The sequence below is a fragment of the Vicia villosa genome, linkage group LG1, assembly GCF_029867415.1.
Source record: "Vicia villosa cultivar HV-30 ecotype Madison, WI linkage group LG1, Vvil1.0, whole genome shotgun sequence".
NCBI lineage: Eukaryota > Viridiplantae > Streptophyta > Magnoliopsida > Fabales > Fabaceae > Vicia > Vicia villosa.
The window spans coordinates 90,505,072-90,793,429 of NC_081180.1; the positions used below are offsets into that span (position 1 = coordinate 90,505,072).

The 288,358-nt window shown below is 34.2% G+C and overlaps 14 protein-coding genes, 1 long non-coding RNA gene, 1 other non-coding gene and 1 pseudogene across 26 annotated transcripts; 8 read left to right on the top strand and 9 right to left on the bottom strand.

The window, feature by feature from the left end:
* Nucleotides 1-754: 754 nt before the first annotated feature.
* Nucleotides 755-33,029, bottom strand: LOC131643499 (perakine reductase-like). 2 transcript variants are annotated; one of them, XM_058913732.1, is made up of 7 exons: nt 32,413-33,029; nt 31,664-31,834; nt 31,258-31,461; nt 30,976-31,148; nt 30,717-30,813; nt 30,358-30,511; nt 755-927 (listed from the first exon to the last, which is right to left on the bottom strand). In XM_058913732.1, the coding sequence occupies exons 1-7, from the start codon at nt 32,473-32,475 to the stop codon at nt 770-772; spliced, it is 1,020 nt and encodes a 339-aa protein (XP_058769715.1). In that variant the 5' UTR covers nt 32,476-33,029; the 3' UTR covers nt 755-769. The 2 variants fall into 2 exon arrangements, with proteins under 2 accessions (XP_058769715.1, XP_058769714.1); XM_058913731.1 differs by lacking the exon at nt 755-927 and adding an exon at nt 26,584-26,881.
* LOC131621999 (probable aldo-keto reductase 1) lies at nt 999-1,714 on the bottom strand (annotated as a pseudogene).
* LOC131643502 (early light-induced protein, chloroplastic-like) lies at nt 2,736-26,146 on the bottom strand. Of its 3 annotated transcripts, none has more exons than XM_058913742.1 (3): nt 25,930-26,122; nt 3,467-3,562; nt 2,736-3,336 (listed from the first exon to the last, which is right to left on the bottom strand). In XM_058913742.1, the coding sequence occupies exons 1-3, from the start codon at nt 26,077-26,079 to the stop codon at nt 2,992-2,994; spliced, it is 591 nt and encodes a 196-aa protein (XP_058769725.1). In that variant the 5' UTR covers nt 26,080-26,122; the 3' UTR covers nt 2,736-2,991. The 3 variants fall into 3 exon arrangements, with proteins under 3 accessions (XP_058769725.1, XP_058769724.1, XP_058769726.1); XM_058913741.1 differs by lacking the exon at nt 25,930-26,122 and adding an exon at nt 3,691-3,948; XM_058913743.1 differs by lacking the exons at nt 2,736-3,336; nt 3,467-3,562 and adding exons at nt 25,134-25,619; nt 25,742-25,831 and having other exon boundaries at nt 25,930-26,146.
* A 7,984-nt stretch (nt 33,030-41,013) lies between the features above and the next one.
* Nucleotides 41,014-43,404, top strand: LOC131612011 (transmembrane emp24 domain-containing protein p24beta3-like). The gene is made up of 4 exons (XM_058883830.1): nt 41,014-41,436; nt 42,555-42,741; nt 42,838-42,945; nt 43,056-43,404. The coding sequence occupies exons 1-4, from the start codon at nt 41,215-41,217 to the stop codon at nt 43,187-43,189; spliced, it is 651 nt and encodes a 216-aa protein (XP_058739813.1). The 5' UTR covers nt 41,014-41,214; the 3' UTR covers nt 43,190-43,404.
* An 801-nt stretch (nt 43,405-44,205) lies between these two features.
* On the bottom strand, nt 44,206-44,278 carry TRNAA-UGC (transfer RNA alanine (anticodon UGC)). The gene has a single exon. It is a non-coding gene; the product is annotated as a tRNA-Ala (tRNA).
* A 36,706-nt stretch (nt 44,279-80,984) lies between these two features.
* LOC131643503 (protein GFS12) lies at nt 80,985-101,434 on the top strand. The gene is made up of 16 exons (XM_058913744.1): nt 80,985-81,368; nt 81,463-81,554; nt 82,530-84,563; nt 84,689-85,016; nt 85,130-85,345; nt 85,459-85,531; nt 85,622-85,827; nt 85,919-85,981; nt 95,750-95,958; nt 97,187-97,298; nt 97,410-97,928; nt 98,486-98,796; nt 98,889-99,132; nt 99,219-99,292; nt 99,586-99,724; nt 101,158-101,434. The coding sequence occupies exons 1-16, from the start codon at nt 81,240-81,242 to the stop codon at nt 101,305-101,307; spliced, it is 4,899 nt and encodes a 1,632-aa protein (XP_058769727.1). The 5' UTR covers nt 80,985-81,239; the 3' UTR covers nt 101,308-101,434.
* A 10,993-nt stretch (nt 101,435-112,427) lies between these two features.
* LOC131643504 (stem-specific protein TSJT1-like) lies at nt 112,428-114,278 on the top strand. The gene is made up of 4 exons (XM_058913745.1): nt 112,428-112,705; nt 113,059-113,299; nt 113,407-113,527; nt 113,790-114,278. Exons 1-4 carry the CDS (start codon nt 112,506-112,508, stop codon nt 113,978-113,980), a joined length of 753 nt encoding a protein of 250 aa, XP_058769728.1. The 5' UTR covers nt 112,428-112,505; the 3' UTR covers nt 113,981-114,278.
* A 696-nt stretch (nt 114,279-114,974) lies between these two features.
* Nucleotides 114,975-117,864, bottom strand: LOC131648977 (meiotic recombination protein DMC1 homolog). Its single transcript, XM_058918720.1, has 14 exons — nt 117,773-117,864; nt 117,587-117,672; nt 117,122-117,213; nt 116,949-117,020; nt 116,828-116,866; nt 116,611-116,668; nt 116,438-116,483; nt 116,286-116,331; nt 116,007-116,068; nt 115,811-115,877; nt 115,608-115,700; nt 115,449-115,517; nt 115,286-115,364; nt 114,975-115,180 (listed from the first exon to the last, which is right to left on the bottom strand). The coding sequence occupies exons 1-14, from the start codon at nt 117,787-117,789 to the stop codon at nt 114,975-114,977; spliced, it is 1,032 nt and encodes a 343-aa protein (XP_058774703.1). The 5' UTR covers nt 117,790-117,864.
* Nucleotides 117,865-119,888: 2,024 nt separating this feature from the next.
* On the bottom strand, nt 119,889-122,550 carry LOC131612022 (AUGMIN subunit 2-like). Of its 3 annotated transcripts, none has more exons than XM_058883845.1 (7): nt 122,362-122,550; nt 121,918-122,074; nt 121,705-121,830; nt 121,497-121,601; nt 121,088-121,156; nt 120,462-120,575; nt 119,889-120,266 (listed from the first exon to the last, which is right to left on the bottom strand). In XM_058883845.1, the coding sequence occupies exons 2-7, from the start codon at nt 122,038-122,040 to the stop codon at nt 120,033-120,035; spliced, it is 771 nt and encodes a 256-aa protein (XP_058739828.1). In that variant the 5' UTR covers nt 122,041-122,074; nt 122,362-122,550; the 3' UTR covers nt 119,889-120,032. The 3 variants fall into 3 exon arrangements, with proteins under 3 accessions (XP_058739828.1, XP_058739822.1, XP_058739835.1); XM_058883839.1 differs by having other exon boundaries at nt 122,357-122,550; XM_058883852.1 differs by lacking the exon at nt 121,088-121,156 and having other exon boundaries at nt 122,357-122,550.
* A 2,270-nt stretch (nt 122,551-124,820) lies between these two features.
* On the bottom strand, nt 124,821-128,448 carry LOC131643506 (uncharacterized). 4 transcript variants are annotated; one of them, XR_009296225.1, is made up of 4 exons: nt 127,940-128,448; nt 127,693-127,846; nt 125,677-126,736; nt 124,821-125,585 (listed from the first exon to the last, which is right to left on the bottom strand). It is a non-coding gene; the product is annotated as an uncharacterized LOC131643506 (long non-coding RNA). The 4 variants fall into 4 exon arrangements; XR_009296224.1 differs by having other exon boundaries at nt 127,693-127,864; XR_009296223.1 differs by adding an exon at nt 126,972-127,109 and having other exon boundaries at nt 127,693-128,448.
* Nucleotides 128,449-137,469: 9,021 nt separating this feature from the next.
* On the top strand, nt 137,470-143,889 carry LOC131643507 (protein argonaute 10-like). The gene is made up of 21 exons (XM_058913746.1): nt 137,470-137,628; nt 137,938-138,354; nt 138,620-138,828; nt 139,379-139,528; nt 139,635-139,768; nt 139,942-140,051; nt 140,142-140,248; nt 140,330-140,468; nt 140,546-140,770; nt 140,869-140,940; nt 141,129-141,251; nt 141,331-141,490; nt 141,569-141,690; nt 141,769-141,906; nt 142,006-142,148; nt 142,226-142,288; nt 142,378-142,441; nt 142,532-142,667; nt 142,751-142,824; nt 142,907-143,033; nt 143,135-143,889. The coding sequence occupies exons 2-21, from the start codon at nt 137,980-137,982 to the stop codon at nt 143,338-143,340; spliced, it is 2,877 nt and encodes a 958-aa protein (XP_058769729.1). The 5' UTR covers nt 137,470-137,628; nt 137,938-137,979; the 3' UTR covers nt 143,341-143,889.
* Nucleotides 143,890-144,480: 591 nt separating this feature from the next.
* Nucleotides 144,481-145,316, top strand: LOC131648987 (protein argonaute 10-like). Its single transcript, XM_058918731.1, has 4 exons — nt 144,481-144,549; nt 144,633-144,775; nt 144,985-145,048; nt 145,140-145,316. The coding sequence occupies exons 1-4, from the start codon at nt 144,481-144,483 to the stop codon at nt 145,314-145,316; spliced, it is 453 nt and encodes a 150-aa protein (XP_058774714.1).
* A 4,049-nt stretch (nt 145,317-149,365) lies between these two features.
* LOC131643508 (transcription initiation factor TFIID subunit 8-like) lies at nt 149,366-154,999 on the top strand. Of its 3 annotated transcripts, XR_009296226.1 has the most exons (3): nt 149,366-150,622; nt 152,537-153,535; nt 154,635-154,999. XR_009296226.1 is itself a non-coding variant. In XM_058913748.1 (2 exons), the coding sequence occupies exon 1, from the start codon at nt 149,505-149,507 to the stop codon at nt 150,585-150,587; it is 1,083 nt and encodes a 360-aa protein (XP_058769731.1). In that variant the 5' UTR covers nt 149,366-149,504; the 3' UTR covers nt 150,588-150,622; nt 154,635-154,970. The 3 variants fall into 3 exon arrangements, 2 of the variants coding, with proteins under 2 accessions (XP_058769731.1, XP_058769730.1); XM_058913748.1 differs by lacking the exon at nt 152,537-153,535 and having other exon boundaries at nt 154,635-154,970; XM_058913747.1 differs by lacking the exon at nt 154,635-154,999 and having other exon boundaries at nt 152,537-154,576.
* A 24,634-nt stretch (nt 155,000-179,633) lies between these two features.
* Nucleotides 179,634-182,571, top strand: LOC131643509 (ATP sulfurylase 1, chloroplastic-like). The gene is made up of 5 exons (XM_058913749.1): nt 179,634-180,315; nt 181,072-181,477; nt 181,578-181,838; nt 181,926-182,012; nt 182,178-182,571. Exons 1-5 carry the CDS (start codon nt 179,810-179,812, stop codon nt 182,313-182,315), a joined length of 1,398 nt encoding a protein of 465 aa, XP_058769732.1. The 5' UTR covers nt 179,634-179,809; the 3' UTR covers nt 182,316-182,571.
* A 4,527-nt stretch (nt 182,572-187,098) lies between these two features.
* Nucleotides 187,099-192,643, bottom strand: LOC131643510 (mediator of RNA polymerase II transcription subunit 31). The gene is made up of 6 exons (XM_058913750.1): nt 192,486-192,643; nt 190,166-190,232; nt 188,510-188,607; nt 188,173-188,269; nt 187,973-188,051; nt 187,099-187,511 (listed from the first exon to the last, which is right to left on the bottom strand). Exons 2-6 carry the CDS (start codon nt 190,213-190,215, stop codon nt 187,227-187,229), a joined length of 609 nt encoding a protein of 202 aa, XP_058769733.1. The 5' UTR covers nt 190,216-190,232; nt 192,486-192,643; the 3' UTR covers nt 187,099-187,226.
* A 46,596-nt stretch (nt 192,644-239,239) lies between these two features.
* Nucleotides 239,240-240,598, top strand: LOC131612041 (uncharacterized). The gene is made up of 2 exons (XM_058883863.1): nt 239,240-240,011; nt 240,213-240,598. The coding sequence occupies exons 1-2, from the start codon at nt 239,334-239,336 to the stop codon at nt 240,318-240,320; spliced, it is 786 nt and encodes a 261-aa protein (XP_058739846.1). The 5' UTR covers nt 239,240-239,333; the 3' UTR covers nt 240,321-240,598.
* Nucleotides 240,599-240,675: 77 nt separating this feature from the next.
* LOC131612052 (LRR receptor-like serine/threonine-protein kinase ERL1) lies at nt 240,676-248,032 on the bottom strand. The gene is made up of 27 exons (XM_058883871.1): nt 247,685-248,032; nt 246,133-246,277; nt 245,973-246,044; nt 245,728-245,799; nt 245,536-245,607; nt 245,365-245,436; nt 245,145-245,216; nt 244,984-245,055; nt 244,802-244,873; nt 244,648-244,716; nt 244,485-244,556; nt 244,304-244,375; nt 244,158-244,229; nt 244,014-244,085; nt 243,859-243,930; nt 243,688-243,759; nt 243,522-243,593; nt 243,364-243,435; nt 243,203-243,274; nt 243,023-243,094; nt 242,862-242,933; nt 242,713-242,784; nt 242,563-242,636; nt 242,342-242,473; nt 241,910-242,248; nt 241,426-241,793; nt 240,676-241,317 (listed from the first exon to the last, which is right to left on the bottom strand). Exons 1-27 carry the CDS (start codon nt 247,821-247,823, stop codon nt 240,955-240,957), a joined length of 2,997 nt encoding a protein of 998 aa, XP_058739854.1. The 5' UTR covers nt 247,824-248,032; the 3' UTR covers nt 240,676-240,954.
* Between the last annotated feature and the right edge of the window lie 40,326 nt (nt 248,033-288,358).

Here is a 288,358-nt window from a genome sequence, read left to right on the forward strand (position 1 = left end):
ACCTGCACTATGAGTAACTGGGGTATGATTAATGCGTTCGTCGAGAGGTGACACCATGAGACATCTTCGTTTAACATACCACATGGTGAGATGACGATCACACTAGACGACGTTATGTGTCTGTTGCATCTTCCTATCAGAGGAAGATTCCTGAATCATAAGAGGACCGGTAAGGAGGAGGCGTTGGATCAGTTGGTTGAGATGTTGGGAGTTACCCTTGAGAGTGCCCTGGGAGAGATTGACAAAACCCGAGGTAGTCACGTCAGGTACAGTTATTTGGCTGAGGTGTTTGGGGAGGAGGTACAACATGCACGAGATACCAATGGTGATGCCGAGCAGGTTACCATGCACAGGAGGTATGCTATTAGAGCATACCTTTTGTATCTTGTTGGCACATAGACTTTTGTGACCACCAGTGCCACTTACACCGATATCATGTACCTCCAGTTTTTTGCATGTACACGAAGTTGGACGAAGGGATTAAGTGGAATATAAAACAAATAACTGGTAGCATGTCACTGAAAAATTCATATTTAATTCTTCTTGTTTTAAAAAATTATAAAACTTGGTAAATAAATATTTTACAGTATTCTAAACATATATAAAAACAATTATTCAAAAATTTAAAAATTAAAGGGTAATTAAACAGTTTTTAAAATTTTAGAAAATAGTAGGGACTGAAATTACATGTATAAAAATTTTAGAAGGACCATTCATTGAAGGAAAATTTTATAAGGACTAAAAATGCAGGGTCTCATATTTATAGGGACTAAAACGTATTTAACCCTTTCAATAAACTACCGTAGTCTCGTTTACCAGCAATTTCCTCAACAGGGACTGTATCAGAAATTTCCCTCAACTGTTCTTCTGTAAGTTTCACATTCAGAGATCCAATGTTGTTTTCAAAGTTCTTCAATTTAGTAGTCCCTGTGGTATCAAACAAATATATCATAAAGCACTTGATCAATAGAATCAATTTATTCTCATGCTTACAGTATTTAAGACAACTTAGTAGCCACGGCACGGCCAAGAGGGCTGTATGCGACTATTCCAATGCCTAGTTCTCTGCAAGTACACAATAATTCTTAGTCACAACAAAATCAATTTCAGATATTTCACAAATAGTCTGTTAAAATGATATATGAAAGAGTTGGGAAATATATCAAACCAACTGGAGTATAATTGCAACCAAATGCACTATGAAAAGAAAATATTTCAATTTGCATACCTACAGAGTGGAATTATTTCTTCTTCAATGTCACAAGACCATAAGGAATACTCTATTTGTAAGCGGTAATAGGATGCACTGCGTGTGCTCTCTTTATAGTGTCAGCATTAGCCTCTGACAATCCAATATATCTTATCTTTCCTTCATTAACTAGTTGCTTGAGCTCCTCCATCTTTTACAAAGAGGTCGGTCAATGTTAAAGCATTTAATCACCTAGAATATTTTAAGTGTTGGAAATGATTGGTATGCATAAACAAGAGGTGAGAAAAATCATTAAAAACTTACTGTGTCCCCAATTGGAACTGAAGTGTCAACTCGGTGTTGATAATATAAGTCTATATAATTGACATCAAGCCGCTTGAGATTAGCTTCACAGCACTCCCTTACATATTCAGGGGTACCTTTTACCCCAAAATTCATCCTATCCGATATAGTAACACCAAACTTCGTAGCCAATTGCACTCTTTCTCGGGGAAGTTCTTTTAATGCCTTGTGACAGAAGAAAAGAGCCATCCATAAGTTTGTTTTTAACAATATATTTATTTTTCCACTAATCATAAAGAGTGTGCATATTATACAATGCTTATGTATTTTCAACACTCGGGTTTGCATTAAAAAAAGATGATTAGTTATTGGATAATATGTTACCTTACCAACCATGAATTCATTATCATGTTTGTGTCCATAAATATCTGATGTATCAAAAAAGGTACCCCCTCTATTGAATACTTGCTTAATAATTGAGCATCCATCTTCATGTGAGAGGGGAGCATTGTAAATTCCAGATAAACCTCCGCATCCAAATCCCAACCTAGACACCTGCATTCCACAAAATGAAATTACAGAGGAGCTTCTCTTATCACGACTCATACATCTTAAACCAAAGGCTGGACCAGCTAAATAGGCGCTGAAATTGTAATTTATGTATCTTGTATGGTATAGTTAGTTTTGTATGGCTGATAATCTCGTCTCTAACTCATTTGTGGTGCAAATGCAACAAGAAAGACTTGAGACCATAATGGAATTCTGAATTTGTAAGTTGATTGTGAAAACAGAAAGAGCAAGATATAAGGTCCATTGAAAGCTTTAATGCAGAAGTGAGACACATAATACACTTCAACTAGCATCATACTACTGGATTAACCTGTGAGTGTAGAGTGATCCAAATAGGCAAAGCCATTCAACAAAACCCAAATTTGAATAGTAAAAGATATCTATTCTACAAAGTAGCAGCAATAACATGATGGTAAATCAGTATAAACATGAGAGGAAACATGGATGTGAAATTCGTAGAAGAGAGTAGTATTATGTATGATTAAAGAATATATGTGAAGGATCCTTTATCTATAAGCCTCCTCTAACTTTAGAAACAGAAAAGGTTTGAGCATTTGATTTGATATTGCAATCATAGATCATATTAAGAATCTGCTTCGTATCTGAAACCTTGCCAATTTGCTTCAGCAGACAATCACCAAGCAGTGGTCCTGATACTATAGGAACAATATAGTTCCACACAACTACAATAAGAGATGATATATAAACACAATATTTACAATAAGAGATCATAGGGTAAAAGTGAAAGAATTTTATTCAGTGGAAGAAATTAGAGAAACTCTTTTTAAGTATAAAGAGAGTACAATTACACTCTCTCTTGCTTGAACATAATAAGTACCTCAAGTGAGTAAATACATTAACAATTTCAAGATTAGCAGCTAACCACGAATCCTATAAACCTAAAATGTGTTTCCAAAGAACTCTATCTATTACACAAGGGATGTTCCCTTAACATACTCTGTGAAAGCCAGAGCAATCAAACCCAACATAGCAATTCTTCCATTCCACAACTCTGCATCTGAGGACATTATACTTTTAGATTTAGACTCAACACTAACACCTTGCAAAAATGGAATCAATGAAGCAAGTGTCAACAACACACTTGTCCCCAAGAACCATGAGACTCCACCACCAGATATCTGTTCAAACAAACCCTGCCCTCTTGCTATCTCCACCCCCATTGCTGCTACAAAACCAATCATAGCCAATCTTCCATTGATCCTTTCTGGTGCTGGCCCACTAAAAGCCATCAAATCCGAAAACTTTGTGCTCATCTGCCATATCAATATCATTATTTTAGTTATTAAAAGGGTCTCAGTCTCATTAACTTAGATCAAAATTAATGCTTTATATAACTAATCAAATACAAAAGACAAAGTAGCAATTTAGTGTTACTATGGTCACCTTTGGTGGACGGGTATAGGCTGGTTGTGGTGTTGGTGTTGGTACAATTGGAGTAATTGGGTCTAGAGGCACCTTTGGTTGCTCTTTCTGTTCTCCCTGAACAATGTAATGTAATAAGTAGTAATTAGCAACCATCCATTCTTAAATCATAAGCACATTTCATATGCATCAGCAAATAGTATATGTATATAACCTTAAAATAAGTTAGATAAAACCACAATCACCTCAGCCATAGATCGAACTTTGAGACTAATATTCCTTCTGAGACTTGGAATGTAGACAGAAGGGATGTTGCTGAATTGGTTAACTCTAGACCTGGTAGAAATGTTGGTCATAGAGCTTGACATGATAGATTGACAAGATGAAACAGCCATTGATAATAGTTTCTTAATGTTACTTTACAAACCTCAAGAAACAAAGTGATAGACCAAAGTCTTTCTGATACTTACAAACTAAACTCTTAAATGGTTAAGGTTGGTAGATTAAGCAATGAAGAAGGTTGTTTATATAGAATAAAAAGGAAAGCATATTGTGAGGGATGTCTAAGTTCCACGTAGCGTGAAAAAAGGTCCTAAAAGGCAATTGATTCACGTGGCTTCATTTGTCCATACATGCTAAAAGCATCAAACGTGGCTCTAGTTAGAACCAGTAAGTGTTGTTCACAGGGTCTTAAACTTGGAACATTCAGGACCTCAAATAATGTTTTTACTGCTCATTACTGGTATAGTCTAGAATATTCTATTGTTCTATAGACTACATGAGACAATTGGTGGTTCTGAATGATCCTTAGTTAACTAAGAACCTAAAACTCTGACAATAATTTACTTAATGATGGCATGCATCTAAATGTTGGTTGGACATAAACTGTCTCTTCAATTTTTTTGTTTTGGATTTAACTAATCCTGATATCGCTGTTTGTATTATTAATTAATTGATCCTATTATTTTGTAATTTCACCTCCAACTAACTTTTTAGTTTCAAAGCAAAATAGCAAAGAGCTACTGAAAAAAAATAGCATAATCAGGACAATGCTTTATAAATAAAGTGAATACATTAGTAAGTATAATTGTATAGACAGTCCAACTGGCATCAGCTGAGCTCGGTGTTTTAGGGCTAGAATCCGCTAATTAAGCTTCTAGATTACTAAAGAGAACATGGGCGCGCTCAAACTCAAATCCAACATAGCAGTGATGTGTTCAGACACGTTTAAGAGAAGTTAGAGGGATTCCTTAGTCATTGCCACACTCCTCAGATTCAAGGAGGGACTCGCCCAATTTTTTCAACTAATAGGTCAAACCTCCTAAATATAGGAGAATCGGTGAACCAATTCCTCCTGAGGAACCAAGGGTATAAATACTAAAATATATGATTTCGTAAATGAGAAAAGGACGATCTCTACGTATAAAGACTCTTGTTTGATGCAGATCAGGTCTATATTATTGTACTTAGTACAAGTATAGTAAGTTAAAAAAATTCTAGTGGAGTATATTTTGAAAGGGTTAACAGTAATTTACCCCTGTAATATGAGCGTGTTTTGATTTACCCCCCTACCGTTGCTAAAGGCAGGTTTTGGCAACGGTTTTTTTGAAAAAACCGTTGCCAAAGGGTAGGGAGGGGGCAAAAACAAAATTCGCTACCATTACAGGGGGTTGAATTACTATTAACCCATTTTGAAATTAGGAACTGTGATTTTTTTTATCTTAGAAATCTGATTTTAATAATAAAAAATAGCTTTGAAATTTATATTTTAAAAATTTATTTATTTAAATTATTTTTTAATGTATTTAAAAGAAATAATATTAATTTATTGAAAGGATGGTCGACATGTAGTGTGTGACGATGGATATTGGTCATATTCTAATGTATTAGACGATGTATGAATATTTGTTGTTGTGTTGTTTGAGTTCGGTGGTATGTTTGTACCATTTTAGTGTATGTTGGCATTTGTGAAATTTATTAGCCATAATATTGTTGAGATTATGTTGGATTGAGGCATGTATTTTGGTATGGGTTGCTTGAAGAAGAAGGGTGGGATAAGAGTTGTGATGGGTAGACTTGTGGAACTTCTTGATGGATGGGCGGGACATCTTTACCATTGATCATAGCTCCTTACAGCCCACATCCTCACTCCTGAACTTAAGTTTATACGGGCTTTTGATTCTCCAATGGTTGAATCTGAACCTAAATCTATAATTATTCTTGGTCCTTCAACGTCTTCTATTTTGCATGAATCAATGCCTTCAGCACCAACTATGATATATTAGAGAAGAAGTAAAGCTGACCTACTTTAGAAAGAAATCCAATAGTTAGAATCAAAGGTAAGTGCATATAGCAAGTGCAGTTTTTATCGTCTCCACATGTATTGGTTGTGTTTCAAAGAAAGTTATATAGTATCTATTCCTTTAAGTTTGATTTATCAGAAGATTGATTGTTTGGTGAATGCTTGAAATATAAAATATTATAAAACAAAATTAAATTTTCGGTGTTTCAATAGTGAAAAAACTTTGTTGGGGTTAGATTTAATTGACTTATTCTTATGTACACTACTACAACTAACACATTTCACCTCAGACGCGAAATGCATTTAACCTCGACTATAGTTGCAAGGTACTGAAGGGCGTCATGAAAAGTTTACACTTTACTCATCGGTTAATATAAAACTGAGGGCTTAAGTTATATGCACATGGGTTCGAACTCAAACATCTGCATTTCAATTATTTTCAAAACTAGCGCATAATACCTCCCGGTTTTTCAATAAAACCAAGGGGTAAGATAATTTTTTTTAACTCATTACATTGTTTACGCAGAATATTAATAAATTAATTTTTTTACAAACTACTTTGTTTAACTATAATATGACACTATTTACACAGAAAAAAATGATTTCCCTTAAAATTTAGATTTTAGATCTTCAAATCATATAATTTTGGAGAAGAGAAAATATTGGGTGCAGGATATTTTCGATTGCTTTTGTTTGTATTTGTTTCTGAAATAAAACAAAAAACGTTAAATGAATAAATGATTTTCTGCTTAAATAAATGTATAAGAAGACAAACCTTAAACCCAAATAATATTCTACTCTTGTAATTCATCGTAGAGATCTTTTCATGGCAAACCTTAAAGTAATAGGTGTAAATAGTTTCAAGCGTTTCATGATGCTTCACAACAGAATTCATAATGCTCTTTTTTTATTCATAATGCTTTATAACGAAATTTTTTTATGTTTCACGCGGATCACTAATGATAGTGTCTTGAGCGTTGATAGTCGTAAAATAGACGACAAATATTTGTTTAAGGATGGTGATCAATTTCCTAAAAAATCACGCCAAAATTATTCTCTCGGTTTTGGCAAAAACTGAGGTAAAATATGTTTAACCCTCGGTATTAGAAGAAAACAGAGGTAACTCATATTTTTTTTAGATTTACATTGTTTACACATAATATTTAACAAATCCAAATTTGTCATCGTCACTGTAATTTGAGATTTTGTTGCTTACCTTGAATTCATCCAACTTCTAATCTTTTCAAAGGTTGAATACCTTATTTGCTTAACTTGAAGCTAATTAAAAATTATTTTCTAAACTTGCAATCTATTATGGGGAACTTTTTTCAACCTTCTTTAAGTGATAGTTGTTCGAAGAATACAACAACATCAACACCATTATGTGATATATAGATTGCAAGGGCAAAAAAAATATTTTGTTCAAGGATAGAAGAACATTGAAGTTTTTTCTGTCTTGTAATTCATCCCAAAAAATGATGCATACTATTTTGGGGCGGCTACATATATTAATGATTAAGGTAAAATATTTTTAACGAATTCTTTTATAGTAAAATATGATTATTTATGGAAACCGGAGGAATAGATCATTAAGTTTACATTTATAAAGAAATAAAAACATAAACTGCAATAGTTGGGAATCGAAGTGTGTCATGTGTTGTTTTTTCCGTCGGTTATATTAAAAACTGAGGGAATATGTTTTTTTATTTTTTTTAATTATGGCGGGCCTTGATGTTATACCTCAGTTTATTTTTGGCTGAGGTGAAAGCTTTGTTATAAAATGTATTATTTGTAGTAGCTGTAGCATCGTTGACCAATAATATGCAATTCTAATCAACATGGTCGGGATTAAAACATAAGTAAAAGGACAACTACATCTAACCCCCAAAAAATAGAAAATTAGCTACGCTTACTAATCATAGCTTTACAATCAAATTCTAGAAGAAAGAAGTTGAAAAGCATATGTTGATAATTTCTCAGAAGCGCTTCTACTCTCGTTCTTCCCCTCATATTCTCGCATCTTGTGATTTATGGTGAAAACCTAATTTGATTGAGGAACCACCTCGATTCTATGGACTTATGATATCCAAATGGCTGCCTGAAACCCCTATTTATAGGGTTGGAAAGGATATGCTTGCTAAGTGCACCTCCCAGACTCTCTTAGCGCACCTACTTCCCTCTAAGTTAATTAATGCCAACTATCTTATGATTAGCCTTTCCACTTATGCTCGCAAAGCGCACTGCCCACGCTCGCTTAGCAACTAAATCTTGGTTCACCTTGAAGTAAGTTAACCCTAAAGTTTTTGAACTACCTTCCCTCTCTAAGTGCGCATGTGTTATAAGCCTTGAATTGTTGATAAAGTTCTTAGCTTGATCTCTTGTGTTATTTTGGTGATTTCTTGGTCTTTGTTGCATGTTTTTTATCAATGCATAGTTAAAATGTCAGATAGGAACTTTATCACTGTTCATTGATAAATCATGGATTTTTTTCATTTTATTTCTTATAAAAAAACTTAATGAGTGTTTGTTATTGGTCTATGTGCTTGTAGGTACAAAGACCGCATCAACCACATGATTTGGTTTTGATGCTAACAACGCCCTTAAGATAAGTCTTCATTAGTCTTATTATTCAAGGCTATGCTTGTTAATGTGATAGTGCTTGAAGATTAATCAAATACATGTGCTTCATATGTTTGCTTCATTGATGGTGCTTGACATATTTCTAATCAAGTGATTGTGCTTGAATTTTAATCAAGTGACGATACTTGATATGTTTGTTCAAGTGATGGTGTTTGACATGATGTTAATCAAGTGATGGTGTTTGATATGTTGTTCAAGTGATGGTGCTTAACATGTTTCTAATCAAGTGATGGTGCTCTATATGTTGTTCAAGTGATGGTACTTGAGAAGTTGTTACTCAAGTGATGGTGCTTGACAATTTATTGATCAAGTGATGGTGCTTAGTGCTTGAAGCCCAAGATATGTTAATCAAGATATGTTGATCAAGTTGAAGCCTGGAGATTATCTGATGCAGTGATTAAGTGGTTTCAATTATATTTTTATGGTATTCAAGTTTGTTATGCTTGGAGATCAAGCTATTTGCGATGACAATTATAACATCTTGGAGTGCTTTCAAGATTACTAACTGATCCCACAAACCAACATGGATCTTTTGAACATGCTTTTTCCTCACTCACACGCCTTTTCAAAAAACTTCCCAGAAGGTCACCCATCCAAATACTATTCTGTTAGTGCTCTGCTCTGTATTATTGTCTTATTGGCATCCATGCTTGGCTAAAACATAATAGCAGCTGAATGTAATGTAATGTACTCTTGCAAATATTAAAAGAACAAAACAGGTACTGAAGCAAGATGTTACAAGGAATGTCATGACTTCAACCATGACATCGCGCCTGCAGAACTGAGGAAGGAAGATTCAGTTTGGTTTTAAAAGATACAGAATATTCTATGTGAATATTATGTAATCCTATGTGGCGCAGATTTAAAGGTCAAAGAATCAAGTCAGAATATTGAAGAATCAAATCTGAAGATTGAAGATTCAGCAGTTACTAATTTAGGAGATAAATTAGGTAAGTTATGATTAAAAGGCCTTGTTTGTAGCAGAAGAAATCTGCTGATTTGTAACAGCATGGAGTGCTGCGATTTTAAGCCCAAGTCCAACTAGGATCAGGTTATAAATAGGAATCTTTGTAGCCTTGTAAATCTAACGATCATAATGTAGTCATTAGGGTTTGTTGTGTAGGTGAACCACCTGGATTGTGGGATGGTCACTGATTTGTTCCTCGAAGCCTGTAGGCAAGAGGTATGTGTACTCACTCAGAAGCTGTGAAGCAATGAGTATAGATGTGTCGTTTGATCGAAGCTGTGAAGCAAGATCAAAGTGTGTATTGGAAGTGGATCTTCTACTTTGACTATTGTCAGTGTGTTATCACATGAGGTGATTGTTGGTGAGAAGCTGTCAAGCATAGGCTAGGGGCTGGAGTGCTTGGACATCACTGCGGTGATTGGGAGTGGAATGGGGATATTCCATATCTAGGGAGGACCTAGGTAGAGGGGTCATTGGGTAGTGATTAAGTGAGGAGGGGTAAACGGCGAGTTTAACTCTGAATTGATACTACTGATAGTGAACTTCATCCCTGGCTTGGTAGCCCCCAGAGTAGGTTAGTTAGAACCGAACTGGGTAAACAATTCTCTGTGTTATTTATGTTTCTGCATTGTTTATTTGTAAGTTTAGTTTGGATGTCATAACATCGTGCATGACATCAGTGTGTGATTTAATGACTGTGCTAACACAGAATCTCTGCAAAGCAGATTTGTTTATGTTAACTGAACTGATATGTGATCCCAACACTTCCAGACTTCTGGATGTTAGAAGTAATAAAAAATTGGGGGATCTGTATGTACTGCCTCAGCTAAGCTGATGACAGAAAAGATGTCGTGACATTGTGTATGACATTCTGAGTCTGTCTTACCAGAATTTTAATTGGTATCAGAGCAGGCATCCTGTCTATTTCTGGATGAGATCCATGGGAGATACTTTCTGGTTGTTGGAGGTAGATGATTGTTTGAACATTCATGTTCATATTGTATGGTCCCTAGAAGTGGAGGATGGACCTATGTGTGGAAGACTGGACCAAACTGACCAAAACAGGTGTATTCTCTTGGCAAGGGAAGATGGTGTTACTGGTTTCAAGGATATCCAAATGATTCATGCGGGAGTGAAGAATTTGGGGTGTTTTATTCAGCATATAGCAAGGTACAGAGAAGAAGATTGTCAAAACCTTCATGCGGGAGTGAAGTTAATGATAAGGTATTCTTTGTGCTTATCTGTTTCTTTCTGGTCAGAATATTGGTTAGGTCTTGTTGTGTTGCTTGAAGAAGAAGCAAGCATATTGTTGGATTGTTCAGCTGCAATTCTTGGATGTCATGCTTACAACTGGTTCTGGGAGTAAGCATTGTGTAATCTCTGTTGATATATGGCTATTTTCTGCTGCATAGCATCTGATGCATAATCCTATCTTTGAAAGAAGATCTCTAGGGTTATATGGTTTTCAACAGAATTTGTAGCAGATTGTTCTCAACTTTAGTACAAGTGTCAAAGATACTTGAAATCTTTTCTCAAGTCCACTCATAAAGGCATGGTTATTGAGGTTGAAGAGGTTCAAATGATCAGTGTTCCTCATATTCATCTGCAAAGTTGTTTGATGATCTTCAAGATTGTCAAGAATTGTGTGTTCCAAGAAGAAAGAACTGATGGCATACTGGTATGCAGCTACCAGTTGAAGAACAGATGTTCTGGTGCTAAACTTATGTAGTGTGAGTACATTTGTTTGGAACCTACTCCTGATCTGGAAGAGGAGACATCTGCTTTTTGTGTTGATTGGTCAGAATACAATCAACTGAACCTTCCATCCCAAATGTCAGTTTATTTCAGGCATAAGCTTATGGGAGTTGGAAGTAGAGCTCAGTGCAAGTGAAAGGATTCATTCAGGTTTTCTTTTCAAGACCTCTATGAAAATTCAAGATGAGCTTATATCTGGTATGTTCTTTTGATCAAAGGAACCAGATGTGTGAATTGTTTTCTTAATCATAGAACAGTTAGTGGTGAAAACTGAATACTGTGTATCGTGCATAGTGAAATATGGTTTTGAATATTGTGTGATGATTCAAGGGAGTCAGATTACTGTGTGGAATCTGAGGTATTTTCAGGAGTTATGTCATAAGTGAATCTGTTCCAGAAACCTTGTTGAGGGAATCTCCTCATGGGGTACAGATTGTGGCATCCATTATCTCAAAGTCAGAAGAGAAGTCTGAAGAAAAGTTTATTGAGATATGGCATATATTATCCCTTAATCATGACTGATGTGTAGCTGAGTTGATGATGTTGGTCGTGCTTTCTTTGTCTTTCCCCAAGTGTCATACAGGAGATGTTGAATGAGAAATCCAAAGAGTCTAAATGAGTGATGTCATAACAGATGTTGTAACATCATTTTCAAGAAGAATGCTTTCATGTATGAATAAGAGATCATTTAGAAGGACCTGGTGTGAGCAGCAAATTCTATTTGAGTGACTAATAGGTGCTTTGACGGGAGACTTAGTACTTATTGGATGTACAGCCTGAATACAGATTCATATACTCTGTCGGGAGCTAAGTATGTGTATGAAGTGTCCATGGTCTGATTTGAACTATGCATCAATTATAGTTCTGTGTTATCTTCAATTAAGCATTAAGAAAGGCAATGGTTGGCTGGTGAGTTGATTCAAGAAGAAGAAACATATAGGAGATGGTGAGTATCTTGATGGGAGCTGGATATTTACATCAACTATGTGGAAGAAGAAGAAGAAGAAGAAGATGTATGTGATGCTTTGTTTTGTATGTTACATCACAACACTTGAAGACACCAGTAAAGATTAGGTTGAGACCTATCTATTGAAGAGATGTTCAAGAGCTATTTAGAAGTTTCTTCTATTTCAAGGTACATGAAGTGGCAGTCTGGATCTTGTGTAGCAAGCAAACTAAGGATTCCAAATTTGGAAAGTGTGGCAGTTCCAAATGAAGAATGCTTCAGGTTAAGGACAATTATTCAAAACATCCTTATGTTGTAATTCTCAGGGGGAGTATGAAGTATGACAAGACATCAATCAGTGTAGGTGGTGGAACACTCAGAGATATTGATGAGATTTCAAGTCTGATAAACTAATGTCTTGCGTGATGTCACAACATCACTATATCTTGTTGGTTTGGAAAATTATCTAGAATCTAGCATGTGAAGGATGAAGAAGCAACATTAAGTCTGAAGTGACCGTTCTAACTTAATGTGGATTAGAATGAGCAGATTCTGATCTTGGTGATGGTAACATGTTCTGGCAATTCGTGTTTACTTTCATGATGAAGACTTCAGTAGTGAGTATGACTATGAAGACAGAAGTTTGGTGAGATGATCAACATAGTTGTGGATAAAAAGGATTCTTCTAATTCTAATTGGAGAGTATGTTAATCATTATGAGAAACATCATATCAAGGAGGATTTCAAATTATCTTGGCAGACCATGATCAGAGTGCAACTTGGTAGGGTTATGATCAACAAGTGGAAGAAGTGGCAGTTCTTTATGTTGAGTCTGTGGCAACCTTTCTATGGAAGCATCAAGTGTCAAAGGGTTATTTGTTGATTATTTCAGGTGGAGATAAGGTGGTAGACTTGAATTTGTTGAAGAAAGAGAAGTGGAGTTAGTTGAATGTACTGAACTGTTCAACTGTATCTTAATGTTATACAAGATGTTATAACATCTAAATTCTGATGTGAGTATCTTTTGTAAAGGAGTTACTTTGTAATAGTGAAGTGTGTCAGCTAGTTAGTTGGGCAGAGGGTGCGCTCTTGAAGATATGAAGATGCGTCTTATATTTTCCATTCATCATTACAAGTTTTCCTGTATGAAGCACAAATTATCTCAGATAGGGGGAGTGACTTCTTAGTTCAAGATATAATTCTAGAAAATTATCTTGGTATGTTATACTCTATCATCATAATGAAGGTGGTCCAAGTCAGCAGGAGCTTTTTCAACTTAGTTAGAGGAAGTTTCTTATGAAAAGGTTTATTTAACAAGATGTATCATTACAGTCAGTTTTTCTGGGAATGGTTGAATCTAACCATGTGCGTCTGGTATCCACAAATCTTGAACTGTTCTAGTGGCTGCATGTCAACAAGTGTTGGAAGGCTCTTCACAGTTGCAGTATACAGTCTCAAGGTGATCAGAACAACAGAAGTCTATGACTAGTGATTCAGTAAAGGAGTAGGAGGTCTATTACGTGGTTCATAGGATGCTTTATCAAAGTCTCTTAAAGAATCTTAAGCTATATGCTTGAGGGGTGAAAGAGGGACAATGTCTGACAGGATGTCATGACATAGTTAAAGACATTGATTCTGCAGAGTCAAACAAGGAAAAACTGCTTTGGAAAGAGTAATTGCTTTTAGAACTGTTTCCTAATTAATAGTTTGACCATTGAACAAGACTAAAGACTATCGTTACTTCCTATGATTCTCCAATGGCTATAAATTAGCATCTTCGCAGCAGGCTTCAGATATCAAATCTCTCAAAGATGTGTTTCGTGTGTGTTTGTGTTGGGTGCGTCCAGATTTGGTATTGCGATGGGTTCCTCTACCAAAATCTGTTCAGAATAACACAGGGTGGGGAAATCATGGAACTCTACCAATGGTGTTACAGCAATAACAACGAGAATGCGTCTTCTTATTCAGCCTTCGAGAAGGGAGACATTTTAGTTGTGATTTGTGTTCTGAGTTACAAGGGCTAGTTCTTGGAGAACTACAGTGGCAAGAACTGGTTTTCGTATCTTCTTCCTCATGTGCAGGGGGAGTTACAGGTTTTTCCATTGCATATTATGACATTGTATAAATCTTTGTCATATTATGGCTAAAAAGGGGGAGAGAGGCTGATGTTGATTTTGCCACTGTCAAAGAAACAAAGGTAGATTTGAAGACAGAAGTAGAAGCAGACTGAAGATGTTATGATGTGGTTCAGCCTGGTATCCTGAAAGTTGAAGCAGCTGCTCTTGGAGGTCAGCCTGTTATGATGTGGTTCAGCCTGGTATCCTGAAAGTTGAAGCAGCTGCTCTTGGAGTTAAATTGGAATTTTTATTTATGTTCAGTTTTAGCCACAATAAGCCAAAGGGGGAGATTGTTAGTGCTCTGCTCTGTATTATTGTCTTATTGGCATCCATGCTTGGCTAAAACATAATAGCAGCTGAATGTAATGTAATGTACTCTTGCAAATATTAAAAGAACAAAACAGGTACTGAAGCAAGATGTTACAAGGAATGTCATGACTTCAACCATGACATCGCGCCTGCAGAACTGAGGAAGGAAGATTCAGTTTGGTTTTAAAAGATACAGAATATTCTATGTGAATATTATGTAATCCTATGTGGCGCAGATTTAAAGGTCAAAGAATCAAGTCAGAATATTGAAGAATCAAATCTGAAGATTGAAGATTCAGCAGTTACTAATTTAGGAGATAAATTAGGTAAGTTATGATTAAAAGGCCTTGTTTGTAGCAGAAGAAATCTGCTGATTTGTAACAGCATGGAGTGCTGCGATTTTAAGCCCAAGTCCAACTAGGATCAGGTTATAAATAGGAATCTTTGTAGCCTTGTAAATCTAACGATCATAATGTAGTCATTAGGGTTTGTTGTGTAGGTGAACCACCTGGATTGTGGGATGGTCACTGATTTGTTCCTCGAAGCCTGTAGGCAAGAGGTATGTGTACTCACTCAGAAGCTGTGAAGCAATGAGTGTAGATGTGTCGTTTGATCGAAGCTGTGAAGCAAGATCAAAGTGTGTATTGGAAGTGGATCTTCTACTTTGACTATTGTCAGTGTGTTATCACATGAGGTGATTGTTGGTGAGAAGCTGTCAAGCATAGGCTAGGGGCTGGAGTGCTTGGACATCACTGCGGTGATTGGGAGTGGAATGGGGATATTCCATATCTAGGGAGGACCTAGGTAGAGGGGTCATTGGGTAGTGATTAAGTGAGGAGGGGTAAACGGTGAGTTTAACTCTGAATTGATACTACTGATAGTGAACTTCATCCCTGGCTTGGTAGCCCCCAGAGTAGGTTAGTTAGAACCGAACTGGGTAAACAATTCTCTGTGTTATTTATGTTTCTGCATTGTTTATTTGTAAGTTTAGTTTGGATGTCATAACATCGTGCATGACATCAGTGTGTGATTTAATGACTGTGCTAACACAGAATCTCTGCAAAGCAGATTTGTTTATGTTAACTGAACTGATATGTGATCCCAACACTTCCAGACTTCTGGATGTTAGAAGTAATAAAAAATTGGGGGATCTGTATGTACTGCCTCAGCTAAGCTGATGACAGAAAAGATGTCGTGACATTGTGTATGACATTCTGAGTCTGTCTTACCAGAATTTCATATTCCAAGTCAATCATCTTTAACTATGGAGTTCTTATTTGATAGGCTACCAAAAAGAATATGCAACTTGTTAGTATATGTAGTATCAATAAATCCTTATAAGCCTTCCTTTAACTATGGAGTCACATCCCTACCCAGCCTCAGGATCCCTCTCATTCTATGTGAATTCGACGACCATTCCTCGCCCTTTTTGGCCTCGGATGTTACATGTTCCTCGCCCTCTTTGGTCTCAAGTGTTACAATAACACCTGATATGCAACAATATCTAGTGAAGTCCTCATCTATTGAAGATTTCACAAGCGATCGAAGATCCTGAAGATGATTTTGTCAACATATCTTCTTGAATTTGTTAGAAGTAATTCATATTCAGAAGTTGTTGTTAGTCAGAAGTAGAAGCTTATGAGGTTGTTAGTTGGAAGTCTTGCATTAGTCAGAAGGTGTAGAGATTGTTTAGCCAGAAGTTGCATGTTCAGAACCTTGTTCTGAGTTTTATTAGCATAGTTAGTTTTGCTTATGTGGCATTTTGATTTTTGTGTATTTAAAGACGTTTGTTAGAGTGAAATCATAACTGAATTTTTTACCGTTAAGAGTTTGTTACATTTTCTCTCTTCTTTCTCTTCTTTCATCTTCAACTTTATGCATCAACAGATTCAAGGTATCCTTTTGAAGATCTTTGAAATCTACTCATATCTTCAAAGTCAACATTGTAGTTGTCAAACGACATCCAAAAGAAGACTTTTATTTCAAGGTTCACTGGTGGTTTTACCTCTTAAATCTCAGATTATGGTAATCAATTTCAAGATATATATATATATATATAAAAGCCACGTCAAGATAGAATATTCAATGCTCTTGTGTGATGCTAAACTCAAAGGTAATAATGCTAAGACTTGAATCTTCAGATATGTGAAAGAAAGAAATTGTGAAAGCTTGTTTGGTTGTGTATTTCTAAGTGACTAATGTATTATAAAGACACTGGGGTATTTATGGAAATTGTATGGCAAAATCAGACAAACGCGCACTAAAATATTTGAGAAGCCCCTCATATTTTATTTAAACCACCTAAAATATTTCTATGGCCTAGCCAACTGATTATGGGAGTATCTAATTGATTGGAAATATTTTTCCATCTGAATTATCGATTGAACCTAATAACCTAATTGATTTTTTTCTTGGTTGAGTCTAAAAATGATTGGAACAGTCTTTTAATGATTGGTAATGGCTAAATATTAAAATATTCCTTTTTATGGCTTGAACAATCAATTATTATAGGTCAATAATAGATTAGCCTAGATATCATTGACTTATTCTTATATAGCATCCTTGATCGGTAATATACAATTTTAATCAGTTATTAATATTACCTCCTAAGACTCTCATTGTAGTTCATGTATGAGTCAACAACGTGAGATTGACAGTATTGCCTAGACGATCTCTCTGCCTCTTAACCAAAACCAATACGTCGATATTAAGTTTCAACAATCAATGTGGATATTAATGGCAACTTCATCAATATCAGTATTAAATGTGAATATTAAGCCTAAATTTATGTCTAGACTTTAACATTAAATAAATGACAGACATGGATCTACTAATGACATGTACCTTTTGAATATCAAGTCATACCATGAAAATAAATTTTAGGTATCTAATACAAAACAAGTAGTAAGAACGAAGACCCAACAATATTAAAACTTAAGAAGAATTACGTAGAACGCCATGGTCAGGATGAAAACATATGTAACATGAAAACTATCCAAAAAAAAGAGAAAATTAGTTGCGCTTCTTCATTTTATTTTTACAATCAAGCCCTAGAAGAAAGAAGTTGAAAAGCATCTGTTGAAGATTCCTCGCATAGTGCTTCCGCCCTCGATCTTCCTCTCTTATTATCTCATGTTGTGGTTTGTGATGGGAACCTAATTTCACTTAGGAACCACCTAGAATCCATCGACTTCTGATATCCAAATGACTTTCTGGCACCCCTATTTATATGGTTGGATAAGATATGTGTGTTAAGAACTGACCAGGCTCGCATAGCCCGATTACTTTATTTTAAGCTAAGTAATGTCGGGTACCTTATGGCTAACCTTGCAAACTATGCTTACTAACCGCTCTATCCATGATCTCTTATCCACCAAAACCTTTAATTTATTACCTTTAAGTATCTTAACCCTGAAGTATTTGAACTGCCTTTGCTCATTATGTACGCCTGTATTTCGAGCCTTGATTTTTTGGAAGAGTCGTTGGCTTGGTTTTTCGAATCATCTATGAGTAATAATAATATATTTCTTTATTATGTTTGTTTTTCCAAAGTAATAAAGTTCCTAGAATAGTTAGTATATTTGATGAAACATTAAGTATGACTTAGTTGTGATACTCTATTAAACATAAAGACATTATTCTTAAAGTATTTGTAGTCAATATTTATTGTGAAGTGGAATAACATAGATAGTATTATGTGGACAGACTGGTGATTACATCTCACAGATCATGGATAAAGAGTTATCAAGTCTTCACATATGTATAAATATTAGGAGTAAACTTATATAGGGGTGCTTAAGGTTGATCACGATGGTGAAAGACCATGTTTGGTGATGTTTATGGTGGTAAGAGAGTGTCAACTCTTGTGAGGTGAGAGAATTTGTGTTTATATGTTATGTTTGGTCAATTATGATTCTTTTCTTGTATTTATAGAGGCTCTTGAGCCTATGGTTAAGGGAAGTTACTCCCCCTGCACACACTACTAGATCACGGGGAGGAAGGAGTTATTCTAACTTTGACCCATTCTTCTATTTGTTGTAATAGGACACGTCATCTCTCATATCTATTAAACGAGTGAAAAGAGTCTGGGTGGAATAAGCCCAACCAAGCGGGTTGTCACTAAGATACAGACGACTTTATGGCCAAACTCAAGCGGCTTTGTGGCCTCTTTTGGGCGGGTTGTGGCTTTGCTGGGTACCTCGCCCCCGTATTGGCCTTCCTCACTTTTACGTAAGCTACCCCTTCTTGGTGCCCGAAAAAATATATAACTACATAAAGATTATCACATGAAGATTTTTTTTCATATCACATGGCATTTGCATCACTTGGAGAGCGGAGATGTGTTGTTAGATCATACTTATTATTTATTATATGTTTGTCAATGTTACAAGAATCTATATGGTCACACACATAGGAATAAATTGATGAAAGACTAAATAAATACGTGAAACTGATTAGATGGTGCGATCTTGTAACGAACTATCGTTAATTAATTAGATAAACATGATGCATCATAAGGTATTATGTGTTTAAGTGCTATAAGATACACAAGAATGTACATTGTGCTTAAATGGGCTTGTTCAGCTTATAGCCACACAAATGGTTTTATAAATATGCTCCTTTTCTGAAGTATAGTTTGCTTGACCAAAATTTGTTTTAGAAACCCTAATTTTCTAAATCCTAAAACATATCTCTCTCTCTCTCTCTCTCTCTCTCTCTATATATATATATATATATATATATATATAAGTCTATGTGGGCTAGCACTATGAGTGAAGATATTTTTGTTCAGTCAATTTATGCATGCTCTACAGAAGATACACTAGAAAGTGGTATAATGTATTCTACAATATCTCAAAGTCACTTTAGAGAGATGACTCTTGTTTAAAAGAAGTGGAAGTCTAACTATAGAAGTTTACACTAATGTTGTATGCTATTGTACATTTTTGTATGGAAATTAAGTTGCTTAGAGGAGTAAGAAACAAAATTTAGTTGGTCGATAAAGCGTTGAAGAAGAATTTAGAGCTATGCCACAAGAAATTGTGAAATACTATGGATGAAAAAAATGTTTAAAGATTTGAAGAAATAATGTACAGGGCTTATGAGCTTGTTTTGTGGTGACAAAGCGTTCAATAATATTGCATATATTCGTGCTCAACATGACTAAGAAAAAACATTGAGATTGATTGACATTCCATCAAAGAAAAGTTGGATAGAGCATTGGGAACTACAACCCACTTTCCTTCTGGACATTAACTGACAAATGTGTTAACGAAGGGTTCACAATCAGAACAATTCAATCAACTTATTTGCAGTCTTTGAATAATTGATATTCATTCACCAGTTTGAAGGAGAGTATTGTAAACAAGATTGGTAGACTCACGAATCTACTCAGACTCGTAAAGGGGTCGTAGACACGATTCACGAACTCGCGCGATTCTATGAAAAATTAAAAAAGACTTTCAAAAACCTGTAAATGACATGTATATGATGGCACGCATATTTTTAAATATGTAAATGTCTCATATATATATATATATATATATATATATATATATATATATATATATATATATATATATATATATATATATATATATATATATATATATATATAATAGAATGCAAATTAACATCGAATTTTTAATTTTATACTTCATAACAAATTTTTTTAAAAAAAAAAACTCGATAATAAAACTAGCAAAAGATGTAGTTAAAAATTTAAAGTACTAATCCCCTCTTAATTGCCTACTACATAAAGGAAAAAAATCATAATACTGATATGCTAATCCTTTTTAATAATTTTTTTTTAATTTGGGCCTTTTTTATTTTTATTTTTTTGGAAAAAAAACTTGTTGATTTGTAAACTCATCATAGACTCGCGAGTGTATACTAATTTGTACAAGTCTACTCGAATATACCAAAAAACAATTCGATGTCCGATTCTATTTGTCTTTACTTTTTAGACTTCCGAGTCAACCCGCGAATTTGACAACCAGATTTGTTAATGATAAACTAGCATGATACCCGTGCGTCCGCACGGGTACCCGTTGTGGCCGTGTTATTTTGGTCAATATATATTATTGTAGAGGTAAATGTCATAAAACCAGATGTGTAAAATATAGAAATTTCTTTTTAATAGGTTGGGGCAAAGTTTGGGATATTTTCATCAATAAAAATTATTTTCCCGTTAATATTCAATATTTCGATCAGTAACTTCATGTTCCCGTAAATTTTTAATATGTTTATCAGTAATTCATGTTCTCGTTAATATTGAATATTTTATTCAGTAACTTCATGTTCTCGTTAATATTCAATATTTTGATCAGTATCTTCATGTTCCTGCTAATATTCATTATTTTGATCAGTAACTTCGTATTCCCGTTAATATTCCAAACTTGTTCCCGTTAATATTCAATATTTTTATCAGTAACTTCATGTTCCCGTTAATATTCTTTATTTTGATCAGTAACTCCGTTTTTTCGTTAATATTCATTATTTTGATTAATAACTTTGTGTTCCCGTTAATATTCAAAAATTGGATCAGTAACTTAATGTTTCCGATTATATTAAAAAATTTGATAAGTAACTTTGTCTTCCGTTAATATTCAATATTTTAATCAATAACTCCGTGCTCCCGTTAATATTCAATATTTTAAATATTAACGGGATATTCGTGCATTCGCACGGGGACTAGTGTGGTACGCTCATTTGTTTTAATATTCAATATTTCGATCAGTAACTGCATGTTCCCGTTAATGTTCAATATTTCGATCAGTAACTTCATGTTCCCGTTAATATACAATATTTTGATCAGTAATTCATGTTCTCGTTAATATTCAATATTTTGATTAGTAACTTCATGTTGTTGCTTATTTTGTTCAATATTATATTTTTTTATAAAAAAAAGAAATTGATGTAATTATTATTATGATACATTTCGTTCAGCAAAGATACATAATTAACTTAAAAATGAAATTGATAAAAAATATAATAATGAAGTGTTATTTTATTAATATGCAATAAAAATTGGGAAGATCAATAAAGAATACACAATGTCGATTGTCCAATGCAATAAACTTAATCACATTTACTTTCAACGTATTCCAAATTTGTTCCCGTTAATATTCAATACTTTTATCACTAACGTCATATTCCCGTTAATATTCATTATTTTGATCAGTAACTCCGTGTTCCCGTTAATATTGAAAAAATTTATCAGTAAGTTAATGTTTCTGTTGATATTCCAAAAAAATATCAGTAACTTCGTGTTCTCATTAATATTCAATATTTTGTCAATAACCCCGTATTTCCGTTAATATTTATTATTTTGATTAGTAACTTCGTGTTCCCGTTAATGTTCAAAATTTGTTCCCGTTAATATTCAAAATTTTGATCAATAACTTAATGTTTCCGATAATATTCAAAATTTTGATCAGTAACTTTGTGCTCCCGTTAATATTCAATATTTTAATCAATAACTCCGTGCTCTAGTTAATATTCAATATTTTGAATATTAACGGGATACATGTTCATTCGCACTTGGACCAGTGTGGTACGCTCATTTGTTTTAATATTAAATATTTTGATCAATAAATATTATTTTTCCATTAATATTTAATATTTCGATCAGTAACTTCATGTTTTCATCAATATTTTTGTTTTGGAATTATTTATAAAACTATTTAAATCAATTGTAAACTTATTCTCGTTATTATTTAACATTTAATTAAATGTGTTAATATCAGTACCGTATGTGCGTATCATATAATCTCTAAAAAATTTCATTAATATATATATATATATATATATATATATATATATATATATATATATATATATATATATATATATATATATATATATATATATATATATATATATAACACTTTATTAATAATATTAATTCTTTTGTTAAATGAGAGGTTAGACATCTTCTAACCATATGAAATTTGGTTTCAAAATTAGGTCGATAAATTCATTAATTTGGAAAGTTTCTATTAAATAATTTTGAAGGAAATCAAGTGAGATAAATTATTTTTATTAATTTTTAATGATAATTTGATTCACTCAATTTTTGGTGATACAACATCAATATAATTGGAGTACTGAATATATTTGTAAAGTATTTATTTTATACCAATTAAGATATTGCTAAGTAATTGATATGATTTTAATGTATTGATTCTATATCAATTAAATTATCCCCAACGTAATAATTTTAACGTATGGGTCGTTAAAAAGGCTTTTATATCTTATAAAATTAGATAATTTTAGGTAAATCATACAAAAGTACAATATTTTTTCAAAATTATATATTTTTTAGGTAAATCATACAATATTGTAAAAACAGTATAATTTTGTAAGATATAAAAGTACAATATTTTCTCAAATCTAATAATTTAAAAATACATGTGGTAAGTACTAAAAGAATAAGAAATCAAAAGTTGCAATCACATACATTAAATCATAAATTAAAACTTGCAATCAATCAATCAATGATTACTAATGGTAATTATGATATTTAACTTTTTTATAGGTAAATGATTTATGTCTTTTCATTTTAAACTCTTTATTTACATAAAAAAAATGTACTGTTTTTTTCTTTATTCTTTGATTCTATTTTCTTATACATTTCAAAATTATGTATATATTTTTAATTTATAATATTTTATTATATTTTATCTTTATTTTTGTTTTATTTTGTTCGACCTTACAATAAATAAATATCAATAATATTTTATAAAACTAACTTTATAAATTATATATATATATATATATATATATATTGATAAACTTAATTTTTTTAATTTGACTTAACTAAAATATTCTTTAGTTCTATGAATTAATATACAATATTATATTATTTATATATTATAATATCTATAATTTTTATAATTACTAAGATTTAATATAAATATCACTCAAACATAAAATCAATTAATCAATGAAATTTATATGCTGCTTCATTATTTCAACAAACCATTCTTTAAAATCACGTTCAAATCGACCATAATGCTTGGACTATTCTGGATAAGAAGTTAAAAATTGCAATCACATTAAATCAAAAATCAAAATAATAAATCAAAAGTTGCAATCAGATTAAATCAAAAATTAAAGTTGATTATGATATTTAATTTTTTTATAGGTAAATGATTTATGTCTTTTCATTTCAAAACTCTTTATTTACCTAAAAAAATATATTGTTTTTTCTTTATTCTTTGATTCTATTTTCTTATACATTTCAAGATTATGTATACATTTTTAATTTGTAATATTTTATTATATTATATCTTTATTTTTTGTTTTGTTCGACCTTACAATAAATAAATATCAACAATATTTTATAAAACTAACTTTATATATATTGATAAACTTAATTTCTTAATTTGACCTAACTAAAATATTCTTTAGTTCTATGAATTAATATAAAATATTATCTTATTTATATATTATAATATCTACAATTTCGATAATGACTAAGATTTAATATAAATATCACTCAAACATAAAATCAATCAATCAATCTATGAGATTTATTTATTAACATTTGCACTTAAAATATAAAAAATTAAAGTTCATTCTATGAATTAATATAAAATATCATGTTATTTACATATTATAATATCTACAATTTCGACAAAACTTGCGCAAGCATAACCCAATAATTTGCGCATAACCCAATAATTTCAAGCAGATTCTCCATTGTATATTGACACCAGCCAACTTGATTTCTACTTCTACTGCTCAAACTTTCAGGGCAGTCAAAGAAGAATATTTATTTCAAACGAATCGTATAGACAATGTTTGCTGTTGTCTGCACCAGAAAAAAATCCAAAACACATGGATTAGGACAATATTTAAATTGTTACTAAAAGAATAGAAAATAGGGATTGAAAATAACCCAGGTAAAAAACGAACCATATACTATGAAGTGACGCCAATTGGTACTTCAAAATGATACACTACAAATTCAACCTGCAAATAACATGAAAGATATTTTCTATCAAGAAAAGAAAGGAAGAAAGGAACAAATGTTAAATACCGGCCTGTCCATGAATAGTCGTGGAAATGGCTGGAATTGCAAGAGAATGTGAAAGTATGATCGGTTATATATAGTAATGATAAAACTGTTTTTGAAATTGGAAGGTGGAGGGCTTGGAAGGTAGAAGGGTTGGAAGTTATAGATCGAATATATCACATTGAGTAGTCATTTGCATAACTGCTGCATGTGGAAGTTGGAGGGATGGATTATTAACTGCTGCATGTTAGAAATGTTAGAAACAGATGAATATTTGAGAGGCCAAAAGAGTGGTGATGTGCTGCATGTGGAAGTTGGAGGGATGGATTATTAACTGCTGCATGTTAGAAATGTTAGAAACAGATGAATATTTGAGAGGCCAAAAGAGTGGTGACGTGGATGCACCAGGTTGAAAATTGAAAAAGAGAATTCCTTGCTACCATGAAGCTACTTGTCGTAGCCAGAGGAATTGTTGAAAAAGATATACTTTCTTATATTATAGATATAAGTAGTAATAATATTAGTCTAACACCTACTAATCAAAGCCTATTAGATTTATTTTTCTCATAATTTAAATATTTATTATTTCAGCATTATAACGACAGAAATTAGAGAAGGCTCTATCAAGTATAAAGAAAGTAGAGTAACTCAATTACACTTTCTCTTGTATAGCATGGGAAGATGAAGTACTTCAAAGGAGTAACTACATGAGAATATACATAAACGATTCCTAGATTGGCTTCTAACCACAAATCCTATAAACCTTAATCTATTACACAAGGGATGTTCCCTTAACATATTCTGTGAATGCCAATGCAATCAAACCTAACATAGCAATTCTTCCATTCCAAAGCTCTGCATCTGAGGACATGATACTTTTAGATTTAGACTCAACACTAACACCTTGCAAAAATGGAATCAATGAAGCAAGTGTCAACAACACACTTGTCCCCAAGAACCATGGAACTCCACCTCCAGACAATTGCTCAAACAAACCCTGCCCTCTTGCTATCTCCACCCCCATTGCTGCAACAAAACCAATCATAGCCAATCTTCCATTGATCCTTTCAGGTGCTGGCCCACCGAAAGCCATCAAATCTGAAAACTTTGAGCTCATCTGCCATATCATTATCATTATTATTTATTATAATGGACTCATTAATTTAGACCAAAATCAATGCTTTAAAAATCTAATCTAACAGAAAAACAAAAGTAACAAGTATGTGTTACAAAGCACACCTTTGGAGGACGAGTATATGCTGATTGTGGTGTTGGTGCAATTGGGGTAATTGGATCTACAGGCACCTTTGCTTGCTCTTTCTGTTCATCCTGAAAAATGTAATTAAGTCATCAGCAACCAATCATTCTTAAATCATAATAGACATAATTTAAAACTTGTAAAATATGTTAGATAAAACCATAATTACCTCAGCCATGGATCGTACTTTGAGGCTAACATTCCTTCTGAAACTTGGAATGTAGACAGAAGGGATGTTGCTGAATTGGTTAACTCTAGACCTGCTAGAAATGTTGGTCATAGAGCTTGACATGATAGTTTGACAAGATGAAACAGCCATTGATAATAGAATAGTTTTGAGAATCTCAACACTCTTTCACTACTACACTTTATATGGTAAAGGTTTTGTAAGTACTGCATACAAGAAAGTTGTTTATATAGAATGAAATGAAAAGCATATTGTGAGGGATATTTTAGTTCCACGTAATGTGTGAAAAGGTCCAAAAGGTTATTGAAAGGAAAATGTTGTGGTGGATATTTAGGATCCATGTACTGTGTAAATGGGTCCTAAAAGGTAATTGGTTCACGTGGGTTCATTTGTCCAGACATGGTAAAGGCATCAAACGTGGCTCTAGTTAGAACCATAAGAAGGTGCTACACTCAGAATTTGAGGTTCAAAGAGGGGTTGTACACTTGGAACTTTCAGGACCTCAATTGTTGTTTTTACTGCTTATTACTATTACTTTGGTATAGTCTAAGAGTATTCTATTGCTCTATAGATTACAATGTTACAGAAATCATGGCTCATCCAAAACCTCTAAATCAGTTTATTTAGAAAAAAAAAGGAATACTATTATTGAACATTAGTGTTAATAAACATGCAAATAACAGACAATTTTTGTCCAGTCATAAAAATACAAACCCTTGTTTATTATACAAGATTGCACGATTCTCTCTATGCAATTACTTTAGCGGTGGTGTAGTTGAAAACTTCCACATATATTGCAATAAACTACCATAGTCTCGTTTACCAGCAATTTCCTCAACAGGGACTGCATCAGAAATTTCCCTCAACTGTTCTTCTGTAAGCTTCACATTCAAAGATCCAATGTTGTTTTCAAAGTTCTTCAATTTAGTAGTCCCTGAGGTATCAAACAAATAAATCATGAAGCACTTGGTCAATAGAATCAATTTATTCTCATGCTTACAATATTTCTATACTTTATAGACAAGACTTTTGGTACTATCAAATTTTCAATGAAGAAATGTGCATTATGCCAAGATATTTAATGGACATATGTAAGAAGTTACAAAAAAAAGGCTTTAATATTATCATGCTTTTTCTTTCTTCATTGAGTGGAATTACAAGTATTATTTGAAGAAGTCACTAGCCTAAGACTCTAGTTTAGTTTTGCTAATTCTCTTTGTTAGTTTTGACAGTTAGGAATTGTTGAGTTAGTTAGGAGTTTGTTAAAACTCAACCAACTTCCAAGTCTCCTATATATTGCACACTATACCATTTGTGATCTCCAAGCTTTGAATCAATAGAACAAAGATGAATCTGAGATTCATCATTTCAGCTTAGCTTTAACATGGTATCAATCGCCATCAATCCTTCCTTCTGCTAGCCAATTCTCTTCGTCCTCTTCTGCATTCCTTTCTGCTCTGCATTGTTCAAAGCTTCCATCAATGGAAAACATTGGTGAATCTTCCCCTGCATCGAAGAACCGAACTTCATCACAGATTACAGGTTCGCCATTTGGCAGCTCGTCATCTTCAACCTCTTTTGGTCCAAAGTTGTCTAAAGTTCTAGGAAAACATCTACTTGCGCTGGAATCAACAAGTTGAAAGTGTGATCTCGACACATAAACTACATGGTTATGTTGTCAATCCAAAGATTCTTCATATGTTCAAAACAAATGAAGATCGTCTTAGCAACATCATCTCAGAGGAGTATTAGACTTGGATATTCCAAGATCAGACTCTATTTATGTGATTGCTCCCGACAATATCAGAAACAGTACTACAACGTCTTCTCTCTTGCAAACGGTCGTACAAGTATGGGACAAAGTCCAGAAACACTTCACTGCATTCATGAAAGACCAAGTGCGTCAAATACGCACTGTATTTAAAACAACCAAAAAACTCAATCGATCTGCCTTTGAGTTCGTTATTCGAGTCAAAGCTATTGTTGATACCCTGTTATCAGTAGGCGAATCAATAAATGAACAAGACCAAATTGTGTTGTGCTTGATGGTCTTAATGCCAATGACTTGTTTTGCTTCCGACACATTTAATTGGCATCTCAAGTGCTTATGGCTTAGTTTCCCTTGCTAATAATTGTACAACTAGTTATAGGTCTGGTTTAGGTGGTTGTACCTCCTATGAAGATATGTCTCTTTAGCATTATAGACTAGGCCATGTAAATTTTCAGACCGTTAAGAATGTTTGTTTGTGTAATATCAATGTTGGTAATAAAAGTACACCTCAAATTTGTACCTCATGATGTTTAGGCAAATCATACAGAATCCACTCCTCTGCATCTGTTAATACTTACAATGCACCATTTGATCTCATTTGTTAATCTTTGAGGCCCTGCACCCTTCTCTTTCAAAAGTGGATATTAGTAGTACATTAGTTTTGTTGATCCATGTACAAAATATACATTGATTTACTTTCTTAGACTTAAGTTTGATGCTATGAATGCATTTAAGTTGTTTCTTGCCTATGTCCATACTCAGTTTAACACTAACATTAAAGTCTTGCAGTCTAATTTTGGTGGAGAATATATGCCCTTTACTAAATACCTGACTGAACTACGCATTGTGCATAAATTAACATGTCCACACACATATCATCAAAATGGTTCTGTTGAGCACGTCCATACTTTTGACACAACCAGTTGGATGCACTACTGATTCTATCACTCCACTAATACATACAAACGATACTCACATGGGTCAACATCAGACTAGTACTATCTTTGGTTGCATCATGCCCAATAGCGCATGGTGAGTCACTATCATCTGCCAGCTCATACCAACCACTATTATCTGTTGGACTTGACATGTCTCCTAGCTCTAACACCAATATACTTGAGGTATCTACCAATTAACTCTTGCGAGAGATACCTGATCATACTCAATCTCTCCTAGGTTCCACACATCTACCTGAATCATTTGTCACTCCATACATTAACACTCATCCCATGCTAACTCAAGCAAAGACATGTCACTTTAAACCCAACGCCTATGTAGCTCTTATTTAGCCCACCTCAGTAAAGCAAGCCTTGTCTAGTGCCCAATGGTTTCAAGCTATACAACAAGAGTATAATGCACTGTTGAACAACACAACATGGACACTCACCACTCTACCTAGTCACAAAAAAGTTGTAGGTTGCAAATGGGTGTTTAAAGTCAAGGAAAATCCAGATAGAACTGTCAATAAATACAAAGCACGTTTAGTGACTAAAAGCTTCCATCAACAACTTGGCTTTGATTATAATGATACCTTGTCTACAGTGATCAAGCCAACAACAACACGAGTCATCCTTACTCTTGCAATCACACACAAAGGGGAACTGCAACAGGTTTATATCAACAATGCATTTCTCAATGGTACTCTGCAAGAGGAGGTATACATGGTGCAACCTCCTGGCTTCATCAGTTTTGATAAAACTCTGGTCTGAAAACACACAAGGGGGCATTATATGGGCTTAAACAAGTACCAAGACAATGGTATGAAAAGCTTCACCAAGCTTTTTTTCACTTTGGCTTAGTGTTAGGCAAATGCGACCATTCTCTCTCCATTTACTCTCCTCAAGGCATCATCATGTGTGCTTTGCTTTGGTGTATGTAAGATGACATTTTAACTACTGGTTCATCCTCCAAACTTGTTCATGATCTTATCAATAAACTCCACCTCAAGTTGGCCTAAAAGAAGTTGGGTGACCTGAATACTTCTTAGGCATTTAAGTAAGCTACCATGCTCAAGGCTCTATTCTCTTGTCTCAGACCAAGTACATCAAAAATCTCCTAGCAAGATACAACGTGTCAGATGCCAATGGAGCTCCCACACCAATGCTCATCAGTCTCAAACTCAGTAAACATGGTTTCAATACTTTCTCATATCCTCATCAATACAGGTCAATTGTTGGGGCTTTACAATATGTTACCAGAACTAGGCATGACATTTCATTCAGGGTCAACAAGGCTTGCCAATTCATTTCATGGCCTCTCCCTTTACCATACATTGAACAGCTGTTAGAAGAACTCTAAGATACCTAAGTGGAAGAGTCAATTATGGCCTCACCTTGCTTCCTAAGACTCTAATTTAGTTTTTCTAATTCTCTTTGTTAGTTAGAAGTTAGTTTTGACAGTTAGGAATTGATTGAGTTAGTTAGGAGTTTGTTAGAACTCAACCAATTCTCCTATATATTGCACACTATACCATTTGTAATACTTTAACAGGTGGTAATTTTTAATAATAACTAAGCAAAATCCATTAAAAAAATTTGGGAGCACATGTCAAGCATTTAATAAAGAAAATCTAAAAAAATCATCACATATGTTGAACATGCAACACAATTATTCTTCCTAAATATAAATAATGACAGTACCAGGGATAGGGACTATGTCATTTCCCTGATGTAGAAGCCATGCTAGGGCTAATTGAGAAGGAGTGCATGCATACTTTAAAGCCAAGCCATTGATTCTTTCATAGAAAGACTTGTTCTTTTCCAAATTTTCTCCCGTGAACCTGGGATGCATATTCTGTTAAAAAAAACAAAAAAAAAAAATTCAGTAGAAAATCACTGCAAAGGTAAAACTAAGTGATATTTATGACATTTCAATAGAAAGATGTGATTCAACAAATTGTCCGAGCCTTCTCTCATCGCTATTACTTCTACCATTATTATAAGAAAATTTCCAAATTCATGCAAATATAATACTGTATTACTTGTAGCTAGTTGCATACCAACAAGCTCTGACTAGGCAAGGTCTCCACAACTGACTTTCCAGCAAAAAAGCCACGGCCAAGAGGGCTGTATGCGACTATTCCAATGCCTAATTCTCTGCAGATACACAATAATTCTCAGTTACAAGAAAAACAATTTCCATATTTTACAGATAGTCTGTTAAAAGGATATATGAAAGAGTTGGCAAATATATCAAACCAACTGGAGTATAGTTGCAACCAAATGCACTATGAAAAGAAAATAATTCAATTTGTATACCTGCAAAGTGGAATTATTTCTTCTTCAATGTCACGAGACCATAGGGAATACTCCATTTGTAAAGCGGTAATAGGATGAACTGCGTGTGCCCTCCTGATAGTGTCGGCATTAGCCTCTGACAACCCAATATATCTTATCTTTCCTTCATTAACCAGTTGCTTGAGCTCCTCCATCTTTTACAAAGAGGTCGATGTTAAAGCATTTAATCGCCAAGAATATTTTAAGTGTTGGAAAAGATTGGTATGCATAAACAAGAGGAGAGGAAAATCATTCAAAAGTTACGGTATCCTCAATTGGAACTGAAGTGTCAACTCGGTGTTGATAATATAAGTCTATATAATTGACATCAAGCCGCTTGAGACTAGCTTCACAGCATTCCCTTACATATTCAGGGGTACCTTTTACCCCAAAAACCATCCCATCAGATATAGTAACGCCAAACTTCGTAGCCAATTGCACTCTTTCTCGAGGAAGTTCTTTTAATGCCTTATGACAGAAGAAAAGAGTCATCCGTAAGAATTTTGTTAACAATAGAAATCAATATATTTATTTATCCACGAGTCATAAAGAGTGTACATATCCTTTGAGAAGGTACAATTATTCTACATTGCAACAACACATTACATTTCTTTTCACAACACTCAGGCTTGCAGTAAAAAAGATGATTAGTTATTGGATAATATGTTACCTTACCAACCATGATTTCATTATCATGTTTGTGTCCATAAAGATCTGATGTATCAAAAAAAGTAACCCCTGTATTGAATACTTGCTTAATAATTGAACATCCATCTTCATGTGAGAGGGGAGCATTGTAAATTCCTGATAAACCTCCACATCCAAATCCCAACCTAGACACCTGCATTCGACAAAATGAATTTACAGAGGAGCTTATCTTATCACGATTCATACATCTTAAACCAGAGATTGGACCAGCTAGATAGGTGCTGAAATTGTAATTTATGCATCTGGTATGATATAGTTATTCTGTATGGGTGATATACCCATCTCTAACTCATTTGTGGTGCGAAAGCAACAAGAAAGACTTGAGACTAGAAATATTTATGTACGATGGAATTCCAAATCTGTAACTTGATTGTGAAAACAGAAACAGCAAGGTATGAGACATTGTACACTGCAACTAGCATCGTATTCCTGGCCTAACCTGTGAGTGTAGAGTGATGGAAATAGGCGAAGCCAATCAACATCACCAGTGTGTGCTTCTTGAAAACAAAACCCAATTAATATTAATAGTAAAAGCTATCTGTTCTACAAAGTATCAGCAATGGTATGATTAAAAATAGATGTGAAGGATGCTTTATCTATAAGCTTCCTCTAACTTTAGAAACAAACTGAAAAGATTTATTGCAAATTCCCAATTTATATGTGATGTAAGCAATAGTATAATAGAGTTAGATTGGGATGAAGAAATTTGACCTCTAAGCCTTGGTTACCCAGTTTGACTCTTGGGACTTGTTCCATCTCACTCTTCTTCTCCATTCTTCAACTCTATTATTGTCTCCCTATAATAAAAGATGCAAAGTTTTACCAGAAACAGTTGTCATACAAATAATTAAATATTACAATTTGCATTATGACACAAATAATTAGGTTGGTACTTCCTAAATTATGATAAACTATATCATGCCCATAAACATCTGATCTCATGCGGTAAAAAACTAGGTCAGAGAAAGAATACGCAAAGTGAGAGAAAGAAGATAAACCTAAGTCCCAAAAAGCGGTGGTTAAAGGTTAGGCTCACTGGACATTTTGGACTAGATGTGCGGTGGCTTGTTATCCCTCCACTGTTGAGAGCCGAGAGTAGTCGCTGCTCTGTGAAGCCAGCCTCACGCGGTGCCCTTCCGTCTAGGATCCACGAGACTCGAGCTTTCGCTCAGGCCCCGTTGATCAACTCTCAACTTGGAGCGGGCAGGCCAACATTTGCAGTATCAAGCCCAGTCAAGGGATGCGCAAACCATGTTCCACCACATTAATGCCCTCGCTTGAGTTACAAGTTGGAGCTATCCAACTCGGCGAGCTGCCACCTGTGTCAGACTCTTATAAAGCATTATTTATTTCACAAACTTGCCGATGTGGGACTTTTCAATAAGAGACTCCACCATTCATTTAAAATCAAAATCAGAATTTTCTGTGCAAATTAACTAACTACTTGAATTTATGACAATTTTCTTCAGCTAATTGCTTGGTCGAATGAAAATGAGAAAAATTTGATTTTATTTGTTGTACAAGTGAGAACATATGGTGCTACATATCATTAAAAGCAAATTGATTTATGACATTAGTATATGGATGGATGTTGAAACAGAAGAGCTTTGAACATTCATTTAAATTGCAACTTTAAGCATCTCTAAGTTTATAAATAAGTGTAATCAAGGAGACTTCCCTGCTCTGTGACACCAAAAAAAAGGGTTGAACTGTTTTTACTGATGTCATTGGATAATGACACTTGAATTTTTCTAATGAGCTCTAAGAGACTGTTGAGTCATTTTTGTAATGTGTTGATGAAAACTAAGGTTTTTTTCCAACCAACATAGCTATTGTAAAGGCATAGGCTTAAGAGGCTCAAGTCAAATAAGTTTTGGATCAAGTACTAAAGAACTCTACAATGAAAGGAGTAAACATTCTCAATTACTGAATTCAATATAAAGCAACCTGATATGGATCCTTCGATATGTGATATGATCTCAATGATTTACTTACTAATGATGAAGAGTTCACACGTCCTCAATCATTAAATAATGGTTTTTATTTTTATTTTATCAAAAACATCTTTTTCTAAATAAATAAGTAAGCAATCACTTACACTATTAAATATAAATAAAAAATAAACATACAAGTAACATGTTTCGTAATCTATGCAAATTTTATAAATATTGAGATCACTAACTCCTTTAATTATATAAATACATTGTGCATGTATCTATCAAAACAATTTTAGATTATTAATTGTGAATTTGATTTTAAAACTATTATGTTTTATAAATATAATAAGTAGAAACTACTGCATAATTGTATATGGGGTTTAATAGAGATGTACGGGTAAAAAGGTTTTACACTCTCATCCAATGAGAATATGTCATTATGTCATGTTATACAAGTTATTTAAAATTTTCAGTCTGACTTGACGGAATACATAGTCATCATTAATGTGACAGTGTAAAATTAATCTACACTGTTAGTGCATATTTCATTTTCTCTAGTATATGTAGTATTGCGTAAATCTGTACATATTTGTGAATTGTTAGTAGGGGGCCTAACCATCACAACAATATAGATGAGTGTGTCTCAGGCAGCATTATATAATATAGTAGTATATCTAAAATTGATAAGTGTAAGTCACCCATCACTAGGGTTAACACTTGCAAGCAGCAAGCAAGGGGAGCAACAACCTTGGACCACCACCAACAAGGCACATAACACCTAAGGGGTACAAACAACCCAATAGTCACGACCTATTCAAGAGGTGCAAGGTTAAGAGATGTGAATCAGGGAGCATGACCCTTAGTTTAGAGATGCACCCATTGGAGCGAAGAAGTGTGACCCAAGAGGATACAACTGTTGGAGAAAAGGTGCATCCTTGGAGTCAAACAACATTAATTTTTGATCAATTACAAATGAGAATACACAACCATTCTAATTAGTTGTATCAATTAGGAACGCATGTTAGATGCAGTATAAATAGAAGCAATGTGGAAGCACTTGAGGGAAATTATGAAGAATATGAATTGTGGAGAGACAGACGAAAACATGTGTTGTAATATATCCCAAAAAATTATCTATATAAAATTATGTTTCATCTTTTCATTTCTATTCTATTTTCTATGTTTTTATTAGAAACCAATGACATTTCTTTGACTCTTTGGCCCAAAGGTTCTCATATATGTTGGTTAAACTCAAAAGAGCATGAAGATGCATAATCATGAAAGAAGCAGTACATCTAAAAGAGGAGACTCCAAAATCTTATCTTGCACCACTCGATTTGAGACAACTCTCAAGACAGAGGATGAAACGAGTTAGGGAAAGACAGAAGGGAGTATTTTACCAACTCACTCAGTTTGATAAAATATTTTTTATTATTCTATATTTTTTTTAGAAATTTTGAGGAAAAATAATAATTATAATTTACAAAATAATTTTTAAAAAAATTTCTATTTTTTAATTATCTATGTGATGTCACGATGACATTGTCATGTCAGTTTCAACTAGGGGTGTTCGCGGTGCGGTTTGGTTCGGTTTTGAGTATAAAAGTCATCCTAACCGCGAGATAAAAATGCATGCGATTCGGTTTGGTTCGGTTGAATTTTAAAAAGTCATCCAAACCAAACCAAACCAAACCAATGCGGTTAGGATCGGTTCGGTGGACTGCGGTTTACACTATAAAATAAAAATGTACTGAAATATAAGGAAAAGGAAAGTAATTCAATGTCAATATAATAAATGATATTATATCATACAAAATAAATTATATTACAAGAACAGTAGAGAACTAAAAATACATTATTAATGAAATACATATATTAGACAGTAGAGAATTCCATATATATGTAGCTCAATAAAATACAAAAACTAAGTGGATTATGCCAAAACTTAAGTTAATAAATTAATTATTAAAATTCAAAACGTGAGGTGTCGCTGTGTGCAATTGAATTTGGAAAGATAATAAATTAATTATTAAAATTCAAAACTTAAGTTAAATATGCGGTTGGGTTCGGTTGGGTTCGGTTTTGTGAAATAAAAACCGCAAACCAAACCGAACCGTGCGGTTTAGTCCAAAAATCATCCGAAATCATCCAAACCAAACGCGGTTTTTTGCGGTTTCGGTTTGGATTGGTTCGATTTGCGGTTTTGCTTTTGGATTGGTTCGGATACGATCACCCCTAGTTTCAACTAATCAAATCTAAAATTAAAAAACTAAAAAAAAAAAATATTAAATAGGGAGTAAAATGTTGAATTTTTTATAAAAGATAAGAAAAAATTAATGGAAAAACCAAAAATTTATTTAAGAGTTAAATCAATTTCAAAAATATTTTATTCTATATTTTTTTGTGTAAATTTTGTAAAGAGAAAAAGGTATATGCACTGACAGTGTAAAATATTTTTACACTGTCAACCAATCACAACCATGCATCTAATTAAAACACAATTTTAATTTAAAAAAATTAATATGACATGGCAATTGTAAGGATTTTGATTGGATGTATGTGTAAAGTTTGTTTACACTGTCATTGCACTACTTTTAAACTCTTTTGTAAATTTATTGAATAGGTATATGAGAATAATTGTTATGCATTGTGATTGTAAAATATTTTACACACTTAGTGTATTATAATTATTTATAAATATTATTTTATTAAAAAAATCAAATATTTATAAATATTTAACGATTATGATTTATCAACCGTATAAAACTTTTTTTTAGAGTATATTTCAATTAAATTTTTATGTATATATAGTTTCTATTAATATATGATGGTGTTTATATTGAAGGTAAAAAGTTCCCATCGAACTAATTGGACTAATAAAGAGATATTCTCCCATTCAAATGATTTAAATATGAAATTAAACTATTTAAAATTTGATTTCATTTTAAAAAATAACATATAATTTTTAATATTTTATTTTGATAAATGTGAGTAGTTGGTCCATAATTCAATTTTTAACGATATTATTTCTTTATTTTTTTTTATAATGTAATAATATAATGAATTATTAATATTTACAAATTAATAATTTATAAAAAATATTTGTAATTTATATTTCATTTTAATTAATTTAAATTAAAGTATTTTGACTGTAATTATTTTTTTGAATCACATGGTATATATATTAATTCAAAAAACAGTTTTTATACAAAGGTGATTCCAAGATTCAGCCAACTAATAAGACTAATCCAAAGCAAAGACCAATTACATCATTAATCTAGCAATATGGCCTCTAAGCTTTCTATTGAGCCAACTCTTATACATTATATTATCAATTATCTTTCTATCTATGTTTGTGTTATCCACATCCTTACCAAAACAAACAGTATTTCTATATTGCCAAATGTTATAACTGCCTTTGTAATGGCTATCTTCATGAGAGATGCTTTTCACCCCTTTCCTTTAGTAATATCATTAATCCATCTAATCTCATCTAACCAACCTTTCGGTCTTTGTTGAACTTTCTGCCAATCAAGTACTTTGCTCCAAATTGTGTTAGTGATTTTGCACTCAAAAAACAAATGCTCTATTTATTCCTCTACCTCTTTACACAAGCAACATGTATTATCTTATAGAAACCTAAATCTCTTCATCCTATCTTTTATAGCGAACTTCCTGTGACACGCTAGCCAAAGGCTCACACTGTTGTACGCCTTGCCTTATTGTAGTAGAACAACTTACTCCAAGGCACTCTATGGTGACCATCATTAGAGCAAAGTAGATACTCTTCATGGGGAACTTCTGGTTATTCATGGCTTGGTCCTATTGTTGTGGCACCAGTCCTATACTCTATGTTTTTTTTCAGGATAGCGTTAAGAATCCAAGTAGTATTGTTTTTAAAATCAGCCCGTAGAATAGTATCCCATATACTCCATGATAATTACAAAGAGAAGATGCAGCTGGATGCAAACTTCGACCACCATGCGAAATGTGAAAAGCTAGGCCTCACAAACCAGATATTTTCTGATGATGTCTTGTTATGTTGCAGAGGAGACAACATATCAGTGCAAATGATGATGGATTCGAAATATACTATGGAGGGACTGGGAGCAGCAGCAAAGAGGATTTGAGGAGGATTACTGGTTTTAAGGAAGGAATCTTACCAGTCAAGTACCTTGGAATACCTCTAACCAATAAAAAGTTCTCAATACATTACTATATGTCGTTGGTGGAAAAGATAGTAAGCAGAATGAAACATTGGACCACCAAGTTCTTGAGTTATGCTGGTAGAATACAGTTGGTGAATAGTGTATCTTGTGCTATTTCCTTTTAATGGATGTAAAGTTTGCCTTTTCCTAAGTTTGTCATAAAGAAAATAGATGTCATTTGCAGGAGCTTCATATGGATTGGAAATTCTGAGATAAGTAGGAAAGCCCTGTAGCTTGGAATAGAGTTTGCAGCTCCAGGAACACAAAGGGGTCTAGCCATAATTAACTTCTATGTGTGGAATGTTGTCAATCTGCTGAAATGCCTTTGGAATATATGCAGGGAGTCTGATAATATGTGGGTGAAACGGATCCATTTCGTTTACCTTAAAGGGGATAATATCCTACGGGCTGATGTTAAGAACAATAGTACTTGGATTCTTAAAGGTGTCTTGAAAAAAAGAGAGAGTATAGGACTAGTGCAACAATAATGGAACCACGCCATAAATAACCAAAAGTTCCCCATGAAGATTTTCTACTCTGCTATGAATGATGGTCATCATAGAGTGCCTTAGAGTAAGTTGTTCTACTAATAAGGCAAGGCCTACAACATGTGTGAGCCATTAGTAGTATTTATATCAATGTATATATTACTTTACTGAAACAATTGAAATTAGTTTTTCAATTTACTTCACATTGCCGCTACAGTATTATACTCAGCTGTTATGTCTCTCAATGGTTATCTACTAAATTATTATGTCCAACAGAACATGGCCGCTACAATACAATGGAAATTGGAATAATATATATATATATATATATATATATATATATATATATATATATATATATATATAGAGAGAGAGAGAGAGAGAGAGAGGGGATGATGGATTAAATTACACATGAATAGTTACACCATGAGTTACACTCGCTCAGAAACGTCACATCGGATAATTATTTTTTAAAATCAATTGTTAGATTGAAACACATTATCATATAGATCATACGTATAAAGTTTGAGATTAATCTATAATGATTTACTATGTTATTGAATTACATCAAAATGGACTTTCATTGAACGTTAATTTTGATGTAATTTGATGACATAGTAAATTATTATAGATTAATCTCAAACTTTATATGTATGAGTTTCAATCCAATGGTTGATTTAAAAAAATAATTATCCGATGTAAAGTTTTTGAGCGGGTGTAACTCATTGTGTAACTATTCGGGTGTAATTTGATCTCTCCTCATATGTGTGTATACATACACTAACCACACAATAGAATATATTTATATATATGAATGAATTTTCACCCAATTCATCAATCCAAACACCATTAATTATCACATCTCAAGAATTATCACCAAAACCTAACAATTTCAAAACCATAAAAATTAGGAATTTCAACCTAAACATATTTCTACCCATCAATACATACACCATATAGTCTCATAATCAAATGAAAGTCCACCCTTACCTTAGATGTAGACTTTTTCTAGGGTTCTTCTTCTTTCATCCTATTTTCTCCCTTTTCTCCTCTTCTCTTGTTTTCTTCTTATCTCTTTCTACTTTCTATTTTCTCTTTTGTCTTACAACTCTTACTAACTAGTGTTTTCTCTAATGGGCTTACCTCATTCTCATACTAACTCATCACAAGGCCTTATGACTCACATAATACATAATCTCAATTAAGAGAATAGATTATATATCACACATTACCAATTAATCCAAATAACACATTTATTCATAAAATCACACAATTTAATTAATCACTATACCACATAATAACTAAATAAGTAAATAAATAAATAAATAAACACTAAAATAAATAAAAACCGGGATGTTACACCTTCTACAGGTCAGTTTGCATCATCACACGAGGGGTGTCACCTTTCCTACCATACCCCTTTAGCAATTCAGAGACTAGTAGGACATGGTTATGGATATTCTGTGCAGGAACAAAAGCTGCCTGGCAGGAGCTCATAATACTTGGCAGAACCTTTCCTAGTCTATCAGTAATGATTTTGGCAATAATTTTGTAAAAAGTTGTGCACCCAGCTATGGGTCTATAATCCTTCACATGCTTTGTACTTTCATTTTTGGGTATAAGTGTTATCATTGTGGTATTGAAATCCATGTACAGTCTACTAGTCTCAGAGAATTTTATAATTGCAACAATTACATCCTTTAATGTGCCAGCCAGCTTTAAAAAACTTACCTCCATACTTATCAATGTCCGGGGATTTATTGTCACCTATGCCTTTAAGGGCTCTTTCAATTTCGTGCTCAGTTAGTTGTCCACCGAGAAAGCCCTCTGCTCCATGTTCAACTTGTTTCCTTTCCTCATGGCATCAATGTCAATGTGGTGCATATTCTTCTCCTATTTTTCCATCAAATTACTATAGAAATCCTTAATCTCTTTCTCAATTTCTTAGGGGGTTCTCCAAGATAGTCCTATCACTCTGTTGTAGCATGTTTATAATCTTAGTATTCTATTTAGATTTTATACTAGCATAGAAAAATGAGTTGTTACCATCTCTCAGCCTTAATCAGTCGATTTTAGCTCTCTGCATAAGTATTTTATCTCCAAGGTCATTATACTTAATGACTTCCTCAATAAGATACTTAATTTTCTCAATGTTTAGACATCAACTTAGTCTGTGCTCTATTGAGCTCCTACATGACTTTGATCAGATTTTGCTGTACATATGTATCCAATAAAAAGATATTATATAAATCTTTATTAAGATAATTTTAATTTAAAAAAATTAATGCAATAAAAAATATTAATATATGTAATGTAATTTTTTTTACACGTACATTCAATTAAATTATTTGATAATATAATTTTTTAAAATATTTTCAAAATATCTTAATAAATATCTTTAAATAATATTACATGATTTTATTAATACTAATTGTTTAGTAAAAATAAATTTAGATTAAAAGTACAAATCTTAATGTATATCAGTTTATTTTTTTGAAATTACGTTTTTATTTTTCAAATAAAGAATTTGATGAAATTTGTCATAATTTGATAAAAATAAATAAATATAAGTATCCATAATTTTTCTAGGCAATACGTATCCTGTTTTCTGATTGGCTGGTGCACGTGGTATGCTCATTGCGTTTTACACGTAAGCTCTTATAAACGACGCCAGTCATAACAAAACTACCTCTTCAAGACCACGACGACTACAGTATTGCCGTTTTGCTGCGTTGCACTTGCAGTGACGACAAAGGATCAAAAACCTTCTCAAAATCCAATCTTTAAGATCTGCAAAGCACAATCATCACATTATTTTTTCATTCCAGAAAAAATCCCCCAAAAAAACCCAAATTAAATAAATAAAAAGGGGAAAATTTGATGGAGCGAACACAGGGAAAGAGCAGCGCTAAGATGTGGATGGTTTTGATGTGTTTGGTGTTTATCTTCGTTGATCGGATTGAGTCCCTTTCTGTGACAGTGAATGAAGTTGAGTGTCTGTATGAGTATGTTCTTTACGAGGGGGATACGGTTTCCGGGAATTTTGTTGTTGTTGACCATGATATTTTCTGGAGCTCTGATCATCCTGGCATCGATTTCAAGGTGAATTGAATCTCAATTCGTTAATTTCATTACGATTTTGTTTTAGGGTTTTTTTCTATGCAATTTGGATTTTGAGGTTTTTTTTTATCTTATTGTTGCCTTGCTCAGTTCATAATTAGTTGAATTATTTAGTTATTGTGTGGTGAAAGAAAAATATGATTTTTTTAGGGTTTTGTTGTGTTATATAGTTAAGATCAAAATTTATTATCTATGTTGCTTTGTATCATATAGAATGATATAGAATTGAAGTTCTTGTGTTGTGTCCAAAGGATGTTTTTTTAGGGCTATAAGCTAACTAAAGGCCAAAAAGAATTGCCATGGCTTGATTGCATATTTCTTAAGCTGCATTAAGAATGGGGAGTAACAAATTGTGTTGCTATTTGTTTATGTTATTAAGTTTGTTTTATCAAATCTACTTTTATGATGATTGATCATTGGTTAGTGTTTGGCAGTACCTCCTGCTAATGATATTGTAAAGTCGTCTTACTGTATGAACCTTAGCCGAGATGAACGTCAGTAGTTGGTAGTTGTTTTGTTAGGATGTTGACTCATGTTTGTTAGTGCATAATAGGATTTAATTATAGAAAGAGTGTATGTTGGGTTTCAAGGTTGCACCGCTTATAATTGGTTTTGGATGTGTAGAAATTGATTTTGTCATGTTTGGTTACTCTTGAGTAGAATTGATTATGCTTTCCAGAATTGATTCTACTTGAAGCTAGTGTTTATAGCTGCTTTTCTGAATTGATTCTACTTGAAACTAGTATTTGTGGCTGCTTTCCTGAATTTATTCTACTTGAAGATAGGACTTGTAGCTTTTGAGTCTAAACATGATTTATTACACTGAATTTTACTCTTCAAATTACTTTTTTAAGAATTTATCCAAACATAAATCACTTTATCTTCAAGTCACTATTAGCTAGAGATGATTAAAGAAAGTTTAAGGAAGGAATAGAGAGGGAAAATAAAAACTTTAAGGACATTATGTACTTTCAGTACTATTTTGATGAAACTGTTGTTGCTTAGCAGTCAGACACAGTTCAAAATGACTTGCCCGAATTTTCACGTTATTTTTTAACTCTAGCTTTTCAGACATCCTAAATTTTGTGGTTTATCTGCAGGTAACTTCTCCTGGAGGTAATGTTGTCCAAGATATCAAGGGAACTTCTGGAGACAAGTTTCAATTCAAGGCCCCAGTACATGGAATGTACAAATTTTGTTTCCATAATCCATACTCGACACCCGAGACAGTTTCTTTCTATATCCATGTTGGTCATATTCCCTCTGAGCATGACCTTGCCAAAGATGGTATGTTCTATGTAAAAGCAGATCCGTTCAGTAGATTATTCCACAATTTAATTACCATTTACCTGAGTTACTTCTTGATATTTTGTTGGTTTGCAGAGCATTTGGACCCAATTAATGTTAAAATTGCCGAGCTGAGAGAGGCATTGGACTCTGTTACAGCTGAACAAAAGTACTTGAGAGCCCGTGATGCAAGACATCGTCACAGTAAGTAGTTTTCTTGTCCATCAACCTACATTGTTTTACTTGAAACTTCAACCGGGTTAGTCTTGTTACCATTCTTGTGACATATGAACTCATTTCTGTTTTGTTTGTAGCAAACGAGAGTACACACAAGCGCGTAATCTTCTACACTGTGGGAGAGTATCTTCTGTTGGCTGGTGTTAGTGCACTGCAGGTCATATACATCAGGCGCCTTTTCAGCAAGTCTGTGGCATACAACCGTGTTTGAGTCCTCTCCCTCATTAATCTATAATGACTTCTTTCTTTTAGTTAAATTAAATTAAAGGGTTATTAGGGGTTTATAGACATGTTTTCTCTGAGACATTATGATTATTATTCTTGGTGATGAACATTTTGTTGTTCTCTTTCCGACTTGTACTCTGATACAACAAGGTTTTTGTATTCCAAAGTTTTTAAATCATGTGAGACTAATGTTATGCAAAATGGTACCCTTGTACTTTAATGTTAAATTTGAACGGTTGAGGAGAACGGAGGAAAGAATAGGAAAGTATCTTTAGGCTATGTTTAAATATTTTAAAACGAACGGGGCGAAGGAAGGTGAATAGAATGGATTGGAGGTTTCACTCCATTCTTTGGATAATTTAAAACAGAACAAAGTTATTTTCTCGTTTTGCTAAAATGGAAGGATAAGAAAATAATGGTAATTGATGGAATGACATAAAATTACTTTGTTCCACTATGCATCATCTGATTTTAACTAATCTAAACAATAAGCTTTTATTCTATCACTCACATTTAATAAAATGATTTCTAACTTTGAAATTCAAATAAATATTCTCTCTATTACAAACTTTGGGAAGGAGCTACTTGAATGATTCTGCTTTCCTTCCTTTTTCTTTGCATCAATAGTTCAACAAAACAATTTAAGTGTATGTGTGGTTTTCCTTCCTTTTTCTTTGCTTTAATAATTCAACAAAACAATTTAAGTGTATGTGTGGCTTTCCTTCCTTTTTCTTTGCTTTAATAATTCAACAAAACAATTTAAGTGTATGTGTGGCTTTCCTTCCTTTTTCTTTGCTTCAATAATTCAACAAAACTGTTTAAGTGTATGTTTGGTCTTGGTGACAAGAGTTGACTTGAATTAGTTGATTTAGTAAAACAGATTTCTTGAAAGTGAATCGAATATGAAATGGTTTATGTTTAAATATATCTATTTATAATTGAGTTGTATGATAAAAATCAAGTGGCAAATTTTTAAATGGGTTAGAGATGTTAAAAATTTGTTGGAGATGCAGGGGATCGAACCCTGTACCTCTCGCATGCAAAGCGAGCGCTCTACCATTTGAGCTACATCCCCATATGTGCTTAACTTTAAATTAAATGTTATTTAATAAAAAAAATGTTTACAAAGTTTATCAAGCTAGTTCATTTGAGTAGAGTTCTCCGTTGTCTCTTAGACCAATTTTCTATTTTTCTCATCTTGAGCCCAATTTTTTTCCAATCTTAAGATTTTAGGCCCTTGATTATGATCATAAGAGTACCTCTAAAGATGGTTGTTAGAAAAAGCAGTGTAAATAGATAAACAACTATCATAAGTTAAAAATGAGGAATGCTATAGTTACACTAAATTGTAACACCTATCCCTTTTACACCGTAATTGTATACAATATTTTGCCTTTGATTCAATTTCCAATGCACAATAATAAAATAAAGTAAAAAGTGAATTGTATGGTATTTATATACGGTGTAATGTCAAATTGGAGTGTAAGGCTAGCATTCCTCGTTAAAAATATTTCCAATCTAGCTTAAATGTATTTTAAGTCATAAGTCCTAAAGGATACGCCTTATGTCATGCTTTTTATCTTTGAATTTTTAGGAAACTTTTGATGATAGATCAGATCTTATAGACATTGTTTCCCAAATCATCTTTAATGAGTGATAAGACTTGCTTTAACCTCCGTCTTTCTATCTTTTTTCTATATGGGTCTAACCTTAAGGTTGCATCGATTAGGTTAATGTGCGACCTAATTATTTTTACGGAAGCAATAAACATAATGGCAATTTTATTGAGGAACGAGACTTTTTGTATGGAATGTCGTTTATGCATTTGTTTGTTTGTGGGTTATTGAATATTTGTGTGTCAACCATTGGATTCATATGTTTTTTACTTTCTTGAATTGGTTGAACGTATAGTTTAGGATTTTGAATCATTCCTTTCCACTCTTTTCATCCCCCCTCCCTTTCCTCTTTGGTTTCTTCAATTTCTCTTTTAAGATTAAAACATCATTGTTTTCATTCGGGGTGTTCACGGTGCGGTTAGAACGGTTTTGACGTAAAAATAATTCGAACTGCAAGAAAAAAAAGTGTGCGGTTTGATTTGGTTCAGTTGTCTTTTAGAAATAAAACTAAACTAAACGAAATTAAACTAATGCAGTTTGAATTGGTTCGATTTTTTACAAAAAAAAATTATTGAGTCATACACACACATATAGATGATTATTGAGTCATACATACACATAGATAACAACTTTTCATTTAATATACAAAATAAAATTAGAGAAAAGTGGAATAAAAAACATACATAAGCATAAAACAATATAAAAAACATTATAATGAAATAGAAAAAATAGAGGAGATGAACAAATAGAGAAGATGCAAAAGAAAAAGCATAAGAGAAGAGAGGTTAGAGAAGAAGGGGTGTGTTAAAAATATAATTGGTAGAGAGAACAGTAGAATAAAAAATAATAAGATAAAAAAGAAAGAACATAAGAAAAGAGAGATTAGAGAAGAATATGTGAGATATACTTGGAAAAGAAGATAAGAAGAAAGTGTGATATTGCTAGGATAGATTTGAGAAGACTTAAATTGAAACCTTAAGTGTGGGGAAGAGAAAATCATTCATAATCGTAAGGCTATGGCATAAGAGGTTTGAATTTGGGTTGGATATGAGTTAAGTGAAGTTTGGGTTGTAACATAATGCGGTTTGGTTTGGTTTGTGATTACAAACCGCAGACTGAACCGAACCACACAATTTTGTTTAAAAATTACTCAAACCCATCCAAACTAAATATGGTTTCTTGGAATTTTAGTTTGGTTCGGTTTTGCGGTTTTCTAATGGGTCGGTTCGATTTTGAATATCCCTAGTTTTCATATTGATTAAGTTAATGTTTCTGTAAGATTTTATCGCATAATGACTTTTATCGCATTATCTCCATATACTAGTGAATTTAAACTTCTTCTTTGTTGAAAATAAGGGGAACGAAGTGATCCTCAACCTTTTGCGCAAAGTTATGGGTGGTTAGACGGAGTATTTTCCTCGTACTCACCCTTTCTCTTTGCATGGACAAATAGAAAGTGGTCGTAAAAATCAAGTATCAGAGAACTCATATTACATGGGAATACACTCCATTTGTTTTAAGTTGAGAGGTTCATCTCTATATCTTCCCTTTTTTATTGTGGAAAACTTTGAAAACTAGGCAATCGATGCTCCTTCAACCTCTGGCAGGATCTACAATTCATAGTTGGATTTCTCTTTTCCTATGTTCAACGTAGTATTTAGGGAGATGGGAATTTGTCTTCCTTTTATGCCATTTGAATGGAAGATCTTGCACCACCTTGGTGTAACATATTTTTACTTAGTTATGTGTGTGCAAGTATGCATAGGTAAACTAGTAGCAAATGATAAGAAAATATATTGATCCCACGTGGATTGGATTGAACATTTTGATAAATCATACCAAAATTTGCAAAGTTATGCATGATATGTGGAAAAAAATAATGGTGTGTGATATGTTATAAAGTCAGAAAATATTATAGACTAATGACAAAGACTTAACACTGGGAATGTTTTAGACAATAATATATTTTATGAATTCATTTAATGTTTATATGTGTGGTCTCGTGTCAAGTGAGAGGTCAGAACTAAACCTTGTAGTGTTTGTAAACAATGTGAAAATATGTACTAAGAGTACTTGGAGATAATATCTAATCCTCAGAATAGCATCATTACACTTCAAGTAAAACTTATTTTATTTATCTTTATGGTCATATTCATTTATACCTGAAGTGATTAAGTAAGCAATGTATGTTTACTCTCTATTCTACCACATTAGTTATTGAAATTCATTTATTAAAAAAATACCACAACCTAAATTTTGTTATCTAACTCAAAGTTGATCAAACTCGAAATTAAATATATGACATTAAATCACAATAACTAAATATAACACAACATCACATTCATTAACATTAAAAGACTATTATTTCATGAAATTTCACATTATCCAACATGTAAGATTTCAATCATTTTGAGAAATGTAAATACAACATATTGAAATCCTAAGTTTCACATTTTTAAATAGTGATAATGGAAATGATAAACCTAAAGAAACACTTCAATCCCTTGCAATCAGTCAACTGCAAGTCACTTGAGGTGTCACACTTTTCAACATTGGATTTCTCCATACTAACTTGGGGAAAGAAAATGGACAGTGATACTTTAATTTGTTCTCATTCTTATCTTGATAATTTCCAACCTACAAACCTTGGCTTATTTCCGATGAGGTTCTATATATAGTAGGGTATTTCTTGCTATAAAAAGCTTCATTTATTGTCCTCGGGCTCTTGCAAATTATCCATAAACCTAAACCAAAAATAAAGTATACTAGTATTTAGACCCGTGCGAGGCACGGGTTAAATGTTTTATAATATTTAAAAAATACTTAAAATTGAAATTTATTATTTATTATTATTTATTAAAAATTTATTGAACTTATTTAAAATTAAAAGTAAGCAAAAACTTTTAAAATTATAATAACGATTAATGATTAATTATCCTAAAAATATTTAAATAGTACAAAATTAGTATTTACATGTGTTAAAAGACGAAAGAAAAATAGCAAGACATAATTAAGAAGCGTTAAATTAAATATTTGATTGTTATAAAACAATATGATATAATTTCAAAAATGTTTGTTTGTTATTTAAAAAAAAAAAAAAGACCAAATACACAAATACACATCTATTATGTTTGATTTTTTAATAATTAAAAATTATTAACAAAATTAAATCAAACGAATAAGAAATAAATAAAATAAAATAAAAAATTGTCCTACAAAAGTGGAAGGAACGCCTCATTTTTTAGAATATTTAAAAAGGATTGAATTATAATTTTTATTCAAAATAATGAAATACAAAATTAACCAACAATATTAGAAAAGTCATGAATTCATTTATTTTATTAACGGCAAAAACAATGGCATTAATGTTTGGCATAAGAAGTGACAAATGGAACCAACACCTCTCAACATTCCAGACTAAAAACGCTCGTTAAAATTTTCAAAAACAATAAATGAGAAATGAGATGATACATTAATTAAAACTACTATAAATAAAAAATACGAAATAAGTTCTAAAATTTATTATAAATTTAAATTTGGTTGATTATATTTTATAATCAATATAATAAATTAATAATATATGTCATGATTTTAAAATTAAAAAAAAATGAAGTATTTTTTATATATTATAAACTTATGTTTTATTCTGTTGTTAATTGTAGAAAATAATTTTTTAATCAAAAATAATTTACTAATTTAATAGTTTTTAAATCAAAAATCATTTAATAATTATTTATTATTAATTTAGTAGTAATTTTAAAATTAATTATTTGTAACATACATAATTAAAAATTACTTTATTTCCGGTGTTATGAATTTATATCCCTTTATAATGAATTTCAATAGAATTTATTATGTTTTCAATTTAAAAATAAATTATACATTAAGAAAGGGAAAATATAATTACTCTAAATGTAATTTAAAAATTTATAACAAAGACAAATAAAAAAATCACTAAAAATAAAATAAATAAAATTTTAAATTAAAAGTAAATAAAAAGATTAAATAAATAAAATTTGATTTTGTTTTAAACATAATTAAGTCTATTGAATATTTACTTTTTCTAGTTACAAAATTTTTGAATTGAAATCCTTTAAATAAAATTCATTTAGTGCAAATTAATACCGTAATAAAGTTTTACCGTTTACTAAAAATAAATTAGTATATAATTAACATAATTAAAAAAGGTTAAATCTACAATAATTTTTTTTAAAGGTTAATTGTATTTTAACAATTTTATAATTCAATTGATTGATTTAAAAAGCGATTAAAACTAAACTTAACTTCAATCCACCTGGTATCATCATGTGTTCTTTTTACCATAGTGCAGAAGAAATAACAAACTAAACTTATATTGAATTTCTATGTAAAGAAAAAAATATTAGTCACGTGGGGTCCTTTTCCTCCGCAGATACCGGTCGGTTAACACCAAAAAATATATAACAATTGATTACTAATATGATTCATTTCACCTACTTGATTTAATTTTTTAAGTGTCAAAGGTTATAAAAAATTAATGGCAATAAAGCATGTTGAATTCAGTGTAATTGTTCCAATTATATTAAGTCATCACTCCCTTTAAAAAACTTACAACTATTATATTATAAATTCCATTTAAATCCTACATCATGAGTTAGACTAAATCATAAATTATTTTATGCATAATAAATTTTTAGCATATTGCAATAGAAAGAAACTAAATCATGAATTATTCTCTACATAATAAATTTTCAATAACCTACTGAAATATGACATTCGCATTATAATCAATCAACACCAACATTTGGATAGAGTGAAAACAAAACACTTTTCTCCTTTAGAATGTGTCTGTCAAAAGATAAATCGTTAAAAGAACAAAGCAAGTAAAATTATATGATTTCTCAATTAAATAAGGTTTAATTAAGCATAAGAAACAAAACTAATTGAGGATAGAATAATTATAAAGTTAAGCAAAAATAGAAAAAAGCACAAAAAAATCAAGAAGAGAAATAGTTACAGTAAGACAAACAAAAGACTTCATTCTTTGTTTTCTTATTTCTAACTCTCTCACATAGTACCAAGAAAGAAAATATTAAGGAACAAAAACCAGACAGCCATGATGAATCAAAGGTGTAGTAACAACATTAATTTATACAACAAACCTAATGAGATTTTTACTTCTCAACAACAAAGATGAAAAAGAGAATGGAAATAAACCAGAGGAGAATGACATCGCGACGGGATGTATCGAGGTTGCGTGGTGGGACGCGGAGGCTGGAAGGCGAAGGCATCGTCAGCCAGCCGTCGGAACAGGTGGACGCAGCTGGTTCCGGTGTGGATTGACTGTGTTGGTGGTGATGCATGCGACGAGGAGGTATTGTTGGTCGCGTCGGATGTGGTGATCGTGCGTGATGCAAAGGCGGTGTGCGACTCAGATTCGCGGTGGGTATTGTAGCATATCAGATTTTGTTCTATGTGGTGGATGCTTTGTAATTGTTGATTTTGATGTTACATGTATGTTGTAGTGTTGTGGCGACAGTGCTCCGTTAAAGTTTCCTCTGTCCCCTTCTTTCCTATTTATATAGATAAAAGCAACAAAATTTGAAATAAATCATCTGAAAAATAGGAGTGATGATTCCATTGTATATGAATTGGGAGAAGAAATAATTGATGATGGGAGAAATTATATTGGGAGAAGAATTAACATTGATGATGAGATGATGATTAGAGTATGGGAAAAGATAAATTAGAAATCAATGGTTAGAATTCAAGAGTTTGCATTGAACCGGCTGTTCATAGTGAATCTCAATTAAACCAAAAAAAATTGAACATTTCCAAGCTAATTATTAATTATGTTTAAAAATTAAAAAGAAATAGAGTAGTTCAAAATTTGAAAATAGAGTATTTACTAAGAAAGTTGAACAGATTTTTATTTCCTATTTCCAAGTTATTGTACAAATACAATAATAAAAAACTAATTAAAAATAATTATAGAAATGTTACTATTAATAGTAAATTTTAAAATGGTAAGCATTCTAAAAAGATGACACTTGGCAAACTTGCCAAAGAACTCATCTTGCTTTATTATATTGTATGATTATTCATGATAGTACTTGTACTATAATAATACAATTCACATGAGATACATTACAATATTTTTTTCCAGGTTTTGTTAATCCTTATCCTTAAACATGATAAATCATCCCTATTCTTTTTTTCGGGAATCATATTAATTTTAGTGTTGGATTCAAATATCATAACAAAAACAACAACTAGCATCTTCTGACTTTAAGTTTTCTAGAAATCAACATTCTAAATTTGTCGTGTCAATGCTCATCAAATTGGCTAGTCCTGCACAACAGAAACATGGGAAATTCAAAGATGGAACACCTATTATACTCATATACAAAACATTTATACTAGCTGTTGCACCCCAAAATTTGCCCATCTAATTTTATGCTAACTGACTAATGCACCTCATAATACCATCCACTAGATCATCTAACTCATGCATCATTAATCAATAGTGTGGCACGGAGATCAAGGATATCAAGGATTAGGGTTTCTCTATTCAGGCGTTATTCAAAGCATTTCATCATTTGGGCTATTTAAACCAAGAGGTTTTCTTTTGATTAAAGTATGGATCAACAAGACATTAGATGTCTAAAGGTTCAATCTGAAATTAAGGTTTCTTCAAGATGCAAATATAATTTATCCTTTAGTTTGGAAGCATTCTCTTGTGAGAGTCAAAGAACGGTTGAGATATATTTCAAAAGGGTGTTGATCAAGATCTTTATGACCTTACTCGAGTGTTATGCATGTTTGCCCATAAGAAAGACATTTCCATCACGAGTTCGTACGAAAGAGATCAAAATTCATCCAAATACTATTCAACATCCATCACATCACAACTCAAGATCCACATACCTTACAAGGACCAAAAGTTACATTGCATATTCTATGGAAAATTACAAAAAATACAAGAGTTCATCTCATTACATTTTACGATTCCAAACTTCATCACAAAAAAATGTATTCCCATATCACCTTTATTACAAGTCCATCATTCACATTGTTTTGAAGTTCATCCAATCCATACAAGGCTAACATTATTTCAATTCACTTGCAAAAATATACAAGTACAAACACAAATATCCTACATTACAAGGTTGTATCTATGTCATAAACCTATCTTTCTCCGAGTCTTCGAATCCTTCCATCTTGCATCCAACAGTTGAATCTCTTCATGGCCAAGGACAGCTCTGCACACATGTATCCATCAAGCCATAAAACAGACCCGCTCTTGCTGCCACTTTCCTCACCTTCATGTGTTGAAAAACCTACCAAAAGAAAAAACCAACTCAGCATTACTCATACACTGTGTTCAGAATCAATAGCATCCAAACCAATTCAGCAAAAAAAAAACCAAAAAATCCATTCACAGTAAAAGACCATCCCTGCACACTTACAAAAACAAGACTCAGTTTCATAACAAACTTTCAGACTCACATAACTGTCATAACAACCCAAAACAATTTCAAACTAACCCCAACTAATCCTAACCGATTCAGTTATAAACCTAAACAGCCATAACAGAAATCCCTAACTAACAAAATCCAAACTTGCAGCCAACTCTAACCTATCCTAACAGAATCCTAACTGAATCATAACAGAAAAGTTGAGAAGAGATTCACCTCTATATAATCAAGTCTCCACCATCTTCCATTTCTCCTCCACCATTTTTCAATCTTCTCCATACTCATTCATTTTCATCTTCACTCAGTACTTCACCTTCATCTTCTTCAACCAATGTTCAGACACGCATCATAACCACCACACTCTTCCACCACTTCCACACCTTTGCCATCATCTTCATCACTTCACACTCTGCTTCAATCCTCTCAATCCTTTAAAGCTTCTTCTCCAAATTCAATCAAAAAAGGCTGTAAAAACATCTTCACAATTCTCCAATCTTTCCATCTGAATTCATCATCGTAACCGTTCAATCATCACCGGCACCAAATCGTCTTCATCGAATCAACCTTCTGCAAGTTCATCAATCATCATCATCTTCTACAACCTGCGACAAACGGCATCCAATAAGCTTCAACGCAGTGTTCAATTGGAAGAAAATGTCAAGATCATTGCCGATTCAAGCTTCTCAGTTCTCTGGCCTTTTCGAATTGTCGTCGCATCCACCGCCGGAGTGAGCGGCTCCGGTAACCGTTACTCTGATGAAGTCGGAAAAGATGAACCAGAGGTGAATCGGAGAAGGTGAAAGAGATTGAAAGCCGAGGTTTGAGAGGCGAGAAACGAAGAAGTCAAGGCGCAGAGAGATTGCGAACGAGAAGTGAGATAAGAGGACAGAGTCGAGGGTAAGATTCGCGACGGTAAAGAACCTCCGATCGGAGACGAAGAGAACGCCGCCGCGGGAGCCTTGAACGAGGGAATTGGGATCGGCATTTCTCTAGGTAACCTAATTTCCCTCTTTCATTTATTTTTCTATTTTTTCAATTAATCGTTTTTTTTTAATTTGTTTATTTTAAATAATAATGGAAATCTGAATATACATTGATGGATCAAATACAATAAAATTGGGCCAACAATTGCCAATTCATACACCCCCAAGCGGCCCATTGTAACGCGTTGGCAAACTAAACAATTCTCCCTGGGCCTGATTGCTACAAAACCTCCCATTGAGCCCGTGTACTCCCCTTTTTCTTTGCATACAAAAACGCCCTTGGGCTAGGCCTGCGCCCTAACTGCTTTTCACACCCTTGTATTCAGTTTGCACCCCCTGTTCATATTTTGTTTAATTAATAAATTTAGGGTTAATTAGTTTTTTTTCCCTTTTCTTTTAGTAAACAAATCACTAATTTTCTACCATCATTTTAGACTTCATTACATAATCTTGACATTAAAAATAACCATAAAAAATATTAGTTTAGGCTTGTATTTTAATTCTTTGGCTTGATTAGAATTCTTGTTCTTTGTCATATGAAAATCAATAAAAATAATAGTCCTTTAATTCACTTTTGGTACTATATTTTGCATCATTTGCTTCCATGTTTTGTACCATATTTCAAGTCATTCTTTTAGTCATTTTTGCACTAATTTTTGTATCGTTATTTACTTGTATTTTTACTTAAAATTTCGATCTCCGCTTATCCTTATATTCTCATGCCGCTTTTTGCTCCTAACCATTAGGTAGAAACCATGATAACATTAGGATCTAGAAATTCCCTTTTAAACACTTAGGCTAGTTTTGTTTATTTTCTTTTTAAACTTTAAAACACTTAACAAAGGAAGAGGCGAATCACATTAAAAGTGGGAGAGAAATGAGTGGGATCCATTCCCTAATCTGTTTCTCGATCACTACTTAGAGAAATGAGTGGGATTCATTCCCTAATCTGTTTCTTAATCAATAGAGAAATGAGTGGGATTCATTCCCTAATCTGTTTCTCGATTACTAGAGAAATGAGTGGGATTCATTCCCTAATCTGTTTCTCTATCACTACTTAGAGAAATGAGTGGGATTCATTCCCTAATCTGTTTCTTAATCAATAGAGAAATGAGTGGGATTCATTCCCTAATCTGTTTCTCGATTATGCAGAGAAATGAGTGGGATTCATTCCCTAATCTGTTTCTCTGACATCATACATTCTATGTGATTCGACTCGCAGATTAAAATCCCTTAAAAATCACCAACCAAAAACGTCTAAAACATCTAATAAAGGCTCAGACCTAAATCAGAGTATTGAAGTGGTGCGGAACCTTGTATTGGGTTCTGTTCATCACGGAATTACCCTAAAAAATACAAACCAATCATCTCTTCTTTCTCTTGCCTCCGAGGCATTCTTTCTCTTGCCTTCAGGGCATTCTTTCTCCTAATCGGACACGTTATTTCCGCTCCATTCCCAGCTTAAGACTCCAGAGGTCGAGCAGCGGAGTGCGAATGTAACTGTTCAACTAAAAAACACAAAAACAAACAAAAGCTAAAGAGCCGAACTACGGCGCTCTGATTCCTGAAAAGGATACGTAGGCATCAAGTCGCGGGGCTTGAACGAGCACAATTATTTATAAACCTTATTTTCCCCGTGTTTCTTTTTCATTCATTTGCATACATTATATAGCACACACCCTTTTAGATAGCAACAAACATAGGTGGATACCATCGAGTACGATGGGCGCGTGGGGTGCTAATACCTTCCCCTCGCGTAACCGACTTCCGTACCTTGATTCTCTGGTCGCAAGACCCTGTTCCTTACTTTGTTAGGTTTTCTGATATTCCTTTCCCGCTTTGGGATAAATATATTGGTGGCGACTCTGTCTGATTTTCGCGAGCGTGCGACAGCTGGCGACTCTGCTGGGGAACTAGCTTAGTCGATCCTAGCTTGTGTTTGTTTTCTTTTCTTTGGGTGTTCATTTATTGATTTATTGCTTTATTGCTTTACTGCTTTATTGCTTTATTTCTTTATGCCTTGCATATCATGACTATTTACTGCTCGCATATCATGTTTATTTTCTCGCATTCTGGACTATATTATGGGTCCCCGTGGGGGCCGCATATTTTCTCTGTTTGCAGGTTGGGTGGGTTGTTTCTATGAGGTAAAAGGCCCAATACCCAGGCCAGAGTGATACTTAGGCTACCTAGGACAGAGTGGATAGTCATGACGCCAACAGAATGCCAGGTTCTGTTGATTGCGATCATGAGACCCACGACCAGTTGAGGTTCAAATGGGATACCATCGTTGGCATGTATTTGCAACGATGATGGTGTCTCAGGAGAACTGTTAATGCTGGCAACCTTTTGACCTACCTTGTATTAGATCCTACCTGTGAGAGGGGTTGGGAAATTTTGTTTTGCAGGAAAACATGCCTCCATCCCACCCTATGCCCATTCATACTATCTATCATAATCAACGTCGAACCTCTAAATCTGGAAGGTTCGACCTTATTTGACTTATGCAAAGGTTATCTATCCTAAATCAACGTCGAACCTCTGAATCTGGAGGATTCGACCATCTTTGACTTATACAGAAGTTCTACATCAGTTATCTATCAGAATCAATCAACGTCGAACCTCTGAATCTGGAGGGTTCGACCATCTTTGGCTTATGCACCGAGCTATTTATCCAGAAAGCAACGTCGAACCTCTGAATCTGGAGGGTTCGACCATATCTTATTGACCATGAGAAGCTGTTGTCCAAGAGGCCTTGATCCTTGATCCGATTTATGTTGCATTTGCATCATCATTGACATTTTTGCATTCATGCATGTGCATCCATGGTTACCAAGACTCTTACCACTCTTCCTCTCCATCAGATCAGTCAAGACGATTCCTCCACACCGATATCTGACAAGAGCTCACAGAAGAAGAATCATGGAGAATTACGAACAAGATCAAGCTGCCATTAGAGAAGAGATGGATCAAATGAAAACTAAGGTCGATGCTATCCTGGAAGCTATCCAAGCCTTGCGAACTGAAAGGGTTCCTGCTACACAAGAGATTCCCGTTGTTGGTAACCAAGCTGCTGCTGGCCAACTTGAGGTCGTTCCACCTTCTTCTACTCCATTTGAGTTCCAAGCAAGGACTAATACTACTCTTGGGATGCCATTCAACTTCATGACTGTTGATACCCTTGGAGCCCCAAACCAAGGTGGGACTATACCCGTGACTTCTGGAGCAATGACTATGGCTGATCCCGTCTTCCCATTCCCTATGCCACCTTCTCAAACAGAGATTCCTATTCCTGCTTTCTGTGGTACTCGTTCTGCTAATCCAGAAATGCAAACAATACCAACTGCTGAAAGAGCTCGACCCGTTGAGAAATCTGCTGAGAAGTACAAAATCCTTGAGGAAAGAATTCGAGCCATTGAAGGATTCAGTGCATATGGGATGGATGCTGAGGATATGTGTCTAGTTCCTAATCTGGTTGTCCCTCCTAAGTTCAAGACTCCCGACTTCCAGAAGTACAAGGGTTTGAGTTGTCCGAAAAGCCATATCATCATGTATTGTCGTAAGATGGCTTCTCACATCCACAACGACTCATTGCTCATTCACTGCTTCCAAGATAGCTTATCTGGGGCATCTCTGAACTGGTATATGAATCTGGAGCGTAATAGAATCCGATCTTGGAAGGATTTGTCTGATGCTTTCCTCAAGCAATATCAGTATAACATTGACATGGCACCGACTAGGTTGCAACTTCAAAATCAAGTGCAAAGGACCAATGAGACATTCAAAGAGTATGCTCAAAGGTGGAGAGAAATGGCTGCTCAAGTGAATCCACCACTTTCTGAATCCGAACTGGTTGACATGTTCATGAACACTCTTCAAGGACATTACTATGAGAGAATGGTTGGTAGTGTTTCTTCTGGTTTCTCCGATCTAGTCAGGATTGGTGAAAGAATTGAGAATGATTTGAAAATTGGTAAGATCCAGAATCCCGCCAATGCTGCTGCTGCAAACCAATATGGGTACAAGAAACCTCAGGGTAACTTTGTCAAGAAGAAAGAAGGCGAGACCAGTGCCACCTATGCTCAAGATCAAGCTCCTTGCTATCAAGTGGCCGCCACCGCCCCTCAAGCTTATGTGGCACCTGTTGGTCAACAACCTTGGGTCCCTTATCAACAATATGTCCAACAACAACAAGGTTTCCAACAACAAGGTTATCAGCAGAGACAAGGTCAACAGAGGCAGAATAGGCCTAAAAGGGTGTATGATCGTGTACCAATGACCTATAGCCAACTTCTCGCCGCCTTGCTTGATCAAAAACTGATTCAATTAGCTGAAGCGAGGCCTCCTCCTGATCCTCTCCCTCCAAATTACAAGATTAATGCCAAGTGTGAATTCCACTCGGGAGGATCTGGTCACACCACTGAAGAGTGCAGAGTTCTCAAAGACAAGGTTCAGGATCTGCTTGATGCAAAGGAGATTACATTCACACCTGTGGCACCTAATGTGGTCAATAATCACATGCCACCCCACAATGGAGCTTCCACCAGTGGACCATGAAGACTTTATGTTTGTCAGAGAACATTTCATTTGCATTAGAATAAGGCCAAGCTTGCCATTGTACAGATTTCTTTAGTATTTTCAATTGTATTACTTTTGTTGTTATCAAGTACTTCTCATTGTAAGAAACCCATTCTGTTTGAATAAATAAAAAAATGTAATATACATGTTTTTCTCAAATCATTTCATCGTTGTCATTATGTTCATTGATACTTCACTCATTTGTCTTAAGCAACTAAAAAAGGAGAATGATGAAAATCAAAAACACATGAACTACTAATTATATGCTTTTGGAACAAAGATCCTACTGACGATGTACAGGCATTGTTTTAATTCCTAAACACTGGAGATGTAAGGGAGTGAAACCTTCGTCAACCCCTTTGAGCCTAAGGAGTAGGAGTTTCTTTTCAAAAAATACAAAAACCCTCAATATTAACCAGGGGCAGGGTAGTTTTCAGTTAGTGCGACCGAGCGTTCAACTTTCAGGTATTCCATCAGAGGATCAACCATATTCTATCTCTCGCAACAAAAAAGGAGAAGAGCACTATCCACAATGGATGTCTCTCATCCACTAAAGAAGAAGGCAGTCACAACCTTTTCTTCAAGTCAATCACAAAAGTCATACAACTTGTTCCCGAATGAGACAAAAAAAAAAGAGAATGAAAAGAAAGTTATGAATTGTGATAAAAAAAAAATAATAAAAAAAAAAGAAAAAGAAACAATAGCCCGCTAAGTCAAAAGAAAAAAGAAAAGCTTTGAAGCAATTGACTTAGGCAAAAATTAGGGTATATCCCGCTGGACAATGAAAACCAAATTCAAAAGAAACTTTTTGTCCAGGCAAAAATTAGGGAAAGCAAAAGACAAAACAAAAGAAGAAAATCCTCCAAGGGACAAGTTGTTGTGACCATCAACAAAAAGCACCAAAGGGTGGCTGCCACCTCCATCAAAATCACAAAGGATCCTCATCCATCACAATCCTTCCTGAAAGGAGAGTACTTGTGTCGAACTAACTGAATGTAGGACTGGAGAACATCACGAAGAGGGGTGGGTTAAGTAGAATTTGAGCCTTTATCCTTTGTTTCTTAAACCGTGAACCCGGCCACGTTACAACCCTCAAAAGTCCTAATTGAAGCAGGGTTCGTTCCGAAAGCATACAAACTGTGAAATCATGTCAAACTGACTCCTAATGTTGCTGTGTCACTTGTGTTAGTATCAATATAACATTTTGACAAATAAAACTCTTTTCTTTGAGATTAACATGTGCATTGCATTCTCATTATCCTTTTCAAAACAGAATGGTCTCCAACTAGAAAATAAGTACTTGATACCAAGGAAAGTTCAACATTGAAATTCCATCGAGTAATCTTACAAGGGCAACGTTTGGTCATCCACCGAGCAAATATCTCTAACATCCATTTGGTGGAAGAGTTCCTTTCAATCTGGGGCATTCATTCTATGATCTACACTGGGGCAGACCATTACAAATCTCCATGATTCAGGCATCATTAGAATTCTATTTCAAAGAGATCTTACAAGCTGGGGCAAGCTAGTGACAATTCTTTCTTCCATCCCCAAGCAAGTGTCAGATATCAAGACAAGTGTCGAGGAGTCAAACTAAACACCTCACCTTCACAAGTGTTGTCCTTCAAGCAACAACCTTCCACAAGGGCGTACTCTATCCACTCCTGGTATCTTGGAGACAATCATTGCACCCATAATCATACAATCATCATGCATATCATTGCATTTTCATTATCATTTCACCCGCATGATCCGATCATCAACAAAGCAGGGGCATCCACCCCATCTTGAATCAAGCAGAGTTTCAAAACTCCACCTAATCTATTCCACATCAAAGCAGAAACCCTGAACAATGCATCAGTACACTGCATATAGAATCCCTTGCATTGCATTTCCAGAAGTGCACAAATAAATCAAACATTTGCATGTGAAGCATAAGCCAAGTTACTCATCAGATGGGTTCTCTACAAGCAATCAATTGATATTCCACTGGGGCACTCAGAGTTACCATTGTGGTGCCATCTCCTCAAGTCAATCATGTTCATCTTGCTTCAACCCAGAGTTGGTGTCTTTGTGTTCAACCCAGAGTTGACCCTTACCTTTTTCCCACTCACCCAGAGTTGACGGTCTTCCTTTATTCAACCCAGAGTTGACCCTTACCTTTTCCCCACTCACCCAGAGTTGACGGTCACCTTTTATTCAACCCAAAGTTGATGTTTGTCTTTTATTCAACCCAGAGTTGATGCTTATCTTTTTCCCACTCAACTCAGAGTTGATGGTCGTCTTGTTTCTTTCCCACTCACTCAGAGTTGACGGTCACCTTTTATTCAACCCAGAGTTGATGTTTGTCTTTTATTCAACCCAGAGTTGACGGTCATCTTTTGTCTTTTCCACTCAACCCAGAGTTGACGGTTATCTTTTGTCTTTTCCCACTCAACCCAGAGTTGACGGTTATCTCTTGTCTTTCCCACTCAACCCAGAGTTGACGGTCATTCCTTGTTGATTACTTTTTCCCCAATCAACCCAGAGTTGACGGTTATGTCTTGTCTTTTCCCAATCAACCCAGAGTTGACGGTTACCTTGTTCATTCTTCCCTCTCACCCAAAGTTGACGGTTATCTTTTGTCTCTTCCCACTCAACCCAGAGTTGACGGTTATCTTTTCTCCTTTCCCACTCAACCCAGAGTTGACCGTTATTTCTTATTGTTTTTCTTTCCCACTCAACCCAGAGTTGACGGTCATCCTTTATTTAATCCAGAATTGATTTCTTCTTTCCCACTCAATCCAGAGTTGACGGTTATCTTTTGTCTTTTCCCGCTCAACCCAGAGTTGACGGTTATCTTCTTCTTTCCCACTCAACCCAGAGTTGACGGTTATCTTTTATTTAACCCAGAGTTGATCCTTGTCTTTTCCCACTCAACCCAGAGTTGGCGGTCATCTTATCCTCTTCCCACTCAACCCAAAGTTGACGGTCATCATTTGTCTCTTCCCACTCAACCCAGAGTTGACGGTCATCTTATCCTCTTCCCACTCAACCCAGAGTTGACGGTCATCATTTGTCTTTTCCCACTCAACCCAGAGTTAACGGTCACCTTATATTCTTCCCGCTCAACCCAGAGTTGACGATTATTTCTAATTGTTCATCTTTCTGCTTTCAACCCCTAGTCATTATCCAATTACTTTCTCTCAACCCAGAGTTGATATTCTCTCTTTCTTCCTCAACCCAGAGTTGACCCTTCTTTCTTTTTCAACCCAGAGTTGATGTTTATTTCACTTCTAACCCAGAGTTAATTTGATCAATCCAGAATTGATACATTATTCCTCAATGGAGCTGACACCATCTTTTCCCCAGTGGATCCTATCTCTCATCACGCAAATTTTCAGGTTCACTTGATATTTAATCTTCTTCAACCTTGAAGGATCGAAAGGCTAGCACCAATCTCTCCTTCAGGATAAAGACGATTAAATAGGGGCAGCTGTTGCACCCCAAAATTTGCCCATCTAATTTTATGCTAACTGACTAATGCACCTCATAATACCATCCACTAGATCATCTAACTCATGCATCATTAATCAATAGTGTGGCACGGAGATCAAGGATATCAAGGATTAGGGTTTCTCTATTCAGGCGTTATTCAAAGCATTTCATCATTTGGGCTATTTAAACCAAGAGGTTTTCTTTTGATTAAAGTATGGATCAACAAGACATTAGGTGTCTAAAGGTTCAATCTGAAATTAAGGTTTCTTCAAGATGCAAATATAATTTATCCTTTAGTTTGGAAGCATTCTCTTGTGAGAGTCAAAGAACGGTTGAGATATATTTCAAAAGGGTGTTGATCAAGATCTTTATGACCTTACTCGAGTGTTATGCATGTTTGCCCATAAGAAAGACATTTCCATCACGAGTTCGTACGAAAGAGATCAAAATTCATCCAAATACTATTCAACATCCATCACATCACAACTCAAGATCCACATACCTTACAAGGACCAAAAGTTACATTGCATATTCTATGGAAAATTACAAAAAATACAAGAGTTCATCTCATTACATTTTACGATTCCAAACTTCATCACAAAAAAATGTATTCCCATATCACCTTTATTACAAGTCCATCATTCACATTGTTTTGAAGTTCATCCAATCCATACAAGGCTAACATTATTTCAATTCACTTGCAAAAATATACAAGTACAAACACAAATATCCTACATTACAAGGTTGTATCTATGTCATAAACCTATCTTTCTCCGAGTCTTCGAATCCTTCCATCTTGCATCCAACAGTTGAATCTCTTCATGGCCAAGGACAGCTCTGCACACATGTATCCATCAAGCCATAAAACAGACCCGCTCTTGCTGCCACTTTCCTCACCTTCATGTGTTGAAAAACCTACCAAAAGAAAAAACCAACTCAGCATTACTCATACACTGTGTTCAGAATCAATAGCATCCAAACCAATTCAGCAAAAAAAAAAACCAAAAAATCCATTCACAGTAAAAGACCATCCCTGCACACTTACAAAAACAAGACTCAGTTTCATAACAAACTTTCAGACTCACATAACTGTCATAACAACCCAAAACAATTTCAAACTAACCCCAACTAATCCTAACCGATTCAGTTATAAATCTAAACAACCATAACAGAAATCCCTAACTAACAAAATCCAAACTTGCAGCCAACTCTAACCTATCCTAACAGAATCCTAACTGAATCATAACAGAAAAGTTGAGAAGAGATTCACCTCTATATAATCAAGTCTCCACCATCTTCCATTTCTCCTCCACCATTTTTCAATCTTCTCCATACTCATTCATTTTCATCTTCACTCAGTACTTCACCTTCATCTTCTTCAACCAATGTTCAGACACGCATCATAACCACCACACTCTTCCACCACTTCCACACCTTTGCCATCATCTTCATCACTTCACACTCTGCTTCAATCCTCTCAATCCTTTAAAGCTTCTTCTCCAAATTCAATCAAAAAAGGCTGTAAAAACATCTTCACAATTCTCCAATCTTTCCATCTGAATTCATCATCGTAACCGTTCAATCATCACCGGCACCAAATCGTCTTCATCGAATCAACCTTCTGCAAGTTCATCAATCATCATCATCTTCTACAACCTGCGACAAACGGCATCCAATAAGCTTCAACGCAGTGTTCAATTGGAAGAAAATGTCAAGATCATTGCCGATTCAAGCTTCTCAGTTCTCTGGCCTTTTCGAATTGCCGTCGCATCCACCGCCGGAGTGAGCGGCTCCGGTAACCGTTACTCTGATGAAGTCGGAAAAGATGAACCAGAGGTGAATCGGAGAAGGTGAAAGAGATTGAAAGCCGAGGTTTGAGAGGCGAGAAACGAAGAAGTCAAGGTGCAGAGAGATTGCGAACGAGAAGTGAGATAAGAGGACAGAGTCGAGGGTAAGATTCGCGACGGTAAAGAACCTCCGATCGGAGACGAAGAGAACGCCGCCGCGGGAGCCTTGAACGAGGGAATTGGGATCGGCATTTCTCTAGGTAACCTAATTTCCCTCTTTCATTTATTTTTCTATTTTTTCAATTAATCGTTTTTTTTTAATTTGTTTATTTTAAATAATAATGGAAATCTGAATATACATTGATGGATCAAATACAATAAAATTGGGCCAACAATTGCCAATTCATACACCCCCAAGCGGCCCATTGTAACGCGTTGGCAAACTAAACAATTCTCCCTGGGCCTGATTGCTACAAAACCTCCCATTGAGCCCGTGTACTCCCCTTTTTCTTTGCATACAAAAACGCCCTTGGGCTAGGCCTGCGCCCTAACTGCTTTTCACACCCTTGTATTCAGTTTGCACCCCCTGTTCATATTTTGTTTAATTAATAAATTTAGGGTTAATTAGTTTTTTTTTCCCTTTTCTTTTAGTAAACAAATCACTAATTTTCTACCATCATTTTAGACTTCATTACATAATCTTGACATTAAAAATAACCATAAAAAATATTAGTTTAGGCTTGTATTTTAATTCTTTGGCTTGATTAGAATTCTTGTTCTTTGTCATATGAAAATCAATAAAAATAATAGTCCTTTAATTCACTTTTGGTACTATATTTTGCATCATTTGCTTCCATGTTTTGTACCATATTTCAAGTCATTCTTTTAGTCATTTTTGCACTAATTTTTGTATCGTTATTTACTTGTATTTTTACTTGAAATTTCGATCTCCGCTTATCCTTATATTCTCATGCCGCTTTTTGCTCCTAACCATTAGGTAGAAACCATGATAACATTAGGATCTAGAAATTCCCTTTTAAACACTTAGGCTAGTTTTGTTTATTTTCTTTTTAAACTTTAAAACACTTAACAAAGGAAGAGGCGAATCACATTAAAAGTGGGAGAGAAATGAGTGGGATCCATTCCCTAATCTGTTTCTCGATCACTACTTAGAGAAATGAGTGGGATTCATTCCCTAATCTGTTTCTTAATCAATAGAGAAATGAGTGGGATTCATTCCCTAATCTGTTTCTCGATTACTAGAGAAATGAGTGGGATTCATTCCCTAATCTGTTTCTCTATCACTACTTAGAGAAATGAGTGGGATTCATTCCCTAATCTGTTTCTTAATCAATAGAGAAATGAGTGGGATTCATTCCCTAATCTGTTTCTCGATTATGCAGAGAAATGAGTGGGATTCATTCCCTAATCTGTTTCTCTGACATCATACATTCTATGTGATTCGACTCGCAGATTAAAATCCCTTAAAAATCACCAACCAAAAACGTCTAAAACATCTAATAAAGGCTCAGACCTAAATCAAAGTATTGAAGTGGTGCGGAACCTTGTATTGGGTTCTGTTCATCACGGAATTACCCTAAAAAATACAAACCAATCATCTCTTCTTTCTCTTGCCTCCGAGGCATTCTTTCTCTTGCCTTCAGGGCATTCTTTCTCCTAATCGGACACGTTATTTCCGCTCCATTCCCAGCTTAAGACTCCAGAGGTCGAGCAGCGGAGTGCGAATGTAACTGTTCAACTAAAAAACACAAAAACAAACAAAAGCTAAAGAGCCGAACTACGGCGCTCTGATTCCTGAAAAGGATACGTAGGCATCAAGTCGCGGGGCTTGAACGAGCACAATTATTTATAAACCTTATTTTCCCCGTGTTTCTTTTTCATTCATTTGCATACATTATATAGCACACACCCTTTTAGATAGCAACAAACATAGGTGGATACCATCGAGTACGATGGGCGCGTGGGGTGCTAATACCTTCCCCTCGCGTAACCGACTTCCGTACCTTGATTCTCTGGTCGCAAGACCCTGTTCCTTACTTTGTTAGGTTTTCTGATATTCCTTTCCCGCTTTGGGATAAATATATTGGTGGCGACTCTGTCTGATTTTCGCGAGCGTGCGACACTAACATAAGAACGCAAGAAATTATCATTAAAGATTTAATATACAAGTGATTAATTTAATTATATGGTGTAGTGATATATTTATGAGGGACGACAAATGGGGTGACACATGTCTTGCCTTCACCAGGCACTAGCCCCACAACGCGTCGCTTTAAGCATAACCCTTACGTAGCATGTGGCTCACCCTAAGGAGAAATGTGGATAATGATGTTTACTTAGTCCATAACTGTATGTGCAAATTCATGCCCACAACTCCCTAAGAAGTGGGCAGATAATAGCTCCCCAAGTCAAGGTGAAGAGATTACCACTTCCAATGAGTCCCTTAAATTTAGGCCCACGAGCCTCTATAAATAATTCTTATCTAGTATGTGGAAAGAAAAATGAGATACATACAAAATGCCACTAAGAATACATAGCTTCTCACCTCGCGTGAACTTCCTCTCTCTATATAGCCAAAAACACCATTGAACATGGCCACCAAAACTAGAGTCTAAAGCAGAACGTCCTCAACATACAACAATGCCAAGAAGAGACCACTCTCACATAGGAGATGAAAATGTTGGACCCCAGCCAATTTCAGACAAAATATGGGAAGCACTTGTTCCTGAAGGATTCAAGCGTCCCTCCTTAGTGAATTTTGATAGGTGTGGAGATCCTTACGAGCACGTCACCTCCATCAATATATAGATGAACATCATCGGAATGCACGAATCCTTGAAGTGGAAGTTGTTTTTTGGAACTTTTAGAGATGCAACCTTGTGATGGTACATGGGCCTACCCCGAGCTTTCATCACCAATTATCAGGAGCTAGTGAAGAAACTTGTATTTTCCAAAAAGTACATGTGTGTGTGTCCCCCCTGCAAGGAAGACTCAGAGGCCATAGTTAGTATATTACACATTTGAATGGTATGGCTAGCTCGCGGTGGCGTGTAGCTCCCTGCGATAGTTTTTTAGGTTGTTTGACAGACATACTCACGTGAGGTGAGAGATCCTGCAGGTGGTCGGCGCTGCTAGGTTATAGACAGACTATTAAATAAGTTAAATACGTTATGGTGGTTACGAGCATGATGCCCTTTGATTAGTGGAAATTAGGTATGACTTAGAATCTCCCTTTATCCCCTTGAGGGATACTGTATTTATAGAGGCCTTGAGGACCTAGGGTTTTTACCTCCTGCACGTGGTCTTAACCATTCCACTCTTACTATAGGAGGTTATTGACCGCCTATCTTTTTAGAGTCATCAAGGATTTTCTCTTGTTTAAATTCCATGTTAGAAGGACTTCTCGGGCGGCTCCCCTGGACCCCATATGGGCTGCCCAATTATTAAGCGAGGTCGTCATAGTCTGGTTTTTTTACCAAATATAACACTATAAAATCTCTCAAGCACGAGGAGTTTTTTATTTGAATGGTGAAGTGTTTAAAACTACTATTCTTTCCAGAATGCGCCCTCGCCCTATCGATGATTCCCTTGTCTGAGAACAATTTTGCAGGACAGCGCTCCCCTTAAAGGTGAGTCCCTCGGTGAAGGGAGAGTGAAATTATAGGCGAGATTCTTAGTGATGGTTGTCATACCCTAAATTTTACCCTAAGCTTTTCATTTGCATCAGCATCATCAGCATATCATGACCATTGCATGTGGTCATGCATTTCATCCGTCAAAACCATTCATTAAGGCCTAGGGTGAAAAGTCAAGAGTTTGGCATTTAATTTTGTTTTGATGGTATCTATTCATTCATCTAATGATAAAGAGTCAAGAGTTTGATCATTTTAGTAACAACGCATCATCATTCATTTGCAAAGGTTAAGAAAGGATAATATGTCAGAGTTAACACTTTTATCTGATTTTGATGTCTCAGGGTTTCATTTCATGCATATACAGATACTAAAAGGACAATCAAGAGTTTTACTTTCCGTCTGATCATTGTGTCATTGCTCATTTACATCAGTTTATCTGTGTAACCAAAAGTCAAGAGTTTGACTCCTTGGTCATAGTGCAATAACATGTCATTACATCAGGTCTCAGAAATCCAAGTAGATGAACAATCATAATTGACTTAGCTCATTTGCTCTCTATAGAATTGGTTATCAATCATGCATAGGAATTAGAAGGAAAGAGTCAAGAGTTTGATTGTGTTCCATCCGGTTCTTCATATTTTATCAGCATTTAAACAAAGACTAAAAGCCAAGAGTTAACTTTTTTTAATTTGTCACTTGTACTGTTAATTTGGTTTTCATTATCATAGTTCATTATCATGCATTGAGCTAAAGTCAAGAGTTTGACTTTTTGCTCCTTCTATTTTCAATCTTAAATTAAGTTAAGGGATTGCGGGACTAATAAAGCCTAAACTAAAATATATTGGGCTAATAATGACCTGTGAGATAAAAAATTATTTGATGTAATATAAAATGTATTTAGATACAAATGCAAATTTTGAAATGATTTACTTAATGAAAAAATGAAGAAAAAAAATGAAAAATAAGGATTTTGTCTCTCAAATTAAGACAATGCTTGATTAAAATAAAATAGGTATTGTGTTGATAGTGACCTATGAGTTAAATAATTTTTTTAATTTTATTAAAATAAAAAACATATTATTAGTATTTTTAGTGATAATAAATAAATATATAAAAAACTTAAAATAATAGTGAGAAAATGTGAGAAAAAATGTGAGATAGATTTGGAAAAGAGTGAAATGCAAAAGAGGGGAAAAAGATAAAGTTTTAGATGTTTCTCTCTCTTAAATAAAAAATTGCAAAAAATACTACTAGTCATTGCTAGAAAGTTTGGTACGTTGAATTAATTGGTACATTTGTTAATTACCCATTAGTCTTTTATGTAGTGTAAACATTTTGAATAAAAAAGGTAAAATAGGAAGAACATGTAATTGTTTTTATAGATAGATAGTAGAGTAGATTGAATTTATATCATCTTTGTTTATTTTATGATTAAATAACTCATTTCATGTTTACATGTATAATTAAATATATTTTATGCTATATCAAATTGGATAATACTCCATAGTCAACAAACAACTAGCTTTCCTTTTCACGAGTCCTTATCAACATAATACCTATTTTATTTTTAATGAACATTAATTGAGTTTATACGACCATTGTTCATTTTACAATAAAGTAACTCATTTCAAATTTACATGTGTATCTAAATATATTTTTTACCTTATCAAATTGGACAATACTCAATAGCGGTATAGACAACTAACTTTCTATCTAACATGTCACTATCTGGACAATATCCATTTATTTTAATAAACAATTTTCTTTATTCGAAAGATAAAATATTTATTTTCAAATATCAAAATTTTGTTTTCTTTCTATATCTCACGGGTTTACTTTAAAAAAAATTGTACGGTTATTTAATACAATTGAGTTTATTTGATCATTATTTATTTTATGATTAAGAAACTCATTTCAAATTTACATATATAACTAAATACATTTTATACTGTATTAAATTGGATAATGCTCTATAGTCGTGGAAACAACTAACTTAATACTGGATTAATTTGGATAATACTTTATAATTGTGTAAATAACAATTTTTTCATTTTACGAATCACCATAAGCATAATACCTTTTTAATACAATTGAATTTGTATAATCATTTATCATTTTACAATTAAATAACTCATTTTAAATTTACATGTGTATATAAACATATTTTATATTGTGTCAAATTAATATAACTCGTGTGAACGTACGAGTATCTCGCTAGTTATCATGTTGTAACTAATAAAATTCAAATTGTCAACTGTTAAAAAAGAATTATAAGTGTGAGTAATGTGTGGAAGTCTCACATTAGTTAGGAATATGGAGACTTAATCATTTGTAAGTGGGAGAACTTACACACCTATCACCTTAAAATTTTGGGTGGATATGTGACGTCAAGGTCTCTTGTAACCATGAACGTTTGACCCATTGACACTTCTGGGCCTCATGTTAAGTGTCAAAATGTTGTTATTTTGTGTTTGTAAATAGTGGCACTTATCGATACTTTTTGTTAATACCGTTCGAATAATACCCCGTTTTGTGTATAAATACGTATACTTTATGAATAGATGTATCTTCATATACTTTTATACTTTTTGATAGTTTTCTATTCATTTTGTAGGTATTGAGGCGTATTTGGAGCATGAGCAATAACGTGGCGAAGACACGGCTTCAAACGCGCGATTTTGAACGACGAAATCAATTCATTCGGCGAATAAAGCTCAAAACCAAATAATAATAAATCACCAATTTGGTTGATATTTTTTCATTGTTAGATAGAACATGAAATAAGCTTTCCAACGCTTTGAACTGGGCGCAAATCGGAGTTACGGTTCTCAAGATATGGCCAAAACAAGATTTCAATTTTCTGTTGAGCTAAGCGGGCTTGACCGCGCTAAGCGCGGTCTGGGCGGTTTGGAAAGTCATTAAATAGGGAAAAATCACATTTTTTAGGGTTATGCTTTGGGTTATTTGTTCCCAAAGTCATCACAACCATTTTTTAGTGGAAAGATGCTAGAAAACACATTGGAACTGTCAAATGGATGATCCGGGGTTGAATCCTTCATCAATCGGAGCCGACAAACCGTGAGATTTTTGGGTTTTTCTTCTTTTCTTCTCTTTGTGGTTTCATTTGTGGGTTTTGTATATATATATATACTTTGATCTCATGTATATTTGTCGCCCATGGCGTTGTATAAAGTTGCTTTACAATATAAACTTGTTATTTTTCCTGATTTTTTACATCTTGATGTTTGGGTTATGTTTGGTGGGTTGTTTTGCATCTTGATGTTAGGGGTTTGTGTTGTTGTAGAGATAGACCTCACAAATCTTGATTAGGAGAGATGATCATCAGCTTCTTGATTGTAGAGATAGATGAAGAGTTAATGTTCACTTTGTGTTGGTTCGTAATGCTACCGGGTTGTTTGATTGGTGGAGAGATCGTCGATCGAGCAATATTTTAATTTAACACGGTAAGCTACCGTATGTATGATTGGTGGAGAAATCGTCAACTAAGCATACAATAGATCTCGTGGAGGTGTTTGGACACGAATGCCGACAACGGGCAACACGTGAATGATTTAAGGAGTATAGTAGACTGAGTGCAACTGGTCGATAAGTTTAAGTTTGTGAAGAGTAGATTATATGAAATACTTGATAGTTTCTTCTATTTGAAGAATGTATTCTTTTTGTGTTGATATTTACTTTTCCATTTCATATTTAAATTCATTCAAAACCGAACTCATAACTAAGAATCCGTCGAACGACAGTTCAGTAGCACTAATCTCTGTGGACACGATAAATTCCCGGATAAATATTTCCAAATCTTTTGTTGCTTGCCGCTTTACCGCTTCAACAAAATGGCGCCGTTGCCGGGGATTGGTGTTTTTATTGAATTCGCATTGCGATAGTTTCTTTGTTTTTGAGTTTTGTGAATATCGTATATTTTGTGCATATTCTCGTACTTGTATATTTTCTTATATTGATACATGTTTATATTTTCATACTTATACATGTTTGTGTGTTTGATTTTGTTCCTCTTTACTTTTGCTATTTAGCAAGGTGAAGTTGGCTAAACAAATTGAACTCGGATAGTTCGTAAATTCTAAATCTTCACTTTTCAATTTGTTTAGCCAATTAAGGATTTTGTAAATATTGTGTTTTATGTATATTTGTGTTTTTACACATACTTGTATATACTTTTGCTTTTGATTCGTTTGTTAAGTGTTTGGTCAGGTCGCTTTCTTTATGTTGCGTTTGAGGCGAAAGCATTGACGTGTTGCGAGGAAGTCACTTGCCATTCGCGAGACAATAAAAGGCGTCGAGCTAACGACGTAAAACAAGCGCTTGTTGGGAGGCACCCCAACGCTTTTATTTTTCTGTTTTTCTGTAAATGAGTAGTGTAGGTGGTAAGTGGAGGCTGCATTGGAAATTCTGGTTTTCTGGTTTTTCTGGTATAGCGCGCTTAGCGTGCTCACCGCGCTTAGCGCGGCGTGGGAGTTTTGTCCAGTGAACTCTTTTTAATGGTTCACTCGGCTCGCCTTTTTCCACTTCCACCAAGGCCTTATAGAGTAGTAATTATTAGTAATATGTTTTAATTCTTTTGTTGTTGTTTAGACTCAAATTTTGGCCCGATTACTTGGAATCGCATTTGGTAATTCTCCAATTTTGATTGATTCAACATGCCAATTGTGCGGTAATGATTGTTCGAATTTGTACATAGCAAGGTACTCGTTTATCGCTTTCTATAGCATAGCATGTTTATGAGACTTTTCATTTGTACAATTTTCATATTATTCATTCTTTTTGCATAACTTGCTCATGACTTGAATCACAATTAGTTTTCCATTTTTACCATAAATGTGAGGTGGCTTTCCATTGTTTATATATGCGAGTGACCGGAATTTCTTGTTTTAACTGGATATTATTATGTTTAATCTGTCGTTTGTATTGATTTTGTGAATGCACGAAAGTGATCAAGGCACTTGTTTGATTTTGAGCGCAACTATCATAGCCAAATATCAATTCACCTTGTGAGTGTGTGACCATTAGTAACCCCCTTTGAGCCTTTTTGTCAATACCCATATTGTTTTTTCTTAATTCTTGTCTATGAGCGTTTGGTTTTCATTTGTGTATGGATGTTGATTCTTTGCTTTCTTAAACCATCAAATATGATTTATACTTTGAATTTTTACCTTGCCTTAGAAAGTAGGGAGTATTCATTTATGTTATGGTTGTATTCAAGATGGGGAGAGGATGTTTACCTGCTTATGTTGTTGTTGGTATGAGGTTGTGAAGAGAAAAAGAAAGAAAAAATAATACGTGGAAAAGAAAGAAAAGAAAAAGAAAGAAAAAATTCGAAAAAGAAAATAACAAAAAAGAGTAGTGAAATAAACTTGTGCTAATAAGTTTTGTGTTTGGTTTGACAACTTGTGATGAAGAAGAGAGTTGAATTGTGATTGTATTGTTTGAAACTTTGTGGAAGTAATTACTCCCTTAGGTTTAGGCAAGTTTTTGTTTCGATTAGCTTTAGGACTTACCACTTGTTTGTTAACCGAGCCACATTACAACCTTGAAAGCCCTTGTGATTTGTGTCGTTGTATTTTCAATACTGTTTTTGGATGAGTGCATAATTTTGTCTATTGTTTGCAAGATTTTCGGGTGTGTGTCAAGGTCCTCACCTTTCGGTGTTTTTCATCTACCGATGAATTTTTGCTAGGCGTGATTCGTGATTGAGCTTGTTTTGTTTTAGAATGTTTTGTATGATTTTTGTACTTAGGATTCGTTTCTTTTTCATGTTGTCGTTGTAGGATTGTGGTAAGTATTTACTTTGTTGGTACATTTTTGTTTGAACCGTACAATTGTTTCGTTTTTCCTAATCTTGTTGATTCTTGATTCTTTGATTTTAACTTTTGAGATTTGAGTGTTTGGCCTTGTTTGAGGACAAACAAATTCAAGTTGGGGAGAGTTGTTAAGTGTCAAAATGTAGTTATTTTGTGTTTGTAAATAGTGGCACTTATCGATACTTTTTGTTAATACCGTTCGAATAATACCCCGTTTTGTGTATAAATACGTATACTTTGTGAATAGATGTATCTTCATATACTTTTATACTTTTTGATAGTTTTCTATTCATTTTGTAGGTATTGAGGCGTATTTGGAGCATGAGCAATAACGTGGCGAAGACACGGCTTCAAACGCGCGATTTTGAACGGCGGAATCAATTCATTCGGAGAATAAAGCTCAAAACCAAATAATAATAAATCACCAATTTGGTTGATATTTTGTCATTGTTAGATAGAGCATGAAATAAGCTTTCCAACGCTTCGAACCGGGCGCAAATCGGAGTTACGGTTCTCAAGATATGGCCAAAACAAGATTTCAATTTTCTGTTGAGCGGGCTAAGCGGGCTTGACCGCGCTAAGCGCGGTCTGGGCGGTTTGGAAATTCATTAAATAGGGAAAAAATCACATTTTTTAGGGTCATGCTTTGGGGTATTTGTTCCCAAAGTCATCACAACCATTTTTGAGTGGAAAGATGCTAGACAACACATTGGAACTGTCAAATGGATGATCCGGGGTTGAATCCTTCATCAATCGGAGCCGACAAACCATGTGATTTTTGGGTTTTTCTTCTTTTCTTATCTTTGTGGTTTCATTTGTGGGTTTTGTATATATATACTCTGATATCATGTATATTTGTCGCCCATGGCGTTGTATAAAGTTGCTTTACAATATAAACTTGTTGTTTTTCCTGATTTTTTACATCTTGATGTTTGGGTTATGTTTGGTGGGTTGTTTTGCATCTTGATGTTAGGGGTTTGTGTTGTTGTAGAGATAGACCTCACAAATCTTGATTAGGATAGATGATCATTAGCTTCTTGATTATAGAGATAGATGAAGAGTTAATGTTCACTTTGTGTTGGTTTGTAATGCTACCGGGTTATTTGATTGGTGGAGAGATCGTCGATCGAGCAATATTTTAATTTAACACGGAAAGCTACCGTATGTTTGATTGGTGGAGAAATCGTCAACTAAGAATACAATAGATCTCGTGGAGGTGTTTGGACACGAATGCCGACAACGGGCAACACGTGAATGGTTTAAGGAGTATAGTAGACTGAGTGCAACTGGTCGATAAGTTTAAGTTTGTGAAGAGTAGATTATATGCAATACTTGATAGTTTCTTTTATTTGAAGAATTTATTCTTTTTGTGTTGATATTTACTTTTCCATTTCATATTTAAATTCATTCAAAACCGAACTCATAACTAAGAATCCGTCGAACGGCAGTTCAGTAGCACTAATCTCTGTGGACACGATAAATTCCCGGATAAATATTTCCAAATCTTTTGTTGCTTGCCGCTTTACCGCTTCAACACCTCACTCCCCAGACTTTTCCAACAAGTGGTATAAGAGCCTAGTTGACTCGGTGGGAAAGTGGAAATGGATTCTAGTGTGGATCAAGGCTAGTGATGTGGGTGACTCACAGTTGTGGGGGAGATTGTTGGATTTCAAGTGAGAAAGTGCTAAAGTCTCATATCGACTAGGAATGGAGGAAATATTGGATTTATAATAGAGGTGACCCATACCCTCGTTACCATAAAGTTTTGTGTGAGTATGTGACATGTCTCTCACAAAGTGTGTTGCTCCTAAAGTAAATTCTCCAAAGTATAAATGCTCTCTCATGTTTACCCTCCCGAATTGCCCCAACAAATGGTATCATGAGCCTTTGGTTCGATTGATGGGACGACTCCCATTAAAAAGTGAACGGAGGTACAAGTGTATCTGGATAAAAGAGCTTCCACTTAAGGGAGAATATTGGGATAGACTCACACTTGAGGGGGAGTGTTGAAAAAGAATTACAAGTGTGAGTAGTGTCCATATTGGTTAAGAATATGGAGACTTAAGTGTATGTGGATAAAAGAGCTTTCACTTAAAGGGGAACATTATGGACAAACTCACACTTAAGAGGGAGTGTTGAAAAAGAATTACAAGTGTGAGTACTGTCCATACTGGTTAGGAATATGGAAATTTAATAGGGATGATAAGCAGACCCAAACCCACGGGGCCCACCCGAACCCGAGTTAAAGGGTGAAAACCCGAGTTGACTGAGTTTGAGTTTGGGTTCGGGTGCCACCCAATATTTCGGGTGTGGGTTTGGGTAGTGTGAAACCAGCACCCAAAACCCGAAATCAAACCCGCTTTTATATATATATATATATATATATATATATATATATATATATATATATATATATATATATATATATATATATATATATATAATATTGTGGAATGTTGTAGGCAAAATGTATTTTGTGTATTTTGTTACGAGTTCGGGTTTGGGCGTGGGTGTTATTTTGCCACCCGAACAACATTTAGGTTTGGGTGTCACCCGATATTTCGGGTACGAGTTTGGGTAGTGTGAAACCCGCATCCCATCCGTTGCCATCCCTAGATTTAAGCATTTATAAATGGGAGATTCCACAACCTATAACCTTAACCTTAAGGTTAAATTACTCCAACATCAACCATGAGACAATGAAGAAAGCGTCTAACATGTCAAAAAAATTGTCAACTGTTCACTCCACGCCGACATTCGTTAATGGAAGTTAATTGGATGAACAAAAATTGTGGATGGAAAATTTTAAAAGATAATTGTTTGAAATATTTTTTAAAGAACTAAAATAACAAACAGTATGCAAAAAGTAATTTTAATTAGTCAATATATTTATTATTAGTCAATTTAGTACATAAAATTACCGTTAAAAGAGACATTAAAAAAATCTGTAAATTCTAACTCAAATGATAAATATCAATCTACTTAATATAAATCCAAGGTTGTCATGATGACAACCTTGAACACAACCCTAACCCTAAATCCAATGTGGCAGCATATTAGAATTCTAATGCTTATGTGGCATCATATTAAAATTTAGAATTTTCATCACTCTTTTTTTAATTCTTCACACAAACTCCAATTCAATATCATAATTAATAATAATATTAAAATAAATAAATAAATAAATAATAATAATATAATAATACTATTAAATCATCACCATTATTAATAATAATAATATAATATTTAGCTAATAATAATAAAATAATATGATTTAAAAAAAAAAGTCTAAAGAATATATATTAAAAAAATTGATATTACAGTATAAAATCTTTATTTATATATGTTTTGTCAAAAAATATCTTTCCATACATTTTCTTACTTTTTGTTTAATAATTTTAAAAATAGAACAAAACATTTATAAAAACTATCTATAAAAAATCATATGTTCTTAAATAATTTTTAATTATTAATTGATTATGAGTCACTCTATTGTAACTCTTTTAGTTATAATTTAATTGCAAGACTCTATTAATTCTAATTACTTATTATCTATTATTTGATTATGAGTCACTCTATTGTAACTCTTTTAGTGGTAATGAGTAATTTAATTGCAACATTATATGAATTTTAATACTCTGAATTCTAACGCATAGAAGTCATACCAGCAAAAATTTTTTACATTTATTTTGACATAAATGATAGCTTTAAATTTCAAGGTACATATCATACCTTTTGCATGCAAGAGGGTTAATAATTAGCAACATGTTGTTTAAATGTAGTTTTTCTGTACAAGATTTAGAAGAACAGCAAGATATAGAAATTTTGATATTTTCTTTAAATTCTCTCTTTTTTCACTCTATTTAGTGACTAAAAATATTTAATTTTGTTTTTTTTATATTGTTTATATTTATTTTCATCAGGCGAAGAATAAAAATGTGTATATTTTTGGAAAAAAATTATATCTCTTTTAACCTTATTTTGAATCTATAATATTTTTAATTTTTTTTAATAACTTACAGTGGTTTAGTGTATGGATTAGAAGGACATCAAGGTATGCAAATTTTAGAATTTATTTTAATTTTTTCTTTTTAAATCTATACATTGATTTAAAATATTTAATTTTATTTATATAAATTGTTTAAGTTTTTTTCTATGCTAGGTAAAAAGAATAAAAGGTATGTATTTTTAAAATTTCATTTTGTATTTTTTTAGATCTAAATCTTATTTTTGAATTTGTTATGTCTTATAATATTTTTTTAAAGCTTCTTCAGGTTTAAATTTTATTTTTGAATCTACAATACCCCGATACCTCATGGTGGATTAGTTTGTGGGATCAGAAGAACAACAAGATATATATAAATTTTAATATTTTCTTTTTCACTTTTTTACTCCTTAAATTTATTTAATATATTTATTTTTGTTTATATATATTTTTATGTTTTTTTATGTTAGGTCAGAAGAATAAATTGCATTAAAATTATTAATTGTAATAAAAATATAATTATTTACTGTGATTTGTGGTTTCATAATTTTTTATTTTCTATTGTGACTACACTAATTTTTTCAGTTTTAAATCATCTGAATATAGTTCTTTATTTGGGTATTACAACCGTTTGACCAAATATTAAATACAAAATTTTATTCATAACAAAAATAACATATAAAATTAATGAGTTTTTTCATTTAATATGATACAAAAGAGGTACATGACATGAGTATCCACTATCATAAATAATATTGCATTTAATATATCAAGAATATTTGCTAAAGGTTATGGTAAAAAAAAATTTAATAAACAATGGAATTATGAAAAGAGTATAAGGGATACTCCAACCGAATACAAAGCGGAAAACTTCTATTATTCAAAACAAGTGAGAGGTAGATTACTCCAAACATGAAAGTTACAATTTTCCACTAAATTATAATAAGAATGAAGTCACATCCAAGAGTTAAAAACAACCTCCGACGTACATTCGATAAAAATAAATATAATAAATATTAGAGTTTATATTAATACATGAAATTAATTAAGAAAAATATGACTACAATATTATGATAAAATATAAAACATTTCTAAAAACTCCAAATAATTATATATCAATTCTAATCCTAAACTTATAATCGGTGAGTATTAGAAATTTTGTATTTATATTTCTTACTTATTATTAATAGAAATTTTAATCGTTTAAATGTCAATCAAACAAACTGTTATTTTATATATTAATATTCATTCATTAAATTTTTAAGATACAAACTTACTTATAAAATTTAATGTAATTCCTATATTATTTATATTACATCGATCTTTTTTATTACTTCTTAAAATTTAACATATTCTCAAATATTATAATAAACTCATTCTATATGATAATTATTCAAACAAATTCATTAAAAGAGAAATCATATAAACATAATCAATTGACTATTTATATTATTCTTAAAATTCAATTTTTTTTCAAATATGTGTTTATAAAACTATATATAATAACTACTCAAATAAAATCATTTAAAAAATAGCCCACAAACAAAACAATAATCTAAAATTTTAATAAATTTTAAAATTTCATGTGCAATAACAATAATATAGTATAGGCCAACCGCGCAACGCGCGGGTTTTATACATAATATCTTTAAACGAAAAGTTATCATCACAATTTTAACCTAACACGACGATTGTGAATCCTTAATAATTATTGTCACTTCAATTCAAACCTTACAATCATGTGTGTGAATTTATAATAGTTATTATTACTTTGTCTAAAATCAACTTTAAAAAATATATTTATAATTTTAATATACCTATATCAAAAAGACCAAAATGATTGTTTAATGCCCCATATTATATAAAACTTAAAATGAACCAAAACATAAATCAATTCTATTATAAACCTAAATCAATTATGAAATATTAATTCAATCAAAATGAATTTCCACGTGGTGGCACAATCAAATACACATACAAAATAGATGGATTAGCTCAACGATATGTGTTAATTAAGTTAAATTTGTTTAACTTAAATCTAAGATTTAATTTTAATAACAATATTTATTTAAATTTTTTAATTCATGTAAATAAGTTGTTGTAGTATTATAAATCAATAATTTAAAAAAAAAAACATACAGAACATTCATTGTTGATTCTATATGTATAAAATTAATTTTGTGATATTTAATTGCTCTCAAATATACTCCATCTCTTCTCACAAAAAAATAATTAAATATATTTTATCCGTTTTAAAGTGAGTGTCATTTAAAGTTTTTGCACACAAATTGAAGAATGCAATAATATTATTATAAATATTGAGTTTTTACTAAATTAACTTTGTTAATATATAAAAAGTTGCGTACAAAGTAATAATTAAATAACACTTTAAAATATAACAATCATTTTACAAAGTGAGAACAACACAACACTTGAAACAAATATTTTTTCCTAAAATGACAATCAGTGTAAAATGGAGAGAGTAACTTATAACCAGGGCAAACACATAATCTATACCATTTATTTTAAAATCTAATGGTTTAGATTCATTTTCATGTTCTCACATAAAAATGACATTCACATAGGATACGTCTTTATATATATATATAGATCCGTTTAAATTAAAAATGAAAATTTAAATAAACTATTTTTCTTTCTTTAATTTTCTTCTCTATTTTCACATTTTTTCTTCTCAAACCTCACCACCAGTATTTTAAAAATTGAACCAGTCACCAAATTGACAAAAGTTGAACCACTTAGTCACTAGTCGAATTGCATGATTAATCCTGATTAAATCAGATAATTCAGTTAAATAAAACAGTCTCTATAATAAAATTATATAGTTATTAAATCGGTCGAACTAGATGACTTGATCTCTAAAAAAATCATAAGAGCTTAGGAATTTCAAAATATCATAATTTATAAATTCATTCTTTAAATTCAAGATTTAAACATAGTGCTCACATACAATAAAATAGTACAAAATATAAAATATCATAATAAAATATTTCAATGTCTAATAAATTTAATTTTAATAAAAAAGTTGTTCTAAATAAGTTTGCAAAAAATTTATTTATGTTTTAATTTTTAAAAAAAATTATCAAAACAACGTCATTTGTTTGAGAAAAAAAGTAAACATTTAAACCGTCAATTTTTAAAATTGCAGGTTTCTTAGTTTTTATCAGTTTTGACCGCCTATTTTTGAAAACAGTTGATTTTTTGATTTTTACGTTTTTTGACCATCAGTTTAAACTATCATTTTTTTAATATATAATTTATTTAATTTATTATTTCATATTTAGCCACACCAATATATAATATCTAAAATATATATGTCCCCTGCTTTTAACTACCATAAGATTCATAAAAACTTAAACAAAAATGCTATCTTTACACCATAAATGACAACTACACCGTATTTGCCTACTGTATGATCTACTTTTTTATTTATTTTAATATTTTTACTTGCTTTGAAAAATGTGCCACCATTACAATTAATTTGGAAACTACGGTGTAAGACATACGGTGTAAAAAAATTCGTGTAAAAATAACATGCCTCAAACTTAAATGATGTGCTTATAAATTTTAAATGTATTAAAATTGGAGCAGTTTATTCATGTTTTTATAAAAATAATTATTATAGTATTATATTTATACTAAAATAAAATGAAAAAATTTTAAAAATATTTTCAATAAAAATTTAGTTTAAATAATTTTTGATACAATTTCATTTTAAATATTTTTTTACTATAATGTTGTGGATATTAAAAGAGAAAAAGGGATATGCACTGACAGTGTAAAATATTTTTACACTGTCAACCAATCACAACCATGTATTCAATTAAAACACAATTTTAATTTAACAAAACTAATATGACATGGCAAGTGTAAGGATTTTGATTAATTATATGTGTAAAGTTAGTTTACACTGTCAGTGCACTATCTTTAAACTCATATTAAAAATCTAAAAAATCTCTTAACAATACAAATATTTTAATTTTAACAAAGAATATATTCATGTTATTAAATGTTTACATTAATTAATTATTTATAAAAGAAAAGTTTGAAATAATTTCAAATATTTTAAAAAAATTCTATAAAGAATATTTTTTTGATAAATATAAAAATATTTTTAATCTATAACATAAAGTCTTTAATGTTGAAAAAAAAGTTTTAATTTTCAAAAAATATAAATTATTTTTAAGAGAATATTTAGATTCAATTCTTTAGATATAATTTATAATTTTTTTTATTATTGACAAATAGTATAAACCAGACAGAAAAAATTAAATCTTTTTATTTTCAATCTATAACAAAAAGTTTGCATAATAGTTTTTGCAGTATCAAAATATTGATTTCCAAAAAATAAAAGGTCTTTAATTTCTTAAAATAAACCATTTTCCTATCTTGCACAAGTTGCAAGCAATCAAAGGGTGAAACCCACTCTCTCAAACCTTCATATGTTCAGCGGTAGACTGTTTGGTGAAATTTCACACAGAAAAGTGTGGAAAGTGACCAATACCTTTCCTTCCACTTCATCAACAAAAACACAAAAGGCTAGTTCTGTAATTTCAATCAAATTGTGAACAAGAGTGTGCTATTGGAGAAGAAGAAATAACCATAGCATGATAAACTCGCCGAGTTGACTCAGTTAATCGACTCAATGAAGGGAGAAAGCGAGTGCTTCGAGTGCCTCCAACTCCGTATCAACTCGGATTTCTCTGATCAACTCGTCTTCAATCATGCCATTTCCGATTATCCTTTTCCGTTCGGATCATCAGCTATTCTCGATGTATCTTTCGCTCTTACTCTAGTTTTTCATTTTCGAATCAATTTTTTTTTATCATCTTAATCAGTTTTTTAATTTTTTGGTTTTTGGAAAATAGATTACTGGTTCAGCAGAAGGTGAATCTTCAAGTGGTCAGTTTATATTGCAGTATATGTCTAGTCATGAGAACTCTTGTTTTACCAATTATGTGTAAGTTTCATGTTCTTCATTTTTTATATATTTACTCTGTTTATTTGTTAGTTGCAGTTTTTAGTTTAGTTCAGACTTAATGATTTTGTGACTTACTATTTGAGATGTGATTTGTTTGTGATTTTATGCATTCTTGTATATTAGTTATCTTGGATTTTGAGTTGCAACTTAACCTTACAAAATGACTTGTAAAGTGAAGATTGCCCCCACTTATTAAGACCATCTCTTATTTCATTTGAGACTCTTGACACATCTGCTCATGTCTAGGACCTATTAGCGGAAACTTGGTAGCAAGTGGTTTAACAAATTACGGATAAACTCTAATATCATCTCAAAATTTGGGTTGAACCTAACTCATTCCTTACAAAACTTACTTGTAAGGTGGTGATTGTCCTCCACTTATAAACATATGTTTAGGTCATCCTTCACCCAATGTGGACTCTTAACACTCTATCACGCTTTGGACTATTTAGTTTGTGGAGATATAAATAGTGGGTAACCCGAATTGATAAAGTCTCACATTATCTTAGAATTTGGGTTGGGTTTAACTCAAATTTGCAAAACTGGCTTGTAAGGTGATGATTGCTCTCACTTACAAATATTGTTCAATGTGAGAGACTCTTAACCCACCTCCATCACGTTCAAGATTGGACATCCCAATAGCAAAAACCATACAGCAGGTGGTTCAAGATAAACTCTAATACCATATAGAAAAGAGTTTCTAATGTATTTTAACGCTACGTAACAATACAATATCTGTTCTGTTTAAATAAAGCAAATTCTAGTTCTAATAGACTCTGTTTAACGGGCCACTTATTGTAATATACAAGTAACTACGAAAATGACTATTTACAGTCTATTATTTACAACAAGTTATAATAAAATATTGTTGTTTTAGTTATTGTTTGGGTTTATTGTTGTGAGATTAACGGTTGGTTATTACTTGTAAGTAATAAGCTCTTGTACTGATTGCAGAAATGGTGGAAATGAATTTGCCTTATCCGATGAGTCTGAAACTGGTAAAGCTCCATTCAGGAATAGGACTTGTAATCATTCTGGAAAGTTTCCTTGCTCGAGAACAATCACTTCGCTTTCCCCAAACGCTCGTGTTGACAAGTGTTCCTTTTCTGTACTTCAAGATGTTGCCAATGATTTCTTGTCCGGGTTAACTGAAGGTCACGTGTTAGAATCACTTGGTCTTTTCATTGAAGGGAAAGCATCTGGGCGGGACAGTATGAATTTCCTTAGGTTAATTGGGTTTCCATCATTTGAAGAACACACCTTTCCAGGCACTTTGAGGCATCCAAACATAGCTTCTGTACTCGCAATACTAAAAGCGTCTGACCATACTAACATAGTGCTTCCGAAGACTCCATACAACTTGGAAAGTATTCTTCATTTTAACCCCAATGCAATAAAGTCTGATTGGAATAGAAGATTTCTTATGTATCAGCTACTCTCGGCTTTATTGTACTTGCACGGTTTAGGGGTTTCCCATGGTAATATATGCCCGTCCAATATCATGTTGACGGACTCATTATGGTCTTGGCTGAGATTATGGAATGAACCTGTATTGGAATCTAATTTAACTTTGCAAGAGAGTGAGAATGTTAATTCAAAACCTGCAAAAATAGGTTGTTGTAATGGTAGCTGTCATTCTAATGACGTTTATGCCGATCTAAAGCTTTCTCCACAAATAGATTGGCATTCTAGCTTTCATCAGTGGTGGAGAGGAGAATTAAGTAATTTTGAGTATTTACTCATCTTAAACAGATTAGCAGGAAGAAGGTGGGGGGACCATACATTTCATCCAGTAATGCCTTGGGTTGTTGACTTTAGCTCAAAACCGGATGATAATTGTGATGCAGGGTGGCGAGACTTAAGCAAGAGCAAATGGCGCTTGGCAAAAGGTGATGAACAGTTGGATTTCACCTATTCAACGTCTGAAATCCCTCATCATGTATCAGATGAATGTCTGTCGGAATTGGCTGTCTGCAGCTATAAAGCAAGAAGGTTGCCTTTGAGTGTTCTTCGGATGGCTGTTCGTTCAGTGTACGAACCTAATGAATATCCTTCTTCAATGCAGAGGCTCTATCAATGGACGCCTGATGAATGCATTCCAGAGTTTTATTGTGATGGCCAAATTTTTAGGTCGATACATGATGGTATGGCTGATTTGGCTATACCTTCTTGGGCAGAGAGCCCCGAGGATTTCATTAAATTGCATCGTGATGCATTGGAAAGTAATAGGGTGTCATTTCAACTCCATCACTGGATAGATATAATCTTTGGGTACAAAATGTCTGGCCAGGCCGCAATTGTTGCTAAGAATGTTATGCTTACTCAATCAGAATCCACTATACCAAGATCAACTGGACGTCGTCAGCTCTTTATGCGACCACACCCCATTCGGCACGCTACTGCCAGAATAACACGTAATGGGTCCAATAAATATGCCAAAGTTTCGACTCAAACAAATGAAATGCAGCGAGAGACATCTCTTCTATCCGAAACTGCTTATCTACAAGAACTGGAACAAGCATCTGCATTTTCCGAACATGCTAGGCATTTGAATGCTTGTTACCGTTACCCATTAAGTCAGATGAAAAGAAAGAACATCTCATCTCCGGGAGATTCAACAGCAGGGACGCTTAGCAAAAATAAAAATGATGTATCTTTGATTGACAGAAATTATTGGATGCCGTATAAAATGAATCATATATCCTTTCTTCAACATATGCAAGAGGAAGATGAAGGCTCCTCAGGATATCCAGACTTGCTTCTCTGGAGGCAGAAGTTGTCTTCTTCAAGACTTACCTCTGAAGATATTGCAAGGGACATATTTTCTGTCGGTTGTCTCTTGGCAGAACTTCATCTTTGCAGGCCGCTATTTGATTCAATCTCATTGGAAATATACTTGGAGGATGGAACATTACCGGGATATCTGCAGGAACTACCTCCTCATGTTAGAATACTTGTTGAAGCATGCATCCAAAAGGATTGGATGAGGTATCAGCGCACGCGCGTAGATCTGCATTCTGCAAAAGAATGCATTTGTTTGTCCTATTAGGTATTCTTTTTCTGGGCTTGTTTTTTTCTATCAGGTTATTGAAATATAACTTTTTTCTATATAGGAGGCCATCAGCCAAAATTCTTCTGGAATCACCTTATTTTCCAAAAACAATCAAGTCCTCCTACTTGTTTCTTGCTCCACTTCAGCTTGTTGCTAGAGATGAATCTCGCCTTCGTTTTGCTGCAAATCTTGCAAAGCAGGGAGCTCTCAGGCAAGTGGGTGCATTCGCAACTGAAATGTGTGCTACTTATTGCCTACCACTTATAGTGAATGCTGTGAGTGATACTGAAGCTGAATGGGCATATATATTACTGAAGGAATTGATAAAATGCCTAACAGCACAAGCAGTGAAAACATTAATACTGCCAACCATACAGAAAATTTTACAGGCTAGTTGCTAATTTCATTGTGACATTTATTTAGTCTGCAGATGTTTTTTTCTAGCTTTTGTTTTATTTTTTTAAAAAAATTCTTCAGACTTTATTTAGACATCTTTTTGCAGAACACAGGTTATTTACATTTAAAGGTTTCCCTTTTACAAGATTCATTTGTACGTGAAATATGGAACCGAGTTGGTAAACAAGCATATCTGGAAACTATTCACCCATTGGTCTTATCAAACTTGTATATATCTCCGGATAAAAATTCAGCTGCATCTGCTTCGGTGCTTCTAATTGGTTCTAGTGAAGAGATTGGTGTACCAATTACCATCCATCAGGTAATTTTAGCTTTGCAACAACCTTCAGTAATATATTTTCCGATGTCCACATGCATGCACCCCCACTCAGGTGCAATCATTATTGTTTTATTAACCTTATATTATTGAATCAGACTATCTTGCCCCTTGTTCACTGCTTTGGGAAAGGACTGTGTGTAGATGGCATTGATGTGCTGGTCAGAATCGGTATTCTTAATTAATTGACTTTCATATTTTTCCATATTTTTGTTACTGAGATCTTCAGTTTTAATCCCCTTTCCTTTTTTGACTTCCCAGGGGGTATTTTTGGGGAAACCTTTATTATTAAACAGATGCTACCATTACTGAAAAATGTTTTTCGGTCCTTCATTGATGTGTCAAGCATGAATAAGCCTGATCCTGTCCAGAGTTGGAGTGCTTTAGCACTTATTGATTGTATGATGACTATAGATGGCCTTGTAGCTTTCTTGTCAGAAGAAATCATAGTAAAGGAGCTGCTTGAAGTATGTTTTTTTTTTTTTTGGCTTCAAAATGCTTTAAATGACAGTAAATATTGTACAAAAACTAATTATTGAATGTATTATGAATACACAGGACATAAGTTGCATACACATTGGGGTTCTTATGCAGAAACATATGGAATTTGCGGTGCTTCAGGTTCTTCAAATTCTTCATTTGTTTGTTTTGGATCTGTTGCCCTATTCTTGGATCCATTGGCTTTAACAGACATCTAAGCTTTACCCTTAACTAAGGGCATTTTTCTTTTCAATCACAAGTCACTATGGATTTACACTTTTACTTGAATATGTTAGGATTTTCTTTTCTGCCTTGTTCTAATTAGAATGATCAAAATGAAGAGTTATTATGGTGTCAGTGATTGAGGGTTGTGCCTTGGCTCACAGATTTTGAAACTGAGCATTGCACTAAAATAGATTAACACACTAAAGCACTTCTTCCAAATTGTTTGTGGATGTTGTGCCATTTTCCGAAGTTATTCTTCAAATGCTTTACTTGGATTGTATCCTATTAGAAAAAGTAGAAAGATAGAGAGAGAATTTCATTTTCTGTTATAACAGAATTTGTATTTGATTGAATGGATCAGTTACAATCAACACTTGTGCATTATATAGCACAAGTGATAACCTGAGATAGCAGGTAATATTCTATCAATACTGACATCTGTCAGTTACAATGCTAAGCTAACATTAATACTGCTTATATCTTCAATACCCCCCCCCCCCACAAACTTAGGGGAGCTAGCAACCCTAAGTTTGTGTATTAACTCAAGAAACTTTGTAGAGGCAAGAGGCTTGGTAAGAACATCAGCAAGCTGATCAGAACCAGGAATATGCACCACCTGAATTTGCTTGGCCAGCACTTTCTCTCTAACAAAGAATAGGTCAATCTCCATGTGCTTAGTTCTGGAGTGAAGGACAGGGTTATGAGCCAGAAGTACAGCAGACTGATTGTCACATAACACCACAGGGGGTTTGGTAGTGATGCAGAGTTCAAGAAGTAAAGTCTGAATCCAGAGCAAATCAGCAGTAGCCTGAGCAAGACTTCTGTATTCTGACTCAGTACTAGATCTGGCCACAACAGGCTGCTTTTTAGACCACCAGGATATGAGATTAAGCCCAAAGAATATGGCAGCACCAGAAGTACTGCGCCTATCATCAGGGTCAGATGCCCAATCAGCATCACAGAAAACATGAAGAGTAGGAGGGGCTGTAGGAGAGAGGGGACTTAGAACCAAACCATGATGGAGAGTACCCTTGATGTACCTAAGAATCCTCTTAACTGCAACCCAGTGAGTGTCAAGAGGGTGAGACATAAACTGGCACACCTTATTGACAGAATAGGTCAGGTCAGGTCTAGTGATGGTGGCATATTGCAAGGCACCAACCACAGACCTGTACATGAAAGGATCAGAAAAGGCTGCAGAACCAGTTTTAGTAAGCTTGCAAGTAGACTGCATGGGAGTAGAAACAGGGCTAGACTCAAGCATATTAGTTTTCTGCAATAAATCCCTAAGATATTTGGTTTGAGTCAGTAACAAGGAACCCTGAGCAGCATGTTTGACCTCTATGCCAAGGAAATAGTCAAGCTCACCAAGATGTTTAAGGGAAAAAGCAGAATTCAGTTTGGAAATAACTTCCTTGAGAAGAGCAGGTGAACTGCCATGAGGATTATGTCATCAACATAGACAAGGAGATAGAGAGACTGTCCTTTGGAGAAATAAGTAAAAAGAGATGGATCACATTTGCTAGGCCTGAAGTGAAGTTGAACAAGGGCTGACTGCAATCTTTCAAACCATTGCCTAGGGGCCTGTTTAAGGCCATAGAGTGCTTTATTGAGTTTGCACACAAGGGAGGGATCAGAATGGATAAAACCTTGAGGTTGTTCCATGTAAACCTCTTCAGAAAGCAAGCCATTCAAGAAGGCATTATTTACATCAAGCTGGTGAAGAGGCCACCTGTGAGTGACAACAATAGTAAGAATGACCCTAATAGTTATAGGCTTGACTACATGAGAGAATGTCTCAGTAAAGTCCAGCCCATGTCTTTGATGGAAACCCTTAGCAACTAGGCGTGCCTTGTACCTACTAATAGAGCCATCAGAATTCTCTTTAAGTCTAAAGACCCACTTGCAGCCTATGACATTTTTGTGAGAAGGCAAAGGCACCAAGGACCAAGTATTATTTTTCTGCAGGGCATCAAACTCAGCTTGCATGGCTGATTTCCAATTAGTGTCAGCAAGAGCCTGTTTTACAGTCCTAGGCTCAGTGTGAGCAAGCAGCAATCTAGGTTCAAGCCTAGGCTGAAGGAAGCCAGATTTGGCTCAAGTCTGCATAGGATGGTGATTAACAGGGACTTGGGGCACAGGGATGGCATGAGGAGGGATAGAGGGACCAGGATCAGGTGAAGAAGAGGAGCTGGGACTATGAGAAAGAGCATTAGAAGGAGCTGACACAGGACTGGAGGCAGAGACACTAGACTTGGGGTTAGGGACAGGACTGCTAGAATTAGATGTGGAGGGAGGAGAGGGAGATGAACTAGGTGGGACTTTGTTGGGATGTGGAGTAAGAGAGCTTAGAATAGGGCTAGAACAGCTAGGGGCTAAAGAAGAGGAAGAGGAGGCAGTAGGCTGAGAAGTAGGGAAAAGTTCAGAAAAGGGAAACTTGGACTCATTGTGAAAAATAGAAATCAGAGTGTTCTGAATGTGCTTGAGTGAGTAAAGCACTCAGCATCCATAATATTTATACACTATATAATTAATTACATATTATGTTTACAAGGAGAAATAAATAATAGTCCAACTTCCTAAATGCATGAATCTAAATATACATGAACCTAAAACGTAAATGCTCTTTTTAATGGAAAACATACAATGTATTTTTTCTATTTCCAACACTCCCCCTCAAGCTGGTGAATAAGTATTCTCCATTCCCAGCTTGGATATAATTCGTTCAAAATTTGAGCAACTCAATCCTTTAGTGAGAATATCCGCAAGTTGCCCATGTGAGGACACATATGGGGTGCAAATCAGCCCACTGTCAAGCTTCTCCTTAATGAAGTGTCTATCAACCTCAATATGCTTAGTTCGATCATGTTGAACTGGATTATGTGCTATACTGATAGCTGACTTATTATCACAGTAGAGCTTCATGGGTCCTTGCCATTTGATTTTCAAATCTTCTAAAATAATTTTAAGCCAAAGTAATTCACAAATGCCTTGTGCCATGGCTCGAAATTCAGCTTCAGCACTAGAACGTGCTACTACATTTTGCTTCTTACTCCTCCAAGTCACAAGATTTCCTCCAAGAAAGGTGCAATACCCTGTAGTGGATCTTCTATCAACAATTGATCCTGCATAGTCTGCATCAGTGTAGGCCTCAAGTGTTGTATTTCCATTTCTTTTGAACAAAATTCCTCTTCCTGGAGTTCCCTTGAGATACTGCAGGATTCTATGAACTGCTTGTAAATGGATCTCTTTAGGACAATGCATGAACTGACTAACCATACTTACAGCATATGCAATATCAGGTCTAGTGTGAGACAAGTAAATTAATCTCCCAACTAGACGTTGATATATTTCTTTATCTACTGCAACATCTTCTTCTGTATTACCCAATTTAAGATTTGGATCCATAGGAACGCTCGCTGGTTTACACGCTGTTTTTCCTGTCTCTTTGAGTAAATCTGTAATGTATTTTTGTTGTGATATAAAAATGCCTTTTCGAGAATGTGCCACCTCGATTCCCAAGAAGTACTTCAGCTTTCCAAGAGCTTTTATTTCAAACTCCTTAGCCAAACAATGACTCAAGATATGTTGCTCCTTCCAATCATCTCCAGTCATTATAATGTCATCCACATATACTAACAAAACTGTTACTCCCCCTTGTGGCGAGTGTTTGATGAACAAGGTGTGATCCCCTTGACTTTGCTTGTACCCCAAGGATGTCATAACCTTAGTGAATCTTCCAAACCATGCTCGAGGTGATTGCTTTAGGCCATATAACGCTTTTTTCAACCTGCAAACTGTATTGTCAGACACATTTTTTTCATACCCCGGTGGTACCTGCATATAAATCTCCTCCTCAAGTTCCCCATGTAGGAAAGCATTCTTCACATCAAATTGTTGTAAATTCCAACCATAATTGGCAGCAAGTGACAAAATTACTCTCACTGTATTCATCTTCGCAACCGGTGCAAATGTTTCTGAGTAGTCAATTCCATAGGTTTGTGTAAACCCTTTGGCAACCAACCTGGCTTTATATCTTTCGATTGATCCATCAGCCTTATATTTTACCGTGTACACCCATTTGCATCCAACTGGCCTCTTTCCTTCTGGTAAAGTCACTATCTCCCACGTTCCATTCTTCTTCAGTGCGTCCATCTCAATATTCATGGCTTGCTTCCATTTTTCATCAGACAATGCCTCAGAAACATTAGTAGGTATGGAAGTAGCGTTAAGGTTTGTAAGGAAGGCTCTATGGGTAGGTGAGAATTTTTGAAAAGAAAGATAGTTTGAAAGGGGATATAAAGGCTGTTTGGTGCATTTTCTGGTACCTTTCCTAATAGCAATTGGAAGGTCTAGGTCATCATCTGTTGTTTGGGTCATAATTTTATCCTGCAATTCAGAAGAATTAATTACCTCATTTGAAGGAGTCGAGTCAGGCTCTTGAACTTGTGTCGATTCAGGAACGGCCTTTGACTTTCTCATGTAAACCAGATTCTTTCCATATCTCACATCCACTTCAGGTTCACGTTCAACTACTGGTATATTTGATTGATTTGACTCAACCCCCAATTCTTCAGGCTCAGATGGGTTTGGTACAAGTGTGTTTAACTCAAGACCAGAAAGATCGGGTCTATTTGACTCAAAACTGGAAGAATTAGGTGGATTTGACTCGAGACCAGAGAGATTGAGTGTATTTGAGTCATGACCAGATGTATTTGACTTAATACTAGACAAATTGAGTGTATTTGACTCGAGACCAGAAAGATCAAGACTTTCAAGCTTATCTTCCTTAAAACTCTCCCCCTGAAGATAAGGTTGAGTGAAGTACGGTTCCTCTTCATGGAAGGTTACATCCCGCGACACAAAGAATCTTTTAGATGGAGGATGAAAACACTTATATCCCTTTTGAGTAGAGGAATAACCGACAAAAACACATCTTAGGGCTCTAGGATCGAGTTTTTTCCTGTCTTGACTATGCACATGGACAAATGAGACACACCCAAAGATTCGAGGTTTGAGATTACTACTTGTTGACAAATTTGGATAGAAGGAAGAAAGAACATCCATAGGACTCTTGAACCCTAATACTCTAGAGGGTAATCGATTAATAAGATATGTGCTAGTGAGAACGGCCTCCCCCCATAAATATTTGGGAACATTTTTATGAAACAATAGTGCTCGGGTTTGGTCTAATAGATGCCCATTTTTTCTTTCTGCGATTCCATTTTGTTGTGGTGTTTTAACACAAGAAGACTCATGGACAACTCCCTCTTTTTGACAGAAAGAAATAAGAACATGATTGAAGTACTCTTTTCCATTATCAGACCTAAGTCTTTTAATGTTTACTCCAAATTGATTTTTAATCATGTAGAAAAACTTTGGAAAAACAGTACTGACGTCAGACTTGTTTTGGAGTAAAAATACCCAAGTAACCCGGGTACAATCATCTATAAAAGTCACAAACCACCTAGCGCCTGTTACATTTGGATTAGTAGAGGGACCCCAAACATCTGAATGAATAAGATAGAAAGGGGAAAGACTTCTTTTGTTGTTTAATGGAAATGGTAGACGCTTATGTTTAGCAAACTCGCACACATCACAATGAAGACTTTCAATATCTACATTATTGAATAAAGACGGAAACAAAACTTTAATGACTCCAAAAGAAGGATGACCTAATCGACAATGAAAAAGAAAGATTTTTTCCTTTTTGGAGAGTATTGACTCTGACATAAATGAGTGAGACAAGTGGACATTTGTACAGTGACCTGGCTCTTCAAGATAGTAAAGGCCATTCATTTCTCTAGCACGTCCAATCGTCTTTCCCGAGTCCTTATCCTGAAATATACAACAATCATTAAAAAAAGTCACGCTACAGGATAAATCATTTGTAAGTTTTTGTATGGAGACAAGGTTCATGGATAGCTTCGGAACATGGAGAACCCTTTTTAAGGTTATAGAATGATTTATTTGAATATCTCCAAAGCCAGCTACAGTTACAAGAGTACCATCAGCAGTAGAAATTTTTTTATTACTGGGACAAGGGGAATATGTGGAGAACTGTTTTGAAGAGGGTGTCATGTGGTCTGTGGCTCCTGAATCTAATATCCAAAATAAATGAGAAGGTGTTTCTGAGACATGAAATCCAAATGAGAGTGGAAGCTTACTAGAATACGCCACACTACAATTACTTGATGATTTTTCCATACCAGAAAATGCAGGGACAGTGGCTGGAACAGTGCAGACAGCGGCTGAAACTTGCAAACAGTGGCTGGAACTTGCAAACAGTGGCTGGAACTGTGCAGACAACGGCTGAAACGGTGTAGACAGCGGCTGGAACGGTGTAAACAGCGGCTGAAAAATGTGCAGAGTTGTACCAACGGCTGCAGAAAACTGTATGAAACAGTACGGACGGCTGCCGGAAAAGTATAGATAGCGTTTAATTGAAAAAACTTGACAGCACGTGTTGCCCAGTCAAGATTTAAGGGTTCTGACAGCATAAAAATGCCCGGTCAGATTTCTAAATATTGATATTAGCGGAAGTAGAGTTCCCTAGATTAGGAGCTCTGATGCCATGTGAAAAATAGAAATCAGAGTGTTCTGAATGTGCTTGAGTGAGTAAAGCACTCAGCATCCATAATATTTATACACTATATAATTAATTACATATTATGTTTACACGGAGAAATAAATAATAGTCCAACTTCCTAAATGCATGAATCTAAATATACATGAACCTAAAACTTAAATGCTCTTTTTAATGGAAAACATACAATGTATTTTTTCTATTTCCAACACTCATTAAAGACCACATCCTTGGAGATGTAAAGCCTACCATTGGGGGCTAAACATCTATACCCCTTATGAGAGGTAGAGTAACCCAAAAACAAACACTCTTGGGATCTAAAGGCCAATTTATGAGTGTTGTATGGTCTTAAGAGAGGGAAACAAGAACATCCAAAAACCTTAAGAAAAGAGTAATCAGGCTGCTGATGAAACAGGAGGGTAAAAGGCACAGCAAACTGAACTGAGGCAGATGGCAGCCTGTTGATAAGGTAAACAGCAGTGGAGAAAGCATAGTCCCAGTAGGAAAGAGGAAGAGAGGCCTGAGTGAGTAAAGTAAGCCCTAAATCAACAATATGCCTATGTTTTCTCTCAACAACACCATTCTGATGGTGTGTATGAGGACAAATCAGTCTATGAACAATGCCTGAGGCAGACAGAAAATTGGTAAAAGGTCTAAACTCCCCACCCCAGTCAGATTGGACAGCTTTGATGGGAAGATTGAGCTGCAGTTCAACCATAGCCTTAAACTTCTGAAAAACAGACAAGGCCTCAGACTTATGCTTAATGAGATACAACCAAGTAAACTTGGAGTATGCATCTACAAAGGAAATATAATAAAAGAAACCAGTAGTGGACTTAAAGGGAGAAGGACCCCAAAGATCAGTGTAAATTAATTCAAGTGGCTGAGTATACACAGTGTGTGAGGTGGGTGAGTGAAGTCTATGAGATTTCCCAATACAACAAGCAGAACAAAAAAGATCATTGGCTTTATTAGTAAATGGAACATTACATTGTTGTAAAACAAGTTTAAGAGCATGTGTATTAGGATGCCCAAGCCTAAGGTGCCACATAAAGGGCAAACTAGAATTTGCAGAAACAGAAAAAGCACTATGTGCAACATTATTGGAGGGCCTAGAGATGGAAGCCAAAGAAGACTTAGCAGACTTGGAAACATTGATGGAAGGAAACTCATACAGACCATCAGCACCCACATGACCTTCTAGTAAAGTGGCATTAGACACCTGGCATTTAACAAGGCATTGATTTGCAGAAAAGACAAAATAGACATTATTATCCTTAGTAAACTGACTGACACTTAGCAGATTTTTGGTTATAGATAGAACATGAATTAAGTTCTTAATAGTGAGGTGTGTGGGAGGATGCAAAGGTGAAGGAAAAGAACTAGAGCCAGCAGTGTGAATAGGCAGACCTTGTCCATTGCCTACATAAATCTGGTCATGTCCTTCAAATGGAGTCAATTGCTGCAAGTTGGAGGCATCATTTGTGACATGATATGAGGCCCCTGAGTCAGGGAACCAGGAACCTGAGGGTGAGGGCACTGAACTGGCCACAAATGTACTTGGAGCTTGAGCAATAACTGCAGGAACAGCTGCAGGGACTGTGGCAGGAACTGATGCAGGAACAACAGCCACAGGAGGCCTAGCCCACACATAAGGAGAAGGTTGAGTGGCAGCTTGAGGAACCTGAGTGTAGTACACACCAGCACCAGCAGGAGGCCACTGAGGTTGCACATAAGGAGTGGAGGCTTGAGGAACAGAGGACTGAAACTGATGATTGAACCTATGCCAGCATTGTAATGCAGTGTGACCAGGTTTAGAGCAAACCTGACACTGAATGTGAGATGTAGAGACTCTACCACCTCTGCCTCTATAGAACCTACCACCATGAGAGCTCCTGCCACCGCGGAATGAATGAGACTCCTGCACAGGTTGAGTGGAAGCAGTGGGAGTAGACGAAGAGGAGTCTACAGCAGGTGAGGGAGGCTCTTCAGGAGAGGTTGAGGGAGCAACAGAGTGTGTAAGGTTGAGTGACACCAGATCTGGAGGAGATTGCTTCTTGAACTTGTTAAGACGAAGCTCATGAGCTAACAAAAGGATCTCAACCTCATCTAGGTCCATAACACCAAACTTGCTCTCAACAACAGATACAACAGGAGCAAATTCAACTGGTAATCCTTCCAAAATGACGTCAATGTGATGAGACAGGGGAATAGGATCACCGATGGAAGCTAGGGCATCAACAATCGTGCGAATCTTCAGGAGATAGTCCTGAACAGAGAGAGTATCAAGAGTAAGAGCACGTAATTCAACACGGAGATGACGTGCTCTTGCACGAGTTTGCTTTTGAAAGTAACTGAATAACCGATCCCACAGTTCGTGCGAATGCGAACATCCAAGAACACGCGAGAGGATCTCGTTCGATAACATGGATTGAAGCCACGAGAGAAGCATCTGATCCTTGTGGATCCATGCTGAGTACGCCGGATTGAACGAACCGGCACGGCGAGCAGCTTCAAAGAGGAATTTTGGAGGTACACGAGCACAAACCACCAGATCGGTGAGATCGTGTGCGTTGATGTACGGCTCCACCTGTTGGCGCCAGAGATGAAAATTCTTTTCATCTAGTTTTTGCGCGATCTTGAGAGAGAAATGAAGATGGTGAGATTCGCCAGAAACCGGTGGCACTGCCGGCAGACCTTCCGGTGAACCGAGGTTAGAGTGCGGCGGCGAAGGCGGCGGAGTAACGTAAGCCATGGACCGAGTCAGAAATCTGATACCATATTAGAAAAAGTAGAAAGATAGAGAGAGAATTTCATTTTCTGTTATAACAGAATTTGTATTTGATTGAATGGATCAGTTACAATCAACACTTGTGCATTATATAGCACAAGTGATAACCTGAGATAGCAGGTAATATTCTATCAATACTGACATCTGTCAGTTACAATGCTAAGCTAACATTAATACTGCTTATATCTTCAATATATCCTGATACTGTGGTGAATGGTGATGTCTGAAACATTCATTTGCCATAAGTCATCATGTCAGTTAACTAGTTGCTTAAATTGTTAAATAATTCTTAGTTGTCATTTTCCAGGTTGCTGCTACTACTCTCTTTGGAATTTGTCAGCGGATGGGAGCAGATTTGTCGGCATTGCATATTCTTCCAAAACTTAAAGAACTATTTGACGAGCTTGCTTTCTCCCAGGAAATTTCTAAAGGTTCGACTACTGTCGGCAGAAACTTGAAGGTTTCCAAATTAAAAATTGGAGGGGACTTCCAAATTGAGAGTCGTATGGATCTTGTGTGAGTGTCATAAGACTCAAAACTGAATTCCGGAGTTGGTTTTATGCTGGGAGAAATCACTTTCCTTGGCTATTTAATGCAAAACTAAAATAAGTCTAGGTAAAAAAAGTGGAGAAAATGGTATGTAATAAAAGTGACTGGAAAGGAAATCAGACTAAGATTATAGGATAAACATAAATGATAATTTTTTTAGTCATATTAGTCTTTAATATCAAATCCTTAAAGTCAGTTGTACTCAACCCCTTTTTATAGTGAAAGGCATGCTATCCCGCATACAATTACGAAGATTCCCACCACCCACCTCTACAAAATGCTAGAGCAGATAGACAAAGACAATATGTGTGGCTAGGAAAATCTAATTGTTAGCTGTAGGGTGTTTTCTTTATTATTGGTGTTTTATTTTGAGTCTTTACCTTCTTGGGTTGTTATTTTCTAAAAACCGAGCTCTCTTCCGTCTTAACAAAATTTAGAGCTTAGTGTCTGGACAAGGCACATACTCCATTCTTTGCTTTTGTTTTGATCTTATTCTGTTAGGACTAATGGTCAAACATAGTCCATATTCATAACACCAAATAAAAAAATTAAATATCTTAATAGGCTTAACTAAATGACATAGATTATAATACATTCATTCCCTTAGCTTATTCCTCATTAGCATGACCCTTCTTAAAATATCACGGCGCATGCAATCATTATTCCTAAAATATCCTCGTGCATATAGACAATCACCACCCAGCTGCAGTTTCATCCTAATTTACTAAGGTTATGCACATTATTACCTGATATTGCGTGTTCTAATGTTCCACCTGTTGTCAGAATAACTCTTAATTTGAGAAGCATGAGAGAAGTGCTTAATGTATTAGAGCTCAGCCTTGAAAACACACATCAATGACATCTGGTGTAGTCAGGACTCATTTTTTAATCCAAAAAGTCACATACTCTACACATTCACCTGAAACCAGAGAGTTGTGCTGTTTTCCACATTTGGTCGGGTATTGTAAAGGGTCACTAAATCGGGTGGATATGTCCTTAATTTTGTAAAGTCAAGGGAAAGAGAAATTGGACTAATAAGATGTCATCAAAGTGAAACTGATTCTCTACTGTAAATATTCATGTCATCCTAAGCCCACTTTCAACTTTGTTTTAGTTTATACTATGCTGGATTTATTTGCCTTATTTTCTTCCTTTATTTTCTTAGTATGCATAAATTTTTATGGGTTTTTTGCAGGTTGCTTCTCTATACTTCGTTCGCGTCTCTTCTTGGGATTGAGAAGCTTCGTCAATGTTGTGCTACTTGGTTGCTTCTTGAACAATTACTTCTACGCCGTCATAACTGGAAGGTATCTTGCTTTTACAACTGCATTTAAGAGTTTTTGTTCATGCAATAATTTCTGTTGTATAGTCTCTTGTACATCTTTTTTTTTGTTCTTTCTAAACCTGTTGTGGTTCAGTGGGAATATGCAGGAGAGTCATCAAGAAATGGCTCAGAAAATAATATTGCGAGAAGACCTACCATTTACCAGGGACTTACATCTGAATACAATCCTGCAAAGTTGTTGCTTAATGGGGTTGGATGGTCAATTCCACAATCCCAGGGAAGTAGAGGTGCTAAAAATTTGATTCAGAGAAGATCATTCAAACTTCATCAAAGCCCAGTAGTAATACAAGAAGGAATGCCAAACCAAGTGAACCTTGAACCATGGTTTTGGTTCCCTAGTCCAGCCACCATCTGGGATGGGCCTTCATTTCTTGGGCGGGTGGGGATCCAAAAAGATGAACTTCCTTGGAAGATCAGAGCATCTGTAATCCACTCTATACGTGCACATCATGGAGCAGTGAGGTCTCTGGCTGTACATCAGGATGAATCTACCATTTTTACTGCTGGAATTGGCCAAGGATATAAAGGAACTGTTCTGAAGTGGGAATTGAGCCGAACTAACTGTCTGTCCGGCTATTATGGCCACGAGGAGGTTTGCTTCTTCACTCTTTCTGAATATAAAACTCTTCAACCACACGGAACTAATGCTACATCCTGTAGTATTTATATATTTCTACAGCAGAAAGCTATTCAGTACTGTCTAGTTTCAACTATGGTATTGATATGCTAACTACAGAGCGAAGCATCATGGATGATGATTTTAAACAAAAGGGGCTGTGTTATAATTGGATGTATTAGGAACTAGATCAGTAAAATACAACTATTAGTATAGCCAATTGTAACAGTTACCATTGACCCTAAGTTGAGTGATGCTTATAAGTTTTTTCATCTATGGTATTGAATATGCTAACTACAAAGTGAAGCATGATGGATGAAGATTTTAAACAAAATGGGCTGTAGTATAATTCGATGTATTAGGTATTAGTGCAAAAAATAAAACTATTAGTATTACCACTCATAACAATTACCCTTGACCTTAAGTTGAGCTATGCTTATATGTTTTTTTCTGCTTTAAAGGCTTTCCAATTTTATTATTCTACAGCAACATTTCCTATGAATATGATACTTGTTACTCATCTCAAATTTTAGGTTGTGAACGATATTTGCATTTTATCATCTAGTGGAAGAGTGGCATCTTGTGATGGAACAATTCATATTTGGAATAGTCAGACAGGGAAGCAAATATCTGTATTTGCCGAGTCCGAAACTGAATCTGGCCATCCCACGAGCCATCCAACATCTGTGCCAAAAATTAGCAGTGACCAGGCAAATGTCCTTAATTTAAATACTCTATCAAATGGAATGTTGTCTAGTGCTTTTGATTCAAGCCTTTATACTTGTATGCATCTGTTAGACTCTGCTGAAACTCTTGTAGTTGGCACTGGAAATGGTTCTCTCAGGTGAATTAATTCTGTTTTAATTTCCATTTCAATCGGATACAAATTAGAAAATATGTTGATGCCCTTCAACAATTTTTTGCTGTATTGTACAGGTTCATTGATGTTGCTCGAGGTCAAAAGCTTCATATCTGGAGGGGGGAATCTAATGAACCTAGTTTTCATTCACTTATTTCTGCCATTTGTTCCTCTGGTTCTAACAAGACTCAAGCAGGTGGAATTTCCAACTCACCATCTTTAATTGCAACTGGACTAAGCTCTGGTCACTGTAAATTGTTTGATGCAAAGAGTGGAAATGTCGTTTCTTCTTGGCGTGCTCATGATGGATATGTGACGAAGGTATGGCAGTTAAGTTCAAATTTCAAAATATTAGGGACTACACAATTTGATTTGACTCACAGCATCGTCAATGTCTTTGAATACAGTTGGCATCACCTGAAGAACATCTACTTATTTCCAGCTCTCTGGACAGAACTTTACGAGTCTGGGACTTGAGAATGTAAGTGCATCTGTACTTATACCCTTTCATGATACATTACTTGTGATATATCCTCAGTAAGAATTTTTTACAGGATGTAGATGCATATAATTGCTCTCTAGGAAAATCTTTAATTTCCTACTAGTAATCAGAATGATTAAAAAAAAATCTTCTTTGATCTACACTCTTGTATGTTTTCATACATTTGAGTCCTCCATTTTGCTTGGTATATAGTACATGTTTGTTCGAAGATACATTCCTAAAGAAGAACCTAAATGAAAATGACATGCTTTCTTTCTCTATTACTCATGCAGGAATTCACCGTCACAACCCATTATTTTCAGAGGTCATTCAGATGGCATATCCAGTTTCTCCATTTGGGGCCAAGATGTTATTTCAATTTCCAGGAATAGGATTGGGCTTCTTTCCTTGTCTAAATCTGCCACTGAAATGGTATGCGTTTCTTTTTTGGAGGCTCACACTCACGTGATGCGGATAGGAATTAGAGAGGGTTTGTAGATTTTGCATGTCTAGCACCTAATTTTGAATGTCAATAACTATTTTTTAGCATTTGGGTTTAGTCTAATTCAACATTATAAAACCGATAGAAAATCGACTTGTAAGGTGAGAGCTGACCAAATATTATAAACACTACACAAGCCATATTTGTAAGTAATGTGGGGTTAAATCCACTCTTTTACACCCAACAGTGAAGTTGGAGGTTGCAAAGGAAGCTTTTAGATATGAAATTAAGCCTAACTCATCCTTTCAAAGCCGGCTTGTATGCTTTTAGATGCTGTCCAAATTTTATAAACACAGCAAAAACAATATCTCTAGGCAATGTGAGACTAAATTCCTTCACATCCAACCCAATGAAAGTGTTGGAGGTTCCAATGAAGGTAACCTAATTGCCGCAATTAGGCGGTTTGGGGCTGAGTGAATGCAAATTTTCCAACACACCCCTTGGGTTCGGGCCCAATGAACTTGAAGCGTGTACGATACGGGAAACCCAATAACAGACAGATCTAAGATAAACTCTTGCATTATCTTAAAATTTGGATTGACCTAATTCAACCTTACAAAACCAACTTGTAAGGCAAGGGTTGTCACGTTTTATAAACTCTACATAAACCATTTCTCTAGACAATAGGGGACTAATCCACCCCCTTACACACAACACAGTGAAGGTGTTCGAGGCTGCAACGAAGAAAACCTAAATGCCGTGGTTAGGCGGCTAGGGGCAAACCACAATGAAGACAAAATTTCCAACACACCCCCTCACGCTCAGCCCAATGAGTTTGAAGCGTGGACAATGCAGTAAGGCCAGCAACTGATTTAGGATGTGCTCTGATAGCTTTTTAGTATTTGGATTGATTTAACTCAATTTCACAAAACCGAACGTGGAACTAAATTCATCCCTTCACACCCAACAGAGTGAAAGTTTTAAAGGCTTTGATGAAGGCAACCTAAATGCCTTAATTGAGCGGCTAGGGGGAAACCGCATTGAAGGTGAAATTTCCAACACACTCCTACAAGCTCGGGCCTTATGAGCCTGAATGCTCTGTGATATCATCTTAGAATATACTGAACATTTATAGGGAACTCACCCTTCCTTAATATATCCTCTCCACTGAAATCATGACACATAGCATTTTATGTTATTTTAAAATTTGGAGAAAGCAGTGGAAGTAAATTTTTTTAAGGATTATATACCAAGGGAATACTGAAAATTTCCTAGGTATATGTGGTAAAGCTCAGTTTCCATATTCAGTTGCATGTGTTAACATCCTTGTAGGCTTGCATTCCTTTGTTCTTGACGTCATTATATAATATGATGATATTGATTTTTCAAATTTTGATGATGATTATGTGGTTTCATGACACAGGATGGGCAGCATCACATTATCCCCCAGAAACTATATGTTTCTGATAATGGAATGAGAAGCTTATCAGCATTATCAAGTATCAGTATACTTCCCTTCTCTAGATTGTTTCTTATTGGAACAGAAGATGGTTATTTGAGAATATGTTGTTAAATATGCTTCTTTGTTCTCTTTAATATTTATTTGAGAATATGTTGTTACATATTTTTTTTACTGTTATAGGGCTAAAGTCATAAATCATGTAAATGTTGATTCATATTTAGGGTTTTTATTCATCAAACATTACTTACCTTAATATTTTTTTGTTCAAAATATGCTAACTAATTCCTTAGCAATATTTAAAGTTTAAAGATAATAAGCCTTTATGTAGTTTTAAAATTTATTCATTCATTTAACGTCATTTTTAATAAATTATTTATGTCTAGTAAAAAATAATTATTTATATTTTGAGATTTGTTAACTAGTGTTTAAGGACGTTGTTTAACAATTAACATGACTATTTTTTTTTTGTATGGCTTCTCTTTTTTGATTAAATTTTATATGGCTTCTGTATTTTATCAAATTAATAGAAAATTTCAACCTCTAATGACAAGGGAGACTAATGATATTACGTGTTTACATGTATACAAATTTATGGAAGTATTTCAATATTATATTTTGAAATATTTTATTCTGCTGAAATGAAATCTTATATCATATGTTGTTTAAGATAGCACATAAGTTAAGAAACAATAATGTTACTTCCGACACCGAATATAGGTGAATAGTGTTTTTTATTAAAATAATATTATTTTTAAAAAATATTTTACTTTAAAAAAATTTAAATTTATTTTATAATACAAATATAAGATATAAGATGTATCATTAACTAACTTCATAATTATATTAATTACAAAAATGTATTATTAATCACTTATTTTACTTATAATTCATTAACTACTTTCATTACTTAATTAATCAATTAAATATATATTATTAACCATGTTATGACATTAAATTATAAATGTATTAATTAATTTTTATACTTCGTTAACCAATTTTATTTTACTATTTAATATTTTTATTTTATTTTTGAAAACTCATTAACCAAATTATGAATTATATTAACCAATTTTATACATAATATCAATCAAAATTAATTTACCATATAAGATTTAATATTTATTGTGAGAACATTCGATAACCATAATCAAATATTTATATATTATTCACTGGTATCTACTATAACATCAAAAAAAGATGAAATGCAAATACTATATACCTATCTAATTTGTCATTTATTATCTTATATTAATTACAATAATTGAAAAACAAGGTCTAAATCATAATAAAGAATAATAATAAAAAAGTAATTAATATTTGATTGATAATGTATAATAATAACGTTTAATGTTGAGAAGTGGGAACCGCCCACTGTAAATAAATTATTATTTTAGAATGAAATACATCTAGATTGTCAACATTTCACCCAAAAATATCGAGATGGTAAACAAAAGCATATAATCTCTCCGGTCAAAGATGATTTTCAATTTTAATAAGTAGAGAATGACGTCTGTTCTGATCTATCTACATTTTATACTTAATTAAATAATTAATATGTCAAAGCAAAGGTGCTATCTGTTCATTGTTTTTTCTTTAATATTCTTAGTTATTCATTATTTTATTTATTTTCATCTTTTTTTTAAAATAATAAAAAATATTATTGATATATTAATAATTAATATAAAATTTAATTTTAAAAACAGAAATGAAATAAAAAAAATATTTTTTCTTCATAAAAAAGCAAATGAGAACTAACACACTAGTAAACAAAATTGCATTTTTATATATTTAAATTGTTATAGACGGGGCGAAGCTTTGAGCGATTTATGGCAACAAAGCGATTTTTGGTGAAGACGAACCGAGGTTTCTTTTCATAGGTTTCAATAGGTAGTAGCTCAATCTATAAGATGGTTTAAACTCCTAATCTTCAGATTAGGGACCAAATTGGAGAGTTTCCATCTATATGAAAAGGAATTAGGGTTCTACTTTTGGGTTTGTGATGGGTCATGGTCAGTCGAGAAAAAAAGGCGGTGGTGACTCCATCGGTGAGGGTAAGAGTTTTTTCACACTGCAAACTTGAGCGAGAAAGAAGGAAATATAAGAACACATGGATCTAGTATTCAAATGGAACGATCCCCTTAAATGAACAAGGATGTTAGGTTGGAATCGATTGTTGAAGAGGAAATAGGAGGAGAACAACAAAATAATGAAGAGCAGGAACAACCAAAACTGTAGGTGGATATTATTAGAGGTAACAGAGTAATAGCTAATGGAATTGCTAATTAGTTTGTTGCACCAAGTATCTTTGATGGAGAAGTTGAAGTCGAAATCGATGATGAGGATGTTGAGTTTGAGGTCAAATTTTGGGAATTCTCACTGATCATGTATGTGATTGGGGTGAATTTGAGCATGAATGTTGTCAAGAATAACATGATGGAGACATGGAGTTTTGCCAAATTGCCGAAAATGTTCTATAATGATGAAGGATACTTCATTTTGAAGTTTAAATCGGAGGCAAATCGCGATGAGGTGTTGATGAGAGGACCATACATGATCCAAAATGTACCAATGTTTCTGACGAAGTGAAGACCTGATTTCTCTATGTAGAGAGACATGCTGAGAATGATACATATTTGGGTGAAGCTTCCGCAATTGCCTCTGCATCTATGGGGAGCAAGAAGCTTAGGAAAGATGAGTGCACAACAAACAAGCTGAGGGTGTCATATGCTCGTATTCTGGTCAAAGAGGATGTGACACAAAAAAGTGTGACGAGATCACCATCAAGGATAGGGAAGGGAAGATAATAAAGCAAAAAGTGTAATATGAATGAAAGCCTGCATATTGTGAGAGATGTCAGAAAGTTGGCCACAATTACAAGGTGGAGAAGAAGCAAACACAAATGAAGCAATGGAAGCCTAAGATTGACAACCCTTCTGCTCAGGGGGTGGAAAACAATGTTCGTGAAGACAAATCAAAGCCATAGAAGAGACCAAAGGAGAATCCCAAGGAAAGATGGACAACGGTGAATAAAGGGCTTAAACACAAAGGTAAGAAAATTATGACTGAGACCCTAGCTAATAAGATATACTGTACAAATGGATTTGAGTCATTGAGGATTTGGGATGATCCTGCAATGGCTAATAGTCATGATAAATAACCATAACTTGGAATGTTAGGGGGATAAATAAAGTGGCTAAGATAACTATTATTCTCGAAACTAGAGTTAAACTTCAAAAAGTTGAGAAGAGTAGGAAGATTTTGGGATCACATTGGTATGTTATTGATAACTATTCTAAACATGCAAATGGGATAATTTGGGTCCTTTGGGATGCAAGCAGAATGGAGATTAGACTTACTCATTGCACTTATCAGTTAGTTCATTGAGGGGTTTATAATATGGAGGGAAAATTCAATACTTGGCTCGCTGCAGTGTATGCATCAAACAAGCTGGAAAGAAGGAAAGTTCTTTGGAACGATATTGAAATTATCAATAAAAATTAGCAAGGCCCTTGGTGCATCATGGGGGGCTTCAACAATGTGTTGAGTACTCAAGATAGGATAAGTGGCAGGCCTATGCAAAAAACTAATTTTATTGACCTTGTTGAGATGATGGATAAAACAGAGCTTCATGAGATTGATAACAAGGGAGATAGCTTCAGTTGGTCTAATAAACATAGTGAAGGGACAATTTATTCTAGAATTAATAGAGCCTTGGGGAATATGGATTGGATGCAGTAGAATATGGATAAGTCTGTTCACATATTAGAACCTGACATATCTGACCATGCAATGCTTTGTCTCAAAGGAGAGGAGAAAAAATGTTTGGCAAATCCCAGTTCAAATTCATAAACAACATTACAAATTTGGAGGGCTACAAAGTAGAGGTTGAAAAGAGTTGGTAGAAGACAACCACAGGTGATTCTATGTATGCTTTATGAAAGAAGTTGATTAAGTTGCAACCTATATGAGAAGACTGAGCAAACTCATGGCTAGCTTCAAGATGCAAATTGAAAAAGCTAATGAATGTGCAGCTTATAAAGTGTGAAAATCTGTACTGAAAAGGTACTAAGGCTTAATGATCAAGAAGAGCAAAATTTGAGACATAGGGAAAAAATTGACTGGATTAGGTTGGGTGATGACAACAATGCCCACTTCTATGCAACTTTAGCACATAAGCAGAAGAAAACTCACATAAGACATTTGTTTAAAGCAGATGGTTCTATCCTCACTAGTCAAGCAGATATAGAGAGAGAAGTGTTGGAGTTCTATGGTAACCTGATGGGGGAAAGCAACTTAGAGCATTATAAAAAAACTATGTGGTTGCAGTTGTGATGGATTTTTTTTAGAGAGGGAAGATGCACAAACCTATAAATGCTACCCTGGTCACTCTTATCCCAAAAACCCAGGATGAAAAAACCATAAAGGATTTTAGACACAGATCCTATTGTACAACAATTTATAAAGTGATACCCAAGATTATGGCTGAAAGAATTAGCAATGTTCTGAGTAGTACCATTAGCAAAAGCCAAGCTGCTTTTGTGTCTGAAAAAAATACATGAACATGTGTTGCTAGCTTAATGAGCTGATTAGGGGGTACTCTAAGAATGGAGGAGAGCCAAGATGTATGTTACAAATGGATATACAAAAGTCCTATGACACACTTGATTGGCTTTCCCTAGAGTCCATTTTAAAGGAGTTTGGCTTTCCTATGCAATTCACTAGTTGGATGATGACTTCTATTACTACAGTGACGTACAGGTTCAATATTAATGGTGTTTGCACTAAAAATATGGATGCTAGAAGGGGTTTACGGTAAGGGGATCCCATACCCCCTTTTGTTTGTCATTTTCATGGAGTGCTTACATATGAAACTGCTCAAACTTAAAAATGTGCCAAATTTCAACTTTCATGTTAAGTGTGAAAAGCTGAGTATTATTGATATGAGTTTTGCAGATGATTTTCTGTTATTTTCTAGAGGAGATAACAGGTCTGTGCAACTCATCATGGAAGTGTTCAAAGAGTTCTCCCTCTTCACAGGGCTTGAGATAAATCCCAAAAAATGCAAAGTGTACATGGGAGGCATGGATGATAGGACTAAATTGGAGATTATGCACACTACTGGTTATGCTGGAGGGTTTATACCTTTCAGTTATTTAAGCATCCCTCTCACTAGTAAAAAAACTCAATAGTAATCAATGTATGAGTCAGGTGGAAAAATTGTTATGAAAACCCAACATTGGTTTGCAAAGCTTCTTAGTTATGCAGACATAGTTCAGCTAATAAGAAGTGTATTATTTGCAACCACTAACTACTGGTTGTAATGCATTCTCTTGCCCAAGTTGATTATTAAAAGAGTTGAAGCCTTGTTCATGTCTTTCCTATGGTCTGGTAAAAAAATGTATCTAGGAAAGCTCTCGTGGCTTGGAAGAAAATTTGTGCTCCTCAGAATAAGGGAGGTTTGAACATTATTATCTTGACTAAATGGAACCAAGTTCAATTAATGAAGTTGTTATGGAATCTAAGCAATAAGGTGGATAGCTTATGGGTCAAGTGGATTCATATCTACTACGTGAAGAATGATTCTCTCAAGACTATGCCCATCAAATTTGTGTGCCCATGAATGCTAAAGGCCATTCTCAAACAAAGAAATGTGGTGCTTAATATGAATGAATGACAGGAGGTGAATACTACCCAAATCTTCAAATCATTTTTTACCATGCACGAATAGAGCAACAGTAAAGTGTGAACTGGATAAAACTCTTTTATAATAATGGAGCTATACCTAGATCTTTGTTTATTCTGTGTCTTGCTTGCCAAGGTAGACTTGCAAAAAAGCGAGGCTTCATAGGTTTGGAATTGTAGATAATGATAGATGCTTATTTTGCAACAATGTTGAGAGTCTGAACCACTTGCTGTTTAAGTGTGATGAACTAAAACAAGTCTGGAGTTATGTTGGTAATTGGTTGAAGATAAATCATATTCGAAAGGCATGGGAAGAAGAGCTTAAGTGGATGATTTAGGCTAGTAGAGGAATGAGAAGATGGGCTTATATTATCAAGGTAGCTTTCACGGAAACAGTTTATGAATGTTGGAGACATCGAAATGGTAATTTTATGATAATAGTATAGAAAATATAAACATAGCACAAATAATCATATATATCGTTGTTCATAGAGTTTGGGCCAATCCTAGAGTTTTGCCCTTTCTTCCTAGGGTCTTATCAAAGTTTGGTTTTGATCCTAGACTTTTTATCTTGATTCATACTACCCTAAAGTTTGTTTATCTATATGTAGGTTCGAGTGGCAAGCAAACCAGGTTTTTCACTTGCCACAATGGAGTGAGACAAGGTGATCATCTCTCATCACTTCTATTTTGTCTAGCTGAAGAAGTACTCATAGAGGCATTTCAAACGTGGTAGCTAGTGGGGATGTCAAGTTCATTGTTGGTGCTAGAAATTGTAATGTCCCTTCACATCACACTTTTTGTTGATGACATAAAGGTCTTCTGCAAAGAAGATGACAAATCTATATGATCCATTTCTCATCTTCTTATTAATAGGTTTGTTGGCTGCTTAGGCAAAGTGTGTGTGAGGGCAAATGTGTATTTTCATGATGTCAAAACATTGTGAACTTAAGAAAATTTATGTTGAAACAAAGGAATCAAGTGGATGCATTAAGGAAATGCAATTTTAGCAAAATACAGTCAACAGGTCGACGCACCAGCACTACAGGTCGACCTATTTAGTGGACTTGAGAAAAATCTCATGTTGAGGCAGAATGCGTTGACGCATTGCCTGTTCAGGTCGACGCATGGAACTTTGAGGAAATCTCAGGTATGCGCACGCCGACCCTACAGGTCAACGCATGTGTCATGTTTGATCCAAAAACAAGTGCAGGACTGCAACAGGTCGACCTACACAGATGGATAGGTCGACCTATCGCTAAAATTACTGGTTTTTTGTTGAGTTTAAGTGGATAATGCAAAGGGTGTGGTATATATATTCTTTGATCATTCTCAAGTAAAATTAACAAGAAACGTGAAAGATATACTCAAGCTTCTTCTCATCTTCAACCTTTCGCTTATTGATCGAAAATCACAAATAATAATCTTTTTCGATCGGAGTAAGGAACATGCGTTGATAAGGTTCGACGGTAAACTATTGTCTTGTTCGAGTGAAGATTGTTGAGGGTGTTTCTTGTATAAAACCTTAGGGTTTTTCCTTCTACATCAAGGGTTTGATTTGAAGGTTTTTGACGATCGCTTCGCTTTGGGTTCAATTCAGCCGAGCGTAAGGAATTGAGGGATTGTAGATTCATTCATCAAATTTTCTACAACCGGAGGATTGAAAAGGAAGGATCGGGGTCCTGATCGGTGAAGATCATTGACATTGACTTGGTTCTACTTGAATCAAGGGGAGGAAAGAATTGTATTCAATTTTACTGCATTTGTGTAGTTGGTGATTGGTAAACTCTTTCCTTGTTAAACATTTTGCAATCAAATAAACTTTCCTAATTTCATTTGAAATTAGGGGCAGACGTACTCCTGCGAGGACGATAGAGGAACTGCCTTAACAAATCCCGTGTTCTTTATCGTCTTTAGTTTTATCTTTTCAATATTCGTTTTCGGTAAAAATTCATAGTTGAGCAAAAATTGAAGCTTGGTGAATATCGCTCACCAAGTGTTTGATAAAATTACACATTCAATTTTTGTTCAATTTGAGTTAAACAGTTCATTGCGAGTAAGCCTCTTTTAAGTGTGTATGCTAGCCAATTGATAATTTCGTTAAAGCGAGTAATTAAAATTCATCGTTTTCATCCGTTTCGGTTATTGCACATATCCGGTCCCCAATAACTTGATCGTTCAAGACGATAAGTTTGATTCTGGGGAATCACGTTTCAAAAGCTAAATTTTTCTTAAGTCGGAAAAAGGTGGTCTATTCACCCTCCTCTAGACCATCCCTATCGTCTAACAGTGTGCAACAATCCCAACTCTATAATTTATGTCAGTGCTATGATTCAAGATGGATAAAATATCTTGCATGTATACATGTATTTTCAATGGCTCAACCTCCCTTCATATATCTTGCGGTTCCAATCTTTATAGGCAGGCCTAAACCAGGTATTTTCAATTTATAGATGACATAATCAAACTCAAACTCTCTAGTTAGAAGGCATCCCTTCTCTCAATGACAGGAAGGCTTCAACTAGTCAAGTCTGTTGCTCAGAGCATGATTCTTCATTCCATTAAAATTTATGTTTGGTCTGTGAAAGTTCTTCTAGATATTGAAAGATGGATTAGGAACTTTCTGTGGATGGTGATGTAAAAAAAAGAAAACTAATTAATATGGCTTGGAACAAGTGTTGCAAAGATTTTAACGAGGGAGGTCTTGGATTGAGATTCTTAATCATTCTCAACAAGGCTACTAACTTGAAGCATTGTTGGAATTTCCAAATTAATAATTGTAGTTGGTCTAATTTATTAAAAGCTAGAGTGTTAAGGAACATAAGGCCAATCAAGAACAACACTTTCTCTTCAATTTGGTATGGTATGAAGAGTCAATTCATGACAATCCAGGATAATTCATCATGGCTCATTGGAAATGGTATGGAGGCTAATTTTGGATTGATAATTGGTGTGGCTCACCCCTTGTAACTAGGTACAATATTCAAGAATTTATCATAAACATCTCAAAGCTAATGTTGATAGCTATATTTCTGATAGTGGTTGGTCCTTAGCCCAAAATATGTTGTTGGCTTACCCTGACATTATGGATAACATAAGGTATTGTATTATTCCTTTGGAGGATAAACATGATGTTAGGACTTGGAATCACATTGATAATGGTGGCCTTATTTTAAAGTTGGCTTATGATTTAATCAATGGGAATTCAAATGTTGTCTAATGGAGCTAGTTACTTTTACATTCTTGCATCCCCTATTCCAAGTCTCTTATACTTTGGAGACTTATCCATAAGACCATCCTCACTGAGGAGAACATGCATATAAGAGGGATTCAATTTCCTTCTCAGTGTAGTCTTTGTCTCCTTCACGGTGAAACAACTGAGCATTTTTTCTTCCATTGCAAGTTTGCTTCCTGCATATGGAATTGGTTTTCTAGCATCATCGATTCGCATTTCAATATCTTTAGTCTTAAAGGTTGTTGGAAAGTAATTCACATGGTTGGTCTCCTCAATTCTAAGTGGTCATAGGTGTTGGAATTCAGTTTACTTTGTTTGAGATTTGGTTAGTAAGAAACAAGCCAAGATTTGAGGATGTATATACTTTATTGAAAATAGCATCAAGTTTATTGCTAATTCTACCAGTCTGGTTGGCAATAGCTCTAAGAAGGCTGCAGCCCCCTCCATGTCTGAGTTCATCATCTTAATGTCCTTTAACATCAACATTTATCCTCCTAAAATGAGATGATGCATTGAGGTTCTATGGCAGCCTCCATCCTCTGGCTGAATTAAAGAAAACATCAATGGTGTGACCATGGGAATACCATCAATGTGTACATGTGGAGCTATTTTCAAGAATGACAAAAATGAGTACACTGTTAGTTTCTTTTCTTTCATTGGACTTGGCAATGCATTATTGGTTGAGTTTACTAATGCGATTCTAGCTATGGAAGTAGTTTTAGACAAGCTCTTAGACAAAATTTGGATTTAAAATTAATGGCAATTCAGGCTCTATCAAATTCAACTATTATCCCTTGGTCCATTAAGAATCGTTAGTTGAATTGCCTTCATAAAATGAGAAATTTAGGTTTTAAGATCACACACATTTATAGATGAGGCAACATGTGTGCAGATATCCTTACTATAATTGGATTGAAGAAACTTAGTATGACCACTTTATTATAGATATTAGGGATGATTTCTTACGTAACAAGATTGACTTTCCCAAACTTAAATGATTTTTTCATCGAGGGGTTTTGGTTCTTGTCTCCTCCATTTTGCTGTTAATCTTCTTTACAATATATTGGTTTGATCTTTGTTTTTAAAAATGTGATATTTCTCATAACTCAATGCTTAGAAAGCTCAAAACATGAATTAAAAACAAAATTACAATAAATCTGAAATAAAAAATTATTAAAAAAAATTATTTTGTATAATATGATAAAATATGAAATCAAAAGTATAATAACATACTATATATTCTTTTTTCTAAAAAAAAAAAAGTAAATCTATCTTCTATTCACGAACTAATAGAAAATATAATTATTTTTAAGATCAAAGAATTTATTTTCTTTCTTCTAATATTATTTGTATTAGACAGTGTAAAATATTTTTACAGTATCAATCAATCGGGAGTGTGTATTTTACTAAATTATAGTTTTAATTTTAAAATATTAATATGACATAGTTGGATGTTACAATTTTATTGGATGATAGCGTAATTCTATTGGATTATACTATAAAAAATCTAATATTTATTTTAACAAATGTTTACAAATAATTTTAAGATAACAATATTTCTTTCTGTAAAATTCTTAACATAGGTATGAGTGATTCCTTATTATTAATAATATATCCATGTAAAAAAAATACTTTCACTTTTAAAAATAATTGTTTAGGATTTTTTATATAAATAAAAAATATAATAAAATAGTCATAATACATATACTTTTACCACATAACCTTCAAAATAATGCATATTATAAAAATTACAAAATATAATTAAAAAAATAATAATTCAACAAAGAAAATTGGAAACAATATTTATTTTGAAATAAATTTTTTTTTATAAAATAATACTAAGTGTCGGTTTTTTAAATGCTTGTTTACAAAGTTAAAAATAATATTAATTATAATTTATCAAAATAATTTTAATTATTTAATGTTTAAAAATAATTAAATTAAAGATAAGAAATATTTTTTTTAAAATAAGAAAGCTTATTTTTAATTTTATTGATTTGTATAAACAATTTAAAAATAATTAGAGTTTAAAGGTAGTGCACTGACAGTGTAAACAAACTTTACACATACATCCAATCAAAATCCTTACCATTGCCATGTTATATTAATTTTTTTTAATTAAAATTGTGTTTTAATTAGATACATGGTTGTGATTGGTTGACAGTGTAAAAATATTTTACACTGTGCATATCCCTTTTTCTCAAATAATTATTTTTCAAAACATACAATTTTGGAAAATAATCCCAAAAAGCACGGGGTATAATAGGTAATTCAAGATTCTATTCCATTTCAACATACACCATAACCTTATTAACGATCTAAACCGCTTTACTCTACACAGAATAATCTTCTTCTTCATCATTCTTCACTTTCCTTCAACGATCCACACAAAATGCTTGCGATTTTCGACAAATCGGTTGCTAAAAGCCCAGAGGGTCTCCAAACCCCTGAGTCAAACTCTGTTTCAGCCTTAAAAGACGGCTTTCTCCCACAACATTTCTCGTCTGTTTACCCTGGCTCCGTCACCGTTAACCTTGGTCCTTCTGGTGTCTTGGCCTATTCTCTTAATCAACAGAACTTTCTCCTCCCAAGGTGCACTACCCTTTTCTCTTATCGTTTATGTTTTTCATGATCTTAGATTAAATAATTAAAAAATTATATTATTCTGTTCAGAACTTGATGACAAGGACATGAGTGGCTTAGTTTTTTGTCTGAATTAATCCTTGCTATGTCATATAGATAAAACCCCTTAGGTTCCTTATGTGTGTTATAAATAATACTATTGTTCATTTGTTCTTTCATTCACAGATCTAAAACTATATAAATTGTTGTTACCAGAATCACAATATCTGAAAATTCTGAGTTGAGATAGATCTTTAAAAACTGATTGTGAAAACATTTTCATGAGAATCTATTACATATTTTTTGTTTTCTTATGTTGTTAGGCTGTTTGCGGTTGTGGATGACATTTTCTGCTTGTTTCAAGGCCACCTTGATAATGTTGCTAATCTAAAGCAACAATATGGCTTGAATAAGACTGCAAATGAAGTGATCATTGTGATAGAAGCGTATAGAACATTAAGAGATCGCGGTCCTTATTCTGCAGCTCAGGTCGTGAGAGATTTCCAGGGAAAGTTTACATTTATCCTGTTTGACAGTGGCGCTAAAACCACATTTATTTCTGCGGTAAGTTAAGAGTTGTGCTTGGTTTACTTATTTTTCTGTCTTATAAATATTTTCCAATTGTTTGCTTCTCTAACTTGACATCCGTATGGTGGTCTTTTATGTAACAGGATGCTGATGGGAGTGTTCCCTTCTTCTGGGGTACTGATGCTGATGGAAATCTTGTTCTTTCTGATGAGACAGAGACTGTAACTAAGAGCTGTGGGATATCATCTGCACCATTCCCAAAAGGTAATACTTAGATTGATGTGGAAAGGTAGTTTGACTCTACAAGTTCCCTCCCTGTGTTTAACATTCTCATTTAGATCTACCTATCAGCATAAGTACATTAAAAGTGAATTAAGAGGAAGAAAAGAATAATAAGTTCAATGACTTCAAAATTTCAATACCACTGTCCTTTAAGATAGATTGCAAATGATATTTTCTTTTGTTTCTCAACTATCCTGTATATTATGGTTTCATGCAAGAGGTAACAGGTATTTTCACATTTCAGGATGTTTCTTTACAACATCTGGAGGTTTGAGCAGTTTTGAGCATCCACTGAATGAATTGAAGCCTGTACCGAGGGTTGACAGTTCCGGCCAAGTATGCGGTGCAACTTTCAAGGTGGATGCAGATGCTAAGAAGGAACCAACTGGCATGCCAAGGGTTGGGAGTGCTGCTAACTGGTCTAATGATATCTAATTGCAATTCTATTTGTTTGAACTAAGGCTTTTTATCATAGCTGTACTCATTGAATTTTCGAGTTCTGGTTTTCTGTTCTCATTCTATGATAGTGAGGAGTCTGTTACCATCATATGATAGCTTGAGGTTCTAATCTATTGAGACTTGGCTTATCATATTAGTTTGCTGAACTGAGATATGATTTGATGATTATACAAGTTGCTTGCAAGCAAATACTGAGATTATACTCAGTTGACACATATCATGTAATAATATTGACTTGCGCTCTGATTCATCATAAAGTGAAGATTATTTACTATCTTCGCCTGTTCTTATTTCATTTAGTGTTTATCTATGCCTCCTACTTAAACTGTAATGAGATGGATATTAAAATGTAAGAACCAACTCACTTGCGAAAGTGAATGACAATAAGATTTTGAAATATTCAGTTACATTGTAATTGCCAAATATCAGCTGCTTACTATATAAGGGAAAGATATATAAATGGTACAAACATGATATCTCTGGAATATACTAAGTGTTCAAGTAACAACACAAAGGAAACATATATAAATGATACTAACTTGATATCCCTGGATTACACAAAGTGTTCGGGTAACAACACTTTTAATACAGACTATGAGCAAATATCAGAAAGATTAAATTTACTAAAATTAATCAGTCTCTTGTGGAATGGTCTCAAAAGTCAGAAGCAGCTGCTTCAGTCCTTTGCATCAGCAATGCCTCCTGGTGTTATCTGGAACACGTAACTCTTGTCAAGAGAAAACATGCAGACAATAGTTGTTACTATTTCCTCAATCACAAATTCACTATAATTGTTTTCAATGGCCATGAAGATAATGTTGGGCATCTGGAATTATCAGAAGGCAATTTCAAGTTGTTTTAACAACAAAAATTTCTTAACCATTGTTTCAGGGTAGACTATAAAGTTATAAACCACAAGCTTTTAATTAGCAAGTCATTTTTAGTTCAACAAATAGATTATAAGTCATTTTTAGTTCAACAAATAGATTAATTTATATGTAAAGGATATTGCTTCAGCCTCTGGCAGGTTTGGTGCGTCAAACACTTTGCACACACGCTGTTCACCTTTCCCTTTCCTGAACATCAGCCTTATTGTGGCTGCATGAGCTAGCACATGGCCTCCTGCTGGTTTCTTTGGATCAGTTATGAACATACCACCTCCTGGATCAGCTATGACTGCAAACAAATATATTGTGCAGATAAGCAATACGCCTACAGCAGTCTTCTTATAAAAGCCACAACTATCAATGGCAAAAAAACTCATTACTCTTAAGATTTTACCTTGATTTGTCATATAAACTGCAACATTAAATTCCTCAGCAATCTTAATCAAGCGAGAAAGCATTTGTGCCAATTTTTGCTGCAAAAAGTTCCTCATTTTAGAAAAAGTAGACATGAAGGGATAAAAAATCTGTTGGTGCATGTATATGACAGACTCACAGACCTGGCGTTCAGCAAGCTCTCCTCTACCAGTGAAGTCCACCCGAAAAAGAGCAATCACAGAATCCACAATCTGCCAAAAACAAATAGTCTGTCAACTCTCAATATTACATGAAATTGCAAAGCAAGATAACTCTAATTTACTCCACTAGTAACATCTCACCAGAAGTCTGAATGGTTCTTCAGCCATCTTTGCAGCCAAACCAAGGAGGAGGTTATACTGATGCTCGTAAGTGTAGGCACGAGCATAGATAATCTTATGCAGTCACAAAAATAAACTAGTTAGCAGTCAGTACCAAAATATTCATACCATCAATAGCCAATTATGATCCATATATTTTTATATATGAAACAAAGGAAACATACATTGTCCAATACAGCCCCTGGATCCATGCCAAATCTCTCAGCTATGGAAACAATTCGATCAGGTCGACTACAGTGCAAATGAGCATAAAACTTTAGTAAGTGAATATCAATTGAAAAGACAATCATTAGTTATTGGTTTTGAGGGACTAGACGTTCATCATAATATTTTAAAAGCGGAGAGTATTAAGAAACATACAAAGTTCCTTCTGTGTCAATGTAAGCAACTTTTCCATTGCCTCCCTTCATGTTAGTTGGCAGCTGTAATATGCAACAAATATTTCAATGTGCGTGAAGATAAGGCTAGCATGCATACAAAAATTGTCTGTTTGAAAAGCTATGATTGCATACAAAAAGAGATATAAACAAGTGATTTAGAAAAACATTGGGATCAAGCAGATTAACACTTGAAATGACAGGTTCAAATACTAGACATTAATTAATATGCTATGATCAGGGATAGATGATAAAAGTAAACCTGAGTGGAAACACAGAGAGTATGAGCTAGTTGTGTTTTCCCAGATCTGAAAATATAAAGTCCTATTGTTAGAATGAAATTCTTCGCCAACATAATATAGTCCTATTATTAGAATATAATATATCCAAAACCAGATAGGTGCAATTTATTACCGGAATTCTCCAAATGCTTCTGTAATTGACAGTGTCTCGATTCCACCTTTTTCAAACGTTAAAATTAAATTTAGTGAGAAAATAGTTACAGGCAAAAATGATTCTAAAATTAAAAAGTCATATAAGTAGAAAAGTGCAAAACTATGAACAAGAAATTCTTGTTGTAAACCTACCTCCTAGCAATTCATCAAGCGCTTGGCTTCCAGTTGTAATTTTGACCACAGATTTTCTCTGCAGTAACATAACGCAAATAAGTTCTTAACTTAAATACAAGTAATTAAGATCTACTTAAGTTTTATTAAGACAACAAAATTTTCTATAATGTTAAAGATACACAGATCAAAATTAAATCCTTAATTCAAAAAACTTGAAGCAAAGTAAACAACATACTTTGAGCAGTGCATCACTTCCGGTAATATAACCAGAATTCTGCATCGGAGAAAAATCAAATTATAAAGAGTTGAAATAGTAATCTAAAGTAACTTAGATTTCAGATATTAAAATCACTAACCACAAGCTTCTCAGCAGCTTCACAGATCTTATCGACCTTAGCCTCAGATAAACCTTTGATTCCAGTCAAGTTCTGCGGAAAAAAATAATCACAACATTATATGATAGTGGTTGAAGTTCAGACTAATTTAACATCCTTAGATCTTCGAATCAGAAATGTATTTAACGTTAAACCTTCTTTGTGTGCATCATTAAGCCATTGCATGTAAAGATCCCTGCGTCTTGAAGCTTCTTCACATCTCCAGCATTGATGCCTTGGGAAATCACTGCGAAGATGCATATTCATGTGAATCAGAGACAAAACGTTTAAGCAATAATCAAGCTAGAATAGAGTTGCGCGTTTCAAATTTGATATAAATGTATAACAAAACAGTATTAGTAAATTAACTAGAAAAAGTTTCAAAAAACGGAGAAGGAAAACAAAATCACCGAGGATGATGATTCTATAATTCTAATGGATTTGAAAGGTAAATCTAACAAAAATTCACAGTAAATAGCAGCAAAATCGGAATGAAAAAACAGAATGAAGATCTTAGGATCTGAAACCAAGCGTCATGTTACAGAGATCGGTATTTAGTAAGCTGATCTAGAGAAAACGAGAATCGAAAATAGGAAAACAGAGTAGTTGAGAGAAAATACGCTTGTCGATTGCTTCGAAGAGATCTTCTTCATCTTCCATATCTTCACGTTCAACCAGCTGCATCTGGCCGCTGGATTCTTCAGATCTGAAACAAAACGGAACAAACAAGTTATTAACCGATCAAACTTTAAACAGAATTGAAATTACGAAACGGGGAAGAAATGGATCTAGTGTCTATTACGAACTTGAGGCTTGCAAGCATGGTGGTTGTTGAGGGAAAATTTGAATGTAGAGAGAAAGCTAGAGAGAGAAGAGAGATTTTGAATTTTGAATAAGGTTTGAATGAAGAAGTGAAGGAACGCGTGTGTGTTTATATAGGGCGGGAAGTGAGAAGATAGTTACATACAAAACGGTTAGCGTTCCCGCGTTTTTTATTTTCTTCCATCTTTTTTGAATTTTGGTTGTTATGATAAGTTGGGCTTACTAACTGATTTTTCATGATTCACCATTGCGTGATCAATGTGTACACAGATAGGGTAATTCCGTAATTGTCCCCACAAGGTGAAAATATCACACCCATTATCCACAATTCTACATCATACAAATACAACTGTTTGAAAGTTACTGCGATAAGATTATTAATTTTATTTATCTAAAATTTATGAAAAAAGTTGTAATAAAAAAAGAAGTTATAAACATAGTTGACACAGCTCTCTTTTAAAACATAGTTGACACAACTCTCTTTTAAATTTAAATGGAAATCTCGCAATGTTATTTTTGGGATAAAGAAGTTATATAAACCAATCACATGGTAAATTTTTTGTATGAGATTTTATATTTTGTAAAAGTTTAAGCTTATAATAGTTATATGTGAGCACGTTATGATTTTTTTTAAAAATTAAAAAGAAATATGTTAAAATGTAAAATATAGATATAATTCTATCAAACTATGATGATAAAAACACCAAAATCACCTATTGAGTGTCTTTGAAGTCTCATACCTTTGTAATTTTTTCTCTATATCTTTCTTAAATATTTCTTCTCTCTTATTTAAATATTTTTTTATCTAATATTTAAATACTTTTTAATCATTTATTTATCTTTTAATATACGCACGGCAGGGACCAAAAGCACCTAATAGTAAAGGTAATCACTATCTTCTAAAATATCCAAAGCAAGTAGATGGATTATTTCATCACAAATTCAAAATCTAAGCAAAAATTCGGCTTCTGTTACTTAAGCTATGGCCAAATTAAAATGTTTAACTTGGTAACAATTACATCTTATACTATTCTTTATAATTAAAATATGTGAATTACGCTCTTTTCAAATGATTTAGTTCAAAATCAATTAATCATGAATCTCTCTACGAAATATATGTGCACCGTCAAAATTGAATAGCGTGAGTGGGATTAGAAAAAATAAATGAAAATCTAACCATTTAAGAGCATCAAACTAAATACTTAGACCGTTTGAGTGTGTTTATTTAAAATTATCTTTAGTAGAGTGTGTTTAATTATAATTATAGTATGGGTACTTTTAAAACAGGGAATTAAAGGCATCAGGTAAGCACTTGTATTAGGTATATATCTATATTATAATTCATTTTTCCTTTTAAATAAAATTTGTGATTTTTTTATGTATATTAATGTAATGTATTATATATTTTAATTTCTTTATTATTTTTTTAAATTTTTATTAGGAAGTTTTATTTTGAATGGGATGATTTAGCTTTATAGGAATACATATACTCTTATTTTTATCATACGTAACTGTAATTTGATTTATTTTTTAAAATGTATTATTTAGTACCTAGGCACACACACAACTATGCATCATAGGTATTGAAGCTAGTGATTAGTGATTACCGATTTACCGTCATACGCATACCAGTAAAATGCACTTGTTAACTTTCTGATTTAAGAAACAAGTGGAGTTAGCTTGGATTTAATTTTTTGAATGAAAATATCAAAAAATTGTTTTTCCCATGAAAACCCTGGACACAAGTTTTGTTGTATTTAAAGATTTCGAATTTGAAAGGTTTATGGTCTGTTTGGTTTGGCGTTTGCAGCTGCAAATGCATGTTCTCACCCTCCCACCGCGATTTCGAGAAGCTACAAAAGCTAGCTTTTGGCCTACCATGAATTTTCACCGTGATTTTGAGAATCCCACCGCCAAACCAAACAGGCCATTGTTATGATTGCATCTAGTATACACAACTAAATATATTAGTGATATTTTTCTTTGAAGAAAAATTATTTAGCGAGATGTACATATCTTGAGTCAATAACATCTAATTTTAGCATTGCCGCACTGGCACTGGCAAAGTGTGGAATATGTGGTCCTTGTGAATGGGAAATATTAAATTTTGAAACTATGTATTAATTGATAATGATATGCACATGAGTATGATATATGACAAGAAAGATGCAGGGATGTTGGATAACTACTTAACACTATTGTTTAACTAGGCGAGGGCAACACAGGTTCCTTTATCTTGTACAATTACTGTGATGTAAATGGAGTAAGACAATCAGAAACACCACGTAGTATTTGAGAAGAATCACTTGTGGGTGTTCTGGGTTGAGAAGAATCACTTGTGGGTGTCCTGGGTTGAGAAGAATCAAAATTGCCCTCTCTTAGTTTTTGAAGTGCCACAAATGATTCTCTTGTGGCAGACATGGCTTCAAAGTAGCGAGTGCAATATGCCAAAGCTACAGGAATAGGTCGAAGCATTTCCTGGATGAAGAGAAAAAAATGGAATTTCGTTTAAAACTTTGATGCTTCCATGCAACTGTAATAACATTGAAGGCAGGCAACACAAGATAGTTCGTGAAAACTAGGGTCAGGGAATGCAGATTAGTTTATCATAATGGAAACATAAAGTCCTGTCATCAATATCAAGAAACAATTAAAATGATTGTAGAAGCATACCCCCCAAACTGAAGGAGGTTCCTTAAAATTCCTACTCCAATGCAAATCTGACAGGGATGCTGTCAAGGTACCATAGTCGCTAGCTGCCTTCTTCAGTAGCTCAGAGAATTGTCTCTGCAAGAATTAAAAAAATATATGACGCATGCATTTCAATGCCCGTCTAACATTGATTGGAAAACTTACTTAGCATTTACACCAATTTTTAACTCAAATTATATATATGATAATTGTTGAGCCAATTTATGCTTACTGTTGGGTGAGCTACATAAAACCTTAAAAGCATTAGGACAAAAAGACTACTGAAGTCACTTCATAGCTATTTCCCTTAATGCATATGAGAATCTTATAACTATTTTCAACAGCCCAATTAAAGTCACTTTATTAAGTATTCTTTGGAATGCTGCATTTTGCAGTTAACATGCTTCATTCGGGAAAACTACAAAAATTATCACATCATAGACTACATTTAGCAAAATATGAAACCAAATACAACGTGTATATTAATGTAGAATGTAACTAACACAGCCAAAATACCACACACACATACGACTTCATGTGCTGGGAGGCCAACTATTTAGATTATATGAATGAGAAATCCGATTAAATGACAAATTATGGTCATCAACCTGATATTCTACTTCAACAGGAACACAATGTTGGGAATATGGTTGCTGCAGACGGGCTATTATGCGATCCTGCCAAATTGTAACAATAAAATAATGTTGAGAAGAAGTACATGAGTTACTAAAGCTCTTGAACCCCAATGCCAGGATGGTAACTACTAAACAAGGAAATCAAACAAGAGTTTAATGGAATTTCTGTAAACTTATTTATCTTTTAATAATTTAAATATCAACTACTTATATCTCTCCTTACGTATTTAATGGAATTTAGTCCCTGAAGGCATACTGGTATAGTTCCCTTGAGTAAATGAAAGTCTAATAAAACAATCGAATCAGACTGGTGTATTAATTAACTACAATCTGTAGTAGACTACAATTGGTAAATGAGAATAACAAACAATATTGGTTATACCTTATTCTGAATAAAATCTTTGAGAATAGTAGTAATCCTCGACAACGTCTCAATCTTCTTCTCCATTTCACTCACACATGTCAAATATCCAGAAGTTTCATCATCCTAAAATTTCACAAGTCTCAAGTATTGATTAAAAAAGAGTTTAAATCTAAAACACTAGATGTGGAAGTCGAGATTGACAAAAACCAGAATGTATAAGGCTGACCTTTCGACGTTGGAGTTCAATTTCCAAATCTGCTATTTTTCTTTGGATGGCGGCCAGTTCTCTCAAAACCTTGATCAAGTCCTCGTCCTTTTCCGTAGTTGTTGGAGATGAATTCTGCAGTCCTCCCTAAACAAATAGAGACACTCACGTCGTTAACAAACTTCAATTCTGAAACAATTGATGCGAGTTGGAGGATACAAGAGAGATTGGTACCCGGGAGGACGTCGTAGACACTGAAAAACCAAGATCATTTGCAATTGACAAAACAGTAGACATTCCGCCTCCGCGTTTTACAGGCTTCCTCCCAACTGAACTTGATGCGCTTGACACTGACATTTTCAAATTCCAACTCAAACACTGCCCTACTATTCTGCATTGCGATTTGGCAGGTATAATTTCATGTAGAATGATGCAGAAAACTGATTAGAATATGAATGATGCAGAAAATTAATCTCTAAAACAGTTTCTAACAGCATTCCGTTATAGTAACACCTCAAATTTTAATTCCAATTTCAACTTCATAAGTCATAATCATAATCACAAATCAAAAGTGTTCATAAAAGGAATACGCAATCCGTTTATTCAAGATAACACATTCGCAGTGTTGTTGGTGAAAAAGGAAAGAAAAAGAAAGAAGGTTAAAGAATCTCACTATACCAAAATCTTGAAGAAGAATCTCCACTCGGTAAACCACTGAAAAATCAGTCTCGTGTGGCTTATATCAATTGTGATTTGCGACCCAGTCCTCGATAAACAATTGTTGATTTTCTACAGAAGTTTCCAGAGTGTGTGAGCGTCTGAGAGAGAGAAACGATCGACGTAAAGAAAAGGAGAGAAGAAGTACTTGCCGTTTCTTCATTGATTTTTTTGAATCATTGTTAGTTTGTTATTCCGCCATCCTCCAATTAAGATTTGTATTTTTATTTTTCATGCATTACTTATGTTTTATAATTTTATTTTATTTTTTATTTAATTGATTTAAATCAGTTAAAAAAATGAGATTAAGTCCTTGTGAACTCAAATTATTTATTTTCCATAAGAAGCTTGAAACCACTCGAACGCTCAAATCCTTGTTACATTTGTGTGAGTGATACATAAGTAACAAAAATAAGAATGGCTTAAGAAAACGATAATAGTTCATTAGAGCCGAGTGGACCCATAAGATAGGGGAACTTAATAAATTCATTATCTCACCCCATTATTATTGTTATTTTTTTCAGGTAGTTCTGTGCATGGTAAATACAAGGATAAACTTGCTTGATGATGTTTTGGCGATCAAACTTTTTGGATTATGATCTTCCGTTGTGGTTCATGTGGATTCTGTTATAGATCCTACTTTATATCATGTGCCATTTATGGATATTATTTATTTTAGACATACATATATATAACATTGCATATAGGCTCTTATGTGTATTCAATACCAATTATATGTATAATATATTTTCTAGGTATATATTATATGTGGGTGTTACATCAGTATGTTACTATGTTTTATGCATATGATATAGTTGTATTTGGAGAGTTAAGGGGAAAATTAAATTAGATAGGCCATCCACATAGTCAGGATATTTATAGTTTATGTCTTCTTATATTTATCTATCATTTTGTGTTATGGATCTAATATATTAAAATCGCATACTTTATGGTGTTATGATTTTTGAATTTCAGCTCTAAGTAAGATACGATTATTCTTTTGATAAATTTACATTTCATAGACTTCGTCTTACTGCTTAGAAGGAAATAGTATGTTTTTAAAACTTGTCTCCACATTTTAGTTCTCCCCTTACTATGAAGGCCATCCACATTTTAGCTACGATAGTGAAATTGGCTCTATTAAACTAGATAGGCATGTCATCTTTGCCTAAGTTATAGGCTTGCTCTCATTGAAAATGTTGACCGCTATTATATCATAATCCCAATTTCCCTTTGCAAATTCCTTTGTAAAAGGGTCGGCCATTGGGGTATGCCTCATAAACCTCTTTCAATTATACATGTATGACATCTAGGTAATTAGGAACTATTCAGACACTGACCCAAGATTGCCTCGTCAGTTTGGAATCCTCTGAAGGTCTAGCATTCGCAATAAATTCTCTTATGATGTCCAAGTTGATTTATTCTAAAGGATTTGCCAAAATTCCCATCCTATATTGTAATTTCCTATATAAAACCAAACCAATTCCCCTGTATCTTCTATATATACCTTCCTTTTTGTTATAACTTATCACATTTCGAATTTTCAATTGGTTGTAAAATTATTCATTATTAATGCTTGTGAATCTTTGACAATCACAAGGTACTCAAGACCCTAATGCTCCTTAGGCTTGTCTCTTTATGTCAATGGTTGCCCTCTTAGGTGCCATCTGCATATTCATTTAAAAAAACATTTGGAAATTTGTTAGATATCAAGAGCATGTATAACCTGAAATCCTTTATTTGTCACCATGAATTTGTGAAATTTGGATTGATGGATGAAACACAACGGAGGAGAATAGAACAAAGCGGAATGAAATATAAATCTCACTCCATTGTTTGGATATTTTATTTAAAATGGCCCATTCTATCCCATACATTTCAAATTGGATGAAACAAAAAATGGGGAGTTAGATGTAATAGAATGGAATGCATTTAAGAAAAATGCATCATGTTCGGCTTCATTTCGTCCTCTTTTTACCGATCCAAACAATGTAACATAATATTATTCCATTTCATTCCGCTCCCATTCTGTTGCGCTCCATCAATCCAAACATAGCCTAGAATCTAGATGATAACCATGATTTTATTTTATATCGTTTTGTCCATTATCGGGTTAATCATGTCCCAATAACAAAGACATTGGAGCTCCGTCTTTATTGTATCCATTACAAGAAATTAATCATTTCTCTAAGTCCAGACACTAACTACCCATTTGTCTTCAAACCTTCTAATGACATTGAAAACTTCTTTCTCCATCTTCCACGATACCAACAGATTAAATATGTCACCTTCCTCTTGTTTAAATTCACACACCCTTGATTCTTGGTAGAAAAAAAGTGGTGGTTCAATAGCCCAGAATTCACCAAGTACATCAGGCCAAGATGATATCCTTAATTCCTTATCCTCCCAAGGACAAGAGCTGAAAGGACTGCTCTATGAAGCCAGTCCCCCCCTATAAGTTCCTTTTATAAACTATACATAGGACTACGGTTTATAGTTAACAGCTCCTGCCTTAGAAGTGTCAGGGACATGGAGGCACATTTGCAGTCACCAACCCCAACAACTCAGTGATGTCTGAACCAAGTTCCACCACCCTAGTGCCCCCACTTGGGTTACAAGCTGGAGTCACCCAACTCGGCAAGCTCACTCATCTCTCAGAACCTTATAAACAGTTAATTCTTTTCTTTTCTACTCAATGTGGTACACAGTGCTATGAGTTTGTTAAACATCAGAGAGATTATTCAAATGACAGTGATGGATAAACTTGTGCATGAAGCCACCATGTTACACTATAACACACAAAATAATTTTTTGTTGTTTATTTACGTAGAGAAATGGCAATGAAATGTTACAATGACTTGATTCATTTTCTTTCAGCTATGGAGCAGATTAAGCATGGTGTAATTGTAAAGGTTTTTGAGCAAAATTTTCTACAATGAAGATTGACAGAATACTTTTTTACAATGTCAACTAAACAAGTCTAACACTAGAACATCACTCTCTTAACATTTTCTTTCAAAGCTGTAATGGCTTCACATCGCATTCTCAAGCTGCTCTTGTTGTTGTTCCCTTGGAACTATGGTTAGAATAACCACCATTGACTTTAGAGCCATTCTCTTACTTCTCCGGTTCCATATAGAATCGTGCTCGAAAGGCAGCTAGATGTGTGTAGTATGCTGAAGGAACTGCACAGAATAAGAATTTCGCCGAAAGTTAGTGTTTTTCGACAGTCTAAAACATGTTAAAAAACTTCTCTTTAATGGAAAATAGGCTCACCAATGGATACTGATTGTGTGCACCTAGCATACGTATTACAGAGATTGTTTGTCAAAGATAGAATTCTATCTGCGGTGAAACTGTAGAGTTATTATTATTAATCCGTTTGGATTACACTAGAGAGAACCATTATTGTCTGGCAGTATTGCTAATGAAAGCTCCAATTCCTTTCCTTTAGTTTTGTTTGTTGACACTTTGGTAAACAAGCTTCAAAGCTTTCACCACTTTCTCAGGTTTGGCATTGTAGATAGGGATAACAGGCTTCAGATTAGATATCAAATATTTTCTTTCTGCACTTCCTATGCATACAAAAAAAGAAGATAGAAAACTACCATGCCAGATACTTGACACATTTGAGTGAGACCATTAAAAAAGTGTGAGCAACACTATCTTGCAAGCTCCGTGAGAAATTTATGCAAGCCGGTTAACAGTCATTCCATTAATCATTTTCTGTGGCACTCCGCACTCAAGAATAAAGCGACAAAGATATCAGTAATGAAAGTTATCTAGGCCAACCAAGAATAGAAGATATCTTAATATTTCATTTGTTCAATTAAATTGGACGATGTTATTGATTAGAAAATATTAAATAATAATACCATGTCCTAACTGAGGAATAGATCAAATATGTGTGATTTATATTAAAACCAACAAAATACCTTATTCACCATATTTCACTGACCCACAGGGAGTAAACAAGTATTTTTTTCCCACTTTCGTGATATTTAAGCTGTGGTCGAAAGTGATTTAAATCAACGAATAGTAGGAAACTATATAGAAATTACATGTTTTTAGTATATGACAAGCAAGATATATAGAAGGAGGAGCACATTACCTAAGGGGCGGGAAGAATCCGTGCTTCAACCAACGCTAGCTTCTCACTGATGTTAATTCCAAATTCCTTTGATTAAGGATCTTGATCATAAGCAATATGTTGAACCGTTTGTAAAAGGTCATTTCCTCGATCGCGAATTCCCTGGCAAGTGACTTTCAAAAGAGATGAAATTTGTTTCTCGTTTAATCTTTTTGTATAACTTTGACCTTCGGCCATTTTACATGCCTGGAGAATCGGAAACACACAGGAATAAACAAAAACACTTAGTAAAATCCAAACCATGACTCCAACCCCTCGCCAAGCCGTTGTGGTTTTCTTATATCTAGTGAAAAGAATGACCTCCCAATGGGACAATACCTTTAAAATAATGCAGTATTTGTAAAACAAACAAGAACTTAAGCTTTGTATTCAAACTCTATTATTTTTTAAAGTTCAAAATTTCAGTCACATGAATGCGTACCCCTTTGTTGATAGCTTCCTTAGTACAATATCAAGAATTTGAAGCGTACCAGCACGCTTACCGGCTAGAAACTTCCCCAAGTGATGCAAATTTGCTTTAGCAACAAACTTAATGACCACCCAGTACTTTTTTACCCTTCTAGAAATATTTACTAAAATGTGTCAGTCGAAATTGCACTTATATTTAAACATATCAAAACACTATGTGGTTTGGAAAATGCTATGTTGTGTGCCACTTATCAAAAGAATCAAAAAGAGAAAACATTAATTAAAAATTTAACTCTTTAGGTTATCAATCAATGCATCAAAAAGGGCAATCTCTTAGATTTGGAGTGCATGTAGTAAATCACTAATCTCACCCATGCACGCAGTTAACATATCGGTTGTCGTTGAATCAAAATCAGACAATTCAAATTTCATGGTTGGCATGCCAGAGTTAAAAAAATCAAAATATGTTTGCTTACTACATCATCCGATCTTGATCCAACGGTTAACGATGTGTTGATTGCATGAATGTATGAGATTTGAGACCGTGGAAAATCCAAATCCGCAATTTCTCAACGTGTGTATAAATTATTAAAGTGATAAAGCCAACATCCCATTAAGCCAACTCTGATGATAGCTATGTAGGGGCACTCGAATGCGCAAATTTAAACCCGGGACATTCCGGTCATTAGACTACTAAATCAAAGAAGAAGCGATAATAGGCAATATATTCTTACTTGGGGCAATTAACTTCATCCTCTTCATTTACAAGCTTAATCATAAAATCTTTTTGTGAAAAGGGAAGTTGCCCTGCAGTGTACAGAGTTTTCTACCATCTTAATTCTTAAGCAGGAAGCCTCATCCCTAAGCCAGACTCTTTAGATAGGAACACTGATACAAACACCAACACTGATACAAACACCAGACATGATACAATGAAAAACTTATGTCTTGTAGATATGAGATATAGTGAGAGATAGGTACCTTGTTGAAGTTCCAGATTTTGAAAAGACAGTCTCTAGTTGGAAGTGGAAAATATATGCATTTTGGAATTGTACCATCGGGGAACACAAGCTTCTTAATCAAATCAAAATCATGAGAGCCAACATTGTCACTCACATAAACTGGCCCACCACAGATAGCTCTTGAACCAGCATAAAATTTAGCACAAGCATGATCTGATTGGAACATATCCCTGAGCAGAAATTCCTCACTGAGTGATAGCCCTACTATCTTGATGATTGATTCTTGCTATTGATCGTTTAATTTTAATTTCAAGAATTAGGGTTTATAGTTGTTTTGTTTCGATCCGTGAGTTTAAAGAAGAATCTGGAGAAAATAAGTGCATATTTGTGATCCTTGAGAAAAAACGAAGAGGATAATGATGATGATTCGAGTTTCTAGAAATTTTCTCCGCCGCCTGTGGTGGAGGACGGTGACCGAAATTCTGGAGGAAGAACACGGAGATGTGCACCATTTTCTTTATTTTTGAATTCAAATTTATGTGGTGACGCCATCTGATTGGTCCACTTCATAATTTTATTTTATTTTTTTAAAATTTGAAAATAATGGAGATGGACTGGGCTGCGCATTTTGATATTCATAGATTCCTTTTCCGTTTGACATCCCCCGGCCCATTAATTTTTAATTTTTTTTATAATTATTTTGATTTAATATTTCATTTATGTTTTTAATACCAAAAAATGTAGAAAAATACTTTTAATTATAAATAATATTTTAGATTTTTATTTTTAATATTTTAAATTTTATTTTAATTTTTAGGCTATTATTTTAATTGTTTTAGTTTTAAATGAATTCAAAAATGGATAAAAAATATTAGTATTTTGATTTAAATTATGTTTAATTTTGTTGATGTTTTATTTATGATAAAAAAATCTAAAATGCCATGTCACTTTTATTTTAATATTTTTAGTGTTTTAGAATTTTATTTTGATTAATTTTTCCTTAATTCAAAATGAGCAAAATGCCCTTATTCTTGTGGTGATCTTCTTATTGACCCGTGGATTGATTCTTGGTGATTCCCTTCATGATGCCTTGCTTGAATGATTTCTTTGATCTTTGTTTGATTGCTTTCTCGCTCACATGTTCCCTTAGGATTATTAATTAAATTTTAACCTCCCGATTAATTTGAATTAATTCGACCTTATGATCTCAATTCAAGCATGATAACAATTAGGGTTTTAGTTCCCTTTATCCCAACCTTAGGTCCATGATACATGACAACATTAGAATAGATCTTTCCTCTTGTTTTTCTCTTTTGGTTAGCATTTTCTTGTTTCTTTATTAAAACAAAAATCATTTTCTCACGAGCCTTAAATGCATGGGGAATGATGAGCGGGAGCTATTCCTTACCTCTTCTTAGAGCATTAGTACGTGAGACGCTTGGCTCATCTGTACGGAATACTCACCCTCGTGCCATAGCCTTTAGGATAATACGTATCTCAAACCTTTTCAATACTAGCGGACAAATACTCAAATACCCCTATCCTTTGAGAGACCATTTGATGTATTCCTCAACAAAACACTTAAACAAACTCAAATCATTTTTTCTCGTGACTTTTCTCTTTAACCTTTCCTCAAAGGTAAGATTATTTCCATTCTACTGCATCGAAGGTTGTGCCTAATGCTAGAGTGTGAATGTTAATGTCGACCATTCAAAAACAAAAACAAACAAATATTTTTTATAAGAACTACAGAGCTCAGACTTCTTCATTGAACTATAAGGATACATAGACATAAGGTTCAGGAAACCTGACGATTTCAATAATAAAACCCATTTCTTTTTCCCAAACAAGTCATTCATGCATTGCATTCCCTTAGTAAGTAAGTGTTTAGATATACACACCTTTTTATTGGAACAACCAAAATGGATCCCATAGAGTACTACAGGCGTTAGGGGTGCTAATACCTTCCGCATGCGTAATAGACTCCCAAACCCGATTTCGGTTGCGAGACCTTATTCTTTCCTTGTTTGAGGTTTGCTGGATATTTTCTTTCCCTTCTTTGGTGTAGTGACACCTCTAAATAGGTATTTTTATTTTGAGTAATGATATTTATTACCAAACAATTTGAAGAAGAAACACGAATGTACATATGTCATTGTTTTATATGATAATTTTTATTTATTATAAATTTAATTTATTTTTTAATAAAAATCATGTAGTAATACCATAGTGGTGATAATGAATTGTTAAGATTTATTCTTGTCTTTCTAGTTTTCATTTTTTTTCTTCTTATTTTTATAAGCACTTTTCTTATATTTTTAGTTCATTTTGTAATCAAGGTATTGTAATCCTTTTATAATATTAATGTATAAATTTCTCAATAATTATTAGTCGTTTATTTATTTAATTTAAAATATTTTTTATTTTATAATCATATTAATTATATTAAAAAGAACATAGAAAAAAATTTATTAATAAAAAAGTAATTTTATTTAAAATATATTTTATTATTATGTTAATTAAAATTAATTTAAATTATTTAAAAGCAACAAAAAAGAATAGCTGCAAATTATTTATCATAATTGAGTTTAGCAGAATTGATTTATCTTTAGATATATTTATGTAAAAGTGAATTGAATAATAAATTTCAATCTAAAAATCACTCAGAATCAATTTTTCAGGCAAAAACTATAAATTCTAGCTTTAAGTATAATCAATTCTAGAGGCAGAATCAATTTTACTTTTAATAAATCAAACAACTCAAAATCACTCAATATCAATTCTACACCTCAAGAGTTAATTCTAGAACTTCCAAAAACTAATCCAAAATGGTAAGTCTCATTTGGTGACTTGCATACTATTGTTAATCTTTTTCCTTTTTCTTACTCTCAATGAGCACTATCTTCATGATTTGCTTTATAACCAAACTATGAACTTTTTAAATAAATGAAAAACCAAACTTCCAAATTTAAAGCATTTTTTTTTTGTAAAATATAGAAGAAGTACATTCTATAAAAGTGTATATATATGATAATCAAGTAGGTTAAAAGACCATGAATATTGTTGTGCCACCCACTCGTGGTAGATTGAAAGATATGTTTCCCAAAAAGAGAATGAATCTTTATAATTGAAACTAAGTTGTTGAGAACTGACTTTGTTAAATTTTTTTTTTTTGAACTTTTAGTGTATGATAATAAAATAAAAGGTTATGATTGCAGCAAGGCAAAACATAGGTAAAGTAAAGTAGTATAGGGTGAAAGCATGGCAACAACAAGACAAGAAGCAACATATTCGTGGTCTTCAAGGTACACACTGCTAGCCCATATTACTACAGTACGGAACGTGGATTCCATAAGACACCTAAAAGACAATTCTATGTCTTGGTCTTGGACTTGGTTATCGACAAAATTGTCCTTCCTTTGTAGTTTTGCAGAAAAGTGAGTAGGTGTGTTTGGCCTTTAGTTTATGTGTGTGGTACTAATTACTATGGTGGATAGATAGATACTAATCAAAAATCAAATGCTTAATTACTAGTCCACGATGAACATCATGTCACAGCAGTATTTGGTTGAATATTGAATATTGATGTATTTGATTTGATTTGATTCCTATTCAAAAAAAACATATATGTGGTTGGTCTAAGGACAAAGAAGATGAAAAGGAAATTAAAGTGAAAGTACATGGCAGGGTTTTCTGACCATTCTGGTTTTGAATGAATGATGAAAGTTTTTGGTGTCTTCGGGTACCGACATAAGCTGTATTGGCCTCAAATTTGGAAAAGAATTCAGATGCAGAATGGCATATGCTTCTACAGTGAAAAATAAACATAAACTTGGCATTGTTGTGTGACTATTCAGAGTACATAATGGAACGACACAACTTGTTTTAAAACTGAAAATATTTAAAATACAAATTTAGTAGTCATTTCAGCTTGCAAATGATTGTGGATAGAGCTCTATACTTAAATTTGAAAGAAGGAATTGACCCGGTCTAGTGCTTCTTTGTAAGTCAAGAAATAATGTATGGTAGAATAAGGAAGAAACAAGACATGAGGTTAACCTCATAGAATCTATTCTACACACCATGCCTAATCCTCATCAACATAGCCCAATATTTACAATTCTGAGCTTCTCAAAAATAAAAAGCCACAACCAAGGTTAGGTTTGAGGCATTGAACTACTTTACAATAAGCTTTATAATGTGTAACTACTGATGAAAGTAAAAATTGTCTAAATTGTTGTTGTGTAGCTAAAGTGATGTTTGGTCTAGTAGTATTGAAGTAAAATCAAACTTTCATAATAAGATACATCATCAAGGAGTTTACTATTTTGGTGTACCTTAATGAAAGGATCAACAGGTATGGTGGTTCATTTTGTAAAATAAAGAATATGTTTGTTGTTTCAACTTTAAAAAAATAGATTTTTTTTTACATTTTTATTTTAAAAAAATAGAACATTAATTTTGACATCCTATAACATAGACACACATTATTGAAGATCAAAACTTAGTCAAAATTATAATTTTAAAAAAAAATACGTTTTAAAAATGATTTTTATGAAAATCTAATGAAATAGCTTCAAAATTAAGTAATATTTTTGAAATTTTGAAATCCAAATTTTTATCCATAAATAGATGAAATACCTAAAATCACATTTTAAGAATAATTATTTCAAACAAAATTATGTAACACTATAAAAATCATTTTAAAAAAAACCAAAACAAACGAGTCCAATAAATTGCTTTCTCTTTTTTATTCAAGTGAGAGCATTTTTAAATGAGAGATGAGAGGAATAAATATCAACCTTTAGATTCATCAAGAGAGATAATGTTAATACATTAATGTGGCTACTACATTCTCTCTCTTGATGAATCTAAATATTGATATTTATTCCTCTCATCCTCTCATTTAAAAATGCTCTCACTTGATATGCTATATATATATATATATATATATATATATATATATATATATATATATATATATATATATATATATATATATATATATATAATTTAATGGAAATACACTGACAGTGTAAAGCAGTTTTACACTATCAGTGAATCATAGCCGTTAAATATTTATTGAATTTTGACTTTTATTTTAATTATTTATAAAATAATATATGTGAATGGTTGTGATGCATTGACTGTATAAAGATTTTACATTGACAGTGCATATCCATTAAACTCATATATATATATATATATATATATATATATATATATATATATATATATATATATATATATATATATATATATATATATATATATATATATATATATATATAAACCACTTCAAAAACATTTTCAAGAACATTTTGATAGTCAAACAACACCTTCATTTGTTTGCACTATTTATCATAGTTCTTTGAAGCAGGGGTTGAAAAATTAGTGGAAACTCGATCGTGGGAGACGGTAGTCATCTTTACAATAGATTATATAGATGAGAGCCTAATTAGGCTCTGATACCAAATATTAAAACATACACAAACAATTAGAGAGAGATGAGAGTGTATTTTGACATTAACAATCAATGTTTCAAATGAGAATACTCATACAACCCGAGTAAAAACAAATGAAATACAAAACAACTCAAAAATAAGTCAAAAAACCCAAAACACAGACTCTTAATCGATTACGCCAAACACCATAACCAATTACACCTTCGATCAACATACAATGCAAGGCAGAAAAAATCTTCATAATCAATTACACCCGCAAAATAACAACTTCCTACACTTCAAAAACAACTTACTTTTTAAGTTGTTTTCATTCGTTTGCTCCCATGAACTTATACAACACACATTCTATATATATTTCATCTACACGACAAAATAAAAGAACACAACACACATCCTATATATTTCATCTCATGACAAAATAAAAGAACACTACAACCTACATTTTAATTAAAATAGTCTATATCTTTAACAAAAAATGTCGGGTTGAGAAAGTTCTTGAATGTATTTGGACCCAAATTTTAGTTGAGATGAGTTTAATAAAATAGTTTTTGTTTGGATAAAAACAAATATTTTGAAATTAAAACAAAATTATTATATTGTTCTAATTTTATCAAATTCACCCATTCAAAACAAGAAATTAGCAATGACTTGTCACTCTATTATATGAGAAGCAAATGAGTACCTTTCACGTGATGGAGAAAATGTTTAAAGGTTCATCGTTCATCCACAACAAGTACTAGTAATAAACATGATTCTAAAAGAACCCAACATCATCGAAGTATGTGGCATAGGTTGCAATATAGCAGTAGTACAAAATGTTGTTCGATATTTTGGGATGTGTTTGTTTTGTTGTGAGGTCCCACCACACGCACTTGCTCCACCCACCACTACCGAGCATCAATGCATCATCAATCTCAGACATGCCCTTTCTTTGTCCACAACCACAACACGACCAACAAAACAAAACAAACCCATGTTATTTAATTGATTTATAGTACAATGTCACAACGACAAAAACAAATCCCAAAGCCCAAAAAAGGAACCATTTTTGAGTTTTGACCATCATCCAACGCTTTTTGTCCTTAATCCACTACTCCTTTTATGCGATTAATCAAATTGCATAACATATAGAGGGAACAAAATAAGCCCATGATTTGTATGAATAACAGATCTCAGTGACTCTAAATGCATTAAATGTGCCATGAATAACAAAGCCATCTAAAAAATACACTAGTCACGTTGGATTATTATATATGTATGAAAATGGTCCTCACCTCTCACAAACTTTAGTTTTTTGATAAAATATTTGCTCTAGTTGGTCTCTGTTCGTTTTGGTTTCTCAAAATTTAGAAGGAGTGTATGGAATTGTGTAGTGAGTGGTCCTGGCGTCAAGGTCAAGCACTGTCAGTGCTGGGTTCAATGGCTACAGATTATACCACAATGTAGTGGTAGTAGTACTATGCTTGGGTCATATATATTTCACATGCTTCATGTTTAGAGAGATGTGAGAGATGTGAACCGGCATAAAAGAAAGACTAACAAATTTAGGGAAATTTTAATTCATACTCCAACAATTATATGCCATCCTTACAATTTATACAATTTGACCGAAATCTCTTATATGAATAAATTATGTTTAAAAATTTTATTTTTGTTCTCATTTTATATTGAAGTTCTCCTATCTAGTATTAAAAATTGAGAGAATTTGAGAAAATTTTGTGTACCAAAAATCTTACCACTAAGTTCTCCTGTACATTAAAATTTTCAGAAATTTTTCTACCAAATTTTCTAGTACACTAAATTGAGAGAATTTTTTTTTTTAAATTGATTCATTAGTTTTCACGAAGCAAACAACAAAAGATGACAACAACATATATGTTCAGTGTCCGCCAAGATCACTCTGAAACCTTTAAAAACTATTTCACCTCTTTCAACAAAACTACCATATGAATAGTCCACCTAAATCAGGAAATGTTTATTAGGAGTTCCTTAACAAACTAAAGGTTGAGTATTTCTTCGAATCTCCAACACAAAAACCAGCCACCAACATGCGAAAAATGATGAAGTGTGCTAATTGTTATATCAAGAGAGAAGAGAAAAACACTGAAAAAAGAAAAAAGAAGTATAGATGTTAATAAAAGGGCAGTTAATAAGAAAGGAAAATTATTCACCAAAAAATCGAGATAATTAATAGGGAAATATGCCAAATTTCATATCATATGATAAAAGGCGGAATGACTTTCTAACATCTCAATTGAATGTCAAAATGAATTATTTATTGAAAGAAATCACACACACACACACCAGACTATTAGGTGAATCGCCTAAACCAAAAGGCTAGATAAGCCCTAACCAAAGTTTGTGGTTTTCCTACCATCACCCAAAGGGGCACGTTACCGACAATTTCTTTCAATTAAAAAGAAAAATTAAAATGTTGATACAATAAGGATATCTAAATAATTTCATACCTAATTCTCAATAAAAATAAGCATAACAAGCGACAGACTTTCTAGGAAGAGATCTCATTTTTCTCCTTGAACATAAGACAGAGAGCAACACAAGAAAAAAGAAGATTCCACCAAATAGGCATACTCTTAACACCAGAATTGAAGGATTCTATAGAGGTGACAAATAAAGTTCAATCAGGGGCGATATATGAGACATGTAAATAATGTGAGAAAAAAATACGGAGATCTTGCAATACCAAAACTTCCAAATGTTAAGTTCTTAGTAAAAGACTTAGAGGGGGTTATCCCTCATAAAGATGATCCAAAGATGATTGATATGTAGATTTTTAAATGGGACTTGAAGAAAGATTGACCCCAAAATATTAGATGGCGTCTTATACTAGGAAGTTTTTAAAGGGATGTAACTCATAAGAGTAACTACAACCTTAGCGATGAAACCTAGTAGTATTCTCATACAAATAGGAAAACATGAATAGCCATATCACTCGCAACACCATTTTTTGTCACAAAAGAAATACCAAAAAGATAAAAGTATGTTATCTAGTAGTAATTAAGTTTCCACATTTCATCATATAATATAATCAGCGATCGTCTAACTTTTAATGTATTGATAAGAGTGTTGTGTTGTCCACTATTTGCTTGACGTTGGAGTACCCTTTTGATAATGGGGAAAGTCAGTGTGGTGAAAGGAACTTAGGAGGTTACTAGACGATGCTTCAAAGATAGATTAAAACTCAAATCAACAAGGGGTGGGAGAACATTCCATACCGCTCCTATAAACTCTCGGGATGTGAATTTAAAACTTAGAGAGTACTTAATGAAAAAAGGGTGGTCTCTATAGAAGACCTAAAAGAAGTGCAGATTTAAAAAATCCTAACTATGTTACCAATCTCAGAACTCCATTGGAGGAAGCGCATGAGAAACTCATGATGACAATGTTAAGAAAGAACAATAATCTTTTTTGTTTAGTCGTCGTCTAACATTGCCAAAACTTGATGTAAGCATTATAAGCCATAAGTTATTCATCATACCAACTTCCAATAATACTTTTACTCGCTCATGAATTTATACATTGTTTGGAATCGCATTAGAAAGACTTTTTACACGCCTCCAAGCAAAGTTACTACTCCCATCTGTTTCAAAACGAATGTCGTTTAAAGTGAGAATGACCGTTATTTTGAAACAAATTTTATTTGTTAAAATGACAATCATTTTAAAACGAAGAGTCGAAGACAATATTATAATTTCTTCAATTTTCACGTCAAACAAACATTGGGGGAACGAAAAAGGAATGAAAAACAGGAATCCTACCAAGTTAATAAATGAAATATTTATAATTATTTTTTCATATTTTATCTATAACTAATAAATTTAGATTATTTATTTTTTTGTTTTGCCCTAGAATTTTGAGTGGGGGTAAAGCCTAAAATTACAATACTTAGAGTTAGAAGTAGGAAGCACACTCTAGCAAGTGAAGAAGAAATAAATGAGTGGAATTCAAATTATTGTTTGTTTCCTTTGTAGTCGTTGCTATCTCCATGCGCATAACCAACCAAATTACCTTTAATATTTAGTTTTGCGTATATCATAAATAGGCATGTTAGGAATCCCCGAGGAGGCTGCGCAAGCAAGAGAGAGAAAGACAAGTTTAAAAGCAAAAGAAAGAAACACAGAAAAAAGCTATTACACGTGATAAACAAACTACCAAAACTGCTTTGCATGCGTCTATAACTTCATCATATCACCCATCATCTTCTCACTTTACTACCAACTCGGTAACTTCAACTTTTTCTTCTTCTTCTTCTCACTCTTTGTTTTTTTCTCCTTGATTTATTAACTATTCTCTTCTTTCTTCATACTCATTGGCTTCTTCACTGAACAACCAAAATGTTCTTTTTTTGTGTTTTTTTTTTTATATATATATTTTGTCTTTTTCTATTTGTGATGTTTCGTTTTCCTCAGCTTAATGTTTTGCATTGGGATTCATTTACTACTACTACTCAAACTTGATGTGAAAATTCACTGTTTTTTTTGTTATGTGTTTAAGTATTTTATACATGAAACAATTGGTACTTTTTTGGCAGATATAATAATCATAAGCTAGAAGCAAAAGTTTTGAAGCCAAGATGCCAGTGAGACAGATGAAAGAAAGCTCAGAGCAACACATTGTGTTCAAAACCAATTTACAGAAATCTAAGAATGTTCCACTTCCAGCAGCATCTTCAGAACAAAACCATAAACAAACTTCACTTCAACCAAGGAACAAAGGAAGAAGAAGAGGAAGAGGTGGTAGAAAATCTGATCAAGGAGAGATTTTTATGAGACCATGTACTGTAACAACAACAAGTAGTTCTTCCAATGGAAATGTTGGTTTTCCTACTTCAAGCAAGTCTTTGAACTTTGCTACTAGGCCTGGATTTGGAACAGTTGGGACAAAGTGCATTGTGAAGGCTAATCACTTCTTTGCAGAGTTACCAGACAAGGACTTAAACCAATATGATGTAAGATCTTTTTCCTTTGTATTTATTTATTTATTTATCACAAAACTGAAAAAAGCTGTTTAAAAGTATTTAAGTTCTTCCTGTGATTTTCTACTTATAGGGGAGAGGTTCTGATTTTGCAGTCCTCTTTTTGGTTGTGCTATTTATGAAACTTAAATTTGGTCTGAGACTTTTGTTCCTATTGTTGCTTTTGCTTTAATGTAATGTAGTGTCATCATGTTGTGTTTAATGTCATCATTATGTGTGTTGTTTTTTTGTATTGAAGGTTACTATTACTCCTGAGGTGTCTTCAAGAACAGTAAACAGGTCCATTATAGCTGAGCTTGTGAGATTGTATAAAGAGTCTGACTTAGGGATGAGGCTTCCTGCTTATGATGGCAGAAAAAGTCTGTACACTGCAGGCCAACTACCCTTTTCATGGAAAGATTTTATGATTAAGCTTGTAGATGAGGAGGATGGAGTTAATAGCCCCAAGTAAGAATTTATTGCCTATTATCCCTTTTTCTTTGGTCTAGTAGCCTAATGGCCGGAATGTCGCGGATCCGAAATCGCACCTCTGCAGTCGGGTGTCCCTGCACAGCAACCAACAAAAGTTGGCTTAATGGGATGTTGCCTTTTTATCACTTTATTAATTTCTGCACACGTTGAGAGATTGCGGATTTGGATTTGCCGTGGTCACAAATCTCATACACTCATGCAGTCAACACAAACATATTTTGATTTTTTTTAACTCTAACACGCCGGCCTTGAAATCTGAATTGTCTGATTCTGATTCAACGACAACCGATAAGTTGACTGCATGAATGCGAGTGATTTGTGATTTACTACATGCACTCTAAGAGAATACCCTTTTTGATGCATTGATTGATAACCTAAAAAGTTTACTTTTTAATAAATGTTTTCTCTTTTTTTATTTCTTTTGATCAGTGGCAAACAACATAGCATTTGCCAAAACAAAATAGTGTTTTGATATGCTTAAACATAAGTGCAATTTCGGCTGACACATTTTGGTAAATATTTTTAGAAGAGTAAAAGAGTACAGAGTGGTCATTAAGTTTGTTGCTAAAGCAAATTTGCATCATTTGGGGAAATTTCTAGCTGGTAAGCGCGCCGATGCGCCACAGGAGGCACTTCAAATTCTTGACATTGTATTAAGGGAGCTATCAACTAAGAGGTAGTACTAGTCATTCATGTGACTGAAATTTTGAACTTCAAAAAATGATAGAGTTTAAATATGAAGCTTAAGTTCTTATTTATCTTACAAAGACTGTTTTTTAAAGGTATTGTCCAATTGGGAGGTCATTCTTTTCACCTGATATAAGAAAACCACAACGGCTCGGAGAGGGATTGGAGTCATGGTGTGGATTTTACCAGAGCATAAGGCCTACTCAAATGGGCCTTTCTCTCAATATAGGTATATTAATAACATTGATTATATAAGTTCTCGCTCTGGATTTAAATATAAGCAGAAAAGTAGATATATTTCGTCCACGAGATACTTGTACCTTTCTTCTTATATCGAAGTCCCGAGGAGTATAATTTAACTCTTCCGTTTCTCTTCATTTTGTTTGTTAATGCATTTCACAGATATGGCGTCTGCTGCATTCATCGAGCCTCTTCCAGTTGTAGAATTTGTTGGGCAGCTATTAGGGAAGGATGTGCTGTCAAGGCCATTGTCGGATGCCGATCGCATCAAGGTACGTTGTGATATGGAGAGAGCTAGTGAAGTTCATCTATTATGTTATCAGTATTGATTTTGTTTTTTACAGAACTATTCCTTTTTATAGGTGAAGAAAGGTCTTAGAGGAGTTAAAGTTGAAGTAACACATAGAGGAAGTGTAAGAAGAAAATACCGTGTTTCGGGGTTAACTTCTCAACCAACAAGAGAACTTGTGTAAGTGGTTTTTCTCAATAATCGAATAAGATATAATGATTTTATATTAGATCAGTTTATAATGATGATTTTTTTCTTTAGGTTTCCCATTGACGAGAATTCAACTATGAAGTCGGTAGTTGAATACTTTCAAGAGATGTATGGTTTCACTATTCAATATACTCATCTTCCTTGCCTTCAAGTAGGCAACCAAAAGAAGGCTAACTACTTACCTATGGAGGTTTGAAAAGTACCTTGTATTTGAAGTAACTATTACATAGTGTTTTTGTTTATTCTTGTGTGTTTCCGGTTCTCCAGGCATGCAAAATTGTCGAAGGTCAACGTTATACAAAAAGATTAAACGAGAAACAAATTACGTCTCTTTTGAAAGTTACTTGCCAGAGACCTCGTGACCGGGAAAATGACATTTTACAGACTGTTCAACATAATGCCTACGACCAAGATCCTTATGCAAAGGAATTTGGAATTAACATTAGTGAGAAGCCAGCGTCTGTTGAAGCACGAATTCTTCCTGCCCCTTGGGTAATGTGCTCCTCCTTCTATTTCTTGTCGTACACTGAAAACATATCATTATATATAGTTTCTTACTATTCATTGATGTAAATTACTTTCAACCGCAGCTTAAATATCACGAAAGTGGGAAAGAAAAGAACTGTTTACCCCATGTTGGCCAGTGGAATATGATGAATAAGGTATTTTGTTGCATTTCTATAAATCACACATATTTGATCTATATTCCTCAGTTAGGAAATGGTATTATTGTTTAATAGTTAATAGTCATAACATCGTCCAATTTGATTGAACCAATGAAACATTAAGATATCTTCTATTCTTAGTTGCATTACTGATATCTTTGTCTCCTAATTGTTGAATGCCACAGAAAATGATTAATGGAATGACTGTTAACCGGTGGGCTTGCATAAATTTCTCAAGGGGCTTGCAAGATAGTGTTGCCCGCACTTTTTGTAATGATCTCGCTCAAATGTGTCAAATATCTGGCATGGTAGTTTTCTATCTTTTTTTGTATGCCTTGTAAGTGCAGAAAGAAAAGTCTCAATATCTAATGCTATGTTTTTATGCAGGAATTTAATCTGGAGCCTGTTATCCCTATCTACAATGCCAAGCCTGAGCAAGTGGAGAAAGCTTTGAAGCACGTTTACCAAGTGTCGACAAACAAAACTAAAGGAAAGGAGTTGGAGCTTTTGTTAGCAATATTGCCAGACAATAATGGTTCTCTTTATGGTAAGCCAAATGGATTGATATTTAATAATAATAACTCTACAAGATTGTCGTATAGTATTAATCATCTTTTGTTTTCAGGTGATCTCAAGCGTATTTGTGAAACAGACCTTGGTATAATTTCACAGTGCTGCCTAACAAAGCATGTCTTCAAAATCTCCAAACAGTATTTGGCTAACGTGTCTCTAAAGATAAATGTGAAGGTTTGTTAGCTCTCGATCACATCAAAATGTATAATTTCCTTTCTTAAATAGTGTTCATTTATTTACTTCTCGGTGCAGATGGGAGGTAGAAACACTGTTCTTTTAGATGCTGTTAGCTACAGAATACCATTAGTTAGCGACATACCAACCATAATTTTTGGAGCAGATGTTACGCACCCTGAAAACGGAGAAGACATTAGTCCCTCAATAGCAGCCGTATTTATCTAATCTTTTTATCTTGTTTTTAATACCATTGCAATGGTTATTAGGATTTTTTTTATTTTGCAACTGATACATGCTTCCAAATCTATGTAGGTTGTAGCATCCCAAGATTGGCCTGAAGTGACAAAATATGCTGGCTTAGTGTGTGCTCAAGCTCACAGACAGGAACTTATACAAGATTTATACAAAACATGGCATGATCCTGTTCGCGGCACTGTTAGTGGCGGCATGATAAGGTAATAAAAATATGAATTTCACTTTGTTTGTTTTGAATATTGTCATTGCTTGGTTGGGTAACCTTTTCCTTGTGCAGAGATTTACTGATTTCCTACAGAAAAGCAACGGGGCAAAAGCCTCTACGAATCATATTTTACAGGTCCTTACGATGAATATATGTTGCAATATCATTATGCATGTTGATGCAAGTTTTAGTTAATTGGCGTGCTAACAATGAAATTTATACAGGGATGGTGTAAGTGAAGGACAATTTTACCAAGTTTTACTTTATGAGTTGGATGCAATCCGGAAGGTCAATTTCGTCAATTGCTTTCTTTTATCATACATTTATATGTTCTTTTCATAACAAAAACATGTTCTGATATAAGCAACATCTATGCAGGCGTGTGCTTCCTTAGAACCAAATTATCAGCCTCCAGTAACTTTCATCATTGTACAAAAACGACACCATACTCGGTTATTTCCAAACAACCATAGGGACAGGAATAGCACAGATAAGAGTGGAAATATATTGCCTGGTAAGCTCAACATTCCTAAAATGCATTTGTGCATAAGTTAGTTTCTTAATCGTTGTTCATTTTAATATAAATTTGTCTTAAAGGGACTGTTGTCGACACTAAAATTTGTCATCCAACCGAATTTGATTTTTATCTCTGCAGTCACGCCGGCATCCAGGTAGATACTATTCCTATTTGATGTTTAACACAAATATAAGCATGTTATTTTCCTTAACTATGGATTCTGTTTCTATACGTAGGGTACAAGTCGGCCAGCTCATTATCATGTTCTATGGGACGAAAACAATTTCTCAGCAGATGGAATTCAATCTTTGACAAACAATCTTTGTTATACGTACGCTAGGTGCACACGATCCGTATCCATTGGTAAGCCTATTTTCCATTAAAGTGAAGTTTTTTTTTCATTTTTTCAACATGTGTTGGACATCAAAAACTTTAACTGTCGGCAAAATTCTTATTCTGTGCAGTTCCTCCAGCCTACTATGCACATTTAGCCGCCTTTCGAGCACGATTCTATATGGAACCGGAGATGCAAGAGAATGGCTCTACAGCTGATGGTGGAAATTCTAGCCATAGTTCCAAGGGAACAACAACAAGAGCAGGTGGAGAATGTGGTGTGAAGCCATTACCTGCTTTGAAAGATAATGTTAAGAGAGTGATGTTTTACTGTTAGACTTCTTTAGTTGGCATTGTATAAAAGTGTTCTCGGTCAATCTTCATTGTAGAAAATTTTGCTCAAAAGCCTTTACAACCATGCTTAATCTGCACCATAGCTGAAAGAAAATGAATCAAGTCATTGTAACATTTGTTTGCCATTTCACTATGTAAATAAGCAACCAAAAATCATTATATGTGCCATAGTGTAACATGGTGGCTTCATGCACAAGCTTATCCCATCACTGTTATTTGAATAATTTCTCAAATGTTTGACAAACTCATAGCACTATGTCCCACATTGATTAGAAAACAAGAGAATTAACTGTTTATAAGGTTCTGACAAATGAGTGAGCCTGCCGGGTTGGGTGACTCCAGCTTGTAACCCAAGTGGGGGCACTAGGGTGGTGGAACATGGTTCAGACATATCACTGGGTTAGTTGGGTTGGTGACTGCTCATGCGCTAACATGAGCCTGACCCTTCTAAGGAGGGAGTTGTTAACTTATTCGGGCCAGGGGGGCGGGAGGCCTTGGTTTCGTGACACAGTCCTATGTATAGTTGTAAAAAGGACAAGTGGGGGGACTGGCTTCAGAGAGCAGTCTTTCAACTCTTGTCCTTGGAGGGATTCGGATAACAACTCGCTGAGCAAATCATCTAGCCCAATGTGCTTGGTGAATTCTGAGCTACTGAACCACCACTTTCTTACTTATTGTTGTTCTCATATGAATTGATTCAATTATGTTTCATATTGTGCACACATGAATTTTTCAATTGCATGAGTCCACTTTCTCCAAACAATCATTCATCTAATTGAAATCTCTTTGATCATTATTGGAGTTGGAGACAAACATAAGGCTCTTGAAGGTTACAAATAAGTGTCATCTTGACATTAAATTGAGTTTAATTGTCATGTTCCAAGTGATCATAATTTGTTGTCTAATATTTATAATCATGTCTAGATTTCATTGCTCGAGTATTTGATTCATATTGTGTTTTAGTTTGGAAAACTCATGTGTGCTTCACAAAATCACCTCATTTATCCAATGCACCTTCTAGTTTCACGATCTCAGGTTCTGGTAAAAGGCATAATGTTATGGTTACAAAACACAGCAGCAGTAAAACAATAAATGAAATGGAATCAAGCTCAATTTATTGAAGATGATAATTTTTGGAGCAGATGTTACGCACCCTGAAAACGGAGAAGACACTAGCCCCTCAATAGCAGCTGTATTTATCTTGTTTTTAATACAATTGCAATGGTTATTAGGATTTTGTTTTTACAACTGATACATGCTTCCAAATCTATGTAGGTTGTAACATCCCCAGATTGGCCTGAAGTGACAAAATATGCTGGCTTAGTGTGTGCTCAAGCTCACAGACAGGAACTTATACAAGATTTATATAAAACATGGCATGATCCTGTTCGCGGCACTGTTAGTGGCGGCATGATAAGGTAATAAGAATATGAATCTCACTTTGTTAGTTTTGCATATTGTTATAGCTTGATTTGTTAACCTTTTTCTTGTGCAGAGATTTACTGATTTCCTACAGAAAAGCTACGGGATAAAAGCCTCTGCGAATCATATTTTACAGGTCCTTGCGATAAATATATGTTGATGTAAGTTTTAGTTAATCAGCGTGCTAACAATGAAATTTATAAAGGGATGGTGTAAGTGAAGGACAATTTTACCAAGTTTTACTTTACGAGTTGGATGCAATCCGGAAGGTAAATTTCATCGATTGCTTTCTTTAATCATTATATTTATATGTTCTTTTCATGACAAAAACATGTTCTGATATAAGCAACATCTATGCAGGCATGTGCTTCCTTAGAACCAAACTATCAGCCTCCAGTAACTTTCATCATTGTACAAAAACGACACCATACTCGGTTATTTCCAAACAACCATAGGGACAGGAATAACACAGATAAGAGTAGAAATATATTGCCTGGTAAGCTCCGCATTCCTAAAATGCATTTGTGCATAAGTTAGTTTCTTAATCGTTGTTCATTTTAATATAAATTTGTCTTTCAGGGACCGTTGTCGACACCAAAATTTGCCATCCGACTGAATTTGACTTTTATATCTGCAGTCACGCCGGCATCTAGGTAGATACTATTCTTATTTGATCTTTAACACATATATAAGCTTTTTATTTTCCTTAACTATGGATTCTGTTTCTATACGTATGGAACAAGTCGGCCAGCTCATTATCATGTTCTATGGGACGAAAACAATTTCACAGCAGATGGAATTCAATCTTTGACAAACAATCTTTGTTATACGTATGCTAGGTGCACACGATCCGTATCCATTGGTAAGCCTATTATTCATTAAAGTGAAGTTTTTTTTTCAGTTTTTCAACATGTTTTTGGACAATCGAAAACTTAAACTATCGGCAAAATTCTTATTCTGTGCAGTTCCTCCAGCATACTATGCACATTTAGCCGCCTTTCGAGCACGATTCTATATGGAACCGGAGATGCAAGAGAATGGCTCTACAGCTGATGGTGGAACTTCTAGCCATAGTTCCAAGTGAACAACAACAAGAGCAGGTGGAGAATGTGGTGTAAAGCCATTACCAGCTTTGAAAGATAATGTTAAGAGAGTGATGTTTTACTTTTAGAGTTCTTTAGTTGGCATTGCAAAAAAGTATTCTCAGTCAATCTTCATTGCAGAAAATTTTGCTCAAAAGCTTTTACAACCATGCTTAATCTGCACCATAGCTGAAAGGAAATGAATCAAGTCATTGTAACATTTCATTGCCATTTCTGTATGTAAATAAGCATCCAAAAATTATTTGCTACTATAGTGTAACATGGTGGCTTCATGCACAAGCTTATCCCATCACTGTTATTTGAATAATTTCTCAAATGTTTAACAAAATCATAGCACAATGTCCCACATTGAGTAGAAAACAAAAGAATTAACTGTTTATAAGGTTCTGACAGATGAGTGAGCTTGCTGGGTTGGGTGACTCCAGCTTGTAACCCAGGTGGGGGCACTAGGGTGGTGGAACATGGTTCAGACATATCACTGGGTTAGTTGGGTTGGTGACTGCTCATGTGCAATTGCATGACCCTGACACTTCTAAGGAGGGGAGTGCGTGACACAGTCCTTATGTATAGTTGTAAAAGGACACGTGTGGGGGGCTGGCTTCATAGAGCAGTCTTTCATCTCTTGTTATCCTTGGAAGGATAAGGATTATGACTCGCTGAGCAAATCATCTAGCCCAATGTGGCTTGGTGAATTCTGAGCTACTAAACCACCACTTTTTTACTTTTTGTTGTTCTCGTATGATTGATTCAATTATGTTTCGTTTATGCACACATGAATTTTTCAATTGCATGAGTTAAAGTCCACTTTCTCCAAACAATTCATCTAATTGAAATCTCTTTTATCATTAATGGAGACAAACATAAGGCTCTTGAAGGTTACAAATAAGTGTCATCTTGACATTAAATTGAGTTTAATTGTCATGTTCCAAGTGATCATAATTTGTTGTCTAATATTTATAATCATGTCTAGATTTCATTGCTAGAGTATTTGATTCATTTTGTGTTTTAGTTTGGATAATGTTTCTCATTGTAATATTGGTGAATTTAGTCAAATAACTAAGATCATAATTGTTTGTCATAATCAATTAGTATATTCTTTATTTGAGATTGTTTTGTTTTCATCTTTGTGCTTTGCATTCTATTAAGGAACTTCCTAATGTATTTGTCCAATAATGCATAGTTAACAAAAGAATTCAGAAAACTCATGTCTGCTTCACAAAATCACCTCATTTATCCAATGCGCCTTCTAGATTCAATAGGACATATTCCCAACAATTGATATCACGATCTTAGGTTTTTGTAAAAGGCATAACAACTTCTAAAATTAAGGTATGGTGAACTCAAAATGCGAAAAGGGACGCGATATAAAATTAAGAGTGATGTTATTCTTACACTATATTTATACATCAATACTTACACCAAATACTCCGTATTTATACGGTGAACAGTGTTTTTTAAAATAAAATAATAATATTTATAACTAAGTAATTTTTACTTTTTGGTTAATGCATTGTAAAAATATGGTTATTGCAGATAATTTTGTAACTGTCATCAAATTTGATTAATGATGTCTAAAAATTTGGTTAATGTAATAATAAAACTAGTCCGTACACCCGTGCAAGTAATCAATAATAATAATAATTAATAAATTGTAATTGACTCAATAATCAATAATAATGAAATAATATTAATAACTTACAAAATGATATTATACAACAAAAGAAAATCACAGAAATTGTAATAAATAACTATTTTATATACAATTACAAAACCACTTTATTGTTCTAGGAGAGGCTATTAATGTAGTTGAAATTATTGTCGAATCAAATAATGGATAAAATCAAGATCGTCTACATACCTTTAAAAAATGCCTGTAAAATTGAGAGAAGTGGAATAAGAAAATTAAAATGGACTTCAAAATAGATTAAAATTAACATTGGATAAATAGAAGAAAAAAAAGGTAAGAACAAATACATCAACAAAGCTAATAAGTTCTTTAATGTTATACTTTACATTATTTTGAAAAGCAAAATCATAAGGGTTATGTATGGACTATTGCAACAAAATAAATCACTAAAAATGGACAATCTCTAGAGGGAGTAGAACTTGTGGGAAGAATAGTGATAAAAGGAGAAACGTTAGAAGATTAGGAAAATGTAAATAAACAAACTATAGAGTATAGAGGGAGTAGAGCTTGTGGGAAGCATAGTAATAAAAGGAGAAACATTAAAAGATTAGAAAAATGTAAGAAGTAAAATTAGAATTGTCATGTATCAACCAATAAGAAAGTGATTGCTTGAGAGAGTGTTCAAAAGAGAGTGTTGCTAACACTCCTCTTGTGAAAAAAGATGATGACGAGGTTGAATTAATAGATAAATGGTTGTATAAATAGATTAAATAGAAATTTAGTTAGTGAAAAGAAAATGCATGAAGTAATGAAATTAGTGGAGATTATAGAATGGTACGTGGCTATATTTTTAAAATTTGCTCTTATTTTATTTTTTAATTTAATTTGTGAAGTAATTAGATTAGTGAGGTTATACGTACCTTTTATCTAATTTTTGTGGTGTGAGTGGGAAGTTGAGTAATGAGGAATGTTAATAATTGTTTTTTAATTAGTAATAAAATTAAATTATAATAATGTGAGTTAGTGGGTAGTTTTGAGTTAGTGGAATGTTAATTATTTTACTTAAACTACTTTTTTAAAATTATTATATTTTAATTGAATAAATTATAATTGGTGAAAATTTTGGCGGGAAGTTTTGGAGGGAAGTTTTGGTTAATGCACCTCCGTACATGAACAGTGTTGTTCGTAATTTAAAAAAATAATAATAAATATTATTATTTTATTTAGAAAATACTGTTCACGTGAAAGTAGGGGTGGGAATAGGTCAGACCGGCCTACAGGGGCCTATAGCCTAGCCTACTTAAGGCCAGGTCAGGCCAGACCTATTTGATAAAAAGGTCGGGCTTGAGCTTTTTTAAAAGCCTATTTAATAAAATAGGCCAGACCTAGACTATTAAAAAAGCCTATAAAGCCTTGTAGGTCGGCCTATATTTTCATATATATTAAAATTAGTTTAAATAGGTTAGCCTTTATATGCATATATATTAGAAAAAGCGTTAAATAGATTGGTCTATATATGCATATATATTAGAAAAAATGCTAAATAGGCTGGTCTAAATGTTCATATATATACGACCTATAAGGCTTCTTAAGTAATATGAATTAATTGAAAACATTAATAAAGAAAGAGGCTTTTAAATAGGCTTTCAGGTCAGGCCAGACTTTTAAAAAGGTCAGGCCAAACTGAAAAAATGAACCTATAGTAGGCCATAGGCCAGACTCAGGCCTTATAAGTTTATCCAGGCCTTATAAAGCCTAGCCTAACCTATTCTCACCCCTACGTTTAAAGGTATTTGGTGTAAGTATTGGTTATAGATATAATTTATATGATGTAAGAATCACTTAATTGTTGGAGTATGACTTTTCAAACGTAGTAAATCCTTTGCCACTAGTTGGTTGGTCTGTCTACCCTGTCGTTTGCCATTACGGTTAGGTTACTGTTACAAGCTCTCAAATACTCTCTCTAACCCTTTATCCGATTTTACTTTCTCTTCAATGGCAACGAGCGAAAAATCTGAAATCAATACGAAAACCCTAATCGCAACTCGAAAGAACACAATCTCCACAGTAAGAGCAGCCCCCGACGACTTCGGGCGAGCCACGGCGAAGCTTGCGGTGGCTCAGCTATGTGAAGCCACAGGGTTTCACGCCGTCAAAGATTCAGCCCTCGAATCTTTCTCCGACATCGTAATCCGTTACCTCCTCGACTTCGGCAAAACGGCGAAATTCCACGCCAACCTCGCCGGTAGATCACAGTGCAGCGTATTCGATTTGATTCGAGCATGGGAAGATTTAGAAGCGCCTCGAGGGTTTTCAAATGGTGTGAAGGAGATTATGAGTTACGCTGAATCTATGCCGGAGACTTCGTTTGCTCAACCGATTCCGCATTTTCCGGTGACCCGTGAACGGAGGAACATTCCGAGTTTTTTACAAATGGGTGAAACTCCACCGTCGAAGCATATACCGCCATGGTTACCGGCATTACCTGATCCTCATACTTACATTCATACACCTGTTTGGGATGAGAGAGTCTCTGATCCCCGTGAGGATAAGGTTGAACAGGCTAGACAGCGTAGAAAGGCTGAGAGGTCATTGTTGAATTTGCAGAAGCGATTGTTGCTTTGTAACAGCAACCGTAACCGTAATGGATCCACAGAAACAGTAGCAGCAGCAACAAGCGTTCCAGTTCCTGTTCCTGATGAAGATGTAGATATTGCTCCAGTTCCGGTTGTTTTGGCGTCGAAGTTACCACTTGTTGATGGAGACCGAGTCTCGGTGATGGAGGCTTTTGCTCCAGCAATCGAGATGCTAGGTGGTGGTGGTGTTTTGTGTGATGATGGGATTGATGGAGATAAGACAGTTATTCCTGCTGCTACTGCAAGGCCTACTGTGCATTTCAAGTTTAGAACTGGGAAGAAGTTCATTGGGGAGTCTTTTGGTGATAGAAATAAGAAGAAGGAGGCCTTGCACGCGATATCTTTGGTTGGTAGAGAAGATGAAAGAGATGATAAGAAAAGGAGAGCCGAGTATATTCTCAGACAATCTATGGAAAACCCACAGGAGCTGACTCTCTTATAGGTTCAAAGTCTAGTCAAGGGCTTGCCGATTTTCTGGTGAGGGTTTTGTGGCTTACATTGAGAATTAACGCTTACCATATTTTAGGGCTGTTTAATTTGTTTCCTTTTTTGCCGGCGTAGCTATATAGTCTGTGTACATATTTTTAAGCATAGGGTTCTTTGGCTATTTTGTAATATTCGAGAACTAACAGCTTGATAGAAACCGGTAAGTAACCTAGTGATTTGACCTTGTTAAAGAGGATACTCATCCATGATTTCTGTGAGATTTTTTACCTGATACAAGCTGCTCTTGCAATTTATATTTATTGCCCTTTCAAGCAAGGTTTTAAATTTTGGTCTACAAGTATTGTCAAATTGCTGTCGTGGCAGTCAGTCGCAGGCCTCAAGTCACGCCTTATATCCACCATGTTTCTGATATAAGCCTCAACGCCTCGTTGCCTATTATATTCGCCATGTTTCTGACGTAAGCCTCAAATATGGTGACAATTGTAATTGTGGCTACGACACCAAGGTTTTTGGAATCTCCGCAGCTGCAATTGTGGCTGCATCAACAATTTTTTTCTGCAATTTCAAATATCACGGCGCAATTGCATCTGCGACCCTGACAACAGTTTAAAACTGCTTTTATGATACCATAGTCAAGTTATGCTGCTTTAACTATTTCTCAAATAGTTTATAGTTTACCATGTCACTATGCTACGCATTCAGTTTCTTTTTTCCTATATACTTAACACTGTTCACAAACTAGGTGTGTTTGTTAGCCTTGTTTGGATGTTGGATGAAACGTGATTGTGAGAAAATTTAGTTTTGGAAAATTATTTGCTAAAATTTTGCTTTATGTTCGAGGTGTAAGATTTATTATTTGGTTCGGGTGCGAAGCAAGTTGGCTTAGAGTGCAAAATTGTGGGGTCCAGAAGAATTATTAGGTCGCAATACCTATCCCACTGATTTTATTTTCTCAGTGATTTTACTCTAATCCACCATTACTAGGTCAAAATCACCATTCTGAATTTTATGAATTTCCTCAGGGATTCTAATCTGGTCCACCAGATTGCAATCCTAAGTGTGCATGGGATTTGAAATTTGTGTGAAATTTGCTTGATTACGCTTAGGTAAACGTGCAATTTGGACAACATTGATTGTAGCAGTCTACCTGTGTGACAGGAATTAGATTTAGGGAGTGGTAATGGGATTAAAGGAGAGGAGGCGATATGGCTAGAGAAAAAGATAAGTGAATTGCAAGGTTTGGGAAGGGGAAAGTAAACCCCTCGAAGTGTTTCCAATATCTGTACATTTTCCTTTCTGTTTTGTCATATACTTCTTATCTGTTCTTGCACAGTCTCTTACCCGAGAACAATATCTTCTTCATATACGCACACAATGGAAAAGGGATTATAGCTGTTTTTCTTAAATCAAAGTGTACTCGTTTTGGGTTTATTTCCTTGCTTACCCTCCTTCCCCGCCTCCTTAAAGTTAATTATCTGTAGTGTAGAGACTTATACTTCTACAAACTTGAGTCAATGATTCTTTCTCGATAAGGAGTAATCCTGAAACCAACACTGTTAGTTGGCATGGATTGGAGCTCAAATTTGAATGCAATAGCCAATAATCAACATATCCCCGTTGCTGCTCGAGCAGGAGAATCTATATTATGTATATGTCTATCTCTGAACATATTTCTAGTAGTGCAAAGTTCTGACCCGTTTTCTATTTCTCTCGAGGACAACAACACTGAGTTCCATAAGTTTTGTATATGTTTTTAACTATGTTTCTGGGATGCCATTAACTGACCTGCAATATATAAAATTATATCCTGCCAATTATTTATGATGACTACTCAATTAAGACAATTATGTGTTCACAGTAGAGTTTATATAGGTCAAAGTTTGTTCTTGTTCAAGTAACTATTTGAAGATATTGCATGTGATTTATGTTTACGACATGATATAGGTCCCGCCAGCACTCCAATGACCAGCTCAGTTCTACGGTCAGCTAAAGGTTTGGATCAGAAAGAAAGAAGGGAAGTTTGACTAAGCTGAAAGTGTTTTAGTTCCAGTTTGCATAAATGGAGCCTCCCCAGATAAGCACCTTTCAAAAAGTGTTCAATAAAAATTTAAAAAGTCTGACAATAGTCAGGACAAATACAAGTACTAGAAAGACATCTATTTGTCTAGCTATGCATTGAAGCACCTTGCTGGGATTGAGTATGATCCAATCTGATAGGTTAAAAGAAGCAATGAAGCTTGTCGAGTTAATGTTTATCAATATCGTAAGGGTGAATTGATCACAATTGTGGAAGAACGTCTTTACTTCTTCCTAATGGTTTAGGTGAACATCTTAATGTAGTTCAAGGTCGGTAACAAACTAAAGAGCAAATACTTCAGTGCCCCAAACACAGCGAATTCACCTTAGTGGAGTCATAATGAATACTCTTATGGGAAATTGTTTACTCTGAAATTGCTTCCCGAGAAGACTGTGGAGAAGCATGGTATTGACAATGATCAGGAATGCTTTTCCTTTTTATCTATGTAGAACATAGCTACTGTTAATGGACATATGGACAAACTGACGGGGAGTTCGATTACTCCCCTGAGTTGACTTGTCTCTTGGATTATTACTAACAGATCCATGTATGGAATACAAACTCTCACTGGAGTAAGTTTTAAGCCTACAAAACCTCTCAAACTGCTTCTGAGCTTGAGAACATTAAGCATTCTGAATTTTTGGCTGCTTCTGAAGAGCCAAACCAAACAACCAAATAACCAGGCCTTATCCCACTAAGTAGGGTTGGCTGCTGCTGCTGAAGAGCATCATAAGAAAATCAAAGTGCTGAGTGCAGGTGACGAGCAAGAAGATTGCAATGTGTCTTCACCTGAAGAAGACCTTATCATTCAGAATGTGCTGCTTCTGCTGAGAGTTGTGATACTGACAAAGCAAATGAAAATTCAGGTCCTTCTGAAATACCACTCGATATTTCTTGGATGGATACATGTATAGATTTTGCAACAAAAACTCTCTGAAAGGTGTCCCATTCCCATTAGACTGTGATCCAGATTCTAATAACTTTCTTCAGTAAAAACAGATCATTGAATACTCAAGGACTTTGTGAGATGGCATTGCAATTGCCAGTTTAGATAACTTTGCTATTTTTACTACAATTGCAGCCAATACTTTTTGTGAATCTCGCATTACCACAGCAAAAGTTTTGGCATAGGTTATTACCAAAAATAACATGTTGGCATAGGCGTTTCTTCTTGGCCAAACTTCTGCCATGTGTTGAAGATAATGTGAAGGAGTGTCTTCCAGAGATTGTTTGTCCACTTTGCAATACTGTACCATAGAAAAGAGCTTCCTCAAAACTAAAACCTTCTTCATTTTTTTGTTATTCCTTTGCTCTCTCTTGTGTGTACATGGCATGTTCGTATATGCGGCACATTATATAACTACTCATTTTTCCTTATCCTATGGTGTATTCCTAATATTGTTCTTTGAAGCCACCCTAAATTCACCAGACGAAGTCACACTTGTGACTTCTGATGGGTTGAGTGAAACTTTGAAATCTTGTGCTAGTTAGATCCAACAAAGAATGATAACCAAGCAAGATCTAACAAGACAAGCGAGATCGAAGAACAATAAAAACAGCAGTGGGTTGAAAAGCACCTGAGCAAATTGTCGGCTGAGGTGGCATATACAATGGAGGGCAGTGGTTTGCCAACACCCTTCAGTAGCTGTCAAACTTTTAGTCTTCTGCGCAAATACTTGTACAACATTAGTATTAAGTAATGTACTAAGTATTCACAAATGTCATGGATATTTTGAAAGTAACCCAGTTTTCTCTGATCAGAATATTGTACTATTTATTTGGTGTTTTATGTTTGCAAGTTTACTGTTTACTGTGTTTCACAAATTGAATTTTTTTCAAACTCTTATGCATGTATGCTAATAGTTTTGCCGTTGATTTCGCTTGCATTATTTATCTCTATGGTGTTTAATTTATGGCTTTTATGAGCACCAGAATCATAATTGTTTTCTGGTATATCTCCTGCAGGTCTGCTGTTCTTAGTTGTGCCATTGCACAGGGAATGCCCACCAAATTGCCAGATTTTATGCATTAAACCACATTGTTTCTGCTAGTGCAAGTCTTTTTCCTATCTAGCTTAAGTAAAATCTTCTATATATGATGATATTTCAAAATTGTTTATTTGATATTTGAGAGGTTCTAATTCAAAAGGAGTATCCATAGGTATATATTCCAAAGGTTCTAGTTGAGTCCTTCTAAGCTCTAATCCTACATATTCTAAATTGTTATCAACCATATCAATTGATTTTCCAGTACATAGAAAGAATCAGATCAGAATCTTTATTTTTTTTGGCATTTTCTACGATGTCGGTTCACTGGGGTATGTGTTTTTTATATTAAAATTTAAAAAAATATATGTTTTTGAAGTATAAGTCTACATAGACTACAGTGGTATAGTACTCTTATATGTTTAATTCATGTCGGTTTGAATTTACTTATATGAAATTACTTATTATATAAATATATGAGAGACAGATTAAAAGAGCGTGTATAAATTATTTATGACATGTTAATAAAATGTTTATAATTTATTTTTACTTACTTTTTAGAATAAGGTTATAAAAAAATATTAAAAAATTTCATGAAGCAACATATCAAACTGACATAATAATGAAGTGTAAATAATTTATTTTTTACACTATAGTGGTAATCAAATTCAAAAGTGCACTTGTTTTTATTAAATGATACTTTATGAATAAATTATTAGTTTTGTATCACACACACTGAGGGGTAATAGATTATTATAATCTCTGAGAATACTTTAATTTTGACAAAGGCACTGTTGTCTATATGAGATTAGTTTATTTCTTAAGTTGTAATGGCAGATTCCCTACTCCACTATAGTCCGCCATCTCCATTATATTCTCCTCAAATATAAATAATCAAAAAGTTATGTTTAGGGTACAAACTATAAGGAAAATATCAATAATTGTTAATTACTTTTACTTTACTTAATTTATTATTTTTAAATTATCTTTAACTAATTTACAATTTATTTGCATAGATCCGATAAACTAAAGGACTAACTCAACTCATAGATTTTATTTACTCTGAGAACAGGCTAACTCTTATTCATGTTTATGTGTTCCTTCACTCACATTCAAATATTCTTTCACTCACATTTACAATACTTTCAACTTTCTCAAATAATAACTCAAACATTGAAGTGATAAATTTAACAAATATTTATTTGATTATTGAAGAATGATTGCCGCAACATCAAAAACCTTCTTATGATGGTCGACATAAATCTTTCTTCTACTTTCGTTTCAATAACAGTATAATTATTTTGTAGTAATACAATTATATATATTTTTTAATAGTTATTTTAAATTTTTCATAATTATATATTTTTTTGTATAAATAAATAAATTGGGGGATAGTATTAAATTATTGAAGCCTACCTTTATCCATATTGCTATCTTCTTTTTTACTCGCATAATATTGTTGTAACTTGTAAGATAAGCATTATACTTAGGTTCTTTAATAGATACTTATTAATCAGCAATTGATTATTAATTTATACTTTTCCTTGCTTGCTTCTATTTTGATGGTGATCATGATACAATTCCCAAATCAATCATAATCCTAATTTATGGGATAAGCTTCATACTTCAACGTTGCTCTCTCAATCATAGAACCACTAGCAAAAACAAAAGAAATATCGACAAATATGATCTAAGTGAAAATTAATATTTAACCTCAATTCTGTCCTCTCTTTAATTTAGTTGAAGCATACTATGATAGCATTAAGCACATAGAACTTCCAATCCATCGGAGAATGTTTATTTTATTACTGAAAATTGTAAATTTACTCCTTCACAAATTCTAATTTTCAGTCAAATTATTTTGGATTGGTAACAGAATATTTCTAAAAAAGAAGACATTTGAGAGAGAGAGGTTAGTGGGGACAGCAACTATTTAATTATGACAAAATTAAATTTTATTAAAGATGCTAAAGTATAAAAAGTTATTTGTGGGGGCCAATTTCCCCCATTTTGTATAACCTAACTAAGTCCATAATTAATTAACTCCTCACATGTAATATTGTGTTTGATTTTGTACGGAAGAATTGAATTCTCAAATTATCAAACGGGCAATGAAGACAAAAACTTCTATGACAAGTCTTGGTTGAAACGAGAATGAAATAGTTTAGAGGGGTGTAAATGTTTTGGTGAAGTGGAAGAAATGGAACCTACAAGATTAACATTTTAATATTTAAGTTATTGAAGTTTGAGAGATGTTGTTTATAAGAGTGAGAGCGAGATCATATTTATTTTGGCGTATAGTAGGGCTTATATATAATAAGCAGTTGTTAGAAAAATAATTTGAATCGAATGGATCGAGGCTAACCCGTCATGGCGCGTGGTAGTAGCTGAGATCAAGTGTCCGGCTCTTTGATGAGGTTCCACCTCTTCTCATGCCTTTTTTGGTGACACTCATAATTGAGCCTACATGATTGAGGTTGTTTCTTTGGGCATTTGGCCGGTCCGGAATAGTTTCCCCTAAGTTCTTGCAACCATTAAATGAAGCGAGAGTTGTACCGAAGGACACAGGACCAATCATGAACACGTTCTCCTCTACTGCTTCGAGTTTCTTGGGTAGATATTTGGTTTAGAAAAAAGGAAGCGGAGAAGCCTGTTGAGTAGAACTAGTTAATCTCGTGAACGTGCATATTAAATGTTTGCCTCATGATTAAAACGTTTAGCAAAGTGAGCTTACACGTGGGCTTAAGTATGAAAGTAGAATTAACATTTTTAGACTACTTGAGTATCAATTGAGAATCGAGGTTGAATCAGGACCATAAATTGTAATGGCTCATTTTCTTAGACCTTTTATAATTGATTGTAAATAAATGACCAAGTAATATATGAAGTTTTAAGGGTGAATCTGATCCTCGTTCTACTTTCGCTGCTTGGGAATCTTATAGATTCTTGTGTTGCTTTTCTTTGCTTTCAAATTCATTTTTCTCTATAATTCCTTGTCGAACTATTCTAACATTTTTGTGGTGCTTAGGCAACCTAATTCGTACGGGGATTCTTCCTCTTTTAAGGTAACAAATAATATATATATGTTTTCTTCCTACACAAGCTTAACATTTTATAGGGCCGTCAAGAAGAAAATTATGGAAGAATCAAAAAGAGATATCATTGTTAAGGATGGGAAGGTAACCATTGGTATCGTTTCTAGGGAGATTGCTAGGGGTTTCTCCTTCCCAACTTTGCCTTCGGTGAATTCAATTGTCGTAAGAGACTTTAGACACAAACGAAAGGCTCAGACTTACATAAGAGCACATCATCGTGCTTTTGGCCATGAGCCTACTGACTGTGAAGTAACGTGGCGGCTGAAATTTCAATCTTATGCTTATATTTATGGTCATTCTTTTTTATGTGTTGGCAGTCAAATTGAGATGGACCAAAGTGGTCGACAATGACACGGGACATTTGGGTGAAGACCTTGTATCATGGTGGACCAGAAAATAGTGGACATTGTCTCCATCTTCGTTGGGAAATAGGGCCTAGATCATGATTTTATCGAGGTGGGTCATTCCTTAAGCTATGGGTTCTTTTTTGGAAAAAGGTAAGAGGTTATGCAGTAAAAGATACAATATGGCATTCGAAGATAGAACAAAAAAGCAGAGAAACTACACAAATCAGATGAGCAACCTCACAGGATTCAAAAATCAACATGAATGAATATGATTTCAACTATTTAGAACGTGATCCCGCTAAACTCTCCAAATTTGAGAATATCCAGTAAATCAAATAGATAAAGTTTAAATAGCTTGTCTTAATTGGGGTCCATATCAATGCTAAGTTGAAAAGTATCCCATTAATGGAGATAAATATCCAACATGATTTCAAGCATCGTGGTTCAAAAGTTTCGTACATGCCTAGAGTATTCTCCAACTAATGATTATGCTTATTATTTACTTTGAGCATTCCAGAGCTGACGTCTTTACTAGAAAAAGAATTTAAACATGGAGAAAGGTCAACACCAAAAAGAAGTGTGCTTTTCTTAATCATATTCAAGAGAGTATGTGTTCACCTTATAATAATACTTTGAAATCTTCTCAAGACTTGTTCAATCAATAAAATCACATAACAAATATTCTTAATGTGAAAAGTGTCGATCAAATCATCCAAAATAGACTTCGTCTTAAGAGCTTCGTTGATTCCATTCGATGACTCCAAAATAGAGGCAACTTTCTAAAATGGTCAAACTCGTAGAATCATATAATAATGAACTTGGAAAAGTAGTACTAGAAAATGCTCCATATAATTCAAAGCATATTTCTCATTCAATTAAAAAGGAATTTTGCATATACTGTCTAGTATAGTAAAAAGTTATAATTGAGAAGAGATTGGGGATTCTAAATTTTGCATAATTTTTTATGGATTACATGATGAATCTTTAAGGGGTCAAATGGCTGTTATCTTGAGGATTGTGGATAAAAATGATTGTATTAAAGAATTTTTTTAACTTGAGCATGTTGACGACAATATGACTATATCTCTTAAAAATGTTTTTCTATGATGTTCTTTCTCAACATGGTCTGAATGTTTCAGAGATATGTGGGCGAGGTATGATGATGTTATTAATATGAGAAGCGAGTGTAATAGATTGCAATCATCATTTCTCAAACATTGACATTATACTTATTACATACAATATTTTCACATAGATTACAACTTGGTTTAATTGCCGCATCAAGAGATGTTTTCCTTGTTCATGATTTATTTTCACACTTAACTCTTATTCTCAATGTTGTATGTTCTTCTAGTAAGCGTTATGATAAATTTAAAAATGTCATATTATAGGGGATTTCACATTTTATTGAGATTAGTGAGGTTGATAGTGGTAAAGATTTTGACATTTTGAAACAAGTCAGTGATACACTTTGGAGCTCACATTTTTCTTTTGTTTGTAGTATGATAGATTTGCATAATTCAACTTGTGTGATTCTTGCACAATTAGAAAGAAAAAAAATGGTAGAAGTTACGCTACATGTGGGGATGCTTATAAGTTTATGAAATCATTCGAGTTCCCATTAATTTTGTACCTAATGAAAGAACTTATGGGAGTTACAGATCGTTTGTGTCAAGCTTTACAATAGAAATCTCAAGATATACTTAATATTATGCAGTTAGTCACCACTACAAAATATTAATTCAAAAGTTGAGAGATGATGGGTGAGATGGTTTATTGAAAGATGTAACATTATTTTGTGAAAATCATGATATTATTTATTCTGATTGTAATGAAGTTTATATATAGAGCATTAAGTTTATGTACATCATCAAATGAATCACAAAACAATGGGTCTCTTTTTTTATTTGTATTTTTACAAATGATCAACAACTACAGGAATTGAATCATGTGTTATATGCGCAAACAATGAAGCTTTTAAGTCTAAAACAGTTTGATTCTAAAGATAATTACAAAATGTTTAATATGAATAATTATGTGCTCTTGTAAATAAATTATATCCTATGAATTTTATTGAGCAAGAGAAAATTAGTTTGAGATAAATTATTTGTAAATAAATTAGTTTGAGAAATTTTTCATATTGATGTTGTTAGCTATCAAAAAATAAATTATTTGTCGACCATATTTAAATTGTGTAAAGCTCTAAAATAACATGGAATGCGGATACATATTATTTGATTGATCGATTAATCTTTCTTAGCGTAACTCTTTCAATACCAATATGTCTTATCCTAACTATTTCAATTTCTACAATTGTTACAGAAAAATCATTCTCAACAATGAAAATAATCAATACAAGATTACATAATAAGATGGATTATTAATTTCGTCATAACAATATAATATTTTACATTAAAAAAGAAATAGTTGAACACACACTTCAACACTGATTCTTATCGATGAATTCAAGTCTTTAAAGGAGTAGGAGGCATTAGTTTTATTCGAGGTTGAATATGTTCTTTTATATAATTCATTTTTATTTCGTGTTCAAATTATTCTGAATATTTGAAAAAAATTCTATTTGATTTATTCTATTTGATTAATAAATTTTAATTATAATATTTTAGTTAATATTTATCCCATCTCTAATATTTTATTTATCAAAATTATTTAAATATGATGAAAAGAAACACATATAATAAAATAAATATATGATGTAATTCTAGAAAGTGTACTAAAATCTATCGCAAGTAATAAAATAATTCGTCTCCATAAAAATTATTATATTTTAGCCAGACAATTGTAACGTCTTTTTAAAATATAAAATTGAGGGTTCACAATGATTTTGAGTAAACAGAAAAAATGATAAAGTATTAGAAATTAACAGAAAAAAAACGACCAGGTCTTGTTTTGAATCCCTTGAATGTCTCTGTTGATGAAGATGTCTAACTCATTGTTTTACACTACTACTCCTTAATCTTTTAGGTCATTTCAAAGTTAAAACAGACAAATACGGTACGTAAAACCTTAATTCACAACTTAAAATTATTTTTTATCAATTATTAAGTTGAACAGTTAATCTATATCAGGTTCACAAAGTTATGATCAGTAATCCTTACAAATCTAGGTTCATTCTAAGAGTACGTCAACGCACAAAAAGTTTTACACACATGATTAACTCAATAACAATAATAAAATTAATTAATTTATGCAAATAATAAAAATCAAACATATGTCCTAACATATCCATACAAGTTCATCTAACAATATCTAATTTGGAAGAAACTTAACTACTCATAATATAATTAATCATAGCTATAAGTTTAGAATAATAAATTATGAATTTAGGGTAGAATTGTGTCTTTTGTGGAGGAAAACCTTCGTTCCTAAGCTCCTTGTACTTCCTTACCGTAAAAAATCAATCTCCTCTCAAAAATCCAATCTTTCCTTCTAAATAATAAAAAATGTGTCTAACTCCTTTAAAACACGCCTGCAAACATGTTTGACTAGAGACATATTTTACCTTGAAGTTTGGCAAACGCGTCTAGAAATGCGTACGGATTGTTGCGCTTCTTTAGACACGCATGCAAACGCGTTAGGCCAAAGGCAGTTTTCATCTTAAACCTGACAAATGCGGTTGAAAACACAGTGATCGTCTGCCCATTTGAAACGCATTTTAGCCCTTCCTGCCTTGTTGTACGAGCATAGAGATGCGTTTGGACGCGTTTGACTAGAGGTTTTTTTTTTTTTTTTCATTTCTCTTTGCTCTTTAGTCCCGCAACACAGATCAAACATTTTCCAAAATGTCATATTGCTTAGATAATATTAAAAAGCTCCAGAAATTGATGAAATTCACAAAATTAATTATAATTCATGATAAAAACAAATAATTACTAATTTAGATAAAAATGAACAGATAAATATAATAAAATATTAATGACTAATCAACTACCATCAATATACAACTATTGTCCGCTTTTCGGTCGATAAACAATATATAAATATGAAAAATACTATTTGTTACGAAAGGCAAATAAAAGAAAAATAAAAGAAAGGTAAGAATCACACTAATCTCATCCATGTTTCAGAAAAAAAAGCGGAAAATATGTTTTTAAATAACTAACCATTTTTTTGTTTATCACCACCGTTTTAGTCTGGTTCAGGGATCAGTTCTGGCATCAAGTGGTTTCAGCACTCGTCCGACCACAGTTGCGGAGGATAACTGTGATTCTCCCTACCAAATCTAGCGTCAATCACCATTAGACCAGCTAACAATTGGTAAGTAACTAACTATTTTAATCTTCGTGTATTTTGTTTCGTATTATATAGTATCTCTCTATAAATATATACATGTACACATTTATTAAACTTAAATTCAAATTTTGTATTGCATGCCACATTTTTAGTCAATAATGCATGCGACATGATGCATGCAGTCTTAAAAATATATAAAAATGTATTAGTGCACCACAACAATTTTATATAAAAATAAATCAATAGGAAATCGGTAGTTGAATTCGAATTGAAAAAGAAAAGTAATATTCAAACACAAAACATTGGTTTGTTGTCGAGTAGAGAGAACTACACTTAAAAAATATTTGAACTGATGAATGAAGACACAATAAAGGGAATGTTCATTTTCATGAATCTATGATTCTATATAGTATTTGGTGAGCCATCAGGTGTTGAATTTGAATGAGCCATTCCTCTTAGCTAACGCATGAGCTCACTTTTTCTTCTTCTATTGTCTCTTTCCAACGTTGTTTTTCCAATTGCTTTTGAATATCCTTTGATTTTCAAATCACGAACATTCGTGGTAACTTGAGTGTAATAGAGACATTACCAACAACGTGTTAAAATTTGGGATGGTTTTTTCTAATTAAAAAAATTACGAGGATTGAATTTTTGGACTAATGATCAGTCAAACTCGGAGCAGATTCCAAAATATTAAAAAAATCTTTATAAAAATAATTTATAAATTATTTATTAAAAATGTCTTCACATCAACATTAAAAATTGAGTCATTTTTATATGAGATATGATTAGACTCGTACAGTAATATTTTCACTTTAATTCTTGTGATAAGATTCGGACTTGGATTCTCTCCTTCAATTTCTTCTCTCCAATTATCTCCTTCACACTTTTCTCTCTATATCTCTCTAATATTTTTTCTCTCTTCTTCTTTTTATCATTTTTTCTTGATGCAATTAATTCTACTACACTTGTTTTTGTGAAGGAGAAAAAAGGAGGGAAGGAGAGGATCCATGGTCGATAAGATTCTCACCGCAGTCATTAAAGTTAAACTAATATTTTTACTATATGAATCAAATTTTTACCAACTAAATTACGTGTGAACATTATAAAAAATTATATAGTAGTACTATTTTTCTACTAGAATTCACATAAAACAAGTATAGGTAAAGCAGTTTATAGGCAGACATCAATCACTATGAAGCTTCTTCCACTTTGTGGTTTATTTATTTCTTTTGGGTTAGGTGCTTCCACTTGTGTCCATTATAGATAGATGGAGGCATGCAAAATAGTATTGCCACTATTTTTTATTTTTTATTTAAGATTCTGAAAATCTCTCAAATTTTTGAGAGGTCCTGGGTAAGAAACTGAAGTTATCTCAGTTGAATCGTGAAAATTTTGTAAAGGGTCTTATTTAAGCGTAAATTAGTTGTGGAATATAAAATTGGAGACCTTTTTTGCATAGCTTAAACATAAAAAGTGTGAGGTTATGTGTTGTAGGTTGCATTGCACACCCTCAAAGACCGTCCTGAATTTTTTGTGTATGAATTATTGAATATGTCAGCAGTTTTTATACGATTAAAAAAAAGTCATTTTAATGTTTTATAATTTAAAGATTAATTGTCAAAAAAATTATAAAACAATGTTCTGTATTTGTTTATGATAATAAATCTCACGTTTTTTTGTTTTAAAAGAAATTAGTTGATTTTTAGATGTGTTACTTACTCAAAACAGCTTAAGATTTAAAACAATTTTTACTCGTTTTTTCTAATTTACGGTCTGTTTGTTTTACTTTTAAAAAAAATATTTCTTTTGTATTTTTTAAAATAGATTTTATAAAACCTTTATTCAAAATATTATAAATATTTTTATATAATTTTATTAAAATTGAAATATTACTTTTGACATCTTATAACATAAAAAAACATTATTGAAGACTAAAATATTGTCAAAATCACAATTTTTTCAAAAAATAATATTTTAAAAATAATTTTTATGAAAATCTGTTTGAAATAGTTTCAAAATTAAATGATTTTTTGAAATTCTTATTAAAAAAAAATTCAACAAACTGATGAAATAGCTAAAATAACATTTTAAAAATAAATATTTAAATCAAATTTTCATTTGAAATTTTTATGAAAAATATCTTTATAAAATTTTTTTACACAAAATTTTATAATACTAAAAAATATTTTTTAAAAAAAATCAAAACAAACGGGTTCATAATGATGAAAAAGTAAAAGTGTTTTTTTTTAACATTCTATTGAATAATATTTTATAAAACAGACCCTTTTACATTGTTAAAGTGAATATGCTCAAAAATGAATGTTGTCTTTGTTTACTGAGCAAATGTAATGTTTATGTTTGTGTGATATTTGGTATGATTGGAAAGACTTAGACAAGTGTAATTTGTATTTTTCAATTTTGATGTTCTTTGTTGACTGTCGGTTGAAAGATGAGAAATGATATCTAGTCAAAACTTTTTGTCTGGCCCCTCTTTACAATTGGATTCTTGATTTAGTTCGATGTACGTACTAGAATTTAAATACATATGCTAGTAGTTGATTTGCTGCCACTCATGAAGTGTAATTTTGCCCATAACTGGTTACTCGCTTCCATGTAGTTTCTCCACAAAGGAATATAGGAGGATGGTTCACTCAAATATTTTGAAAATAAATGTTACTAAACAAATATTAGTTATTAGTGTTAGTAATTTGAGAAATGATTTCAAAAATATGAATTTTTTTAAAATTTAATCATTGCTAATTTTTTTTAAAAAAATAAATCAATAAAAGGTTTATTTATTATTGAGACTCTATCAATTTGGCCCTTTTACATTATGGTAAGCTCCAGAGTATTATGGAACCAAATGTTGTTTTCTGAATTGTACTTAATTCTATAAATGTGATGGATAGATTCATGGATAAGACACATTAGAATTTTACTGATTTGAGAGGTAATGCTACCAAAATATGTTCTATTCAAATCTACGTCGTTATTCTTTCTTTTTACAGCTTCAGAAACCCTAGCTTTCTCTTGCTCTTCGTTCATGTATCTGGACAGATGAGCATGTTTAGCTTCACTTAAATCTATGCTTTTTCCATCAATTCGAGGAGTATTTGTACTACAATTATTTTCTCTAAAGCCTTTGTTGTGCATTTGAGATCTATAGTTGATGTTTATATTGAGATTGTTGACCATGTTCGCTAAGCTTCTGCCATCAGTCAGGATCGTGATATTCTCTGTTTAGATCAAGGTGGCCACATACAAAGCGTTGATGGCCATTTGACCTTTAGCAGCCAGAGGATTGTTGAATTTGTTACAATAATTAACTATTATGCATACTAGAAGATATGTGTAAATTATATGTTAAAATAAATATTTTTTGAACTGTAAAAATCAAAATAAAAATATTATAAAAAGGAAGATAAACATGAAAAAGAACTAAGAGATCAACTTAAATTGTGTAATAGCATAGTTCTCATTTCAATCACCATTTTCCAATCATAATTGTATTGGTCAAAAAGTACAGATGTGTATGTTATCACTATAAGAATAGGGATATTCATAGGCCTTAGTAGGTTTATAACCATTAGGGGTGGTTAGGATTAGCCCACGATGACAAGAAGCCTTCTATGGTGATGTTACGGTGATTTTAGAGGACCTGCTCACGTAAGGTGAAAGACTATGTATATTAGCGTTGTGCTTTGAGTATGAGTTATGAATTGTCCCTTCTCCCATTAGGGGAGAAGTATTTATAGAGGCCTTTTGGGCCTAGGGTTTAGGAAATACTTGGAGGAAGTAACCCATTGACTAGGAAAGACAGTTGACTACCTATTTTTCAAGGAGTAATAGTATGAATCCTTTTCATACGATAAATGATAAATAATGGTATTATACACATCACTTTCTCCAAGGGAAAGCCCCCACGTTATGTGAACATATCGCTCAGGAGATATCACGTTAGGTGGAGTTCCAGGAGTCGCCCCTATTTGGGACTCTCACAAATATAACACTACACAATCCCTCAAGCATGAAGGCTTGTAAAGGGGAAAATGTTCTTAAGGCTTCTTTTGCTTAAGAGGTGAGTTCCTAGTTGAAGGCAACATAATTATGCGAGTCGAATTCCTCAGCTTGGGGGTGAGTCTCACAGTTGAAGGTCACTTTACTAATGTGAGGTGAGTCCCTCATCTTGGGGTGAGTCCCTCAAGTGAATGCAAATTTTTTAATGTGAGGTGAGTCCCTCCTGTTATTTGCATAAACCCCTTAATTAAGGGATGAGTCATCTCCCCTTGCCAAATTTCTCATGATTGGCTAAAATATTAGTTGGTAATGTCTATCAATCATTCAGATGGTCCCACTTACTTCTATTTAATGTATGTAATGGTGGCATATTTTTCGAGACCCCAAACGCTAATGCCACATGTCACAAGCATGTTGAGCTTTTCAAAATTATGGGGATGCCTAAAAGGTTCCTTGTGGTTTTAACTCCCTTACAAAAGTTTCTCCTTTCACTTCATTGCTCTATTTTCTCCCTCGATATCTGCATAACTCCTCTACGTCCCTAGTTCTTTGTTCACAAACTTTTTCTGAATTTGGTTTCCTTTTATTTCCGCTCCTTCTATAGTGAATTGAGATTAGAAATAAATGTTTGAAATATGGTTTAGGTAAGCGTAGAGTTGTAGGTTTTGAGGGTTACAGTCAACCCCTTTGACAATTGTGACAGTGGTGGTGATTTCCTTTAGTTTTACTATTTTCCTGGGAACAAAAAAAACAATGATTGCCCTTTCTGTCATGCCCAAGGACGCCGATAACATTGGACCCTATAACACTTATAATAAATAGATCCTCTCTTTCCAATCAGAAGTGTGGGTTTCTTCTTTAGAAGATGAGGAAATGGTTATCCTGGAGACTTGTTCGTCATTGGAGAGGGTGACCACACCAGTCCCCTCTGATCTTCCCTCCTTTATTTTTAGTTACACCATTCTTTAGTACAAGATATAAGGATTCCTTTCCCGTTTTATCCTTTTTCCATGGATGTTTGAGGGTTCTCAACTTCGCGCCTTCCTAGTTGTTCCCTAATAGTTGAGGTTTCATTAGGGCTTTTGAAATGGTCAGTGAAGACTTGGTGATTACTCCTACTGTAAGAGCTTTTTGTCTTTTTATGCTACTAGGCCTGCAAAAGGTAATTGTCTGTCTATATGTGGTCTATCGGAGAAGTCCATTTTTACTTCCCACTTAACCACTAAAATCATTGGAGACACAAGTTTGCTCGTGTGATAGGGTGATAAGGTTGCATAGGATTGTTAGGTGATGATAGTGGCCCAATCTTTCCCTTATATTAGATGAATGATATTGTGGTGATCACATGATATGATAAGAAAAAACTTACCCTCGAGGAGGCAAGGATTGTTCATGTAACACCCCTTACTAAACCCCCGCGGCAATTAATAAGTTTATTCAGAGTACATGAAAATAAGGGTGCCACAATTCATAATAAAATAAACATCGTTCAATTATGTCATGCATTCACTGAGGCATTCATCAACAAATAAAAATATTTCATGTTAACACAGCGGAAATTAACTCAAACGGATTAAGTTTAACATCTTTAAAACGAATCCTTCAAACATCAAAACATAACCAGAGTTATAAACCATAAAGTCTAAACATCGCGTCCTCAGTGTTACAAATATCAGAGCATGACACCTGACGCTAAAAAAACTGACTCATGAGTTAATCCTCACCGAGTCGAACAGCCGTTATCCTCAATCTGAAAAATGACAACATGTAAGGGTGAGTCTCATCATAATTAACAAATGTTATAAGGCTATAAAGCAATAACACATCATAGTTATTTCATTCACCCAATTGTTTCATAACATACATTCAGACAAGTTTTATCATCACAAAACAATCAACCAACACATCATTAATAATTATAACACTGGAACACATCCAATCATGTTATAAAAGTAAGCATATGTATGAACTGACACTATGCATGTGGTACCAACATCATCAAATGGAAATAACCCATGACCGATCCAACATCATCAAGATACGGCCCTGCCAGCACAGATTCCACACAATGGGAATCATGCCCTTTACTGATCCAACACATCATCAGGGATACAACATCATCGATGAATATGAATGAATGCAAACATACATGAACATACTTATACCATCGTCAAGTCTAATAAGTAACATCATCACATACTCATTTCTTCATAATCATCATCAACATCATCAAGCATGTTTATATATATATATGCATCATTCAATCACAATCACATCATTAATCATCAAATAGATTATTTCACAAGGTTCGTTTAGCTCTAAACGGCACACAAAACGGACCAGCGGTCCAAAAGTTATACTTCTTTAAACTTTTCAAAAATGGTCTGTCGCTAACAGCACGCGGTGCCAACCTTGGTTCGCGGTGCGAACTGAGCGTCTCAAAACTCCTTGGCCCTCTGCCAAGTACTTCGCGGTGCAAACATGTGCTCGCGGCGCGAAACGAGAAAAGGAGTACGTCTTCACGGGCAACCATGTGCTCGCAGCGCGTACTGAATACATCAAAACTTCCTGGCTTTCTGCCAAGCAGTTCGAGCGCCAACCCTGGGACGCGGCGCGAACTGACGATTTTCAAAAACCCCAAATCGCAGAAAAACAGCATTCTGCACATTCCAAACTCATTCAATTCATGCCAGTACGAACTTAAGGAAATGGCATGCACATATAACACGAAATACACATCATAATACACCAATTACGCATCAATTGAGACCATAACAACACAAACATCATGGATTCAAACATAGGGGATCAAACATCATACAATTTGACTCAATCCCTAAATCTATCATATGACTAAATCGACCCGAATTCTACACCTATTCAGTATTATCAACCCCTAACCCGATAATAGATGCTAATCAGATAAGTCCCCCCTTACCTTAGCCAAATTCTTGAATGGGTCTTCTTCCTCTTTGGTTCTCCTTCACGTTCTTCAGTTCTCCCTCTTCTCACAACTTCTTGTTTTCACGTTCTAATTTCTTTCCCCTCTTTTTTTCCTTATTTTATGAAACATAAAATAAATTAGTAATGGGCTCCTTCACAATTACACCCCCACCTTACTAATTCCACCACATGGCCCAATAACTTAACATTTTATAATTTTCCACATAACTCGATAAAATGCTAATTTTCAATAATTAATTTAAAATTTAATTAAATTAATTAAATAAGAATTTTTGGGATGTTACAACTCTCCCCCACTAAGAGAGTTTCCGTCCTCGAAAATATACCTCAAGCAAAGAGTTCCGGATAGGAATCTTTCATTTGGCTTTCTAACTCCCAGGTGACGTTCCCATCAGCCGGTCCTCCCCAAGCTACTATGACCAAAGCTATTTCCTTATCACGCAACTGCTTCAGTTTCCGATCTTCAATCCTCACTGGTAAAGCTTCAACGGTCAAGTTATCTTTCACCTGTACATTATCTACTTGAATCACATGGGACGTATCCGCAACATACTTCCTCAACTGCGATACATGAAATACGTCGTGCAATTTTGCAAGCATCGGCGGCAAAGCAATGCGATAAGCTACTTCTCCCACTTTTTCAGAAATCTGAAACGGTCCAATAAAGCGCGGAGTTAACTTCTTTGACTTTAAAGCTCAACCAATACATGTCATAGGAGTAACTCTCATAAACACATGACCTCCCTCTTGAAACTCAAGTGTTTTCCTCCTTTTGTCATGATAACTCTTCTGACGACTCTGAGAAGCTTTCATCTTTTCTTGAATCATCTTAATCTTTTCCGTAGTATGTTGTACAATTTCTAGTCCAATCACAACACTCTCACCAGATTCATACCAACATAATGGAGTTCGACATCTCCTACCATACAACGCCTCAAACAGAGCCATACCAATACTCGAATGAAAACTGTTGTTATAGGTAAACTCAATCAAAGGCAGATAACTATCTCAAGCACCCCTCTTTTCCAGCACGCAACAAATCTTCCAACGACTGAATCGTCCTCTCAGTCTGTCCATCCGTCTGCGGATGATAAGCAGAACTTAATCTCAGCTTAGTACCCAAAGCCTTCTGCAAACCTTCCCAAAATCTCGACGTAAATCTCGGATCTCTGTCAGACACAATACTAAAAAAAAATACCATGTAGACTAACTATCTTCTCGATGTATAACTGAGCCAGCTTCGCCATCGAATAATCCATTTTCACTGGTATAAAATTTGCAGACTTCGTCAACCTGTCCACAACAACCCAGATAGCTTCACAATTCTTAACCGTTCTCGGCAAACCAGAAACAAAATACATTGATATGCTATCCCACTTCCACTCAAGAATAAACATCTGTTGCATAAATCCAGATGGCTTCTGATGTTCAACTTTTGACTTCTGACACGTCAAACAAGAAAATACAAATTCAGCAATTTCTTTCTTCATGCCAGGCCACCAAAACAGCTTTTTCAAATCATGATACATCTTGGTAGCACCAGGATGAATACTTAATCCACTTCGGTGTCCTTCTTCTAGAATACTCTTTCGGAGTTCAGCAACATCAGGAACACAAACTCTGTCTCCAAACCTCAATATACCATTCTCGTCAACCCTGAATTCACCTCCTTTACCTTGACTAATCAAAGTCAACTTATCGATCAATTCAACATTAGCTTTTTGACCCTCTCTGATCTCTTCAAGAATACCACTAGTCAGCTTCAGCATACCCAATTTAACACTAGTAGGAGTATCTTCGCATACCAAACTCAAATCTCTGAATTGTTCAATCAAATCCAATTCCTTCACCATTAGCATAGACATAAGTAAAGTCTTCCTACTCAATGCATCAACGACTATGTTTGCCTTACCAGGATGGTAATTCAAACCAAAATCGTAGTCTTTGAGGAATTCTAGCCACCTTCTCTGCCTCATATTCATCTCTTTCTAATCGAAGAGATACTTCATACTCTTATGATCACTAAACACCTCAAATCTCGAACCATACAAATAATGTCGCCACAGCTTCAAAATAAAAACCACAGCTACCAACTCTAAATCATGAGTCGGATAATTCCTTTCGTGCACTTTGAGTTGTCTTGACGCATACGCGACTACTTGTTGATTCTGCATCAGTACACCACCTAAACCCATCGACAAAGCATCACAATAAATAACAAAGCATTCTGTTGGATTCGGCAAAATCAATATCGGAGCACTTGTCAGCCTCTTCTTCAATTCTTGGAATCCTTCTTCACACTTTACATCCCAAATAAAAGCCTGACCCTTCCTAGTCAACTTAGTTAACGGTAATGCTAACTTTGAAAAGTCCTCTATAAACTTACTGTAGTAACCTACAAGACCAAGAAAACTACGAATTTTCGACACCGACTTCGGAGCTTACCACTGAGATACCGCTTCTATATTCGTAGGATCAACAGCGATACCATTCTTAGAAATCACATGTCCAAGAAAACTAACTTCATTCAACCAAAATTCACACTTTGATAATTTGGCGAAAAGTTTCTTCTCTTTCAGCAATTCTAACACAGTTCTAAGATGTTCCGCATGTTCTTCTTCGCTCTTGGAGTATACCAAGATATCGTCTATAAATACTACCACAAACTTATCAAGATAAGGATGGAAAATCCTATTCATATACTCCATCAAAACATCAGGTGCATTTGTAACTCCAAACGGCATCACCAAATACTTGTAATGCCCATACCTTGTTCTAAATGTCGTTTTCTGAATATCATCCTCCTTCACTCGAATTTGGTGATATCCAGACCTCAGATCAATTTTACTGAACACACAAGCTCCAACCAGCTGGTCCATCAAGTCATCAATCCTCGACAATGGATACCGATTCTTGATAGTAACCTTATTTAGTTGTCGGTAATCTACACACAATTTCATAGAACCCTCTTTCTTCTTTACCAACAATACCGGCGCACCCCACAGAGAAACACTTGGACGAATGAACTTCTTCTCAAGTAGCTCTTCCAGTTGTTTCTTCAGTTCGGCCAACTCTGATGGCGACATACGATATGGTGCCATCGACACTGGACTAGTTCCCGGAATCAATTCAATAGCAAACTCTACTTCTCTTTCTGGTGGTAACTCATTACATCTTCAGGAAAAACTTCCGGAAACTCACATACTACCGGTAATTCAGTATGTATTACCTTCTCCTTCAGGTCCATCATTGCGAACAACATGAACACCGTCGCACCGTCCTCAATGGCTTCTTTCACTTGCCTAGCCGTCATGTTCAGATCATCAACATCAACAACTTCAGGAAATATTACCGTCTTTGAAAAACAGTTGATATGAACACGGTTGAATTCCAACCAGTTCATTCCCAGGATGACATTAAGTTGTTTCAATGGAAGACACACTAAGTCCATTCCAAACTCTCTACCAAAAACATCAACAGGACAATTCAAACAAGCAGATGAAGTAGTTACTGAACCCGACGCAGGAGTATCAATAACCATGCTTCCATTTATTTCAGATATCTCTAAATTCAGCCTCTTAGCGCAATCCAAAGAAATAAAAGAATGAGTTGCTCCAGTATCTATAATTGCAACTAAAGGTGTGCCATGAATAAAACACGTACCTTTAATGAGTCTATCTTCTGGAGTAGTCTCTGACCCAGACAAAGCAAAAACCTTTCCTCCCGCTTGGTTCTTCTTCGGTTTAGGACATTGTGGGCTAATGTGACCTTCTTTGCCACAATTGTAACAAGTCACAACCTTCTTCTTACAATCAGCGGCAACATGACCCACTTCCTCACACTTGAAGCACTTTTTCTGGTTCAACTTGCATTCATTCCTACGGTGTCCAGCCTCACCACAGTTGTAGCACCTGACAAAAGCACTGGAGTCTCCTCCACTAGGCTTCTTCCAACCATTAGTCTTTGGATTACCTCTACCATACGGTTTACCTTTTTCCATAGGCTTCTTCCCTTTTCTGTCAACTAACTCGCGAGAGTGAGATGACTTCAGCTTAAGGTTATCTTCCTCGAAGATCTTGCTACAGTCCACCAAATCAACAAATCTCTGAATCCTCTTATACCTGATTCCTTGCTTAATCTCATCACGGAGACCATTCTCAAATTTGATGCACTTTGAGAATTCACTAGCTTCATCATTGTTGTAGTGAACGTAGTACTTCGCCAACTCAACAAACTTTGAAGCATACTCGGGTACCGTCATACTACCTTGAACCAGCTCTAGAAATTCAATTTTCTTTCAACCTCGTACATCCTCAGGGAAGTACCTTCTCAAAAATTCACTCTTGAACACAACCCAAGAAATATCCACACCATCAGCCTCCAGTTCAGCTCTGGTCGCCATCCACCAGTCATCAGCTTCTTCGGACAGCATGTGTGTATCGTACCTCACTTTCAGATTTTCAGCACAATCGATGACTCTGAAAATCCGTTCGATCTCCTTCAGCCACTTCTGAGCACCTTCAGGATCATGCGTACCCTTGAACAACGGAGGGTTGTTCCTCTGAAAATTCCCCAGTTGCCTATCAGCACCAATCCCTGCTCCTCCGGCATTTCCTCCCAACACACCAGCAATCATGCCCAGAGCCTCAGCGATGGCATCATCATTTCTTCCACCTCTTCCAGCCATTGCTCTGCTTAAATCACAACCAATTTAATCATAACAAAAGTATTGACAAGTTAACTCGCACTAGTCGCATACACAGGAAAGACTGACACTAAGACTCTAGTTATAACAACCTACTATGCTCTGATACCACTATTGTAACACCCCTTACTAAACCCCCGCGACAATTAATAAGTTTATTCAGAGTACATGAAAATAATGGTGCCAAAATTCATAATAAAATAAACATCATTCAGTTATGTCATGCATTCACTGAGGCATTCATCAACAAATAAAAATATTTCATGTTAACACAGCGGAAATTAACTCAAACGGATTAAGTTTAACATCTTTAAAACTAATCCTTCAAACATCAAAACATAACCAGAGTTATAAACCATAAACTCTAAACATCGCGTCCCCAGTGTTACAAATATTAGAGCATGACACCTGACGTTAAAAAAACTGACTCATGAGCTAATCCTCACCAAGTCGAACAACCTCTATCCTTAATCTGAAAATGACAACATGTAAGGGTGAGTCTCATCATAATTAACAAATGTTATAAGGCTATAAAGCAATAACACATCATAGTTGTTTCATTCATCCAATTGTTTCATAACAAACATTCAGACAAGTTTTATCATCACAAAACAATCAACCAACACATCATTAATAATTATAAGGGTTAAATGGTTTTCACCCCCTACATTAGTAGCGACATTTGATTTCCCCTATTAAAAAAAATTTAGTCTTCGCCCCTTAGAAAATAAGATTCTGTTTTCAGACACCCCCTATTCCATGTTTGGCTGACTGGGCTGGGAGAATCTTGCTGACTAGGCATTTGATTTACTTGTTTGGCTGACTGGACATATTGTATAAGCAAAACGCAATTAAAAATATTTCCATTCCCAGGATTCGAACCTGGGACTCTTAGGTAAACAAGAACCATGTGCAACTAACCGAGCTACTGCTTTTTCTTGATTTTTATTGTTTCAAACTCAACTTATATTTAACATGTTAATACTAACAATATATAACAATTGAACTAACAATATATAACAATATTTTGCTTATACAATATGTCCAGTCAGCCAAACAAGTAAATCAAATGCCCAGTCAGCAAGATTCTCCCAGCCCAGTTAGCCAAACATAGAATAGGAGGTGTCTGAAAACAGAATCATTTTTTCTAAGGGGCGAAGACTAATTTTTTTTAATAGGGGGGGAAATCAAATCTCGCTACTATTGCAGGGGGTGAAAGCCATTTAACCCTTATTATAACACTGGAATATATCCAATCATGTTATAAAAGTATGCATATGTATGAACTGACACTATGCATGTGGTACCAACATCATCAAATGGGAATAGCCCATGACCAATCCAACATCATCAAGATACGGCCCTGCCAGCACATATTCCACACAATGGGAATCATGCCCTTTACTGATCCAACACATCATCATGGATACAACATCATCGATGAATATGAATGAATGCAAACATACATGAACATACTTATACCATCGTCAAGTCTAATGAGTAACATCATCAGATACTCATTTCGTCATAATCATCATCATCATCAAGCACATTTATATATATATATATATATATATATATATATATATATGCATCATTCAATCACAATCACATCATTAATCATCAAATAAATTATTTCACAAGGTTCGTTTAGCTCAAAACGGCACACAAAACGGACCAACGGTCCAAAAGTTATACTTCTTTAAACTTTTCAAAAATGGTCTGTCGCTAACAGCACGCGGCGCCAACCTTGGTTCGCGGCGCGAACTGAGCGTCTCAAAACTCCTTGGCCCTCTGCCAAGTACTTCGCGGCGGAAACATGTGCTCGCGGCGCGAAACGAGAAAAGGAGTACGCCTTCACGGTGTAACCATGTGCTCGCGGCGCGTATTGAGTACATCAAAACTTCCTGGCTTTCTGCCAAGCAGTTCGCGGCGCCAACCTTGGGATGCGGCGCGAACTGACGATTTTCAGAAACCCCAAATCGCAGAAAAATAGCATTCTGCACATTCCAATCTCATTCAATTCATGCAGTACGAACTTAAGGAAATGGCATGCACATACAACACGAAATACACATCATAATACACCAATTACGCATCAATTGAGACCATAACAACACAAACATCATGGATTCAAACATAGGGGATCAAACATCATACAATTTGACTCAATCCCTAAATCTATCATATGACTCAATCGACCTGAATTCTACACCTATTCAGTATTATCAACCCCTAACCCGATAATAGATGCTAATCAGATAAGTCCCCCTTACCTTAGCCAAATTCTTGAATGGGTCTTCTTACTCTTTGGTTCTCCTTCACGTTCTTCAGTTCTCCCTCTTCTCACAACTTCTTATTTTCACGTTCTAATTTCTTTCCCCTCTTGTTTTCCTTATTTTATAAAACATAAAATAAATTAGTAATGGGCTCCTTCACAATTACACCCCCACCTTACTAATTCCACCACATGGCCCAATAACTTAACATTTTATAATTTTCCGCATAACTCGATAAAATGCTAATTTCCAATAATTAATTTAAAATTTAATTAAATTAATTAAATAAGAATTTTCGGGATGTTACAGTTCACCTCCTGGGAAAGTTTGAAATCATGGACTTACGCACAATAATTAAATGGTGGCTAGACGGTGGTGATTATCTCGCCATTTACCTAGGAGAGTTTTGGATATTATGTTTTCTTTTGTGGTTATTTTTAGACAATATTTATGACCTTTGTGAATTGTTTTGCACATTAGATGATGAAGGTTTCCACTGAGGAGAAAAGAAGAAGATGAGAAAAGATTCAGGCTGCTCGTGGGGAGACTGATGGTTCCTAGAGTCATTGAGAGGGATTCATCATCAAGGGGAGAAATAGGCGAGCATGTTAGATGGTTATTCAGATTATAACCATATCTTTATAGCTGAAGAAGATGTGCCTAAGATGATATTTCAATGTCCAGGTGCTTTGGGTACTTACGAATGGGTAGTGATGTCGTTTGGTATTAAAAATGTCGGGGCAACATATCAAAGGGCTATGAATTCAATGTTTCATGAATTTATTGAAAATTTCATGAAAATTTATATTGATGATATTGTTGTGAAGTCTTCCTCAGAAAATGGTCATCTAGACCATCTTCGACAATCTTTTGAAAGAATTAGGAAATATGATTTAAAGATGAATCCTTTAAAATGTGATATTGGTGTTCATGCAGGTGATTTTCTTGGTTTCTTTGTGTACAAAAAGGGTATTGAGATCAACCAAAATAAGACTAAGGCAATTTTGGAGCTAAAGGCGCTGTCAACAAAGAAGCGACTTCAGTCTTTACTAGGAAAAGTCAATTTCTTGAGAAGGTTCATTTCAAACCTAAGTGGCAAGACAGAGATCTTTTCACCACTACTTAGACTCAAGAATAATAGTGAATTCAAATGGGAAGAGGCATATCTACATACGTTTAATCAAATTAAAGATTACTTGATGAAGCCTCCCATACTATTACCCCCTAGTAGGAATAAAAGCATGAAGTTGTACATAGTTGTGTCTGATTCGACATTAGGAAGCATGTTAGCCCAAGAGGATGAGAATGGCGTTGAAAGAGCCATATATTGCCTCAGTCGAATCTTATTAGATGCAGAAACTGGGTATTAGGCAATTAATATCCCACTACCTATAAATTAGGAAATGATTATTATCTTGGAAATCGTAGCATAATTATGGCATTGACGTCAGTATTATGAAAGTCGAAATTATAAGAATTCAAAACGCCAATTTTCTCCTTAAAAGTTTTAGTCGGAATTGGCCTTTTGGGGGGGGGGGTAATTTTCTATCCCTGGATTTCAACTCTTTATTTTGTAATAGAATTTGGAAGCAGTTAAATCTATGTTATTCTCTATTTCAACAAAATGGACACATATTCGAAGGTGTAAGTTTCATGGGTGTTGCGCTTGGAAAGAAAAGACTTAGAAAAATTGATTTGTTTCTGTTAGAGTCAGTCGAAGATAATGGATAAGGCCAGACAGTTGTTTTGTCTAAAACACGTGGAAGTCTGGTAGGCAGAGGCTGCATGGTCGAGACACGTGTTGGCAGATGCTTAGTTGACCGTTAGGACAGTTTTTATTTTAGAAATTTATATAAGCAGTATTGTTTGTAGGTTTTAGGGTCCGCATTTTTACGTTACTAAAGAATACTTTAATTCTCTATGCAAAAAGTGAGAGACGAGTGTTACTCTCTGGAAATGTACGTATGCGTACCATTTTAATTATTATGCAATAGATTCCTTCTATTTTTAACAAATTCTTATTGCTTTTGGTACTTTCATTTCCCGTCGTTTTCTTTTGACTTTTCTCTCTTGTCATTTCCTTAAATTCTGTGTGTTGTTCTTTTCAATATTTTCTCTTTTATGCATTAAACACAAGTCAAAAATATTAAAAACACGGTATAGCACAATGAAGTTCTGGGATTTTCTAGTTGATCCTGCAAAGTAAACTTTAATAAGAAACTAGCGGCTGTTTACCAAAATTCAGGGTAAACAAATTGGTCCGCCCAGTGGGACCCTTTTGTGCTAGTATTTGTTCTTACCAAAATCATTGTTTTGAACTTTGTTTGTTGTCACAAAACAATGTTTTTGATTATGAATGAGATTAAGAAGTGGTAGACAGTTAAGTGAAATGTCTAACAACAATACAAATGCTTCTGATCCCTCTAGAAATAACGAGGATATTGTCCAAACCGGTACGCTTCCACAGACGTCAACGATTCTATCCCCTAGGTGTATCCACCGCTGTTTGAATGCAATACGCGGCCTTGCAATCCTTCTTTTTAGCTTCGGCTTGTGCAGTTTTCTGTGCGTTGGATGCATTTGCAGCCAGCACAGGAACTTCATTAGTAACCACTTCTAGAGTTTCATGAAAGCCAAACAGAGATTGCATCTGTTTTCTCCACTGCATCCAATTCTTGTCTTCAAGCATTGAATGAGAATTCAGAATGCCATTAGTACCATTCATCTTTGCAGCGATTGATTCACGTTCCCTGAAAACACGACCACTGGCGTGAAGTTCTTGAAAACACGATCAAAAACAATAACCAAAAGCTTTGGATACCAATTTGTTAGTGCGTGAGACACTTTTAGTGAGAAGAGAATAGATAAAATAAAAGAAAATAAGGATTATATTAATAAATTGAATTGTACAAATAATAATATAGACGATGACTATTTATATACAACTTGATTGAGCTTAAACTTACACAATTTAAATTATATTTATTATTATTATATTAGATTATGTTTAATATTATATCAATCAGAATAATACCTCAACATAATTTCCTTTGTAATATCTCTCAATTTAACCTAAGAATGATTTAATTAATTTATCATCCAAAAAAATCATTAAAAAATTTAAATATTGAGCAAGTGGGAGCGGCTAATACTAGTTACTACTATTCCAAAACGGAAGGAGAAATAAAATGAGACCACGAAATAAATAAGCAAAAAAAAAAGTGTCTAGATTCATTGAATTCAAACCGTCTCAATCAAATCGACCACTATATATAAAACACACAAACTCTTCTTTTTCTGTGCTACCTACGTTTGTGTCTTTCTATCTAAGATCACTGTCATCAAACACAACACAATTTTTTGTTTTTTAAATTCCATTAATTTTTTTGAATTACCCTTTTGTCCTCATTCACCCACTAGCAAAATCACCTTTTTAGTTTTATAAACCAAAACATCTTTCAATTCCAAAACCACCAAAAACACCATTTTCCATGGCTTCCATGGCTACCCTTTTCTCCAAAACCTCTCTCCCTTCGCACTCTTTAACCAAATCCTTCGACACCCATTTCGCTCCTTCCATAAGGGTCAACGTAGCTATCAAAAACAAGGCGAAAAACCATCCGAAACTCCGTGTTTCGAGTGGTTTGATTGAACCGGATGGTGGAAAGTTGGTGGAGCTTGTGGTGGAGGATGGTAAGAGGGATTTGAAAAAGGGTGAGGCTTTGTCACTTCCGAGGGTGAAACTTTCGAGGATTGATGTTGAATGGGTACATGTTTTGAGTGAAGGATGGGCCACACCGTTGGGTGGGTTCATGAGAGAAAGAGAGTTCCTCCAAACGCTTCATTTCAATTCACTAAGACTCGATGATGGGTCTTTTGTGAATATGTCTGTTCCGATTGTTCTGGCTATTGATGATGAGCAGAAACATCGGATCGGTGATTCTAAAAAAGTTGCTCTTTTTGATTCAAAGGGTAACCCTATTGCTATTCTGAATGAGTAAGATATCCCTTTTCCTCTTTCTGTTTTTTGTTTTCTTAAAGATTGGTTTGAAGGTTTCATTGTTTGATATGATTAAAGTTTCCATTTTTATTTTTTTAGCAGAGATATATGTAGGTTTAATTGGCTTCTTCAGCCATCTATAGGGTTTAATTGGTCAATTATTGATAGCTGTTTATTTGTTTGTATGTGTGTGTGATAAATTTGTATAATAGCAAATGGGGAGGGTTTGGAGGTCATAGATGGTCTGCCAACACCTCTGAAAAAAATGTGTGTCTGTCATTGTCCGAGTCTGAAACCGACACAGACACTCTAATTATGTTTAGTTTATTCACTTTTTTCGAATAATTAGCGGTGTCTGTGTCGGTGCTTCATAGCAGAGATGCAAAGATTGGGATTTTGGATATTCTGAGGATTAGGTCATTTTCAGGACATGTGTCCTTGTTTAATTTCTTTTTATTTTGTGTTAAAATGTTATGGTTGGTTGCATAGTCAACAAGTCATATAATGCCGTAATGATTTTGAGATAGGTTTCCTTTATTGTCAAACAATACTTCATGATAAGGTCTTTGACTCACAAAAACTTCTTGATAGTACCTTAACTTGACCAAATCAATACAAATAAAAGTTATATTTTGCTTTCAACTTTCTTGGGCACTTTTATATGCATAGTGATATTTATGTGTGATTTTCGTTCATTTTTTTAGTTGCTCCATTTGTTTCCTATAGCTTATGTTTTTCATGTGGTTATTTCAGCATCGAAATTTACAAGCATCCTAAAGAAGAAAGGATAGCCCGAACTTGGGGAACAACTGCCCCCGGACTACCTTATGTTGAAGAAACTATAACTAATGCTGGAGATTGGCTGATTGGTGGTGACCTAGAGGTTATAGAACCAATCAAGTATCATGATGGACTTGATCATTTTCGGCTGTCACCTTCAGAGCTCCGTGACGAGTTCACAAGGCGTAATGCGGATGCTGTGTTTGCCTTCCAGCTCCGGAATCCTGTCCATAATGGACATGCTTTGCTAATGACTGATACACGCAAGCGGCTTCTTGATATGGGTTACAAGAATCCAGTCCTCTTGCTTCATCCACTTGGAGGCTATACCAAAGCTGATGATGTTCCCCTTGATTGGCGAATGAAACAACATGAGAAGGTATGTCCCACTATTCTGTCGCACTATATCTATATGCTACGGATGGTTCAAATTGATTTTTCATAGAAAGTTTCACTTATATATTATAATCTTTCTTTAGGTACTTGAGGATGGTGTTCTTGATCCAGAGACAACAGTGGTGTCCATATTCCCATCTCCCATGCACTATGCTGGACCAACTGAGGTGCAGTGGCATGCAAAGGCTAGAATCAATGCAGGGGCAAACTTCTACATTGTTGGCCGCGACCCTGCAGGCATGGGCCATCCTCTTGAGAAAAGAGATCTATATGATGCTGACCATGGAAAGAAAGTATTGAGCATGGCACCTGGACTCGAGCGCCTTAACATTCTTCCTTTTAGGGTAAATACATGATGAACTTATTTTCTCTTTAATATGTCGAGTTTCACTTTGTAGGCCTTTTTGTTGATTATCTCGATTCGTTTGCAGGTTGCCGCATATGACAAGACTCAAGGTAAAATGGCATTCTTTGATCCATCAAGGCCCCAGGATTTCATCTTCATATCTGGCACAAAGGTATGTTTTTTTCTGTGATTATGCAACCTAAGGTTTTGTTTCCATTAGAATATGATGCACTGACATAGACGGAGTCACCAAACTTTACGGAGGACAATGACGTTGAAAAATCGACATTCGTTTCATATATGTAGTATCTTAACAAATGTTACTTTCATTTTGTAGATGCGCACACTTGCTAGGAACAAAGAAAGTCCTCCAGATGGATTTATGTGCCCCGGTGGCTGGAAAGTACTAGTCGATTATTATGATAGTTTAGTACTTTCAAGCAATGGAAAAGTTCCGGAAGCTGTTCCGGTGTAATGTTGTACTTTAATGTATACCCGATTGGGAGAAACCTTTAAGTTTATGTTTTCTCCTCTGCTAAGACACTGATTTCAGAAAGATCTTTGTTGCCTAATCCCTAATAAAATGAAAAGTTTGGGATGGCATTTGCATAGAGACACATTGCCTCTCTGTAAGTATGGCTTTGTAGTGTTGCCTCTTGCAGTTATAGTGCCACCTCTTTGTAATATATTATTGTGTGATTGTGCAAAGGATTTGGTTTGGTTTGTGTTTACATTCACTGTGATTTATACTATTAGTGTTTTCAGTGTGACGTGCTATTGATTCAAATCTTGAACTTGTGTTAGTATTAAACTATATGATATCAGACTATATTTGTTATATCCTTAGATTTGGAGGAGGAAACCATGGCTGTAGGTAGAGGGATACATTGGAAAATTAGTAAAATAGAAAGAGAAGTAAATTCTAGAAAACCATGAATCTTGCACTTGGACAAAAAAGATGGGTGATGGGACCAGACGACCAGTCCATTAGGTTGGGTGTCTGGAGTTCACAGCATGTTGAACCTTCCCCCATGGGACCAAGATAGTGAAAACAGAGGCTAAGACAATTGTTCATAAATGGAGGCTCTGTCTTTCCATCAGTGAGATTTTGGGGGATCTATTTTTGTTTTCTACAACCAGTGGAACATGAAGACCAAAATAGATTTCAACTGGGAGGACAGGTTGTTTTGAATTGGAATGATAGAACATAAATGATTTGAGATGGAATGTGAGAACATAAATGATAGAGAGCATCTTATAACATTGCAATTATGAATGGAGTATTCTCAAATGTGAGGAAGAAAGAAAGAAAACAATTGAAGGAGAGATTCTCTCATATTCTATGATATTTTGTTCATAAAGTATTATTTCTGTACCAACAAAATATTGGATTCCTAACAAAAGGTTTCTTGGGAGAACAAAATGAGTAAGAAATGTGAATTGTTTTCCATATTATTATAGTGTGGAACATAAATGATGGTGTATTTGTATTGATGAAGGTCGTCGTAGAAGTTCTTTAAAACAATGGTGCAAATCTTTGGTAAGTGGAGCGAAGGGTGGATATGTAATGTTAGTACTCCAACGTCTAATCTTTGGTAGGTGGAGCGAATGGTGCATATGTAATGTTAGCACTTCAACGTCTAAGTCAGTGAGGTTATAGAAGTGTAACTTTTAAGAGTGAATGAAATTTTATCTGTTATGTTGCAGAATTGAGCTTATATATGGTCGACGGTTGAAACCATTTTAAGTATATGTGGTATGTTGGATTAGATTTGACGATTCATTTCTCGTGGCTTGGCTTTAGTGTGATGCCTCGTGGTGAGGATGAACCTGTTCGTTTGGCGCGGACAAGAATATTATGGGTTGGGTTTTTGTATTGGACCAAGTCCATGCTACTAGGCATGGAAATAGGATTGTGACAAAATTAATGAGACCGCCCTCTTGGCCTTCTTATTGAGGAAGATTCGGAGGTATGTTGAATGAGAGCAAATAACCTTGAGAATACGCACATTAAATGCTAGTATGGTAATTGGAACATTCCGCGACACACATTTTTCATGTAGCCTTAGGCTCCTGAAATAAAGGGGTGGTGACGTCGCCATAGCACTTAATTGCACTTAATAATTGTTACATAACCAAGGTTAATCTTGGGACGTATATTGCGCCTCCTGGGGCTCTATTGATTTATGGTCGTAGATTTGTGCTCTCCAGTTATATATAAAATGGGTAGAGTGCATTCAGTTTCTCTTTTCGCTCTTCTTGCATCAAAGTTTCACACCTTTAGTCATTTCATTAACTTATGTTTTTGCCCTTTTTTCTTTCGGTCATCGTCTTCATTTGTGCAATGTTTGTGGGTTTTTGAGGATCTATTTCCCGTGTCCTCAATTTGAACCCTGCATATCCTTAATGTACATCTTTTTTCTTTATCATTATAATTGTTTCCATTTATTTCTAGCCACCAATATAGAAAACCCGAACAATCCCTTTGTTGACTTGTCGAGTGAGGGTGATATAAGTGACACCTTCTCACAAACTAGAGTGATAAAGCCATAAATACTGGAGGTGTCTCCTTTAGCTGTGAGGTATCCTATAGAGATCAAGAATATCTGATGTAATGGAGAGTTTTAATGAGGATGTGGAAGAATTGGAGGGTCTCTATAACTCGGGGAACTTTCAGACGAACATAGGTGAATATGAGGAGAACAACCTCTTTAGGATTGACAGACATTATGGAAGTTGGTCGTGGTTTTGCTTTCTATGAGCTTCACAAGCCAGACCTAGAGACTATAGAAGAGTGCATGAATGAATCGAAGGCTCGTGTTTACATTTAAGCCTTTAAGTTTCAACACGACCGTAAACTTAGTGATAATGAAGTTAGATGGTGGATTGAGTCTCAATCGTGTTCCCGCACTCATGTCATAATTCTTTACTTCTTGAAAAAGAGGAATATAAGGTACGAAGGGGACAATATGCTCTTCAGTTCCTTGTTGATGCATACCAATATTCTTGGAAGGAAAAATATGTTTTAGATGCAACGTTCGTCTTCAACGAGGCACGTCGGATATATAATTCCTACTGAGATGTATGTCCATTTTCTGACTAGGTAGTTTCTTGCGTAGACCATGGTAAGAAATTATAATGTCACTTTGATGGGTGTAAGTTGTCCCTTCATGAACGTTTGTTCTCTAAATTATGTTGAGGCTCCCCGTCATTGAATTCAAAGTTAGAATTATGAATCATTTGAAAATTTTCCCTTCGCAAGTGCACCTAATAGGCTAGACTTATGTCAAGGTATTCCAACATTAGTGTGAATATATAAATCGTGTCCACACTTTAGAATTGTTCTTCTATGTTTTCAATGTACAACGCACCTCGGCCACAGCAAAGCGAGACCAATGATTACTCTCCTTTTGAAAAGTGAAGAAAGTGTTTAAAATTTATATGGATAGTGTCCAGAATTTTAAGGATATATACTACTTGGCTACTCCCTTCAATTGCGAGGACCGATCCCTTGGGTAATAGAGTATGCCCTAAGTGTACCTTGACGTCACCTCTACCTGCTTCGTCAGTCTTGAAATGTGTGGACAAGTTCCCTAAGTGGTGGAGGAACAATACTTTTTGAAGGTTCTGATCATGTATTCCTTCAAATCTGGTGATTTGTCCCATGAGGAGGAAGGTTTAAAGACCAATTTTGTTGAATTTTTGAAAAGTTTAGGATTTGCAAACGGAGACACCCCCCTTCGATGGTCTGGTACCAAGATACAGTATTCTGTACATAGACACTTGGTCGTTGGTAGAGGCGGCCACCAAAGAAGAGAGACAAATAATATTTGATGAGGAGAGGAACCTTTATCTTATGTCTTATTTTTATTATTGTTAATTTTCACTTTACATATTCACTATTAAGTGCTTTCATTGTCTTGCAAATACCATATGGGTCCTCGATGATATGATTTTAATGAGGAATGGTCTCAACAAAAGCACTGCTCTTCCTCCACCTCATCCCCCATAAATATAGTGGAAACGGTCGCATATGTTCAAAAAGAGACTGAGAAAAAAAAGGTTATCAACAGATTTCGGACTTGCCAAAGGATAAGTCTAAAGGAGCCATGTCAAAGGACCATCGATATGAGTTCCCCTTCCTCTTAAACCAAGAGCAATAAATCTAATTACCGAACGAATAAGATAAAAAAGTTATTTAGGATGGGCTGGACCTAAAGAGGCTCAAGACCGAGATATTAAAAACTGGAGAGTTAACTATAAGAGGAACCCAAAGTGCACCACCCTCTTATTCTATGGAGTTTTTCCTTCTCGTAGCACTTATAGAACCGCCAAAGACATTTAGACCAACTTCTTAGATGGTGATTATGATTACTTCATTCGCACGACTTAGTTAGGTTGAAGGAAAGTAATTGTTAAAATATCTTACTACTTGCATCAGACGGCCGTTGCATTAGATATGGCACGAACGAGAATATTCTGACTTGGACCTTAATGTATTGGGTCAATCTTGTTGGAATTTTGGCAAGCCTAAAACACATATATTGTTCTCTATTATATACTAGTCTAATGACTCGAATGTGCTCTCTTAGTAGCATATGCTCCAAACATTAATTAATGTAATGTTTGTGTATAAAATATCAGTGGAAATCTTCATTCAATAATTATGGCTACAAAAACACGAGGGGCCAAGGAATATGGATCGCTTCTTTTTTAAAACCTACAAAAAAAACAGTGTACGAACTTAAAATAATTGTCTTAATTGTAACAGTCTCAACAGATTCAACTGCTTATATCAAAGTGTACTGCATAATGTGATGTGAGTAATATATTTTTGTAATGTGCCAACTACCTAAATGACATGTGTCACTCTGTTAGTAATTGGACAACATAAAAGATTGTGTTGAATTTCTATTTTCCAATGGATTGTCGTGTCATCTGAGATTGTTGTCTCGTCATAAAATGACATCCACCTTAACTTAAAATGTTTAACAATTGGACAAAGCATCAAAACATAATTTCATTGATTAGAAATGATTAACCTAAAATGTACTTGAGGACTTTTTCCCCCCTAACAAAACTTTTTTCACAATTGGTGTAAAAAACTTTTACACATCTAGTATAACAAAGTAGTAGAATAATCAAATATGATTACATGCATTTGCAAAACTTTTAATACTAACAGATGACAGAGTATACAAATAAACTTTTTCAATTGAAACTACCATGAAATCACCAATCTATCAAACTATAATGACTAAACAATCACTTTGATCCTTAAATGTATGAAACAGTTTCATTATACATTTTGAATTTGTCATAAGTATCGAAACATAAAACTAAACTGACTAAAAAGCTTAGGTGAAAATAACAGTAATAAAAGCGCTCACTTTCTTTTCCTTTTATCAACTGTAGGATTCCTCATGTCATTTTTTGCAAGACTAGAACCAGAAGGGACACCATATGGCATTGGAGAAGGAGCTTGAGTAGAAGATGCTGTCACAGCAACGTTCGTAGCAGGTGCTGGTGGTAGTGCAGGCACAGGTGGCTGAGGTTGAGTTGAAGCAGGAAGTGCAGCACTAGGTTCTGGAAGTGGTTTTGGTAAAATGTGTTTTAGCCGATTGTTCCTATAGTTCTTCCAGAAATAGAACTGCTGCCTATGCGTCAATTCCTAAAATAGAGATAGATTTCGGTCAATCCAAGAAACACAAGGCAAAGCAAATCTTCTTTAACTTAATTATTTCAAAGTGAAATGCAAATAATCTGGCTTGATTCATCTATGTACAAAAATAACCAAGTAAACATTTATTAGTGACATAAGATAGATACAGCCAGCTGAGAATCAAACCAATTCTCATCAATACCTATCACGTCACAGTTTTGCAAATACAACAATAGACTGCAGATTTCACTACTGAGACTGACAGATTGTTCAAGAAAATTGACGCAGAATCCATATCTACTTGTGTCTCAATTTATGCAATTTAAAGCAAAATTTGGTATATAAGATTTCTATTTAAAAATGATAGAGAATGGTGAAACATATCAATCACATGAACACTTTAATGTAATATGAAATCCAGGAGAAATCATGATTTTGTAAAAGAATAGAAAGATGTCGTCACTATTTACCTTATTGACAGGATGTGCCATTGCATTGCGAAAATTTGCATTTTGAAGAAGCTCGAGAAAATAGAGGCAGTGAGGATACCTAGCATTTGCCAAAATTGAGCAATTAAATCAGAAAGAAACCAATTTGAACAAAGCATCACTATAACATAACATAATCCGTCCTCCCAGCTTCAGTGGATCAATAAGAAGATAATGCTTACATGATAAATTTAATATATTCAGGGCGATTCCAATATTGAAGATACTTTAAGTACCCAATGAATGCTTCATCCTCAAAATTTCGGTTCTGAGCCAAATCTGTTCAGAAGTGTATTAGAAAAAGGACAAAACAATGACAAGGTATAGATTTTTTTTTGTCAAAAAAGGGGGATTTCATTAACATGAAGATAAACTACAATGTATTTCAAGGAAAGGTGTATTCCTCTAACAAAACTCAATATCTAGTCCTGAATAATCTGTAGTATAACAGCCACATGTGTAGCTATTACTTAATGAAGCAGAAACTCTTAAAGCATGTTGATAAAATAAAAATCATACAGTGGATGTAGGTAGGATTAGCAAGGCATTGAACAAATTCCAGCTCAAGCAAAAACCTCTGCCTCCCATCATCTGGATCCTTGTATATATTTTTTGGCCTAAAGAAAAAGAAACCATCAGCCCTTAATTGCAGTTCAACAGGTCCAACTAATCCCAAAATTGTACGTCTTTAACGAAAAAGGTAATTGATTAAGACAGAAAGAAATTAACATTTGTACTGTAAGGAAAGGCCTTGTAAAGAGCACAAATTTCACACTGAACAAAACATAAACAACATTGGCTATTACTAATCTCTGCTGGATGACTTATACTCATAACTATTCTAGCATAAAATGCCTCTTCCTTATGTCTTTGTACCGTAAACTAAATTTTCAAACTAATGCCTGATAGGCCCATTATAACGTACGTCGGTCATTAAAGGGGAGCAAGGAGCAAAATGATCAAAGGGACTGTCTGCTGTCTCAACCCAGCCCAAGGAGAATAAAGGGCCAAAAGAAGTGGCTCTCCAAGTTTATACAGGGAAGAAAGATGTATGAAGGGGAACAACAAAAATCAGAGACAGATAAAACAGTTAGAGGATGAATCACAGAAGGGACGCATGATAATTGACGAGTGGAGAATTATAGAATAAAGTTCTACTGTGCCGCACTTTTAGGAATTCATTTCTGCATTTTTTACCATCAATACATCTTTCCTGATTTAGCTCTTGCCTGTTGTCTTTTGGATTGGCCAGTCTCTATTTTATCAAGTTGGCATCCTGGAAGAGTATAAAAAATACATGAAACAAATGGATGAAACAGGAAGGTAATTGACAGGAAAAGGGGCATGTGATGGACACTCTAATGCTTGAAGTGAGAGCATCTGTTGACTTGTCATACAAGGGTTGATGATGGCAAAGAAGTGGGGAGTAACAGAGGAAGGGAAAACATTCTTCACAAGGGCTAGGCCTCACCACCATTAACCAATTTTGTCACATTCTAACCCATACCTTGTAACTATATGGAAATGATCTCATATTTCCCTCTATGTTAGAAAGATAAAATGCAAGAAAATGAGAGAAAGTTTGATTTTCAGAATTCATTATAATGGGTTGAATGATTACAATGATACTACTATTGTATTTATAACAAATACAGAGTGTAACAAACTCTAACTAACTTAAAACTTGAAGAACAAGTTACTCACTCTAACTAACTAGAAGCTTCCCCAACAGAAGCTATTAACAATAGAGAAAGCCAGCTGTCATAAGACAGCTATAACAACGACAGCTATAACAACTAAGCTAACAGAGGCTGGGCTCAAGGCCCAGTCTATACACTATCTCTAACATGCTACACGCTCTCATTGCCATTCGTCCCTTCTATTATTCCTCCTCTAACTGTTTGCTCCCACAACAACTTCTGTTGTTCCCCTTGATATGTCTTTCTTCTTTCTTGTATAAACTTGGAGGCCTGTTCTATTTGGCCCCTTACTCTCCTCAGGTTGGATTGAGATAGCAAACCCACCCCTTTGCACACTTTTCCCCTTTGCTCCCCTTCTACGATATACTATCGTTTTATTGGGCCTATCAATACCAAACACAGCCTTAAAAATATGTGGCCATGATAATGTGATATTCAAGACAGGGAAATTAAAAAAGATGAAAATTATGCTTACGGTGAAGGTGGGGTATCTGTTGGACTATCGCTTTCCATTTTAGAGGCCATGGAATCAGAATCCTCAACTACAAGAACAAAAACACACATAATTAGTAAAACATAATTAACAGGATTAGAACTTGGAACTTCTATATGACCAAGATTGCCGCCTTTGATTTTTGATTTAGAAAGCTAAACCAACCCAAATTAGAGCACCAATTTTATGAATTAAGATGGAGTTGAGATGTATGAATGTTTCAGGGAATTACAACATTGTTGTCTGAGACATGCCACCAACGCAATCAAGACAAACCACTGAGTCATTGGTTATACCAATATATATTTTAAAAAAATCAATACATATATCCGCTATTATTGATGCCATTTCAGCTCAAAACCAATTTTTAATACCCAGAGTGTAAAGCTTAAGTTGCATAGCCATGGGAATATCAAATCTATAGAAGTATTTTGGCTTGCAAATCAACTGTACCAGGCTGTATTTTCTAGACTAGATTGTTGCCAAAGAATGAAAGGAAACATAAAACAATTATGTAATGCCTTGCTACTTGTAAAACTAATAACAGTAAAATATGTTATCATGTGTTAAGGCATGGAATTAGATATTACAAGGTTTCCCATGGCATCAAATACAAGACAAAAAATGATCAACTTAAATACATGTGCAATCAGTTGTCCAATAATAATAATTAGCCAGTAAAATTACGTCGTATGAGTAGACCTTTGACACCATAATTATGTGGTTAGTTATGGACATGGTTTCAGTTCATTACTGTGCTGTTAATATCAGTCCGGACCCAAAAATGTTATAGTGGATAGTCGCTATTGTGAAGACAAAAACAATGCACATAGTTAACATAATACTCAAAAATAGAAAAAACACACACAACTAAAGGGACAATCATACTTAATAATTATAAATCAACTTTGTTATTTCCCATCCAGGGTTATTATTAGTGGATTGCGGAAAATAGCAGATTGCCAAATATGAGAAATAGCGTACAACATAGCAGGTAAATAGCAGAAGCCGCCGCATGAGAAATAGCGGATACATAGCAGAAACCACGTGAGAAATAGCGGATAGCATAGCAGGTAAATAACAGAAGCCACAAAGCGGTTAAAATACAAATAATTGTATATAAAATAAAGCATGTTGCACACAAATAAAAGCTTCATGAACATAATTTAAATAGTAACCAGCATAAAAGCGGTTATTTGAGGTGGAGGCAGAGGCGGTGAGTTGTTTCTTTATCTAGGTTCTGATAGTGAGGTTTTATTGTTTTAGACTTTTAGCCTTATAGGTATTATATACAATACCTACTATCCGACTCACCACTTTCGCTTTCGTACTTTTTTTTATGTTTTAAAAAAGGAAAATACTGTTTGTTACGAAAGCCAAACAACCGAACCGCAAGAATTACACTAACCCTATCCCATGTTTCCGTCAAAAGCCACATTTATACTTTTCTTTAAATAGCCACTTTGCCCATTGTGTAATTCGCTTCGTACTAAATAGCACACCTCTTTAGAAAAATCGACCACCAATTAAGGTTTGGTGATTTTTTTAATGTTATAAAAAGTTTGGATACGGCTAAAAGACCTAACTCTGATATTCATTACGTAACGACATAACCCATATATCAAAACACGCCGATATAGTGCAAATATCAGAGTTGACACGGCATCTCGATCCTGGCTATCCCAAATTCCAATACTTAATAGCGGTATAGCATTTTAACAATGATGTTCCCAACTTCCCATCATAATCAAGATCTAATTTGTAAAAGTATTCAAAATGACAAAATAATTTCTATCAGTAAATAGAATAACAAACCATTAATATAAAGAGAATCACAAACCCTAAACCTAAACAAAGCTAGAATACATTATCAAAGACAAAAGAGAATCAAGAAGAGGAGAACAAAAGCCTTTGCAGACAAACAGAACAAGAAGAACAACGATTGCAGAACACGAAACAGAGAAGAATAACAAAGAATAGCAACCAGAATTGAAAGATAAAATTAATTGAGTTGGCACAAAAAGCACTTTCACTTTAAGCCTTAATCTTCCCCTGGAAAATCACTTAAAATTAACTGAATTTGCACAAAATCACTTCCACTTGGAGCCTTAATGTTTATCAATAAAAAAATTGAGTTGAACCCAAAGTGTAGTGAAGATCTATCATGAAAACATAGAACAATGGAAATTTATAACAATCTACTAGATGGTCAGATGATTATTGATGATAGAGTACCAAAGTAGAAGCGCTTTTTTACATCGAAAATCGCTTCCGAGAAAAAAATATTAGTAAAAGAAGAAACCTGGATGAGTTTTTCGGTGTTTCCGGCGCCGTCGAGAAACTCTGCCTCCGTTTTCCGGACAGAGGTGAGTTAGGTGCTTCTACTCCAACTTGTTTCTGTTACTACAAGCTTCTAAGTTTTGTTGCATTTGTATTTTCTTTTTCAATTTTTATTTTTTATTTTTTAATTGTTGATATTTTTTTAAGCAAGTGATGGGCCTATATGTTTTTTAAACCACTTTTTGACAGAATCTTTTTATCTTAAATATAATCAAGTTTGTAGAAATCTATTATAGATAGAATAACAATATGGAAATCTTTAAACAAATTTTTATCCTGTTTGACATATGATATTTATTGACATAATGAATTTTATTTTCGTGATCTTTGAGTTATCGGATTTTTTATTTTAATACAAGTCAAATTTTGTCAATTTAATTCAAAATACAAAACACCTATCAATGTATACAAAACTCAATTCATTATAAGTTTTCTATTGATTCTTCAAAACATGTATGTTATGTAGATATTTTTTAATCAATGTATTTGAGAGAAGATGACTACAAAATATTATAAAGAACCGGTGTTAGAGTGTTTGAATATATAGTGTTCGCGGATCGATTTGGTTAGGTTTTGAGAAAATTTAATGTCTAAACCAATAAAAAATATGGATTGTTTTAGATTGAATTTTTACATTTTTTTTATAAAATCCAAACAGAACCAAACCAAAAAATAACTGGTTGGTTTGGATTAGATTGATTGGATATATTAGAAACAAATGTGCAAAAATATTTTTAAAAACTATCTAATTTGCATTAATTAATTTTTCATAATAATATAAAATTTTTAATTTTTTTTTCCTGAGAATGTAATAAATAGAGTTTAATTTTTTTTTCTTCTTCAAGTTGAATATCTTATACTAACTTCCATGATAATGATGATATTAATATGGTCGGTTCGGATAGACGGGTTCGCGGGTAGAATTTTAGAAATTCGTTGCCCAAACAAATTAACACCGAGTTTCATTGGTTTGGTTCGTTTTTTTCCCGAACTAAAAAAATGTCCGACCTAAACACTATGGTTTGGTTTGGATTTTGGTTTGGTTTAAATTTCAGTTTGGTTTGGATTTGCCCGAACTAATGAACACCCTTATCTGAATAGGTGAGAATGACTTTACGATGGAAGACTTAGTTTTATTTAATTATGAAGATGAGATGCATGATGTTAGAGATTCGAAATAGAACGAGATTGGTATGAGTGTGGATGAGAGGAATTTTCGATGATAAGAATTTTTAGGGTTTTCTTTGTCGGGAAGAAAGAGTCGATGATATATTGTTCATGGTGTAACGATGCAATTATTAAAGTGTAAGGTCGAAAAAGTGAGATGGGATACAAATAACTAATGATTTTTCTGTTACTTTCACTAGCAAATAACATCACTACAAAGCTTTGATAGAAAGATCATGGTTAATATACGATAAGTATCTAACTATTCGTGAATGTATTTGAATTTTCATGTGATGAAGGGAATGACTGAGAAGGTTATTGTTTGGGTCCGCTTTTGTGAAATGTCAATTGAGCATTATGATGTCAAAGTACTCCACCTCATTGAGGATAGAATTGGTAAAATGGATAAAGTGGATAAAAATTATTTTGTCTCTGGAGGAAGGAAGTATATTAGGGTGTGTGTCGAGGTTGATATAACTAAACCTCTTCTTGCCATATTTTCCTTTAAATATTGTCACTACATAGTTTAATATGAAGGCCTCCATATTTTTTGCCTCACGTGTGGCAAGTTTGGACACTAAGGAAGGGTGCAATAAAAAATTCAATGAAAAAGATGGGACGGAAAATATGGTGTTTATGGGGAAAAGCAATGAATGATGTATTTAAGATTCGACAATTGATGGGTAATGGACGTGTCTAGAAGGATTGGGTAGCAATAAAACAACGAAAAAGCACATGGAAATAATACATATAATTGACTATAAAATATGGGATCACAATTTTATTCACTGAGTTAGCAGCATGTTCCAAACTTCGATGAGAAAATCTATATAAATTTGGAAAAAACAGTGGAGGAAAATTTAGGATGCATTGATTGTCCATAAAATAGTCAGGGAATGGGATCTTATATTAAGGGAAAGAAGATGAAATTCGCAAGGAGTAATGATGAAATTCCAAAAATGGTTGGTATCCAAAAGTTTAAGATAACACAAAGGGGTCTTGTAAAAGTAGATTAAATGGAGGGAAAAATATAGGTTGAAAATGTGGGGTTTTCGGAGAATTTCAATCCACCCCGCGTATTTCTTAGAGGTCCCCATAAAAACCTCATTTTGATCTTGTCAAAAGGGAACTTTCCGCACACACCCTGCCTAGATGCATCCTTCCAGAACGAATGTTTATATATCACAACTCAGACTTCATATCTCACATTCTCAGTTTCCATTTCAAAAACACATAAACTCCAAAAACCTAAAAATTCTTTATTTCCATACAAACTGAGTGTTAAGACTTGCGATTTGTTGTAAACCATCAAATAAACTACCATGTATATATCTACAATATTTTCTTTAATAGTTTCATATGATATTGAAAATTATAGGTTAGAGGCAATGTTATCATCACGTATATAGAAGGTACCTTCCAAAACCAAACCCTAGATAGATCCTTCTGGATCTATGTAGTGTGCACTTCGGAATTGTGCTTCCAGACCATGAAAGAAACATTATTTTTATTATTAGATTTATCATTATATTTGGATAACTCGACAAGTTTGATTGATTTAGGTAGAATACACATTGCTTTAGATACGTAGAGTTTGAAAAATCTTATCACTTTTTTTTTACTATTATAGTAAAATATCATTTATTAATAAGTTTTCCATGGTTTGAAATTAGAGATTTGGATGAAGAAGAATGATTCGGGCATGATTGAAGGTGATAAAAATACACACAATAAGGGGGAGGGTTGAATTGTCTATTTGATAACCTATGCTTTTTCGATCAGCAGCTTTAGAATCTGACCAAGTTCGGATTCTAAGCTAGAGTAAGCAGCAGAAGAATAATTTAAAGTGCAGAAGCATTAAGTAAATCACACACAAAAATTATCATGGTTCCTCTATAACGATAATAGTTAAATCTCCTTGTCACACAAGAGCTTTTCACTATAATCAAAACCTGATTACAACTTGCTTAGACACACCGGTCCAAGACTTTTTGCTCAATCACGTCTGAAAGAGACTTCATCACCTAAACAAATCCGTTTAGGACTTCCTTGCTCAATCAACCTGAAAGAGACTTCCTTGCCTAAACTCACAGCTCAGGACTTCCTTACTCAATCTAACCAGAAAGAGACTTCTTTGTCTATACTCACAACTCAAGACTTCCTTGCTCAAACACATTATTTAAGACTTTTACAAATTCTAAACAAACTGTTTAGGATTACAACAAGATGTAATTGATATACAATCAGAGGTCTAAAGAATACAACACAAGCAAAGATCTTTTTACTTGAGATTTCTAGGATATACAAGTGTAAGAAACTCTAAAGTCTATGTGCAATATAACAACTATGTACGAAAGCTTAGAGAGCGAAACAATTTTTGTTCTATCTTGTTGTATGTATTCTTGTTACTTCTTTTGAATCTTCAGCTCCTTATATAGAGGGAACAAAAGAGACGTTGAAATCTTTCTTGCATAAGTATAGCAGTTTCTAAGAGAGAGAGAGAGAGAGAGAGAGAGAGAGAGAGAGAGAGAGAGAGAGAGAGAGAGAGAGAGAGAGAGAGAGAGAGAGAGAGAGAGAGAGAGAGAGAGAGAGAGAGACGTTGGAGTAGGTACGGTTAGGGTTTTTATCTTCTGAATAATCTCTTAATTCATTGTGTCTTTCTCAAGTAAGGCGTTCATAGGCATGTTGGAGTATACTGAAGAAATCATGTAAACAGCCTTGAATCTTGTGCTAAAACCTTTAGTTGACTTTCTCCATAATTCTGGCAGTTGACAAGATGAAGCTGCTTTTGCACAGAGTATGAACCAAAAGGCGTTGTACTACATTTCCAGCTTATCAGAGACTAAGTAAAAATAGGGTTGAGGTTCTATTTGAATATCAGATTCTGATCCATTAAAATTTGAATTATATACTTATTATTTACAAGCCATTTAATTGGGTCAGAACCTAGTTAATTACTAGCTTAATGATTCTGCACACTTAAACAAATGTTAGTATACCCTATTGTGCTTTAAGTACTTTGTTATCATCAAAGTCCAAGGAGTATAAACAAATTTTGTTCCAACAATGATAAGGTTTCTCAACATTCATCCATGCATAGAGAGAAAGGTTAGTCGATGTAGGGTCAACATACATTGTGTGAGGCAGAGCATATGTCTAGCAAGTAAACACAATCCCTTACTTTATGTTACTATATATCTATCTTATTTCATGCTAATTTACCTAAAATGTTTTGATCATTTTCTATGTCATGCCACATATTTAATTAATAGGTTATGTAGCCCCGCTATTCAAAATAACACACCATATGAGCTTCTTTTTAAGGAACCTCCCTCATTTAACCATCTCAAAACCTTTGGATGCCTAACCTATGCCACCACAATTACAAGACATGGAGATAATTTAGGTCCTATAGCTACTAAGTATCTTTTCCTAGGTTATCTCAAAGGCATTAAAGGCTACCTTCTTTTTATCTTAATACAAGATATACCTTCATTTTCGAAAATTGTATTTTATGAAAACACCTGCCTTTATACTCCTTCTAACAAAACCACCAATACCTCTGATCAATTCCATGACATTGACCAAATAACCACACCATTCATTTTTTACTTTTCCATATTTACAGATCCTGCCCCTGCAACCACACATATAAATCAAGACCCATCCATTTAACTTCCTTCACATAGCACAGTTGAACCTGATAGTGAACATGTCCACTCCCTTAAACATGCTAGTGCACTTGTAACCACACCTGTCAATTAATATTTCCCCGCTCAACTTCCTTCACACGACACAACAGAATCAAATAATGAAACCCTCTAATAATGAACATGTCCACTCCATTGAATATACTCACAGTTGTGCACCTGCTTCTCCTATAGACAATGTCAACCTCTCAACGATTATAAAATCTATCAGAAACAAAAATACCCTTGCATATTTAAACGACTTAGTTTGCAATGCATATCATTCTCCCATTCCTTATGATATTTCCAAGTTTTTTTTTACAATAATATCTCTCTTGTATTTTACACTTCTGTATCTATCATTTATAATTCTTGTGACCCTACTAATTTTAAGCAAATCATTTTTTATCATCATTGGTTTAAGGCTATAAACAATGAAATCCAAGCCCTCACACACAATAAGACTTGGATGTACATGACCCTACCACCAGGTAAAAAGGAAATAGGCTGCAAATGGATCTACAAGTCCAAATTTAATGTTGATGGAACCATTGAAAGACATAAAGCAAGGTTAGTCGCCAAAGGATTCACAGAAGTTGAAGGTAGTGATTTATTTGACACATTTCCTCCTATTGCAAAATTGACCTTATAAGACTCCTTCTTGCCTTAGCTTCATCATTAAATCTTTATCTTCATCAACTTGATGTTCACAATGCTCTTCTTCATGGAGATTTGGATGGGGAAGTGTACATGTCCTTGCCCAAAGGCATCACACCTTCTTATCCAAATCAAGTTTGTAAACTTTTCAAATCACTTTATGGATTGAAACAATCTAGTAGACAGTGGTTTGAAAAATTGTCAAATGTATTGCTCTCAAATGGTTTTAAATATATCTCTGTTGATCATTATTTATTCATTCATCAATCACGTAATACTTTCACTGCATTACTCATTTATGTTGATGATCTTGTTATTGCAGGCAATAACTTGGATATTATCAACAAGAGAATCTATAAAGAAGAAAGAATGGGAGCATGTGAAGGTGGACCAACCGGTAGCACTCCTCAAAACATGCACGAGGCAATGCAGTGTGTGTTAAAATAATAGGTGGTGAACAAGATGGTTTAATGACAAATATGTTTTATTCTTTATAATTCACTTCATACATGTAATGTCTTCATCAAGGTCTCACTCGAAATAACAGTGACTACAAAGAACACCAAAACAAATCTACTAATAACATAAACCAATTCCTCACTCCTAAGCTAGAGGAAACATGTAGTGTGTATTATTCAAGGTCATGGACTCATGGTCATAACCAACATTGTCAACGGTTGTTAACTAGTAATGCTTATTGAAGAACTAATCCCAATTTTAAACTATCGTAACTAAATATTTATGATATTTCCAAGTTTTTTTTTACAATAATATCTCTCTTGTATTTTAAGCTTCTATATCTATCATTTATAATTCTTGTGACCCTACTAATTTTAAGCAAATCATTCTTTATCATCATTGGTTTAAGGCTATAAACAATGAAATCCAAGCCCTCACACACAATAAGACTTGGATGTACATAACCCTACCACCAGGTAAAAAGGAAATAGGCTGCAAATGGATCTACAAGTCCAAATTTAATGTTGATGGAACCATTGAAAGACATAAAGCAAGGTTAGTCGCCAAAGGATTCACAGAAGTTGAAGGTAGTGATTTATTTGACACATTTCCTCCTATTGCAAAATTGACCTTATAAGACTCCTTCTTGCTTTAGCTTCATCATTAAATCTTTATCTTCATCAACTTGATGTTCACAATGCTCTTCTTCATGGAGATTTGGATGGGGAAGTGTACATGTCCTTGCCCAAAGGCATCCACCTTCTTATCTAAATCAAGTTTGTAAACTTTTCAAATCACTTTATGGATTGATACAATCTAGTAGATAGTGGTTTGAAAAATTGTCAAATGTATTGCTCTCTAATGGTTTTAAATATATCTCTGTTGATCATTATTTATTCATTCATCAATCACGTAATACTTTCACTGCATTACTCATTTATGTTGATGATCTTGTTATTGCAGGCAATAACTTGGATATTATCAACAAGAGAATCTATAAAGAAGAAAGAATGGGAGCATGTGAAGGTGGACCAACCGGTAGCACTCCTCAAAACATGCACGAGGCAATGCAGTTGTTTGTTAAAATAATAGGTGGTGAACAAGATGGTTTAATGACAAATCTGTTTTACTCTTTATAATTCACTTCATACATGTAATGTCTTCATCAAGGTCTCACTCGAAATAACAGTGACTACAAAGAACACCAAAACAAATCTACTAATATCATAAACCAATTACTCACTCCTAAGCTAGAGGAAACATGTAGTGTGTATTATTCAAGGTCATGGACTCATGGTCATAACCAACATTGTCAACGGTTGTCAACTAGTAATGCTTATTGTTAGAAAGTATAGGATAAGTATTTTTAGTATCGTCTCCTCAGGGATTGATGCGATATTATCGCCGTTCTACAGCTTAGTGTATTTTGAGTTAAGGTTCTGGATGTTTTTAGTGTCATGAAAGATAAATAGCATGAAAAGAAATTAAAGACAATAACTTCGGGTTTAAAAACGGTTTGGTAAAACTGTGTCAAGATTAGTTTTCGTTAGCTTGCTTTTGAATATACTCTGATGATCATGTATATGAACATATCAATGATTAATACAATCACGTATCCTCTCGATACTGTTTATCTCTAAAGCAGTGTCGTGATTGTTATTATATTAACCGCCAGATGATCTCTCATGCCGACAGTTGACATAATAACCTTTAAAGTTTGATACAAGTGATTATCAACTCACAAATCTATCTCTAGAGTTTGATTGTTGATAGATGAATACCCTTTTGGTAAAGATTTGAAACATATCTCTCAATAGTGTATCAAAACAACATATAAACATAAATACAAAGATATTCACCATATATTAATCACCAACAAGGTTCATATACAAAAGATCAAGCTAAATACATACTCTACAAGCTAACTACCTCTAATCTTGACACATGAGGAGTTTAGCTATCCATAGCTTTAACAACAAATATCAACACAAGACCTCCTAGCATAGAAATTCAAAGATGATGAAGAAAAATGCTTGAGAAATCTTGAAGATTTATGAGTTTTTCTCTCCTCTTCTCTTTCCCTAGAGTGTGTGGTTGGTAACAATGAATAGAACAAGATAAGGATCCTCCAAAATATCTCTAAGTGCCTAAAAGTAGCCACTTGAAAAAGTACCGCCGCTTAGCGCCCAGACTGCCGCTAAGCGGAGCACCAAAAATATCTGCTTCCACGCTGGAGACCGCTAAGCGGGCTGAGGCCGCTAAGCGGGACTTGCTGAGCACAAATTTTCCTTTCGCCCCTGGAAAGCGCGCTTAGTGGCCGCTGAGCGGCCCTTGCTAAACCAAACTTCTTCATTAAGCCTCCAAACTTGCTCCAAATTGCATCCTTACCTCCTATTACTTGCCAAAATGCATAGAACCTACAAAAAACATAAGAAAAGCTTAAAAATTACTATACTTACTACTAAACTCGATTTTATTTATTTACACTATTACGAACCGAAATTAAATAGAAAAGTAATGAGAAAAGTTATCAAAATACCACAAAAGTTTATCAACAAATATCCACATTTTGGATTCTAACAACTCTCCCCAACTTTGACCTTTGTTTGTCCTCAAACAAGAACAACTCAACAAGCACAAACAACATAGTATTTACAAGGTTAGCAACATAAAGAGAATGGTTCAAACTTGACTTACATGCATGCTCCATAACCATCCCTTGCTTGTACAAGATCAAAACATGAATATGAGCTAGGTTCTAAATACAAACACTTCACCACACTTGCATTTATCAAAATGATGTTCAAACTTGAATCACCTACAATGACTTCAAAAAATTGAAGGACAAAGTGCTATAATCAAGCTAGCACAAAGGACTTATCACTCTCCCTAGCAATTGTGCACATTTAAGACAATTCATACATTTATCTAAACTAAGTACCCAAAATGATAGAAACAAAGATCACGAGGGCTTTTTCGGTTGTAACTTGGCTCGGTTCCAAACAAGTGACATTTCTACAAGGCCAATGAATCAAAAAGGGACAATTGCATGAAGAGCATTTATTCAATCACACTATTTACACAAACTTTCTTATTTCTCCCTTTTGACTTAACAACACTATAATGCATTCTTTCTTTTGTCTTTTGATTTTTCAATTCATTGAACTTTTTCTTTTCTTTTTCATATTATTCTTTTTCTTTTTGAATGCATTGTTCTATTATACCACCATTTCCTTTCTTTCTTTTTCTCAAGTAAACTCCTCTCTCCCCAACTTTGAACAATTCAACAATTCAACACAATTATGCTCTTCATTTAAGGTTTAAGTGTAATTGGGTTAAGTGTCTACCAAAGAAATTATTTTCCAAGTGAGTCAAAAGTTTTCTCTATTTGCTTTTCCTCAACAAACTCAATAAGGGAGTACTTACTAGCTTGCCGGTTCTCATACAACTCACTTGGCAACATCAAAATTTAAGGCTCAAAATTGGTTTCAATTGATCACACTCTCACATGTGGCCTTTTGGAAGGTGGTTTTTCTCGTATTACAAAAAAAATTGCCTCGATCACTTCTAAGTTCTAACACTTTAAGCAAAGCAGATTAAGCATGAATTATCCCAGTTAACACCAATTGCTAGCACACACAAAATTTTCTAGTACACAATGGAAAGTCCTCTCACTTATGTAGTTATGTCCTAACTTGATTCAAATATGAACAAAATCTTTCAAATGCAAAGTGATGACAAGTTTTTGTATAAAGCACCTAAATCATATGAAGGATAGAAAAACACTTAGAAAGGGGGGGTTTGAATAAGTGTAGCTTTAAAAACTTGACCGATAAAAATAAATTGCACAGTTATTTTTATCCTGGTTCGTTGTTAACTAAACTACTCCAGTCCACCCCCGTAGAGATGATTTACCTCAACTGAGGATTTAATCCACTAATCGCACGGATTACAATGGTTCTCCACTTAGTCAGCAACTAAGTCTTCCAGAGTCTTCTGATCACACACTGATCACTCCAGGAACAACTGCTTAGATACCCTCTAAGACTTTCTAGAGTATTCTGATCCACACGATCACTCTAGTTACAACCTGCTTAGATAACCTCTAAGACTTCCTAGAGTATTCTGATCCACACGATCACTCTAGTTCCTTACAACATAATGTAATCTATTCTAAGAGTATTACAATTGCTTCTTAAAAGCTATAATCACAAACTGTGATATTTCTCTTAACGTTTAAGCTTAATCTCACTAATATATTACAACAGCAATGTAGTGAGCTTTGATGAAGATGAAGATTCTGAGCTTTGAATAGAACAGAGTTTCAGCAAGTTAATATGAGTTGTTTTGTTCAGAATCGTTAACCTTGCTTCTCATCAGAACTTCATATATATAGGCGTTGGAGAAGATGACCGTTGAGTGCATTTAATGCTTTGCGTGTTCCGTACAGCATCGCATTTAATGTTATACGCTTTTGTCAACTACCTCGAGCCTTGTTCACGTTGTGTCTACTGACGTTGCCTTTAATAGCTTCTAACGTTCCTTTTGTCAGTCAGCGTAGCCTGCCACATGTACTTCCTTCTGATCTGATGTTTTTGAATACAACGTTTGAATATCATCAGAGTCAAACAGCTTGGTGCAAAGCATCTTCTGATCTTCTGACCTTGAAGTGCTTCTGAGCGTGATACCATCAGAACTTCAGTGCTTCTGATCTCATGTTCTTCTGATGCTTCCATAGACCCATGTTCTGATTCTGCTTCGACCATCTTCTGATGTCTTGTCAGACCATGTTCTGATGTTGCATGCTGAACCCTTTGAGACAAAGCTTCTGAGCGCTGAATTATGCATACTCTTTATATATTTCCTGAAAAGGAAATTGCATTGGATTAGAGTACCATATTATCTTAAGCAAAATTCATATTATTGTTATCATCAAAACTAAGATAATTGATCAGAACAAATCTTGTTCTAACAATCTCCCCCTTTTTGATGATGACAAAAACATATATAAATGATATGAATTTGCGATCAGAAAGAGCAGACGGCAAAAGACAAATTACACAGCTATAGCATAAGCATGTGAATATGTCTCCCCCTGAGATTAACAATCTCCCCCTGAGATAAATAATCTCCCCCTGAAATAAATACTCGAAGAACTTTAATAAAAGACTTCCCTGATTATTTCGGTAGAGACGATCACATAAGCTTCTGTCTTCAGAGAATTCATAGCTTCTGACTTCTGCTTCCATTGGACAGCTTCAGAACTTGAATTTCTTTAGATCCCTAGAACACTCATAGCTTCTGATTCCTGCTTCCATTTAGGACAGCTTCAGAACTTGAATTTCTTTGATCTTCAGAACATTCACAGCTTCTGATTTCTGCTTCCATTTAGGACAGCTTCAGAACTTGAATTTCTTTGATCTTCAGAACATTCACAGCTTCTGATTTCTGCTTCCATTTAGGATAGCTTCAGAACTTGAGTTTTCTGGATCTTTAGAACATTCACAGCTTCTGATTTCTGCTTCCCTCGGATAGCTTCAGAGCTTTGAATTTCTACCAACATCACTTCATGCTAGATTTGTATCAGAACATTGTTGAATGTACCAGAGCATCATCAGAGCATCTCTACATCCTGAAATGTTACAAAACAAAAACTAAACGACAAAAGTCAGCATGAACGAGTCAGAACATAAAATGTATATTAGAACACATGATATGTATCAGAGTCATATAGGCTAAAATAATGTATCAGAGCAAATAGAATTTTGTCAGAGCAAATAGACAAATTTTGGATCAAATTCTATTATTAGAAATTCTGATCATTCTTCTTTCTTGCTTCTGATTTCTGAAGCTTGACAGCACTCAGCTTGCTTCAGTTTCCATAAGCTTATTCTTTTTACAGAATAACGCTTCTTATGGTTTTGCTTCTTGTGTGCTTTGAAGATTCTCTTCACATCTTTATACCTGCAAAACACTTAAACCATATAGAACTCGCAGTTCTTGTTAGTAAAAGCAACTGATTAAATCAAATCATTTATCACATATTTCTCCCCCTTTTTGTCATATCATCAAAAAACAGAAAAGATTCAGAGACAAACAAAAAGAAACACACGGAGGAAGAAGATGATTTCATTGAAGTTCAACATCAGGTACAGATCAGATGCACAAAAACAGATGCAACGAAAAGAAAGAAACAACACAGACTCAATCTAAGATGGCCCTAGCCTTGACAGGATCTTGGCCAGCATCTCTTGAACCTCATTGTTGTGTCCATCTTGCCTCACCATGAAAGTTCTAAACTCAGCATTGAGTGAGCTTTGCTCATCCTGTCTCTTCTGAATTTCTTCCAGAGTCCTTGCAAGACGAGAAGATTTATCAGAAGAAGTTTCACCGCTTTCAACCACAGGAATAGCAACTTGATCTGTAGCTTCCATGGATAGATCATTTGCAGGGATTTCCTCAACAGGATCTGATTCAGTAACATGATCTTCAACATCTGCTTCTTGCATAGAAGCATCTCCATATTCTGCAGCAGGAATTTTCGAGTCTCCATTCTCAAGTGCCTGAAGAATGGCAGCTAGATTCCTGGGAGCAGAAGGACCTTCAACTTCTGGTGGGTCAACAACTTCTGGAATGACCAAGCTTGGGTCTTTCTCAGAAGGGTTTTCCCTCAGATAGTTAAAGAGAGTCTTGAAGTCTCCGAGCAGAACAGGATAATCAGGAATAAAGATAACAATATCCCTGCATGGATTTGCTTCCATTTCAGCAGCCAGTCTTAATTGTTCCATCTCATCCAAGAAGGGCTTCTCTTCCAACAGATGTCTTCCTTTGAGACTAGCAAACCAGAAGTCTTCATAATTACTCAGAATTCCACGAGGCCGTGGGGCAGCAGCTACACAGGCTTCCTGAAGTTCTAAAAACAGAGCATCTGATTCTCTGCGAAAGATCCTCCAGAAGTTCCGCATAGCAACATCATTCAATCCAGAACTTTCAGCAATTCTGAGAGTATCAAAGATAATTCTGAGATTCCTCTTAATTTTTTCAAAAACTATACCAATAGGGTATACAGGGCGGAATTTTATTTGGGTTTTTGAAAAGGCAGGGTTGGAAGTGAAGTACGGATGAGGTTCTCTATCCAACCTATAAGAAGATTCTGCTTCAGTATCAGAATCTAACACTACCACTTCAGCTTCAGGACGAGGCTTGGGAGTGTAGTTGCAATCACGGAGCAGCTGCTCATGTGATGCAGAGGTTGGAAGAGGAGAATCACAAAGGTTGTTTTGAGAGGTGGAGGGAGTATGTTCAAAGGTGGCATTGGGAGAAGGTTGAGATGGAAAGAGAGTTTGAAGGGGTGGTGTTGCACCCCCAAATTTGCCCATCTTAATTTTATTTCTAATTGGCTTATGCGTCGCATATTCTCATCTACTAGGTCATTAACACATTATGCATTCATTAAGGATAAAGTTGATTCACTAAATCAGTGATGATGGATCTAAGGGCATCAATTGAATCAGGGTTCATCTTCATATTCATTTAGTAATCAGAGGATTTTTTCCATGGAAGCTGGACACAATTGTTTGATGTAATACTCGGTGAATCCACTTGGACGAAGATGTTAGCCTATGACAAGTCCTGTTGAGTTTGAGACTTCGATAATGTTGGTTTGAAGAGAAAGAGGTTCATAAACGCCTTTTGGTTATTGATGCATATTGGCGAGAGAAGACCTTTGAAAGCTATTTGCAAGCACTTTGCCTCTTACCCCATCTTTGGTTATCATTCTTACTAAAGTTTCCTCATTTAATAGTGCACATTGAAAAAGAGAAGTTTATGAGATAAAAGGAATTCATTCTGTTCACTATAAATCCAAAGACAACACCACAGTGCCATTACAAACCAATATCCTTACATCTAGTACATCCCATATCAATTCGAAAACAGAGTTTGAAAAAAAGAAAAAATGCAGAGCTGCTGCCATATACCGTTCAGCCTACACAAATCAGCTCCACACTCAATATGACCCTACTGCCCCAGCCTTCAAGACTTGCATCAGTTCCGAACCGGTTCGAGATCCTTCAACAAACCCGCGGCCACCTTCCTCATATCCATTTGTTAATACCTTGCAGCACACACACACACATCAGCCCTGCAAAACCAGAAAAATGCCAACAAATCAAATTCAGCCCCATACACATTCTTTATCAAAAACCAATATATATAACCAACCTCTAACTGTCACATAACAAACTACTAACTGTTTATAACTTCATAACTACCAAACCGACATAACAGTTTTTACTAACAGTCTGTAACCAATTCCCTAACTGACTCAACCAACTTCTAACATCCCTATAACTAACAGTTTCTCTTTTAACCAACTGATTCAGCTAACTGGATTTCCTTAACCTCTAATCTCCAAACGGAATCCCAACTAATCCTAACTTTCATAACAGAAAATCAGAAATCGAAAAAAGTGACTAACCTGCAAACTCTATAAAACCAGAACCATACTCTTCTCCTCTGACTTCACTTCATCCATTCATCCTCAACAAATTCACACCTTCATCACTCTCTCCTTCTTCAACCTTCAATTTCTCACTCTCCATGATCTTCAACCCTTCACCTCATCCCCGTCTTCAACAATCAACCTGCAACCACCACTCTATCTTCATCTTCTCCACATCACCACTTTCCCTTCACCTTAACCGTCATCAATCAACAAGAGTCTGAAAACAAGAAACAAAAATAATTCTTCAATCTCCAATCATCTTCACGCAGCCTCAATCATCATCAGAGAATCCTCATCACCTTTGAATCAATTACGCATCCACAACAATTATCCTCACTTCATTCTCTGCAAATAAAGATGTCCATCAAACATCATCGCGACACCGATTCAGAAGTGCAAAACGAAAATCAATAAAGAAGAATCGAACGAAGATTACCGGATTACTCTATGTCGAATTTGAAGAAGCATCGGATGTCTTCGATTGGTTAGCGTTTCCGACTATTGCATTACGTTTCGCGTGAATCTGAAGAGGAAGGCAAGAACCGATCGGCGAAGAATCGTCGCTTCCGATTATACGTTCGCAAGAGGGTAAGAGATTCGAGCGAGAGGAGATGTGCGAGTGAGGTATTGAGACGAGAGGCAAGGTGGCTCATAGGTTGCTCGCGACGGCGGAGAACGAAAGTTGATCGGAGAAGAAGAAGCAAGTGCCGCCGTTTACTCGCGTGTGAGAGAGGAGAGGCTCAGAGAAGTTGATTCGGCATAAGAGTAACAACCCTAGCCCCTTTTGATTATTATTATAATTAAGTGTATTATTAATTTCATAAAGTATGATTGTTTAGTTAGAGATTAATTTCATTATTTGATCTCGATTAAGGATTAATCTGCAATCATGTTCAATAATCAATATCTGAATCAATAAACTGGATCAGAACAAAGAACCTTCTGGGCTCAAATTGATTACCATACCCCCACTGGCCCGCTATCATCATTTTGCATACAAAAAAAAATCTGAACAGAAAATCTCTTGGGCCATGACTTGTTCCTTGCACCCCCCGAGGCCCATACTGCCATTTCTGGCAAATCATGCTGCAATACAATAATCTGTGGGGCCAGTATTCCACTGGGCCCTACGCCCTGCTATTCACCACCATCAATTCAGTCTACACCCCCAGTTTCCTTAAAAAAAAAAAATTTGGAGTTTAATTAGATTTTTTACTATTTTCTTTTAGTAATTAAACTAATTTTTCTCATACATTTTTAGACTTTAATACAATTTTAGACATAAAAAATATGCATAAAAAATATTAGTTTTAGGCTATTTGCTTTAGTCTTTTACTTGATTAGAACTCAATTCCTCTCATAAAAAAACCATAAAAATAATAGTATTTTAAATTCGATTTTTGTACTATTTTGCATTGTTCACTTTCATGTCTTGTACCATATTTTCAAGTGTTTATGTTAGCCATTTTACACTAATTCTTGTATCGTTATTTACTTGTATTTTTACTTATAATTTCGATCTCCGCTTATGCTTATATTTTCATGCCACTTTTTGCCCCTAACCATTAGGTAGAAACCATGGCAACTTTAGGAATTAGAGGTTCCCATCATATTAGGCTAGTTTTCATCTTAGGCTAGTTTTGTTTATTTTCCTTTTCAACTTTAAAACACTTAACAAAGGAAGAGGCGAATCACATTAAAAGTGGGAGAGAAACGAGTGGGATTTATTCCCTAATCTGTTTCTCGAACACTTAGTGAGAGAGAAATGAGTGGGATCCATTCCCTAATCTGTTTCTCGATCACTACAAAGAGAAATGAGTGGGATTCATTCCCTAATCTGTTTCTCGATTATTAGAGAAACGAGTGGGATTCATTCCCTAATCTGTTTCTCTATCCATGTAGAGAAATGAGTGGGATTCATTCCCTAATCTGTTTCTTTGACATCATACATTCTATGTGATTCAACTCGCAGATTAAAATCCCTTAAAAATCACCAACCAAAAACGTCTAAAACATCTAATAAAGGCTCAGACCTAAATCAAAGTAACGAAGTGGTGCGGAACCTTGTATTGGGTTTTGTTCATCATGAAGTTACATAAAAAACACAAACTAATTTTCTCTCTTCTCTCTCTTGCCTCCGAGGCATTCTTTCTCTTGCCTTCAGGGCATTCTTTCTCCTAATCGGACACGTTATTTCCGCTCCATTCCCAGCTTAAGACTCCAGAGGTCGAGCAGCGGAGTGCGAATGTAACTGTTCAACTAAAAAACACAAAAACAAACAAAAAATAAAGAGCCGAACTACGGCGCTCTGATTCCTGAAAAGGATACGTAGGCATTGGGTCGCGGGGCCTAAGCGAGCACAACTATTTATAAACCTTATTTTCCCCGTGTTTCTTTTTCTTTCATTTGCATGCATTCCCTTAATAATTAAGCTTTAGATTTATACACCCTTAGAATAGAACAAACATAAGTGGATCCTGTGGAGTACCACAGACGTGAGGGGTGCTAATACCTTCCCCTCGCGTAACCGACTTCCGTACCCTATCTCTGGTCGAAAGACCTCGTTCTTATCCTTATTCTAGGTTTTCTGATATTCCTTTCCCTTATGGGATAAATATATTGGTGGCGACTCTGTTCACATTTTCGCGAGCGTGCGACAGCTGGCGACTCTGCTGGGGAACTAGCTTAGTCGATCCTAGCTTGTGTTTGTTTTCTTTTCTTTGGGTGTTCATTTATTGATTTATTGCTGTATTGCTTCACTGCTTTATTGCTTTATTTCTTTATGCCTTGCATATCATGACTATTTACTGCTCGCATATCATGTTTATTTTCTCGCATTCTGGACTATATTATGGGTCCCCGTGGGGGCCGCATATTTTCTCTGTTTGCAGGTTGGGTGGGTTGTTTCTATGAGGTAAAAGGCCCAATACCCAGGCCAGAGTGATACTTAGGCTACCTAGGACAGAGTGGATAGTCATGACGCCAACAGAATGTCAGGTTCTGTTGATTGCGATCATGAGACCCACGACCAGTCGAGGTTCAAATGGGATACCATCGTTGGCATGTATTCGCAACGATGATGGTGTCTCAGGAGAACTGTTAACGCTGGTGACCTTTTTGACCTACCATATTAGATCCTACCTGTGAGAGGGGTTGGGAAATTTTGTTTTGCAGGAAAACATGCCTCCATCCTACCCCATGCCCATTCAGACTATCCATCATAATCAATGTCGAACCTCTGAATCTGGAGGGTTCGACCTTATGTGACTTATGCAAAGGTTATCTATCTTGAATCAACGTCGAACCTCTGAATCTGGAGGATTCGACCATCTTTGACTTATACAGAAGTTCTACATCATTTATCTATCAGAATCAACGTCGAACCTCTGAATCTGGAGGGTTCGACCATATTTGACTTATGCAGAAGCTATTTATCCAGAAAGCAACGTCGAACCTCTGAATCTAGAGGAGTCGACCATATCTTATTGACCATGAGAAGCTGTTATCCAAGAGGCCTTGATCCTTGATCCTGATTTATGCTACATTTGCATTATCATTAACATTTTGCATTCATGCATATGCATCCATGGTTACCAAGACTCTTACCACTCTTCCTCTCCATCAGATCAGTCAAAACGATTCCTCCACACCGATATCTGACAAGAGCTCACAGAAGAAGAATCATGGAGAACTATGAACAAGATCAAGCTGCCATTAGAGAAGAGATGGATCAAATGAAAACTAAGGTCGATGCTATCCTGGAAGCTATCCAAGCCTTGCGAACTGAAAGGGTTCCTGCTACACAAGAGATTCCCGTTGTTGGTAACCAAGCTGCTGCTAGCCAACTTGAGGTCGTTCCACCTTCTTCTACTCCATTTGAGTTCCAAGCAAGGACTAATGCTACTCTTGGGATGCCATTCAACTTCATGACTGTTGATACTCTTGGAGCTTCAAACCAAGGAGGACCTATGCATGTAACTTCTGGAGTGCCAACCACGAATGGGCCTGTTTTCCCATTTCCTACTCCACCTTCTCAAACAGAGATTCCTATTCCTGCTTTCTGTGGTACTCAGTTTGCTAATCCAGAAATGCAAACAATACCAACCGCTGAAAGAGCTCGACCCGTTGAGAAATCTGCTGAGAAGTACAAAATCCTTGAGGAAAGAATTCGAGCCATTGAAGGATTTACTGCCTATGGGATGGATGCTGAGGATATGTGTCTAGTTCCTAATCTGGTTGTCCCTCCTAAGTTCAAGACTCCCGACTTCCAGAAGTACAAGGGTTTGAGCTGTCCGAAGAGCCATATCATCATGTATTGTCGTAAGATGGCTTCTCACATCCACAACGACTCATTGCTCATTCACTGCTTCCAAGATAGCTTATCTGGGGCATCTCTGAACTGGTATATGAATCTGGAGCGTAATAGAATCCGATCTTGGAAGGATTTGTCTGATGCTTTCCTCAAGCAATATCAGTATAACATTGACATGGCACCGACTAGGTTGCAACTTCAAAATCAAGTGCAAAGGACCAATGAGACATTCAAAGAGTATGCTCAAAGGTGGAGAGAAATGGCTGCTCAAGTGAATCCACCACTTTCTGAATCCGAACTGGTTGACATGTTCATGAACACTCTTCAAGGACATTACTATGAGAGAATGGTTGGTAGTGTTTCTTCTGGTTTCTCCGATCTAGTCAGGATTGGTGAAAGAATTGAGAATGGTTTGAAAATTGGTAAGATCCAGAATCCCGCCAATGCTGCTGCTTCAAACCAATATGGGTACAAGAAACCTCAGGGTAACTTTGTCAAGAAGAAAGAAGGCGAGACCAGTGCCACCTATGCTCAAGATCAAGCTCCTTACTATCAAGTGGCCGCCACCGCCCCTCAAGCTTATGTGGCACCTGTTGGTCAACAACCTTGGGTCCCTTATAAACAATATGTCCAACAACAAGGTTATCAGCAGAGACAAGGTCAACAGAGGCAGAATAGGCCTAAAAGGGTGTATGATCGTGTACCAATGTCCTATAGCCAACTTCTCGCCGCCTTGCTTGATCAGAAACTGATTCAATTAGCTGAAGCAAGGCCTCCTCCTGATCCTCTCCCTCCAAATTACAAGATTAATGCCAAGTGTGAATTCCACTCTGGAGGATCTGGTCACACCACTGAAGAGTGCAGAGTTCTCAAAGACAAGGTCCAGGATCTGCTTGATGCAAAGGAGATTACATTCACACCGGTGGCACCTAATGTGGTCAATAATCCCATGCCACCTCACAATGGAGCTTCCACCAGTGGACCATGAAGACTTTATGTTTGTCAGAGAACATTTCATTTGCATTAGAATAAGGCCAAGCATGCCATTGTATAGATTTCTTTAGTATTTTCAATTGTATTACTTTTGTTGTTATCAAGTACTTCCCATTGTAAGAAACTCATTCTGTTTGAATAAATAAAAATGTAATATACATGTTTTTCTCAAATCATTTCATCTTTGTCATTATGTTCGTTGATACTTCACTCATTTGTCTTAAGCAACTAAAAAAGGAGAATGATGAAAATTCAAAAACACATGAACTACTAATTGTATACTTTTGGAACAAAGACCCTGCTGAGGATGTACAGGCATTGTTTCAATTCCTAAACACCGGAGTTATAAGGGAGCGAAACCTTCGTAAACCCCTTTGAGCCTATGGAGTAGTAGTTTCTTTTCAAAAAAAAAAATTCAAAACCCTCAATATTAACCAGGGGAAGGGTAGTCTTCAGTTAGTGCGACCGAGCGCTCGACTTTCAGGTATTCCATCAGAGGATCGATCATATTTCATCTCTCACAACAAAAGAAGAAGAGCACAATCCACAATGGATGTCTCTCATTCACTAAGAAAAAGGCAGTCACAACCTTTTCATCAAGTCAATCACAAAAGTCATACAACTTGTTCCCGAATGAGACAAAAAAGAATGAAAAGAAAGTTATGAATCGTGAAAAAAAAAAGAAAGAAACAATAGCCCGCTAAGTCAAAAAGAAAAGAAAAGCTTTGAAGCAAATGACTTAGGCAAAAATTAGGGCATATCCCGCTGGACAACGAAAACCAAAATCAAAAGAAACTTTTTTGTCCAGGCAAAAGTTAGGGATAGCAAAAGGCAAAGAAAAATCCTCCAAGGGACAAGTTGTTGTGACCATCAACAAAAACACCAAAGGGTGACTGCCACCTCCGTCAAAGCCGTAAAGGATCCTCATCCATCACAATTCTTCCTGAAAGGTGAACACTCGTGTCAAACTAGCTGAACGTAGGATTGGAGAACATCACGAAGAAGGGGTGGGTTAAGTAGAATTTGAGCCTTTATCCTTTGTTTCTTAAACCATGAACCCGGCCACGTTACAACCCTCAAAAGTCCTAATTGAAGCAGGGTTCGTTCCGAAAGCATACAAACTGTAAAATCATGTCAAACTGACTCCTAATGTTGCTGTGTCATTTGTGTTAGTATCAGTACAACATTTTGACAAATAAAAACTTTTCTTTGAGATTAACATGTGCATTGCATTCTCATTATCCTTTTCGAAACAGAATTGTCTCCAATCTGAAAGCAAGTACTTGATACCAAGGAAAGTTCCACATTGAAGTTCCATCGAGTAATCTTACAAGGGCAAAGTTTGGTTATCCGCAAAGCAAATATCTGAAGAATCCATTTGGTGGAACAATTCCCTTCAATCTGAGGCATTCACTCTATGATCAACACTGGGGCAGACCATTGCAAACCTCCATGATTCAAGTATTATCAAAGTTCTATCTCACAAGATCATACAAGCTGGGGCATGCCAGTAACAATTCATCTCTTCATCTTCAATCAAGTATCAGATATCGAGATAAGTGTCGAGGAGTCAAGCCACACTTCACCTTCACAAGTTCTATCCTTCAAGCAACAACCTTTCCGCAAGGGCATTCTCCATTTACTCCTAGTATCATGGAAACAATCATTCCATTCATAATCATACAATCATCATGCATATCATTGCATTTTCATTATCATTTCACTCGCATGATCTGATCATCAATAAGTCGGAAGCAACACACCTCCACCTAATATATTCCCCACAATAGCAGAAACCCTGAACAATCAATCAGTACATTGCATATAGAATCCATAGCATTGCATCTCCAGAAGTGCATAAGATAAATAAAACATTTGCATGTGAAGCATAAGCCAGTTACTCATCAGATGGGTTCTCTACAAGCAATCAATTGATATTCCACTAGGGCACTCAGAGTTACCATTGTGGTGTCATCTCCTAAAGTCAATCATGTTCATCTTCTTTCAACCCAGAGTTGATGTTTTTGTGTTCAACCCAGAGTTGACCTTCCTTTCATCTTTTAACCCCGAGTTAATTATCTTTTCCCACTCACCCAGAGTCGACGGTCTTCCTTTATTCAACCCAGAGTTGACCCTTACCTTTTCCCCACTCACCCAGAGTTGACGGTCACCATTTATTCAACCCAGAGTTGATGTTTGTCTTTTATTCAACCCAGAGTTGATGCTTATCTTTTTTCCACTCAACCCAGAGTTGACGGTTATCTTTTACTCAACCCAGAGTTGACCCTTCTCTTTTTTCCACTCAACCCAGAGTTGACGGTTATCTTTATTCAACCCAGAGTTGATCCTTCTCTTTTCCCACTCAACCCAGAGTTGACGGTTATCCTTTGTTGATCCTTTTTCCCACTCAACCCAGAGTTGACGGTTATCTCTCTTCCTTCCCACTCAATCCAGAGTTGACGGTCATCCCTTGTTGATTCCTTTTTCCCACTCAACCCAGAGTTGACGGTTATCCTTTGTTCAATCCAGAATTGATTATTTCTTTTTCAACCCAGAGTTGAAGGTTATCCTTGTTTCTCTTTCCCACTCAACCCAGAATTGACGGTTATCTTTTATTCAACCCAGAGTTGATCCTTGTCTATCTTTCCCACTCAACCCAGAGTTGACGGTTATCTTTTATTCAACCCAGAGTTGATCCTTGTCTTTCTTTCCCACTCAACCCAGAGTTGACGGTTATCATTTATTATTTCCCACTCAACCCAGAGTTGACGGTTATCTTTTATTCAACCCAGAGTTGATCCTTGTCTTTCTTTCCCACTCAACCCAGAGTTGACGGTTATCTTTTATTCAACCCAGAGTTGATCCTTGTCTTTCTTTCCCACTCAACCCAGAGTTGACGGTTATCATTTATTATTTCTCTCTCAACCCAGAGTTGACGGTTATCTCTTGTCTTTCCCACTCAACCCAGAGTTGACGGTTATCCTTTGTCCAACCCAGAATTGATTATCTCTCTTTCCCACTCAACCCAGAGTTGACGGTTATTCTTTGTCCAACCCAGAATTGATTATTTCTCTTTCCATTCAACCCAGAGTTGATGAGTATCTCTTCTTATGTCCCATTCAACCCAGAGTTGACGGTCATTTCTAATTGTTCATTTTTCCACTTTCAACCCATAGTTATTATCCAATTTCTCGCTCAACCTAGAGTTGACGGTTATCTTTATTCAACCCAGAGTTGATCCTTCTCTTTTCCCACTCAACCCAGAGTTGACGGTCCTCCTTTATTCAATCCAGAATTGACTTCTCCTTTTTCCCACTCAACCCAGAGTTGACAGTTATCTTTTCTCCCACTCAACCCAGAGTTGACGGTTATCCCTTGTTGATTCCTCTTTCCCTCTCACCCAGAGTTGACGGATATTTCTTATTGATTCTCTTTCCCTCTCACCCAGAGTTGACGGATATTTCTTTATCTTCTTTCTTTTCCCACTCAACCCAGAGTTGACGGTTACCCTTTGTCTTTTCCCAATCAACCCAGAGTTGACGATTATTTCTAATTTTTCATCCTTCTTTCTCTCAACCCAGAGTTGATGTCTATCTCTTGTTTTCAACCCAGAGTTGGTGTTCTTACTTTCTTTCTCAACCCAGAGTTGATGCCTATATCTTGTCCCATTAATACTGAGTTCCATTTCCGTTCTCAATCCAGAATTGATGTTTACCGCTTATCCAACCCCGAGTTGACCTCCCTTTATTTTTCGACCCAGAGTCGACCCGCTTTTCCTTTTCAACCCAGAGTTGACTTTCCTTCATTCTTCGACTCAGAGTCAACCCACTTTTCTTCTTCAACCCAGAGTTGAGGTCTATTTCATTTCTAACCCAGAGTTAATTTGTTCAATCCAAAGTTGATACATTTTTCCTCAATGGAGTTGACATCACCTTCACCCCAGTGGATCTCATCTTTCTCATCAGGCAAATTTTCAGGTTCCACTGATATTTAATCTTCTTCCACCTTGAATGATCGAAAGGCTAGCGCCAATCTCACCTTCAGGTTTAAGATGATTAAATAGGGGCAGCTGTTGCACCCCCAAATTTGCCCATCTTAATTTTATTTCTAATTGGCTTATGCGTCGCATATTCTCATCTACTAGGTCATTAACACATTATGCATTCATTAAGGATAAAGTTGATTCACTAAATCAGTGATGATGGATCTAAGGGCATCAATTGAATCAAGGTTCATCTTCATATTCATTTAGTAATCAGAGGATTTTTTCCATGGAAGCTGGACACAATTGTTTGATGTAATACTCGGTGAATCCACTTGGACGAAGATGTTAGCCTATGACAAGTCCTGTTGAGTTTGAGACTTCGATAATGTTGGTTTGAAGAGAAAGAGGTTCATAAACGCCTTTTGGTTATTGATGCATATTGGCGAGAGAAGACCTTTGAAAGCTATTTGCAAGCACTTTGCCTCTTACCCCATCTTTGGTTATCATTCTTACTAAAGTTTCCTCATTTAATAGTGCACATTGAAAAAGAGAAGTTTATGAGATAAAAGGAATTCATTCTGTTCACTATAAATCCAAAGACAACACCACAGTGCCATTACAAACCAATATCCTTACATCTAGTACATCCCATATCAATTCGAAAACAGAGTTTGAAAAAAAGAAAAAATGCAGAGCTGCTGCCATATACCGTTCAGCCTACACAAATCAGCTCCACACTCAATATGACCCTACTGCCCCAGCCTTCAAGACTTGCATCAGTTCCGAACCGGTTCGAGATCCTTCAACAAACCCGCGGCCACCTTCCTCATATCCATTTGTTAATACCTTGCAGCACACACACACACATCAGCCCTGCAAAACCAGAAAAATGCCAACAAATCAAATTCAGCCCCATACACATTCTTTATCAAAAACCAATATATATAACCAACCTCTAACTGTCACATAACAAACTACTAACTGTTTATAACTTCATAACTACCAAACCGACATAACAGTTTTTACTAACAGTCTGTAACCAATTCCCTAACTGACTCAACCAACTTCTAACATCCCTATAACTAACAGTTTCTCTTTTAACCAACTGATTCAGCTAACTGGATTTCCTTAACCTCTAATCTCCAAACGGAATCCCAACTAATCCTAACTTTCATAACAGAAAATCAGAAATCGAAAAAAGTGACTAACCTGCAAACTCTATAAAACCAGAACCATACTCTTCTCCTCTGACTTCACTTCATCCATTCATCCTCAACAAATTCACACCTTCATCACTCTATCCTTCTTCAACCTTCAATTTCTCACTCTCCATGATCTTCAACCCTTCACCTCATCCCCGTCTTCAACAATCAACCTGCAACCACCACTCTATCTTCATCTTCTCCACATCACCACTTTCCCTTCACCTTAACCGTCATCAATCAACAAGAGTCTGAAAACAAGAAACAAAAATAATTCTTCAATCTCCAATCATCTTCACGCAGCCTCAATCATCATCAGAGAATCCTCATCACCTTTGAATCAATTACGCATCCACAGCAATTATCCTCACTTCATTCTCTGCAAATAAAGATGTCCATCAAACATCATCGCGACACCGATTCAGAAGTGCAAAACGAAAATCAATAAAGAAGAATCGAACGAAGATTACCGGATTACTCTATGTCGAATTTGAAGAAGCATCGGATGTCTTCGATTGGTTAGCGTTTCCGACTATTGCATTACGTTTCGCGTGAATCTGAAGAGGAAGGCAAGAACCGATCGGCGAAGAATCGTCGCTTCCGATTATACGTTCGCAAGAGGGTAAGAGATTCGAGCGAGAGGAGATGTGCGAGTGAGGTATTGAGACGAGAGGCAAGGTGGCTCATAGGTTGCTCGCGACGGCGGAGAACGAAAGTTGATCGGAGAAGAAGAAGCAAGTGCCGCCGTTTACTCGCGTGTGAGAGAGGAGAGGCTCAGAGAAGTTGATTCGGCATAAGAGTAACAACCCTAGCCCCTTTTGATTATTATTATAATTAAGTGTATTATTAATTTCATAAAGTATGATTGTTTAGTTAGAGATTAATTTCATTATTTGATCTCGATTAAGGATTAATCTGCAATCATGTTCAATAATCAATATCTGAATCAATAAACTGGATCAGAACAAAGAACCTTCTGGGCTCAAATTGATTACCATACCCCCACTGGCCCGCTATCATCATTTTGCATACAAAAAAAAATCTGAACAGAAAATCTCTTGGGCCATGACTTGTTCCTTGCACCCCCCGAGGCCCATACTGCCATTTCTGGCAAATCATGCTGCAATACAATAATCTGTGGGGCCAGTATTCCACTGGGCCCTACGCCCTGCTATTCACCACCATCAATTCAGTCTACACCCCCAGTTTCCTTAAAAAAAAAAAATTTGGAGTTTAATTAGATTTTTTACTATTTTCTTTTAGTAATTAAACTAATTTTTCTCATACATTTTTAGACTTTAATACAATTTTAGACATAAAAAATATGCATAAAAAATATTAGTTTTAGGCTATTTGCTTTAGTCTTTTACTTGATTAGAACTCAATTCCTCTCATAAAAAAACCATAAAAATAATAGTATTTTAAATTCGATTTTTGTACTATTTTGCATTGTTCACTTTCATGTCTTGTACCATATTTTCAAGTGTTTATGTTAGCCATTTTACACTAATTCTTGTATCGTTATTTACTTGTATTTTTACTTATAATTTCGATCTCCGCTTATGCTTATATTTTCATGCCACTTTTTGCCCCTAACCATTAGGTAGAAACCATGGCAACTTTAGGAATTAGAGGTTCCCATCATATTAGGCTAGTTTTCATCTTAGGCTAGTTTTGTTTATTTTCCTTTTCAACTTTAAAACACTTAACAAAGGAAGAGGCGAATCACATTAAAAGTGGGAGAGAAACGAGTGGGATTTATTCCCTAATCTGTTTCTCGAACACTTAGTGAGAGAGAAATGAGTGGGATCCATTCCCTAATCTGTTTCTCGATCACTACAAAGAGAAATGAGTGGGATTCATTCCCTAATCTGTTTCTCGATTATTAGAGAAACGAGTGGGATTCATTCCCTAATCTGTTTCTCTATCCATGTAGAGAAATGAGTGGGATTCATTCCCTAATCTGTTTCTTTGACATCATACATTCTATGTGATTCAACTCGCAGATTAAAATCCCTTAAAAATCACCAACCAAAAACGTCTAAAACATCTAATAAAGGCTCAGACCTAAATCAAAGTAACGAAGTGGTGCGGAACCTTGTATTGGGTTTTGTTCATCATGAAGTTACATAAAAAACACAAACTAATTTTCTCTCTTCTCTCTCTTGCCTCCGAGGCATTCTTTCTCTTGCCTTCAGGGCATTCTTTCTCCTAATCGGACACGTTATTTCCGCTCCATTCCCAGCTTAAGACTCCAGAGGTCGAGCAGCGGAGTGCGAATGTAACTGTTCAACTAAAAAACACAAAAACAAACAAAAAATAAAGAGCCGAACTACGGCGCTCTGATTCCTGAAAAGGATACGTAGGCATTGGGTCGCGGGGCCTAAGCGAGCACAACTATTTATAAACCTTATTTTCCCCGTGTTTCTTTTTCTTTCATTTGCATGCATTCCCTTAATAATTAAGCTTTAGATTTATACACCCTTAGAATAGAACAAACATAAGTGGATCCTGTGGAGTACCACAGACGTGAGGGGTGCTAATACCTTCCCCTCGCGTAACCGACTTCCGTACCCTATCTCTGGTCGAAAGACCTCGTTCTTATCCTTATTCTAGGTTTTCTGATATTCCTTTCCCTTATGGGATAAATATATTGGTGGCGACTCTGTTCACATTTTCGCGAGCGTGCGACAGGTGGTATATCCAGAACATGATTAATGGTAGGTGGAGAGGAAGGAATGGTTATAGGAGAAGATGGAGGTGTAAGATCATGGACAAAAACAGGTGATTCTGATGTGGCTTTTTCTGGTTCAGGTGTAGGGACAACCTCTATTGGTGCAACTTCTGAACGAACAGCAGGAGCAGAATCAGGTTCAGAAATGCAAATACCTTTGGAACTTCTCAGAAAAGCTTTGGCCACATCCTCAGTCTTCTTTTGCTTCTTACTCTTCGGCTCTTCAATAATCTTTGCTTTGCCGCTAGAGATTTCTTTCCTTCTGACATATGCCAGAACTTCTGATTGATTCTCAGCCTCTTGAGAGACATTTTCTTCATCAGACTCTTGAAGAATCATCTTCCTTTTTCTTGTTTTCTTCTTCTCAACAGCTTCTTTCCCTTTCTTCTCAAACTCATCAGAGACAGACTTAGCAACCTTTGCAATGACCTCTTTAGAAACATCTTGTTTCTTAGAGACAGCAGAAGGATAATCATGCTTTCTTTTAGTCCTTTCTTCCTTCTTCTTATTTATTTTCATTGGAGCACCCTTCTCTTGATTTTTGAGATATTTATTTTCTTCTTGTGGTAACAGATACCTAGTTCTGACTACAGGTACCTCACAGTTGAAGAAAGTTTCAAACTCAGCAAGAACAGGTGCTCTTCTGATTCTTTTATCAGCAAGAGGTTGGGGAGTCTTACTGATAGCCTTAATTACTTTCATCTTCTTCAAAGTGAATGCATTCAGACAAGCCCCAGATGTGACAGCAAGGTCTTTCACAATACCTTCAGATTCCAAGCTTTCAACAATCTTTGAATGCACCAAAAGATTTGAAATAATCCTTCCAAAAGGAATGATTGTTCCACCTTTTTCTCTGAAAGCGTTTCTGGAATCCTTTACTGCTTTCCACAAATGGTTGAAGATGATGTAGATCGCATCAACCTTCTTCTTAGTGGCAATGCAATAAAGAATATACCTTTGCTCATTATTGATGAAATCCGAGGCATGTGTTCCTTTCCTATGGTAAAAACACCCAAGAAGGATCTTTGTCCAGATTTTGTAGACATCTCTCAAATCCTTGACGCTTTTTGTTTCCTTGACATTTGGATAGAGAGTGGATAGAACATCTTCCCAATCTGCCCTTTTATCAATCTCAAAAGCCCCTTCAGGGTTTTTCAGATCAAACATCACTCTTAGGATGTTTTCAGTAATAACAACAAACTTTCCATGGACGAAAGAAAGTATTGATTTTGGAGCAACCACAGCATGTGCCCAGAACTCCTTGATAAGATCCGGATAAACTGGGCCAACGAACTCAGCAAACAACGAGGTCCATCCTTGAAAGATGATGTCTTCTTTAAGATGAAATTCATGTTCTTCAAGGTTGTCAAAGTCAACAATAAGTTCACATAGAACTTCTAATTTGTCCTTGGGAATAGAGCATGCAACAACAGGAGTAAGTTGCAAAATTTCTTCTTGGAGATGGTGAGGAACAGATGTATTAACATTTTGGGATGAGAAGGCAGCCATGGATGCAGGATGAACAAAAGACGAACAAGAAAAGAAAACTGGGTTTTCGATTAGGGTTTTAGAAAACGGCTAAGAACTTTTCAAACGAGAGAATGCAAGAAGAAAGAGAGACAAGGGAGCGAAAAAGATATATGATATGATTTGAAAAGAATATAAGAAGACGAATATAAAATAGAGAATGAAAAAGAATAAATAAACAAAATGAATAGTTTCAGAATCAAAAGAAATCATTTTCATTAAATGACGAGTGACATTAGGAGAGATAGCATGGTAAATGAAATGATTTAATACAGTTACCTAAGTCGGCGTCTTTTCAACTGCACGCTTCGTACTGACCGTAGAGACACGTGTTCATCATCAGATAATGGATGACAGGTGTGAAATATTCAATAGGCTTTACGCCTTCTGATTCCGATCACTGCTTCTGAATTGATCAAGTTTCTCTTCTGGAAACACTTCTTCTGAAGTGTGCTGATGTAAATCTGAATGATCTTCTGATCCATTCCTTCTGATATACACAGCTTCTGGAGATTCACTTCTTTGTTCTGCAGCTTCTGATAAGACAAAACTGTATCTGCAGAAATTCTTAAGCTGCTTTGTTTCATTAGAAACAAGTTTATCATCAAACCAGATATTTATTGATTCGTCCACAATCAATGTTTCAATATTGTATATTCTGTAGCATTTAGAGCATTCAGAATAATCAAGAACGAAACACCATTGCTTTAGAAACAAACAAAACAGATGGTTCCAAGACTAATAAACTTTCTTTTCTGATCTCCTACAAACATAGTTTCTTCAACAGATTTAAGTACCAGAACTTGGAAGACAGTCCTTCTTCCCTTCAAGTGTTGAGACCAACTTGAGTCCAGGTGACATGACATGTTGACTTTTATCTTCTTTGTCGCCAAGAGAATCTGCAAAAGAAATAGTCTTTTTCTTTGGTACCCACATCTTCTTGGGTCCTTTCTTGTTAGTTCTCCTCAAGTTCTGATTGAACTTGGGTTTAACATTGTAAGCAGAAGGAGGAACAGCATGATAATTCTTAATATGAGTTTCATGATATTTCCTAGGTTGTGTCACATGCTTCTTAGTGTGTGTAATGTGAAAACTTTGAGCATGTGAAGTGTGCCTAATATCATGTGAGTGGCCATACTTGAACTGATCATACAATGGTTTGTATGTGATTTTCATTTTGTCAACAGGTTCAAGTTTGTATGGGGTTTCACCCTCAAAACCAATGCCGACTCTTTTGTTTCCAGACACAGCATATATCATAGAAGCTAGCTGACTTCTGCCAATACTTCTAGATAAGAACTTCCTGAAACTTAAATCATATTCTTTCAGAATATGGTTTAGACTAGGAGTGGATTTTTCTGAATCAGAAGGAGATCCAACATTATTGGATAATTTTAACAGTTTTTCTTTTAATTCAGAATTCTCCAACTCAAGCTTCTTTGTTTCAAATTCAAATAGCTTTTTCAGCTTTTTGTATTTGAGACTAATCTGAGACTTGAATTCCAGAAGTTCTGTTAGACTGGAAACTAACTCATCTCTAGTAAGTTCAGAAAATACCTCTTCAGAATCTGATTCTGATGTAGATTCTGATCCGTCATCTTCTGTCGCCATCAGCGCACAGTTGGCCTGCTCATCTTCAGAGTCTGAATCATCTTCTGACTCATCCCAGGTTGCCCTAAGACCTTTCTTCTTATGAAACTTCTTCTTGGGATTTTCTTTCAGAAGTTTTGGACATTCATTCTTGAAGTGTCCAGGCTCATTGCATTCATAGCACATGACCTTCTTCTTGTCAAATCTTCTGTCATCAGAAGATTCTCCATGTTCAAATTTCTTTGAACTTCTGACGCCTCTGAACTTCCTTTGCTTGTTCTTCCAGAGTTGATTTAGCCTTCTGGAGATCAAGGACAGTTCATCTTCTTCTTCGGATTCTGATTCTTCAGGATCTTCTTCTCTAGCCTGAAAAGCGTTAGTGCATTTCTTGATATTGGATTTTAATGCAATAGACTTACCTTTCTTTTGAGGCCCGTTTGCATCCAGTTCAATTTCATGACTCCTCAGGGCACTGATCAGCTCTTCCAACGAGACTTCATTTAGATTCTTCGCAATCTTAAATGCAGTCACCATAGGACCCCATCTTCTGGGTAAGCTTCTGATGATCTTCTTTACGTGATCAGCCTTGGTGTATCCCTTGTCAAGAACTCTCAATCCAGCAGTAAGAGTTTGAAATCTTGAAAACATCTTTTCAATGTCTTCATCATCCTCCATCTTGAAGGCTTCATATTTCTGGATTAGAGCAAGAGCTTTAGTCTCCTTGACTTGAGCATTTCCTTCATGAGTCATTTTCAAGGACTCATTTATGTCATAGGTCGTTTCCCTGTTAGATATCTTCTCATACTCAGCATGAGAGATAGCATTCAGCAAAACAGTTCTGCATTTATGATGATTCCTGAAAAGCTTCTTCTGATCATCACCCATTTCTTGCCTTGTCAGCTTTACGCCACTGGCATTTACCGGATGTTTGTAACCATCCATCAGAAGATCCCATAGATCACCATCTAGACCAAGAAAGTAACTTTCCAGTTTATCTTTCCAGTATTCAAAGTTTTCACCATCAAATACCGGCGGTCTAGTATAACCATTGTTACCGTTGTGTTGCTCAGCAGAGCCAGATGTAGATGTAGACTTTGCAGTTTCATCAGCCATCTTTTACTGAAGCGTTTTTCTCTTCCTGAATCTTTTCTAAACACGGTTAAGTGCTTGCACCTTAGAACCGGCGCTCTGACGCCAATTGAAGGATAGAAAAACACTTAGAAAGGGGGGGGTTTGAATAAGTGTAACTTTAAAAACTTGACCGATAAAAATAAATTGCACAGTTATTTTTATCCTGGTTCGTTGTTAACTAAACTACTACAGTCCACCCCCGCAGAGATGATTTACCTCAACTGAGGATTTAATCCACTAATCGCACGGATTACAATGGTTCTCCACTTAGTCAGCAACTAAGTCTTCCAGAGTCTTCTGATCACACACTGATCACTCCAGGAACAACTGCTTAGATACCCTCTAAGACTTTCTAGAGTATTCTGATCCACACGATCACTCTAGTTACAACCTGCTTAGATAACCTCTAAGACTTCCTAGAGTATTCTGATCCACACGATCACTCTAGTTCCTTACAACATAATTTAATCTATTCTAAGAGTATTACAATTGCTTCTTAAAAGCTATAATCACAAACTGTGATATTTCTCTTAACGTTTAAGCTTAATCTCACTAATATATTACAACAGCAATGTAGTGAGCTTTGATGAAGATGAAGATTCTGAGCTTTGAATAGAACAGAGTTTCAGCAAGTTAATATGAGTTGTTTTGTTCAGAATCGTTAACCTTGCTTCTCATCAGAACTTCATATATATAGGCGTTGGAGAAGATGACCGTTGAGTGCATTTAATGCTTTGCGTGTTCCGTACAGCATCGCATTTAATGTTATACGCTTTTGTCAACTACCTCGAGCCTTGTTCACGCTGTGTCTACTGACGTTGCCTTTAATAGCTTCTAACGTTCCTTTTGTCAGTCAGCGTAGCCTGCCACATGTACTTCCTTCTGATCTGATGTTTGTGAATACAACGTTTGAATATCATCAGAGTCAAACAGCTTGGTGCAAAGCATCTTCTGATCTTCTGACCTTGAAGTGCTTCTGAGCGTGATACCATCAGAACTTCAGTGCTTCTGATCTCATGTTCTTCTGATGCTTCCATAGACCCATGTTCTGATTCTGCTTCGACCATCTTCTGATGTCTTGCCAGACCATGTTCTGATGTTGCATGCTGAACCCTTTGAGACAAAGCTTCTGAGCGCTGAATTATGCATACTCTTTATATATTTCCTGAAAAGGAAATTGCATTGGATTAGAGTACCATATTATCTTAAGCAAAATTCATATTATTGTTATCATCAAAACTAAGATAATTGATCAGAACAAATCTTGTTCTAACATCATATTCACACTAATATCTACAAAGCAAGAAAATCGTTACCTTAGCATGCACCGCATCAAGAGCATTATCATCACCATCCAACTTTGATGTTACCACTCTTTGATGAGATTTTGCTTGCTTGAGTTTTTTCTATTCATCACAAGGACAACAACAAAAATTTCTTATAATTACTAATATTATGTTCAAACATAATTACTACTATTATATTATTAGTACTATTATAATATTACTAGCACTACTTATTATATTTACTATAACTATATTATATAACTACACAAACTTAACACTATAATAAAAACACAAAATATAACACACACCTAATATGATATAATATGTTAGAGACAAATTGCCAATGGCAAATGCCTCAAAGATGTCTTAGTAGCACCATTTGCTACTTCATTACAACAAAACAAAACACATCCCTAAGGATGGTAACAAAATAATCCAATAACTAACTATTCAACGGAAAATTAAAGTACTAGTAAACAAACACAATAAAACATAACAACATCACCAAAAGGTATGCATCATCACTCATCACCATCCTCCTCTTCTTCGTGGTTTCCTTCATCACCTTCTTCTTCATTAACTCCTCCCCCATTCCTAAAGAATGGCCTATCCTCCGGATAGTTACAAATGGCCTCATACTGCTCATTTGTAGTAAAAGATGTCACACTGGAAGGATCGCTCATCTTCAGGTACAAGCGGTGCAAAGAGTCGTGAATGGTAGCCTCCGACCTGCGCAAAGCATCCATATAATCCCAACTATACCTGCAAGCCATTTGCTGATTATACCTTGCTTGGCCGGTAGGAGGAGCTACTGCTTCAGGTTGTGGTTGAAAACGACCCCTTCCCCGTGGAGAACAAAACCGAGCAACATAATGCTCATCCACCTTGCTAGTAATAGTCATCTGAACCTCATCTGGAATCTCCACCCTAGCCCTCCTGCACAATCCCATAATCAAAGCAGGATAAGGAAGTTGACCAGCAAGTCGACTCCCTAAAGAGTGCCCACTAGAAGCCACCTCTCGCATCTCCTCAGAAATAATCTGAGCAATGTCAATCTCTATACCTGTCATCATAGCAAATAACAAACAAGAGTTAGGTAAAGTGAGATCACTGTTGTGGCTCTTCGGCTTCAAGTTGTTCAGAAGCAGGGTGAGGTAGAGCTGAGCCATCTGATTCATGTTCCCTCGGTCCATCTTCACTGGTATGCCAGATGGGTTAAGAGAAAAACCACGACTCTCAAAAGAAAGAGTCTCTGCTACTTCATCCATATTCCACTGCCTTGCTCTATGCATCCTTGCATACTCACACCCATTTTCAGGAAGGGCTAATGGATCACCAAGATAAGAACTAATGGCCGCTCGGTTGAATGAAATGACTCTCCCCCTAACAACTGTTTTGGCGCACATACTTCGTATCTTCCGTTGGCATCGCATTAGCATAAAATTCCCTCACAATATCCACATTGATACGAGTACTCGGCTGCAAAAGAACATCCCACCTACGATGATGCATGTTTTCCACAAATTGCCTATACTCCCCATTAGGCTTGAGGTCAAAGATTTTCTCCGGTAAAATTTTTCTGCCGCACAACCGTCCAAACCACTCTTGGTGCTCAGCACTCAAAAACCTTGCACTGTCAAATTGGGGTGCTACGGGAACGGGAGCTTGTCCAGAACTAGAGCCTGGGAATCGTCCTCTTTTGCTTCGGCTTTGGCGAGAAGTCATCTGCACATTACAACAAAAAGCACACCACACTGTTAAACACATAATATTGCAGAAAAACAGAGCCATTTGAGTGCATTAGACCCAACTTAGATTGACTGAACTGAACTGAACCAGAAACAGAAACATTTTTCTGTCATCAGCATCCGCCGCTTAGCGGGGTCACGGCCGCTTAGCGGCCCTGCGATTTCTCAGAAAAAATTCTGCAGAAATGCAGGCTGCTAGAACTTGCTAACCCTACACTCTCTTCACTCCTTCTGCATCAAATATGGCAACCAGTGATGAATGCAATACTAACTCTTCTTTGCCTAATCACTAAACTAACCTAATTTACACAACTAGGGTTTTTAACACACAAATTCCAGAAATCAATTCACAAAACAACAACTTAATCACAATCTAAACCTAAAATCCATAAATATGAACAATTCTAAACATTACCTACTACTACTACCAATTTACACAAACTTTTTCAAATAAAATAACAAACATTTACCTTGCAAGCACAAATGGAAGAGATAATTGATGGAGATAAGATGAACACAAGAAATTCCTTCCAAAAATGGATGCAAAGGTTGAAAGAGGAAAAGAAGGAACTTGGAAACTTGAAAATTTGGGGAGAAATGAGGTGGCTAGGGTTTCTGGCCGCTCAGCCCCTCATAACTTGCTTCCCTTTTGAATTGGGCCGGGTCAGACCCTTTGGCCCACATTATTTTTTTTCTGCATTTTTGTTTGGCCGCTTAGCGGTGTGATGGCCGCTTAGCGGTATCAGTAAAATGCTGTTTTTTAGCAGAATTTTCAGCAGTCTCCCAAGCCCCGATTTTTCCCGACTTTCCTAACAGTCCCAACACACACAAAACATAAAATACTTACAATGTTGGGGTGCCTCCCAACTAGCGCTTTCTTTAACGTCGGTTAGCTCGACGGTCCATGGCGGCTTTACGGATCAAAAATCGGAACGGATTCCGAACTTCGATCGACTTCACCACCAAGATACGGCTTGAGTCTTTGGCCATTCACAGTCCAACTTTCATTTGTTGTCGGATTTTCAAGCACAACCGCTCCATAGTCTTTTACTTCCTTGATTCGGAACGGACCCGACCACTTCGACTTTAATTTACCCGGAAACAACTTCAATCTTGAATTAAACAATAGAACCATTTGGCCTTCTTTGAACTCCTTCTCCACAATCTTTTTATCATGATACCCCTTCACTTTCTCCTTGTAGATTTTGTTGGATTCATAGGCTTGTAATCGCAATTCTTCCATCTCAAGTAATTGCAATCTTCTCATTTCACCACTTGCCTTAGGATCAAAGTTAAGCAACTTCAAGGCCCAAAATGCCTTATGCTCCAATTCTACGGGTAAATGACAACTCTTCCCGTAAACCATTTGAAATGGAGTAAAACCAATCGGTGCCTTGTATGCCGTACGGTAAGCCCATAAAGCATCATCCAACTTTTGTGACCAATCCTTTCTTGAAGAAGAAACTGTTTTTTCCAAGATTCTTTTGATTTCTCGGTTGGAAACTTCGGCTTGACCATTAGCTTGTGGATGATAGGCCGTGGTTACTTTGTGCTTCACACCATATTGTTGTAAGACTTTTTCAAGCTGTGTGTTGCAAAAATGTGAGCCACCATCACTAATGAGAATCATTGGTGTTCCAAACCTTGTGAAAATGTTTTTCTTTAAGAACTTGATTACGGTCTTTCCATCCGCCTTTGGACATGCTATTGCTTCCACCCATTTTGAAACATAATCAACCGCAACCAAAATATACTCACAACCAAAAGATGAAGGAAATGGTCCTACAAAGTCTATTCCCCAACAATCGAACACTTCCACTTCTAACATGTTTGTCAATGGCATTTCATTCCTTTTGCTCACCCCACCACTTCTTTGACAATTGTCACAACTTTGTGCATGCAAGTAGGCATCTTTGAATAACGTCGGCCAATAGAACCCGGATTGAAGAACTTTTGCCGCCGTTCTTTGCCCACCATAGTGTCCACCATAAGGTGAGTTATGACAATGCCACAAGATTCTCATTGCTTCTTCCCTTGTCACACATCTTCTTAACACACCATCCACACCAATTTTGAACAAGTATGGATCATCCCACACATAGAATTTGGCATCATGAAGAAACTTCTTTGTTGCACTTTTACTCCAATCTTCCGGCATCCAACCCGATGCCTTATGATTAGCCATGTCGGCAAACCACGGCCTTTCTTCCACCATGAACAACTTTTCATCCGGGAATGATTCCAAAACCTCTTCTTCTTTGTTTGTTACCTCTTCATTCACCAACCTTGATAAATGATCCGCCACCAAGTTTTCCGCTCCTTTCTTGTCTCTAATCTCTAAGTGGAATTCTTGTAGCAACAATATCCACCTGATGAGCCTTTGTTTTGAATCCGGCTTGGTAAGCAAATACTTTATTGCTGCATGGTCAGTGTAAACAACAACTTTCGAACCAATTAAATAGGACCTAAATTTTTCTAATGCATATACAATAGCTAGTAGTTCTTTTTCAGTTGTTGCATAATTAATTTGTGCTTCATTAAGAACCTTACTAGCATAATGTATATCATGAAAAAATTTTCCTTTTCTTTGACCCAACACCGCTCCTACCGCATAATCACTAGCGTCACACATTAGTTCAAAATCAAGTTTCCAATCAGGTGCTATGATTATGGGTGCGATGGTCAATCTTTGTTTCAATTCATTAAAAGCTAAAAGGCATGCATTATCAAAAACAAAAGACTTATCTTTGTTGAGCAAGTTGCTCAAAGGCTTTGCAATCTTTGAGAAGTCTTTGATGAATCTCCTATAGAACCCCGCATGGCCTAAGAAGCTTCGAATTCCTTTGACATTCGTTGGCGGTGGTAACTTCTCAATAACCTCCACTTTTGCTCGGTCGACTTCAATTCCTTTGGAAGAAGCTTTGTGACCAAGAACTATGCCTTCGGTAACCATGAAATTGCATTTTTCCCAATTGAGGACCAAGTTGGTTTCAACACACCTTTTCAACACGGCATCCAAATTCTTCAAACAAAGATCAAATGAGGCTCCAAAAACGGAGAAGTCATCCATGAAAACTTCCATTGTCTTTTCTATGAAGTCCGAGAAGATGGCTTGCATACATCTTTGGAAAGTGGCCGGTGCATTACACAATCCAAACGGCATTCGCCTATAAGCAAAAATTCCAAAGGGACAAGTGAACGCCGTTTTCTCTTGATCTTCCAGATTGACCGAAATTTGGTTGTACCCGGAGTAGCCATCCAAGAAACAATAGAACTCTTGACCCGATAACCTTTACAACATTTGGTCCATAAAAGGTAAAGGGAAGTGATCTTTCCTAGTAGCTTGGTTAAGCTTTCGGTAATCAATACACATCCTCCAACCCGTCACGGTCCTTGTCGGAATCAACTCATTCTTTTCATTTGTGATCACGGTCATTCCTCCTTTCTTTGGTACCACTTAGACTGGACTCACCCATGCACTATCGGAAATAGGATAAATCATTCCGGCTTCCAATAGTTTCACCACTTCCTTTCTTACAACTTCTTTCATTGTAGGATTCAACCGGCGTTGAGGTTGAGCTACCGGTTTAAAATCCTCCTCCATCATAATTTTATGCATACAATAGGCCGGACTAATTCCTTTTAGATCGGAAAGAACCCATCCTATCGCCTCCTTGTTAGCTTTCAACACATGAATTAATTTCTCTTCCTCCTTTTTAGACAATGAACCACTAATTATCACCGGCTTCTTACCACCTTCTTCAAGAAAAACATATTTCAAATGGGGCGGTAACATCTTCAATTCTAATTTGGTTTCTTCCACCTTCGGCTCATCTTTCAACTCCTCCATCTTTGCTTCAAAAGGACTTATCTCTTCAAAAACATCAAGATCTCGCAAACACTCTTCAATCTCTTTTTCTTCTTCTTCATTGAGAACATCAAGAGCTTTGGTTAATGTTTTCTCAAGAGGATTGAACACATGAGCTCTACTTTCAACTTGCATGATAACTTCCTCCATAGCATCAATTCTAAAACAATCACTTGTATCATTTGGATGTTTCATTGCTTCCGAGAGATCAAAACATACTTCCTCATCTTGGAACCTCAATTTCATCAAACCATCATCAATGTCTATCATCATCCTTGCCGTCTTCATAAAAGGTCTTCCTAGAATCAACGGGGTATCAACATCTTCCTCCATATCAATGACAACAAAATCAACCGGAAAGAAGAACTTGTCAACTTTCACAAGTAAATCTTCCGCTATCCCAAAAGGCATAGTTGTAGACTTATCGGCTAATTGAAGTGTCATTCTTGTATTTTTCATATCCACAATGCCTAACCTCTTGACCATGGACAAAGGAATCAAATTGATACTTGAACCCGTGTCAACCAAACCTCTTCCAATATGAATGTCACCAATAGTAACCGGCAAAGTAACTCTTCCTGGATCTCTTTCCTTCCTTGGTAAAGTACTTTGAATGATGGCACTACATTTAGCATCTAGGACAACCGTTTCGGGCTCCGTGTAACTTCTTTTCTTTGTGAGAATGTCCTTCATAAACTTGGCATATTTTGGCATTTGCTCTAAAGCTTCACCAAAAGGAATATTAATTTGCAATTGCCTAAATATGTCAAGAAAACGAGCATATTGCCTCTCATTATCCTTCTTTGAGGGAGCATGAGGATAAGGTAAATTACGAACGGGAGAACTCATAACTTTCTTCTTTCCTTCTTTAATCTTTCTCTTTTTCTCTCTATTTTTTTCTTTTTCTTCCTCACTTTTTTCTTCACTCTCATTTTCAACTAAGACTCCCTCATTTTTCTTTGGTTCTACTTCACTCTCTACCTCTTTCTCCTTTTCTATCCTAACTTCCTCCTCCTCAACTTCCTTCTCCACTTCACTTTCAAGCACCCTCCCACTCCTAGTTACAACCGCTTTGCAATGCTCCTTAGGATTGGTTTGAGTGTTTGCCGTGAATGATGGTCCGGTTTGCTTCTTGGCGAGTTGTTTCGCAAGTTGGCCGACTTGAGTCTCTAAATTCTTTATAGCCGCTTCATTACTCTTTTGATTTGCCATTGATGCTTGCATGAATTGATTTAGAATCTCCTCCAACTTTGACGGCTTGTCTTGAGGAGGTGGTTGTTGTTGATAAGGACTTTGTCTTTGTTGATAATTATCTTGTCTCCACCCTTGGCTATATTGTGGTGCATTAGGCCTTTGTTGGTATCCACCTTGGTTTTGGTAAGGAGCTTGTCTTTGTTGATAGCCTCCTTGATTTTGATTTGCCATGTAATTCACTTCATTCACCGGTGGACAATATCCGGTAGGGTGGTCTCCACTACAAAGCTCACACGAAGCAACTTGTTTGTTCTTGTTAGGATCATGTAATTCCTTGAGTTGTTGAGGTAACCTTGCCATTTGTTTTGTAAGCTCCTCCACTTGCTGAGAAAGAAGCTTGTTCTGAGCTAGAATAGCATCATTGGTTCCTAATTCAATAAGTCTCGGTTTCTTTTGAACAACTCCTCGGTTATGTTGCACCTGATGATCATTCCTGGCCATTTTCTCAATTATCTCTATGGCCTCCTCTGCTGTCTTAGCCATCAAGGAACCTCCAGCAGTAGCATCTAAAAGAAGCTTCGGTTGTGGTTGTAAGCCATTACGAAAAATGTGAATCTGGGTGAGTTCATCAAAGCCATGACTTGGACATTTTCTCAACATTGACTTATACCTTTCCCATGCTTCATTAAGAGTTTCATTCACACCTTGAGAGAACACTGAAATTGCTGTTTTTGCTTCAAGCAACCTTGACTGAGGAAAGAACCTATCAAGAAACTTTTCTTCTAACTCATTCCAATTTGTCATGATTTGAGTAGGTTGATCAAGGTACCAATCCTTTGCTTTACCAATCAATGAGTGAGGAAATAATCTTTTAAACACTTGCTCTTCCTCTCTTTCAGGTGCTCCAACTGCTCCGGCAATTTCATAGAACTTTGTCAAGTGTGTATATGGGTCCTCATGATCAAGTCCTGCAAAGGGACTAGCATAAAGTAGTTGAAGAATGCCAGTCTTCATTTCAGAATTTCTTGCATTGTTGTCATTTCGTGCAAACTGGGCTGCTCTTCTTGGACTGTTAGCACATGGTGCTCTTGGCGGCGGTGGTGGTGGTGGATCCTGTTCTCCATGCCCTGCCATCTCTTCTTCTAAAACTTGTGGTGCTGATGAAGTAGTAGCTTCTTGGGCTAATCTTCGTTCTTTGGATAGTTTCCTTCTTCTTCTAGTTTTACTGTTCAATCTCCTTGCGGTTCTTTCAATTTCTGGATCAAAAAGAAGCTGATATGCTGGGACACTCCCACGCATAAACCAGAGCTGAAATACTAACCAAAAAGTGAGCAAAGACTAGGCAATAATACTAATATTTATACTCAAAACACACAAAAACTATTGCTATGCTTATAATATCTTAACGCCAATCCCCGGCAACGGCGCCATTTTGTTAGAAAGTATAGGATAAGTATTTTTAGTATCGTCTCCTCAGGGATTGATGCGATATTATCGCCGTTCTACAGCTTAGTGTATTTTGAGTTAAGGTTCTGGATGTTTTTAGTGTCATGAAAGATAAATAGCATGAAAAGAAATTAAAGACAATAACTTCGGGTTTAAAAACGGTTTGGTAAAACTGTGTCAAGATTAGTTTTTGTTAGCTTGCTTTTGAATATACTCTGATGATCATGTATATGAACATATCAATGATTAACACAATCACGTATCCTCTCAATACTGTTTATCTCTAAAGCAGTGTCGTGATTGTTATTATATTAACCGCCAGATGATCTCTCATGCCGACAGTTGACATAATAACCTTTAAAGTTTGATACAAGTGATTATCAACTCACAAATCTATCTCTAGAGTTTGATTGTTGATAGATGAATACCCTTTTGGTCAAGATTTGAAACATATCTCTCAATAGTGTATCAAAACAACATATAAACATAAATACAAAGATATTCACCATATATTAATCACCAACAAGGTTCATATACAAAAGATCAAGCTAAATACATACTCTACAAGCTAACTACCTCTAATCTTGACACATGAGGAGTTTAGCTATCCATAGCTTTAACAACAAATATCAACACAAGACCTCCTAGCATAGAAATTCAAAGATGATGAAGAAAAATGCTTGAGAAATCTTGAAGATTTATGAGTTTTTCTCTCCTCTTCTCTTGCCCTAGAGTGTGTGGTTGGTAACAATGAATAGAACAAGATAAGGATCCTCCAAAATATCTCTAAGTGCCTAAAAGTAGCCACTTGAAAAAGTACCGCCGCTTAGCGCCCAGACTGCCGCTAAGCGGAGCACCAAAAATATCTGCTTCCACGCTGGAGACCGCTAAGCGGGCTGAGGCCGCTAAGCGGGACTTGCTGAGCACAAATTTTCCTTTCGCCCCTGGAAAGCGCGCTTAGTGGCCGCTGAGCGGCCCTTGCTAAACCAAACTTCTTCATTAAGCCTCCAAACTTGCTCCAAATTGCATCCTTACCTCCTATTACTTGCCAAAATGCATAGAACCTACAAAAAACATAAGAAAAGCTTAAAAATTACTATACTTACTACAAAACTCGATTTTATTTATTTACACTATTACGAACCGAAATTAAATAGAAAAGTAATGAGAAAAGTTATCAAAATACCACAAAAGTTTATCAACAAATATCCACATTTTGGATTCTAACACTTATTGAAGAACTAATCCCAATTTTAAACTATCGTAACTAAATATTTATGATATTTCCAAGTTTTTTTTACAATAATATCTCTCTTGTATTTTACACTTCTATATCTATCATTTATAATTCTTGTGACCCTACTAATTTTAAGCAAATCATTCTTTATCATCATTGGTTTAAGGCTATAAACAATGAAATCCAAGCCCTCACACACAATAAGACTTGGATGTACATAACCCTACCACCAGGTAAAAAGGAAATAGGCTGCAAATGGATCTACAAGTCCAAATTTAATGTTGATGGAACCATTGAAAGACATAAAGCAAGGTTAGTCGCCAAAGGATTCACAGAAGTTGAAGGTAGTGATTTATTTGACACATTTCCTCCTATTGCAAAATTGACCTTATAAGACTCCTTCTTGCCTTAGCTTCATCATTAAATCTTTATCTTCATCAACTTGATGTTCACAATGCTCTTCTTCATGGAGATTTGGATGGGGAAGTGTACATGTCCTTGCCCAAAGGCATCACACCTTCTTATCCAAATCAAGTTTGTAAACTTTTCAAATCACTTTATGGATTGAAACAATCTAGTAGATAGTGGTTTGGAAAATTGTCAAATGTGTTGCTCTCTAATGGTTTTAAATATATCTCTGTTGATCATTAATTATTCATTCATTAATCACGTAATACTTTCACTGCATTACTCATTTATGTTGATGATCTTGTTATTGCAGGCAATAACTTGGATATTATCAACAAGAGAATTTAACTTGGATATTGTGGAGAATTAAATTTTTTGAAAACTTATTTATAATGCTTTTTTTTTTCAAAAAGTTTAATTCTCCACACACCGATCTTTACTTTGTGTGGAAAGGATCCCATGATTTTTTCTGTGCAGAGCAACAAAGATGGTTGACCCGCTCGCTGAAAACATTCATGTGTGTTTGGAAATTTAAGTTTTCACGGTAGAAATTCACGTTTCAATCCACGGTGAGCAGAAGCTACAAGGAGTAGCTTTTAAAAATCACGGTCAAATACACTTTAAACGCGCGGCTGCGGCAATCGACCACGTTTCCAAACATACACCCTAATTTCAAGTTCTTTCCCCAAATTCATGTCAAATCTGCAAATTCAACGTTGTTGATTTGTCAATTTTCCTCTCTTTCGCCCAAAGGTAATGCTTCGCAAATTGTTCTTCCATTTCACGCTTTCTCTTTCAATTTCGCTTAGATCGCACTGAACTTTTCTTCAATATGTGATTTCTCTTTGTTATTCATTTCATTTTTTCTATCTAACCAATCTGAACAAACCAATCCGTCATTTTCTGTTTCGAAATTCACGTGTTTGATTTTTCGTTTCGATACGTGAAAATGATTTCTTTCTAGTAATAGTTGATACACTGAAACCCATTGTTGTTGTTTATGTTAAAGGGTTAAATATTTAGTTACGATAGTTTAAAATTGGGATTAGTTCTTCAATAAGAATTACTAGTTGACAACCGTTGACAATGTTGGTTGTGACCATGAGTCCATGACCTTGAATAATACACACTACATGTTTCCTCTAGCTTAGGAGTGAAGAATTGGTTTATGTTATGAGTAGATTTATTTTGGTGTTCTTTGTAATCACTGTTATTTCGAGTGAGACCTTGATGAAGACATTACATGTATGAAGTGAATTGTAAAGAATAAAACAGATTTGTCATTAAACCATCTTGTTCACCACCTATTATTTTAACACACAACTGCATTGCCTCGTGCATGTTTTGAGGATTGCTACCGGTTGGTCCACCTTCACATGCTCCCATTCTTTCTTCTTTATAGATTCTCACACTACAGATAGAAGGCTTGTCGGCCAACTCATATATTTTCTCAATACACACCTAGATCTTGCATTCTCTGTTCAGTAACTCAATCAACATGTGATTCATCCCACACATCTTTATCCTAATGCTACCATTAGAAAGTTCTGCTACCTCAAGAACTCTCTAGCCCAAGGGTTATTCTTCCCTTTCAGTTCACCTCTACAACTCAAAGCATTCTCAGATTCTAAATGGGTTACATGCCCCGACACACGCAAATCTATCCGTGGCTACTGCATTTACTTAGGAGATTCCTTGATTTCATGAAAATTAAAGAAACAACCAATGGTTGCTCGTAGCTCAACTGAGGCAGCATATCGCGCCATAACATTAGCGGTTTGTAAAATTCAGTGGTGACCAACATTCTCAAGGAGTTACATATTTCTTTCATTGAACCATCTCTACTCTATTGTTATAACACTTCTCCTCGTCACATCATCAAAAATTCTTTTTTTCATGAGGTACAAAGCATATAGATTTGGACTGTAATCTTTTTCGAAAAAAGCTTCAGTTTGGTTTATTTCACCTATGGTTCGTGTCATCTTCTCAACAGGTTGCAGACATGTTTTCAAAGCCCTTGGACCTCAAATCATTTTGGTCTACCCTGTCTAAGTTTGGTGTTGATTCCATCTAGCTTCAAGCGTATGGAGGGCTATTAGAAAGCTAACTAACTTTTCTCGTATATAGTTGATTAATTATTTTAGACTTGGGGAAGTTAGAGTTTTCCAAGCTTTAGTTTTGGCCTAATTGCTTATATACTCACACCTATTCATTCTTTTCATAATAAACTTAGTTCAATGGAACTTTTATTCATTTCTCATATTGTAATATATTGTCGACTCATATAGAAAAAGAGATTTGCTATTGTTACACTAAAATGTTTACACTATACCTACACCATATAAAATACATTAAGGCATGTGATTTTTTACATTGGAAAAAGTGAACAATAACTAATTATATAATAAAAAGATTGAAACACTATGAGTATATGGTGTAGGTGTAACAATTAATTATAGGAATATCATTTCTCATAGAAAAATATAACATAAAGTAACATTGATGTTGAAGTTTATACACCTAGATTATATTCGACTATGTAAGAATTCATTTTGGGTTTAGACGAAGACAATTTCCTTTAGTTTTTGTTCAACATGTGCTTAATAATATCAAAATGAGAAGAGACATATACATCAACTGGCCTTATATATTGCTTTAATTTAATACAAGAGAAATACAAACATAAGCATAGTTTTTCTTTGTCACTATACCTAGTTTCCGAACCATTTAACATTCGGCTAAGGTAATACATAGGTCTTTCGACACTATTTTCATCTTATTGAACTAACAAACTTCCTATAGTCGATTCTGATGCTGCTATGTAAACCTCATGAACCTATTTTTAACAGGAGGTGTTAATACTATTCCCAATGATTATTAATAACCTGGAGAATTGATAAAACATGATAAAGTATAAAGTATATCTTTAAACATCGACTCACATGGTCAATTGTATATTATAATTTCAATAGTTACATCAACGGAAAGATTTAAATATGAGATTTGCTATATTTACACCACAATGATAACACCGTATCAGTTACACCGTATGTATTCAGTTTTATTTCAACTGTGGCACAAACCCCAATGCAAGTAAATATAATAAAAAAAAAAAAAATAGACTTTAAAGTATAAAGCTACGGTGTATATGTAGCATATAGTGTCATTATATCATTTCTGTTTAAATATATTGAAACTTATGAGGATGGTAAAGATACTCATGTAACTTTAAATATGGTTTATAGAAGAAAGAAAGAAGAAAAATCGAATTTTGTATTAAAAAATGGTTGGCATTTGAAAGAGATATTTTTATTGTTAGTTTTCTTGTTTATAATGATGATGAACTCATATTATGATATTTTTTATGTTTAATATTGATTTAAAAAATAATAATTTACTTGAATATATATAATTTTTAAATTCAGCAATGATTTAAATATAATTTTTTGTTCATTTTCCACAATTTTTAGTATTTTTGGTCAAAGTTTTGGACGAGATTGCACTGATACAAAAATACTGAATTCATGATCTTGAAGTGGGGCAGGTATGCCTAATCTTTATGAAAACAAAATGGCACAGTTCAGAAAAAGTTGGCACTGAACCACTTCTACACCACATCTACAACTACTATAAAATGAACAAACTCAAACACATTCAAATAAATCAAAAAAATGGATGAAAAACAAAGGAAGAAACATATTAGAGAACCACCTTCAGTTCCTTTCATATGGGAAACAAAACCAGGCATTCCTATAAAAGATTGGAAACCAATGGTTTCATCAGTTTCTCAGTTGCCAAAAACTCCACTCAAACAGATTGCATCAGTTCCTTTTGTTTGGGAGGAAAAACCAGGAACACCACTACCTAGCTTCTCCCATGTTGATAAACACGAAGGCATAACTAGCTTGGAGTTTGAAGCATTTAGTTTTGATGCAGATGAATGTTTGAAATTCTCTACGGATATTATTCCGATGCAGCAAAGTTCGTTTTCGAAGAATACTTGTGACTTGCTTTGTACTCCATCTTGCCCTGTCTCTCCAGCTTCATCGGAGACGGATGGTAGTTTAAGTAGTTATGCAACTGGTGTGTCGAGTTTAACTGGTTCGGCTTTTTTGGAATGTCTTTTTCCTTTGTTTCCTCCAAAGTCTGGTTTTCTTGAGAAGAATGTTGGTTATGCTGAAAAGGGAAGTTCAAGTTTGGTGGAACTAAAAGGTAAAGGTTTTGAGGATGAAGATTTTATGTGCGATGTGTCGAGCAAGCAACCGACACTTGGAGAACTTATTATGATGAGTAGGAGAAGAAGCTGTAGAAGAAAAGCAACTCAAATGAACAAATGGGATCCACCAAAGGTAACCTTCTAGTTTCTCGTTTTTGTTTTGATTCACTTAATTTGAACGGTCAAATTAAGATTAGACTAAGATGAGACGATAATGTTCCGACTTAGAACATGAACCGTTTGCTCTTGATATGACAATTCAAATTAACAAATATGGTATTTACACAGAATTACAATACCAATTTTACTATTTTTGCTTCAATAAAACATGCAGAAAATCACAAGAAAACAAGCTTTTGGATGCTTCTCCATTGTAACCAGCAGCAGTATGTTTGAAGGCCTGTTGAAGAGAAAGTACTACCCTAGGCTGAAACTAGTCTAGACAGCAAACTCACAAGATCAAGAACCCAGACAGCTATAGATTTAAACATTAAAGGATTTCATTTTTTATTGAGATACCAGAAAGTTGATTGTACTAGAAATTGTTGTGTTGTTACTATGTATTTATCACATTTCCTTTAAGATGGCTCACAGTTATACTCTTCTGGTGGAGAGATGTACATTCCTTTCAAAATTGTTACTGTTTCTTCCATATTCTGACATTTCACAAAATCACATGAGTGTAAATGGAACAGTTTCCAAAGAAAAGAATTATGATAGTACTACAGAAAATACTGGACTAGTCACAGAAGCCATTCCCAAAATAAATAAACACTTAAACTTTTCATATAAAATATTTTATAACTTAGGACATGAGTTGCCTACTACTTAGTTACACCATGCAACCATATCACTGGTCACAATATCAGTGTCTATCCAAAAAGTTAAAGGAATATTTTTACACAAACCATTTGAGGATATAATATCTAGGAAAAAGTGCTTCTACAATAAGTCATTCTTTCTATTTGCTAAGGTTATATTTAAGGAAACATCAAAACATTAAAAACAAGTTTTTACTTTCACCCTTGAACAACTTTTTGTCAGTAACTTGAATCACAGTAAGAAGACACCAAGTTTCAGAGGGAGCTCTTGGATATAGCATCTCCGAAACGAACAAACCATTGAGCATTAGAAGAATTGTTATCGCGCTGAGGTTGTAGTCCATCCAATTTTCGGGGGTGCTCACCCTTATCGACCACGAAAGGAGCATAGTCAAAACTCTTCCCCATAGCTGCAATGACTTTACTTGGAGGTGCAGGAAGAAGTGAAATGAGCACCCTGGTTACTTCGTGCATGGTAGGCCTCTCAGAAGGGTTCTTTTTCGTGCATAGCAAAGCAAGTTGAAAGGTCTTCTTGACATGAGCTAAATCAACGCAGGTAACGGATACCTCAGGATCCACAGCCTCCATGACAGTATTGTTATCAGCCTTGGACAATATCTGAATTCACATTCAACACACAGATCAACAATAAAGATTTCATAAAATCAACAACTCAAATCAATAATATCAGTTAATATATTCAACATAACAGTTTGATGCACATACCAATTGGTGCAAATTGGAATCATTATCCACTGCCTTCTTCCCAGTGAGTAGCTCTAGAAGAACAATGCCAAAGCTATAAACATCTGATTTCTCATTCAGCCGAGACGTTCGTGCATATTCAGGATCAATATAGCCTATAGTTCCAAGGACATAAGTTGAGGCATGAGTTTTGGTGACTGGGATGCATTTTGCAGTGCCAAAATCAGATAGGTGAGCCTCAAAGTTTTCATCCAGCAAAATATTTGAAGACTTGATGTCCCTGTGAACAATTCGAGGGTTGCAATCATGGTGAAGATAAGCAAGTCCTTCAGCAGCTCCAACAGCAATCCTCATCCGTGTTTCCCAATCAAGTTTTACCTTCAGCGGACCTGTGTCACACAACACAATTTAAGCACCAAAGACAAGCATTGCAATATCAAAGAGATATATATACACAAATCTAAACTCCTAAAAAATAAAAGCTTTGCAAGAACACCGAGATTACCATGTAGAAGATCCCACAGAGAGCCATTCGCCATGTACTCATAAAAAAGTAGATTTGCATAAGGAGTAAGGGCGTAGCCATGCAAGACGACAAGATTTCTATGCCTAATGCTGCCTATTGTGACAAGTTCCGTTTCAAATTCCCTTAAATTGTGTGGATGCTGATTGTACAATCGCTTGACTGCAATCGGTCGAGAATTTTTCAACACACACTTGTATACAGTACTGGAGGCACCATAACCTATGATAAATTTCTCGCTGAGATTTTCAGTGCTTCTCATTATATCATCCAAAGTGTGTATAGCCAAGTCCATATGAAGAACCACAAGCTTGGGAGGCACTGAAGAGACATGCAAAAAATATATATTTAAAGTAAATAAAAAAGGCTATTTTTGAAATTACAATCCTAATAACATTCTATCAGTCATCGAACCTTGATCGGCCATGCTAGATGCTTTTAACAACTGCTTCGATTGGATGGTTCTATAGATAGCAATAATAACCATAGCCACTAACACGATGATACCAAGAGTGAGACATGCAACTGCAACTCTAGAAAAAATCTCTGAAAAGAAAAGTAACAAAATATGATTCATTTACTTAAACTCATTCACAATTAAAATGAACACTGTAAATGGGATTCACTTCCCATACCTCTTGATTTCGGGACATAAGGACGGCATATAGATCCCACCCAATTTCCACACAGTAAAGGATTTCCAAGGAAGCTGCAAAATATCACATTAAAAGTCAACAACATATACAAGTTCTTATCCATGAAATTACAAGAGTTCTCTGCACTACCTGTCAGCCGGGAACCGAGTGAAATTCTTAGTAGATGGAACTACTCCGGTAAAGTTGTTATAAGAAAAGTTCCTGAAAAGTAAAGACATAAAAAACGTTAGGAGGGATTTATTCACAGAAGCTCAAAACATTACAACATGATTACTCACATGGATGAAAGACTGAAACAATTGGATAGCTGTTCTGGAATCTTCCCATGCAGGTCATTGTTGTTCAAAATCCTACGTTGCCATTAAAGTAATGGCATATCAATGACAAGCAAGAAATAAACAAAAAACATCAAAACTCAACATTATATAACTAAACATACAGAGAGGCAAGGTTCTGCAGCTGTCCAATCTCTGGAGGAATGCTACCCGACAGATTGTTGAAGGACATATCACTAGAGGAAGAATAAATCATTTAGAACAAATTAAACATCTGGAATAGAATACGTAACAGAAGGTTGAACTCCAATCCCTTAAGAGAAGAAGTTGTCTACAAAACTTACATAATCTGTATGCTTCTGAGATTCCCAAATTCAGCAGATAAGGGACCATCTAGATGGTTACGACTCAAGTTGCTGTATACATAACATTTAATATCACTCAAATTCAGTAACAAGAAATAAGTAAAAAAAGACGACGCGGCTTATTAGAACTTTCAACTTACAGGGTCAAAAGATGCTCTAGAGAACCAACAGATGCTGGGACATGACCAGAAAAATTATTGCTAGATAGGTCCCTGATACATAATAAAAGTGCAACTTAAATCAATATTCAGCTTACATTAAAAAACATAAAGCTAAACTCATGTTTACATAAACTTACAGTGTATCAAGATTTATGATATGGCCTAACTCAACTGGTATAATCCCTCTAAAGTTGTTCGCAGAGAGATTTCTGGAGATCAAACAAATTTACTCATGTTACTAAACAAGTAAGAAAAATCTGACTAAAAGTATAATGAAACATATATAAATTGAGCTTGTCTTACAAGTAAGTCAAACTCTCAAGGTTGCGAAAGCTCAATGGAATTGAACCGCTTAACTGATTACCATGCACATTACTGCAGAAGTTAACCATATAAATTATTAATTTAAGAACTAAGATATTTAAAAACAAGAGCTACAACGCATACTAGATACTACTGTAATAAGAATCTTACAACTGATTTAAGGCCGTGCAGGAGCTTATGTTGTGAGGAATAGATCCATTTAGTCGATTATTGGCAAGATTCCTGAACAGCATATACATAATAATTCAGCACTAGAAAACTACACTTGTTATTGAGAGTGTAACTGAAAGTTAAAAGTAACTTACAATTCAAACAGATGTTCAAGCTTCCCAAACTCGTTAGGAATTTCACCCACCAGTTGATTATCATTCAATTGCCTGGAAAATTCAAGCTTAGTAAATTCATAGTCAAAACAAAGATAACAATGTTACAAAAGAAAATAAACTCACAGGTAGCTCAGTTTTGACATATTGCCTAGCTCGGGAGGTATCGATCCAGTAAGCATGTTTCCATGAAGATATCTGCAAAACTAAAGAGCTTAGACCAGAAACAATTACTATATAAAGTATTAATAACAGTGAAGTGAAACACTCACAGTTTGCCAGTGAAAGATAAATTTCCTAATATTGGAGGAATTGGTCCCACTAAGAGATTCTCACTCAAATCCCTACAACAATGCCAAGATTCAAAAAATGCAAAAGTAAAATAAAATGAAATATCAAATAAACCATGAGCAACAACAATATTAACAAGATGAAATGATCAGTTAAACATACAATATTGCAAGAGCTTGCATCAAACCAATTACTTCTGGTATCTTCCCGGTTAACCTATTTCCTTGAAGTGACCTAGCCATAAATCACAACAATAAAGTAGACATTGAGTCGTTACCATTCACCAAGAAAAAAACTCTCTACAACAATTAGTCATGGTACTTACAAAGTAGCCACTTGAAGAAACCCAATATTATACGGAATCTCCCCAGTAATCTGATTATACGATATGTCACTGAAATTCAATAAGATAGACTTACAACCAAGATAAAAATATTCTTAAGATAAATACTATTTAACATAGAGAATACTTGACATACAAGATTTCAAAACTCGTACAGTTGCCAATGCTCTCAGGTATTGTACCAGTCAAATTATTGCCTCTGACATCACTGAAAATTCATGATAAAACATATCAGAATAACTGATAAAAGCAAAAGCCTGAAAACAAAAAGCATCGAGCAGAAGAGAGGTTTCGATATGGCTGGGCATGATTACTCACTAATACCATAAACCAGTTAATTGACAAATGTCGGGAGACAAGATTCCAGTCAACATGTTCCCTCGCAACCCACTGCATCATAATGCAAAAGCACATCACAAAAAATGTTTTCAAAACAACCGTGGAAATAACAAGAAACATTACTGTCTAAATAAACCTACAGGTATTGCAATACTTCATTCCAGTAGAGTAGCCTCGGTATCTCTCCAATGAACTTATTTCTAGCAAGGTCACTGAAAACATGACAAAAGAATGATTAAATCTTATTATTAAACAAGCAAGTCAATAAAGAACGAAAACACTAATTAACTAGAAAAACGTAATTTGCTATCAATTAGGAATGTAGCTGAGTATTCATATGTTGGCAAAACGAGAACTTACATAGTCTTGAGGTTAGGAATTTGTGATAACGTTGAAGGAATAGGACCAGTCAGTTGATTGTTCTTCAAATTCCTGAATTTACACATCACCGCTTAACTCATATTAGCTCAAATTCAAATAATAGAAAAACAGCACAGCAGAGTGAATTCTACATTCTGAGTAAAGACTTACAAAAATTCAAGTAGCTTCAGCTTCGATATGGAGAAAGGTATATCACCATAGAGCAGATTATCAGATAAATCCCTTCAAATTAACAAAGAAAAGTAATTTAATTAACACTTGTGTCGCACTAAGGAAACTCCAGCTCTTAAATCAATACAGTTATAAGTAGAAATAAATTATGACACGAGAAACTAGTCTTACAGATGAACAAGTTCACCACAGTTCCCAATTTCATCTGGGATTTGACCAGTTAGCTTATTCCCTTGCAGGTCTCTGTCATTACCAAAAAATCATAGTCATTAGCTAACATCGAAATCAACCTTATCAAAAACATATGCATCACTAAACAAAATCTACAAACAATGACAAAGACACGGCACTAACAACCGTAATACGGGTCTGAATTGCGAATGCAATGTATATCGTCGAAATAAGAGGTAACATACATGGATTGCAAGTTTCTTAAATCACCAATTGCTGGTGATATTTCACCACCAAGATTCAAACATGATAAGTTCCTAAACAAACAAGACAAAACATTAGAATTAAACACTTATGAGAGAATAAGACAAGTGTTGGGAATAGTCCAAAGGACAAAAGACTCACAGAGATACCACTGTTAGAGTAAGAGTGACATTATCACAAAAAACTCCACGCCATGAACAAAAGTCGTCATTATGCACATCATCCCAGTCAAGAAGAACGTCAGCAATGTTGTTGAACGAAGACTTCATTGCCATTAATGCTTGTCCTAATGCATTTAACAAAAAATACATAACTCAGACACTGCATAACCTTAGTCAAATCTTATTAATTTATTTAATCTAAAGTTTATTATCTATAGTATGCTAACACAATAATACACATTACACCATAAGACAAAAAATAAATGTGAGAAAAATAAGGTATAAAGAATATTAATGCACACATGTAGGATAAGTATATTTTATAAAACACATATGATACTGACATGTGCAGCACTGGAATCAGACACTAAACATAAAAGCACAGAATAGTCAAAAATAATATTTTTTGGAAAGGTTGAAAATTTTATAGGAGAAAGATACTTTATACATTGGTCAAAAAAAAGTACTTGTATTGTTTGGCAGCATGTGAAAAGAAGAAAGACATTGATTAGAAATAAAATAGAAAAATGAAAACAAAATAATCAAGAACATTCTCATTTGGTAAAAAAAAAACTTAGTTTTCAGAGTTTTCAAAACTGGTTAGGTCCATCCGGTTGAACCGGTATTATCGATGTAAACTGACTTAAACCGGAAAAAAACCGGCAAATAATGAAGAATTGTTGAAAACCGGAGGGATTAATAGCTATCCATTAAGAATAATATACATAAATAAAATTAGTTAATCAGTTAATTGCAAAAATTATAGGTAGTGGTAATTAATATTGTAATTATTGCAACAACATAGGAACACAGCACTGCTCCAACCTCAAAGAACACAACCATTGGAGCCACAACATTCGTCGCTTAATATTAAGTAGCATGTTTTGAAAATTGTTCAAATACTCGAAACTAACAATCATAATCAATATCATAACAAAAACAAAAAAAAACAATCATAATCAATATTTTAATAAATCTAGTTTCTCGCAGAAATGCTATGTTACACCCATAAAAAAAGCAAAAAAAATATTATTCAAAAAAATAATACAATAAATAAAGTGTAGAAAAAGTTCAACATTAATGGATTAAAATTCTAAAGCACAAAACCTCTTTCTATAGTTATTTCTACTCACGGGAAAAAACAGTTCTTGTTCCATCACACGATTAAAAAAACATGCAAACATGTTTCACCAAATTCAAACAACAAATTATACACTCAGCCGCCGACAAATACCAATAGGAAGTAGAATCAATCAAATAGAAAATATATTGAAATTTTTAATTTCCTAATATTGAACTTTATCTATGCATGTTAAAACCAAAACAAAAAAAATAATACAAAAAAAAATGCATCACTGTTTCAATGCCTTTGAAAGAAAGTGAACAAAAAGGATAATAGTTAAGTTAACACTGTTTCAATCATCTGAGGAAAAAAAAACAACACTGTATGTAGCATTTTTTAGTTACAAAGGAAACAAAAGGAACGAAAGAGGTTACTTAATAAGAAAAGAGAAACACACTAAAACACAAACCTTCTTCGGAGAGTGAAAATGCAAATGGAGAAAGAAGCAACATCATGAGAAACACCAATGTAGTACGAAACATCAAAAACCTCAACTTGTATTCCGCAGCACCATATAGCAAGAGCACGAACCCTTTTTCTTCCACCATTGTTATTGTTACGAACAAGACAAAACCTCAAGATTAAGTATGAGAGGAATGAGGAAAAAAAATGTAGCTGTTGCAAAGGTTGTTACAGAGAGAGAGAGAGAGAGAGCAGGCGTTTGGCGTGAAGTGTAAGGTAAAGACAGAGGAGAGAGTTTTAAGAAGAGAGAGAAATGAGAATTAGGAAACGGCGGTGAAGCGACGTTAGATGAGTGTCACTGTTTATACTGGATGTAGCCGCCGTCATTTGTATCGCCGTTTCCCAGTGTTATTTATTTGACAGCTATCGTTTTTATATCTTCTCTCACGCTCCATTCCTCGCGTGAGCTAAATATCCTTTTTCCATGTAGCTATAGGCTATAGCCAACGACTCTGATTCATTTCATGCTTTTGTATACGATTAGCGCAGTTTCTGATTACGCGCTCTCCGAGAGTAGGGTGTTTAGTCTTTGTTGTACAATCACGAGGTAGGTGCGCGTGTGTTATAACGCGCGTTAGATAAGGATTAGTGAGTGGATTGGATTGTTGGAGAGAGTATGAAAATGCTAATAAATGTTCATTTAGGAGTAGTATTTAAGGAATCTTAGTAAATACTTTTTGCATGAGAAAATAAATTATTTTTAAAATTTACTATAGAATTTTTTCTAAAGAATTAATTTAATACATTTATTTGAGTGATTTTTCAATAAAATAAATTAATATATTTGAATGAACAAATGATTTTTTTTCCTCCCATCTCAAAGTTTTTAATTTTAACAAAAATGTTATTTGAATTCTAAAATTTATAATGTGTTTTTGCTACTATTGGATTCTAAGATTTAAGTTGGCGATGATATCAAAAAATTTAGAACGTATATTTTTTAAATGTATCATCAGTATGAGAGTGTGGGAAAACATATTTGGATGGCTGGAATTAGCTTTTCAAGAAGAGGGTGTTAGATGTTAATATTTTTTACAATTTACAAATGTGATGGCAGGAAAAGAGTATGTTATGGCTCGCAGTGACTTGGTCTATATGAAAATTACGCAACAATATTATTTTTGAGAAAGGTAATTGTATTTTAGATGATTTAGGGTTCAATATTAAAGTTGTTTTTTGGAATTGGTTGGCTATTGGAAACAAAGGAAGAAAAATCACAACATTTTACAATTGGTTGCATTCTCTCTTAGATTTCTTGAAAGTTGTTTAAGCACTTTCTCTTCTTTTCCCTTTATCTAATGGGTTGAGTACCTCCTTTTACTCTCTATAATAAATTTTGCTTATAAAAAAAAAACGAATGTATAGTTCGAAAATTTTGCAAACCCGTTGATGCAATTTTGGATCCTATATTTCTAAAAATAAAATAAGAAATTTGAGATATTTTAAATTAAACAATCTCTAATAAAACTTATCAGTTAATCAACAAAGAAATTCTTTGGAAAATTCTAATGAAGTGTAATTTGCATATTCAGAGTGCATTAAATAATTAGTTTGTTTTGAGCCTTGAGTTGAGCTTTAATTAGTTTGACTCAATATGAGTCTAGTATATATTGCAATTTTGTTTTCTAATTTAGAGTGTAGAATCATTCTTATAACAGCTTTTCAATTGAGTAAAAGTTAGTTATAATTTTCTCTTTCTTCTTCCATATTCATCTTGTTCATCTTTGTTCATCTTGTTATATGTGCACCACCAATTGGTATCTAGAATTCTGGTTCAAATCCATTGGAAGGGAAACACGAGTGTACGTGAGGTGTGTGATTGTTTTAATTTCAAATTCGTTCAATTCACGGTGAATTGAAGATCATAATTGTATCAGAAACGCATTTCTTGATTTCAAGGGATCGGGAAACATGAGTGTTTGGTGAGATCTGAGTGATTTCTTGCATAATATCGAAGATGAACGATGGAAACAGTAGTTCGAATACGAAACTTCTGGTGTTTGATGGAAAGAACTATAATTAGTGGACAATTCAAATACGTGTGTTGTTTGGTGCTTAAGATGTGCTTAATCTCGTCAATGACGGTTACACCAAGGTTGATGCGAATGCAATGGAAGCGCAAAGAAATGTGCAACAAGAAACGAAGAAAAAGGATCAGAAAGTGTTGTTCTACATCCATCAGTGTGTAAATGCGAATGTGTTTGAGAATATCTCTGATTCGATGACGGTGAAGACTGCATGGGACACACTTGTGCGATGCTATGGAGGTGACTCGTCAGTGAATAAAGTGAAGCTCTGGTGAGATTAAAGCTTGTGGAGAAACGCTCTCATAACAAGTGATTATTGAGAAGGTATTGAGATCACTTACTCCTTAATTTGATTACATTGTTGTAGCTATTGAACATTCTAAGGATTTGAGCACCATGTGAATTTAAGAGTTGCAAAGTAGTCTAGAAGCACAAGAGTTGTGTCTAATTGAGAGAACCTCTGAGAGATAGGTAGAGCAGGCTCTGAAGGTGTGTTATGGTAGGAAGAGTCAAAAGCCTTCTTAGTCTGAAGAAAAGAAGAAACGTGGTGGTTCTTAAAAGTCAAAAGCGTCCAACTCTGATGAGAAGAAACATCCAAAGGGAATGGAGAAGATTGAGAAGAAGAAAATACAATGCTACTACTGTAAGATTTTGGCCATTATGCTTCTGAGTGTTGGTAAAATAAAGGAAAGAAGTCAGAAGAAACAAATATAGCCAGAGAGTCTGGTGTTGAACCTCTGGTATTAATGGCTTTTGACTCTAATAATAGTGAATTGTCAGAATGGTGGTATATGGATATTGGCTGCTTAAATCACATAACTAGAAACAAACAATGGATGATATACTTTGACTCTAGAAAGAGGACAAAGGTAAAATGAATTGATGATAAGATCCTTAATGCTAGAGGAATGGGAAATGCCATAATCAAGGTGAAGAATGGTAAAGTTGTTATGATCAAAGATGTTTGGTATGTTCTTGGGATGAAGACCAATCTAATTAGTGTGGGTCAGCTAATTAAGAAAGGTAGTTACTATAAAGGACAATCTCTTGAAGTTGTATGATTCTGATCAGAAGTTTATTATGCAATTTGAGTAAGGAAACAACAAAACATTCAAGGGGAATGTTGATACAACTAAAACTAAATGCCTTAGTGTAAAAGGCGTTGAAGTTGACAATGAGATATGGTATAAAAGATTGGGGCATTTGAACTTTAGAAGCTTCGGGTATATGAGTTCTAAGAAGACGGTGCATGGCATTCCAAAGACCGTGAAGTCTAAGAAGTCGCGTGAGGTATGCATGAAAGGTAAGCAACCTAGATTTCCACTTGCATCGTAAGTGGTTCTAATAGTAAAACATGCTTTGGGAGTTGTGCATTCTAAAGTGTGTGGGTCATTCCCAGAACATTCACTTGGAGGAAACAAGTATTTTTGTCATTTTTGGATGAGTTCACAAGAATGACATAAGTAGCACTCATCAAGTTTAAGCATGAAGTGTTTACTAAGTTTCACGAAGCGGTCAAAAGCTGGAGATTCTCAAAAATAATGGTGGAAGTGGGTATAACTCTACAGAGTTCAAACAGTTCTGTGAAGAAAATGGAGTTGAGCATGAAGTGACTGCTCTGTAGACTCCACAACACAATGGTCTCGCTGAAAGAAGAAATCGTACTTTGCTTGATATGACAAGTAGCATGCTGAATGAGAAGAAGTTACATTACTCATTGTGGGGAAAAGTTGTTGTCACTGCAACATATATGCTCAATAGGTGTCCAACTAAGAAGCTGGAGGAAATTATTCCTTTTGAGAAGTGGATTGGAGATAGGCAGAGTGTGAGTCATCTTAGGGCATTTGGTTCGGTTTGCTATAAACCTGTTCCAGATGCTAAGAGAAAAAAGTTGGATGATAGAAGTAAAGTAATGTTACTAGTGGGGTACCATACTATATGTGCTTATAAGTTTCATTGTCCAATCTTTATGAAGTTGGAATTCACCAGAGATGTCATAGTAAAATATTCAAAAACTTGGGATTGGAACACGTCTAATACTGCCTCTGGTGTACGTGGTGCTTCTAAAGGAAGTTTGGAGGTAATTTCTAAAGACGAGTCAAAATCGGAAGATAATTCTGATTTTGAAGGTGAATAAGAGTCTGAAGGTGACTCTAGAAGTGATCCAGACTCTGGAGGTGGTCCAGAATTTGGTGGTAAAGACTATGGGGGGTCAAACTTCTAGAAGAAATCATGCTTCTAGAAGTAGTCAATTTTTCAAAGGTGGTAATTCTGAAATAAGTGTTTTTGGAGGAGGTCCAAAAGCTAACATTCTTCTAGGTTATGTAGAAGATTCATAACAAGTTCAAAGAAGGTGAATTCATTCAGTGTGTCGTGTTATTAGAATCTGAAACTGGGAGTATGGAATAAGCACTCGAGAAGAAAATATGGTTGAAGGCCTTGAAAGAAGAACTTGAGGCTATAGAAAGAAACAAGACGTGGGAGTTGACTGAGATTCCAAAGAAGAAGAAAGTCATCAGCTTTATATGGGTTTTCAAGGTAAATTTGAAACCAAATGGATCAATTAGGAAACACAAAGCAAGGTTAGTATCTAGATGTTTTATTCAGAAATTTGGGCTAGATTACTTTGAGGTGTTTGGACTTGTAGTTAGACATGAAACAATCAGGTTGATGATCGCTATAGCTGATACTAGGAATTAGTCTATGATACATCTGGATGTTAAATCTGCATTTCTAAATGGTCCTTTACAATAAGAAGTTTATGTGTCACAACCTCATAGATTTATGAAAAATAATCAGGAGAGGATGGTGTACAAGTTGCATAAAGCTTTGTATGGATTGAATCAAGCACCCAGAGCATGGAACTTGAAGATTGATTCATTTTTTAAGCAGTGGCTTCAAAAATGTGAGATGGAATATGGTCTCTATGTTCAACATACTTCTTGAGGCAATATGATTCTGGTGTGTCTTTATGTTGATGACATATTATTGACAGGGAGTTGTTTCGATGAGATAGTCAAGTTCAAGAAGGTGCTGATGAATAAATTAGAGATGACTGACCTAGGAAAGTTGGTATACTTTCTAGGGATGAAGATTTTATACTCTGAGAAATGTATCAATCTGCGTCAGCTAAAGTATGAACGTAAGATTCTGAAGAGATTCGAGCTGACAAATTACAAGTGTGTAATCACACATGCTGAGACGAAACACAAGCTAGATTCTGATGCTGAGGATGATGATGTAGATGCTACAACGTTTAAACAATTGGTAGGCTCGTTGAGATATCTCTGTAATACCATACATGACATATATTACGTAGTTGGAATTGTAAGTAGGTTGATGAACAAACCAAAGTGGTCACTTTACCAAGATGTTGTTAGGATTTTGATGTATATTGATAGGAGTCTTAAGTATGGGGTTTTGTTCCCCTCTAGAGTTGAATGTGGGTCAGAACTGGTGTGTTACTCGGACTCTAACTTGCGTGATGATAGAGTTGACGGAAGAAGTACTTCTGGATATTTTTTCAAATATATGGGAAGTCCCATTTCTTGGCGCTCCAAGAAGCAGCCAGTGGTTGCATTGTCAACTTGTGAAGTTGAATACATTGTAGGTGCTCTGTCTGCGTGTCAAGCTGCATTGTTGTTGAATTTGTTACAGGATCTGAAGATCAAAGTTATGAAGCCTGTGAAGTTGATGATTAATAACAAATTTTCTATAAGCCTTACCAAAAACCCAGTGTTGCATGGGACTAGCAAGCACACTGACACAAAGTTCCATTTTCTGAGGAATCAAGTCCAAAATAGAGTGCAGGAAGTTGTGCATTGTAGCATCCAGAAGTAACTTGCAAATATTTTGACGAAAGTTGTCAAGACTAGGCATTTCATAAATTTGAGAAATGGAATTGGTATTGTTGATTTTAGCTTTGAATGTGAGTTAAGGGATTGTGTTAAAGTGTAGTTCCTCATTCAAAGTGCGTTAGATGATCAGTTTGTTCTGAGCCTTGAGTTGAGCTTTAATTAGTTTGGCCCAATATGGGTTTAGTATATATTGCAATTTTGCTTTGTAATTGTAGAGTGTATAATTATTCCTATAACCATTTTTCAATTGAGTAAAAGTAGTTACATTTTTCTCTCTCTTCTTCCATCTCCGTCTTATTCATCTTGTTTCTTATGCACCAAGAAATTCTACCTAATCAGACCTAACATTTTACAAGATTAAACATTATGAATCTGGAATACCCAAAATCATGCAATTCTAGGCAAAATAAAAAATCCAAAGCATTCAATTCTATTTCAATTAATCTAGAGAGAAGCATGCATCCAAAATTATACTAGTTCAGCATTTTCATCCTTGTGTGCACCTAATCCAATCTTTGATGGTGAATCATCAAAAAAATTGATCGTCCGCTGTATGGTTTTGTTTTTATTTTTTGTTACAATAAGATCAAAGAAAGTAATGAAGAATATTTGTTCACTCCAAATCATCTTTGTCTTCCTTCCTGATTAATCCTTGTCTCCAACTCACTTAACCACATCCATTTACCTGATCACAAATTTGACACTATCTTTAACCTTAAGAAGCTCCAATCTTAATAATTACACTAATTTTCACTTGATCTTCTGTATAAGACTTGAGATAGTTCTTTAACTAGTTGACAGATGCGAGAAATTTCACTTCAATGGATAAGACATCTTTTTTTTTCAACGGAACTTCAAAAATTGAATTCCAGAGACAGATCCAAATGTTATAAAACAACTAACTACAATAACCATTAGCACTCTAATTTGTCTCCTTACAGAAAATCATCACCCACACTTACATAAGTTGATGATTCTTCGTACATAATATGAAGGTTATGATTTGTGAGAGATAAAGTTATTTTTCAAGCTATCTTAAGATTTTCTATGTAATTTTATTTAAGTATGAGAAAAATCTTTATACAGGTTCTTAAGAAATAGCACGAACTTAATGAAAAATGACTTAAATAAGTCTACCCAAGGATGATAATAAATATAATCAAATGTTGAGGTTTGCCTTAAAAATCCATGCGATGATTCAATTCATGTGAATAGATTCATAAGACTTCACGAATCGGATTACAAAAACGGAATTGCAACATGCCATGAATTTTAAGCCATGAATTGATTCATGTAATGGTGTGAATCAGATCAAGCAGATAGTGATCGCGAAAAAATTGAAAAAAGATTCATTTGGATCGATTCATAACTTGTCTTGAATTGATTCATGCAGATAGAAAACTTTGATTTGATTCATGAATCTCCTTGAATTGATTCATTTAAGGTTGATTTGGTTAAACCTACATTTTATGCATAAAAAATAATTTTGACCTTGTGAGTGAGAGGTTTTATAAGGAACTTAAATATATGAGAAATTTTACTCTAGAGAAGTATTAAAACCAAAATAAACAAATATCACGCATGTGCAATTTCAATTTTCTTTAATAAATTTGAAGAATAATTTTTTTGACAAGTAAACAATAAAGATTATATATGACAATCTATGTCTTAATTATAAAGGAAATAATAAATTCAAAGAATTTAAGGAAAATTCATTGGTTAAGCAATATGGATTGTTTAAAATGGAAGAAAACGAAGATGTGGAAACCATGTTTTCAAGATTATAAACTCCAATGTCTATACTTAAAGTTCTAAAAAAAAAAGCCTATAATTATTGATCACGTCAAGATAACCCTTAGAAGTCTTTCAAAAAGATTGAGACCAAAAGAAGCAACATATTTGAATAATCTTGTTCTTGTGGAAATCATAATCTCCCTCGCGAGTAATGGTATTGAACTAAATAAAGATGAACCGAGAACGAAACCAATGTATATTGCACTTGAGTTTAAAGAAAATGATCAAAAGATCTATATGTTGAAGAATAATAGGATAAATATATTGATTACTTGGGTGAAGCATCCTACAGTGAGGAACAAAGTCTCATTTGTTGAACATGTGACTTCACACACAAGCGAGAGGTGAATTGTGTGGTTCAAAAAAACATGATTTTTAAAAACTTTGCCGATTACACTTAGAGTTTAAAAATATTATAGAAAAGTTTTAATTACTAAGCAACAAAAAAAAAACTGTTGAATATAAATTGCGGAAAGTAAAAAAGTTCAGGGAAAAGAAAGAACGTCGAGACTTAAAGAGGTTCAGTCAAAATAAAAGATCTACTCCTTTCTTCAATAATTGATCTTGAGAGTATCCAATAGACGTTCATAGATTTTAGTAGGTAATACTCATGAACTCCCTTGAACAAATAAATGATTGACTTCCAACCATATGATAAGACTAAGAAAATAACAGTGTGAGTCTTTTCTTCCAAACAGCAAATAAGAGCAGTTATTCTTCTTTCCACACAATAGATCAAAGTGGTTAATCTTTTTTCCACGAGAATCTTTGAGTGGTTAGTCATCAAGATTCTAAACAAACTTTCCAAGTTTTTATCACGGTTTGAGCTCACAAACCTTAAACCTTGGTTTTATTAGAGCCTAACCAATAAACATAGAGATTTTAATACCAGGCTAATCTCAAACCTTATCTAAACTTTTATTGTGGGCTAAGCTTTAACCTAACCTTGGTTTTACCACGGGCTAACCAAGAACCTATGAAAGTTTTTATCACGGGATGAGCCTTTGAACCTAAACAAGGGCTAGATCACACAAACCCCAAACCAAAGCTTTTTGTGGGTTTAGCTTCGAACCCATAAAAGATCCCTAAATGGATAATATTCAACCAAGGTGTGAACTTTATTTCCTTGGTGAATTTTACAATTTTACCCGTCCATAATTACAATTTATCCTCACTCACAAAAGAACTTTCTCAAAGAAGTACTTCGGCTAAAACATTAGAAAGAGAAAGTAAATGAAAAGTTTAGAGAGAGAGAGAGAGAGAAAGAGTGTATGTGAGAGTGAGAAGTGTCAAAACACGGTTCTAGATTATTTGAAATGAGATAAAGGACATCTATTTATAGGCTATAGGTGGCTCAAAAAGTAAATTAATGTTTTTTAAGACTTCCTAATTGATTAAAACTTACTGCCAATCGATTAAATACCCTAGATAAAATTGATCATAAGATTAAAATAGGAAAGAAAATATATCTAGTTGTTGCACATCATTAAGATATTTTCCTAATCACTTTGAGATCGATTTTAAGTTGAGCCAATTAATTAGGTTAATGTGTCAATCGATTGGCAAAGACAAAACTTTACCCAGAGCTATTCTACTAATTCCCAACTCATTTGGCACAACTTTAAGATATTTTATTTAGAAAAATCAGTTTGAAAGTATGTTTTGAGTGCGTGATTTAGCCATGCATATTTACGAGAACTCCCTTATGCTTTACAAAGTGTTCACTCAGACTAATTAAGATAAGACTTTCTTGCACATCAAGACTTTGTCAAATGCTTTCATTCTTATAGACACTTGCTTGAACCGTATACTTGCAAATACATGGGCCCAAGATGGTGACCCTAAATTTCATATTTCTCCACTGCACTTCACTGCTAAATTTCTACTTCACAAGCATGTAAGTAGGTAGATTACAAGATTGAGGGAAAAGCTTAATGCTGATTTACTATTTGTCATTGTTTTCTCGTGGTTTTGTTGATTCACATTTATCATGGAGGGAATAACAAGCTTTGTGTTAATGAGCTTAGCTTTCAATGACATAAACTTTTCGCATGCAGAACTCATATTTCATTTAATTTGTATCAAAGGTGAGTCTCGGTGAGTTAATTATCGATGAAAATCAAGTTAAAGAGATTGCATTACCTGCACCTGGAGATTGGGCAGCATTATATCAACAACAATATAATAATGGTGATGCATGGGCTAGTGAATTCTTAAATGATAAGGCATGTTCAATTAGCTGGAAACAATATTCACTTGTAATTTTTTTTTATATATTGGCTTATATTAACCCAAGATTTATCATGATGCAGTTTTTGTTTACTAACCGTATGAGTAAAAAAGAATGAAGATGTGTGTCATATAAATGTTTGTACTCTAACTTATGTTCAAAAATGTTATCCAAGTTTTGTATTGAGAATTTATCATATCTATATGAGAAACGTTTGTTAGTATGTGTTTTTATCACTTTTATATCAATTGGGTAATCTTTTGAATATAGTATTGGATGTTTCTATATCTAGATTTCATTTAAACTTTATCAGATTTTTGAGAATTTTATCTTAGCGCAACAGTGGGATTAACTAATTGACGAATCCTTTTTTTCTCTAATTTTGGACACTGGTTTGTGAATTGAAGGCTTTCTTGGAGTTAGATCTGAAAGGTGGGCCAAAGAATTTGCAATTGAAACACAACAAAATGGAGCAGTTGATGACCATTGGGTAGATGAATTCTCAAATTTGCATGTTAAATACTAGGCAGATGCAGTTGAAACTTCTAGACTTAAGTCCCACATCGATTTCACAAGAAATAATATCAGTGTTTATATAGCTCACAACTATCGCACATGTTGTATTCTTGTGGATTGGAAATACGTTAAAGTGATTTGGGCTTAATGGCTATACATTTTAGTTTGAATTTTCCATTAATTAATTTTCAAATAATTAATTTCATATAATTAATCTATTAAGGTGGCGTCTAAAGGGAGGGAGCAATCAAATTCCTCACTGGTATACTATACCATGAATATAACACCATTAGATCTCGTGAAATAATTTAATAGGTCAGATATGTTGAAGAAAAAGGGTAACACTTGTACCTTGTCTTACTATATCCTTGATTTTTCCTTTTCTTTCTTATCAAAACCTTTTGTCATATCGGCTCCAGACTACTTGCATGTTCTTTAACGATAAAAAGACCATGGTTTCGTTGTTATTAAGCACCGCGGTATCGGAGACGCTAACACAAAATAGAAAGGAAAATATAAACCTTGAAATTATATTTGATCAAAGAAAACAATGGAAAACCCTTATTTTGATAAACTGGACAAGACCATTTTGAAGGTTACAAATAATGATTTGGATGTAGGAATTTTTGTTACTTTTTCTCTTTAGTGCATATCATAATTTGTATTGGGACAAATGATTTCTTCATACTTTTAATTTCATAAAATAATGGATTTGAGGGATTTGGATCTTATCCTATGAGAATTTACTTTATGATGATGATTAAAACAAACATCTTCCAAAAAATTGTGGATTTTAGACATTACCCTAATTAATCCTTATCAAAACTTGTTCCAAAAATAAATATTATAGAAACAAATTAAGAATGAAGATGGTGAGTGAGGAGTAAGTGTTGCTCTTTTTACGGTGGATGAGCAAGATGGTTTTACCAGGAAAATGAAAGGGAGTAAGGATTAGGTAAGGCAAGACATAGATGTTACTTATCATTTTTTAATAAATCTAAACTCTTAATTTATTTTAATAGATCTAATGGTATAATATAAATAGTACATGGGTGAGAGATTTGATTGCTTCCTCATCTTAGAAGTTACCTTAATTAATAAATTATCCTAGTTATAATTTTTTTTGGAAGAATAAGAAATTATATATATTTTCAAAAACAATTTACACAGTGACCCAAAGGGTTTAACAAAAGCTCCACGCGCACTAACAGAAAGAAACACAAACACTCACATAAGGAGATGTGCAATCCTCCCTCTATGCTCAGGTTTCCTCCACATCCTATGGACTATATTTTCTATGATATCACTATTCACTTTCTTGCTATCTGTATTGCTAACATCTTTCCTATAGACTTTTTCATTCCTATAAATCCAGCATCTATAAACAGTTTCAGAAAAAGCAGTCTTCAGTAAATTAGTAATCCAACCCTTGTTTTTACTCTTTTGCTGCATCCACTCAAGCTCTAGATCCCAACTCTGCGGGACATGATCAATATGTATCCAGTGCAAAACCTCTTGCAAATGTTGTGTATCTTAGTTATCATTGTCAGCACATTAAAACTAATTTTTTTACCTACTCATTACTGCCACGTTTGTAAAACTGGAAAGGGACAAATAAAATCCCGACGTATAAAAAGTTTGAGGATAAAAAGTTGAATTTTAAAATAGGAGGAATAAAAGTTACAAAACATCAAAGTAGGGAAACCAAAAGTGCGTTTAAGCCTAAAGTAAAAGAGACAATTTCTTCAAAGAGGGGAATATTAAACATCTAGATTGTCAAGCGTGATGTAATTCTAGACTTTTTAAAGGAATATTTTGGGATTTGTGGGGTGCGGGCGTGTAGGAGTAGGATTATTAGTAGGGTAGGAATACGTTAACAATTAACAGAGACTCGCTGTCTAATCTACACAGGCCTAGGACAAGTCAAGTGTTTTTTAAATATAAAAAACCTAAACTTTTTTATAAGTTTATTTAGTTAAAAGAGGCTGAGACTGAGGGCATAAAAAAGTGTCTCAAACATATCAAACTGACTTATTTAAATAAATAAGGATAATTATATTATTATAATTGTTATTATATTGTATATTATACTTTAAATTAACGTACAAAAGAAAATAAGTTATTTATTATTAATGTACAAAAGAAAATATTATACTTTATATTCATGTTTATTATTATTATTATTATTATTATTATTATTATTATTATTATTATTATTATTATTATTATATTATTGTATATTTTGAAGATCTTAAGAAAATAAGTTGGAAATGAACAATATCATAAGTTACTTTCATAAATTTTACTAAATAAATATTCTCATAAAACTTATGCTAAGTTCAAATAAGTAAATCAAACAAATTATTAATATCATTGATTTTTTTTAGTTTTTTTTAGTCTATATGAACAATATTAATTGAATTGCTTATTCAGATATCTTCAAATGAAATAAAATTTTAAGTAGGCTAACAAGCCAATCACACTTTTGAAAAGGACATACTCAAGCATAAAATTAAGCTTATGATAAGTTACATGCAAAACTTAGACTTTGATATTTTTTTTAGCAAATGAAACTTAGGCTTGGCAAAACCTTCACAAAAAATAATATTAGTGTTTATATATATATATATATATATATATATATATATATATATATATATATATATATATATATATATATATATATATATATATATATATATATATATATATATATATATATATATATATATATATATATATATATATATATATATATATATATATCACAACTATCCTACATGTTGTATTCTTATAGATTGGAAATATGTTGAAGTGACTTGGGCCTAATGCCCATAAATTTTAGTTTAAAATTTCTATTAATTAATTTTTAAATATTTAATTGCGAATATTTAATTATGTAAATTAATTAATTACGTAAAAAATATTTATTAATAAATCATCTTAGTCGTCATTGCCAGCTCATTAAAATTGATTTTTTATCCTAATTATTACTGTCACGTCTGCAAAACTGGAGAGAGACCAACAAGTGAGAACAATAAGAAATGCGTGTAATATGTTGGTTAGACAATCACAAAAGCTCATGATCCTAGTATTTTATGGTCATATTATATCAAAGGACGTCATAACAACAAGTCTTATTTTATTCTAAAAACATGTAAAGGCAAGATACCTCCAAGAAATAATCCAAGAATACCAAGAAATTTTAGATACCTAAATATAAAATTGTATGTATTAGAGATATATTTAGCAACCATGTTGAAACATCACTGCTGGTACCAGTATAATGGTTGCTCTCCATACACAAATGAAAAAAGGCATGTGTTCCAAAGTCTAACAACGAGGAATTGAGGCAACATGTATTTTTTAGGAAACCATAAAGGTGAGATAATTGGCTCTGGTATTGTAGGTAACATCTATTTTCCCTCCATTAATAATGTATTGTTATAAGAAGAAATTAATCTACTAAGCATTAGAAAATTAAGCGACAGCGAGTATGATGCAGTTTTTAAATAAAAAGTATTCCAGGACTATTAGTCAAAAGAAGGTTATGTCCTCTTTAGCGGACTAATTTACAAAAATAACTGGTTAAAGGCCTCATGTCAGTGAACAGAGAGTTGTGGGTATATCACAAATGATTATGCCATGCTACTTTTAGATTAATCTCAAAATTTAACAAGCTTAATCTCTTGAGACACCTACGAAATCTGACATTCCAATCCAGTACTTTTTACATGTTATTTCTAAAATGAGAACTTATGAAAACTTATATTCATTAAAAAATATTGCTCTTCCTTAATACCACTAGAGCTTTTGCACATTATTTGTTTGGGTAAATAATAATAATCTTAGTCGGTAATAAAAAGTGAGGACTAGTCAGGAATGGAAGTACAAAATGTCTCATCCTAAATATCAGATCATTTAAAACAAACAAGGTCCACTATGAATATTCCTAGGTGCAAATACTTTACTAGACAAAACCATCATCAACAAATAAAACTTTGAATGATGATAGTAAGATAAGAACTCAACCAGTTTCAATAAAATGACGCCACCTAGTAAAAAGAACATCACTAGAACATAATGGGTTTTTACAAACAAGTTGAATAAACAAGGAGAAGTAAGAAACAAGGATTGACTATTATATCAAAATTATAGTCAACCCGAAGGTATTGACTATACTGAAACCATTGCTCTTATATCTAAATTATAAATCATTATATTATTTTTATCTCCTATTATCAATCATAATATTATTTTATATTAAATGGGTGTCAAAAGAGATTTCTTAAATTATGTTATTACCAATGAAATCTATGTTAAACAACCACATGGTTTTGAGGACTCTAAAAATACAAAACATGTTTTTAAACTTGAGAAATCACTTTATGACATGGAACAAGCTTATAAAGCTTGGTATGATTATTTTAAAAAATTGTATTCTTTAAAATGACTTTGAAAGAGGACGTGTAAACAAAACACTCTTTAAAAAACATCTAAGAATTAGATTATTATAGTATAAATCTGTGGAGATGATATTATTTTTGGATTTATTAATATAAAGTTTTGTCAAAATAAAACTTAGATAATGCATAATAAATTTGAAGTGACCATGATTGGAGAACTAAAATTCTTCCTTAGAATCTAAATAAATTAATGTTCTGGTGGAATTTACATACATCAAATAAATGCATTAAAGAATTAAAGAATTTCTAAAGAAGTATGAACTAGTAGATCGCAATCCTGTGATGACTCATATGCATCAAACTTGTTACCCTGAACAAATTATAGACTAGTTCAAAGGTAAGCTAATTTTTTTATAGAGGTGTTTTTATCAATGGGATTCCCCCCATTTTATTCTAGTCATTAAGTATAAGTTAGAGGTCCCCAAAACATGATCCATTAATTATAAGGATGTATTTGAGTCAAGTTACTAATCAAAATGTAAGTCAAAGTATCTTGATTGGACTGGAGATATCCATAAATTACAATGTCTTTATGGGAGTCATCACTTTCATTACCTTGAACCTTCTTCTCGAAATGTTGATCGTCGAAGGGGATTAATAATAGTGTTTTTGTGGTTATTCTTGTTAGGATTTTTGCAATGTTTATTAATGTGACCTAGAATACCACGAAGAAAACAAAACATATGTTCGATTTTATATCTAAAATCAATATAGGATACTCTGTTAATCGGGATTTCAATGTACATCACATGTTCAAACACGTCATTTTCAACAACCTCCCCCAATGTTGACATGTGATAGGGGTTTTCACGTTATAGGTAGACCTCGTAGTTGGATCTAAATTGAAACATGATTGAAATCCAACTTATTTAGAGTTTTATTCTCATCAGAATTTTTGACAATTAGCAATAATTTCTCGACACCTAAGGGTTGTATTTTGTAACATTTGATAATCTTCATTAGTATCTGGACTGAGATATTTTTACTGGGTATGAAAGGGGATAATCCATGACAAAGCAGCCCAAGCCAAGTAAAGCAACATTGTCGATCGCGCAACAGGTCGCTTGACTAGGTCTCAATCGTTTGATCAATTTAGTATCCATGTTTCACCCATTATCCATACGTGGCTAGTGAGGTGTCCCAGTAATAGAGGGTTTGAAGGTTGTAGTCATAGGGGAAACAGTTTCCCCACGATCTGAGGAAGAACCGGAATTTCTTTGTTTCCACGCTTTCACCAAGAAACTAGGAGAAACTCGTCTCTCTTATCCTTATCCAGCCTAAGGGGTCTCCTTAAATACTCCAACCATGGGACTTGAAGATTGATTCGATAATTCCATCAAACTCTAATACAAAAAGTCTCTTGCTACCTGCTCGTGAGCTAACTCTCATAAACTCTCATTGTATTTCAAAATTACATTATCCATAACGATTTTGAACAAACCAATTCAACTTTAAGAATATATAATCCCTTATAATTACACCATACATTAAAGAGCCTATTTTGTATGAAACATATGTGAATATGTTTGTTTGTCATAAGTTTTCATAGAATGTAAGGTTCAATTATTGTTAGGGATTCATTCGCTTTCATCATAAATGTAAATTCAACTTGTTGATTATTATTGACAAATTGACTAGGATCATTCAGGGACGAACAGTGTGTAGGCTGAGGCTCGCACAAAGTTTTTAATGTTCCATTAATAGTACTAGATATGCTATTTAAATATTACTTACAAATGTTTCATTAATACTAGATATGTTACTTCATATTACTCACATATGTACACAAGTTACTTATATTTTTAGAAAAGAACGTTATATCAACCCTCCATTAAGACATATAATAATAACAAACTTATATTTGGATGTGTTTATAGTTTCAATAAATTTAAATATTATAGTAAATATGTATCAAATATTTTGAAAATTTAAATGACAATTTTTAATTATTTTTTATATTATACATTTAACACTTATTGTATAACAAAATTGATTGTCCCCACTACTCAAATTTTCTGGGTCCGTCCCTTGGACCATTTGTCGGTAGACATGACAACAAAACTCGTTCTCGCAGGTACCCTTCCAAATCTGTCTCATGTTGTTTGAAGGGAGAAAGTCGCTTTTATTGGATCCGCGTTTGAGTTTTCCTTAATTTTAAAAATGAGAATGTGATAGATAATGAGGATACTAGTCCCCATCTCTGAACCACCCCGTTGATAATTTAGAATATTTTTTATGATTTAGAACAATAAATGTTTGATTAATACATTGATATTCTAGATTGTACTTTATTATTTAAAATTTTTGAAATATATATTTGAAAAATTTTAAGATTATTTTAATTTATTCTTTATAATGTATGTTATTGTTTGTTAGAGTTTGAGACGAATTATGAATTTGAATAAATGAATTATTTCAACTTAAAACATCAATTTGGAACGGAAATAAAGACGAGGCAGAGATATCCAAATCCGTTTGAGATGAGTTTTGAGTTTAATTATTTATCTTTGTTTGAGTTTAGGACGAAAAATTTTATATTTAATTAAGATTTAAATTTAAATACGGAAAAGTTAAAACTTATCTTCAACTTACCGCTGTCTCATTGTCATGCCATATAAATAGTTCCTACCAATAGAAGATAGAGATTCTTAATCATTTAGATTGTGATTTTTTCTTATGAAAAGAAAAGAAAAAAAAACCTCTAAATATTTTCTCATAATAAATATTCGAATAGATATATAAATACAAAATCTTCTCTTTCATAATGTATATGGATTGATAAATTGAATGAGTTTTAAATTTGAATTTTAATAAGCCTAACAAAGAAGTGAAATGCTCTCTACAAAAATACTAAAAAAACAGTGTAATTGTTTTTGTCGGTAAATTGTGAACATGGCTGAACTATCTCGGAAACAATTGTACAATATTAAGGTGGGATTATGAATGTGCAAAAATAGTAGTAACCGCTGCAGAAGCTACAGCTTTCCTCAGTTGGCCAAAAAAACAGGTTTGAATTTTGCATTGTATAAAGCTGCTGTGCTATGCTGCGTCCTTTTCACTAACTTTTTTTATACCAAAATATATTTGTATACTTTTTCACTACATTTAAAATTCACGTGCTAATGGAGACATGCATTTAAGATGAAAATAAAATGACTGAAAACTAGTTTAATGTTCTATACAAACTATAATAATCAGTTGCCAAAACGGCTTTGTAGAATTATAGTTACTTTTCCACTTTTTATTTGTCACAATTATTATTAACAATAAAAGTATTTAACTTCTTCCTATATCTTCCAGCAAATTATTTTTTGCATACCATTTATTTCTATACTTATTTTTCTAACTACTATTTATTGTTCTTTTTATTAAAGGTCTGTTTGTTACAAAAGTGATTCTTTAACAAGTGATTGTGATATTAAAAAATATGGGGATTTATATTTAGTGATTTTAAAAAGTATAAGTTATTTGTGAGTAGCATATTAAAACTAGTTTTGTAAATAATTAATTTTCTTAAATACATTTTCTAAGAATGAAGGTATTTTTTTCCAAGTAATTTTAGCTATTTTTCTTCAAATGCTTGATTATTATTTTAAATATTAATGTTTTAAAAAAGTGTTATAACAAAGATTTATAATTCTCTATGTAAATTTAAATAGTAATAAAAAATTATATATGAAGAAGAGTTGGACTGATTTGAGTTAAAGATTAGAAAAATTAAAAGATCAAAATTCAAATTATAATGAATAAAAACAAAAATAACAAGATAATATTTGTTTATACCTCCTAATAAGAGAAATTACTTATCAAGCTTGTCCCGCCAAAATGGCGGGTTGATGGATAGCGGGTTTGTCCGGTTATTCTTTTATTAATTTATTTTTACATTTTCAATAGATTAATAGATTTTTTTACTTTTCAATAAAAAATTTACTTATTTTTTAAAACAATTTTTTGTAAAATATCTCTTTAATAAATTTTGCTTAAAAAATGTTACATATATTTAAAAATAAATGTATAAATTAAACCATCAAGAATTTGAATTAATAGAATTAATTAAAAAAATAGCGGATTTAAAACGAGATAGGTTGAACGAATAGGCGAGACGGGCTTTGACGGGCGGAGGACCTAAAATCTCAACCCAACCAGCTGTTTTATGCCGAGTGCGCGGACCGGCCCGACGGACCACGACCTGTTTTGTCACCCCTAAACATGATGCGTATCTCATCTAATGTCTTTTTTTTTCAAATATGTTTTTTATTCTTATAGATATTTTAAATTTTATTTTTAATCTCTATTAAAAAAATGACATATTTTAGTTTTTACAAAATTTTATCCATAAAGTTTTATTTTCTATTTTTTTAAAAATTTGTTTAATTACACTATAACTTTTAAATTTTTAATAATTTTTATATACATGTTTAGAATATCGAAAAAATTTATTTACCAAATTTTTAAATTGTTTAAAATGAGAATAATTAAATATAAATTTTTTTAAATTTCAAAAGCTAATGATAAAAGTAATAAAAATTTTGATTTAAAAATCAATTTTTGAATTTTTTTTTAAGAAACTTTCTATAACGTTCTAAACATATATGCAAAATAATCATTCAAAAATACACATCAATTTAACAGCAGAGACTAAAACCACGTGCATAATAATTTTGTAGTGATCAAAACATGTCATTTTTTATAGGGACCAAAAACATATTTAATCAAAAGAAGTCCTTTAGTTAGGAGTGACAAAACAGGTCGTGACTCGACGGATCAACTGGTGCACCCGCCAAAGTCCGTTCCGTCTATTCGTTCAGTCCGTTCCGCCTTAACCTGCCATTTTTCTTAGTTAATTCTAGTAATTCTAATTCTTATTTATTTTATTTTAAATACTTATTTGTGAATATAAGCAATATTTTTAAAATAAAATTTGTTAAAAAAATGCTTTAAAAAATTGTTCTAAAAAATAAGTGAAAAATCTAATTGAAATGTAAAAAAAAGCTATTAATCTATTTAAAAATGAAAAATAAATAAATAGGTTGGTAAGTCTGTCGCCCGCCAACCCGACACCTTCGCAGGGCGGACTAGATTTTATGCCCATTTCCATCTCATCCTGTTCTTTTTTTGATTGGCTTAAGGCTGGCGGGGAGGGCATTCTGTTTGTGTCCCCTACCTTTAGCCATTTAATAGAAATGAAAATAGATAAAAAAATGAGGGGATTAGGTCAAAACCCCATGAATTAAAGATCCTAAAGTTAGAGAGGACAGTGTAATTTCTATTGAAATCCTTATAAACATTGCAGTGAATAGCAACCCTTCGAGTATAAGTCCTAAATGTTAAACCTAAGTTAGCAAGTGTGTCTGCATATTTGTTACCTTTTATATACATGTGAGTAGCCAAAAAAATACTTGACTTAAGGCCAGTGATGCAATTATCCCATATATTTCTTAATTTCCTATGAACAAGGGAAAAATTGGTGTAAGCTTTAATCACTAGCATGGAATCTGACTCCAACAAAAAATTATGATAAAACTTAGATAAAGCATACTCCATAGCCACGATGGCTGCCATTATCTCAGCAAAGAGGGCATTACCCAGATCTATAAAATAGGAGAAGTTGCCAATGTGATTAGCGTTATGGTCCCTGAAAATACCTCTATAAGCAGCAATAGTAGGGGTACCAACCGAGGCACCATTAGTGTTAAGTTTAAACCAATTAACCAAAGGAGGAGTCTAAAGGATCTCCTTGACCAAAAGAGGGGCTATAATAGGAATCTGAATCTTAAAGGCTTTGAGAATCATAAAATCATCAAGAGATAAGGTGTGAGTAGCCATGATCGCTGTACCTGAGACAGAGAGAGGCTTGAGAGAAAATTGTTGGACTTCTGGAAGTCCAATTGACCGGCTTATCATTAAATATGACATAAGGAAAAGCTTACACACCTTACCTTAATGAACTACCAGAGTTAAGGGGAGCTTACAAACCTCACCTTAATGGGCTATTTCACTCTGGAGGAGCTTACAAACCTCGGACTCTGATGTTAGACTGTGTTAATTAAATCATTAACCATTGTTCTTAAATAAATGTGTTTGTCATCATAAAAAAAAGGGAGATTCTTGGAACAAGATTTGTTCATACCCTTAAAAGGTTTTGATGATAAAAAAAATATTTAAAAGAACAATAGGATTTTACTAATGGTTATTCAAGTGTGCAGAATCAAAAGACATTAACCTTGATATAAATCAAGTTAAACACATTGCAGACTCATCAAGAGAGATGTGAAGCTATTATGAATTAGAAGGACCAGAATCAAGCTTTCTTGCTTTGGAGAAGTCAGACTCAAGTCTCTCAGATGTTGTGTTAAAGCTTATTTGGAAATCTAAAGACCAACAATTTATGAAGACTGGAGTCCTTTGAAGCAAGTAGACGCTGTCATAGGAAATAACTCTGCAACTTCTGAACAAGCTTCATCAACGGTTCTAAAGTCGTTGCTTCAAAGGATTATTGTCTATATTAAGTTAACGACGCTAAAAGTCATTCATCCAAAATAGTTCATATCAAGGCTCTGATAAAGGCAAACTCATAACTTATGAACTCAAAGACTATGTAGTCTCACTCTAACTATGTTCTAAAGACATACTTTTTCTTTTGATAAAACTTTAACCAATTATATAAGAAGCCTCTGATTCAGAAAGTTAAGTATAAAAGATAACAATGACTCTACTCAAGCTTCAACAAACATCTACAAGAAGTTTCCATTCAGAAGTTATCTTAAACGGATCTCGTGACAACGTACATGTACTTTATGTCTATTCAAGAAAGTAACATTGTCAGAATCGCATCTCTTCAGTTGTTCTGCTAACGTCATTCTTCTCTTCTCAACGTCTTTATACTAGTTGTGCTTAGACTTCACTTTACGTGTTCTAGCTAAATACTTCTAACTACTACTTGTATTATGGCAGTATCAACCTTCAATGACTACTTACACTATGATAAGTTTCAACCTTCAACGACTACTTGTACTTTAAGTGTTTTCAAGCTTTAAACGGGTCTATTTCCAGATTCTATAAATACAGAAGAAATTTGAAGAATAAGGTATGCGTTTGTAAGACTATGTACACAAGAATGTGACACCATAACACACCATCGAAGTTAAGAGATAAATTGTGTAAGAAAAAGAACACAATTTAGAGTAACACATAAAAGAAGAAGAAATCTAATCAGAAGGGTTATTGTATGTTAAGAGAGCATATAAGTACATATTCACATCTGACTAAGAGAGTCAAAAGAAATAACATATAAATATGTTATGCAGATCAATAGAACAGCAAGGAACAACAAATGAAGATCATCTATGCAGAATAAGAAGAAGAGAAAAATAATCGTGAATTCATTCTTATACACTTGGGAGCCACTCAACTTATATCATGCTCCAAGTGTAAAACCTTTGTGAATCTGCTTGACCAGGAAGCACACAATCTAACACAAAGGTTAACAACAAATTCTCTTGATAAGAGAATCTAGAATCCCTAGCTTTCACGCTTAAGCAAAAGTCTTTTTTAGTTTGATTAAGCAAGAATTCCTGAACTAAGGTTTGGGCAAGGAAGTCTCGATCAGAAGATTGAGCAAAAGTCCTGGACAGTTGATCTGGTATAGGAAGTCTCAATCAAGAGATTAAGCAGAAGTCTTGAATAGTTGGTCCGGGCAAGGAAATATCGATCAAGAGATTGAGCAGAAGTCCTGGACAATGTGTTTGGGTAGGAAGTCTCGATCTGTAGGATTGAGCAGGAAGTCTCTTGCTTTAGGGCTTGAGCAAAAAGTCCTAAACAAGTAGTTTTGGAAAATAAGTCTCTCACTTGCATGCTTGAGCAAATAAGTCTCTTTCTAGTTTGATTGAGCAAATTATAATCCGAATGATTATAGTGAAAATCTCATGTGTTGCAATGCAAAGGGACTGACAGTTTGGGAGGAACCATGATATATTGTGTGTCTCTTTATTTACTTATGCATTTATTTATTTCGCTGTGCATAAAACTCTGAAGTCAGACTCTGATCTGACTTAGTTCTTCTTGATACATAATCTAATCTTGTCTACTCAGTTCTAAATCAAGATTAAAAAAGAAGTAATCTTTGGTATACATAATTCACCCCCTTCTTATGTATATTTTCCTCATCTTCAAAATCGACATCAACACGGTTTAAAGTCAAGGTGAAGATTGTTGAAGTATGCCTTAAAAACTTTGTCGATGAAAAGAAAGAAAACATATTTCGAGATTGACAAAAATCAGAAAGCCGAAAAATAGCAAGAATGTTCGGTTTAGGCGATTTGCTGATTTGATTTATGGATCCGTTATTATTAAATGTTAGAATATTGGATATATATATATATATATATATATATATATATATAAATTTAGAAATAGTTTAAATTAATATAAAATATATTATAAGTTATTTATAATATTTAGTAATTATTAAATATTATATACAACATAAAGTTTTAGTAATTATCTACAATATAAGAAAACTTTATGGTCTGGAAAAGACCATAATGCCCTGCTGCCTCAACAATGCTCCACGTGGATAGTTTCAGCAACTTCCTTTCATTTTGCTTCTGCCACATACCTCCACATTCTTCTACTTTTCATTTCTCATTTTTAATTTTTGGGATTTCAAATTTTGAATCTGGCTGCTTTAACTTTTGGGATTTTTACTTTTCTTCTTTCCATATCCACTTTGTGAACTATTTTTCCCCTCTCTCCTGTCAAAAATCTCCAAATTATTTTCCTCTTTTTCTCTCACGAAACTTCTCCCGATTCTTTGTTCTTTCTTTTTTACTCATGTTCACCGTTCATGTTCGATATTAAGTTTCAAACTACTTCGGTTTTGTTTTTGATTTAGTGTTTGTTGTTTTAGGTTTGGTGATGTTGACTCACGCGCAATGGGAAGATTCGACGGCGGCGTAATTTCTGATGGCACGTGCAGTGCCTTCGTGACCTAAAAAGGAAGTTGGAAACGGATGGTAACCTTTTGAAACTACACGTTGAAACTCAAAAAATTGAACCGGATTGGAATTGCTTTGGTGAAAAAAATGACTATGTAGCTGTGGGAAGACCGGATCGGTATTGAGTGAGTAGATCTTGATTTTCCATGCCAGTTCAGTTATATGTTGCCATGAAAGTGAGTTTCATCTTTTGCTTACAAACAGGGATGCTTTTGATAAATAAATGGAAGGAACTAACCTTTCAAGGTACAACAAAATTTGGTTCCTACTGATGTTAGTAATGTTTTTTCTCTACAATATCCTATCTTCTGAGGCTCAAACTGCTTTATGTGATTATTCCGTGTGTAGGTTTTGAACTTTTAGAGTTTGTTATTAACCATTCATGTGCTTTGATTATTGGTTTAGTTATTAACTATTTTTTAATGGTTGTTGTTGATCTTAACAAACCATTCTTTGTAATGGACCTATTCTTTCAAGGGTTGGCACTGCATGTATTGCAATGGAGCTACTTGATTCAATATGTTGCAATGAATCAGGTAATTTTGAGCATCAATTTGTTATATTGAGTTTTCCAAGTCTGTCAAACATGAATGTAGTCCTATCTTGAATTTTAAGATTTTAAGATTTTAAGATTTGTTATGAATTTTAAGATTTTGTATAGATATGTCAAGATATGTTGTTAAGTGTGACTGCAGTAATTTTCCCCATGCTGACCATTTATGATCACGAGTTGGTTTGATCTAGATTTATAATGTTTTTCTTTACCACAACTGGTTCTATTAAGGAGTGAAACCAAAGTCAACTGGTTCTATAATAATGGTAATGTTCTTGTAGAATCTTGGGACTGCAACATCAGTGGAAAGCTGCATGATTATCTTCAGACTATGACATTATTAAAACACTTGTAATTGCTTACTTGCTGCATTTTATTTTGCTATAGCTAACCATTATAATTTCTTTTGTTAAGTTTAACTTATTATGTAAAGCATAACAAAAAGAAATGTTGCAGGGTTACTTTGTTCTCCTCTCATGGATGATGGTTTATTTCAAAAGCGTTACTACACGGTACTCTTAATCAATGCATGATACCCGAACAATAATTGTCAGTAAATTGATGCAGTTATGTCAAACGGAAGCAATAACGAGACTATATAGAACGTTGACATAGTTTTCGTGCTCTAATTGGAGTATCATTGTTGAATTGGTTCTGTTGGAATTTTGTATTTATGCATGTTATTATACCATTGACATAGTTTTCGTGTTGTAATTGAAGTATCATTGTCGAATATCTATATAACAATGACACATAATCATATTGAAGGACAATTTAGACTAAAAACTTAAAATACAATCTCATAATTACTAAAATTCAATTTCAAGTTTATGGCGAGCATGATATTCACATGTCAAACTTCTTGAGATTTATTTTCTATTTGACTGTGATAAATTGCTGTTCATCTCAATCTTTGCCAAATAACCATTTGAATATATTTTTCATTGTTAAAGGGGTTAGGGAATCAAGGGTGAGTTCTGTTAAAGAACACATGCTCTTTCATTATTGACATGCACTTATGTATTTCATAGGGCTAACTTACTTGTGTACTTTTCAAAGGGCAAAGCAATACACTGTTCTAGAATATTGCATGGAGGAGGAGTGTTAGAATGTTTATTTGTTGCAGATACATTATGTATTTATTTATTATGTAACTGATACATTATGTATTTATTTATTATGTAACTGATACATTCTGGTTTTATATGTATTCTCAATAAGAGGAATGTTAGCGACATATTCTCCATCTATTATCTTCTTGTTTATATGTCTTCCTTCCGCTAAATTGTGAAACAACCTTTTGTGTATCCAGGTAACAGGATATTTCACGTGTGGAGTAATGGGAATTTCTGTTACCACATTTACGTTTTGGAGTGTGTTTGGCCCGCAAATTATACCTTCTGCTGTATATAAATGAAGTGTTGTTTCATTGGCTTTGCAGCTTGCATGTAGTGTTTTGGTATGTTTTTCAAATATTCTGATGAAACATCTATATTTTTGTCATTTGTATAATGTTAGTCAAATGTAAAGATATGTTAAGCACTTGAGTTCTCACTCTTACTTGAGCTTACAATTTTAAAATATTGGTTAAAAGAAAATTCTAATATATGTTCTGATAGTAATGCTTATTTATTTATGGTGTTTGATTTGAATGCGTCTTCAACATGTTGGAACTTCTCTGGAGCTAAAAGAGGATTAATTTTTTGTATATTTGTCTATATAAGATGATATATATATATATATATATATATATATATATATATATATATATATATATATATATATATATATATATATATATATATATATATATATATATATATATATATATATATATATATGGAGCGTATCTGGTGAGAACTGATATCTATCGTGAGAAACGAGAACTAATGATATCAATCATCGGATTTAATTAACGCTTAAGATTTATTTATTCTATATAGAGATCACTTTATTGTATATTTTCTATTATACTTAAGATCTTAATAAGAGAATCTTTCCATAAATATTTTTTATTCGTTATTCTAATATTTAGTATAAATTAAGGACTTACTTATTTTCTATTTTTTAATTTGACAAAATTAAATAAATAACAGAATTTAAATTTTTGATTTTCCCCAACATCCTATAATATGCACCATAATTATTATAATATTGTTAAAATGGTGGAATTTATTTGAAATTGTCCGAATTATAGAATTTATATAAATAAATAATATCCTAACTTGCAAATAAATAAATTAATCAAACTAAAATATATTATCTAATATTTTTAATCCAATTAAAATATAAGTAATAAATAATTAATTAATTTTTATTAAAAATGGTCAAAATAACAGAACTTGTAAACATAAAAAATTTCCTAACTTGCAGATAAATAAATTAAGCAAATTAAAATATAATAATTTCACATTCTTTAATATATTTAACCAAATTAAAATATATCAATGTGTTTTTAAATAAATGGTCACAATCGTAAAACGTTCAAAATAAAAATTTGATTTTATTTATAATATTTTTTATAATTTAAGATTAATATAGTTCTTTAATTTATATTTTATAATTCATATAATTTTATTTTTTACTTAATTATTACTATATAATTTATATTTTATAATTCATATAAATTTAGTGGAGTCTATATTTTTTACATAGTTTTATTTGTTTATGATTATTACTATATTTGATGAAAAAAAAGTTGAATGTTCTAATATACTGATCTATATTTTACAGTATAAATAAATACATGATAAATAAAATCAACTTTTTATTTTTGAATATTGTACTATTGTGACTATTTTAAGTAAAAACTCATTATTGATTTATTATCAATATATTCATTTCAATCAAAATATTAAAGCATTTTAAGTGATTAACTATATTTTTATTTTTTTTTATTTTTTACTTTTGAAAGTTCTATTATTTTATGATCATTTTAAATAAAATTATATTATTGATTTATCGCCTATTTGCAAGTTTGGATATTATTTATTTTTATAAATTCTATAACTATGATCATTTTAAATAAATTCTACCATTTTAACAATATTTTAATAATTGTGTCGTTTATTTGATGTTGGAAAATTATAAATTTAAAGCCTATTATTTATTCAATTTTGTCAAATAAAATATAGATAATGTTAGTCTTTAATTTATACTAAATATCAGAATAATAAATAGAAAATTATTTATGGTAAGATTATATTATTATATTTATAAATCTTAAACATAGTAGAAAAGCAATTCAATAAGGTGATCTCTATATGGAATAAATAAATCATAATCGTCAATTAAATCTGATGGTTCAGATTATTAGTTCTCGTTTCTCATAATTGATATCAGTTCTCATCAGATACGCTCCCTATATATATATATATATATATATATATATATATATATATATATATATATATATATATATATATATATATATATATATATATATATATATATATATATATATATATATATATATATATATATATATATATATATATATATATATATATATATATATATATATATATATATATATATATATATATATATATATATATATATATTTTCCTATCATAATAGAATCAGGTTTAAGTATTTAACAATGAATAATAGTGAGAGAAGTCATTCATGTTTTGTTAATACATGATAGGAAATATGGTTTGTAGGCTGAATATATATAATTTCTTTAGCTAAGTTATGCAACTATACTTTTTTTAGATAATATATGAAAAAGTTATTTCTATATTATTGATGTAATTACTTTTATTAATGACAAGTGATATTTTTAAATTAATGAGTGAATTTTGGAAACAAGTTTTTTTTATTCCAATATTTTTATAAATAATATTAAAAAATTACATACAAGAAAATTTTTCCTTCATCCAAATATATATATATATATATATATATATATATATATATATATATATATATATATATATATATATATATATATATATATATATATATATAAACATTATATTTATGATTTATATATAAATCAAAATATACTTTTTTTAAATAATAAACCTTTTTGATAAAACAATTATTTTTACATTCTTATTCTATTTTTTACATTCTTATTCTATTTTAACGGAACATGAAGTTACTGATCAAATTTTTTTTATTAATTATATGTTTATTATTATTTTTTTATGGGTAATCAGATATTTTTCTATTAAAAAATAGACATTTGAAACAAATGCGCGTTTTGTACCAGAACCCGTGCATCAAAATATTTTTTTATTAATTATAAATTTAATTATTATTTTTTCATGGGTACCAAACATTTTTCTATTAAAAACATATATATGAAACAAATGCGTGTCCCGTACCAGAACTCGTGCGAACACACGGGTTTGTCACTAGTAAATATGTATTTCTTTAGTGTTTTACATTGTGACAATTTTAGAGCTTTAGAATAAAAGGGAGAAAAGAAGGGTTAGACAATCTTAGGGTTAATAAGGTTTATAGTATTCTTAAAATAAAACTTAAAAAGGCAAAGGTTTTGAAAAACCTTTGGAGTTATCTAAAGGGATTGCAAAATACTTATAAATCTTAGGTTTGAATGATTCATATACAGAGAGTTTGAGAGATTGAAAAATGCTTGGGTAGAAAATAGGGGTTTGTTCTTAGAAGCCTTCGGGATTGTTCTTGGGAACTCTGAAGGCGAAGACTATTTTCTTGTAATTCATCTATAATCTCTTGAAACAACTTTCTGAGTATAGTGAATTGGAGAGTTGTTATCTCTACTAGAGTAGATCTTTTGATCGAACTAGGTAAACAAACCATTCGTCTGTTCTCATTTTATTCTATTACTACTATTATTTTAACTTATTGATTAGTATTGCTGAAGACCATTTATTTTAGTTGCTACTTTGTCTCACATAGTAAATTATTAATTGAGTTTAACATTGTCATAATTCATAACACTTTACTTGTTGTATGGAATCGTCCACGTTATGGTTTATATTGATTAAGAATATAATTCAGTGAAGTATTAAATTCACTAGATCATGAGGCATGTCATGAATCTCTTCATGAATCCTTATTATCATCGGCCTATGAAAGGAACCAAATACATATGCAATTCACCCCACTCGTCTTGTTATGACTTGATATATGGTTTTGATATTTTCTATTACAAGATTAAACACATTAGTAATCTGACGTGTAACCATGTTCGTTATTTCATGACTATTATCGCCCATATATATCATCAAAATGATTATAATGTAGCATTGGTTAGGAGATTGGATTTGGTTCTCCAAAAGTCAATGGAAAAATCTACCCCTAATGGTTCATGCATGACCAATTTGAATACTCATTGCTCTAGCCTGATGCTGGCTAGAAAAACTATTAACTATAGTAGGAATTGTTTGAACGTTTTGTATGGTGGCATAAGCCTCAAGGGGTGGTCATAAATAGGCATAAATGTGAAATCGCATACAAACCATACGATTCAAAATGAATTACTTCTTACTTTGTCTCACGTGGCTTGCCATTTTGTTGACTTGAAAATATAGTTTATTCAATAAATGGCCTCGAAGAACAGTATAGAATTTGAGTAAGATCATAAAAGGTTTCAAACTAATTATCATTCAAATCTTTAGGCATTGACATATTAAAGATTATTTAAGTTATACTATGAAAGCTAGAACATTACATCCATGTTCAAGTTATATAGTTTATCCATTTGGCTAGTAATATGTTAAATCTTGATTGACCGATGTCATACCCTAATTTTTAATTTAAGATCCCACATCATGTGCATTATTTTATTAAGTCTTTTGACTTCATCAATCACACATATCTTAGGTTTCATTTAACTATTGCACACAAGTTAATGCCCGGGGAAATTTCATTGCCAATACCATATAAGGGTTTGAACCCCAGGTTTCTTGTGACTTGGGTTTCCCATCTCAATAGGTTCTCATCATCAATATCTCACTACATTGAGGTTTCATCATGAATTCATCAAGTGTTAAAAGGAAATTGGGGTTTTTAGGCCATCAGTCAAAAGTAAACATCAAGGCTTTTGTGGGCTGAGCTTCAACTGTGTGTCACTCAAAGGTTTCTCAATACCATCATTTATATATCGTTAAGGTGTCCCTAATGAGATGGAGATTGCATCATAATCACGAGTCTCCATTGAAATTGCAAGTTTTGGATTCTTTTGATACAAAGTCAACTGTAGAGTCAAACTTTGAATTTTGCAAATTTGTGGTCAAATATGGATTTCTCAAGATGAATTTTATGAAAATATGTTTGATAGTTGAATTTGAATAAAGAAAAATCAATAAATTTGAGGTTACTTGCAAAAAGGGGCAAAAGTGAAGAAATATAATTTTTTTTCTAAGTCCACTAGATCTATGTTCAAGTGCATGACTTTCAAAGCTTGTAACTTCCAATCTAAACAACCATTTTTCATGCCCAAGGGATGTACTTGAATATGGCATTTCCTGCTTCAATAAGAAAATAGTACAACGGTACATTCAAATTCAACTATAATCAAATGGGAGTACTATTTTACAGAAGTTGTCTCCCACCGTCTCACAACATATCAAGCAACAAGACAAAGGAAATTATTAGTTATAGTAATGCTTGATTCTATTTGTTGGGAACTAGCTATTGGAAGACAAAAGGACCTTCTTATCCTTCAACGTCTCTTTTGAGAGCTATAAAAGAAGATCAAATTATCCAACTAAGGTTGATGACATTGGAAACACCCATGTTGTTCACATCACAGTCACCAATTTAAATGTAAATGTTGTGGCCATTGATGTCGGTGGTATTGCTACTGAAGTTACTATTACTATTGATGTTACAACTGATGTTTATACTGCTATAACGACTATTGTCGTTGCAGTTGTCAATTGTTGTTTGGATTGAATGGAATTCAACCAACACAGATTGACTAAGATCATTTTACTATCTCCATTTTACCATTTCCTTTGTCGTTTTAGAGTTATTTTCTGACAATTGTCTTGGAAATGATGGTTCTTTTTATTCTCTCTCGTGCTAAAATTTGTCTTAAATGTTTTGAGTTCTTCAAGACTGATTAAGATCATTTTTCTTGTCAGTTGCATTTTCTCTCCTCCTATAAGAGTCCTTGTTTTTTTTCATCCATTCATCAGTTTTCAGTTTCTCTTAAACCATTAGTTGTTTCCTTCTTATCATGTCTTCTGAAACATCTGCTAGTAACAAGAAAATCAAAATAGATAATCTTGTTGCTTATCCCAAGTTTTCCAAACAGTGTTCTTTTCCCAGTTTTTCCAACACAATCTCTGCTGACAAAAAGGAAATTCATGTTGAAGCCAAAGATGTTCAATATATCGATCTTACAAAAAGTATAATCATAAAAGGATATACCACTGGCACTTCAAAAACTGGAAAAGTATATGTATCTAAGATGAAGTCCTTGAAGACAAGTTCATTCATATTTCATGTTGATTCAGACGTTTACTCAGATGATGAAGGATGGCGTACATTTGTGGGGGCTAGTGGAAGGGTGTACCAGTACAAATAGAAGATTCTTCTAATTGCAAGATCTCAATGAAATTTCATTTTGTCTTTTACTTATTTTATTTGTTCGCTTAGGCTTTGATCCTATATGTGTTTTCTCATGTATCATTTTTTATTGCTCAAATGGTGTATATTCTATTTCAATAAATTGAATTTTGTGTCTTCGTTTTTCTCTCTTTGTTCCTTATTGTGTGCTTAATTTTGATTAAAATCAGTTAATCTTTTCTTAAACTTTTTGATTATGACAAAAAGGGGGAGATTATAAAAATGATTTACGTAATATCTATATCTCAACAAATCTCATTGCTTACATTTTAAAATGAAAAGAGATTTATATTCAATTCAGGAATGAGCTAGTTCTAATGAATGAATTATTTCCTGATAAAGATGAGAAAACTTTTGATGGTCAGTCAGAAATATCTGAGAAGCTTTATCTGATGAAATCCTGTTGTTCAGAATATGTAAAGATATGTTGAGACTATGATGTTCAATTTATCTGATAAGATAAAATATTTTTAACAATGCTCTGTCTGATGTTCAGGAATATCTAATTCATAAATCTTAATGCTCTGATACTACTGAATCAAATGCTCTGATAATAGTTAATCAACAATGTTCTGATACTATAAATCATATGCTCTTATATTATCATGCTCTGATCTGTTTCACCAAAATCTGAGTAAAATGAGAAATATGTACTCTGACATATGAGACTTCACGAGCTTTGATACTTAAAGATCTAAGTGCTCTGATATCAGATGCTCTAATAATATGAATACTTATAACAGGATCAGATTATGATAACATTCAAAATAAGCTCAAAAAACCCTACTCTTCTAATAAGGTCTTAAGTTTTAGATTCAGGGGGGAGATTGTTTAAACTTAGGGGGGGTTCTAAATAATGCTCGAATATCCCTTCTCTCTAAAAACTGTAAGTCTTTGACTCAGGGGGGCTTGTACATCTCAGGGGAGGTTTCATCTATCTAAACTATGATTTGTTTACTTTTGTAATATTACCATGTAAAATTGTTTATCAAAATACATGGTTTTGTCATCATAAAAAAAGGGGGAGATTTTTAGAACAAGATTTGGTTTTGCATCCAATCCTTCAGTTTTGATGATAACAATACATATATTTTATATCTAACAAAATTGTACTCTAATAGTTTCTTAAGTGTGCAAATTTACTATTTTGATTGATTAATGATTGTTGTCCAGAAGATCATTAGAAATAGCTTCAACACACATTAGACGAATTATTCTTCTCAAATCTGAAGTGACATCAGCAATTCTGAAGAATGTTGAATGACTCATCAGATAAAAGCTTTACAAATGTTTCTTAAGTTAATATATTCCATCAAATCAGAAGTTAAGATTTCAAGGCCCAGATAAGCTTTTGCTTCCAGCTCAAAAATCAAGACGCGTCATTCAGATTAGTTGTTGCTTTCAACTCTAAAGACTTCATTCTGACTCTGAAGAATCAACTCTCTTGGGTCTCTACATTATCTGAATTTTCCATGTCTTTTCTACTTCAAATCAGAAGTACATCTCAAAAGAAGAATGATCAGAAACTTGCAATAGAAGCAATATGGTACAACAATACATCACCTTTTTCCATTATTGCTGGACGTGGTGTACGAACCTGTTTTTTGTGTGCTCTTTGTCCCCCACATTCTTTAGGAGTTGTTACATCAAGGAAATCTATGTCTTGTCCTCTCTCAACGGTCATCTTTTCATGGGACTATATATACGAGACACTCTCATTTGAAGAAGTTGCCCATTTACAACACTACTCAAGCTTTATTTTCAAACTCAGCAAATAAACTTCAAAGAGAAAAAGAGAAAAAATATGTTAGAGAAATTGTTCTAAACACCCCATTGTAAGAAATCTTATTTATAAGAATATCCAGAACACAAGAGTTGTTGCTCGTTATATTGTGTTATCATTTGTACTTAAAGTTTTTGTTTCAATCTGCTTATTAAAAAGCATTATCTTGTAAATAAATTCATTTATAAATCTGTTGAGATTTGTATTCCCCAAGTGATTTGATTGTTAGTCTGTATACTTGAGAGAGCTAAGGTGTCTTTCTAGACTCCCGAGGTTGTTTGTAATCTTTCAAGATTAGTGGACTAAGTCCTTTTCTAAGTCTAAATCACCTTGGTGGGTGGACAAGATTAATCTTTTCTAAGGTGAACTTGTATAAACCGGACGTTATCTTTTTCTTCTCTTTCTTAACTATCTCATTGATTATTGTGACTAGTTTTTTCTAAGAAGAAAAGATTTTTAGAAAATCCAATTCAAACCCCCATTTCTTGTGTTTTTCTGTACTTTCAATTGCATCATTATTCACTATTTAATTAAATAAGCTTCTAGAATGCACTCACACCTTTTCCAACTCTTTTTTCTTAATTCCTAAACTACCATTTTTAGAGCGTAAATAAACCATTTCTCATTCACAATTCTCACCACCAATAATTCTAAACTAAGTCAAAACTCTCTTCATTTTCTTTCAAGTCATTTCTTTCTTTTTATTGAATAGGTAGACTCTTATACTTGTTCTTTATTTAATTATATGGCATTTTTACTGTTGCTTTATTTATTTGGTACCTTAATCATTACCATTTTGCATGGAAACTCAATTGATTTTAAATCAAGAATTGAAAAAATGATCTTGAACCCCCATAAGCAAAAGTGACTTGTTGTTGTTTAATGGTTCTTATGCTTGTTCTTTGTTTAATTTTATTGCATTTTTATTCTTGCTTCATTTATTTAGTATCTTAATCAACAATATTTTGCATAGAAACTCCATTGATTCAAAATCAAGAGTTTAAAGTGTTCTTGAACCTCTATGAGAAAAAATGATTAAATGTGAATTAGTTTTATTTTTTAATTTTTTCCTATAATTTTTTTTGTTTTTTTTTTTATTTTGAGCATAGATCATTGTTTGAGAGATCGAGTAGATGAATTTTTATTATTCATTTGCCTAAATCCATGAAAAGTTGTGCAAGTTATGGCCAAATCAAGTCAAAAGTGGGTTGTTGCATTTTTTATTTTTTCATAAATTTTTGTTGTTTATTTACTGAATTTGAGTATAGTTTCTTGTGTGTGAGATCGGACATATGAATTTTCATTATTCATTTGATAAATTCCATCAAAAATTGAGAAAATTATGACATTTTTACTATTTTGTTGGAAGCTTTTTCTTCCATTTTTGTTGCTACGGGAATAGTAACCAAATGCGAGAACTCATTCCTTTGGGGCTAAAACATTTTCCTAATTGCACCCCTATTTTGTATCTCATTTTGTCTTTTGTTTATTTTTATTTATTGTTTTTCATGCTTTTCTTTTTAGAAATAGGGCCTTAAGCTAATTTATCTTTTTTACTCTTGCAAATTCTTGTATTGATAGTGCATCCCCTTCTCTTTCATTATTTCTCTCTCTTTTTTTTCTCCTTTAGTTTTTTATTCTCATTCTTCCTTGTGTAACAAAATGTATCCCTCTCACTTGCTTGTAATTTATTTTTCTTTTGATTCTTGCTTTATCTTCGTTTAGGTAGCTTGAATAATCAAATAATGCGATAAAAAGTAACCATTTTTTTGCAATAAAAACGCTCGATCAACATCAGGCCATTTTCAAATTAAAAAGCAAATGAACTTAGGTCTTTTCTAGCTTGAAAACCTTGATCAACATCAAGGGCATTTTCTAAAATCAATAAGTCTATCACTTTTGTATCCATCCACTTCACGAATAAATCAAGGTTGTTTTCATCATCTTTTTTATAATAAAAAAACTTTAAAACACATTAAATAACCAAATATAGTTTGATTTATAATGGATGAATCAAGAAGGGTTTGTACTTCCTTGTGAAAGTTGTTCTTTAAGCATTTAGGTGATGATCGTTTAAACCATTGGTTTGATGCTTTGGAATCCCTTAAAGGCCCCTTAAAACTCGATTGGTCTCCCCTTTTTACAAAACCCTAAAATCAATCTCCACTCATTCAAAACTTTTGCCTCTTGGCACTTCAATTCAAACCCTTTTCATAAACGAGAGACACTTAGTCTATTTCACGATAATGCAAACGTGTCCACATGTGAATGTCAAATGTTTTTCACTCAAACGCGATGATGGTCACAGTCTGTATGAATCCAGATTCAATTATTCATTCTTGAAGGGATGCAAATGTTCAATTATCCATGTTCTAGTAAGCAATGTTTTCCGTTTGAATGCGGTCGAGTATCCCCCGCTAAAATAAACAACCCACAAACATTTGCTGCTCTGAACTACGAAGCTCTGATTTCTTCACTGTGACATGAGGATACATAGGCACGAGATTTCAAAATCTTAGAGAGCTCAATAATAAAAAATATTCAAAACCCCATCTTTTCTTTCTTTCTTTCTTTCTCCTTGCATATTAAGTAGAGAATCACAAGTAAACATCACGCTAACACTTGATCACAATACTAACTAAATGGGTATCATCGAGTATAATGGATGTGAGAGGTGCTAATACATTCTCCTTGTATAACCGACTCATGAACTTAATTTGGTTGTGATGACCATCTTATCCCTTTTTTCATAGATTTTATCGATATTTTCTTTTTCTCTTTTGGAATAAATAAAGTTCGCTGGCGATTCTGTTGTATTTCGAGCGTGCGATGCGCTCGAGTATTTTTCGCACCACGACATATTAAATATACTTTTATTTTATTTTTTAATTTATAAACTATAAATTCAAAAATAAATATTCTCAACCAGAGCCATAAAGTCAAAGTATGTAGTATTATCCAAAAAGAAACACGTTATTTATAAAAAAGAAACATGTTATTTAAACACACACAAAAAGAGAAATCTAATTTGATAGCATAAATTAAAATTCAGAAACCCGTGATTAGAGCAGTTAAAATGGACTATTCTACCTTAAACAGGCAAGCCTTGGTGAGCCATGAGCATTTTAGGGCTGGATCAAAAAGGTCATGTGTAATATGGGCTCAATAATTACTATATGAGCTTAATTTTAGATGGGTTTCAGGCTACCCGATCCAAAATGAGCTTTTTTATTAAAAAAATTAAAATATAAACTCCACACTCCCTCTATCGGAAAATAAGTGTCGCATTTTTAAATAAAAACTATCTCAAAATAAGTGTTGCTTTTTAGTTTTTATTTTTCAATTATATCATCTAATTAATACTTATAGTTTACTATTTCTATCACTTTGCATTAATGATAATATGAATACATCAATAACTAATTAGGATAGTTTCGTAAAAATGATCTCTCTCTCTCTCTCTCTCTCTCTCTCTCTCTCTCTCTCTCTCTCTCTCTCTCTCTCTCTCTCTCTCTCTCTCTCTCTCTCTCTCTCTCTCTCTCTCTCTCTTATTTATCACATTTTCTTAATTTGTGTGAAAGTGTCAAGTATGATAAATATTTTGGGATGAATGGAGTAATATTTATTATAAATAAAATTAAAAATTATATTATTTTAAATATAATATATTTTTAAGTATTATATTATCTCTTATAAATACTATAATGTGTTTCTAAATACAATATATCTCTAAATTGTATAAAATAATACTTGAATATTTAATATAAGAGAAAAACTAATATAATACGATGATGAATGAATGTTGATTATGTTAAAATTAATATTTAAAAGAAAAAAATTGAATATAATAGAAACAAAATTGAGTGAGATGAGCAAAATCAATGTGCTATTTTAGAATAAGATAATATAAATATTAATATATATTTTAAATTTTATAATTATACGGGCCTAACAGGTTAGTCACAACTAGGGCTACGCGATGCGGTTTGGGCGGTTTTGACGCTAAAATCATTCGAACAAAAAAATGTGCGGTTTGGTTTGGTTCAGTTGGCTTTTAAAAAAAATCGAACCAAACCAAACCAATGTTGTTTGATTCGGTTCGGTTGGTTCGGTTTTTTCAAATATTTATTAAATCATTAATACACATATATACGAGAAAATAAATTTGTATTTAGTCATTCATACACTATCAATTAACAACAAAACTCGTCATATTTGGACAATAACTTCTCATTTAATATGTAGAAATTAGATCAGAAAAAAGTGGAATAATAAACATAAAATAATAACAAAAAATAATATCAAAAATATTATAATAAAACAAAAAATAGAAGAGATTTGAGATTAGTGAAGATGAAAAAGAAAGAACATAAGAGATGAGATTAGAAAAAATATATGCAATAAAAACATAATTGAAAGAGAGAACATTTGCCTACAAATGAGAAGCCGATAAAGAAAGAATATAGGATAATAGAGATTAGAGAAGAAGAGACAAACTATTGTTGGTGAAGAAGGTGATGTAAAGATTATGGCTCGTTTGGTGCGCAGAATATGATAGAGACATGATAGGATATCAAGCAGGATAATATGTATATATATACACATGTAAAATAACTATATTTTTTCTAAATTATTTTGTAAAATATTTTAAAATTAATAAACTGATAAAAAAGTAATATTTTTCTATATTTTTTCTAATTTTTTTATTTTATTAAATTAATTATTAATATTTTTAATTTAATATCAAATTAATTTTTATTTATATTTTGTCATATTTAATTCTTTATTTTAAATAATATTTTATAAGGGTAAATTAGTAAATCATTTTCTTATCCTATTCTGCCGGATTCTAATCCAGCTCATATTCAGGATAACAATTTGAACTAGTGAGACATGATAGGATAAATTTCAGGATTAACTTATCCTATCATGTTGTGTCAGCAAACACTAGATTGAGATAGGATATGATAGAGATATCCTATTATGTATTTTATCCTACGCACCAAACGGGCCATAAGTGTAAGGATGAAAAAATTGTTCATAATCATAAGACAAATGTATAATAATTTTAAATTTGCGTTGGATGTGAGTTAAGTAAAATTTAGGTTGTAACATAATGCAGTTTGATTCGGTTTAGTTTGGTTTGTAAAATACAAACCGCAAACCAAATCGAACCATGCCGTTTTGTTAAAGTTGACTCAAACACATCCGAACTAAACGCGGTTTTTTACGATTTCAATTTGATTTGCTTTAATTTGCGATTTTCTATTGAATTTGTTTGAGTTTAAACACCCATAGCAAAAACCATATGGACAACATATATGGACTTACCTATTGGTATTAAAAAAAGGAAAATGCTAACCGGTGTTCTTGAGACACTTTTTAAGTGATTAAAGTGGCAAGTATTTTTAAAGGGTAATGCTAACATGTGCCATAATGACACATGTTTAAAAACCTACATTTAGAAATTTTGTCTTGAATAAAATAAAAAATAAAATTAATTATATATTTGTACTCTCTCCGTTCCTTTATAATAGTCACTTTTGTGAAAAAAATTTGTTTCAATTTAATTGTCACTTTCGAATTTCAATGTATTAATCATAATAGTTTTGTCAAAATTGCCTCTAACTATAGACAAAAGAGAAATTATAGTTTAAAAAGTAAAACTCATTATTAATTTTCTTGTTATGTGCAAAAAGTCAAAATATGACAATTAAAAAGGAATAGAGGGAGTAATTAATTTAATTTAATACACAATTTCCAAGATAAAATTTCTTTATTTAAGTCTTTTTTTTTATACAATGGAGGGCCTAGGCCCAAAAAAGAAAAGCAACTACACAGGCTCTAAAGGAGCACCACTAATCCCTATCGAATCTGCCATAAATTGGGACGAAAGAACCTCCGGAGGAAAACTATGGAAAGAATCACACTTCTCCATACAAGCTTTATTAGCTAAGATGTCTGCACACATATTTGTGGATCTGTGCGCATAAGAAACTATGACCGTCTCATGCAACGAGATTCTCTCCTTGATCTGTCGCAAGAGAGATATGCAATCTAACTCTCCCGTAACACCCTCTTCAATCGCCTTTACAACATCCTTAGAGTCAACATTCACTTCCACCTTAGATAATCCCAAGGATGATGTGAGCTTCAACCCTTCAACCACACCCCAGAATTCAGCATGCTGCGCAGAACACTTCCCCAAATATTTTGAGAAACTACCAATCCAAACACCATTGTGATCCCTGATAATACCACCACAACCAGCTTCCTTGTTTCTTTTACTCGCTCCGTCCGTATTCAGCTTCCACATCCCAACGACCGGCGGATTCCATCCCATGCAACTGTTACTCGCTATCCCATCATGACAAGTTGTTGCGCCAATAAGAGCATGCGCATACTCTTGCTTTCTTGTAAGAATAAAACCAATGGCATTGGCAGGTCTTTCAAATTCACTGTCATGTTCTTCAAGATTTATCCATTGCCACAAAGTATGACAAGCTGTGCTCCAAGTCTCCACCCACCCTTTATTTCCATTGCTGCTGTAATTAAGATTCATGTGGATCCATTCCTCAATGTCCAACGTGAAAAAATCCACCATTATGTCACTAGGGACAATACTTTTCCAAATGCCAACACACTTTGGACAATCTCTTAATGCATGGATTATTGTCTCACACACATTTCCACAAAGGAGACATCAAGCATTACCCAACCATTTTCTATGCTTGCTTTCATTTGTCAAAAGCCTACCATGCTTCAAGAGCCAAAGGAAGGTACGACATCGTTCAGGAATCACAATTCTCCAGATTTTCCTCCAGTCCATG

What these genes read in the sequence shown, in the direction of transcription:
- LOC131643499 (XM_058913731.1), bottom strand. Translation starts at nt 32,475, where the DNA reads ATGGAGAAGAAGAGTGAGATGGAACAAGTCCCAAGAGTCAAACTGGGT. An exon ending in GAAATAATTCCACTTTGCAG is followed by an intron (nt 30,814 to 30,975) that starts GTATACAAATTG and finishes GTGTATCTGCAG; the next exon opens with AGAATTAGGCATTGGAATAG. An exon ending in TGCCTAGTCAGAGCTTGTTG is followed by an intron (nt 30,512 to 30,716) that starts GTATGCAACTAG and finishes TTTTTTTAACAG; the next exon opens with AATATGCATCCCAGGTTCAC.
- LOC131648987 (XM_058918731.1), top strand. Translation starts at nt 144,481, where the DNA reads ATGATAATTTTTGGAGCAGATGTTACGCACCCTGAAAACGGAGAAGAC. An exon ending in CTAGCCCCTCAATAGCAGCT is followed by an intron (nt 144,550 to 144,632) that starts GTATTTATCTTG and finishes AAATCTATGTAG; the next exon opens with GTTGTAACATCCCCAGATTG. An exon ending in AGTTGGATGCAATCCGGAAG is followed by an intron (nt 145,049 to 145,139) that starts GTAAATTTCATC and finishes ACATCTATGCAG; the next exon opens with GCATGTGCTTCCTTAGAACC.
- LOC131612022 (XM_058883845.1), bottom strand. Translation starts at nt 122,040, where the DNA reads ATGTCAGTGTCAAGCGCATCAAGTTCAGTTGGGAGGAAGCCTGTAAAA. An exon ending in TGTCTACGACGTCCTCCCGG is followed by an intron (nt 121,831 to 121,917) that starts GTACCAATCTCT and finishes CTATTTGTTTAG; the next exon opens with GGAGGACTGCAGAATTCATC. An exon ending in AACCTCCTTCAGTTTGGGGG is followed by an intron (nt 120,267 to 120,461) that starts GTATGCTTCTAC and finishes CTCTTCATCCAG; the next exon opens with GAAATGCTTCGACCTATTCC.
- LOC131643510 (XM_058913750.1), bottom strand. Translation starts at nt 190,215, where the DNA reads ATGGCCTCTAAAATGGAAAGCGATAGTCCAACAGATACCCCACCTTCA. An exon ending in TAATCCTACCTACATCCACT is followed by an intron (nt 188,270 to 188,509) that starts GTATGATTTTTA and finishes ACTTCTGAACAG; the next exon opens with ATTTGGCTCAGAACCGAAAT. An exon ending in TGGCACATCCTGTCAATAAG is followed by an intron (nt 187,512 to 187,972) that starts GTAAATAGTGAC and finishes TCTCTATTTTAG; the next exon opens with GAATTGACGCATAGGCAGCA.
- LOC131643508 (XM_058913748.1), top strand. Translation starts at nt 149,505, where the DNA reads ATGGCAACGAGCGAAAAATCTGAAATCAATACGAAAACCCTAATCGCA.
- LOC131612041 (XM_058883863.1), top strand. Translation starts at nt 239,334, where the DNA reads ATGGATGAAAAACAAAGGAAGAAACATATTAGAGAACCACCTTCAGTT. An exon ending in ACAAATGGGATCCACCAAAG is followed by an intron (nt 240,012 to 240,212) that starts GTAACCTTCTAG and finishes TAAAACATGCAG; the next exon opens with AAAATCACAAGAAAACAAGC.
- LOC131643509 (XM_058913749.1), top strand. Translation starts at nt 179,810, where the DNA reads ATGGCTTCCATGGCTACCCTTTTCTCCAAAACCTCTCTCCCTTCGCAC. An exon ending in CCTATTGCTATTCTGAATGA is followed by an intron (nt 180,316 to 181,071) that starts GTAAGATATCCC and finishes TGGTTATTTCAG; the next exon opens with CATCGAAATTTACAAGCATC. An exon ending in TTAACATTCTTCCTTTTAGG is followed by an intron (nt 181,839 to 181,925) that starts GTAAATACATGA and finishes ATTCGTTTGCAG; the next exon opens with GTTGCCGCATATGACAAGAC.
- LOC131643502 (XM_058913742.1), bottom strand. Translation starts at nt 26,079, where the DNA reads ATGGCTGTTTCATCTTGTCAAACTATCATGTCAAGCTCTATGACCAAC. An exon ending in AAGTACGATCCATGGCTGAG is followed by an intron (nt 3,563 to 25,929) that starts GTAATTATGGTT and finishes TACATTGTTCAG; the next exon opens with GGAGAACAGAAAGAGCAACC. An exon ending in CCTATACCCGTCCACCAAAG is followed by an intron (nt 3,337 to 3,466) that starts GTGACCATAGTA and finishes TTGATATGGCAG; the next exon opens with ATGAGCACAAAGTTTTCGGA.
- LOC131643503 (XM_058913744.1), top strand. Translation starts at nt 81,240, where the DNA reads ATGAAGGGAGAAAGCGAGTGCTTCGAGTGCCTCCAACTCCGTATCAAC. An exon ending in ATCCAAAAGGATTGGATGAG is followed by an intron (nt 84,564 to 84,688) that starts GTATCAGCGCAC and finishes TTTTCTATATAG; the next exon opens with GAGGCCATCAGCCAAAATTC. An exon ending in ACTGGAAATGGTTCTCTCAG is followed by an intron (nt 98,797 to 98,888) that starts GTGAATTAATTC and finishes TGTATTGTACAG; the next exon opens with GTTCATTGATGTTGCTCGAG.
- LOC131643504 (XM_058913745.1), top strand. Translation starts at nt 112,506, where the DNA reads ATGCTTGCGATTTTCGACAAATCGGTTGCTAAAAGCCCAGAGGGTCTC. An exon ending in CAGAACTTTCTCCTCCCAAG is followed by an intron (nt 112,706 to 113,058) that starts GTGCACTACCCT and finishes TTATGTTGTTAG; the next exon opens with GCTGTTTGCGGTTGTGGATG. An exon ending in ATCTGCACCATTCCCAAAAG is followed by an intron (nt 113,528 to 113,789) that starts GTAATACTTAGA and finishes TTCACATTTCAG; the next exon opens with GATGTTTCTTTACAACATCT.
- LOC131612011 (XM_058883830.1), top strand. Translation starts at nt 41,215, where the DNA reads ATGGAGCGAACACAGGGAAAGAGCAGCGCTAAGATGTGGATGGTTTTG. An exon ending in GCATGACCTTGCCAAAGATG is followed by an intron (nt 42,742 to 42,837) that starts GTATGTTCTATG and finishes GTTGGTTTGCAG; the next exon opens with AGCATTTGGACCCAATTAAT. An exon ending in TGATGCAAGACATCGTCACA is followed by an intron (nt 42,946 to 43,055) that starts GTAAGTAGTTTT and finishes TTTTGTTTGTAG; the next exon opens with CAAACGAGAGTACACACAAG.
- LOC131612052 (XM_058883871.1), bottom strand. Translation starts at nt 247,823, where the DNA reads ATGGTGGAAGAAAAAGGGTTCGTGCTCTTGCTATATGGTGCTGCGGAA. An exon ending in ACTCTAACAGTGGTATCTCT is followed by an intron (nt 246,045 to 246,132) that starts GTGAGTCTTTTG and finishes TTGTTTGTTTAG; the next exon opens with GAACTTATCATGTTTGAATC. An exon ending in TTAAGAAACTTGCAATCCAT is followed by an intron (nt 245,800 to 245,972) that starts GTATGTTACCTC and finishes TGGTAATGACAG; the next exon opens with AGACCTGCAAGGGAATAAGC.
- LOC131643507 (XM_058913746.1), top strand. Translation starts at nt 137,980, where the DNA reads ATGCCAGTGAGACAGATGAAAGAAAGCTCAGAGCAACACATTGTGTTC. An exon ending in GAATTCTTCCTGCCCCTTGG is followed by an intron (nt 140,771 to 140,868) that starts GTAATGTGCTCC and finishes TTTCAACCGCAG; the next exon opens with CTTAAATATCACGAAAGTGG. An exon ending in TTAGTCCCTCAATAGCAGCC is followed by an intron (nt 141,907 to 142,005) that starts GTATTTATCTAA and finishes AAATCTATGTAG; the next exon opens with GTTGTAGCATCCCAAGATTG.
- LOC131648977 (XM_058918720.1), bottom strand. An exon ending in TAATGATGCACACAAAGAAG is followed by an intron (nt 117,021 to 117,121) that starts GTTTAACGTTAA and finishes TTTTTTCCGCAG; the next exon opens with AACTTGACTGGAATCAAAGG. An exon ending in CAGGGGCTGTATTGGACAAT is followed by an intron (nt 115,701 to 115,810) that starts GTATGTTTCCTT and finishes TGACTGCATAAG; the next exon opens with ATTATCTATGCTCGTGCCTA.